Genomic DNA, 288358 nt, shown 5'->3' with positions numbered 1-288358 from the left:
AGACGCATTAATCCAAAGCAATTTACAAAGAAATGTAATTTATATCAGGATTTATTATTTTTTTTCCCCATAGGCAGTGTGTCGCCCCAATCGCCCTTATGGACGAGCCGCCCCTGCGCCCCCCCATCATGAAGTGTTTTGAGAAACTGGTCCGGAGTCACATCACAACAAGCCTGCCACCCACTTTTGACCTCCACCAGTTTGCATACAGGGCTACAGAAGATGCCATTGCCACAGCTCTTCACACCACACTTACACGTGGAACAGAGAGGGAATTACGCCAGGCTGCTCTTCATAGACTTCAGCACTGCTTTCAACACGATCATACCAAGCAGACTGGTCACCAAACTGATGGACTTAGGGCCCTCACAGCAAATCTGCTAATGGATAAGAAATTTCATGACAGACCGTTCCCAGACGGTTAGAGTAGGATCCCATCTCTCCTCAGCTCTCAGCATCAGCACAGGGCTGCATGTTGAGCCCCCTACTCTACACCATCTACACCCATGACTGCAACCCCACCCACCCGAGCAATGCCATCATTAAGTTTGTAGATGATACAACTGTGGTGGGGCTCATCTCAGGAGGAGATGAGACTGCATACAGGGAGGAGGTGCAAAGGCTGTTGACATGGTGCACCTTGAACAATCTTGTCCTCAACTCCTCCAAGACAAAAGAGCTGATAGTCTACTATAGGAGGAAAAAATTGGACATGCAACATTTTGCCATCAATGGGGAGAGAGTGGAGAGGGTATCAGACTTCAGCTTCCTGGGCCCTCACATTGAGGAGGACCTTTCCTGGACAAGAAACACAAATGCACTGCGAAAAAAGGCACAACAGAGGCTGTATATCCCGAGGTTACTCAGGAAGAACACATTTAAAAAGAGACTGCTGGGGCCCTATTTTAACGATCAGAAACGCAAGTAGGACAGCGCCAAACGCAAGTAGCTGAGTGGGCGGCTCTATGGCGCATTTGCTATTATAACGGCGGAAAAAACACACTTGCGCCCGGCGCAAATGTCAAATGGGTTGGTCCAAAGGAGGTTACTCAGCCATAGGTGTGGTTTGGGCGTAATATGCAATAAACCAATCAGAGCGTCATCTCACATTCCCTTTAAGAGCGAGGAGCGCATATTCCATAGCGGCTTGTTATTATAATGGCGGAATTACCTGGAGGAAGACCGGAAAAGTTCACAGCTGAGGAGACCGACGTGAGATTTACAACAATTTTTTGGCAAGCCATATATAATTACAAGGAAAATTAAGTATTTACCACATGAGGAAATCATTGTGATATCCATATCCAAGATATTTAAAAAATAGGCATACATATAGCGTACACATTGACCCAAATGATTCAGGTTAATTGAAGCTGCGTGACATTTGATTTATTGTATGGCTTTGTAAAAAGCCGGGAGATAGATATATATGGGGATGCGAGAAACCCTCCAAAAGTCATCGGGGCTGCCTGGTTCACCAGGGCTGGCGTCATCGGGGCTGACTGGTTCTCCAGGGCTGGCGTCATCGGGGCTGCCTGGTTCACCAGGGCTGGTGTCATCGGGGCTGCCTGGTTCACCAGGGCTGGCGTCATCGGGGCTGCCTGGTTCACCAGGGCTGGTGTCATCGGGGCTGACTGGTTCACCAGGCAATGCAGGCATGTCACTGAAGTTGCCCTGCTTTGACCCGGGCTCCACTCTCTGACCAGGCTGAGATTGGGCAGTGGAGGGGCAGTTGGTGGTGTTCACAGGAGCAAGGGCAAGCGTGGCCTGGGAAGCCAGTTCCTGCTGCTGCTGCAGCCAGTGGGTTTCGAAGCTGTCCTGGTCAAAGACCAGCAGCATCTTTGCCTGAAAAGCCCTGAGGCTGAAGCATTCAGGGCCCTGCCTTGACCAGATAGCAGTAGCCCATTCTAGGGCCCTGCCTTGACCAGATAGCAGTAGCCCATTCCGGGCCCTGCCTTGACCAGATAGCAGTAGCCCATTCAGGGCCCTGCCTTGACCAGATAGCAGTAGCCCATTCAGGGCCCTGCCTTGACCAGATAGCAGTAGCCCATTCAGGGCCCTGCCTTGACCAGATAGCAGTAGCCCATTCAGGGCCCTGCCTTGACCAGATAGCAGTAGCCCATTCTAGGGCCTGCCTGAGAGCAAGAGAACTATATGGGCAATACGAGACTGGTCGGTGAGAAAAGTGATGGGCTGGAGAGTCCAATTGCACTGGGTTAAGAAAGCTCGACACCCACCTACACCGCCATTGTAAAGTTGAGGCTTCACAGGGAGATGAAGAGCTGCTGGTGGATGTTGAACTGTAACCCAGACTGGCTGACGGGCTACAATCTCCGGCTGCTGAAACAGTGGCTGTTGGTCTCTGCGATTTTGGATAAGCAATAGGTTCTCAATCATCTTCTTTTTTTTTTTTTATATTTGAAAGAAACACATTTACATAAAAGACATACAAGTAAACAAGGGTACAAAGGACAACAAAAAAGCATACATATGTAACGGGTACAAATATGGGCTGCGCCTTTAAGCTGATGTGAGGTCGCGGGCACGAGCAAAGGAGCCGTTAGAGAAAGAGTAGAGGGAAAGAAGAGAGAAGTTGAGTTGGAAGACGGAGTTGTTCAGAGTCACGATTATAGTTAAGCCATACGTGTTAGTTACATGCTTAGTGTTTTAGACCCGTGACGTTGCTAGGACCGGGACGTGTTTACTTTGACGGTGCCAGTGCCAAAGTTGGGCAGCACCTAGGTTAAGTTACGTTTTGCCGTGAGCGACAACACCCAATAGGCTAGCGCAGGAGGCTAGCCATCACCACTCGACGCTTCACCTGCTAGCTACTTCCCTGAGGAGATTCCGCTGGGAAAGCCATAACTGAGTTGAGCCTGCCATCCATCGGCATCCCAGACGTGATCTCTGTGACCGGTATCTTTACACCACACCATCACATACACTGACTCCTCACACACAGGTTGAACAGTCCGAACGAACTAACGCTGCACTTGTGCTCACACACACACACACACACACACACACACACACACACACAGCCAAACGTTCGCATCTCACTGGAAGGGACATCAGACTGCGTGCATTCCGTGACACACATACACACACACGCGCGGACCCAATACGGATACCATATTGTGGAGTGCTATTTTAATTGTATGTTGTATATATATATGATGTATGCCGGTCTTAGAGTAGTTATTATTGTCAATCTAGTTTGTTAGCTTTTGTTTTTTAACTATCAGAGTGAAGTTTGTGGTATATCAATTATTAATTCCGTGTTGTAGTTTACTACACACTAAGAGTGTTTGTTTTTAACTGTAAGAGAGAAGTTTGTGTAACAATTATTAATTCCTTGTTGTGGACTAAGAGGGTTTGTTTTTAATTCTGTGTTGCTGATTACTACACACTAAGAGGGTTTGTTTTTAATAATTAATTCTGTGTTGCTGATTACTACACACTAAGGGCCCTATCTTGCCGATCAGAAACGCAAGTAGGACGGCGCCAAACGCAAGTAGCTGTGTGGGCGGCTCTATGGCGCAGTTGCTATTTTAACGGCGGAAAAAACACACTTGCGTCCAGCGCAAGTGTCAAAAGGGTTGGTCCAAAGGAGGTTACTCAGCCATAGGTGTGGTTTGGGCGTAATATGCAATAAACCAATCAGAGCGTCATCTCACATTCCCTTTAAGAGCGAGGAGCGCATATTGCAAAGCGGCTTGTTATCGTAATTGCGGAATTACCGGGAGGAAGACCGTGAGGCCACCAGAACGTGTGTTACCAGAAACAATCACAGCAATATTTTCCCATGCTTGTTTGGCTTCTACTTTTCATTTCGCGTTTGCTTGTTTGGTTCTACTTTTCATTTCTCGTTTGTATTTTTTCAGTTACTAGCATTCGTTTTTTGGTGGCAACATATTTGAAATAAAAGTCACAAAAACATACTTTCCGATGTTTTGGGTTCCTCACTGAATCACTAGGTTATGTATGCATGGTAATAATATTGCACCCATCGGCACATGCAGTTCAACCTCACGTCTTCTAAAGTCCTCTAATCTATCCTCATTTACACATCCATAATTCATGGCAATGTTGTGTAAAACACTGGGGGGGGCACGTATGTGAATATGGGTGCAGTCTATAGCGCCAAGCCCGCTTAGCCCGCTCTTGGCTGTCGGGTGTTATGGGAAATGTTATGAATTCCCCAGCATGTCGGACTAGACCTGACGTAACTGCATGTATAGCCGAACTTATTGTAGACTGTGATAGGGATATTGTGCGTCTGTCCCCAGCTCATCTGCCAGAGAGAGAGAGAGAGAGAGAGCGAGCGAGCGAGTGAGTGTGAGTGTGTGCGCGCGCGCGCGCGCGTGCGGCCAGCCACTGATCAGGCTGTCCTCTCTACCGATCTCTCCCTCTCCCTCCCTTTTCTCCTTATCTCGCCGCAGAAATGTGATAGGGACAGTGTGCGTCTGTCCCCAGCTCATCTGCCAGGAGTTGGCAGACATCAGAACCGCCATTACAATTAACCTGAATCATTTGGGTCATTGTGTACGCTAGATGTATGCCTATTTTAAAAATATCTTGGATATGGATATCACAATGATTTCCTCATGTGGTAAATACTTTATTTTCCTTGTAATTATATATGGTTTGCCAAAAAATTGGTGTAAATCTCTCGTGAAGACGACAGAAGTAAAGTGTAGCCTATAGGTCCTATACTGTGCGGGCGCCCTTAAAATAGCGTTCTGAATACGCGTTACAGACTTTAGACATTGCGCCTCTGACATTAGACCAGCTTTTTTGTGGTCAATGGCGCACGGCGCACGGCGTTTTTTTGAAACTGCAAAATACCGCTTGCGCCAGAGAAACGCCTTCTCTGTTCCGCCCGCACCCATGTCGACGCAAGTTCATTTCGAAGCGCGCCTCTGGAGGGAAAATCGCGCTGTGCGCCGGGTGCAAGATAGGAATGATACATGCGTCGGTGACAATGTCAATTGCGCTGGGTGCAAGATAGGGCCCTAAGAGTGGTTGTTTTAACTATTAATTATCAATTCTGTGTTGCTGCTTACTACATACTTAAAGATTATTTGTGTTTTTAAACTATCAATTTCTAATTCAGTGTTGTGGGTTACTTACCTGGGGGTAGGGGCGCCTCATCTATTTAGCTGGCTTTAGATAGAGTGGAGTTTGTGTCAGGTCAGTGTAGTGCCTTACTTCAAGCTCTGCATACTGCATACACGGTAAGTGGGGAGGGGCACTAGACATCTCCCTGCAGCCCGAAGTTAAACCCTATCTCAAGGGGCGGTGCCTAGCCTGGGCTGCTAAACAGACAACAACCTGTTTGTTTACACAGACAACGAGGTCATAGGCATTGGGTGTGGAGGACCTAGATCCTGTCCCACTCAGTTCCCCTCAGCTAAGTAAAAGTCTATTACCCCTACAAGGCGGCGGCAATTCTCCTGACCGCTACACATATCTTAAATGTATAAGTCAGCCATTTTCATATTTAAACTGTAAATTAACTCCATGACAGCCAAAAACATAAAAATAAAAAAAAATTAAAATAATGATAACAACAGAAACTTGAGCAATACAATTTGAGTAAAGAGATATAGAAATTATTGATCTTCATCCCAATTTTTTATCATTTCTAACTTTTGCCAACCATCTGATTGTGACTGTCTTTTATTTTGTATCATAATCTTGGTCAATAAATAATGGTGTTTTAGAAACACTAGTGCAGTGGCCGTAGGAGTCATGCATTCTGTAGTGTTAGCAGACGTAGGTGTAGCTGTTGGGTAGTGTAATGGCAAGACATATTTGCACTCCACATAGGTACAGGTTACACTGAAGTATTATTGTGATGCATGTTTCCTTTTCATTAAGAAATGTTTTAATGTTAGCCTTTTTGGAGATATACCAACAAATAAAGTTTGAGATTATGTAGTGGATGCAGTTGAATATAGATGTCAAAGTTGCTGTCTAAACTATAAACTAAATGTCATAAAGAAAGAAATTATTTAAAATGAAGTTATGGTTGAAATAGGATCACTTCTTTATTGTAAGGGTAAGTGTAGTGTAAGAGTGGTCATGCAGTTGGACTCAAATGTAGGTTAATTTTATTGAATGTATGTAGCCTACTGTACTGTGACTTCGATAATGCTAGCTTTGACAGCCCACTCTCAGACAGATCGTAATAAATGTCCTTACAATGGGAACACAGTTTAAATAGGCTACTCTGCTGGAGATGGCGTTACTATCCCCGCCCCGAATTTAGTGCAGGATTGGGAGGATAACATGACAACGTGGCCCAACATAATTTACAGCGAGATTTGCGCTGACTGGAGATGGTGTTACTATCCCCCACCCGAATTCAGTGCAGGTCTGTGAGGATAACATGACAACGTGGCCCAACGTAGCTTACAGCGAGATTTGCGCGTATTTCGTGGACTTCATAACAGATAGGAAAGCAATGGACAATCTGAAAGCCTCCGAGGCTTATCAATAAGCTACCATTTGTAGCGGTGTATACTCAAACGATAACCCATAGTGCCTAACGCAAACGATAAAATAGAAATATCTCGCGAACTATGAATTCAGAGAGAGAGTTGTATAGAGTAAAATTCATGCGTTTTGCATATGCCATGTATAAGTGCTGTAATCACAGTTACATTTCAACCATGCTTATGAAATGAGTTTGCCAAGTTGTAAGTCGAATAAGTGCAGAAATGTACTGTAAAAATATGCTATACTATATGCAATAAATATGCAATATGAATATTTTGATGGATTACTATTCCCTGTCTGTTAGATGACTGTACAACTCTAGACATTACTTTGAAACTTAATATAAAGAAGCAGGGACGGACTGGCCGTCGGGCATACCGGGCGTTTGCCCGCTGGGCTGAGGTGCAATATGGGCCGATAGTCCCGAATTTTTATTTTGTATTTTTTTTCCTGACCGGCTGGCCCACGAAAGTAGTTCATCAGCGGCCCTACTGACACTGGGCTGGCCCAATCACATCCCCTGGGCTGACCCAACACAAACCCCTTTCGATTTCTGCCTATAATGCATTAGGACGGTAAAAAAAAACCTCAGCGTGGCCCATGGCCTTGACATGCTTGACACGCGCACGCTAGTCTGCGGCCCATTGGCTGTCTTCTTGAGTGACTAGGGGCTCGTCCAATCATATCAGCAAACACCTTCTACCTTTAGCTAAATGTTTGCCACGGCAGCTCCCGTGGATGACAGTGCTGGTGACTACAGCCGCTGCCAGGGAGATACGATACAACGACCTACGGTAAGCTTACTGATCATGAATTAAAACGTCTCTAAAATATGTTTGACTATGTTCTATGGCCAAGTTCGTTTGCATTGTAAATACATGACAAGTCTGTAGCTGTTGCTAGCCCTCAGCCTACTGTACTCTGAAACAGCCAGCCGTTAGCCTACACTCTATGTTGTGTGTTTGAGTGGTGCGCGGTGCCATGTCAATTGTTCCGAAAGCCCAGTATTCCCAAACCCTGGTATTCCGAAAATATGCCAATTTGTCCAGATCCGAATTATGATAGCCCGTTATACGCTCCAGTTTCAGGGGCGTAGTTCAAACGTTAATGCCACCTCATCAAGCGCGTTTCCTACAGGAGGAAATAGACTCCCTTCTAGAAAAGGGAGCAATACAGCCTGTCCTCTCGGAGACGAGAACAGGGGGTTCTTCAGCCGCTATTTTCATGGAAAATATCGACCGATCTTATACCTCCGTATTCTGAACAAAGCTTTAAAGTGTATGATGTATATTGTATTGCATTTAGATTAATTAAGACCACCACCTCAACACACAAACTCTTGTTGAACTCATAAAGTAGTAGGTTCAGTGACGTGCGGTGAGACAGCTGTCTTCTGGAGCTTCTGCGAGCCCGTGAATCAATGTTTCGTTGGAATCATGATGTAACGTTGTTGTAGCGGGAATACACAGCAATGCTATTTTCTAATTGGCAGGTCATATGTATGATTCTAGACTTCGCTAAGCACTGAAGCGACTGAAACGGTGAATTTTGATCACATTCAGCGAAGTTAACAGGTAAAACGGGAGAAAAATAGGGCGTCTTTAGGCCGTCCTGCCTAAAAGTAGGGCGTCCCGTTTCTTCTTATTTTTTAGTAGACTATAGGGCAGACGCCCTGCTAGCTATAAGCCTGGTTGGTGTAGACATTCGAGAGACCAAAAAGACTGAAAAGGTGTGTTATCGAATTTAGTGGGCCGGTTCAAAATGCCCGGGCCGATTTTTTGTCCCAGTCCGCCCCTGTAAAGAAGCTTAAACGAATAGATAAAATCAATCACTGTCTTAAGATTACCTGAGCAAAAGTCTGTATCTGTTCACCAAGAAGAATTTGAATGCGGACCTCCTTATCGTATCCAACGCTATCCAACGCTATTCTGAACTTTGAGTGAAGGCAGGCTACGCGTATAGCCTTTTTGGAGATACACCAACAAACACAGTTTGAGATTATGTATGGATGCATAAAACATAGGTCCCTAACTTTCAAAGAATACGTCCCTATGCAACTTTCAAAATTAATCAGTTCGATGCACGTCAATAGGCTAGCTAATTTATATAGGCAATTTTACGCCCAAATCGCTGGTCTACGTCACAATGGATTGGCTCCCGTTGAAATGCATTGGGTTTAGAAATCGCGTTGCTCATAACGGTGACATGGGTTTGTACCGTACGGCAAATGGTAAAATACAAATATCTCGCGAACTATGAATTCAGAAATCTTTAAAATCAAGGAGGCACAGGTTCATGACATGCGTAAGCTACATGCGAAATCTCATAACTAACGTAACTACCGTCAGGGAGATACGCCTGTCACAGACAGACAGACACACAGTGTCACAGTTACATTTCAACCATGCTTATGAAATGAGTTTGCCAAGTTGTAAGTCGAATAAGTGCAGAAATGTACTGTAAAAATACGCTATACTAATAAACAATATGAATATTTTGATGGATTATTATTCCCTGTCTGTTAGATGACTGTACAACTCTAGACATTAGTTTGAAACTTAATATAAAGAAGCTTAAAAATAAACGAATAGATAAAATCAATCACTGTCTTAAGATTACCTGAGCAAAAGTCTGTATCTGTTCACCAAGAAGAATTTGAATGCGGACCTCCTTATCGTATCCAACACTATTCTGAACTGTTAGATGACTGTACAACTCTAGACATTACTTTGAAACTTAATATAAAGAAGCTTAAAAATAAACGAATAAATGTATCTGTTCACCAAGAAGAATTTGAATGCGGACCTCCTTATCGTATTCAACGCTATTCTGAACTTTGAGTGAAGGCAGGATATATTGTGACGTAATTGTTACGTAATTTCGGTGCACAATCGGTCAGTGGGACTTGCTACGGGAAACGATAACCCAAAGTGCCTACGGGAAACGGTAAAATACAAATATCTCGCTAACTATGAATTCAAAAATCTTCAAAATCAAGGATGCACAGGTTCATGACATGCGTAAGCTACATGCGAAATCTCATAACTAACGTAACTACCGTCAGGGAAATACGCCCTAGACGGACACACAGAGATTTCTGGATTTATAGATAGACTAGTCCAGTGCCCGTAGGAATTATGCATTCTGTAGTGTTAGCAGACGTAGGTGTAGCTGTTGGGTAGTGTAATAGCAAGACATAGTTGCACTCCACATAGGTACAGGTTACACTGAAGTATTATTGTGATGCATGTTTCCTTTTCAATAAGAAATGTTTTAATGTTGTATAGCCTTTTTGGAGGTATACCAACAAATAAAGTTTGAGATTATGTAGTGGATGCAGTTGAATATAGATGTCAAAGTTGCTGTCTAAACTATAAACTAAATGTCATAAAGAAAGAAATTATTTAAAATGAAGTTATGGTTGAAATAGGATCACTTCTTTATTGTAAGGGTAAGTGTAGGGTAAGAATGGTCATGCAGTTGGACTCAAATGTAGGTTAATTTTATTGAATGAATGTATGTACTGTACTGTATGACTTCGATGATGCTAGCTTTGACAGCCCACTCTCAGACAGATTGTAAGCTAATAATGTCCTTACAATGGGAACACAATTTTCAATACTCTGACTGGAGATGGCGTTACTATCCCCCACCCGAATTCAGTGCAGAACTGGGAGGATAACATGACGACGTGGCCCAACATAATTTACAGCGAGATTTGCGCGTATTTTCGTGGACTCCATAGAAACAGATGGGAAAGCAATGGACAATCTGAAAGCCTCCGAGGCTTATCAATATAAGCTACCATTTGTAGCGGTGTAGTACTCCACTCTTGCGTTGTGATTTGATTGGCACCCAGCCGTTTATTCATACACTCTGACAGGTTTAATGAACACAGAGCAAAGGCGATCACACACAGTATCTTCGGAATGACAGCCTCTCCCAGCCAGGGTAAATGCAGACTGAGGTTTATAATATTGCAATAATGAGAAAACAAAATACACACGAATTACAACATATACATCGGACACTAATACATCGGAAAACCTCTCTCATTGCGTCAGTAGATGAATGAACGTATGGTCAGTGGTCTAGGCTAACCGTGTTCTAGGCTAACACACGACTGTTCTATGACTATAACATCATTCACGTCGCGCGGGTCCGCCCCTCTTTCTCTGAATTACTACAGTACCCATAAAGCAACGAAAACAGGTAAGAGACATTTTTGTAAGTAGGTAGGCTATTAGTGACCTTCAGGTTTTAGGGGGGAGGGGTGAATGGGGGTCATTCCATTCCATAAAACATAGGTCCCTAACTTTCAAAGAATACTTCCCTATGCAACTTTCAAAATTAATCAGTTCGATGCACGTCAATAGGCTAGCTAATTTCACAGCTAATTTTACAGCAATTAACGTAAACAGGTTCAATTTACTTACAGATGAGCAGGCCTACTCCAGACGTCGAAGTGTGTGTTCATCGAAGTGTGTGTTCCTCATGAATAGCCTACACTATAGAATGCTTTACGCCCAAATCGCTGGTCTACGTCACAATTGATTGGCTCCCGTTGAAATGCATTGGGTTTAGAAATCGCGTCGCTAAACCCAATGCATTTCAATGCACGGCAAACGATAAAATACAAATATCTCGCGAACTATGAATTCAAAAATCTTCAAAATCAAGGATGCACAGGTTCATGACAATGGCGTAAGCTACATGCGAAATCTCATAACTAACGTAACTACCGTCAGGGAGATACGCCCTAGACGGACACACAGAGATTTCTGGATTTTTAGATAGATAATGAACGATTCCAATTTAATATATTTTTATTTTTTGAAAATAAAACCATCTTCTCAAACCTATCCCACCTTTTGGAGACATCTGCTGGGTCCATGTCTTCTCGGTGACTTTCTGTCAGGGCCAGGCTCGGGAAGCGAACCCTGGCCGCTGGTTCTCTGGTCCAGAGAGCTGCTCACTGAGCTAACAGGGAAGTAGGACCCAGGTGCGAGATGCTTGAATGAATAGTTGTTTAATCACTTCTCAAAAACAGGAAAATCCAAAAACGCAAAAGGCATAATCCAAACACTCAAGAAATAATCAAAACTGAGAACCAAAGCAGAGAAGCTGATTTTAACAAACACAAGACTAGGACAAACAAAAGATTTACAAAGACTGTGACTAGACTAGAACTGGAACTAGCTAACATGAATAACCTAAAAGCCTTGAGGGGCTAGAGAGCCCTGAGAGACTCAAAAACACGAAACATGAAAACTAGAACCCAGTACTGACCAGAGCACAGTAAGTCACAACACAAAAAACCACCAGGTATAAATACAACACTTAATTGGTCATTTGGCAATTAACTAACAAACAGGTGGAAACAATCAAAGAAACAGACACAGGAAGTCAACAAAAGCACATGTACAAGCATAACAAACAGAGGAAGCACATGTAGACACATAATCACACCACAAGCCTCTAGTTGGCAGCCTCTAGAGTCCCAACTCGTGACACAGAGGTCTCAAGTCGTGACAATTTGTCTCTCTGTTGTGTTATAAGTCTTGTGTTTTTATAGTATTAATATGCATATATATATATATATATATATATGTACAATCTATATTTGTATTGTTTTTGTGTCTGAGAGCTGTTACCTTAATTTCAATGTACTTGTGCAATGACAAATAAATATACTTATTCTATTCTATTCATCCCACTGGTTCCAGAGGGAGATTCAGAGAGAGAGAGAGAAAGGGGAAACTTTGCTCCCTACGCTCTGCTCGCACCATGCTCAAAGTTGCGTACTTCTTACGATACAACGCTCCACTTACTGACGTAGAATACAGGCATACATGCTAACACTACTGATTTACTGACTGCAACGCCTCACCATAGTTTGGTATGTTAGTGTTCTTGTTAGTTGCTAAAAAATGAATAGTGTTTTGGCTTTAACTCTGTGTGACCTTCCGTTATTTGCCATGGTCTGTGAGCCAGACATGACAGTAGATTGTCACTGTTGCATGTGTGCATTACAAAATCACACAACAACCTATGACAACTCATGCAGCAACTTCTGAGAGTTATTCAACAAAAAAAGCTTTTGTCCTCTCCCCAGAGCCCTGGTTAACCAGGCTTGACAGACAGTCTATGGTTGAACAGAGGCCCCATTCCATTAGCACGTCCATCTTTACCCCCTTTCAGACTTGCATGACTATTGATCGGCACTTGGCGGTTGGTTAGTTGACTGAAAATGCAGCACCAAAACAATGACAGGCCTCCCACTCTTAATCTTCACTTCATTTAACATTAATGCTTTCCACCCTTCTTAGACATTCGACGCCCAGCTTGTTATTAGGATGGCTACTAAATTCACCATCTGACTGACTTTGTTGTTGAAACATGGAGAGAGAGAGAGAGAGAGTGTGTGTGTGTGTGTGTGTGTGTGTGTGTGTGTGTGTGTGTGTGTGTGTGTGTGTGTGTGTGAGTGTGTGTGTGAGTGTAAGGGGCACATGGAAACAATAAACCATGGTTCAATAAGGAGGTGAGGCTATTGAGGAGAGAGAAGGAGGTGGCCCACAGGAGCAGAGACAAGGAGGCGTACACCAAAGCCAAATATGCCCTCAGCAAAGCCATCCAGCATGCTAAAGGGGTGTATAAGACTAGGATTGAACAACAGGTTGGGGATAAGAACACCAGGGCGGTCTGGAAGGGCCTACAATCTGCCACGGGCTACAAGAAGAAGCCCCCCCCCCCCCACACCTCTAACGACCCAAATCTACCAGACCAGTTCAACGTGTTCTGCACAAGGTTTGAAGCACCAAGTGGGCCTCCACCACCCCCGCCTCCCTCCCCCGGCCACCTCCTCACCTGCTCCACTAGTCATCACTGAGCATGAGGTTCGGAGGCTCTTCAAAGGCCAGAACACCAGAAAGCGTGTGGGCCGGACATGGTGTCACCTGCTGCCCTCAAGCACTGTGCCAGCGAGCTGGCTCCAGTGTTTACGGACATTTTCAATCAGTCGCTTCAATTATGCCATGTACCTGCCTGTTTCAAATCTGCTGTCATCATCCCTGTACCAAAAAAGCCCAAGATCACCTGCTTGAATGACTACAGACCGGTCGCCCTCACCTCTGTAGTCATGAAAGTATTTGAACGCCTGGTCCTCTCCTATCTAAAAGCATCCACTGACCACCTCATGGACCCCCATACAGACCCAACCGCTCAGTAGATGATGCAATCAACATAGCCCTTCACTACATTCTACAACACCTGGACTATCGGAACACCTTTGCAAGAGTCCTGTTTGTGGATTATAGTTCTATAGTTAACTGACCCATCTGAACATCCACCCCCTCACCTGCTTATGTATTACAGATTTTCTCACTGACAGGAGACAGTATGTCAGGTTGGGCCCGCATCTATCACAGCCCCGCACAGTTAACACCGGTGCCCCCCAGGGTTGTGTGCTGTCCCCCCTGCTCTTCTCCCTTTACACGAATGACTGCTCCTCCCGTGACCCGTCTGTCAAGACCATCAAGTATGCAGACGACACCACCCTGATAGGTCTCATCAGCAACAACAACGAGTCTGCCTACCGGAGGGAGGTCGCCCATCTAGAGTCCTGGTGTGCAGTCAGCAACCTAGAGCTCAACGTCAACAAGACATTGGAGATGATTGTGGACTTCCGAAAAAAGGTTCAGACATATCCCCCACTTGTCATCAACAACTCATCTGTCACTGTAGTCGAACATTTCAAATTCCTAGGCACAACCATCACCTACACACTAAAATGGGACAATAACATCACTCAACTTGTGAAGAAAATCCAGCAGCGCCTGTTCTTCCTTCGGCAGCTGAGAGGACTTCAGGTCAGCCCCCCCATCATGGTGCAGTTCTACAGGGCCATCATTGAGAGTGTGCTTACATCCTCACACTCGGTCTGGTATGACTCTGCCTCTGCCCGCTCTAAGGCCAGGCTCCAAAGAGTCGTACGGGCTGCAGAGCGCATCATCGGCTGCCCCCTTCCTTCCATCAAGGACCTCCACAGCTCCAGATCCCGCAGGAAAGCTGTGAAGATCACAGCAGACCCCTCATATCCTGCCAACTGCCTCTTTAACCGTCTCCCCTCTGGACGGCGATATAGGGCCATCATGACAAAAACCTCACGTCACTTCAATAGCTTTTTCCCCCAAGCAATAGCCCTCATAAACAGCCCTTGCACATGAGCTTTATGGCTCCTCTCAGCACTTTATTTATTTAACTTATTTAACACTTCTATTATTGCACTACCTCCATGGTCATACTGGTACTTTCTTGTATTGTTGTTCTGTCTTGTCCCTTTGTTCTGTTCTATGTTCTATTTGTAAGGCTCCAGCCTGCATGGAGAATACCATTCAAAATTCCTAGTACCTGTGTACATGGCGAAATAAAGACATTGAATTGAATTGAATGCATGTGATAGGATGGAGGCATAGACTAAGGAAGATCATTTTTAGTTGATAATATTGGACAGGATGTGATGTTTGATTACATTTCACAATCCATTTCAAATGAGCAAAAGAATCTCTCAGGTCATCCATTTTCTCCTCTGAGGACCTCATAAGTCTTAGAACTGGTATGCAGGGAAGCACTGAAAGGTATCACTCCCCCGCCATTCCCATTGAGAGAGGAGGCGTAGGATGCACATGCTGTCATTTGTGCATTTGCACAAGTCCACAGTCTGCACAATGGTGATCAAACGGGGGTCGACCTGATCTGACAGGCTATCCACCAAATGAAAATAATACAGATTCAGTTAATGGATCTCAAACATCAAAAGAAGGGATGTCAAAGGACAAATATACAGTATAAACCCTCATCCCATAATCCCTTATCTCTTGACCTTTAACTTTCAGTCTGATTTATCATGTATACAAATAGCTCCAGTCAATTACATCGTTTTGAGGAGAAAACTGTGATTTGTGATAACTGTAACTCGGGGCAAACTAAAATAAGCCTGGGAATTTGCTGTCAAGTTTTCCCAATTTGATAAGCCAAATTCAAACTGATGCACAGTGTTTATTGAACGACAAATAATGTATTAATCTGTATTGAACGTTGAACCTCTTTTTGAATAAAACTTGTGTGGACAGAAAGTAAATTGTTCAAAGTCTCCACAGAGGTGCCTGCAGACACAGCACGCCTTCCTTGTCTGCCTCAGGTTCACCTGATTGATCAAAATGCAGGCACCAGTCATCATTTGGACAGCCTGACATGATCATCAAATACGATGTTGTATTCATTTAATTCCGAATGAATGAGTGCCTGATCCCCCTTAAAGCAAAGATGCATCTGCTTGAGGTCGCCCGGGTAGAGATAGGCAGGGGGAGAGGTCGTGTGGCAGAAAGGGAGGGGAAGCAACATGTGGTAAATGTACACAGCATACACATGGTAAATGTACACAGCATACACATGGTAAATGTACACAGCATACACATGGTAAATGTACACAGCATACATGTGCTAGATGTTGCACAAAAAGAAAAAAAATCTCACACATTTTTGTGTAAGAAAAGCATTCATTGTCCATGAAAAGAATACATCTTTAACATTACATCACGTGAGGATTTGTGTAGACCAAGTAATATTTCATAGGGACATATTTAATGCCCAAGTAATATTTAATACGGACATATGTAACAACCAAGTTATATTTCATAGGGACATATGTAATGACCAAGCCATTAAGTTGTAATATTTTATAGGGACATATGTAACGACCAAGCCGTCACCGTTGTAATGTTTTACAGGGACATATGTAATGACCAAGCCATCACTGTTGTAATGTTTTATAGGGACATATGTAACGACCAAGCCGTCACCGTTGTAATGTTTTACAGGGACATATGTAATGACCAAGCCATCACCGTTGTAATATTTTATAGGGACATATGTAATGACCAAGCCATCACCGCTGTAATGTTTTACAGGGATATATGTAACGACCAAGCCGCCACCGTTGTTATGTTTTATAGGGACATATGTAACGACCAAACCATCACTGTTGTCCATGATCCACCTCTCTAGCTCGACACCAGTGCCAACACTACATGAACGTGACTTTCATGTTTCTACCACCCAACGTGGATTTTAATTACCAAAATGACATCAGAACAGATGATCAGAGATGCATTGTCATTGTCAGCACGTGGAAGACCAGTGTCGCTGCACAATCGCAGGGCAGTAAAGGAATTTTCCCCAAAGTTAGACTATTAAAGGGCTTTTTGTTTTTATCTGTGAGCTCAGCAACTTGGCATCTGTGTTGTTAAAAACACCCGACTACAAACATTTTGATGTTTACATTTTGAACTCAGATAATGATCAGACGGGAAACTGAAGAATATTGATGTTTTTCTGTCTTTTTTTTCCTATACTTTGTAGGTAGTTGCAACTCATGTAAATCCCTCCCCTATCACATTTGTGCCTCATTCATTTACATCCAAATGGTATTTTTTTTTTGAGTTTTCGTCTTAGAGACATAAAAAGAACAACCACGGAAACATTGAACCCTTTTCTAATATTATTGCTGAGGTCTTCTAGAATAGAATCATATATTCCATTTGTGCATCAATGTTTTTAGTTAAGCAAAATGTACAAAAACATCAAGGCATGTCAGTCAACTTAGAAAAGTCTAAAAGGCCTTGGACCTTAGAGTGTTAACCTGGCTCCCCCACCACTATGCAGCCTAGTCAAGTTTAGAACAGCAGCAACCAGTGCTACTCGAGGGGCAGCAAGAGGAGACTGTAATATTCCTTTAAAAAACAGAGTATTTGGACAGTCTGTTTTCTCAGTTAGGTCAGCCCAGGAATGGAACCATCTCCCACAGAACATAAGAGAATCAACCTCATTCAACAGCTTTAAAATAAATCTTAAAACATGGTTAATAAATTACCAAAAATGTGATCATTAGTGGGTAGGCAATATAACTTATATATTGGGATTTGATTTTATTTTCAATTTTTTGTCATTGTTATGTTTGATATATGGGCCATTCTACCGAATTGATGAAAAGTCATGTCGGATATATTTTGACATTTTTTATGGTTTATTCCCAAAACTTTGTCCGTATGTATATTGTACCAAATCTAAAGTACACATATCTAGTAAAAGAACAGTCAAGTTTTATATTGTATTTTCAGAATGTGTTGGAATGTTTTTCCTCTTCCAAAAATTGTCACTACCGAAACATCACATTTACTATAGTAAAAAAGTATTAGTATTGACTTGTTCAGATTGTGTTTCCTTCCCTTCTCTGAAGAGTATTTTTACAAATATTTCTTGAAGGTTTTCACAATGAAATCCATATAAATGAATTTTTTACCAAATTTGAAATTAAATCATTGAAAGTGTTATTTAAAGGCATTGAAATGTAGATGTCAGGGTTGGGGACAGCTACTTCCCAATAGAAAGTACCCTATAAATGATGATTTTGTATATATTTAGCTTATCACTATCTCATGTAATGCATTGGGTTTATATAGACCATACCATTTTCTAATTAAATATCTATGCCTAAATACCTAATTGTTTTGTAAATAGTTTTTATTGTTGAGGGACTGCATATTACACGGATTCGGTAGAATGGCCCATATATGTTAATTACTTTTTTAAGTTGTTAAGCCATTTCCACTCTGGCAGGGGGACTGATAGAGATTATTTCCAAACACTGTTAATGACTTAAGAATATAATAATCAAGTGACTTGTTTGAATATATTCCTGTGAATTATGTGCTTATGAAAGCAGGAGCATGGCTTTTCTCTCTGTGTGTGTAACTAGAATATTAGGTGCCACTAAGTCTGCATATGAGCAAGAGCATGTTTAGACCAGAGGAGATAAGAAAGGAACTGTGCTTCTTCCGACCTTGTGCAAAACCGCCATCCTTGCAAGACAGGGAGCCTCGGACGTGAGAAATCCACCACGTGATCATCCCTGCTCAAAGCTAAACTTCTGACTATATAAACTTTGTGCGAAGAGTTTATCAGGGCTTCACTGTCAGCCTCGGCTGGTAGGGGAGCCCAATTGCAATTGTTGTTGTTTGTCTGTCTAATAAATATACTTTCATGCAGCTCCGGAGTCCTGAGGTAACTAGGGTGATTTTTCACCTATCAGGGACTGCCCATGGAAACTACACTTTTGGCTACAATTGGGTGCATTTACATTTGAATGTTTTGTGGCATCACGAGAGGACGTGTGGTAGAGGGGCGTTATGTTCCTCTCCCGGAATGGCTATCACACCACAAGACGGCTGCCGGGAAAACTCCATCTCCCAGGATGCACTACACAGACAGGTGCAAATGCCTCAGCCCTCTAATTGAAGCTGGAGCTCAGGTGTGGGGGAGGGAGAGAACAAAAGGATTGGAGACACACACGAAACGAGGAACACCGTGCGTGGCAAAAGCTCAGTTCGCTGGCTGAGAGACTTTAAGCTGAAACTACAGTTGGGAGAATTTAAGTTTGGGAACTTTAAGAAACCTACGGTATGTTTGACTTTTGAAGATTTTTATGTTTTCTTCCCGAAGGACTCTTTTGTTGGTTAAATAAACCGGATTCCTCGTTTTACAGCAATTTTGCCTGCTCTGTCCAAGTCATTACGCACTGCCCTACACCCCGCGCAGTGGTCAAGCCTCTTGTGATACCACAGTTTATTAATGCACACTGTTCCTCTTCATCAAATGAACAAACAAACTGGAAAAAAAAATTAAATAATAATAATCACTTAGTCTGTGCTTTATCCACGCATGTTAATATTACTAACTTAAACTGCAATTTTAGCCCCTATATAGAGACATACAAAGGATTATAGTGCAACCTTATGCTCTCAATGGGCAAAGTCAATGCACCAAGTGTCACAAATGGGGTGTGTGTACATTTTTTATTGCAAAATAAGTTATTAAAAATGGCAATTTGTTACAAAGTCTCTATATTAATGCTTCATAACGTTAAGATTAATGTTCGCAAAATAGTGAAAAGATGAGGAGGAAGGCTAGTTTTCATTTGATTGTTACGGTACAGTAGACTTGTCTATTTTTTTGTTTGATATTTTAACATTTCCCATAGATGTGCTGATACAAGCTTATCTTTTTTTCATAGATCACAGACTGTGATGAGCCTTAAGCCAGAGACACACAAACCCATCATCAAAGAACTAGCAGTGAGCTCAGCCTGAGCCAATTTAAACGTGCTGAACCAGTGGCAAAGGTGCGGAACATACTGGAAAAACTAGGGCCACAGACAATCACTGACAGTGCCATATGTCCTCAATGCAAAATGTCAGTTTGATTAACACAAAGTGAAAAAAACTAATCACAACAATGCTTGAATTGTTCTGCACTACATATACATTATATGTGTTATATATTTCGGTTGAAAACTAAATTTAATAAACAAAAACCTTCTTAACGTACAGTATTAGGTTGTTAAAATACCCTCTTCATTATTCAGCAGGTAATATTCATCCTGTTATTTTTCACCCTCACAAATTCAGGCTGCCAAATTTCAGGGCCCGTATCCTTAAAGATTCTGAGAATCCTCTCAGAGAGCTCCTAACTTAACCTAAAAATTCCTTGCCAGGAGTTTTAGCTTAGAAGTGATTCCAGAACATTTTCAGTGAACTCTGAGCCAGGAATGGATGAAAAATCCTATCTTAGTGAGGAGGTGTGGTTGACCCCGTTGCTAGGTATGAGTCATCATTTCAAAAGCCGTGATTGGTTGATCCTACAAGTTTGATGAAAATGAACTTTTGGTGATAATGAGCAAAGGATGTACCCTCAAATCAATAAACATAATTATACACTCTAATCTTATGCAGACTATAATTGTAAATAATATTTTACATTCAAGAAAATATCTGGAAAATGAATAGTAAGCTGTAGGGGTTATAGCCTAACATTAGAATCTAAAATATGTGAAAACTTAAGCTCATTACACCCTGTTCAAATAATGATTTGTGTCTCATTTGCTCATATTAATATCCTAGCTGGCATATTTTGTACTTTCACTTCCATATGGACCCCATTGAAAACAAGATGGCCTATCTCAAGGGGCTGTCCTTAATGAAGTAGAATTTGCAACTCAGTGTGAACTTAACGAGGGTAACACAGCTCAGCTTTTAACAATGTCTGTGATTGCTGGCTGGTCTATTTATGAAGGCTTGTTAACAAATATCCTACAAACACAGAAAATGGAGAAAAAAAGGAATCGCAAGCCGAACTGGACTGAGGAGCAAGGTTTGTTGCTGGCCCAGTTGGTGAACGAACATAAAGGTATGTTACGAGGAAAATTTGGCCCAACTGTCACTAGCCAAGGCAAGAGGCGCGCCTGGGACACAATATCCCAAACAATCAATGCCTCTTTTCCACTGGTGGTGCGGACAGGCGACGATTGTGAGAAAAGGTGGTATGTGCTGCAGTCCAAGGCAAAAGATGAGATTGCAGCACACAAGCGGGAATCCTCACTCACAGGTGAGCAAAATACTATGGCCTACCACATAATCTGGCAACTTGCTCCTGCTGGCAAAGTTAATTTACATGCCTAAGTACTGTGTTCATTGACTGTTTCTTTCTAGGGGGTGGACCACCTGCAAAGCGGCTGTCCCAGGTGGCCGACACTGTCTTTCAAGTCCTGGGACACTCTGAGGTCAGTGTCACCGGGCTGCCAACAGGCATTGACACGTCAATGATGCAGGCCCTTGAAATGCAGCAAAGGTAGGACACAGGGTTATTCATATCAACAGTGTTTATTCATTGCAGAAGCCATTTCATGTGTTATCCATGCTCATTGAATTAAATTAATTTAATCAAAACAATAATTAAACTAGGCCTATGTATTTCTGTAGCATGGAGCCATCACAAGAATCGGGCCCATCAAGTTTGCCGCCTGAACCATCTGCAGCTGCTACTCAGGATAGCCCGGCGGATCAAACACCATTCCCATCCGCAGCACCTGCTCCGTCAGCATCCCTGCAGGAGAGAAGATTGCAACTCACAATTGATGTGTTTGAACAACAAAAAAAAGTCCTTTCCCTTCAGGAGGAGTACTACCGCCTTAAAATTGAACACCTAAAAAATAAACCATTTAGAGATTGTGTTCTGTGTCTTGCATTTAACAATTGCAGGTGATGTGCAGTAAAACTGTGGTAGTTCTTAATACCATCACAAGTTCTCAAATGACATGGGGCTACAGCTTGCCTGAAATGTAAATTTGTGAAGTTTGCCCTGTAAGGCAGTCCACTCTGGGCTAGGTTCCCCTGTGGAATGTGAATATCTTCTTCACCACCATCCTCATCGTTGTCTCCATCCTCATCCTCATCGCCATCCTCCAGAGGTTCTACAATCTGTCTAACCTTGCAAATATTGTGTAATATTGCACAGGCTATGATGACTTTGCTGACTTTTTCAGGCCTCAGCCGCACCTCTCCGTGGAGAACATGAAAGCGCCTCTTAAGCTGGCCTATGCCACGCTCCACCACCGCTCTTGTTGTCTTGTGGGCCCTACAATAGAATACAGACCTTTAATTATTTGATTGAAATATTGCACCACTTGGATGCTCTAACATATTGCTTGCATTTCATTTCCATGATTTTTGTATTGTTTGCCTTACCTGTTATAGTTTAGTTGGGGCCCTTGGCGTGGCTGGAGGTAAGGTGTAAGGAGCCATGGTTTGCATGGGTAGCCACTGTCCCCTAACAAGTGGCAATTAGCTGGCACATAGCGTCTCTCAAAAAGCTGTCTGATGCCACTCTCGGAGAGCATTCTCGCATCATGTGTGGAGCCTGGCCATTTAGCCACAATGTCCAAAATCTTACAGGCCGCATTGAACACTATTTGCACATTGATGCTGTGGAAATTCTTCCTGTTAACAAAGACAGCCTCGTCCTCTGATGGCGCAATTATTCTCACATGTGTTCCATCAATTACACCCACAACGCCAGGGAATCCTGCAATGTCCATAAATGCCCTTTTATGTGTGTGTAAAGTGCGGGCATCCAGCGGGAATGAAACAAATTGTGTCACAATATTAGGTTGTGACAAAGCTGTCAGTGTTTGGGTGATGACTCTGCTGACGGAGGATTGGGACAGACCCAAGTCATCACTGCTGCATTGTTGCATTTTCCCTGTTGCCAAATACCTCAGGGTTGTGATTACTTTCTTCTCCGGTGTAATAGCGTTGTGGCGTCGAGTTGGTGAAGTAATTGCATCTCTAAGGAGATCCACCACAAACATGATTCCTGCACGATCCAATCTGTAGCGTCTCAATAATTCCCTGTCATCCAGTGTTTGCAGGACATCTCTCCTGCCTCCTCTGTTGGCCATTTTGTGCAGCTGCTTAGGGTCACTCCTAAGCCACTAAAAGTCCTCTTCCCTGCTCTTAGCAGATCTCGCCTTAGGAGCCCTTTTAAGCGCTAGGACTCTTGAGGAATAGCTTTTATATTAACTGGGATTTTCGTGTCACTTTTAGGGGAAATTCTAAGAAAACGTCATGCCTCTGAGAATTTTCTTAGAATTTGGCCGCTAGGAGCCACTTTTTGCACAAAAAATCTTTAGGGATACGGGCCCAGGTCTTTAAGTCAGGTCAGGTTCAGGTCTGAAGAGCCAGGTAATAGAGGAAGAGCAATGGATTGCAGAGCAATAACCGAGCAATAGATTTCCAATTGTAGGTTCAAGACTGCAAAGGATTATGCATGTAAGGCTAAAGGGGGACCATTCTTCTTCAATGGCAAATATTTAAGGAATATGAAAATGGTCTGCTTCATAAATGTTAGACAATGAGTGTCATTTTTGGTCATGGTGTTAACATGTTTGTTACTAGGGACGTGCACAGGAGGGGGCTAAGGTTGCTCGGGCAACTGCCCATTTGCCCTTCCCACCTGAAGTTGCCCCTCCGAAGGAAATATGTATTTTTTTAAATAATATAAAAAATAGTGATTTTTAAATTAAGTTTAATTTCTGTGTGTAAAATGAACGTAACTGTTAAGTTTCTGGGTATAGTTAAGTTTGTGGGAATGAAATTCCAACCATACCACTGGGTATAAGGGAATACATATGCCTTCAAATGTTAGGTTTTACACAGCTACAACTTTCAATCTCAGAAAATAAAGCATAGGCTACAAGTGTCAAAAAACAGTGTTATGCAAAAGCATTGAATCCGGAGTCATCACCATTTTCTGGTTTACAAAAGATAGCTCCCAACAATTTCCCAATCAGTATTTTCATTTCGAACAGTTATGCTCTAGCCTAGTATCTTTCTATTAAGTGTTGCACACTGAAATAAAAAGATGTCCTAGACAAGTGTATAGATGCATTGGTTGTTTTTCGTTCATTCTGTAACAGCATAGAAATAGACCACGACATTTCATCTCTGTACTCCCTCTCCTCCTTTTTCGTTTTTCTACCCGCCACTGGATTAGCTCAGACTGCATTTCATGTAAGGGATAATGTATAGAACGCAGGTCATTGTCGGGAAAATAAGCCCCGACAGGGCGAACAGCACTGATTCACCGTGAAGGGGCTTATTTTCCCGACAATGACCGGCGTTCTATACATTATCCCGCTTATTATACGGCTAAAACTAAAAAAATCTTTTTACAATGTATTTGTTTTTGTTACTATATGTAGTGTTAAAAAGCAGAGAAATAGTTCGCCAAAGACGTTGAACTTCAAAGACAGTTGAACATTCTTTAGAACACAGCTGCTCAACCGTCCGCTGAAACTCCCTTGATAAGTTACCGTACTACTTGCGGAGTGCTACGAAAGATGTGAATCAGAGGCAAAAAGGCCACTTTCCTTGACAGCGGTCATTAAGTGCATAGCAACGGTCAGTAATCGGAAAATAGTTGACCGCAGAACGTTGGGAAGCCCCATTCAAGTGAATGGGGCATTCTACAGCATTAAGAAGAGCCGTGTAATAAGAATTCACTTATACTGCCACCTAATGCATAATGAATGCAACTGCATGGATATGAGCAGCAAGTCTACACAATCCTTTGGAGGGGACAACAAAAGGACATTTTTGGTGGACGTACCTCAAAGAGTATTCAAATCACAATAATTCTAGGTAGAGAACTCCTTTGCAGCTTTAGGTCTTTTAAAGTAAGTGCCGGCTTTACACATTGCAGTGTTTTTTCCATTTCTGTAGTGCTAAAGATTCTCAGTTGGATTTTAATCAGTCTATGACCCCGCCATTCTAGAACATTTACTTCAGCGTTTTTAAGCCACTCAACCATTGCTTTAGGTGTGAATGTGGACATGCCTTAGCCTGGGCTGAATGGCTCTGGTGCTCTCGTCCACCGCCTCAGGGCTTCCTCAGATGCTTCCTTATGGATGACAGCCTTTTGGTGTTACCTCCACTCTAGTGTTCTAGTCGGACTGAACACTTGGATATTTTCTTGAACCTTTTCCTCACTTAAGGATTTAAATCACAATCATATTTTGAGTGCGTTAACTTAAGTATAGGTAATATTTGTTCGTGTGTGTGTGTGTGTGTGTGTGTGTGTGTGTGTGTGTGTGTGTGTGTGTTAGGGCAGCGATCCGCCTACACTCTTTTACGCACTGGTCGTTTCTTCTCTTCTGTGCGTGTGCGTGCGTGTGTGTGTGTGTGTGTGTGCGTGTGTGTGTGTGTATGTGTGTGTGTGTGTGTGTGTGTGTTACGGACAACAAATGCAAAGTACTCTACTCACCATTTAGTTGTTCAAAATACTCCACATCACCAGCATGCCAGGATTCTCCTCCCCCTCTCTGTTTCGGGTTTTACTGCGTGTGTCTGTCGCGGTTCTGTGTCCCTTGGCCACCCACGACCTCACGTATGGGACAGGGTTGAATTTATCCAGTGGTGGTCCAACAAGATTCAGGAACAGCAAAGATGATATGGTGGGTATGAGAAGAGAGCCACGGTTGGGAGTGCATATCAGATTCATTTGAGGAAATTCGCGTTCACATTCAGCACTTGCAATGGGAATACTGTTGACAGCAACAAGTAATTCCCTAAGTTCATCTGGCATGTCGTTTCCACCTGAGTCTCTGTACGCCCTGTAGGCACGTATTACTGCGCGTGGGTTTGTAATGTTGAAGTGTTGGCATAGTGACTCAACCTCGGTCTCTCCATACAACGCATCTGCTCCATCAGGCCAATACTGTCCGTAAAGCACCTTCAACTCGTCAATGAATTTGTTATATCCAGTTTGTCTGGCAACCGACCTCCTTGAGATAGCATGAGCTCCTCCAGGTTCTTGGCCATAGTTTGGAAAAACTCCTTGGGGTGGCATAGCAAGCCCGCTGTATGTGCGCCTTGTGATGCCATCACGAGAGGGATCGTCGGATGCCATTTGGAAATGCTTGTAAAGTGCTGGGTAGTTCTTCCACACAGCGTCGACTGTTCTAAAACTTGATGCCACCCACCTGGTATCTAGAATTCGACCTATTTTGCATAGTTGTACATCTAGGCTCTCCGCAGACGCTCTCAGCTCCATTCGGTTTTTGTTGGGTGTGCTATACAGTGCATATAACTTGTCCATCAGTATTTTAAAGTGATTTACGGCGCCCATCTCTTTCACTACATCGGCAACCGCGAGCTCAAGCCTGTGGGCTGAGCAGTGCCACACAGTGATGTTGGGAAATATTGCCTGGAGCCGACTCGCCACTCCACTTTTACGCCCCAACATAACAGACGCACCATCACAAGTTATCCCAATGAGGGTTTTAGACAGAAATTCCTGTGTGATATGAAGACGCTCCAGGGCAGTCAGCAGTGCATGGACAATACCGTGGGCAGTTAGATCCTCTAGCTCCACAAGCTCAGTAAAAATGTTCGTGGGTTTGTCCATGTCGGGCAACTGAGCGCGAATATATATGATCAAACAGCTCTTCTTACTCAAGCTAGTTGCCTCATCCAACATTAAACTGAGTTTCGGTGCGCATAGAACTATTTCGAATAGCTTTCTTTTCATTTCTTCTGAAATGTGTTTTTGAATGTTACTACACGCTATGTTTGAGTGCAAAATCCTCCCCATGTCCAAAATCCTCCCCATGTCCATGTTGACAATCAATCTCGTGCTCAAAGCCATATGCGGGACGGTGACGTTTAGCCTCCTTGTATGCTGTGCGAAATACGCAATCTGTGGTGGTAATTTGTTCAGACAGACTGTTCATTACACACTGGCCCAAACTGTCTACTTTGGCTTTTTCCAGAATGTTTGCGGCTGCCAGGTGAGCCTTAGTACGGGCATGTTTGAATACTTTTTTCCTGAGTGGTGCGCATGTCAAGCAACAAATCCCCGACGAGTTAACATTGAATTTTAATAAAGACATGAACATATGAAGATTTATTATTAGCACAAAATCCATCAATTTATTTTGAACAATTTATGTATAGATTTTATACATTTTAAAACGTTTTATTTTTTTATTATAATTTTTTAATAAAAAAAATATTATTATTATTCACGAGAGGTGGCGGATCAGCCAAAATAAGTCCCGGAACACAGGGGGGTCAAAATGACGAGGTCGGGGATCCTGTCCCGGCATATTCCGGCTCAAAATAACCTCTGCTCTGCAGCCTATAAGATGTATTTTACAATTTCAGCCAATCACATCAACATGAAATTGAGGGTATAACTGAATGTAACCACATTGCGTTCCATCGGCGCTGTGTCTGGATATGTGGACCACTACACCCTAACGGACATATTCATACAAACACACCAGTCTGTGTTGCCTTCCACACCTATGTCAACTTGAATATAATCTACTTTTTGAAATTGAAATTACAAAACATTTAATTACAAAATATACCAATAGTTTTTCTAATGCTAGTATAGCCAGATAACAGTATGAAGCCACCTGTTAAAAGGCACCAGAATACAGGAAATTGCATCTTCTCTGTTAGAAATGTTATGGGGTGTCAGGGTAGATTGTCCAACACACATTTTCAATACTTCCAACACCCATGTTCTCGATTATGCCCTTAACAAAAGCGCTTCTGCCAGACAACACTGCATGGTGCAGACAAGGTATGTGCATCTCCAACAGAGAGGGCAAGTGATCTAGATGCATTGCCAACAACCCGATACATTCAATATAAATAAATTATGCCACTATGATCAATATGATTCACCCTTATTGTGATGCACTGTAATTCCACACAATTTGATTCAACGCATTGCAATGCAATGATATGATGTGATGCAAAAGAATATGATGCTATGCAATTCAATATGGATCAGAACAGATTGTTTGATTCATGTATTAAGCTTATAGCAAATCAAACATTAACTTGAAAAATAGCCATTTTTACTTCACATATTTATAAGGTGGCCTACCTTATAAATATGTGAAGTAAAAATAGCTATTTTCAAGTTAATGTTTGTGTAAATGGTTTGTTGTGTAAATTCAAATGAATGCATAGCAACTCATAAAACAACTTCCTGCCATTTAGTCGATGTTAACTTTGCACAAGGATAAAACACAACCACATGTATAGCATATAAAAGAATAATTTCCAATGGTTTATGTTTGGACAATTTTAAGGTAGCCTATAGGCCTAGATGCTCATTTTGGCCGTGGTAGCCCTACGCAATCTCTTCCGGGACTGAAATTCTACTAAAGCCATACTGAATATTCATAAACTGAAATATGAAAACTATAGGAGTAATTTTCTAGCCTACGAAAGAGAAAGCAAAAGGGAGTCGACTTTTTTTTCAGTGATTTTAGTCCAGAGGTCAACTATGCCCCATGCAATTTCCGTGGCTCGCGGAGGATTGTGCTCCATAGGCTACGTCCGATGGATATAATGCCAGAATAAGCTATAACGAACGACTAAAAAACATGTAATGGGAGGCAGAGACAGATCGAAAAAAAGAGTGAGATGGTATGAGCACCAATCGGTGAATCTTGTCATCCCTATTGCAGGGAGGCTACGCAACTGCGGTGAAGTTAGTTTCAGGTTCCATATTCGACAGATTCGCATATTCGCCAAAACCATGCAGTACCAATTGAGAGGACACCAGGGGCGCTAATGCGCTTAGGGACCGTCATTAAATTACCACTCTACATCCATTTTTCATGAAATTACCACTCTGACAGCAGCGCTTCGATGCAAAATGGTTAGAAATACCAAAATCATTTTTTTTCTATTAGGATTTTTTTTCTATAAGTATTCTTTTCATTATTTTTCTATTAATTTTTTTTTTCTATCATTTTTTTTTTTTTTTTTTTTTTAAAGCTTTCATGCTTTGGCTGCATTTGACACACCACAATGCAAAATGGTTAGAAAAACCAAAATGCATCCGTTTTTCATTAAATTACCAATCTAACAGCAGTGCTTCGATGAAAAATGGTTAGAAATACCAAAATACCTTTTTTTTCTATAAGGATTTTTTTTCTATAAGTGACCTTTTGGGCCCAAACTTTGTATAAGGCTTTGGTTACATGGGAGGAACAAGATACGGCACCACTTGTTTGGATCTTTAGCCCTCTTTAATGTCTATCCACATTGACTATAAATACCATTGTTTCCTATGAGGAAGATATTTTTTTTTCAATAGCTTTCATGTTAACTGACTTTTGGGGCCCAAAATTTGTATAAGGCTTTGGTTACATGGGAGGAACAAGATACGGCACCATTTATTCGGATCTTTAGCCCTTTTCAATGTATATCCACATTGACTATAAATACCATTGTTTCCTATGAGGAAAATGATTTTTGAAGAATTGTGCAAAGGAGTTTCATACAGGCGATTCAGACTTATGCAAGGAATCTATACGACCTGTGAAAAGATGTTTTCCTTTTGTTTAGCACGGGAAAACCAATAGAGTTTGGGGTTTTTGAATGACATCTATGTTAACTGTTTTGCAAAAGGGTGTGAGAAATGTGTGAACCCAATGAAAATGTATGAACACATTTGCAAGAAATGACTTCTGCTGTGCAAAAAAAGTAGTCATGAAGACCAAGTGGGTTCTAGTTTACCTAAGCAGGTTCAAGCAATCGAGAAAAACTGTATGTGTCACGTGGACCCCAAACTTTGTATAAGGCATAGTTTACATGGGGGTAACAAGATACGGAACAAGTCATTTTGATCTTTAGCCCACTTCAATGTATCCACATTCACCAAAATGCCTATTGTATCCTATGAGGAAAATGATTTTTTTCAATAGCTTTCATATTAATTGACCTTTTGGGCCCAAATTTTGTATAAGGCTTTGGTTACATGGGAGGAACAAGATACGGCACCATTTATTCGGATCTTTAGCCCTTTTCAATGTATATCCACATTGACTATAAATACCATTGTTTCCTATGAGGAAAATTCTTTTTTTCAATAGCTTTCATGTTAACTGACTTTTGGGGCCAAAACTTTGTATAAGGCTTTGGTTACATGGGAGGAACAAGATACGGCACCATTTATTTGGATCTTTAGCCCTTTTCAATGTATATCCACATTGACTATAAATACCATTGTTTCCTATGAGGAAAATGATTTTTTTTCAATAGCTTTCATGTTAACTGACTTTTGGGGCCCAAACTTTGTATAAGGCTTTGGTTACATGGGAGGAACAAGATACGGCACCATTTATTCGGATCTTTAGCCCTTTTCAATGTATATCCACATTGACTATAAATACCATTGCTTCCTATGTGGAAAATTACTTTTTTTCAATAGCTTTCAAATTAAGTGACTTTTTGGGCCAAAACTATGTATAAGGCTTTGGTTACATGGGAGGAACAAGATACGGCACCATTTATTCGGATCTTTAGCCCTTTTCAATGTATATCCACATTGATTGTAAATACCATTGTTTCCTATGAGGAAAATTATTTTTTTTCAATAGCTTTCATATTAAGTGACCTTTTGGGCCCAAACTATGTATAAGGCTTTGGTTACATGGGAGGAACAAGATACGGCACCATTTAATCGGATCTTTAGCCCTTTTCAATGTATATCCACATTCACTAAGAATACCATTGTTTCCTATGTGTAAAATTACTTTTTTCAATAGCTTTCACATTGCTGCTAAATTTTTGGATGCCCTTAGCATAACTGATCAGGAGGCCCCCCTCATATAATATATAAACACGTTTTTTAGTCAATCTCAACTTATGAGGCCCCAATTTTGGTGGCAAAGTGGTTGATGCACTCAGCACTTTGCTTACTCTGCTCATGCCTAGCAGCGGCCCTGCTTGTTAATTGGTGTAATAGCATAGTCATCATATAGGCAAATTAAGTTCTCTTTAATTAACCCCTTAGCGCAGAGCCTATGTTGTAATCTTACTTTCACCAAAATTGTAATGGCTGTGTCTTAACCTGTTACTTAAGGCTCTTGGCGACACAAATAGTGAATAATCCCGCAACCACATCTGCACTAAAGATCCGAATAAATGGTGCCGTAAAAAAAAAGTCAGTTAACATGAAAGCTATTGAAAAAAATAATTTTCCTCATAGGAAACAATGGTATTTATAATCAATATGGATGTACATTGAAAAGGGCTAAAGATCCGAATAAATGGTGCCGTATCTTGTTCCTCCCATGTAACCAAAGCCTTATACAAAGTTTGGGCCCCAAAACTCAGTTAACATGAAAGCTATTGAAAAAAATAATTTTCCTCATAGGAAACAATGGTATTTATAGTCAATGTGGATATACATTGAAAAGGGCTAAAGATCTGAATAAATGGTGCCGTATCTTGTTCCTCCCATGTAACCAAAGCCTTATACAAAGTTTGGGCCCCAAAAATCATTTAAAATGAAAACTATTGAAAAAAAAAAATGTCCTCATAGGAAACAATGGTATTTATAATCAATGTGGATATACATTGAAAAGGGCTAAAGATTTGAATAAATGGTGCCGTATCTTGTTCCTCCCATGTAACCAAAGCCTTATACAAAGTTTGGGCCCCAAAACTCAGTTAACATGAAACCTATTGAAAAAAATAATTTTCCTCATAGGAAACAATGGTATTTATAGTCAATGTGGATATACATTGAAAAGGGCTAAAGATCTGAATAGATGGTGCCGTATCTTGTTCCTCCCATGTAACCAAAGCCTTATACAAAGTTTGGGCCCCAAAAGTCAGTTAACATGAAAGCTATTGAAAAAAAAAAAAATGTCCTCATAGGAAACAATGGTATTTATAATCAATGTGGATATACATTGAAAAGGGCTAAAGATCCGAATAAATGGTGCCGTATCTTGTTCCTCCCATGTAACCAAAGCCTTATACAAAGTTTGGGCCCCAAAAGTCAGTTAACATGAAAGCTATTGAAAAAAATAATTTTCCTCGTAGGAAACAATGGTATTTATAGTCAATGTGGATATACATTGAAAAGGGCTAAAGATCCGAATAAATGGTGCCGTATCTTGTTCCTCCCATGTAACCAAAGCCTTATACAAAGTTTGGGCCCCAAAAGTCAGTTAACATGAAAGTTATTGAAAAAAATCATTTTCCTCATAGGAAACAATGGTATTTATAGTCAATGTGGATATACATTGAAAAGGGCTAAGGTTCCGAATAAATGGTGCCGTACCTTGTTCCTCCCATGTAACCAAAGCCTTATACAAAATTTGGGCCCAAAAGGTCAATTAAAATGAAAGCTATTGAAAAAAATAATTTTCCTCATAGGATACAATAAGTATTTTGGTGAATGTGGATACATTGAAGTGGGCTAAAGATCAAAATGAATTGTTCCGTATCTTGTTACCCCCATGTAAACTATGCCTTATACAAAGTTTGGGGTCCACGTGACACATACAGTTTTTCTCGATTGCTTTTACCTGCTTAGGTAAACTAGAACCCACTTGGTCTTCATGACTACTTTCTTTGCACAGCAGAAGTCATATCTTGCAAATGTGTTCATACATTTTCATTGGGTTCACACATTTCTCACACCCTTTTGCAAAACAGTTAACATAGATGTCATTCAAAAACCCCAAACTCTATTGGTTTTCCCGTGCTAAACAAAAGGAAAACATCTTTTCACAGGTCGTATAGATTCCTTGCATAAGTCTGAATCACCTGTATGAAACTCCTTTGCACAATTCTTCAATGAGCAATCAGTCACTCTCCACCTATATAGGTGCCACGTCTCTTTGCAAGCATGGATCAGAGAACCTGTCTTCAGAGAACCATGGCTCTTTTGTCGTAAACAAATAGACAATTACTAATTTGAACACAGTTGTTACTGTATATTCCCATATTTTTTATATTTTTCTCTGTATTTCAGTTTTCAGCTAAAGTTTTGAGAATAATGGCATGGAATTGTTTCTGATTTTGAGTATTTCTGTGTAAAGTATAACTATGTAAAGCAAGGAAATGCCACTGGCATGTCAACAGGACATGGAAGGCTGCACTGGTTCATATTGATGGCCATATTTTTTATTTTGTTGTCCAGTGTGAAATGATTGATTAAAGAGTGCTTTTCAATTGGCAACAAGTTGTAGTGTTTGAAGGCAAGATTTGCTTTTGCTGCATGGTTTAAGTGTTTTGAGAGAGTAACAGCCTTTTGCAAATGTGTCATTTTGTCCAGAGTGCTTTTGTTCAGACACAGGTGTTAACTGTTTTGAGAACGTGATGTCAGAGTTGACACAGGTAACAAAACGATTGAGAAAAACTGTAATGTGAATAGCAATATTTCCTTTTCCCCATAGGCAACAATAATACTTAAATTTGATGTGGACATACATTGAAGGGTGCTTAAAATCACAATAATTTATGTTGTGTCAAATGCAGCCAAAGCATTCCAATGTCACATGTGAAAGCTAAAGAAATAAAAAAAAAATCCTCATAGAAAAAAAATACAGATGTATTTTGGTAGTAAATCACAATAACAAAAACAATTACAACAAAAACATTTCCTCGTAGAAAAAACGGATGTATTTTGGTAGTTCTAACCATTTGGCATTCTGGTGTGTCAAATGCAGCCAAAGCATGAAAGCAATTCAGCCAAAGCATTCGTGCTGCTGTTGGAGTATGCATTCGCGCTGCTGTTAGAGTGGTAATTTAATGACGGTCCCTAAGCTTGCGAATATGCGAATCTGTCGAATATGGAACCTGAAACTAACTTCACGGCGCCGGCTAAGCAATGGAAAAACCCCACCCACCGCATCATCACTTCCATAGAATTTCTATGAAAGCGTGACAGAGAATTTATATCTTAACTTTGCCAGATGAGTTTGATCTACCACCAGGTTAAAGCAACAGGCAACAATGGCTCACTCCATCAAGTGCGATTTTAACTTGACAACGCACTGGGATGCTGACAGGAATGCATGCATTTCTTGCCTAGAAAAATACCCCAAGATGCCACAGCCGGGTAGGTTTCAGGCAACACATCGAACTCTGTGCCTTTATTTTTTGCCTAGTTTTTGTTGGCTAGAATTAAAGTTTAAGCAGTTAGTGTTTGTCATGTGTGAGCGAACAAGACCATTACACATCAGGTCAGCTATAGTTATTTTCGTGTTTAGGTCGCATTCTGATGTAGCCTATAAGTTAATTCATTTAAAACATCTTCGTCTAACAGTTTAAGTTGCTCTCCTACGCACAGTAGATCGCCTACAGTAATGATTGCCGAGGCTGTTGACCACATATGGAAACAAATGGTACCCGCCATGGTTTATAACTCATGGCTTTCCATGGGGTCTGTTAAATGCTGCTGGTCAGTTGAATCTGTGGGACTGGGAATATAAATCTTGGCTGTGTTATTGGCCGAAGCTATAGCTTGAATAGGGTGCCTTATTAGTGAGCCAATGTGAATGTTGTTTTAAATCGACAGGTCAAACCTAATTTAATAATTATTATCATTATTATTATAACTACTGGGTTATTTAATTGTATCCCACTGTCTTTAACTCCTACAGATGGACTAGGGGCAAGACTAAGGCCATTGTTTTCTTAGGATTTGATAAGCCTATAAATGTTGTCTAGACGTATTAATCTGTTGGCCTGTTTACTATTACTGACTACTATTACTGACTATTTTGCATTTAAACAAGGTCAACAGTTTACAGAAAATTGTGGGTTCAGCGATGATGGAGGACGTCATGAGTACCCGTATAAGAATTGCAGTAGCGGAACTTACAACAATGGCAGCTTCCTGAGATGTAAACACTGTTCGTCATGCTCTCCGGTCTTCGCTAACTGCACTCCTATAGCAGACACTCAATGCTGTTTAAAAGTGTAAGTGAAAAAAAAACTGTTTTGCAAAGAAAAGGTTCAAGTGTGTCTGTTGTCAACAGCTGAGAATGACCTTTTCTCGGGGTGGGAGCATTTTTTATACAGGCTACACTGTGGTGAGCAGAGAATTTTACGTATTGAAAAGCTGAGTTGCTGCCGACCATGACTCATCCCCCACCCCCATTAGGAAACATGTGCACACATAAACGGTTTTCTTAGACTTTATTTAAAAGAACTACTAGAAAACAAACTATCAGAACATACAGCAGAACAGCATATCTTGCTGAAATGTGTCCATGCCCTTTTCATACTTCCTGTGTTGAAAATATTCTTGCTGCACTCTAGCCTGACCATCTGCACCTGCTGAACATGTTAAACAGTAGGGGAGAGTGGGGTGATTTGTGCCAGCGGGGAAGTTGTGCCACCCCCTATTTCTAGGGAACCCTAGACAAAATTGGTCAAGTGACCACACATTTGTGAAGAGTCAGCCATTTAACTCATCCTGCAAAAAAGAGAGCCTCTTTGCATGAGAGATAAGCACATTTAAGTTAAAAAAAAAAAAAAAAACAGTTTTCTTGCCTTCCAGAGTAAAATGTCTATGACCACGTTTTTTGATTGTTGTGTCTTAACAGTTATAGACAAGTTTGAAAAAATTTCACACATGTTTTAGTGCTTTGGTAAGCTACACTATGGGCCCTATCTTGCACCCAGCGCAAGTGACATTGTCACCGACGCAAGTATCATTCCTATCTTGCACCCGGCGCACAGCGCGATTTTCCCTCCAGAGGTCCGCTTCGAAATGAACTTGCGCCGACATGGGCGGGGGCGGAACAGAGAAGGCGTTTCTCTGGCGCAAGTGGTATTTTGCAGTTTTCAAAACAACGCCGTGCGCCGTGCGCCATTGACCAAAAAAAAGCTGGTCTAATGTGAGGCGCAATGTCTAAAGTCTGTAACGCGTATTCAGAACGCTATTTTAAGGGCGCATGTGCTTGCCCGCACAGTATAGGACCTGTAGGCTACACTTTACTTCTGTCGTCTTCACGAGAGATTTACACCAATTGTTTGGCAAGCCATATATAATTACAAGGAAAATAAAGTATTTACCACATGAGGAAATCATTGTGATATCCGTATCCAAGACATTTAAAAACTAGGCATACATCTAGCGTACACAATTGACCCAAATGATTCAGGTTAATTGAAGCTGCGTGACATTTGATTTATTGTATGGCTTTGTTGCATTTATTTAATGCCAGTATTATTATAAATCTTGTAAACTCATCTCTGTGTATGTGGACTTTATTTATGTACCTTGGGTTTGGTCAGCTGGTGCACTGGCTTGGGTGCCGATTTCCATGCCCCCAAATCCCTGCACGCTCTCAGGCGTGAGGGTAGACGTGGCGATGTCCTCTGCTGCCGTCAGATCCTGGGTCGAGGCAGATCCACCTCCCGTGAAGGCACGAGAACGTGTGTTACCTTCCAGCTTGGATGTCCCACGTCTCCGGACGTCATTATAGCGTTTTCGGCAACGTTTTCGGGTGCCCCGTTGCAGAAACAATCACGGCAATATCTTGACATGCTTGCTTGACTTTGCTTACTTTTGGAGGGTTTCTCGCATCCCCATATATATCTATCTCCCGGCTTTCTACAAAGCCATACAATAAATCAAATGTCACGCAGCTTCAATTAACCGGAATCATTTGGGTCAATGTGTAGGCTACATGTATGCTTATTTTTAAAATATCTTGGATATGGATTTCACAATGATTTCCTCAAGTGGTAAATACTTTATTTTCCTTGTAATTATATATGGCTTGCCAAAAAATTGGTGTAAATCTCACGTCGGTCTCCTCGGCTGTGAACTTCTCCGGTCTTCCACCAGGTAATTCCGCCATCAAAATAACAAGCCGCTATGGACTATGCGCTTCTCGCTCTTAAAGGGAATGTGAAATGACGCTCCGATTGGTTTATTGCATATTACGCCCAAACCACACCTATGGCTGAGTAACCTCCTTTGGACCAACCCTTTTGACACTTGCGCCGGACGCAAGTGTGTTTTTTCCGCCGTTAAAATAGCAACTGCGCCATAGAGCCGCCCACACAGCTACTTGCGCTTGGCGCCGTCCTACTTGCGTTTCTGATCGGCAAGATAGGGCCCTATGAGTCTATATAGCTAGCATGATTTTAGCTCAAAACAGCTGGATGATGCATTTTTTCCAAAAAGGTGGGATTGGGGTGATTTGTGCCAAAGGGCCTGGGTTAAGTCGCGCCAGTGATCTATATAGAGAATGCATTCAATTTGGTCTTCATTTCAATTTAATTTTGTTCTGAACATGTGTTCATGTAAATTCAGTGGTGGGTAGTAACGCGTTACAAGGAACGCAAATGAGTAAATTTTTCGGGTAACGAGAACTTTTTGCGTTCCTTTATAAAGTCTGCACTTTTACTCTTACTCGAGTAAATATTTGAACTAGAATTCTACTCTTTACTCAGTTACATTTCCATTGTGCTTTCATTAAAATGAGTAGACTATTGTGATAAAAGTACACATATCTTTGTTTACTGGAATACAAGCATACACGGCAACCAGAGGGTAAAAACGGAGAGGTCAGTTAGCTATGCGTTATCGACGCGCACTACACAGGTTGCAACATTGTTGTCATTTCATAGCCGCGCAGGAGACAACTTCAGGTCGACCGTTACGACTATAACTTTAATCGCCGCCACTATGGATGAGAAGATGGACGAAGCTAGCGTTACTACTGGTCCTCCTGACAGTCCTGGGGCAGCCCCCACTCCAATGTAATAATATTTTTTGCAACTCACCGTCAGCATCATGTTTATTTACTTGGCTAGCTTGCAAAAGGCAGCTAAGTTATACTGTCAGAATTGCTAGCACGAATAAGTCAAACATTTGTAAAATGGCAGGTGATTCATGGCATCTTTTTTCTCTAACCGGGATGATCTTGTAAATAACAATGCTTTTTCAGTCAGAAAGAGAGAGAGAGAGGGCATTTCTCTCCATGAGAAAGAATGAGATCTCCTACATGATCAATATTTTTAATGACCTACTGTTATTTTCTATGAGATCTATGAGATGTGTTTTGAGAGAGTAACAGCCTTTTGCAAATGTGTCATTTTGTCCAGAGTGCTTTTGTTCAGACACAGGTGTTAACTGTTTTGAGAACGTGATGTCAGAGTTGACACAGGTAACAAAACGATTGAGAAAAACTGTAATGTGAATAGCAATATTTCCTTTTCCCCATAGGCAACAATAATACTTAAATTTGATGTGGACATACATTGAAGGGTGCTTAAAATCACAATAATTTATGTTGTGTCAAATGCAGCCAAAGCATTCCAATGTCACATGTGAAAGCTAAAGAAATAAAAAAAAAATCCTCATAGAAAAAAAATACAGATGTATTTTGGTAGTAAATCACAATAACAAAAACAATTACAACAAAAACATTTCCTCGTAGAAAAAACGGATGTATTTTGGTAGTTCTAACCATTTGGCATTCTGGTGTGTCAAATGCAGCCAAAGCATGAAAGCAATTCAGCCAAAGCATTCGTGCTGCTGTTGGAGTATGCATTCGCGCTGCTGTTAGAGTGGTAATTTAATGACGGTCCCTAAGCTTGCGAATATGCGAATCTGTCGAATATGGAACCTGAAACTAACTTCACGGCGCCGGCTAAGCAATGGAAAAACCCCACCCACCGCATCATCACTTCCATAGAATTTCTATGAAAGCGTGACAGAGAATTTATATCTTAACTTTGCCAGATGAGTTTGATCTACCACCAGGTTAAAGCAACAGGCAACAATGGCTCACTCCATCAAGTGCGATTTTAACTTGACAACGCACTGGGATGCTGACAGGAATGCATGCATTTCTTGCCTAGAAAAATACCCCAAGATGCCACAGCCGGGTAGGTTTCAGGCAACACATCGAACTCTGTGCCTTTATTTTTTGCCTAGTTTTTGTTGGCTAGAATTAAAGTTTAAGCAGTTAGTGTTTGTCATGTGTGAGCGAACAAGACCATTACACATCAGGTCAGCTATAGTTATTTTCGTGTTTAGGTCGCATTCTGATGTAGCCTATAAGTTAATTCATTTAAAACATCTTCGTCTAACAGTTTAAGTTGCTCTCCTACGCACAGTAGATCGCCTACAGTAATGATTGCCGAGGCTGTTGACCACATATGGAAACAAATGGTACCCGCCATGGTTTATAACTCATGGCTTTCCATGGGGTCTGTTAAATGCTGCTGGTCAGTTGAATCTGTGGGACTGGGAATATAAATCTTGGCTGTGTTATTGGCCGAAGCTATAGCTTGAATAGGGTGCCTTATTAGTGAGCCAATGTGAATGTTGTTTTAAATCGACAGGTCAAACCTAATTTAATAATTATTATCATTATTATTATAACTACTGGGTTATTTAATTGTATCCCACTGTCTTTAACTCCTACAGATGGACTAGGGGCAAGACTAAGGCCATTGTTTTCTTAGGATTTGATAAGCCTATAAATGTTGTCTAGACGTATTAATCTGTTGGCCTGTTTACTATTACTGACTACTATTACTGACTATTTTGCATTTAAACAAGGTCAACAGTTTACAGAAAATTGTGGGTTCAGCGATGATGGAGGACGTCATGAGTACCCGTATAAGAATTGCAGTAGCGGAACTTACAACAATGGCAGCTTCCTGAGATGTAAACACTGTTCGTCATGCTCTCCGGTCTTCGCTAACTGCACTCCTATAGCAGACACTCAATGCTGTTTAAAAGTGTAAGTGAAAAAAAAACTGTTTTGCAAAGAAAAGGTTCAAGTGTGTCTGTTGTCAACAGCTGAGAATGACCTTTTCTCGGGGTGGGAGCATTTTTTATACAGGCTACACTGTGGTGAGCAGAGAATTTTACGTATTGAAAAGCTGAGTTGCTGCCGACCATGACTCATCCCCCACCCCCATTAGGAAACATGTGCACACATAAACGGTTTTCTTAGACTTTATTTAAAAGAACTACTAGAAAACAAACTATCAGAACATACAGCAGAACAGCATATCTTGCTGAAATGTGTCCATGCCCTTTTCATACTTCCTGTGTTGAAAATATTCTTGCTGCACTCTAGCCTGACCATCTGCACCTGCTGAACATGTTAAACAGTAGGGGAGAGTGGGGTGATTTGTGCCAGCGGGGAAGTTGTGCCACCCCCTATTTCTAGGGAACCCTAGACAAAATTGGTCAAGTGACCACACATTTGTGAAGAGTCAGCCATTTAACTCATCCTGCAAAAAAGAGAGCCTCTTTGCATGAGAGATAAGCACATTTAAGTTAAAAAAAAAAAAAAAAACAGTTTTCTTGCCTTCCAGAGTAAAATGTCTATGACCACGTTTTTTGATTGTTGTGTCTTAACAGTTATAGACAAGTTTGAAAAAATTTCACACATGTTTTAGTGCTTTGGTAAGCTACACTATGGGCCCTATCTTGCACCCAGCGCAAGTGACATTGTCACCGACGCAAGTATCATTCCTATCTTGCACCCGGCGCACAGCGCGATTTTCCCTCCAGAGGTCCGCTTCGAAATGAACTTGCGCCGACATGGGCGGGGGCGGAACAGAGAAGGCGTTTCTCTGGCGCAAGTGGTATTTTGCAGTTTTCAAAACAACGCCGTGCGCCGTGCGCCATTGACCAAAAAAAAGCTGGTCTAATGTGAGGCGCAATGTCTAAAGTCTGTAACGCGTATTCAGAACGCTATTTTAAGGGCGCATGTGCTTGCCCGCACAGTATAGGACCTGTAGGCTACACTTTACTTCTGTCGTCTTCACGAGAGATTTACACCAATTGTTTGGCAAGCCATATATAATTACAAGGAAAATAAAGTATTTACCACATGAGGAAATCATTGTGATATCCGTATCCAAGACATTTAAAAACTAGGCATACATCTAGCGTACACAATTGACCCAAATGATTCAGGTTAATTGAAGCTGCGTGACATTTGATTTATTGTATGGCTTTGTTGCATTTATTTAATGCCAGTATTATTATAAATCTTGTAAACTCATCTCTGTGTATGTGGACTTTATTTATGTACCTTGGGTTTGGTCAGCTGGTGCACTGGCTTGGGTGCCGATTTCCATGCCCCCAAATCCCTGCACGCTCTCAGGCGTGAGGGTAGACGTGGCGATGTCCTCTGCTGCCGTCAGATCCTGGGTCGAGGCAGATCCACCTCCCGTGAAGGCACGAGAACGTGTGTTACCTTCCAGCTTGGATGTCCCACGTCTCCGGACGTCATTATAGCGTTTTCGGCAACGTTTTCGGGTGCCCCGTTGCAGAAACAATCACGGCAATATCTTGACATGCTTGCTTGACTTTGCTTACTTTTGGAGGGTTTCTCGCATCCCCATATATATCTATCTCCCGGCTTTCTACAAAGCCATACAATAAATCAAATGTCACGCAGCTTCAATTAACCGGAATCATTTGGGTCAATGTGTAGGCTACATGTATGCTTATTTTTAAAATATCTTGGATATGGATTTCACAATGATTTCCTCAAGTGGTAAATACTTTATTTTCCTTGTAATTATATATGGCTTGCCAAAAAATTGGTGTAAATCTCACGTCGGTCTCCTCGGCTGTGAACTTCTCCGGTCTTCCACCAGGTAATTCCGCCATCAAAATAACAAGCCGCTATGGACTATGCGCTTCTCGCTCTTAAAGGGAATGTGAAATGACGCTCCGATTGGTTTATTGCATATTACGCCCAAACCACACCTATGGCTGAGTAACCTCCTTTGGACCAACCCTTTTGACACTTGCGCCGGACGCAAGTGTGTTTTTTCCGCCGTTAAAATAGCAACTGCGCCATAGAGCCGCCCACACAGCTACTTGCGCTTGGCGCCGTCCTACTTGCGTTTCTGATCGGCAAGATAGGGCCCTATGAGTCTATATAGCTAGCATGATTTTAGCTCAAAACAGCTGGATGATGCATTTTTTCCAAAAAGGTGGGATTGGGGTGATTTGTGCCAAAGGGCCTGGGTTAAGTCGCGCCAGTGATCTATATAGAGAATGCATTCAATTTGGTCTTCATTTCAATTTAATTTTGTTCTGAACATGTGTTCATGTAAATTCAGTGGTGGGTAGTAACGCGTTACAAGGAACGCAAATGAGTAAATTTTTCGGGTAACGAGAACTTTTTGCGTTCCTTTATAAAGTCTGCACTTTTACTCTTACTCGAGTAAATATTTGAACTAGAATTCTACTCTTTACTCAGTTACATTTCCATTGTGCTTTCATTAAAATGAGTAGACTATTGTGATAAAAGTACACATATCTTTGTTTACTGGAATACAAGCATACACGGCAACCAGAGGGTAAAAACGGAGAGGTCAGTTAGCTATGCGTTATCGACGCGCACTACACAGGTTGCAACATTGTTGTCATTTCATAGCCGCGCAGGAGACAACTTCAGGTCGACCGTTACGACTATAACTTTAATCGCCGCCACTATGGATGAGAAGATGGACGAAGCTAGCGTTACTACTGGTCCTCCTGACAGTCCTGGGGCAGCCCCCACTCCAATGTAATAATATTTTTTGCAACTCACCGTCAGCATCATGTTTATTTACTTGGCTAGCTTGCAAAAGGCAGCTAAGTTATACTGTCAGAATTGCTAGCACGAATAAGTCAAACATTTGTAAAATGGCAGGTGATTCATGGCATCTTTTTTCTCTAACCGGGATGATCTTGTAAATAACAATGCTTTTTCAGTCAGAAAGAGAGAGAGAGAGGGCATTTCTCTCCATGAGAAAGAATGAGATCTCCTACATGATCAATATTTTTAATGACCTACTGTTATTTTCTATGAGATCTATGAGATGTGTAATGAAAAAAAAAAACATACATGATACAATGAAGCAACTTGTGAAGAAATGTGTCAAGAGTGCATTTCTTTCTGACTTACTCACGTTATGTTTTTCATTGATCCAAACACTCCAACACAAAAAAGTAACTTGTAATTTGAGTAACTTTTAAACAGAGTACTTTTTTGCTCTTAGTCGAGTAAGTTTTCCAATTGGAATATTTACTTTTACTCAAGTCGATTTTGAAGGAGGTAATTGTACTTTTACTTGAGTACCAATTTTCAGTACTCTACCCACCACTGTGTAAATTACCTTTAAATAGAATTTACTCAACTTAACTTTGGTCTGATGTGTTCAGGAAGCTCTAGGCCTTGTTTAAGAAAATTGCCCTTTGATGTGCTCATGTGGCGCAATAGGCTTGTAGAAAATCGGCTTTTGATGTTGTAAAAAAAACTTTAAATAAATCTTAAATGAGTAATTTTACATTTCATTTGTCTAGCTTTTATATAGCATCACAGTTTCTGAGATGCAAATACTGTTTTACTTCAATAATCAATGGCACAATTTACCCCCAATGTATTCTCTTTAATGGCACAACTTACCCCACACCGGGGGCAAGCTGTGCCATGAGACCACTTTTTTTCAGAAAGATATATTTCTTAAATACTATATTTCAGATCCAAAGCGATTGTTCCCAAGGATGCACCACATCCTGAAATATATGTTTTTAGTTGGAAGCATAACTGTCATGGCCTTGCTTAAAACTCACTTTAAGTAAAAACTGGCTCAACTCACCCCACTCTCCCCTAATGTCATTTGATTCAGCTGTTAGATGATGTATTCAACTGTTACATGATGTATTCGCCTCTCTGCTATGCAAGCAGTTGCTAAATACCTGACCTTTACCTTTTTATAAAGCTACTAACAGCACAAATCAGAAATGTGAACATCAAGAATAGATACATAAAGAAATAAAACTATCTTAAAAAAAGCTAAATCCTGTTCTACAAATCAAACTTTTGTAGCCATTTGTAAACCCATAAGAAATGTAAATGTAGAACACCGCTTATTGCAGTATTCAAAAGGGGTGGGCATGCTTGGGTTCCTGTATGCCAGGGACCCTGCTGTTACCCCAGCTCTATAATTGATTGGTTTTGTACTGTTTTTTCAAGAATTGTAATGTCAATCAAGCTAAATTCACACATTAAGTTAAGTGCTCCTCTTTTTGTCGCTGGTGGTTTGAAGTTTTGAGTGATTTGCATTTGAGATAATATGTTCAGTCTGATTTGATACATTTTTCCTTTGAAAAAGGTGCAAACTCATTGCACTTGTAGAGACAAGCTCGGGTACTAATTGTGAAGGGGGACAAGCTCACTTTTCAACTGTTGGAAAAGAACTTGAGCATTGTTCATATTCTTGCTGATGATGTTGGACAAGAAAGACTGTCTTGCAGGAATTGGAATTTGCTGAACCGCACTGTTTAACCCCTGAGCCATGTTAAATTGCTGTGCCATTTGAGATGCGCATTTTGAAACATTTAAATTCAACTAAAACTATTTTTATTTTCATTTATTATTAATTCTTACTCTGTGCCTGTTGTGTCTGCATTTGTGTTCCTATTGACTTGTGACACTAATATAACTATTATAACAAAGGTAGGCCTCTGCGTATAAAGAATAAGTTGTACACTTTCGTTTTTTGGCGTAACTGTTACGTGCCTTGCTTGCATTGTTTCTTTCTTCTTTTTTCTTTGTCAGGTTGGCCTCAGGTAATCCTAAGGTATTCATCATTGCTTTTTCATTACACTAAATGTACAACACAAAAGTAATTTGCTGTGGCTGTGGTTGGTAGCTGCACCCTGCACCCTAAACCGGCCCTTGCTCCAGCTCACATGTTGCACACCCTTTTCTTTCTTTTCAAAGCTTTTCTCTGCCGTTAGTGTCCGAGGGCAATGAACAGACAAAATCCACTCCAGTTGTGGCATTACATGTCTATGGGGCTTTTTGATCTATGGGGCTTTTCACAACCTAGCATTTAAATGTGTATCATATTGCAGATTGTCTCTCAATATTATACATTTAACCAGATTACATTCACACCTGGTATTAATGTGTCCGTATTGGAATACGATTGCTGTGTCTAGCTCAAGTCACACCCACCTCTTGTTTGCGTGGGTCCACGCCTCCGGAGGCGGTTTGGCCAATCGTATAAAAGTCAGTCTTCAATGTGTCTTGAGTGCATGTACACCTGTAATTTCATGCGGTCAAGCACTATCCAACTGCAATCCGATCAACAAAAACAGATTTTAATGTCAGGTGTAAAAAGCCCCATTGTGATCACATTGGACAGAAGTGTGATCACAATTGTATTGCCAATCCACATACAACTATGTAAGTGTCATTTACCAGGTCTAAATGTAATCAGGTTCAAATCGTATCTAGATACAACATCCGAGACACATTTGAATGCCAGGTGTTAATAGCCTTAATGTGTCCGTGTTGTTCAAATACTGGTTGTAATAAGCAGTTCCCCAGTTGATGTGTTGACTGCATGTTTTTAGTTGGTTTAGTTGATTTGTTGACTGCATGTTTTTAGTTGGTTTAGTTGATTTGTTGACTGCATGTTTTTAGTTGGTTTAGTTGATGTGTTGACTGCATGTTCTTAGTTGGTTTAGTAGATGTGTTGCTCTTAAGTTGCTGTATTGTGTTTTCTCATTCCAAAGGGCTATTCTGACGAAATTGATGGGCAGCTTATATTTCATTTTTGCAATGTAACATAATTTATGTAACAAGTATCCAAGAACTGGAATGTTTTAGAGGCTCTATATCCATGTGTGACTTTCTGTTCTAGGGAGAATAGCAGTGGAGAGTGCAAGGATCGACCCACGGTAGTGAGTATAACATTCACTTTGATGGTATCTGATCATGTGAAGATGGAAAACACAGCTGTTTTTCCCACTAGAAGCCCAGGCTATATCCACTGGATGGAGACATGCGGTCAGGGCAGGGACGGTTTTAGCAAATTGGAGGCCCTGGGCAAAGAAAAATGTTGAGACTAAAAAATTATTTTAATTCTCTCTCTATCTATTAATTTGTCAGGCCATAATACTGGGTTTCACTAATCACTGTATCACTGCCATTGGTGTTACTCACATTGTTGACATCACTGCTCTCATTATCGTCCAGCTGTGCTTGAGCAGTGATGATGACCATGGCAGTATCATGCGCGTCGTCAGTGCAGGTGTCAGTGTCCCGGATATGGGCTAGCTATGGTACATGATGGCTCACCGTTTGTATTGTATTACAGCTAATTGTGCTGTATTGTCACTTCAAATCAAATCAAACTTTATTTGTACGGCGCATTTCATACGCAAAGGTAACACAATGCGCCTCACAGTAGGAAAGAAGGGAAATAAAGGGGGGGGGGGGGGTACAAATACTTGTAAAGAGACATAGATAGATAAATAAGTAAACGTTCCATAAATGTTAAATAGATACATTTTACATGATAACAGGGCATCACATGACATCAGGGCATCACAAAACGCATGTCAACAGGGCATCACATGACAACAGAGCATCACATGTCAACAGGGCATCACATGACAACAGAGCATCACATGACAACAGGGCATCACATGACAACAGGGCATCACATGACAACAGGGCATTTTGTTTTCTATTGTGTTCTGTTTGCCGGGGCCGTACGTGCATCCACTCGGCAAACAGGAAACACATTTGATGTAGCAGTACTTAATTGGGGGTTACAAACACTTGTAAAGAGACACGGATTCGTAAATAAATAAATGTTTCAAATATGTTAAATTAATACATTTTTACAGTGAGTGATAAGCCAGATCAAAGAGGTATGTCTTGAGTGTATGTTTAAATGTATCAACCGTTTCAGCCATTCTTAGGTATTCTGGCAGAGTATTCCAAAGGCTGGGGGCATAGAAGCTAAAAGGCTCAGCAGCAATTGAAACATTATCAGATTAACTCAAAACATTATCAGAAATGTCTTTCACTTCCATGGACGAATTCCTTGATTGGAAATATTGTGTTACCTTAGGTTGTTTCTCCCTGAACTTTTCATCTTCCCTTTTCCTATTTCTTAGAAATCGTTTCATGCTTAACTTTGCAACCACACACGTCACCATACAAATAGTCCGTGACAGAAACATCACGTGACCTGGACTCATTTGTTCCATGATCGATTTAGATACATTTTAGTCTGATACTTAAAATAAAAAATCGTGTTCTCATACTTATTATGAATTGTCATTTGTTTGCAATGACAAGTTATTTATTTTAATTATTAAAAAGTATACATATATATACTGTATATATATATCGTTATTTATTTTAATTATTAAAAAGTATACATATATATATACTGTATATATATATCGTTATTTATTTTAATTATTAAAAAGTATACATATATATACTGTATATATATATCGTTATTTATTTTAATTATTAAAAAGTATACATATATATACTGTATATATATATCGTAGAAACGACGAGGCCCCCTGGTGGCCGGGGCCCCGGGTAACTGCCCGACTCGCCCAATGGGAGGCACCACCCCTGGGTCTCACCTGTCATCAGGAAAAGTAAAAAACTAAAAGATATGATCTATGATCAAATGATCTGTACTATACATGTCATTTCGGGCATGATTCCAATAATATAATCAAAATTGCTGAATTTGCGCATGTCCTGTTAAAACAGACAGCAGAAAGCGAGACGGTGAGGCAGCGACGACCTGTGCCTCCTCTCAGATCGCGCAATCCCTCACAAACTGGGTTGTAAATGTACATGGGTCTACAATCAGACGAAAATTGTTGGTTTTGATCTTGACAAAATAATTCTATCTCGGACTCATCTGTTTAAAGGAGGGACTTCCAGAAGGCCTTTGGTTTATCCAAGTGCTCTCGGGCAAAGTTGAAACGGGCAGTTTTGTTCTTTCTTGAGAGCAGAGGCTTCCTTCTAGCAACCCGATCATGAATGTCATGTCTATTCAATTTTCGTCTGATTGTAGACCCATGTACATTTACCCCAGATGCTGCCAGAGAGGTCTGAAACTCTTTAGAGGTGATGTGTGGGTTGACTTTTACCTGATTTATTCTTCTTCTGGTGCTTCTTGGTGATGGTCTTGATGGGCGGCCACTTCTAGGCAGAGATGCGGTCATGTTGAATGCCCTCCATTTCTTAATTATTTGTCTTGGATGGATGGATGGAGCTGGAATCTTTTGGAGATGGTCTTATAGCTTTCTCAAGACTGATGGGCTGTCAGAACCTTCTTCCTGATGTTCTCGGATATCTCGTTTCCTTTCGGCATTGTTGATCTGTGTGGGTACACCTTGGCACTACAGTAGTTTGGTTGGTTTCCTCCCTCTTTTAATCTGTGTTGCCCAAACCTTTCCCTAAGGATGTCTCAGATGATCGGTTTGCTTAATTGACTAATTAAGCACCCAAATAAGTTTCACTGAATCTGTTACCTGCTTGACTTTACAAATTCAGCTGGGGGTTCACTTACTTTTGAAATGGACTAATTCCATGTTTCATGTAGTCTTTTGGCTACTCAAACAATTCCCTCTAAAAAAAGTACATGCAAATGATAAACATAAACCTGACATTCCTTCTATGGAAAATTGGTGATGAAAAAAATGAAAAATCATGGTAAAACAACAGAAAACTCCTAAGTGGTCAAGGGGTTCACATACTTTAAAGTGGCACTGTATGTCTATGGTAATCACTGCTAGACGTGCACTTTTCTTGTGCTCCCACAGCTCGTGCACTTTGAAAATACTAAGAACTATCAAAATAGTGCTTCTTTGACTACTAATTAATGACCATCATTGAGAGAAATGGAACAAAATCTGCAAATAGCCAAGCTACGTATATTCACTAGAAGTCAAGGCTTTATCCACTGGAAGACCAGGCTATATCCACTACATATTTGGGCTGCAGGTTGGGAACCCTGGGGTGTTCTTCTTGTGGACTAAGGCCACAATGGATGGAAAGGTGTTACTTGGTTAAAATAGTATAGCTTTAGGTCTCTTTTTTAAACCATCAACCAGAGAGAAGATGACTGAACTTAATGACATAGTAATGGAATGCTTATTTGGAACTAAAATGAATACAAAGAAATGGTGTGTTCTAAAATGCTGGTACATTACAACTGAACAGACAATGTGTGTTTCTATATTGGTTACATTGTTTTACATACACTGTGATATTCAGTAGTTTTTTTCAACAGTGTTTGAAAATATCCTTATCTGTATTCATTTTATGTCAGGGGCATTAAGTATTCAGGTAGACTTCAAGGAACATTTTGAAGTATAATCCATTGATTCAAATGGTGGTTGACGCTAGTAATACAAATTGAAGAAAATCTTTTCATGCCGGCAAACATTTATTGCAAAAAATAGAGACCTATTACAAGATTATGAGGCAGAGCTTTCAGAACCTCTAACAACCTTTGGGGAATTGGAATTTTATTGGTGATCCCTAAATGAACAGTTTTTTCTCCTATATATATATATATATATATATATATATATATATATATAAGAGACCACTTCAAAATTATCAGTTGGTTTTACTGGTTTTACTATTTATTGGTGTGTGTTTGAGTTAAATTAACATTTTTGTTTTATTCTATAAACTACTGACAACATTTCTACTAAATTTCAAATAAAGATATTGTCATTTAGAGCATTTATCTGCAGAAAAATTTGGTAAAATAACAAAAAAGATGCAGTGTTTTCAGATCTCGAATAATGCAAAGAAAACAAGCTTGTATTATTTTTTTAAACAACACAATACTAATGTTTTAACTTAGAAAGAGTTCAGAAATAAATATTTGGTGGAATAACCTTTATTCACAATCAAAGCTTTCATGTGTCTTGGCATGCTCTCCACCAGTCTTTCACATTGCAGTTGGGTGACTTTATACTACTCCTGTGGCAAAAATGTTAGCAGCTCGGCTTTGTTTGATGGCCTGTGACCTTCCATCTTCCTCTTGATCACATTCCACAGCTTTTAAATGGGATTCAGGTCTGGAGATTGGGCTAGCCATGACAGGGTCCTGATGTGGTGGTCCTTCATCCACACCTTTACTGACCTGGCTGTGTGGCATGGAGCATTGTTTAGCTGGAAAAAACTCTCCTCAGAGTTGGGGAACATTGTCAAAGCAAAGGGTAGCAAGGTTTCTTCCAGGGCAACTTTGTGCCTGGCTTGATTCACGCCTCCTTCACAAAGACTTGCTGAAGCACCCCCGGATCATCACCGATCCCCCACCAAATTTCACAGTAGGTGCAAGACACTGTGGCTTGTAGGCCTCTCCAGGTCTCTGTCTAACCATCAGATGACCATGAGTTGGGCAAAGCTGAAAATTGGACTCATCAGAGAAGACGAACTAGAAGACCCTCCAGTCCGCTATTTTCAATCCTTATGGTCTTTTACAAACCAGGCAAAGTACAACGTTGTCCCGGAAGTAAAACTTGCTTCCTTTTGCTCTGACAATGTTCCCCAACTCTGAGAAGTGTTTTTTCCAGCAGGGCAATGCTCCATGCCACACAGCCAGGCCAGTAAAGGTGTGGATGGAGTATCACCAGGTCAGGACCCTGTCATGGCCAGCCCAATTTCGAGACCTGAATCCCATAAAAAAACCTCTGAAATGTGATCAAGAGGAAGATGGATGGTCACAAGCAGGCACGTGCACAGATAGACCCCAACTGGTGCTCAAGCACCAGCCCTTGTGCCCTGGTTGGGAAAAAGTGCCCTTTTTTTCTGGAGACCAATTTTTTTTTCAATCATCAATATTTCTAGAATACAAATTAGTCTCTCGTCATCAATTCCCCAAATGTGTTTTGATATCTGAGGGGCCATTTATTTGGAGTTCTTTTGAGAATTTCGCCCCGACATGCTCCGCGGCATAGACATAGAATAAGTATTCTTTGCCTATGATCTGCGGTGCTCACAAGCCCCCTCCGCGCCCCTCCCTCCTCATCCCCCACATCAATGTTGAGCGGCAGGCCAACAGGTTCAGCCTACTTCACTGACCTGCATCAGACAAACAGGTAATGACGGTGTTTGTGCAATCCCCCGACGTTGTATAAATTAACAACATTAGTGCCGCTGAAAACAATATGTCTGAAAACCGGACTGGTCCGACGTTTCCTAAAAAAATAAACAGACAACTAACTTGATTTCAAAGCATTGTCCAGCTGTTTACTGACGTTTGTCAGGTTTAATGACATTATTTGTCTGAAAGTGCATATTTTGTGTTGTATAAATGCCGTTTAAACAATTTCGAGAGTATATTGAATGTTTGTTTATAAATGTCACGAGAATTCACAGCTAGAAAATAGCAGGTAAACTATGCTAGCTCTCGGGGTCATGCTATCCTTGTCCCTCATTGTTTAACGTGATATTTATGTATCTCTTCGTTTTGCCTGTTTTACAACGACAACCAGAATTTTTCCTCCAAAAAATTATGAAGGGCGGTCATTCAAAAGCATTGGTTTTCTAAAAATGGGTGGCTGGAGTATTCCCCAAGTTCAGATTTGATGCACAAGCATGGTGAGGTGGACCAATTACAGAAAAAAGGCACCCCAGGCATAATTTGATGTATCAGACGTTAAGGGAGTGGAAGCCAGAGAGCACCTGCCCCCCAAAATGTCTGTGCACGTGCCTGGTCACAAGCCATGAAAAGAAGCCGAGCTGCTTGAATTCTTGCGCCAGGAGTAGCATAAAGTCACCCAACGGCAATGTGAAAGACTGGTGGAGAGCATGCCAAGACACATGAAAGTTGTGATTTTAAATCAAGGTTATTCCACCAAATATTGATTTCTGAACTCTTCCTAAGTGTAAGCATTAGTATTGTGTAGTTTAAAAATGAATATGAGCTTGTTTTCTTTGCATTATTCGAGATCTGAAGACACTGCATCATTTTTGCTATTTTGACCAATTGTCATTTTTCTGCAAATAAATTATCTAAATGACAATATTTTTATTTGAAATTTGGTAGGAATGTTGCCAGTAGGTTATAGAATAAAACTAAAATGTACATTTTACTTTAACACATACCAATAAATAGTAAAACCAGAGAAACTGATAATTTTGAAGTGGTCTCTTAATTTTTTCCGCGGCTGTATATACAGGTGCATCTCAATATATTAGAATATCATCGAAAAGTTGATTTATTTCAGTAATTCTATTCAAAAAGTGAAACTCATATTTTATATAGATTCATTTCACACAGACTGATATATTTCAAGTGATTATTTCTTTTAAATTTGATGATTATAACTGACAGCTTATGAAAACCCAAAATTCAGTATCTCAGAAAATTAGAATATTACTGTAGACCGATAGAAAAAAGGATTTTTAACACAGAAATGTTGGACTACTGAAAAGTATGAACATGTACAGCACTCAATACTTGGTTGGGGCTCCTTTTGCATGAATTGCTGCAGCAATGCGGCGTGGCATGAGGGCAATCAGTCTGTGGCACTGCTGAGGTGTTATGGAAGACCAGGTTGCTCTGATAGTGGCCTTCAGCTCTTCTGTGTGTTTGGGCCTGTTGTCTCGCATCTTCCTTTTCACAATACCCTATAGAATCTCTATGGGTTTTAGGTCAGGCGAGTTTGCTGGCCAATCAAGCACAGGGATACCATGGTCCTTAAACCAGGTACTGGTACCTTTGGAAGTGTGTGCAGGTGCCAAGTCCTGATGGAAAATGAAATCTGCATCTCCATAAAGCTGGTCAGCAGAGAGAAGCACAAAGTGCTCTAGAACTTTCTGGTAGATGGCTGCGCTGACCTTGGACCCCACAGTGGACTAACACCAGCAGATGACATGGCACCCCAAACCATCACTGACTGTGGACACTTTACACTGGACCTCAAGCAACTTGGATTCTGTTCCTCTCCTCTCTTCCTCCAGACTCCGGGACCTTGATTTCCAAATGAAATGCAAAATTTACTTTCATCTGAAAAGAGAACTTTGGACCACTGAGCAACAGTGCAGTCCTTTTTGTCCTTAGCCCAGGTGAGACGCCTCTGACGTTGTCTCTGGTTCAAGAGTGACTTGACACAGGAATGCGACAGTTGAAGTCCATGTTCTGGATACGTCTGTGCGTGTAGGCTCTTGAAGCACTGACTCCAGCTGCAGTCCACTCCTTGTGAATCTCCCTTGAATGGGCTTTGTTTCACAATCCTCTCAAAGATGTCGTTATCCCTGTTGCTTGTGCACCTTTTTCTACCAAATTGTTTCCTTCCATTCAACTTCCCATTAATGTGCTTGGATACAGCACTCTGTGAACAGCATGCTTCTTTAGCAATGACCTTTTGTGTCTTACCCTTCTTGTGCAGGGTGTCAATGATCGTCTTCTGGACAACTGTCAAGTCAGCAGTCTTCCCCATGATTGTGTAGCCTACTGAACTAGACTGAGAGACCATTTAAAGGCTCAGGAAGCCTTTGCCGTTGTTTTGAGTTAATTAGCTGATTAGAGTGTGACACCAATGGTCATCAATATGGAACTTTTTCACAATATTCTAATTTTCTGAGATACTGAATTTTGGGTTTTCATTAGCTGGCAGTTATAATAATGAAAATTAAAAGAAATAAACACTTTAAATAGATCAGTCTGTGTGTAAACAATCTATATAATATATGAGTTTCACTTTTTGAATAGAATTACTGAAATAAATCAACTTTTCGATGATATTCTAATTTATTGAGATGCACCTGTATATGTAAGGGATAAGATATTGTCCGGAGGTCATTATCCAAAAATACATCCCGATGGGGTGAACAACACCCCGACGCGCAGTTCTTCAAGCAAATAGAACTTTGAAGTTTCAGGTGTTGCATAGCAACCCATTACTTGCTGACTTCAAATACCATGAGTCTGTTATGTTAAAATGACCGGACTTCTTGCGGAATGATATGAATGATGTGAATTAGAAGCAAAAAACCTGTTGCCAAGGACAGCGGTCATTATCTTTTCACAGCGGTCTGTTATCAGGAATGCATGTAGGGTAGAACATTGGGATGGCCCATTCAAATCAACGGTACTTTTTGGAACATTCTGAGGAGCCGTATAATAAATATTAGTGCTGTCAAGCGATTAAAATATTTAATCGCGATTAATTGCATTTTTGTCATAGTTCACTCAAAATGAATCCGATTAATCGCAAATTTAATAATCGCAAATTTTTATCTATTCTTAATGTCCCTTCAATCATTTTTTTTTTATGCTTTCTTATCAACATGGAAAAGTGGAGTGGCTTGCTTTATGCAATTTTTTATTTTATTGAAAAACAACATTGCCAAACAGGGCGGTACAAAATAAAATCATAAAATGCACATTTCAGATAAACAAGGACTATAGTGCAGTTAAACCATGGCTTAATATTTTCTTTTTTTCAAGTTTGCTGTGAACATAGAAGTCAGGCCTCTTATTTAAAAAACAATGAACCGTAACAGTTAGGTTACCAATAAAAAGGTAAGCCTACTACTTCTGTGCTTTCAGCCAGCTGCCTGTTGACATTTTCAAACAACAGTGAAGCTCGCTTTTTTTGCACAACACAACTTTTAAAGGTAAACTTTCGATTCAAAAGCTTTTTATCATCCATTTTGCCGTATCGCGCTCACCATTCACTCAAACGTAACGTTAGCCTACTACACAGTTTGGGAGAGCAAAAAGAACGTTAATCTAAAAAAATATATATTTTTTTTACAACGCGTTAATCGCGCGATAAAAAAAATTACGGCGTTAAAATGGGCTTGCGTTAATGCCGTTAATAACGCGTTAAACTGACAGCACTAATAAATATATATATAAAACAGTGAGAGACAGAATATTAACAAAAACATCCAGAAAACTGCATTTGATTACAGTTATGAATTGATTTGCATTTGATCGCGGCCAATAAGTATTTAAACCCATTGCAAAACATGACTTAGTACTTGGTGGAGTAACCCTTGTTAGCAAGCACAGACGTCAAGACTGTTCTTGTAGTTGTTCACCAGGATTACACACATCTCAGGAGGGATTTTGGTCCACTTCTCTTTGCAGATCCTCTCCAAATCTTTAAGGTTGTATTTTCAATGGGAGGGAATGAAGGAATGAGGTTCACGGCCAATATTCCACGGTACATGGCCCCATCCATAGTCCCCTCGATGCAGTGGAGTCATACTGTACCCTTGGCACAGAATCAGCCCCAAAGCGTAATGTTTCCACCTCCAAGCTTGATGGTGGGGAGGGTGTTCTTGGGGTCTTATTCAGCATTCTTTCCCCTCCAAACGCTGCAAGTTGATTCCAAAGAGCTTGATTTTGGTCTCATCTGACCACATCACGTTCTCCCAATCTTCCTTAGAATCATTCAAGTGTTCATTGGCAAACTTCAGACGAACCTATACATGTCTTTCTTGAGCAGGGGGACCATGCGAGTGCTGCAGGACTTCCAACCATTACGGCATAGTGTGTTGCCAATAATGTTCTTGGTGACTGGGGTCCAAGCTGCCTTGAGATCATTCACAAGTAGTTCTGGGGTTATCCCGCACATTTCAGATGATCACCGATACTGCACAAGGTGAGATCTTGCATGGAGCCCCAGACCGAGGGTGATTGACATTTGTTTGGCGTTGCTTCCATTTGCTAATAATTGCACCAACAGTTGTCTGCTTTGAACCAGCTGTTTGCCGATGGTTTTGTAGCCCATTCCAGCCTTGTGCAGGTCTACAATCTTATCTCTGACGTCCTTGGACAACTCTTTGGTCTTACCCATGGTGGTGAGGTTGAAGGTGTGTAGTATGATTCTCAGGACAGGTTTTTTTTATACACGTCACCAGTTGAGAGTTGAGTTGTGTACCTTGTTAGGTCCAGTGAGGACTAATCTGTGTGCCTCGTGGGAACACAATTGGTCTGTGGGAGCCAGAATTCTTGCTGTTTTGTAGGGGTTCAAATACTTATTTGCCACAATCAAATGTGAATACATTCATTACTGTTATAAAATGCAGTTTTCTAGATGTTTTTGTTGATATTCTGTCTCTCACTGTTAAAATAGACCTACCATTACAATTATAGATCACTCATTTCTTTGAAAGTGGCCAAACTTGCGACAGCGGCAGGGGGTCTAATTCCTGTTTTCCCCACTGTATATATATATATATATATTACACACACTACACTGAAATATACAACTCCTGAACTGACAATGTGTTCATGGATAGAGAGTCAAAAATACAGGTAAAGCACAATTTACTTGGAGTAACAAAGATAGATCTCTAAAGACTCTAGAATTAGATTGGCTTAAATCGGTCTGAGCCACTATGTTTGTTTCCTGTTTACAGAGCCAGGACTGCGTATGAACACAGAATAGACTGCTAGAAAACTGTGAGGAGCAATTCCATGAATTCAATAAAAAGTAGATCTTTAACCCATCCGCAGGAAAAATGTCTGCAAGATTGGTAGCCTACTATTGAGCTCAACACAGCAGTACGCAGAGGATTGATGCAGGTGAGTCAGGTAGAAAATCTCCAAGTAGGTTGCCTGATGTAAGTATAGGGAGGGGACGTGATTGAGTGGCCTCCTGGAGGTAGGGGTCCTGATGCCGGCTGAAATGTATGCAAATCCAGGTGCACATGAACGCGCGTTCTACTTAAGAAAGCTCTTTCGGGGGAGCCAGCTCAGAAGACTTCTGCTGCTTATGAACACATTTTCAAGCGTACAAGAATGCAGCGGAGGTCTTTTGCTTGCGTTGTTTTTCCGAAGTCCGTAAGAAACATTTCAGAAGAACTTCAGAAAATGATCGAGAATGAGGCCCATTATTATTGGATTGCTTCCATGACATATACTTTACTGATTCTGGTTGATCATAGTTTATTTTCATTTACAAATGTAATTGCTTCCATTTTTTGTAACCACATGATGAGGAACTACAACGAATGTCCTATATAGATATTCACATTGAATTGAACGCCTTACAGAGCTGATCAAAATGCCCATTTGTATTGCCCATTTGTATTGCCTGGTTGGAATGAATATTTTTGTAATAATAAATCACTGTGTGGTGATAACCATTATAGGTTAGGGCATGTGAAGCGGTGCTGCTCCTCCCAGGGAGAGTGGTTAGGTGGCGACAGGGATTACATGAAGGACACGACACATGCTACGGTGGGAAGGGCATGTGACTTGAGTTGTAGTCCATTTCTGAAATGAAAAGAGCCATATCAAAATGTTGAAAGAAGGCAAAATATTGTGAGATTTTCACAATTAACAGGTTATTGTTTACTATTTACTGTACAAACACTGGAAAACATGAAATTGCTCCATTCGTTTCAGAAATGGACTACAACTCAAGTCTCATGCCCTGACAGATATTGGAGTGGCATATTCTCCCAAAAATATTCATTTGAACTGACAGTGATGACTAATGTTGACCTTTAAATTTGACTAGTGCATTCCTCAAAAAGCAATGAAAGGGGAAGCCATATTTCCCAATAATTGTCAAAAGATGCATGACGGATCAACAGCTCATGGAAAAACAACATACAAATATGCAAAAATAAATATCGACGTGTAAAAGTTTATAACTAACTATTCTGAAATGTTCTTAATTTTCAAACTTGTTGGGTGGCCTCTTGGTCAGGATCGTACTGGTTCAAACAGATATGCTCCGCTGGGTTCTCTCTGGCAGCCATTTTACTCCGACTCAACAGTTTCCATGTTAGCACAAAGGCTTACATGCTTAAGCAACTTACTAACAACTAACTAAGCAGCCATTCCGAACAGGGCTGTAGACAAAGCGAGATCCTTGTGGTTTTTTGATTTAAGACCCTAGGGAACTGTGTGAACTTAAAAAGAAGTATAATATGTCCCCTTTCAGGTTTGTATCACATTTGTATGGTAAGTGGATTGGATTTGATATTTGACAAAATTAGCTCATATTTCTCTATTCATCATCATGATTTCAAAGTATTAATGCTATTGTGATATATAATTTTTCAAGTACAGAAGATTGTCATTTCAAATAAGGTGTTTTGTCATTTATCTTCAGGTGCTGACAACAGATGGTCAAACTACTTTTGGACGGGACCCGGCCCTGATTAATCCTCATGAAAGTGTGATATGTAAGGGCACATTTGAACCTGATTAATCCTCATGAAAGGCTGATATGTAAGGGCACATTTGAACCTGATTAATCAACATGAAAAGTGTGACCCCCTGCCAAATCGCAAGTTTGGCCACTTGCAAAGAAATGCATTGTAATGGTAGGTCTATTTTAACAGTGAGAAACAGAATATCAACAAAAACATCCAGATAACTACCTTTTATAACAGTTATTAATTTATTTGCATTTGATGCGGAAAATACTTATTTGAACACCTACCAAACAGCAAGAATTCTGTCTACCACAGACCAGTTATGTGCCCACGAGGCACACAGATTAGTCCTCACTAGACCGAACAAGGTATACCTGATCAAAACTGGCGACGTGTATAAAAGAAACCTGTCCAAATAATCATACAACACACCTTCAACCTCACCACCTTGCACAAGACCAAAGAGTTGTCCAAGGACGTCAGAGATAAGATTGTAGACCTGCACAAGGCTGGAATGGGCTACAAAGCAGCCTTGAAGACCCAACTCTTCAGAGAGCACCTCCCTTCCTAACTTGCACTTTGGCTTAACTTGCACTTAAGCAGTAACAGGCCCGCACTTCTTTTTCTTTCTATGTCGTTTTCTTTTTCTTGAAAAAAAAAAAAAAAAGCAGTATTTATTGTTACACCAGGTTGTATTGCTCTTAGCTTGACTGTTCTCTCCCTTGTACGTCGCTTTGGACAAAAGTGTCTGCTAAATGACTAAATGTAAATGTAAATGTACAAAACCATCGGCAAGCAGCTGGGTGAGAAGCAGACAACAGTTGGTGCAATTATTAACAAATGGAAGCAACACCAAACAACCGTCAATCGCCCTCGGTCTGGGGCTCCATGCAAGATCTCCCATCGTGCACTATCAGTGATCATCTGAAACTTGCAGGATAACCCCAGAACTACACAGGGAAGGCTTGTGAATGATTTTAACCCTGGCAACCCGCCACGCAGTAATGGTTTGAAGGAGGGATGCACGGATACCACTTTTTTACAAACCAATATGATTATGAGTATTGTTATTTGTGTACTTGCCAATAGCAAGTACCGATTCGGATACTTCTTAGATTTGGTCTCCATGAAAGTGCAATTTATTTGGATGCATATTTTATTTTATCCTCTGCAGATTATGTCAAGCCTATAGTACAAAATTACCAAAAGGCTATCCTAAGCCAAAAATAAACAGAGCTTTCTGGTTTTAACAACAAAAAAAGCCTTCAAAGAGACAATGTCATCACATTAGACAAAATGCAAATATAACCAGATAAAGGCAATTAAATGTGCTGCATAGTTAACAACACAGTATGCTTAACACAAAGTGAACAGAACTATTACTGGATTAGCTCATGAGCACATTTCAATTACAAAAGGAACAAAAGAGTGCTCAAGTACACAAACAATCACTTAACCTATGCTATGTAGCACTATAAGGCTTTCAAACAATCACTTAACCTATGCTATGTAGCACTAGAAGGCTTTCTCTCTACCTCTCTCTCTCTCTCTCTCAGTACACAAACAATCACTTAACCTATGTAGCACTAGAAGTCTTTCTCTCTACCTCTCTCTCTCTCTCTCTCAGTGCTCAAGTACACAAACAATCACTTAACCTATGCTATGTAGCACTATAAGGCTTTCTCTCTACCTCTCTCTCTCTCTCTCTCTCTCTCAGTACACAAACAATCACTTAACCTATGCTATGTAGCACTATAAGGCTTTCTCTCTACCTCTCTCTCTCTCTCTCTCAGTACACAAACAATCACTTAACCTATGCTATGTAGCACTATAAGGCTTTCTCTCTACCTCTCTCTCTCTCTCTCTCAGTACACAAACAATCACTTAACCTATGCTATGTAGCACTATAAGGCTTTCTCTCTACCTCTCTCTCTCTCTCTCTCAGTACACAAACAATCACTTAACCTATGCTATGTAGCACTATAAGGCTTTCTCTCTACCTCTCTCTCTCTCTCTCAGTACACAAACAATCACTTAACCTATGCTATGTAGCACTATAAGGCTTTCTCTCTACCTCTCTCTCTCTCTCTCTCAGTACACAAGCAATCACTTAACCTATGCTATGTAGCACTATAAGGCTTTCTCTCTACCTCTCTCTCTCTCTCTCAGTACACAAACAATCACTTAACCTATGCTATGTAGCACTATAAGGCTTTCTCTCTACCTCTCTCTCTCTCTCAGTACACAAACAATCACTTAACCTATGCTATGTAGCACTATAAGTCTTTCTCTCTACCTCTCTCTCTCTCTCTCTCTCAGTACACAAACAATCACTTAACCTATGCTATGTAGCACTATAAGGCTTTCTCTCTACCTCTCTCTCTCTCTCTCTCTCTCAGTACACAAACAATCACTTAACCTATGCTATGTAGCACTATAAGGCTTTCTCTCTACCTCTCTCTCTCTCTCTCTCAGTGCTCAAGTACACAAACAATCACTTAACCTATGCTATGTAGCACTATAAGGCTTTCTCTCTACCTCTCTCTCTCTCTCTCTCAGTACACAAACAATCACTTAACCTATGCTATGTAGCACTATAAGTCTTTCTCTCTACCTCTCTCTCTCTCTCTCTCTCTCAGTGCTCAAGTACACAAACAATCACTTAACCTATGCTATGTAGCACTATAAGGCTTTCTCTCTACCTCTCTCTCTCTCTCTCTCAGTACACAAACAATCACTTAACCTATGCTATGTAGCACTATAAGGCTTTCTCTCTACCTCTCTCTCTCTCTCTCTCAGTGCTCAAGTACACAAACAATCACTTAACCTATGTAGCACTATAAGGCTTTCTCTCTCTCTCTCTCTCTCTCTCTCTCAGTACACAAACAATCACTTAACCTATGCTATGTAGCACTATAAGGCTTTCTCTCTACCTCTCTCTCTCTCTCTCTCAGTACACAAACAATCACTTAACCTATGCTATGTAGCACTATAAGTCTTTCTCTCTACCTCTCTCTCTCTCTCTCTCTCAGTACACAAACAATCACTTAACCTATGCTATGTAGCACTATAAGGCTTTCTCTCTACCTCTCTCTCTCTCTCTCTCAGTACACAAACAATCACTTAACCTATGCTATGTAGCACTATAAGTCTTTCTCTCTACCTCTCTCTCTCTCTCTCTCTCAGTGCTCAAGTACACAAACAATCACTTAACCTATGTAGCACTATAAGTCTCTCTCTCTACCTCTCTCTCTCTCTCTCTCTCTCTCTCTCAGTGCGTGCACAATCACTTAACCTATGTAGCACTATAAGTCTTTCTCTCTACCTCTCTCTCTCTCTCTCTCTCAGTGCGTGCACGTTTTTTTCTTTTGCAAGACGTCAATTAAGATTGGTTGCTTTGGTCTTGCACCACTAGCATTAGTGAACTCTGTGCACTTAGCACTATGGTGCGTCTTCAGATGTTTAATCAAATTGCTTGTGTTCAACAAAGTACTTTCCTTTCCGCCCCTCGACACTGTAGCAGATGTTACACTGTGCCTTACTCCTGTCATCGTCAATTATCTAAAAATGAGCCCAAATCGCCGTTAAGGCAGCACAACGGAATTGCTAACTGCTAATGAGATGCTAGCGGCCAGACCTAACGAAACCTGTTGAAATTTGCTAACTTTTGAAACATCAAGCAAGTGCAAGTGCAACACAAGACAAAACAAGACAGCAAATAAGCTACTTACTAGTCCAGCAGAGAGTGGTAGGACAGGTAAGACAACAAATCACGTTTTGTGTCTGCATAGCGCGACCAGTTTGACGTAGTGAAATACTGTTGAGTGGTATCTGTGCTTGGTAGCGGCAATTCAAAAACGATTACGGGTACGAGTATTTTAACAAAGTATCAGCCCGATACTCAATACTGGTATGAGAGCATCCCTAGTTTGAAGTCCTGTAGCTCTCGCAAGGTCCCCCTGCTCAAGGAAGCATATGTACAGGGCCATCTGGAGTTTGCCAAGGAACACTTGAAAGATTCTAAGGAGGACAGGATGTGGTGAGATGAGACCATAATTAAGCTCTTTGGCATCAACCCGACTTGGCGCGTTTGCAGGCGGAAGAATGCTAAATATGTCCCCAAGAACACTATCCCCACCAACAAGCATGGAGGTGGAAACATTATGCTTTGGGGCTGTTTCTCTGCCAAGGGTACAGGATGTCTCCACCGCATCAAGAGGACTATGGATGGGGCCATGTACCGTGGAATATTGGGCTTGAACCTCATTCCCTTTTTCCCTCCCATTGAAAACGCAACCTTAAGGATTTGGAGAGGATCTGCAATGAGAAGTGGACCAAAATCCCTCCTGAGATGTGTGTAAACCTGGTGAACAACTACAAGAACAGTCTAACATCTGTGCTTGCCAACAAGGGTTTCTCCACCAGGTACTAAGTCATGTTTTGCTAGGGGTTTAAATACTTGCCAATCAAAACTATTATAAAATGCAGTTTTCAGAATGTTTTTGCTTATATTCTGTCTCACTGTTAAAATAGACCTACCATTACAATTATAGATCACACATTTCTTTGGAAGTGGGCAAACTTGCGAAATCGGCAGGGTTTCAAATACTTATTTTCTCCACTGTAAGGGCACATTTGAACCGATTAATCATTATGGAAGTGTGATATGTAAGGGCACATTTGAACCCGAATAATCATCCTGAAAATGTGATATGTAAGGGCACACTTGCACCATTCAGGTCAATTCAGTATCCAGAACAGCATCATTTTTAAGGCAGAAACATTTTTACCTTCATCTGTTCACAGCACTTATTCCCAAAAGGCCATGGCCTATCTAGATGTTGCGTGCATGCTTCAGACATTGACCTTTGTAATTAGGTTGCTGGTAGAGTTTCCCTGTGATGAACATTCCAGGTTGAGCCTGTTTGTGCAAGCAACACTGAACATAGGAATGGTGCTCCACCACACCTGTGTCAGCTTCATTTGACTGCAGGTCTTTTGAGTCCCATGAGGGATTATTTAGATTTTTTTGCTTTGCATGAACTGGTATTTCCTTCTTCTAGTTTAATGTATTGTCCTGTCCTGTCCTGTCCCGTTGTATCACTACACATCCAGGCTATGGACTGTAGTGCTGTGGTTTGGGATGGAACAGCGCCAGTGCCAGTTAACATGACAGCACGCTTTTATCAGTACCAACAGGGCTGTACAATATTCTGTTTATGTTTACATATTTTGTGACTTAACAAGTAGAAGGGTGGCCATCAATGTTCCCTCTAAGCTGCGCGCGCGCGGCCGCGCAGGCCAGTCGAAGTGGCCGCGCAATAGATTTTTCAGACCGCACAATTTTTTTTTTTAGGGGTTAAAAATCTGAGCATCAAAGGGGATGTAGGCTTGGTAATAAACATTTAAAATACTGGCATGTCTGACAACCAAGCCGGATGTGCGTTACAATGTTTACATACAAAGTATCCTTTAGCTCTCTTGGCGGGCTCTGCTCCAGCAGTTATAGGCTACCATGGCGAAAAGAAAGGCAGAGCAGGTGCCCCAGAAAAAGGTCTGCCTAACGTTTAAACATGAGCGGCTAGATGAAATAGTCCAAACTCAGGTAGGATAAAACTTTCAGACATATTTACATATGAAGAAAGGAGGGCGTGATCTGCAAATTCTGCGCGGAGGCAAACGCGAAAAGAGAGTTCGCTGGTGGGAAAACATGCAGTAAACACAAGTGACATTATTCTGTTTGTCCGTAAAATTTGTGAGCACTTGGATGCCCGCTTCCCTGAAAATGAGCTGCTGCCTTTGAGCCGGATACGTTGGGTCGTGCATTTAGTCAATTTGATCATGGTCTGAATGACGAGACCAATCTGGCGAAAAGGTTCGAAGCGCTTCTGGAGGAAGCATAATATGCGGTCCCGGGACGCATTTGTCAACAATACAACAACGAATTCAAGTTCATGGTTAATGAAAAAAAGGAAAAGCGGGCTGCTTAAGTCATTTTCTGATATTGTAACCTGGTCGCTGAAAAGTGAGCTTTTTCCAGATCTGGTGCAACTTCTTGACATTTTTGGCACATTCCAAGCATCTAGCGCCGACTGTGAACGCGGTTTCAGTCTAATAAATATCACTAAAACAAAATCGTGAAGCGAGAGAAGATTTGAGGAAGACATTTCCAATATTTTCAATTAGACCTATTAGGTCTTATAGATCAGAGTGATCTTGATTACTGCAACAACATTTTGACATATGTTTAGTCAGAAAGATGTGTCTTCCATAGGCCTGCAGACAAGATGAGCCACACAGCCAGATAGGCCTTTCTCCCTAAATTAAATTCAAATGACTTGTTTTGTAGCCTAGTTTGTTACAAACCACTCCAGTTATTACATTATTTATAAAGGCTACCTTTATGAAAAATTACACCATAATTACTATATTTCTTGTAAAGCACTGCATTAGCATTTTTCTTTAAATTAAGTTCCACTTAAATGTTGTACCTGCTGAGAAATGACTAAACACCTTGGATACTTTTATTTTGTATATATAAATATATATATATATCATTATCATTCATAACCTCCCTAAACCTTATTTATTTTCAACCAAAGATCCTTTAAGTTCAACTTAACTGACTGGTAAAACACCATCAATAAAATGTTCCAAAGTCCAGCCATTATAAAGGATATTGAATAAATATCAACCTTTTAGACATATTGATGCATTTGCTGTCATCTCTTTGAAAACCTATTGCTAACGCAGGCTCGTGGTCATTTTCGTCAGGTCGCGTGGTTTACGAACTGCTCACAGTGCTGAAATGTGCGCTCAGAATAAAAAATATTTGCTCAGTGCTGAAAAAAATTAGAGGGAACATTGGTGGCCATAGAAGTTTTGCATATATGCCTTCATTATTTTAAAATGTTTTTCTGTTCACAAAATGAAAAGTAAAAGTGCATAAAGATTTGAGGAAATTCTCATTTTTAAATGTTTGTTTGCTGCAGTGGTTGCATTTATATTATGAATACACCTAAACCAGGGATTTATGCTGTTTTTTTTCATGAAAACATTATTTGCTTTCCCAGGGATCATCCCTGTTATTCTGCTCTCTGCCATTCTGTTTTACATCATGAGGCGGCGGAAAATCAGGTTCTGGTGTAACAAAGGTTAGTCCATGATTAGACATGTATTGAACATCAGGTTCTGGTATTACAGAGGTTAGTCGATGATTAGATACGTATTGAACATCAGGTTCTGGTATTACAGAGGTTAGTTGATGATTAGACATGTATTGAACATCAGGTTCTGGTATTACAGAGGTTAGTTGATGATTAGACACGTATTGGACATCAGGTTCTGGTATTACAGAGGTTAGTCCATGATTAGATACGTATTGAACATCAGGTTCTGGTATTACAGAGGTTAGTCGATGATTAGATAAGTATGGAACATCAGGTTCTGGTATTACAGAGGTTAGTCGATGATTAGACACGTATTGAACATCAGGTTCTGGTATTACAGAGGTTAGTTGATGATTAGACATGTATTGAACATCAGGTTCTGGTATTACAGAGGTTAGTCGATGATTAGATAAGTATGGAACATCAGGTTCTGGTATTACAGAGGTTAGTCCATGATTAGACACGTATTGAACATCAGGTTCTGGTATTACAGAGGTTAGTTGATGATTAGACATGTATTGAACATCAGGTTCTGGTATTACAGAGGTTAGTCCATGATTAGATACGTATTGAACATCAGGTTCTGGTATTACAGAGGTTAGTCCATGATTAGACACGTATTGAACATCAGGTTCTGGTATTACAGAGGTTAGTTGATGATTAGATACGTATTGAACATCAGGTTCTGGTATTATAGAGGTTAGTTGATGATTAGACATGTATTGAACATCAGGTTCTGGTATTACAGAGGTTAGTTGATGATTAGATACGTATTGAACATCAGGTTCTGGTATTACAGAGGTTAGTCCATGATTAGACACGTATTGAACATCAGGTTCTGGTATTACAGAGGTTAGTCGATGATTAGACACGTATTGAACATCAGGTTCTGGTATTACAGAGGTTAGTTGATGATTAGACATGTATTGAACATCAGGTTCTGGTATTACAGAGGTTAGTTGATGATTAGACATGTATTGAACATCAGGTTCTGGTATTACAGAGGTTAGTCCATGATTAGATACGTATTGAACATCAGGTTCTGGTATTACAGAGGTTAGTTGATGATTAGACATGTATTGAACATCAGGTTCTGGTATTACAGAGGTTAGTCCATGATTAGATACGTATTGAACATCAGGTTCTGGTATTACAGAGGTTAGTCGATGATTAGATAAGTATGGAACATCAGGTTCTGGTATTACAGAGGTTAGTCCATGATTAGACACGTATTGAACATCAGGTTCTGGTATTACAGAGGTTAGTCGATGATTAGACACGTATTGAACATCAGGTTCTGGTATTACAGAGGTTAGTCCATGATTAGACACGTATTGAACATCAGGTTCTGGTATTACAGAGGTTAGTCGATGTTACGCCCACTGGTGGCAAAACAAAACCCACCCACCCCCCCCCCCCCCATTGACAGGTGCTTTCCACCCAAAAGTACAGTGGGCGGTGCTCACTCTAACCTAGGGTAAACAAGTAAACCTACATGAATGTTATATGTAAACCCCAGAGTATCTTACCTATCCTCATTGACCTTGTGTGCACAACAAAATAATTAACAAAGACAAAGACAAAACTGAAGTAGGCTGCTAACAACTAAAGTAATAATGCTTAAACAAATGTGTTATAACTAAAGACAAATCAATAAACCAGCAAAGAAACCAAGCAATCGCAAACGCTAGCAAACACAAGTCAACAGAGCTCCACCAAAGCTCTGCCACAGCTCAAGTCAAAAGCAACAACACTTACTAACAAACACTGGACTATTTAGAGGGAATGGTTGATGGGAGATCTGGAACAGGTGTGGTGATTTGATGATTGGAACCAGGTGTGCACATCTGTGAATTAGGAGAATGAAAACAGGAGGAGGAGACAGAACAACAACACAAATCAATGACACAAAACAGAACACAATAAATGTAGGCCTATAACATGTATACATATAAGACATACAGAACACTGTACGTAACACTCCCCCCCTTAAAGAGTCAGCCCATGGCTGATGATATCTCAAACCATCCTGTAAACCCAACTTAAATAGTAAAAAAACCCAAATCAATCAAAATTGCCCCCAGTAACAACTGACCCACAATAGTTACAGACGAGACAGTGCGTCTGCAAACACATTCTCGGTGCCCTTTTTGTGGTGGATCACCAGGTTGTAATTTGTGATAACCAAAGATCCACGCATAAATTGCTGGTTTTGTTTGTGCATGCGATGCAGAAACACCTGTGGATTGTGGTCTGTGTAAATCAACACAGGCTCCGCACTGGACCCAACATAAACTTCGAAAAATTGGAGCGCGAGCAACAAAGCCAACTTCTCCTATTCTATTGTCGAGTAGCGCATTTGGCTACTATTACATTTCTTCTAAAAGAAACCTACAGGGTGGACTAGTGATGTTACAAATGAACCCGAGGCTTCGGAGCTTGTGTCGCGAAAATGAAGCACTTCCTCACTGGAGCGCGTATCGAGGCTTGTATCGTTTTGCCGAGATGACGTCACTGGTGACGTCTGAAGCCTCATTTGAATCAAGTGCTTCACCAAGTGGTTCGTTCGTTCACTTTTCGCGGGACGCTTCGACTATACGACGTCCCAAAACTCATCTTGTATTCGTTCGTGGTAGTTATTGTCAGTGGTTGGAGAATTAGCGATAGATGGAGATTTAAATTGTTGGGTGTTGTTGGTAGTATAGATTATTTGAGATATAATTATGGAGCCAGTTAGGACGAGAAAGACCTTGATCCAGTGCCCTGCACTGACCAGTTGTCCAAAAGCACTCATTGGTTTTACAAAAGTACTGACCAGTATTCCAAAAGCACTTTCACTCTGTTCCAACGGCATAGAGAGTAAAGATAATTTACAGGCTTTTTTTTTTATCTAAAGCATCGTTTAAAATTCGCTTTGGTCAGGATTCGAAACTAAACAGACCATTGTTCAAGCCAACGTCGCTTACCGTTGTGCCACCATATAATCCTTAATGTGTAGATCAAACTATTATTAGAACAAAGAATACAAAAATAAAGCCTTTATTGTCATTGTATTCGCCTACAATGAAATTTGAATTAATTGAAATTTTTGTGCATGTTATTTTAGCAGGCCTTGCCAGCACAACGAAAGTTACGTATGTAACTACGGTTCTATGAATCACTGGATGACCGCTAGACGGTGCTTTCAGCACTGGATGTTCCATCTCTCGCACGCGCAGGTCGAGTGTATACCAACATGGTCACAACGTGACCCCGATGACCCCCGGAAAGTCTATATCTTCCGGTGAGGTCAGGGAAACAGCTCCTTCACAATCTTCTCGCGAGAGCACGAGGATTCTGAGTGACGGAACGGTCTAGCGGTCATCCAGTGATTCATAGAACCGTAGTTACATACGTAACTTTCGTTCTATTTCATCCTTACTGACCGCTAGACGGTGCTTTCAGCACTGGATGACACATACCAACAAAGTCACGAAGAACTTCAGCACTTACCTCACTGAGGAGGAGCAGCAGAGTCAGGCACCAGGACCACAGCCAATGGATGGGGAGTGGCGACGTTCACCCGGTAGAACCTGGAGAAGGTACTAGGCGACGCCCACGATGCTGCCTCACAGATGTCCTCCAGGGGAACGCCTCGCAAGGCTGCCCAGGACGTTGAAACCGCTCTAGTGGAGTGGCACCTCACCCCGGATGGCAGGGGGTGCCCTCTTCCTCTATATGCCTGGGTGATGGCCTCCACCACCCAGTGGGACAGCCACTGTTTGGACAGGGCAGAGCCCCTCCTAGGGCCCCCATAGCAGACAAACAGCTGCTCCGACCGTCTAATGCTAGCGGTAGCGGCCACATACGCCCTCAGGGCCCGTACAGGGCACAGCACCTCCAGCCTGTCCTCCCCTTCAGGGAGAACAAGCTGCGCCAGGTGTATAGGGCGATTGAGGTTTGCCGTAGTCAAGACCTTCGGGAGAAAGGCAGAGTTTGGCCACAGGGTAACCCCTGAGCCATCCGAGCTCCATCTCAAGCAGGAACTGCTCACGGACAGTGCGTGGAGCTCCCCGACGCGCTTCGCCGATGTGATGGCGAGGAGAAAGGCCGTCTTAAGTGAGACCCACTTCAGCTCCGCCTGAGCTAGGGGTTCAAAAGGAGGTAAGCCCAAGGCCTCAAGCACAAGGTGCAGATCCCATGCTGGAGTGCGCCGTGCTCGTGGGGGGCGCAGCCGTAAGGCGCCCCTCAGAAAGAGGGACACCAGCCTGTGGCTTCCCACTGTTCCATCGTCCACCCGAGCATGCCGGGAGGATATAGCTGCCACATACACCCTCAGGGTAGCCGGGGACCGGCCCCCACCCAGGAGAGACTGGAGGAACTCTAGGACACTCGGGACCCCGCAATGCACAGGGTCCTCGCCCCTGTCCGAACACCACGCAGAAAACAGCTGCCACCTGTTTTCATACTGTGCCCGGGTAGAGGGTGCCCGGGCATTCAGTACGGTATTGCGGACAACGTCCGAACACTGGGTCAGCAGTGCAACCGATGAGGGTCGGGATGCCATATCCGACCCTGCAACTGAGACAGGAGATCCTTCCTGTCGGGGAGGCGCAGCGGCACCCCGCTGCAGAGCCTGCGCAGAAGTGGGAACCACGTCCTCCCTGGCCAGAAGGGGGCTACCAGCAGCAGCCTGTGGCCCTGCTGGAGCACCCTCTGCAGAGTTGGAAAAACCAACGGGATTGGCGGGAACGCGTAGAGGAGACCCTCTGGCCAATCGTGGGCGAGAGCATCCTGGCCAAGAGGGCTGCCCCCCTCTGTCCAGGTGAACCAGAGAGGACAGTGGGTGGATTCCTCTGAGGCAAAGAGATCCACCCCTGCCCTGCCAAAGACATCCCAGATGTTGAGGACCACCTCTGGGTGAAGCCGCCACTCGCCCGGCGGGGTCTTGCCACGGGAGAGAAAATCTGCATCCTGGTTGCGTTCCCCGGGCAGATACATTGCCCTCAGGCTGGCTAGACGTGGTGCCATCCACAGCAGGAGGTCCTGGGATGCCCGCAACAGCCGTGCAGACCTGGTTCCCCCCTGGTGGTTGATGTGGGAGATGGCTGAAACATTGTCCGACCGCACAAGCACGTGTCGGCCTTTCAAGAAGGGCATAAAGGCCTGTAATGCCCTGTGCACAGCCCGCAGCTCCAGAACATTGATATGCTCTGAGCGGTCCTGAGCAGGCCACTGCCCCTGGGCTGTCCGGCTCAGCCACACAGCGCCCCACCCCGAGAGGGAAGCATCTGTGGTGATGGTCTCCCGCCGGAACGCAATAGAGCCCATGGGCATGCCCTGGAGGATGAACGACCTCTTCCTCCATGGAGCCAGAGCCAGGAGGCAACAGGGTGCCACCCTGAGTCTCCTGTGTCGGTGCCTCTCGGCATCCAAATGAAAGCTGTGAAGCCACCGCTGGAGGGGGCGTAGTGACAGCAGGCCTAGAGGAACCACAGCAGCCGCTGCGGTCAACTTCCCCAGAAGGCGCAGAAACACTATGTAGCGCAGCTGCCTGCCTTCCCAAAACCAGGGAAGCAGGTGCAGGATGTCGTCCACTCGCCGGGGCGACGGGCAAGCCCTCATGGCGACTGAATCGAGGGCCACCCCAAGAAAGACTGTGGTCTGTGACGGGACCAGGCAGCTCTTTGTAAAGTTCACCCTGAGGCCCAGACGGGCCACATGGGCAAGGAGGTTCGTCGTATCCAGGGCCACCTGAGATCGGGACGGGGCGCAGAGGAGCCAGTCGTCCAGGTAGGGCAAGATCTTCATGCCCTGCGACTGAAGGGGTAAGAGGGCTGCAGCCACACACCTGGTGAAGGCACGTGGAGAAAGGGAGAGGCCAAATGGGAGCACTCTGAACTGGAAGTGATGCCCCTGAAACGCAAACCGCAGAAACCGTCTGTGGTGTGGCGCTATGGGTACGTGAAAGTAGGCATCCTTGAGGTCTACCGTCGTAAACCACTCCCCCCTGGTTATTGCCCGCAGAACCTCTGCCGTGCTCAGCATGTGGAACCTCAAGACCTTCAGGAACCTGTTGAGGCCCCTCAGGTCGAGGATGGGACGGAGTCCGCCATCTTTCTTCGCCACAAGAAAGTAGGTCGAGTAGAACCCCCCGGGTTGTGTCAGGGGGTCTACCCGCTCGATGGCACCCTTGTCCAGAAGGACGGACAACTCCTGGGTAAGGGCTTGGGCTTTTGCCGGGTCCTTTATGGTGGTCATTTTGACCCGGCCATGGGCTGGGGGCCGGCGTCGGAACTGAAGGCGGTAGCCGTGGGTCAAGGTGGAAAGCACCCACGGGTCCCTGCTGGAAGCAGCCCAGTAACTGAGCTGCTGCTGGGAAAAAGCTCAGACGGCCGGCCCATGAGCCTCAGTGCCTGGCCCCCTTGCCCCTAGGTCTGGAGGGACGAGGGGCTGGGAAATTAGCCTGAGGTTGGCCCGAGGGCTGTCGCCCGGGGAACTGAAAGTGAGGAGTGTCTTCTTACATGCCTCCGTAAAAGGAGACTGTGCCAGCCACACCTGACGGCGAGCCTGGACGAGGGTGGACATAACCCGTCCCAGTTCTCTGGACATCAGTCCAAACGCCTGAAGCGAAGCGTCGCTCAGGCTTTGGACTGAAGGGTCTACCTCGGCGTCCTGTAGGGATGCTGACAGGGCGAGGACCAGGTGGGACATAGTGTTCCCTATGCGCCCCATGCGTGCTGCTGCACCATAGGCCTTCTTGAGGAGGTCGTCCGTAACCCGGCACTGGGGACGAGGACACCTCGCACTCGGCCTCAGCGTCTCATCAGGCGAGACAATGAGGGCAGCTATGGTCGGGTCAACCGCCGGCATCTCACCCAACCTGTGGCTGAGTGCGTCCTGCATGGCAGCCAGGGCCCGACCGTCGTTTGTCAGGCGAGAGAGGGCTCTGGAATCCCTCCAACACGCCTTCAACTCCCCCAGATACTCCTCTGATGGGGGTACTAGCAGTCTGGCGGGGGCTGGGCCCCGCCTGAAGAAGGCACTGGTCGGAGCCGGCTGAGCTCCTGGAACGTCCAGCTGTAGGCGGGCCAGGGCCACACGAATGGTGGCCTCCATTGAGCAATCCCCAGAGCTGGCAGAGCTGTGGGCTGAGTAAAGGGAGCCTACCTCTGAGGCATGGGAGGGTGCACCCAGTAGGGTCCCATCCGCCACATATTCTGTAAACTCCGAGGCTGATGCCACCGTGGACAGCGCATCCTCCTCTGGCTCGGGGGCTACTGCCGTAGCAGCACGCCTAGAGACGGCTGTCGTCCCCGCGCTGCTTCTGCCCTGGCAGGCCAGACGGAGGGACCTCAGAGAATCGACCTCCGCTGCCCGCTGGCCCCCCCTGGAGGCAACCCCGGGCCTCACCTGCTTACTAGCAGTGGGGCCCACTGTCTTAGCAGCCCGACGTTTACGTCGGATCGGCAGGGCTTGGCTAACTCGCTGGGCGGGGGTCAGCTGTTCAGCCGACTCAGTGAGGCCCAACAGCTGCTCCGCCCCAACCAATCTAGCCTCTCTTACAGCCCACGGCATGTAGCTGCAATTCATGCAGGGGTCTTCTGAGAGCCCCGCTCTCAGGTGCTCGACCCCGAGACAAGAGGGGCACCTATCATGGCCATCCTCCACCTGCAGAGGGGCCATGCAGGCCGCGCAGGAGTGGTCGCCCACCATAGACATGGGGACAACCGGAAAGCAATGTGCTGGGAGAGGGCGACAGGAACCGCTGCCCTCACCAACAGATATTCTATTAATCACACCTGAGCTGGGAGCGGGGAGCGAAAGCACTACCTTCACCAGGTAAGGGGAATCGCCACACTCAATGGGGCTATGCGCAGAATCTATGCCAGGAGAGGGAAGCAGGGACTACTCACCGTCACCGACAAATATTTAATAAATCACACCTGAGCTGGGAGCGGGGAGTGAAAGCACTACCTTCACCAGAAGAGGGAAATGGCCACACTTAATGGGGCTATGCGCAGAATCTATGCCAGGAGAGGGAAGCAGGGACTACTCACCGTCACTGACAAATATTTTATAAATCCCACCTGAGCTGGGAGCGGGGAGCGAAAGCACTACCTTCACCAGATAAGGGGAATCGCCACACTCAATGGGGCTATGCGCAGAATCTATGCCAGGAGAGGGAAGCAGGGACTACTCACCATCACTGACAAATAGATAAATAACCTGCAGAAATACAAGGTGCAGCCTAGCTTAGCTATAGCCTTCTTTAATGAATGAATCTGAAAATGAATTCAGCTGAATATAATAATTCGCATACCACGACGGAGGCGGGAAGCGAACCCCGGTCGCTGGAGTACTAACCAGCGACTTATCCCAGTGGGCTAACGGGGGACCCATTCAGTTACAGGCAAGCAATCTTCAGCACAATGAATGAATGGTGGGAGAGGGGGCGAGAACACAGCCGTCACCACGATTATCAACCCAAATAATTCCCCTAGGGAATTGTTACTGCGTTAGTAACGTAATAAACTGCAACAAATGAATGAATGGTGGGAGAGGGGGCGAGAACACAGCCGTCACCACGATATCAACCCAAATAATTCCCCTAGGGAATTGTTACTGCGTTAGTAACGTAATAAACTGCAACAAATGAATGAATGGTGGGAGAGGGGGCGAAACACAGCCGTCACCACGATTATCAAACACAATAATTCCCCTAGGGAATTGTTACCGTCAGCACGGCAACAGCTGGCTGGGCAACGTAATTCAACTGCCTAAGTGGTGGGAAGGGCGAAGACGCTACTTGACCACGAGAACAGGATTAACTACGGCCTCGCATACCCATTGGCACGCGCAGGCGATACCAATAGTTGCACCCAGCAATTTAAGAAAAGAGAACCAAGGTACTTATCCGACAATCGGTGCGGCCTCTGGAGGGCGAGAATTGTTCGCAGCTCCGACAGAGTCGCGAGGCCAACAGCACGGAACAGGATAGCACCTAATTCAAATTTTTAGCTTCCTTAGCTCTTTAACGAACACCAACTATCTGCGTAGCGAGAAGATGAAAAGGAGCTGTTTCCCTGACCTCACCGGAAGATATAGACTTTCCGGGGGTCATCGGGGTCACGTTGTGACCATGTTGGTATACACTCGACCTGCGCGTGCGCGAGATGGAACATCCAGTGCTGAAAGCACCGTCTAGCGGTCAGTAAGGATGAAATAGAACAAATTTAACAAATTCAAAAATCTTTCTTACACCGTATTTTTATTGACCTGCAGGTGTCACTAGAGAGCGAACGACGCTTCGAGTAGTGAACTTTTTTTCAACACGTCTGGCTGGAAAGCTTCAAGGGTTCATGAAGCTTCATTTCGCCATCACTAGGGTGGACCAAACCCTCAGAATCCCCACAACTAACTCCCACACCCTTTTAACAGGTAGCTGACATAGCCACAATTGGCTCATACCACCATCAGCTAAGAACACAGGGGATAATTCATGTATGATACGAAATACCCATTAAACTGAGTTAAAACGGTACTGACAATAATTAGTATGCAATCAGACATTCACAATATTGATACCAATAGTCATAAGGGACATGCAACACTGGAAACCTTATCATACATCTAATTGATTTCGCAAAGACGAAACTACGGTCCACGCACACCTGCCTTAACCATAAAGGTAAAAATTGTTTGCCGTGGTGCCAATGATAGATATACATCTCTGTGCTTGCACACCCGCCCAAAAAGATTAATCAGTTTATATGTACATGAGTGAGGGTCCATAAGCAAGGTCTTGGTACTGGTCAACTTCTCCGTTGACGTTTAAAAGTATATGGAAAGTCTGGTGCGTCCGCCATTAGGAGCTTTAGAATCGCGGCATCACATACCCCCCTCCTTATGGTTGTCCTTCCTCGTAGAGGCGGGACAAGAAGTCGGCAGTGACATTGTCCTTGCCGGCTTTGTACTTGACAGTGAGACGGTATGGCTGCAAAGACAAATACCACCGTGTTATCCGGGCATTACTGTTCTTCATGCGATGCAGCCATTGTAGTGCCCTGTGATCAGTCTCCAGGACAAACTCCTTACCCATCAGGTAATATTTGAGCGTGTCCACAGACCATTTAATGGCCAGGCACTCTTTCTCCGCACTGCAGCTCGACTGGAGAAGCTTGGTATGAATCGCCGGTACCACCCGACCAAACCAAGGAAGGTCCTGGTCTGGCCGGGACCCTATAAGAAGTCTGACGAACTCGACCTGGTGATGTCAGCCGGATGTCGTGTTGGATCACGGTCGTCCTCCCAGGTGCTTCCCGAAACAGACCCTCAGGGATGATTTGCAGCAGCTGTTCCTACTGACAGCTGGCGAGATGCTCCATTGAAGGATATGAAGCCTCCTTCCCAACAGTAGGAAAGTACTGCTCTTTGAGCTTCTCTTCCTCCTCCACTGTACGGGCCCACATCAGATCACTGGTGGCTCCCTGTCTCGTAATCCACTCTTTGAGCAAGTTAATGTGGAGCACCTGTTTCGGCCTGCGCCTGTCCGGCATGGCGACTTCATAGGTCACCGGACCCATCTTGCGCAGCACCTCATGCGGGCCTTGCCACCTTGCCAAAAGGCTGCTTTCAGAAGAAGGCAGCAGCAGAAGCACTTTCTGCCCCGGATTGAAGGTGCGGCTGCGGGCAGACCGGTCGTACCAGGTCTTTTGGTGTATTTGGGCCTTGGCCATGTTGTCACGAGCCAGGCTGCTTAGCTCCTCAAGTTTGTCTTGTTATCTTGAGCACGTAGCTCACAATGTTCACCTGCTGTGGAGGACTGTCTCCCAGCCAGGCCTCTTAGAGGACATCAAGAGGACCCCTCACCTGCTGTCCGTACAGCAGTTCAAAGGGGGAGTAGCCAGAGGATGCTTGAGGGACTTCTCTATAAGCAAAAAGGATGTAGGGCAGCCACTGATCCCAGTCAGCTCCCGTTTCACTCACAAACTTCCTGAGCATAGCCTTCAATGTTTGGTTGAAGCGCTCAACCAGTCCATCTGTCTGTGGGTGGTATGGTGTGGTCCTTATACTCCTAATCCCTAACAGAGCATACACCTGCTTCATAAACCCAGAGGTGAAGTTGATGCCCTGATCTGTTATGATTTATCTGGGGATCCCTACCCGTGAAAATAGCTGCAAAAGACAGTTTGCTACCTGTCTGGACTTTATTTCGCGTAGGGGAAAAGCCTCAGGATAGCGGGTAGCATAGTCACATATAACTAGGATGTAGCGATGCTCTGCACTGCTCTTGTCTAGGGGACCCACGATAAGGGTTGGGTACTGAGAACCGGTACCAATATGGCACCGGGACAATACAACCGGTACCTACCCGGACCGAAATGTCACGGTGCTTCCTTTCGGTGCCTGAGCCGATTGAAATGAATAAAAGCAACAAATCATGCAGCTTAATGAACAAACCGGACCGAAATGTCATGCAGATTTCGGTGCTTCCTTTCGGTGCTTGAGCCGATTTAAATGAATAACAGCAACAAATCATGCAGCTAAATGAACAAAACTTACGTAAAATGTTGTCTTATAAACAGGAATTATTTCAGGCTGCAACATGAAACACGGAGGCTGGTTCCAAAACAGTAGAAAACTAGCGATAGCTAACTAGCAGTAACGTGAGTGGCGTATGTTTGTATGAGTATGATCTGAATTAATATTTTTTTATTTTGTTGCCAGGCATATTTTGTGTGTCACATTTAAAACTGCCACATCTCCCAATGTTAACTTTGTCCTGTGGCGCTCACGCTCATTGGTGTTTTCATAGCAACAGTCTTATGACAGTGAGGCAGGCAGCATTTAACAGCGCAAGCACAAACAGAGCACGCCATCAACCTTTTAACAGAGAAAATAGCGAAGGCTAAACGGTCAAAAGTGTGGCTGTATTTCGCACAAAAAGATACAAACACCGCGACGTGCAGCAAATGCAACAAAACAATTGTGTGTAAAGAGGGGAGAGAAGGCAAGAGTCCTGGGCAGATCTGCAACCGCAAACTAAACGGTAGGTACCGGTTGTAGCCTATAGCATTCGGTGCCATAGTCTCTGACAGGGGCAGTACACTTTCACGCACTCGGTGTGTTCAAGTAACAAGATTAACTATAACCAAGATAGAAAAGATAGCTAGGTACAAACAAATCAGAAAGTTGTGAAATTTCATGAAATAAATGCAAACTAAATAATACATGTTTGACTCCAAAGGCAAATATGCTCATAAGTTTGAAGCTGTAGTCTGTAAAGAGTGTGTGTGTGTGTTTTGTATTTATTTATATTTATGTAAGCATACTATAAACTGTTGTTAACCGTTAATATAATATTCATAGTTTAAAGCTGTAGTTTGAAGCCAAGTGTTTTGTATGTATTTATATTTATAGTATACTTTTTTTAATGTCGTCAATCCTCGTTTTGTGCTTCTTTTTTTTTTAAGTATCGGTTCAGGCACTGTTTAGGCACCGGTATCGTTTTAAAAGTATCGGTTAAGTTCCGGTATCGGAAAAAAAAAAAAACGATACCCATCCCTACCCACGATATCCATGGCAATCCTGGAAAATGGGACATCAATGATTGGTAAGCTCACTAAGGGCACTTTCATACCTCTGTTTGTGCGGGAAGTAAGCTGACAGTTCGGACAAGACTTACAATATCCTATGACTTCCTGGTAAACCCCTGGCCAGTAAAAACGACCACGGGATGCTATGTGCGAGATGCAACACTTTGGCCCATAGAGACTTAGGAACCACTAGCTGCTCTCCCTCAGCACTCACACGCATCAGCCTTCCCTCTCGCAGCACATAAGACTCCTTGTCACACTCTGCAGCCCTAGGAACCTCTTCTTCCCTCATTAACTTATTAAAACAAGAACTTAAGGAAAGATCCTCTTTCTGTAATACTCCAAAGTCTGTGACATCCATCACACTGTCATCCAGTGGTGGGAGGGACAACTGCTCCTGCACAGGAGTTCCTATCACTTTGTCCCTCCTCTTCACTGACTTTGGCTTTCTTTCTTTAGGGGAGCTCTGTGGGAAAGGTAACCCCTGCCATGAATCTGTAACAGACTGTCCAACCTTAGCTTGGGCCCTAGTTATCACGTTACCCTTTTCTGGTGATAGATGGCGTTGTATCAATTCAGCTAGTACTGGGACATCCTGGCCTAGCACAACAGTGTAGGGACAGCTATCCATTATGCCAACATTCAACAGATAGATCTGCCCTTCAATCTCCACTTTAATGTCAGCAGTCTGGTGCTCGCTCTCATCCCCATGTATACACCGCACCCATATTTTGCCAGCTCCCTGCAATCCCTCTGGACCCAAGCACACTCTTTGGGCAAAAGACTGTGTACTGCCTGAATCTATCAGAGCCTGCCATTGCTTCCCTCTGATTCTCACTGGCACTAATGCCTCAGTGGAACTGGCTGCTATTGGGGTGGAGCTAGTATATGGGGTGTAGCACAACCTGGCTTCCCTAACCGTGACTAGGGTACATTCTAAAGTGACATGGCCGGGCTGTCCACAGTTATGGCAGATTATTCGTGGTGTCGGGTTAAAGGGTGTCCTATTTGAGCTACTTGACCTCCTATACTCACAACCAGCACCTCCCACAGACTTACCAGACGGCTTATGTTCCAGCTCCCGCTGGGTACCCCGATACCGCCGGGCTGATGGATCCTGGCCCCGTAGCTGATAGCCTGGTTTGTGCCGAAGGGCAGGGATGAATGCCTCGGCCAGGTCTGCAGCCTCCTTGGATGTTTTGGGGTTGTGCTCTTTCACCCACACTTGTAGTTCCGGGTTAAGCATCCGGGGGAACTGTTCAAGAACAATGATATCCCCGATCTGGGCCTTCGTTTTTTCCACTGGGCACATCCATTTCTGAAATAAGTCACTCAGTCTAGCTTGCAGCTCCTTGACTGTTTCGCCTTCCAGGAAATCCATATAACGAAATCTGTGGCGATAGGCCTCAGCGTCAATTTCAAATTTGTCCAGGATGGCCAGCTTAATTTTGACATAGTCCCTGGCATCCTGTATGTCAATAGCCACATAGGCGGCACGAGCCTTCCCTGTCAACAAAGGGACTAAATATAAAGCCCAATTGTCCTTTGGCCACTGATTTGTATAAGCAATTTTTTCAAAAGTGGTCATCCATAGACGCCATCCATAGATCCCTAGTGGAGCAGAGCTCGCCGGTACAAGTCCCTCAGCCCCAGGGCTGACTGGACGAGGATCAGGCAGAGCGGCTCTGGTGAAGAACCTAGGCGGTGAGGACGCGCTTTAGAATCGCGGCATCACAGACGTGATAGCCGCAATCTTGGCCTGCAAGAGATGCACTTGGCCTCCGCCCACCTGTTTACCCAAGTAGGTCACCGTCGCCTTCTCAAACTCACATTTTGCAAGGTTCAGTGTCAGAGACGTATTAGCCAGTCGTTGAAACACGGTTCTGAGTGAATCCACATGAGCAGGCCACTCTGACGAATGTATTACCACATCATCCAAATATGCAGTACAGTTAGGCACACCACTAAACACAATATTCACCAACCTCTGGAAAGTGGCCAGTGCGTTTCGCATCCCGAAAGCCATTACGGAATACTGTAAAAAATGATCAGGAGTCACAAAAGCACTGATGGCAGAAGCCCGTGGTGAAAGGGGAACTTGCCAATAACCTTTCAATAGGTCTAACTTTGTGACATAGCAAACTGATCCTATGGTAACCACGCAATCATCTACGCGGGGCATAGGAAAAGAGTCCGGCACAGTGACATGGTTTAACTTCCGATAATCTGTGCAGAATCGGACAATAGCGTCAGGCTTTGGAACCAATAAGCACGGAGAACGCCATAGGCTAGAGCTGGGCTGTGCTTAATTATTTTCCAGTGAATAATCAACTTCTTTCTTCATCAGAGATCTTTTGAATGTGTTTACTCTGTATGGGTGCTGTTTAATCGGTCTGGACTCACCCACATCTATGTCATGCTCTAACACCGTAGTGCGGATAGGCACATCTCCAAACAGACAGGGGAACTCAGAGATAAGGCAGAGTAGGTCAGCTTCCTGCTCCCTGCTTAAATGATCCATTAACGATGGTAGTTTCAACAACATTTCTGAGTTTGCCAACCGAGGGGTCTGTTGCTTGGCATTGCGCAAACTCAGGCCATCCTCATCACTCACTGCAGTAGGGCTCACAGCTACTGACACCGCAGCCGCAACAGTGCCCACAAGAGGCGCACTGCGTGTCTCAGGCTGAGCGTTGCCTCTAGTGTAGTAATTCTTCAAAATGTTAATATGTTAAAATGTTAATATGACACATTTTTCGCCTCCTATCAGGGGTTCTGACAACAAAAAGTGTCAAAAGGCAAAAGTGTCAAAAGTGTACGGTCCTGAAAATCGTGCACTCATTGAACTACCTGGAATGGGCAGCAAAACTAAAACCAAGTCACCTGCTTGAAAAGACTGTGGAAGTGCTTTCTTATCGAAATGCCGCTTCATACCCTGTTGTGCAACAGAGAGACTCTCAGCGATACTGCAAGCCTCGTGCAGTCGTTCTCGGAAGCGATTTACGTAGGTCAGCACGTTTCGCTGGGTGGGCGAACTCTCGCCAGTTAGCTGATCTTTCAACACTCTTAAAGGGCCTCTCACTGTGTGACCAAATACCAGCTCTGCTGGACTAAATCCTAGTGACTCTTGCACTATTTCCCTAACTGCAAATAAAGCCAAAGGGACTCCCTCATCCCATTCCCTTCCACTCTCCATGGTATATTTGCGCAACACTGACTTATACGTCTGATGCCATCTTTCGAGCTTGCCCTGTGACTCCGGGTGATAAGCACTCGAGATCCTGTGTGATATAGACAGTGGTGTTAAAACCTGTTAAATCAGTCTGGCCAGTCAACTCAGTCGCGAACAGAGTATCCGACAAAACACCTGCTTCACCCAAACTACGTGCTTGAGCACGGGTGACCACACACACAGGGAACACTTCAGGGAAGTCCTGAGCCAACACATCAGGCTGCAAAATCTTAGGTCGTTCAAGAACTTCTAAAACTGGCATCACTTTTCCACCAGCGATGTCATTCCCTAGCAGAAATGTGACGCCTCTAACAGGCAAAGACGGGCGCACGCCCACTTTAAACACTCCACTTGCTAGGTCGCAGGATAAATGTATCTCATGGAGAGGCACAGACACAAACGCCATTTCAGTGCCTTGCAAAAGCACACTAGAGCGACTTAAAGTGTCATTACAAAAAGGTAACACGTTCGATAATATAAAAGACTGTGCTGCGCCAGTATCTCTGAGGATACGCACTGGACACTGGTTCAAAGCAGTTGCGCTGAGGGAAACCAACCCGTCCAACATAAACAGTTTATAACAGGGTTCCAAAGTGTCACCCTCGATCTCCGGGGCTAGTGACACTGGACCCACCAATGTTCGCACTAAACCAACCTCTTTTGGTCGTTCGTTTGGCTGTGACAGCTTGCGTTTTAATATAAAACAGTCATTCTTTACGTGACCTGTTTGGTGACAATAGAAACACTCCCGTTCCTCGGTGGAGCGGAGTGGCAATGGACGTGGAGGACTAGAAGGCATTCTAGCCGAGGCAGAAGGAGTAAAAGACCTACTCTCATATCGGGGAATCCCAAAAGTTTGTTTTGTGCGATAACACAAACTCATCAGCAAGCACAGCAGCCTGCGCTAATGTCCCTACCTTTTGCTCATTGAGATACGTCATAATTCGATCAGACAGACTATTCTTAAATTCTTCGATGAGAACCAATTGTGACAGAGTATCAAAATTAGTCACGTTGCTTGCCTTGCACCATCAATTAAACAAAGTCTCCTTCTCGCGGGCGAACTCAACAAATGTTTTATTAGACATTCTTTTTAAAGTTCTAAACTTCTGTCTGTATGCCTCAGGAACTAGTTCGTAGGCACAAAGCACAGCTGTCTTAATAGTCTCATAACACAAACTATCTTCTAGAGAGAGTGCAGCTAAAATGTCCTGGGCCTTAGAGTAGAATTCTAGTTCAAATATTTACTCGAGTAAGAGTAAAAGTGCAGACTTAATAAAGGAACGCAAAAAGTTCTCGTTACCCGAAAAATGTACTTTTTTACTCATTTGCGTTCCTTGTAACGCGTTACTACCCACCACTGGCCTTACCTGTCATTTTACACTGAAGCCGTATCGACCAGACCTCTTTTGGCCATTTCAGTGAGGTAGCAACAAGCTCAAAAGCAGTAAAATAAGCATCTACTTCTGCCTCACGAAATTGAGGTACCAAAACTACATTTCTGCCCACCTCAATACCTCTCGTAGGCGTGGAGGGATCAGAATGTATGGACCGAGTATGATCAGGTGATTGAGCTGAACTCACAGCAGCAGCTTCCAATTGTAGGCGCTTAAGCCTCTTTTTCTGCTGCAATCTCTAATTCCATTTTGCGGTTGGTGGTGTACGCCTCCATCTCTAGCTCAATCTTCCGAATAGCCAACTTGTTCGGCATCTCTGTCTTTTTCCTGAGCCTCAAGTTGCAAATGCGCTATGCGTAGCCTATGGCGGGCATCATCGCTTACCCTAGGTAAGAAAAATCGGGGCACAGTACGAGGAGGCTTAAACTCCACATTAGAGGCTGTATCTAAAGGAACTGGCTCATCCTCAACCAGCCCTCCCTCAACTACCTCTTCCTCCCTGCTCTCCTTCTCTGCGCTAGAAGACAAGGATGGGGGAATAGTGGGCTCACTAGCAGTCGCACTGCTGCCAGTACCAAGCGCTTTTTTGTGTACTAACATCTGTACAACAGCCTCTTTCAATTCTGCTTTAAGCAGACTTGATGAAGCTTCAAATGCAAAATGTGCCGCAATGGCATACAAATATTTTTTCCTGCAGCGATCAATCTGCTCCACAGAAGGATCACTGAGAAAACCCTCAAGATCAAACGTGCTCATGTTGTCTTCAAACAGCCTTAAGTCAAAACTTAACCAACACTACCAGCCTACTTGACGTGTGCACTGCACACCAACACTCATCAAACCCGTTGCTTAAAAGGATCAAGGATGCCGGACGAGCCCCCAATTTATGTTATGCCCCCTGGTGGCTCGGAGAAGGACACAACATAAGGGCAACATGTTTGAGCAAGTGAGGGTGCGGTCACACAAAAGCCAAGACACAATATGAATTCAAGAAAGTATTTATTTACAAAAAGCAACACAGGGATCAACAAGGACTGTCAGTGGCACCAAAGAAAAGAACATAACAAAACCCACCCCCCCATTGACAGGTGCTTTGAACCCAAAAGTTCAGTGGGTGGTGCTCACTCTAACCTAGGGTATTAACAACAAGTAAACCTACCTACCTACTGTATGTTATATGTAAACCCCGGAGTATCTGAACTATCCTCATTGACCCTGTGTGCACAACAAAAGAACTAACAAAGACAAAGACAAAACTAAAGTAAGCTCCTAACAACCAAAATAATAATGTTTAAACAAATGTGTTATAACTAAAGACAAATCAATCAGTGGTGGAAGAAGTACTGAAGTTTAGTACTTAAGTAAAAGTACAAGTACCCAGGAAAATTAAAGTAAAAGTAAAAAAAAAAAATATCAACAATCCTACTTAAGTAAAAAGTAAAAAGTACTCACTTTTAAATGTACTTTAAAAGTAAAAGTAAAAGTACTCACGCAATGGGTTGTCTCAATGTCTAGGCTGTGCCATTTTGATAGAGAAATAGCGACTAATAATAAATGCCTCTACAGATGTCACTACTAGTAAAAATTATAAGCAACAACATTTGTTAATTGGAAAGGTTGGTGTACTTATTGGGCCTATTGTCTGTAATACTGTTCAAACTCTATCTTACAATTCTGCGGGTGACAAGTTATCTACCAGGGATTATTTGCAAAGTTGATACCATTAAGCCAAACCAGTAAAGACACAATTTTATATCTTTTAATCTAATTGTAAATGTGTAAAAAATGGAAATATGAAACATGAAAAACAAATGGAGTTGTTAAACTGGTCAAAGCAGAGTTTTATGCTCTATTGATTGCAGAAAAGGAAAAAAAACATATTGAGTAACCCAAGACTAGGCATTAAGGGCCTGATTTACTAACAGGATTGCGCCCATTTCTGGCGTAAAATAGCGGTCGTAAACATAAAACGGTATTTACTAAGGGGTCGCAGCGCATATTAACGCCTGTGGGTGTGAACAGGGCAGGGCCCGGAAACGTGGGTGGAAACCTGGGTGGAACGTGGGCATGGAGCGCAATTTAATGGGAGGAGAGAAGGTAAGTGCGCCTAATGATGTATTGCGTGGTATTTACTAAAACTGCCTGTCGAGCGCACGTCTCAATTTGCGGGATAATTCTCCGCCTCCTAAAAGCACGTCTTAACCAGGAAGCGCATTTTCCATTGAGTCTGAAAACGTTGATATTGCACCAGTTATAAGAGCAAGGCGAAGATATATACAGAGACAGCGCACAGAAATATTTTTTTCAACTCGTATAACACTTTTTTCAGTTAAGCGATCCACAAATCATTAGACGGTACAGGTTAACCAGCCACGCAATACTTCTGAACCAGATCAGAGACATCGAAGCCTCCAACCAGAGATCACATTCCATTCCATCAGTTGTTAAACTCAGGACAACATTACACATTTTGGCATCGGATCATTTCAAACAGTTATAGCATCAGCAGTTGTCATATCTCAGCCTTCACTCAGCCAAATATTCACCCAGGTACTCGACGCATTGCTACGGTGCGCTGGTCAATACATTTCCCCACTGCCATAGCTGAAATTAGAGACATCAAACAGGACTATTTTTGAAATCGCAAACTTTCCGAACGTAATTGGAACCATTGCTTGCACCCACATGCAAACAGTCCCACCTTCAATCCACGAACACGTTAACCCAAACAGAAAGCACACATATTCAATGAATGTCCAGGTCATATGTGATGCCAACATGACCATTACTTACGTGGTAGTGGTCTGTCCATGACAGTTTTATCTTCCGGAATAGTGCCATCTATTGATGATTGAGCAACGGTGATTTTGGAGAGGCCTGACTACTTGGTAAATGTATTTGTTTCAGTGGGGATATATTGTAGTGAACCCATGTCCCAGAACGTATTAATCTCGCCATGTACACACCTATATTGTTATAATAGACAGTTTATGCATTGATGCCACCAATAGCATATTATTTTTAATCGTGTTCTTTTAAACATCTCGCTGTAGGTGATGGCGCGCAAAACAACAATATAACCCATTGAATCAGGTTCAATGATTGAGCAAACGTATCTCCTCTCCGCTGAACCTTATTTTTTTCTTCCTCGTATCTCCATGGTGGGCAGTAACTTGCAGGCAATTTCTCCCGTCTTTTAACGGTGCGCTAAATAATGATTTCCCAAGATCTGGCTTGATAAATATCACGAAAAATGCGGTGAAACACAGTGCGTTAATGTGCGCCTCGCAAAGGCGCAGATTAAGCTGCGTTCTCAAATAAATCTTAGTAAATCAGGCTCTTTAAAGGGCGGAGTGAGCACACAGTGCCCAGCGCAGATGTGGTTTGATAAATAGCACGGAAAATGCGCCAAAACACTACGTTAATTTGCGAACTTAGATTAAGCAGCGCTCGCATATTAGTAAATCAGGCCCTAAGTTTGCGTGCCAAGCAATAACCAGTCAATAAAAAAGGCAAATCTTCACGTTAGCTTGACATTGCTAAACTACCAGCTTTATCTTACCACTACGTTAAATAAATAATCAAGGTACAATCGTGTTATTTTAATGCTATTGCAGTATGTCAACATGTATTTTGCTAGATAACAGTATAAAATCATGTCAGTAACCGCATACGATATGCAAAAGTCATGGACATTTACTTAGCATAGCAAGAACTCCGTATAACTCGACCTGTTTCTCCACATTTGAAGGCGAATTTTTGAAGGGTATCAACTCCTTTTTTGAGGTAGAAAGGAAACGCACTGAAACCTCCACGAGTTATTCTTGTGGCCTCTGAACTTGAACATGTCCTCAGATGAGGCTGACTCTGAATCCATGCTGAAAAGTTGTTTTATTAGTCAGGCTGTTTGTCGAATGCAATACAGGCAAGGCTACCGTAGTGCAGCTTCCAAATACACACTCTGCTGTCATTGGAGCTGATAGAGCCACCTGATTGGTTGAAACGTCCTAAAGCAACGCAATCCATATTTTTGTGTAGGCAACATTTAGGCGAAACTGTGTTCATAAAATGTAACGAATAACGACACATATTGTAGAAATGTAGCGGAGTAAAAGTATAGATAATAGCTGCCAAATGTAACAAAGTAAAAGTAAAAAGTATGCACTATTATTTTTACTTAAGTACAGTACTGCCCTACAAAGCAAAAAGGCAGTAACTGCATTTTTTGGCGAAAATGAGTTATTGTGTTTTTTGTAACATTCAAAGCATTCTTTGTTATGTAACAAAACATCTCATCTCAAATGTATGTCGTTTTGGAGAAAATGGTTTGTACAGTAACTACAAAAACTGCTTGTAAAGCAAAGCAAAAAGGCAGTAAACGCCATTACTGTATTAAGTTACTGCCTTCTTACTTGGTATGGAACCTTCGGAAGTAGGAGTAATACAAAGTAATACAAAGCAAAAATACAGTAACTGTAAAAAGGGGGTAAAATACAAAAAATAATAAAATTACTAATATCTGAAAAGAATAAGGTTATATGGAGTAACAATACTGCCTCATGTCCAATAATCTACCTACAACTACTTGGGCTGGACAACAAGATAACTTTAAGGTCATTTTTCTCAGTTTAGTGCTCTGTGCAGTTACTGCCTTTTTGCTTTGTAGGGCAGAGTACAGATACGTAAAAATGTAACGAAGTACAGTAACGAAGTAAAAATACTTCATTACATTCCACCACTGAAATCAATAAACCAGCAAAGAAACCAAGCAATCGCAAACGCTAGCAAACAAGTCAACAAAGCTCCACCAAAGCTCTGCCACAGCTCAAGCCAAAAGCAACAACACTAACTAAAAAACACAGGACTATTTAAAGGGGAATGGTTGATGGGAGATCTGGAACAGGTGATTTTTTGATTGGGACCAGGTGTGCACATCTGAGAATTAGGAGAATGAAAACAGGAGGAGACAGAACAACAACACAAACCAACGACACAAAACAAAACACAATACATGTAGGCCTATACCATGTATACATATAAGACATACATAACACTGTACGTAACAGTCGATGATTAGATACGTATTGAACATTAGGTTCTGATGTTACAGAGGTTAGTCCATGATTAGACACGTATTGAACATCAGGTTCTGGTATTACAGAGGTTAGTCGATGATTAGACATGTATTGCACATGAGGTTCTGGTGTTACAGAGGTTAGTCGATGATGAGATACGTATTGAACTTCAGGTTATTATGTTACAGAGGTTAGTCGATGATTAGAAACGTATTGAACATCAGGTTCTGGTATTTATTAAAACATTAAACATTTTAACTGAAACAAATTATTGATGGGTTCTCATGCTATGCAGCCAGCTAAAATGGAACCTCCTTTTGTTTTTCCCTTTCTGGATCAGTTTTCGTTGTTAACTATACAATTTCATAGCCACTTCATTATCAAGAGGAAACATTCAAAATCATTTAAGCAATTTAATTAAAGCATTAGTATATTTACCAGGGGCCATGCAGGACACAAACGCTAAGCTGTTAAGCTGCTATATAGCTAATTTGCATCTGCGTCCCCTAATGTTTAGAATATCAATTCAAACTGATGTATTTGCCCTTCATGTCCTATTTGGAATTATATGCACAAGCTGGTTAGTCTGATAGAATGTTTTCTTCAAGAAACAGGAATGGAAAACCACAGCAAGTCCCCATGTTGCTCCAAAACAGGAACAGAAACTCAACATGACACCCCTACACCATATGTGGCAAAATGTTTTGATGGCATCATTGGTAAGCTAATTTGTGTTTTTTTCCATTTGCAAGCATCTTCTATCTTCAAGTCATCATTTGTAAAATCAACAAAAAATATTCTGCAGTATTTGCGGCTTTGACCATGTTGAGAAAAGTAAGATCTCTTAGATTTGTATCCCTTCCATTGACACACCTGTTCAGAGGACTTCATCTACTCATCAGAGCCTTGTTAAGGTCAGCCTGTGAGAATGGGCCGCTTCCAGATGATAGCGTAAAGGGCTAGCTGGTGTTGGTGGTGAATGATGTGAAGCATAAAAGCATAAGCATAAAATAATGCTGATTTTTTTTTACAGTGAGTAAAATCAGTGAATACCCCGCAAATAATAAACAAAAAGACTTTCTAAAAAAAATCACCAAATTACTACAGCACTTGAGCAAACAAAGATCTCTCCAAAAGTTACCAGCCTCTTAAGAAGCTGTCATATCTACTGTACAATACACTCCTATATTAATTTTGATAAGTCAGATCTGTTGTTGCTGTCCTCCATGAGGTAGCCTCAAAGAGAAATTAGAGCACTAAAAACATCAAATGGGGAAAAAGCCTTAGAATTACTGGAGAAAATATCATCATGCGTTCATTGTAGGTGTTACGCCCCCTGGTGGCTCGGAGTAGGACGCAACATAAGGGCAACATGTTTGGGCAAGTGAGGGTGCAGTCACACAAAATCCAAGACAAAAGGTGAAGTCAATATAAAGTGTTTATTTACAAAAAGGCAACACAGGGATCAACAAGGACTGTCAGTGGCACCAAAGAAAAGAACATAACAAAACCCACCCCCCCATTGACAGGTGCTTTGCACCCAAAAGTACAGTGGGTGGTGCTCACTCTAACCTAGGATATTAACAACAGGTAAACCTACGTGTATGAAATATGTAAACCCCAGGGTATCTTACCTATCCTTATTGACCCTGTGCGCACAACAAAAGCATTAACAAAGACAAAGACAAAACTAAAGTAATAAGGTTTAAACAAATGTGTAATAACTAAAGACAATACAATAAACCAACAAAGAAGCCAAGCACTCGCAAGCGCTCGCAAACACTAGTAAACACTAGCAAATATAGTCCAAAACAAGCCAACAGAGCTCAACCAAAGCTCTGCCACAGCTCAAACCAAAGCACTCCACACTGACAAACAAACACAGGACTATTTAAAGGGGAATGGTTGATGGGAGATCTGGAACAGGTGTGGTGATTTGGTGATTGGGACCAGGTGTGCACATCTGAGAATTTGGAGAATGAAAACAGGAGGTGGAGAAAGAACAACAACACAAACATACTACACAAAACAGAACACTATACATGTAGGCCTATAACATGCATAACATAAATGACATACAGAACACTGTACGTAACAGTAGGTCTTGTAGATAAACATTTGAGTTATTATGCAACCTAAACAACTAAACAACTGGGTATTCCCCTTCCCTAATACCAATTCTTTGCTGATGTGACACTTCATGGTATGCCATGTAAGCACACATGATTGATTTGAGTATAGCCTCAACTTTAGGTCTGTGTGGAGTATATAGTCTCAACCTTAGATTTGAGTCGAGTATAGCCTCAACCTTAGGTCTGAGTGGAGTATAGCCTCAACTTTAGGTCTGAGTGGAGTATAGCCTCAACTTTAGGTCTGAGTGGAGTATAGCCTCAACCTTAGATCTGTGTGGAGTATAGCCTCAACTTTAGGTCTGAGTGGAGTATAGCCTCAACTTTAGGTCTGAGTGGAGTATAGCCTCAACTTTAGGTCTGAGTGGAGTATAGCCTCAACCTTAGGTCTGAGTGGAGTATAGCCTCAACTTTAGGTCTGAGTGGAGTATAGCCTCAACTTTAGGTCTGAGTGGAGTATAGCCTCAACCTTAGGTCTGAGTGGAGTATAGCCTCAAATTTAGGTCTGAGTGGAGTATAGCCTCAACCTTAGATCTGAGTGGAGTATAGCCTCAACCTTAGGTCTGAGTGGAGTATAGCCTCAACTTTAGGTCTAAGTGGAGTATAGCCTCAACCTTAGGTCTGAGTGGAGTTTAGCCTCAACCTTAGGTCTGAGTGGAGTATAGCCTCAAATTTAGGTCTGAGTGGAGTATAGCCTCAACCTTAGATCTGAGTGGAGTATAGCCTCAACCTTAGATCTGAGTGGAGTATAGCCTCAACCTTAGATCTGAGTGGAGTATAGCCTCAACCTTAGATCTGAGTGGAGTATAGCCTTAACCTTAGGTCTGAGTGGAGTATAGCCTCAACTTTAGGTCTGAGTGGAGTATAGCCTCAACCTTAGATCTGAGTGGAGTATAGCCTCAACCTTAGATCTGAGTGGAGTATAGCCTTAACCTTAGGTCTGAGTGGAGTATAGCCTCAACTTTAGGTCTGAGTGGAGTATAGCCTCAACCTTAGATCTGAGTGGAGTATAGCCTCAACCTTAGATCTGAGTGGGTGCTTTCAGAAATGGGGGTGTATCTTCAAGTCAAGGATAATTGCATATCCATCACAACTGATTTAGACCGTTTTTATTATGTTTTCTAATAAAGGCTATGTGTTTTTGTATGCTGGATTCAAAGAGGCCATCTTTTCCTTGGTAGGACAGTGCATTGAAAAAAAGGCTATACTTGTATTATACAACACACCATTTCATATATTAGGCTAGATCTATTATACTATACATTGTTGTAGTATACATGCATGAATCACCTAACACATGTGTAGTCAACATATAGGCCTAGGATATAAATGATAAGGACTACATTCAGGCATTTCAAGGTCTACATTCAGGCTATTTGAATGAAAATGACGACGATCAGAATTTGTATAGGTTACATGATTTTATAACAGTTTGTATTGACAGTGCTTTGGGCATTCACTGGAAGCAATTACGAAGTTGCCTAAAACACACTACCTAAACGTCAGTCTACTTTTTCATGTTTGTTTATCATGTTCCAGCTTTCAAAATGTGCTTTACAAGGAAACGTAGTTAAAATATGAAGGTGTATTGATTATTTGATTCATCATATATACCAGTGGCAGATCAATCTGCATTTCACGCCTAGGCCTTCAGTGATGTCCTCCACAGTCCTAACACAGTACAACAGACTTGTATAAATACACCCATATTAACAATTAAGAGTAGTAAACTATCAGTTACATGATCGCTTGGATACTGTCACAACTTAAAAATAAAAGGCGATTTTAAGGGATTAGTCTACAAAGTTTTATTAAGTAACAGCAGGCCTTCCCAGCAGTACAATTTGCAGTGCCTCTCTGAAGCTGTGAGCCAGGTATACCGCTCGTAGTTACTGATTTGAAAGTGGTGGACAAACCCTTTTCCCGGCTGGGACAGGCTAGCTAGCGCGGGGGTTGGACAACCTATCCCCACGATATCCAGTTTTTCTTGAAAGGTCCGTCTTGAAAATGGTGTTGTAATTATATCAGCGACCAGATCAATCTCTTCTCCTCCTTCAGCCATTGTGGGTTGGAAAAAAAACAGCGAGATCTACACAAATTTATGTTTTGACAAAGTTATGCATCCAAATTCCTCCCTTTAGCAGATTTGGTGGACGTTTTACTTTGTCCAGACACTCCCAGATACAACACTTTTCACACCGTGCTTTCACACATGGACTGTGGTTCACTCTTCACACTCAGTACGTTTACATGATGGCATTTATCTGATAATGGCTTTAGTCGTGGTTTGCTATCCATGGGGGGCAACTTTTATTATCTCACAGTACATGGCAGTGAAAAATCCGAATCTTGGCCGCGTCTGTTCAAATCAAATGTGGAATGTTTACAAGCGGGCACCTGCTACCGTTGTTTATACAGTAAATAAGTTTTGAAATGAAACAAAAACACATCACAGTTAAAGTTGTATTAGTATTGATTGATTCACATCGATATGAATGGATGACATGACTAACAAGTGGTGGAAAAGTAATATGAAAATATTTAGTCAGTGAATTAGCGCGTTCTGTCCAAAACAGTCGCAGTCAATGTTTTTCTAATGTCAACACATTGGTATAGGCTACCACATAACTATCATCTGAAATATCACGGTATGTCGAAACAAACCTTTGATCTAAACAGAATATTCAGTATGGAATGGGAAAAGATCAGACCAGTATCTTTTATCGCGTTTGACATGGGATAGTATTCTCTCCATGAATTTGCGGCCATCTGAACGTCCTTGTTTAAGGAGGGGTTGTAAAGGTGCTCATATCTATTCGGGCTTCTTGCGTTATGTTTGTTCATAATCAACAAGAATAAGCTTGTGAGACAGTCTGCAGGATATTCATAAAAAACGTGCCATTAGTATGAACAGTTGAGACCATAGACATATACATGTCTCTGGTTGAGACAAAACTTTTCTGTTAGCCATTTCTGATATGCAGTTGCTATTTAGATACTAAAGTTAGCTTTGTTTATTGTTTCCATGGTAATAGGAGCCGTCAGAATAATTTGCTTTTCTGTTGGCCATTTCTGATATGCAGCACATGAGGGGAAAGAAAATGGTGCATGGACTTGGTCATTTAGATTTCGTTTCAGTATTTCAAAGTGAATGAGATGTGGGAGCACACGAACAGTGAACATCTAGCAGCGATTATCATATCATAGACATGATGCATGTATATATGTCTATGGACGGGATCTCAATCATGCGCAAAGACGTAATCTCAAGTTGATTCTCCGATTTCAAAATTTACATGAGCGCGTTCTCCGATAAACAACCAACTCTGTTCGAGTTATCTTGGGGTGTAAATCAGACTTTAGTCGGAAATACAAAATTCTGATATTTGGAGTTACATGAAATGGATCTCCGATTTAAATCGGATATAGCCAGAAATTCGGGCACATGTAACCGCAGTGACAGTGCTTTCACACATGGACTGTGGTTCTCCATGTTGTCATGCCTCCATAGTGCTTTCAAAGAGTATAGAAGCAATCAATCAATGGAAGTTTTTTGGCACTTTTCTTTTAATCAAGTTCTCAAGTTCTTTGTCACTCTGCTTATATTCCAGCACATATTCAGTGCGGCAGTGTGTTAAGCATTGAAATTAGGGCTGGGCAAGTTAACGCGCTATTATCGAGTTAATTCATCAATTAATTAACAATTAATTAATTATTATTGTAAAAGTCTGTTGCTTACAGGCTTTTATTTTGTAAAAGTCTGCTGCTGACTGCTGCGCAACCGGAAAAGAAAAGAATGGGCGGATAAACAAACCTGGAGAAGGGCATAGACATATATACTTGAATAGTTGACCACACGCAAGTTAACACAGATAAACAAAAGTTAAACTTCTCGAATAATGTGGCGATTCATTGCCTGTGCATCACCTCCAGCAAAGGTTAACGTCAGTGGCCGTTAACCGGTTAGCTGTTAGCTAGAATCTAGAAGTTCGTTGTCTCTGAATGATGTTAGCAGCAGCTAAGCAGCTGGCTATCCTAGCCTGTCACCCTACTGGATCCATCATAAAGATCACATCAGGATGACAAGAAAACAACTATCAAAAATATGATCTTGAGCTTGTATCCACTATGTTGTGCAATAGTATCCCCTGTCCTCCCAGCTCCCGATAAGTTAAGCTAACTAATTTTAATGTGCTAGCCATCGCTAGCTAACATGGGGAGTTACCATGAACTAGCGCGCTACAAACGTCAGCCAACAATGCAAAATCAAAAGAGATCTGGCAGAAACAACGTCATAACCAGGCTGATAGTTACATTACAGGGAAACCAGCCATCAAGTACATGGAACATCGGCACACTACGTACGGCACAGTCACTGCCAGCAGTGAACTTTTTGGTGCTTCACCACACTCTAACATTAATGCCCTGGCAGTGGCAATAAGCTTTAGTTTTGTATTTGTTTTGATAACATTGTTTAAGTTGAGAATTACGCAAACTATTTATTTTATTAAACTGCTTCTATATACAAATGCTGATAATAAGTGTTTGCACTACATATGTTGTGGCACTTTTGTTCATATGGCAGAACATTTAAAATAAAAGTGCGCTTTACACTACTTTTGAATAGTTTTTTGGATTTTGCGTATAGAAATGAGATGAATCGTGATTAATCAGGGAAATCATGCGATTAAACATTTTAATCATTGCCCAGCCGTAATTGAAGTATATGGGAAGTAAAGAAATGTACTAATAATTTTTTATCAGGCGATCACACATTTTCCAACAAAAATGGGTGAACATTTAAATAAAATATCTGTTGCAAATAGCTGGATATAGGCTACATCAGTGGTCCCCAAATGGCGGCCCGTGGGCCAGATCCGGCCCGGGTACGGCACATTTTGGCCCTTTTTTAAGATTAACGTTCTTTTTGGCCTCGCAAACTGTGTAGTAGGCTAACGTTACGGTTTGAGTGATGGTGAGCGCGATACGGCGAAATGTTTGATAAAAAACTGAATAGAAAGTTTACCTTTTAAAAGTTGTGCAAAAGAAGCGAGCTTCACTGTTGTCTGAAAATGTCAACGGGCAGCTTTTCAGCAGAGTCTGAAATGTGCACTTTATAATTTTATTTTGTACACCCCTGTTTGGCAATGTTGTTTTTCAATAAAATAAAACATTGCATAAAGCAAGCCAATCCACTTTTCCATGATAAGAGCATTAAAATAAAATTTGCGATTAATTAATTTGCGATTAATCGTGATTAAATATTTTAATCGTTTGACAGCACTAATAAAAACTGTTATTTTTTTAAACCGCTGTCATTTTTTTTGGGGGGGGGGGGGGGGGGGGGGGTTGTTGGCCCTCAGCCTCACTTGCTTTACATAATTTGGCCCTTGGGGAAAAATAATTGGGGACCACTGAGCTACATCAATCAATCAATCAATGTAAGTTCTTTGGCACTTTTCTTTTCAATCAAGTTCTCAAGTTCTTTGGCACTCTGCTAATATTCTAGATTTGATGTTGTTGTTGTGTTGCGTTGGAATCACATTTCAAACCACCTCTCAATTTGGTTTGGATCTGATTTGCAAATATCTGAATTCATGTGTTTTTTCTTGCTGTGCAGACATTTAAAAAATCAATCAATGGATTTCAGCTGGCAGTCTGAACAAGGTCTAAGAGACAGAAACATACGTGGTCACAGATACGGAATTTGCTAAATAAAGAATGCAAGGCTCAACCCACCATAGTATTAGGAAAGTTCCTTCTTGGATCTGTCAGCTCAGCATGAAAGCATGTACCGCGCAATTGCTGAGCCTGTGCTGAGTTTCAGTTGAGGGTGGGGGTTGGAACCCAGCATCCGGAAGCGGCGTTCTTATGCAGAAGCACCCATGAAGGGATGTCAACAGCAACCCTTCCTCTAAGGAAACCCCTGCCCCAGCTGACAACCCACATGAGGGCCAAGTTCCTGCCTCATGTGCAGAGACAGGAAAAAGAGAGGAGGAACGCACTACTGTTAGTTTTAGTATTTATTTGGTTCAGAGTTTATTTTTGGAACATATTTGTATGATGCTTGATTTGTATGATAATTGATAGCCACTGATAGTTATTTATTAATGGTAGGCTCAGAAGGTAAGTCCTAATCAGAGTAAAGTAATTGATAGCCACTGATAGTTATTTATTATTAATGGTAGGCTCAGAAGGAAAGTCCTAATTAGAGTAAAGATATTGATAGCCTCTGATAAGTTATAAGTCCTAATCAGATAACCTATACCGCAGGGACTTGTAAACATTATGAAGTCTGTGAAACTAAAGAGTTACCGTGAAACTAAGAGTTAGGTTCCCTAAACAAATATCTAATTGATAGTCTACTGAAGTCACAGAATTTGAAAGCAGAGCACTCAATCCATTACAAACCACATATTCAGGAGCTTACCAGCCATTACAATGCTCTTGTTATAAAAAAAAAAAAACTAAGTTATGACTATGGTAATAGTCATTGCTTGTGGAGCTAATGAAAAATGAAACGGGCATTGATAACATTTCTTTACAAAAAAAAACTCAACTGAAAAATAGAACATTGGCATTGAAACACTTGTATTGCAATTCACTTTGGACACTGAAAAGATGTTTCTATTGTTTAGTCTGATGTATTTTTTCAATCATTTCTTTGTTTCATCATGTCAGCCTTTTTCAGTGCAGGTTTTTATGCTGCAAGTCTTTTTCTATAAATACTTGATGAGAAATCAGAATACCTAGCCGAACTGGATACTATTAGGATGAATTAATGTCCATACGTTGTGTATCCTTGGTGAAAAATGACCTTAATTTAATTTTAATTACCCGTCAGTCACCCCTCTATCTAGCCAGCTAATGTTATGACAGCAGACTAGTGTTAGCTTTTTAGAGACTGGCTTTAGACTAGTTTACAAGGTACAGTAACACTAGCCTTGTTTACTGGAGTGTTTCTGATAAGGTGCCTGGTAAGCTGCAACAATATCTTCCCTATTATATTTCACATGAAATTAAACAAATCAATCATTCCATTATCTAGTCTTGAACATTGTGCTATATAGTGCCTAGCATGGGCTGCAGTGTAAGTGTCAAGTTGCTTAATTGTAGAAGCCACACAAGGGACTACTTTTTTCCCCTTTTGTGCTTAGCACCTGAACTGCAAGCGGCACCATTGCAACTTCTGCTGAACAACTTGGATGTGCTGGAGGAGCTGCTAATCTTGCTGGACCCAGATGGCAAGGGATTGAGGAGCACTCGTCACCTGGCTGCCCGCTGCCATTTCTCATCCACCTGGATTAACTATGTTTACTTCAGGAGAGAAAGCAAGAGCCCCCTAGTGGCCATGTTGGAGGCAGTTGCTACCCAATCTCCGGAGTGGACTGTGGGCCAACTGGCATGGCTTCTTTACGATATTGATCGCCATGATGCTGTCAATGTCCTCACAAAACTCTATCAACCCCAGGAACAAGTTTAAAAACTAAAATACAATAATGCTTTTCCAATGAATTTGACTATCTGGCTACGTTGTTTTCCTTATGTTAACTAATGGTCCTTTAGAGCTTACTGTATAGCTGTGGGAAGTGTTACTTTCATTTTTCTAAAACTAGATTAACACATTTGGGTCTGGATCAAAGCATCACGGTAGGCGGTAGATTGATTTCCAATGGCAGCTCTGCTAATGTAAGGTATGTAAGGTTAGCAAGTATACCAATTCACCAAACCACGAACAGTATTTACAGTAGCCAACGCACCAGAATGCTTTAGCTTTGACCGCAGCTATTATACAAGCACTAAACCGTACTACCAACAATAAACACCACTGCAAGTGCATTGGACAAAACCAGAGATTTATTTTACAATCATAAAGATATGTTATCATGTAGAGTAATTGTCTTTTATCTTTTTGTAAAGTTCATTTATTAGAAAATCTAAATCTAACTGAAGAAGAAAGGCCTGAAGTTAACTTAAAACTCTCTTATAAGGATTAATGTCATGTCATGCAGTGACTGAAGATGGTTGTCAATAACAGTATTTACAGCCTTTTACAATTAAGCGCTAGCCACTAGGAAGTCTAGACTCTAGAGGACTTCTGTAAACGCAGGAGTGGGAGCAGGGTTACATGGAGGGAGGGAGAGGATGAGAGAAGCAAACACTGGAGCTTTACGGAAGAAGCAGGTTATGTAACTGAACAATCAACAATTTCAGTGTAAACTGAAGTCTCATCCTATATCTTGTTTGAAAAATAGATTAGTCTACCAACAATAGTACAGACATTCCGATTGGCTAAAGGGTATGCCACCCACGTATTGCCACCCTCACCGGTCAATACGGATCCATATTTAAAAAAGAACCCAGTGGTGGCATCATCTCAAAGAGCTTTACAGAACCCAGTGATGGTTAGATTTTTTTCTCATCTTTATGCACTCCATCACTGTTTTTATGCTATTTTTAATAATCTTTATTATTCTTTACTTATTTATTTGATTTATTTGTTTTGCACTATATCCTAGTTTTCATATTTATATGATGTCTATTTTTAAGTATTTGCTGTAAACCACTCTGAGCTGCATTCATTTGCATGAAAGGTGCTATATAAATAAAGTGTATTATTATTATTATTTTTAATAGAATGAACAAATAGAATATGACTGATCATATTAGCAGAGAAATGGGTAGTTAGGCTGACAATCTAAATGTGTGTGATGCATTGTAGACAATGTGTAGTAGAACTTTGGACAAGACTGGACCTTAAAGTGGAAACTTCTGGTATAAAATTGTGATTACACCTTTAACCAGATGTGAGGTGTCCTGACATGTACAAAAAATATTGTAATTTCTGACACAATGTTTAGAAGTAAAAGTACTGTAATCAGTAGGGTATTTTGTGATAGCATCTCAAATGTTGTGAATCAGGCACACAATACTATACATTGTATAACCCTGGTACACTGAACCCAAACACTGAAAAATGACAAACCATTACTTGTTGGGCAGAACTTCATAGGTCTCCTGCATGTTTGTAGCTTGTGAATGCTCAATGCGGTTTAAATATCCTAAAAGCACTGTCTAAAATATATAAATATAAACATATTATTATGAACATATTAATGTATCAAAACGTGTAAACATATTAATATGAACATATTAATGTTGACACTGATTATTACAGCTGGACTAACAGAATGTCCATGTAGCCACACACAGGCCAATCTTCTGCAACCATCACTCCTGTGTTTCAATGCTGTGTTGGCTAATCTTAAATGAGGTTAAAAAGACAAGCTTTTGAAGAAAATTTGAGCTCTGGTAAGTTTTTAATAATACTTTGTTTTTCATATCTATTTACTAATATGCACACGTCACAACCATAGCGTATCAACTCCAAAATGGCTAAAGAGTCAACATTAGAGTAAAATGTTCTGCAATCTAGTGTTTATTTATATAGATTGGCTGGACCATGATCAACAGATGATAAACAAGATGGCTCCTGTGAGAATCTTGTGTGATATAAGGAGAAATGTACTTTTTTTGTCAACACCATCAGACGTCAACACCATCAAAACACCATCAAACACCATCAACATTTGTGTCTGATGGTGTTGACTTTCTCTGATGGTGTTGACTAAGGCCATTTTAGTGTCCATTTTATTCATTTTAATGCTGTTTATGCCAAAAATATCACTTCCTATGCATTTTTATTGCTATTTCAGTTTCATGTGTCAAATTAAATCTAGTTTAGATATAGAATGTCAACTCCTTCAGATATATTTTTTATATTTAAAAAAAAAAAAATGGTATCTGTTTCATTCCTTGAAGGATATTTGTTCAAAGACTAACACATTTCCAATGTAGATGTGTATTTTTAATGCTTAAAAATGTCTCTGTTAAATCTGACAGTTAAAGACAAATGTAATTTCGTGATATGATTTCAATTCTACTCATTAAACATTGACTTCTTTGGCTCTAAACTTTTGTTTTTAATGATTTAAAGACCTGTGTACATTATAAGGGGAACTGGGAAAACTAATGAGTAAAAATATTTCTGATAAGATCCTTTAAGATAATTTCCATAAGTATATTTATGTTTATGATGGTGTTGACAAAAATCAAGTGCTGACCCAGCAAACATTCAATTAACATAAAAAATCTACAACTGGGAGGTTGAACCAAAACATGTTTGGATAGACAAAACTTCATTTGACATAAATGTAATCATAGTTTGTTGTTGATTGACAGCAGAGGCTTTTTTCCGGCAACCCTCCATAATAACTTGTGGTGATGTCGGTGGCGTCTGATGGTAGTTTTGGAGACTTTCTGACCCCAAGACTCAACTAACCTCTGCAATTCTCCAGCTGTGATCATTGGAGATAATTTTGCCAGTCGAACCATCCTCCTCACAGTGCGTGGGGTCAATGTACACACGTCCTCTTCCAGGCTGATTCTTAACATCTACTGCTGTTTAAACTTCTTTATTATTTTCATGATAGTGGAAATGGGTATTTTCAACTGAGATTTTCTTATATCCATTTCCTGATTTGTGCAGCTCAACAACCCTTTGTCACACATCGTCAATGTGTTCAATGTGTATATTTATACCACATGGAAACAGGAAGTCATGGTTGACTTCTTTAAGACTTCCTAATCAAACAGGTGAACTTAAAAATTTAAAACATGACTGGAAATGTACTTCAGTTAGGTTTTAATTATAAGATTTTCTAGGGGTGCTTATAATTGTGGCACACATGTTTTGGAGGAAAATATTTATGTAATGTCAACCTTTTTTTTAATAATAATTTGACTGAAATGAAAAGGTAAGAATTTTGTGAATATTTTGAGCAAAGACATATTTTTTTATAGCCTGTTTTGCTCATATTCACTAAGGGTGCCAATCATTTTTGGAGGGCACTGTATAACCTGTGAACAGTAAGAGCTTGGTAATCCCATGGAAACAATCATGGCTTCTTTTAACAGTACATTTTCGGCTTACTTACAGAGTAAATTGTAAAAACATCTGCATGAAAGTACACAGCATTTCAGATGTTCCATGACCCTAGAGGGAACCCGTACCTGTGGAGTTTGTTACTAAGTAAGTAGAAGGTAGATTTAATAAACCTTTTAGAAATGGGTGTAGCCATGAACAATAACTACAGTATATAAGCCAAGGAATTTCTTGGGAAGTACCATCTTAATTCATAGTTAGTACCTACTCGGTCTGTTACTAACAGAACCCTGGGAGAACTCCATTTGTTACTTGAATTGATGGTGTTTCTAAGAATTGGTTGTCTACTTTCCTACGAAGTACGCAAATATAACCTAAACTGATCACTACTACCTGGTACTTAGTTGAGTTTATGGGTAAAAGTAGAGTTACACTTAGTATTTCAGCAGTAGCCTGTCTGTATTTACCTTCTTATTACCTGTGGTAATTACCAAATAATAGACTATAATCTATCATACATTTACCAGGTCAATACTTGCTTATTAGGAATTAGGAAACTGTAAAAGGAAGGGTCACCCTTATCCCTTGCCTATAAACCATCCGGTCCAACTGGATTGAGACCCAAAAGTAGTACTTGAACAGTAAAATATAAATGCACTTTGTTCAAATGTCTTAACAGCTTTATTAATCAAATAACAATAAATAAAAAAAGTGCATAGAAAAATGAATCCGTTTTAGAAATATGATACAACTATTTACAACTTGGGGTCCGTTTTGTACAAAGTTACAAGGATACATTTTGCACATTTATGCACTATTTTGTCTTTTAAAAAAAAACTGTTCATATGTTTAAAATAAAAAAAATTGAGCATAATTTTCAACAGCAGTAAAATAAATAGTGATGAAATAATCACATGTCCTTCATTGCACACAAAACAGGCAACAACATCTTGGAGCTTCTTTTGTTAGTTGCCTTGGTTTTGATGTCATTGCTTAACAAGTTGAGGTAGAATCCTTGCAATATTTGCGGAATTCCATCTTTTCTAGTTTTCATGTGATGACACAGGGAGGACAGGGTGAAGGCTGGGGCTGGCAGAAACTGCTTCATTTCTCTGGTGCTCTTTGATAACTGCACTGGACAGCAATCTGACTTCCTTGAGAGTATTTTCATAAAAGTATGCATACACACTTACATGCATATTGTAAGATAATTATTTCTTACACTTGCGTTTAGTTCAGGACCCGGTAAAGTACGCCAGCACGAAGGTTTTGTTGTAACAAGGTAAGAGCTTTACTTGATAAGTTGCAGCACAAATACAGTTGAGTTCACAAGACAATTGCATCCAGTAAACACAACCGGAGACTCCGGAGTTCTGATCTGTCCTAAAGAAACAACAATTCTTATACTCCATTTCTCACTGATGTCATTTCGTGGGCCCCTCCTGGTAACAGGTGGTGTCATGGGATCTATGACATGGTTTATCTGTTGTTTTTCAGCAATAGGACATTTACGTGTGAAGTCCCTGCACCTCTGTTTCTCACAGACTAGCTGACCATGTTATCTCCCTAGAGACATACTATGTATCACAGGCCACATTCTCCTGTCCTGGCCTGCTAGAAAGTCTGTAGCAAGTGACCTGACCTTACCAGGCCTGCTTTTCACTCTGGTTTCTGCAAAACAGTTTAGAGATTGAAAACTATTCTACCTAATAAACCTATACTGAACTGATTTTATCTTACATTCCCTCCTTTGACCTAATTTATGAGGTCAACACCACATCAAGCAAAAGCACTAAGAAGCCAGGTTACATTTTTTGGGGTGTGGTTTTTTACGTTATACAATTACTATCAAAACACCCTCTTAAGCCACTAGCACAGCGTAAGCAATGTACACTTCAAGCGCTACCTCGCCATCGGGATTTCTCTGCCCCTCCCAACAGATTATCCGTTCCACCATAGGCTCAGTGGAATTGCCGATGCTTTTCACGAGAGGTCACCCTCGAGGCGCAACTTTTCCGTGTCTAAGCACCTATTCTTATGAAAAATAAAAAACCCCACACTTGAATTTCACTATGAATGGATATAGGACTATGTGATCGACTTATAATACACACAATGTTATACTAAAGGAATACATTTTTAACTACAGGCTAAAGGAATACATTTTTAATCACAGACTAAAGGAATACATTTATAATCACAGATTACGATATATTAACTTTATTAACTGGTAAACATAATAGAGGGATAGAAGAAAACACCCACAAAGACATACCCAAATACATCCTACCACAAATCTTAGCACATGAAGCAATATGAGCAGCACATTTAAGCTAGCAGCATGTCCCCTTCCCTCTGGACTGTCTACTCTTCCATTCTAACAAATCTGATTGAGCCTCCAACATCTCCTCCATTGGTTCATCATCACTCCGCCACTCTTTGTCCTGTAAAAGATTATTATCCAACACATCCTCCTCTCCTTGGTTAAACATTTCCTCCAATGCCATTTTGAGGTGACTCAGCATTTGAGCCACCATCATAGCATCTGGTATCTTAGGGCCTAGGGTTAACAAGGGGTCTCATTCTCATGTTTGCAGACAAGCTCTAGTTCGTATGTAATAGCCATGCTATATCCTGCTATCTATATCCCCCCCTTCATTCCATCTCAGACCACTGCTATACCTGCTTCCCATAAATCCTCCTGTGAACCCTGACCCCATTATAATTACTCTGTTTAACTTTCTTTCGTGTCTGTTCTAGTTGTCAAATTTTCATCTCTCCCTGTGTTTTTCTGTCTCAGTTCTCCTCTTATCTTACATTCACCCTCCTTTCATAATCCTCCTACACTGTGTCTGCATTCCATTCTTACCCACCCATCAGAAGTTTAGCCTTGGCCCATCTTACAATGGCTTTGGTGTTTCCAAGTGGCTCATTCAGCTATTTTTAGGGCAAAAATAGGGGTAGTTAGTTTCTTGTTGATAATGTTGTTAATGTGTAGAAAAACATAAAATCACAAACAAGACAAGACAAAACAAAAAACAGTTACCCGTCCCCTCTTTAAGTCAGCTGTAGGTTGCTGGTACTATGTATAGGCTACTGTGTAGCATCCACTTAACGCATTGTATACTTCATATAATTATTTGTGGGTTCAGAATCTTAACTCAAATCGTGAGGTAGTAGGTTGTACAAACTCCCCCTATGTGTGTGAGTGTGTTTGCTTAGTGCATCGGTCCTAAAGGCACAGCTGGGATGTGTATGTGGTGCTTCTAACACCACTCTCCAGAGGTGGGGGTATGTGTGTGGCTGCTCCTGTAAATGTGTCATTGTTCAGAAAGAGCTTGATGAGTGTGGGCCTGGCCCCTCCTCTCTCTAGTACAGCAGCGCGTGTGTGAGAATTTTTCTCCCCCTAAAGGCATTTTTACACTTCTACGATTCTCTCCGATTTGGTCGTAGAGGGACACTTTGGCACGCCTTGGCACGCCTTGGTAACACCTTCACCCAGGTGTTGCCGCCCATCCGACCCGTCGGAGAGCCGTCGGAGAGCTGGTCGGAGACAAACGCTTTTTTCTAACTTTTCTTAAAGAGACGGAGAGAGTCGGAGACCCCCTTGGCTGTGATTGGCCAGTTTACGACATCATTTCCAAACAACATCATTTCCGGAATCACACATGTCAGGACCTCACATTTCCTGTTTTCTGTCAAAATGTTTTAGTACGACTTTGGTAAACTACAAAGCTGCACAGCATGCAGCATTAGGCTACCGTATTTTATATAAACCCTCGAAAAGTACATTTCTCCCGACCACTGTTGGTCTCTTGGCTGGTGGCTCGGTGTTGAAAGTGCCTTCTCCAACCAGCTTCAACTGACATCTAACGTAATTTGCTACGGAGTAATGCTGGCAGCATAATTACTTTGCATCTATTAAATAGGAAATGTATTTCATGTATGTGTAGAACCTATTTAGAATGACTGACTTTACATAAAACGGCAGTGAAAGACATTTGAGTCAAACATTACTTTTGCCTCAATGAGGGTGGCGTGTGAGAGCATAATCGGCACGACAACGTTGTACTTATTAGCAGCGAGGCTAGCAGCACACTTTTGAGAGTTATTGTGAATACGCTAACGCTTGATTTAGCGGAAAATCTAGTAAACGTACGTACCACCTGTCTCCTGTTCTGTTGTTGTTGTAGTTGTCGCTCAAATCGCTACAAGCACGTCCTCTGCTTATAACTCAAACTAGTCCAGCTCCACCATCAACCATTGTCTGTTAGTTGCCATCACTCGCTGTTGTGAGAATTCCCGGGAGGAGGAATTTATACAATAAACGACTACCACACACACAACGATTTCTCTAAGATCGTCTTCTTGAAAATTGGGCATTAAAGGTGTCCAGGCAGAGGATAATAAGTGAGTGTGCTCCTGTATGTGTTTTTCATCATATGCATGGTTGAAAAGGCAGTCTCACAACTGTATGTTGAGGTATCAGAATCAGAATAATGTTTATTGGCATGTATGTGTATGCATTCTCTTGTTGTGTTTCTGATATAACTATAACACTGCATGTGGATTGGTATGAAGACTGCAGTGGGTCTAATTTCCTGCCCCTTACTTCATAGTTCTACGGGTATTTCTGTTCGAAGTGTGCATGCTTTGTTTTATAGTGACGTTTCACGCTAACACTTTTGACAAGGGCAACCGTCTCGTTGCAGATTAAACACATCGGTTTTGTCCTGCCCACAAGCAGCACAAATGCATAGCCTACTTGTCAGTCCACTCTGTCTTAAATTCGAGAGTTTTGGAATCAACTTTTCGTGTGTGAGAGCCTGGCAGAGGATCATTAGTAAGTGTGCTAATGTATGTGTTTTTCAACATATTCATGGTTGAATTCGCAGTCCCACAACTGTATGTTGAGGTATGCATGTTCTTGCTGTGTGTCTGATATAACTATAACACTGCATGATGTATGATGTATGATGAATACCGTGGGTTTATTTTTCTGGCCCTGTCCTCAGAGTTTGGGGGGTAATTTTGTTCGAAGTGTGCATGCTTTGTTTCATAGTGACACATTCACGTTACCACTTTTTGACAAGGGCAACCGTCTCGTGGCCAAAGAGTGCATTGTCATAGCGTTGTAGTTATTCAAAGGTTACCCAGCGATCATTGCAGTATGAATGTGACAAACATACCAAAGAAAATAAGAACGTATTCATTTTATTTGATCGTTTTATAATAGTTTCTGTATTGTATGTAAGATAAGCATATCGTTTTGTTATAAATCGTAATGTTTTTCACAAAAAAATGACCACCACGATGGAGATACATTTGCCTACTCAAGTGAATATATAGCTTTAGACATGCTAAAGTTGGCTGAGCTACATGTCTCCAAGGCCCATGTGTCTGCACCTGCCTGACAGGTCCTGAAGCAACATCCGTGTCATGTCAGTGACAGTTGGGAGGAAAAACAATCAATGACTTCCAATAAAGAGGTTATGTGGTAGCTACGGGCTCGACAAACAGTCGTTACCCCAGCCAGCGGTCCGGCGTTGAATAGGTTGAATAGGCTTTAGGACGCATAGCCGTCGGAGTAGTATGTAAGCCCGACCAATACGTTCAATTTTTTCTGAATCAACCGCCTGCCCCCGCCCGCCCATTTTTTTTTCGAGGACGGAGAGGGATGCAGAAGTATAAATTAGGCTTAAGGGTCTCTGTCTCTGTCCATCTAGCATAGACCAGTTGGTTACAGCCAGGTTTTTTCTTTACACTCAATCACAATGGCTTGTTCCTAAAAAGAAATAAAGGTTTGTTTGTTAGCAATATCACGTTGTTATACAATCAACTATTGGGCAGTGTTAACCCATGCTATAATTTGTTTGTTTTCCCCACTACCTTTAACTTTAACATTGTTGCCCCTGTCACAGTTTCATTGTTCAATGTGCTCTGAGGCTGACTATTTATTGTGACGATTTTGTTCTTCATTAACATGTATTTCAAGCACCAATTCCCTTTTTAATTGCCTAGCTTTTGATTGAACATTTTTATAACTTTACATTTAAAAACGAAATTCCCCAGTGCATGTTACGAACTCCCGTTATCATCAGTTTCTGTATGCGTCCAGTGTTGGAAAACATACATCTTTAGCTCCGCAACCTCTCCCCTGCGGCTTTATTAGGCAATTTCAATCATTGGATAGAGACTTTTGGTTGATCAGGCCAAACTCCTCATCCTCAAATCGTTATGCACTTGTATTATTTTATTTAAGCAGTATTGTCTTTATTATCACAATCCCCTTATATTTCCTCTATCAGGCTGCAATGAAAAATGCAGTCCATCGTCTGCATCTATTTTACAGACTGTCACCCTCTTTTTCTCTGAACTTCCACCTCTTCTTCAACTTTGTTCATTTCGCCTTCGTCCTTTCCCCTTTCTGATCCCCTATACCTCCCTCTGTTATCACCCTGCGCTCCTAACATAAGTGGCATGCACTCACCCCACGTTCTCGGGCTGATGGACCGCTCGCAGTTTCGTGCGTAATGTCCATTAGCTCCGCATAAGAAGCATTGGACACCACTCATGTCTCTCCTCTCCCATGGTGGTATCTGCTGTGCCTGGGATGCATCATGCACCTGTGAGGCGGTGGGTTGTGTCGTAACTACTACCACAGTTGTGGCTGAAGCCATTTCAATCTTCTTCCCTCCTTTACCACATTGTACCACAGTGTAGTCCCCAAAATGACTGTTTGACCCTATAATTCTGAAATCTTTCTCTTGGTCTGCCATGACTTAGTCCTACTATAAGCCCTCCTAGAATGTTCTGTTTTGTGGTGTTACAGATATTATTTTAACTCCTTCTTCACCAGGGTAGTGCCTTAGAGTGTCGCTCCACCAATCAGAGAATGGTTTGATTATTCTATAATTACCACCGTTTGTTCGTGGCTTTTCTATATTCATTCACAAATTTCTCCAGCCTATGAATGATATCTTTTACCTCCCCCTCGTGTTGTTTATCGGAACTGGTTATGATCTTATAACATTCCCTCCTTTCCCTGAATTTATACAGGGAATAAATGCAATAAATGCAAAACACAACAGCTGTGGGTGTAAGTCCGCTATAGTCCTACACCCACCCACATAAAAATTCAGAAAATAAGCTGTAAACAACTGTATTCTCCACAATGAAAACCGCTTGTAAAAGAGAAAGCGCTAAGGTGTATGAAACCTTATTCTACCGACTACCGTCTGTTAATAAGAAGACGCTAAGGTGTATGAAACCTTATTCTACTCAATGACTACCGCCTGTTAATAGGAAGGCGCTAAGGTATATGAAACCTTATTCTAGCGAGACTGTCGTCTTCAGATCAGGTCTTGTCAGAGGGTTTGCGTGCTGGGCTGCTACAGTTATATCACCGGTGATATAATTTTACCTGTACCAGTGCTCCACCGCAAATTGCCACTGACTCACTGACCAAGCAGTCTCTCAATTCACTTAGGCGTGCGGCCTATGCGGCCCTCTCGTGCACAAAGCCTCACTGACGTCTCAGTATGTAACACTCCACTCACTCGCTCACTCACTCCACTCCAATGCAATACCAACAATTCTACTGTCTGTCTTACAATAAGAACACACAAAGCCAATCAATGTGTACTTGTTCTGTAAATCACAGCACAGCAATGTAGTCATGCAGATTCTTTGTGCCACAAAATATCATATATTCACTCTCTTGTACTTCGCCCGTGTTATTCAGTTCTGACAGTCAAAAACTAACTATGAATGATATCTTAACTATGGACATTTAGTTAAATAGGCTGTCCTTACCTTTTAGTTATATATAGGCATGCCTTTTTGAATGTCAAATCGAATTCCACGGTCCCTCCTGTGCCAGCCTCGTGCCGCAGGCAGGGAAGCTGCGCGCCTTTACGGGTCCTCACGTCGGGGTCACCAGCTGTAAGATAATTATTTCTTACACTTTGCGTTTAGTTCAGGACCCGGTAAAGTACGCCAGCACGAAGGTTTTGTTGTAACAAGGTAAGAGCTTTACTTGATGAGTTGCAGCACAAATACAGTTGAGTTCACAAGACAATTGCATCCAGTAAACACAACCGGAGACTCCGGAGTTCTGATCTGTCCTAAAGAAACAACAATTCTTATACTCCATTTCTCACTGATGTCATTTCGTGGGCCCCTCCTGGTAACAGGTGGTGTCATGGGATCTATGACATGGTTTATCTGTTGTTTTTCAGCAATAGGACATTTACGTGTGAAGTCCCTGCACCTCTGTTTCTCACAGACTAGCTGACCATGTTATCTCCCTAGAGACATACTATGTATCACAGGCCACATTCTCCTGTCCTGGCCTGCTAGAAAGTCTGTAGCAAGTGACCTGACCTTACCAGGCCTGCTTTTCACTCTGGTCTCTGCAAAACAGTTTAGAGATTGAAAACTATTCTACCTAATAAACCTATACTGAACTGATTTTATCTTACAATATTCAAACAACTTCGACCATTTGTCTGGCTACGCAAGCAGTTGGGCTAAAGTGTGTGAAATAAAACACCATGTTACCAAGGCTGACAGAACTGCAGACAACCTTCAAGACAACTGATGACATGGTGAACACATCCAAATGTGAAGTGAATAAACATGTATCTTTAAATGTTTTCTAATACCAAGACCACAGACCCTTCAGACAGTCATTGGGGATCCTGAATACATCACTTCCTGCTCAGGGTCAAACATGTTGAAACATGTTGAAACATGAAGGCTACAGCAACAATAGCATAACATGCAGGTTATAAAACTGATTTGGCGGTCTTGGTAGAAGGCACTGCATGGGTCCCTGGTAGAGAGGAGCTGGAGTGGTTTATTATTGTGGTTGTTTATTCTCATGGTGATGAAAAGTACACTATGGGTTACCGACACATACTGAAATGCACATGTTGTCAAATTCCTTAGGATAGAAATCACTGATAGATTCACTGAAAAAAAATATAAATTAAATTCAATTGAGAAATAACCTACCAGATTTGACTGCACTGGACTTCCTCATGTCACACATTGGATATGTCCATTGATTACTTGAAGACACGCAAAGGAATGACTATGGCCGTCAAAATATTAAGTCCAACAATCCTTTAAACTCTGTAGAGGTAAAAAAAACCTAACAAACAGGGAACATGTTATGGAACTGATCAACAAGGAGATATGAAATCTTTGAGAAACAGAGTTTATTGCAAATGGAACATCCAGGGACACACAAGATCAGACTACAGGTTGTAGGAAACACAGATGACGAGGAAACAGATCCTCTTGCACGGAGGCCAAAACCCACAGAAGGGCGCAGGCTCGAAGCACTGTACGTATTTTCCATCATTGACAAAGCTGGACCTGTCAATGTGGGTTGTTACATCAGTGTACCCCTTGCTGAGTTTTGGGAATTTTAATGCTGATCATCTTTACAAGGGGATTGGAGAAGACATCCTTTGAGGTCCACTGGCTTTTTTGTGTAAGTCTTTTTTCAGCACAAATACTATTAACACATGGGATATGCATTCACTGTTTTTTGTATTAAAAGCATTACTTTATCACTAACAAATAGCCACAGAGATGTGGTTTATTTACAGATGCATACAGATTAATTTAAGTCAGGTTCCTGGGCCAGGTCCTCAAAAGGCCTACAAAAGGAAAAGTGAATCTATTTCAGTAGCAGAAAGTTTTTTCTCAGAGCTGTGACTGGGTCAGTCATACTGTTGATCACCTCAGCCAACTGTTTCATCCACCTGATTGCCATCTCAGCGCCTCTCATAACAGGAGAGGTGAGTGCTGTCAGCAGGTCCAAGTGAGGGTGATGGAAAGACTTTTCTGGTAGCTCTAGTGTCCTTGAAAAGTGAGGTGTTGGTCTTTAAATATACCAAAATCAGCTTTCAGATTTATTTCAAGAGCTAGTCCTATTTTTGCTGGTGAACTTTCATGAAAATGTGCTGTAAGGGAGAACATATGGAAGCGATATGCTGTTGAGCTTCTCAGTCAAACACAACATGTGTCTGCATCAGGACTTTGGACATGGTTGAATAACGAAATTGTGCGAAATTGTTGTTACGAAATTGTGCGAAATTGTCTTTCAGGTTTTTAGATTGTGTGCAGGATGCTCGTTTGGTTATGATGCATTCTTAGTTAATTCCATGATAAAGAGTAAAAATATGTCCACAACTGAGGAAGAGCTATCTGGACAAGAGGAACAGTCCTAAACTAAGGAAGTCATGACCTGTTAGACGTAGCTTTCCATTTCGATGTCATATGATTTCATTAAAAGGGTGCTCACCATTCTAATCAGGCATATTAACCTAAAACACTTTAAGGGTCATCTTTTAATATTAAAGATACTTTTCATCACTATTCCATACATAAATATATCATTTTTCAAGCTTTTTTTCTAATATAATTTCGACAAGGCATGTGGAAGATTGCGCAAACAAGGCAGGAGGAAAGAACCACAGCAAAACATGTAGTAGGATGAAATGAAGTCTAGTCTTCCGTAAAAGGAAGAGCTGAGAAACACCTACATTTTAGACTAGATTGCATTTGACTTCCCCTTGTGCCATAGAGCTACATACAGTCAGGTTCCTTGAAGACAGTTCAGTTAGGAAGTCACTATTTCTCAAGGGCCGCATTCATCCACAGTGATTCCTGTACTGGTCTGAAATATAATAGCACACATGTTTACCCCCTTTCTAAAATGATGTTATTTGAGGTGATTAGGTAGAGTTGCAACCTTGTTTTGGACATGGCTGAACGACAGGTAGAAGAAGTGGAAAATGTTTGCAACTAAAATACATATTTTCTAAATACATTTTAATTTGTCTAATCTGGAAGTATCATGAAGGACACAAAACTATAACTGTTTACTTAAAATGTAATGTAGTTATGAATAACTGAATAACAAAGGGTCATATTATCTCCTGCTTGAAAGGCAGGATATGTGCAATTTAGGAACAGGGGTGAGTGTGAGTGTGCTGCAACCAAGTCAGGCCATTACTGACTACCGCAAAGCCAATGACCTTGATTGAGCTTTTCCAAATCTGATCCGGTCAGTGGTGGAAAAAAGTGTTTTACTTTGGCTTGAATGCATGCTCTATGGGTTGTTAAATTTGCTTTAAAAGAAGAGCTTGGAGGGCCTTGTAAGGGGTTGTTGTTCTTCCTTGTATGTTAGATATTGAACCTTGGACTTGAATGACAGTTCTGATATAAAGACAAGTGACTGGCTAGCCTTTTAGCTTGCTAGCTTGCTAGTTCAGTATGTAACACCATTCTGCACACAGTTGTGTTAACTGACCAGAATCTCACCTAACTCAGTCTCAGTCCAGCGAAGTAAGAGAGGGACCACTTGCATACTCCCTTCTTATACTTTTTCTTTTACTTGTGTTCTACAGGTTTTCCCATATTAGGTAAGAAATGTCTCTTTGCTGCTAAAGTCTTTCTTGCCACATACATATCCTCCTTCAACATCAGTTGTTCACATCTGTCCTTCTTGTTCGTTAGCTCTACTTTGACACTCAGGGCCCCAATGTACACTTCCTGTTTTTTCTGCCTTGCACAATTCAAAAGACACTCAAACACTTTTTAAGCACACTCAAACACATGTTTTTTTGATTCTATTATTTTACTCTTCAAGCAGTTTCAGCAAGCATACATTTTTATAAGTGTATCAAAACATGGCCTAAGCCTGGCATGCATTAGGATTGATTCTTTGGCTGGCGGGTCAGTGTCTCTGTGGCATATTCAACAGCATGATAAGGAAGGAAACAAGCTCTATTTAATAAAAATAGTCTCCTTTAAAATGCTGAATCACATCGTCTGTGGTTGGCTGAGACTCCATCAACTCACAGCTCCAGTTACTTCTCTGTAATGACAAACATCAGACGGTCAACAATGGCACGATATTATAATGTTTCGTTTAAACATCCTCATTTCCATTGCAAGACAGAAGACTTACACTGCATGAATTATTAGAGCAACCATTTGACAAAAGGAAAAGGGTAGATTGTAGAAATCTCAGCTACCTATGACAATGATTATTGTGCCAGCACCATTTTGTTGTGCTCCAACACCATTTTGTTGTGCTCCAACACCATTTTGTTGTGCTCCAAAACCACTTTGTCCTAATGTCGTCTGGTCGGTGCTAGCTTTTCTTCTGTCCTTAACAATAGAAAACCCTAAAAGGGCATCATAACCAAACAAGACTCCAGCACCTAGAGCAAAGATCTGAGAGAAAAATTAAATATCAATGGTGCATTGGATAAAAAAAAAAAAAAACTTTATGCAACAATGCAACACAGCTTTACCTTTAACAACCAACAAACTTGAATTCCTTCTTTAATAAAATGGTATTTGTATGTATAACTGAACTTTGCATTCTTCTCTTTTCTTCTAATATCAGAGTCATTCTTAGAGTTACAAAAACAGAATTTATGTGTGCTTTGCCACTGCTAAAAAAGTATGACATATCACCTCTGCCATTATTGCAGTAGAGTCACCATATGTATGGGCAAAACAGACCATCGATGTGATCAACAAGAGTGGGGATGCAATCAAAGCTCTGAAAAAGTCCTGAAAATTGTAGAAAGGTTATTACGTTTGGAAAAAACAGACTGACCATCTTACCCAGGAGTGTGATTTAAACAAACACTACAGGTTTGTTGGTGTGTCATGCTAACAATGAAATTACTGCAAATGCTTTTCCCTACAGAACGTATTAATTATGAACTCAATACTTACACTCCAAAGCCAGTGGATTTCATAGAACTTCTTATCCAGCCCCCATGAAAATATGATTAAGAAAACTGCGGCCCATACCATCTCAACAATAGGGAATCCAATGAAACATCCCCTAGATGCAGCTTTGCAGATAAGGACAAGGAAGCAAAGGACCTGAATATTCAAAGAAACAATCACTCATTTATTTCAATATTCTATAATTATGTTGTTGCTATACCAGCAGCTCTTTTAAGACAAAGTAGCTGTTATGGTTTAGAAGACACATTAATAATAATCATTCAAGTCTCTTTACAGAGTCCAGAGTCCAGTAGTCATTCATATACAGTCATACCGGGTGGTCTATAGATACATTTAATGTATCTATAGGCAATCAGAGAAAAGGAGAAATTAAGTAGTGTTTCATATTAGCGGGAAGTTTAATGCATTTTATAGAAATTTAGGTCAGTCTGTATGGCCACAAGCAATTCATTTCAGGAAGCTACAAAAGCAAAGTCTCCATTGTGTCTTTCTCTGATGCAAATACAACATGGTCATGGATCTGAGGGTAATATAGGATGAACTTACGATTTCCCCCGCCATGGTGAGTCCTTTGCGAGTCTTCAAGTACCTGATGGTTGCACTAAGAGTGCCCTGTTCTCCCTCTGACGATTGCATAGCTGATCAGTGCAACTTTGGGGGGGAAAAATCGATAAAAACTACATACACTGGGTTTAAAGGGAGGGTAATAGAAATAGGATGGTCAAGGGAACTGTTATGTAAAGTTGCTTCCTAATTTTGTCCTCTTAAAATCTACTCGCGTTAGTAATGTATCTAAAACGCCTACCTAGATTTGACCTAGATAAGACCAACGCTGAAATTCTGTGCAAACAGGATGCAATATTTAAGGTGACTCACTCAACGTTTTGACGCAAAATGTGTAGCCTACTACAGAAACCTTTGGTTCAAGGGCTGGTTATTTTCATTCTGCATCTCTTGCAAACCTTATTCAATAAAAAAAATCTTTGTTTGAAAAATGCAAGAGGTTGACCTGTGTGATTGCCCTCTGTAATCCCGATCAATTTTCCACAAAGTAGAGGAGAGTGGGGTGATTTGTGCCTGCGGGGAAGTTGTGCCACTCCCTGTTTCTGGAACCATAGAAGAAATTGGTCATTTGACCACATATTTTTGAAGAGTCGGCTATTTGACTCATCCTGCAAAGAATAGAGCCACATTGCATCAGAGGAAACATCTAGGTTATGGATATAACCTCGGTTCCCTTAGCAAGGGACCAGATGTGACATTCGGTGATACTTTCATTGACCAATCGAAGCACTTTCTATTCACGCCGGAAGGCCGAATTGCGACAAATCACCGCACTGAGCAAGCCCCCTCAGGTCCCCATAAATTGGGGGTGATTACGTCGCTCATCCTCTGAAGACTCTGAGGGCCTGATTTACTAACAGGATTGCGCCCATTTCTAGCGTAAAATAGCGGTCGTAAACATAAAACGGTATTTACTAAGGGGGCGCATTTGAGTAGAGTCGCATATTAACCCTTTGAGGGTGTGTACCTGCCAACAGATGGGATGGCACGGAGACGTGGGTGGTAACGTAGGCGTGAAGCGCACTTTAATGGGAGGAGTGCGCCTAATGATGTATTGCGTGGAATTTACTAAACTGCCTGGCGAGCGCACGTCTATGATTTGCGCGCTAATTCTCCGCCTCATAAAAGTACGTCTTAACCAGGAAGCGCATTTCCATTGAGTCTGAAAACGTTGATATGGCAGCAGTGATAATGGCAAGGCGAAGAAAGAAGACAGAGACAGCGCACAGAAATAATTTTTTCAACTCGTATAACACATTTTCAGTTAAGCGAACCACAAATCATTAGACGGTACAGGTTAACCAGCCACGCAATACTTCAATTACTGAACCAGATCAGAGACGACATCTAACCCTCCAACACATTCCATTCAATCAGTTGGTAAACTCTGGACAACATTGCAAATATTGGCATCGGATCATTTCAAACAGTTATAGCATCAGTTGGTATATCTCAGCCTTCACTCAGCCAAATATTCACCCAGGTAATCGACGCATTGCTACGGGGCACTGGTCAATATACATTTCCCCACTACGATAACTGAAATTAAACTTTCCGTACGTAATTGGAGCCATTCATCGCACCCACATGCAAACAGCCCCATCTTCAATCCACGAACAAGTTTAACGAAACAGAAAGCACACATATTCAATGAATGTCCAGGTCATATGTGATGCCAACAAGACCATTACTTACGTGGTAGTGGTAGAGGGGGCAGCCGTGGCCTACTGGTTAGGGTTTCAGGCCGAAAACCGTGAGGTGGCCGGTTCGATCCCCGACCAATAGGAAAAATGTGGGCGGGGGAAGTGGTAGACCACTGCTCTCCCATGCCCACTTCCACGGCTGAAGTGCCCTTGAGCAAGGCACCTAACCCTGATCACTGCTCCCCGGGCACCGCCAATGGCAGCCCACTGCTCCGGGTTAGTGTTACTTCACTTCACTGTGTGTGTATGTGTCACTTCCCTGGATGGGTTAAATGCAGGGGTTCATTTCAGAGTGTGTGTGTCTACACCACCTCTGCCATAGAGAGGACTTTCACTTTCACTTTCTGTCCATGACAGTTTTATCTTCCGGAATAGTGCCGTCTATCCATGATTGAGCAACGGTGATTTTGGAGAGGCCTGGCTACTTGGTAAATGTACTTGTTTCAGTGGGGATATATTGTAGTGAACCCATGTCCCTTCCTTGTAGAACGTATTAATCTCGCCATGTACACATCTATATTGTTATAATAGACAGTTTATGCGTTAATGCCACCAATAGCATATTATTTATAATCGTGTTCTTTTCAACATCTCGCTGTAGGTGATGGCGTCAAAACAACAATATAACCCATTGAATCAGGTTCAGTAATTGAGCGAACGTGAACCAATATATCTTTCTCCTCTTCGCTGAACCTTAGTTTTATCTTCCTCGAATCTCCATGGTGGCAATAACTTGCAAGCAATTTCTCCAGTCTTTTAACGGTGCGCTAAATAATGATTGCCCATGCAGCACGGATCTGGCTTGATAAATATCACGGAAAATGCGGGGAAACACCGTGCGTTAATGTGCGCCTCGCAAAGGCGCAGATTAAGCTGCGTTCGCAAATCAATGTCAGTAAATCAGGCCCTTTAAAGGGCGGAGTAAGCACCCCAGTGCCCAGCGCAGATGTGGTTTGATAAATACCACGGAAAATGCGCAAAAACACCGTGCGTTAATGTGCGAACGCATTTTAAGCAGCGGTCGCATGTTAGTAAATCAGGCCCACAGTATCCACACAACTAGAAAACACTTCCTTCACTCCGGTAAACAGGGAAGTGTTTTAACTTCATACCTCTGCAAGTGCTCTCATGCCTCTCACAGACAGTCTCTCTCCTCATAGTGATATGGCACCCTTTAAATAGGGCACAGCCACTTGGGCTTAAATAGGTACCACATTCAAATCAGGTGAGCCAGGATCCAACCATTATGGGGGAGAAGTCCAAGAGTCTTCATGGGCACCATCCCTTTTTGCCAGGGGGAGAATTCACCTTCTCACAGTGTACTTGTGAACGTTTAGTCTGTATAGTTGACATTATAAATTGTAATTTCATTGTGATAATAATTCCTGCAAGTTTGTGTTTGTTTTAAGCAGGGCCAGACAAGACCAAAAATGAGAACCACAACGAAAAGGAAAGCGGCGCAGTGTTATCTTTAATACACCAATGTTCCTTTTTTTTGATGTCCACAGAAATGCCGACTCCTACTAATTCTAATGTATAATACACATAAGTCTTCTTTCTCTATCTTCTTTCATTTCATCAAGCCGGAGCAGACAATTAACAAGACAAAAATAAATGTTCAGCTGTGTCAATAACTTTTTTATACTATTTCCTAGTCTTTGTTTTAAATTTAAATTAGTTTTAAACTTTATATTTTGCAATCTCACTTAACTTACACTCACAAGTGCACACACAAAATCTACCACATCCTGTTCTGCAGACCCAAATTTCCCCTCAGATAAGGGTTGATAAGACTTACGGTGTAATTCTGCGCAAACAGGATGCGATATTTAACATCTTGACGCAAAATGTGTAGCCTACATGAAAACCTTTGGTTTTGTACTTCAAGGGCTGATTATTTTCATTCTTCATCTCTTGCAAACCATATTCAATAAAAAAAAATTTTTGTTTGAAAAATTGTAATGTAAATGATAAACAAAAGTGCTGACCTAATTCAGTGAGACAACCAAGAGGAAAACAAGAGGTTGACCTGTCTGATTGTCCTCTGTAATTCCGATCAATATTCCACCAAGTACTGGCATTCCTGAAGTGAGCTTTGTCACAAATTTGGTCACTATAAGTGACTTCTTTAGCAATCTGAATTTTCTGAGTATACTCTATCTGTGCTTCTCATCCCTGATAGCCTCTGGATGATAAGTCTGTGGGTGCGGTGTATGTCCAAGTTCAATGTTTACACATCTATGAATGCAAAAGTACAAATACAACACAACGGTGCAATGATGGAAACTGGTGAGAGCGGATAATGTATCTCACCACATGTACTGATTACACAGGAATATATCTCTCAACCAGCAAATCATGACCTACTTGTGGTAAAGGACTGTTTAGCGGTGAACAATAAAGGGGAAATCACCTTGTGGCACCGTGTGACCTAACATAGGTGCCTTGTGTCTCAGATATATGAAACATTGGTGAACACTATGGATGGATTTGGATGGAAAAGAGGTATTTTGTCTTAACTTTGACCATGGAAACCCATAGGCTACTGTCTGAAAGGCTGACACACATCATTTCCAAACCACTGTCTACTTATTATGATAGCAGTCCTACCACTAGCTGACACTATGCACACATTCATGGTTGTGCCACCAATGCATATGCCTGAAGAAGAGTGACAAGTAATCAGCAAGTGAAATGCTGTTGTATGACTCAGCTTCAACATGGAATTTTACTATCCATTGTAGGTTTTGTTAGAATATTAATAAGCACGCTAAAGTTGAAGAATGGACCGGAGGACGGAGTCATGTTTCTGGAGGTTTAATTCAGCGTGGAGACCCCACCTCAGCTGTTGCTTCAAGAAAGGCCTACCTGATAGCAGAACGCAATGGCATTTTATACATTCAGTCAGGTCACAGAACAGAAGGAAGGGGGGAGGGCCACACCCTTTAGGTGAGAAGAGGGGGGGGGGGGGGGGTACAGTGAGGGGTTCACCTCTGGGGGGATGGGGTTGATGCCAGGACACAAGGACTAGCAGGAAGAGAGGGAGGAGGGGGTCACATGTCATTTGCATTTGGACCTCAGTGAGAGACAGACAGAGAACACATCCAGAGTAAGTTGCAGATACAGAGCAAGCAGTAAATGTCTTACTATAATAATAACAATATTTCCAGTTCCATCAGTTTACTTTGGTCTTAGAGTAAGGGCTATAGTTAGCTTAAAATTTGTATAGCATCCCCTAGTCTTAAGTGTATCTCCCCCTGTTGAAGCAATTCAAAAGCCTCCTAATGAGGAAGTCTGTGTCGAAATGGAGAAGACTTGGTTTACCTAGGTGAGGACTTGTGGCACACATATCCAGTTCATAAATTGGGGCTGTTATATGGCATTTCTTTTATACGGTATTACATGTGTCTTTGTTCCACAGATACCTAATCTGTATCCCCAGTTTAGTAGTAGAGTCCCCCCCTATCAGAGGGAACCCTTACTTGCTGTTAGCTTGTCCTCTCTGCTGTCCAAAGGTTTCTTTAGTGTCAGCTGTGGTTCCAAAGACAGGCTATCTTGTTAACTATCTATCTTGCATCCAAGGAAAGAGAAAGCAGTTGGACAGAAGTTAACAAGACGCTCAGCTCCTCTGTCTCATGCATCCAAGGAAAGAAGACGCTCAGCTCCTCTGTCTCATGCATCCAAGGAAAGAGAAAGCTATCTTAAGCATGGAGGCTCTTTAATATTGCAGTGATTCTTGAGACCTGGGACAAAACATGTCCGTGACATAAATCACAGTTTTTTTTATCTTAAAATGTACGTAATATATTTTAAAAGCCTCACCAAACTCATCAACAGGACAAGGGTAGCACAACAAAGTGTGTTTTGTTGTTGTCTAACATTTTGTTTTTATTCTAAATGATATGATATGTGACCAGTACCTACAAAAACCCATGTCCGAAAGCAGGTCACATCACACTGCAATGCTTTAAAAAGTCTGAAAAGTGATATAAAATTGAACTTTATCTATATCATATGTAAATAACATAGTATTTATTTCACAAACATTAAAAAAAAAAAAATTTTGAAACATTTTGAATGTACTTTCTGGTCAGTTGAGCATGTGTCCAGAGTTTTCGTCAACACCATCAGACTTTTTTAAATTGGGAAAAAAATCAGGAATAATTTAGGGCAGCTTTAACTCAAAGGACCCCTTTCCTTCCTCCTTGGTCTTCCTGGTGACATGAGAAAATTTGAGCTCTGGTAAGTTTTTAATAATACTTTGTTTTTCATATCTATTTACTAATATGCACACGTCACAACCATAGCGTATCAACTCCAAAATGGCTAAAGAGTCAACATTAGAGTAAAATGTTCTGCAATCTAGTGTTTATTTATATAGATTGGCTGGACCATAAACATAAACAAGATGGCTCCTGTGAGAATCTTGTGTGATATGAAGAGAAATGTACTTTTTTTGTCAACACCATCAGACGTCAACACCATCAAACACCATCAACATTTGTGTCTGATGGTGTTGACTTTCTCTGATGGTGTTGACTAAGGCCATTTTAGTGTCCATTTTATTCATTTTAATGCTGTTTATGCCAAAAATATCACTTCCTATGCATTTTTATTGCTATTTCAGTTTCATGTGTCGAATTAAATCTAGTTTAGATATAGAGTGTCAACTCCTTCAGATATATTTTTTATATTTAAAAAAAAAAAATGGTATCTGTTTCATTCCTTGAAGGATATTTGTTCAAAGACTAACACATTTCCAATGTAGATGTGTATTTTTAATGCTTAAAAATGTCTCTGTTAAATCTGAAGGTTAAAGACAAATGTAATTTCGTGATATGATTTCAATTCTACTCATTAAACATTGACTTCTTTGGCTCTAAACTTTTGTTTTTAATGATTTAAAGACCTGTGTACATTATAAGGGGAACTGGGAAAACTAATAAGAGTAAAAATATTTCTGATAAGATCCTTTAAAATAATTTCCATAAGTATATTTATGTTTATGATGGTGTTGACAAAAATCAAGTGCTGACCCAGCAAACATTCAATTAACATAAAAAAATCTACAACTGGGAGGTTGAACCAAAACATGTTTGGATAGACAAAACTTCATTTGACATAAATGTAATCATATATTTTGGAAGTTATCCAAATATTTTTTGGGAAAATCAAAACCTGTTTTGTCCCTTATCTCAAGAATCACTGACTGCCATGCTACATGCTCCTCCACAATTATTGGCACCCTTAGTGAATATGGGGAAAAGAAAGCTTTGCTGTTACTCCTCTTGGTCTTTCACTCAAAATATTCACAAACATCTTACCTTAGTACAATTATTGAAAGAAAAAAGAAATGATGACATTAAATAAGTATTTTTCTCCAAAACAGGTGTGCCACAATTATTGGCACCCCTTTTGAATGTGTTGTGCACCCTTCTTTGTCAAGATAACAGCGCTGAGTCTTCTCCTATAATGCGTGATGAGGTTGGTGAACACATGGCTCGGGATCTAAGACCATTCCTACATACAGTATCTCTCCAGATCCTTCAGATTCTGAGCTCAGCGTTTGTAGACTCGGCTTCAGCTCACCCCACAGATTTTCTGTGGGGTTTAGGTCAGGGGACTGTGGACTGATTCGGTCAACCATTTTGTGTTGATTTTGAGGTGTGCTTCCATTTAATATCTGCTGGTATTTGATGGAGTCCATGATACTATGTATCCTTACTAAATGTCCAGGGCCTTTGGAAGAAGAACAGCCACACAACATCAAAGATCCGCCACCATACTTCACAATGGGTATGAAGGGCTTTTCTGTATAGCTATCTTTCTGTCTACGCCAAACCCACCACTGATGTTTGTTGCCAAATGGCCTTATTTTGGTCTCATCTGACCATATAACTCGGTCCCATTGAACGTCTGACTTACATTTTGCAAACCGTAGGCGCTTTAGTTTGTTGTTGATTGACAGCAGAGGCTTTTTTCCGGCAACCCTCCATAATAACTTGTGGTGATGTAGGTGGCGTCTGATGGTAGTTTTGGAGACTTTCTGACCCCAAGACTCAACTAACCTCTGCAATTCTCCAGCTGTGATCCTTGGAGATTATTTTGCCAGTCGAACCATCCTCCTCACGGTGCGTGGGGTCAATGTACAGACACGTCCTCCTCCAGGCTGATTCTTAACATCTCCTTTCGCTTTAAACTTCTTAATTATTTTCATGATAGTGGAAATGGGTATTTTCATCTGAGATTTTCTTATATCCATTTCCTGATTTGTGCAGCTCAACAACCCTTTGTCACACATCGTCAATGTGTTCAATGTGTATATTTATACCACATGGAAACAGGAAGTCATGGTTGACTTCTTTAAGACTTCCTAATCAAACAGGTGAACTTAAAAATTTAAAACATGACTGGAAATGTACTTCAGTTAGGTTTTAATTATAAGATTTTCTAGGGGTGCTAATAATTGAGGCACACATGTTTTGGAGGAAAATATTTATGTAATGTCAACTTTTTTTTTAATAATAATTTGACTGAAATGAAAAGGTAAGAATTTTGTGAATATTTTGAGCAAAGACATATTTTTTTATAGCCTGTTTTGCTCATATTCACTAAGGGTGCCAATCATTTTTGGAGGGCACTGTATAACCTGTGAACAGTAAGAGCTTGGTAATCCCATGGAAACAATCATGGCTTCTTTTAACAGTACATTTTCGGCTTACTTACAGAGTAAATTGTAAAAACATCTGCATGAAAGTACACAGCATTCCAGATGTTCCATGACCCTAGAGGGAACCCGTACCTGTGGAGTTTGTTACTAAGTAAGTAGAAGGTAGATTTAATAAACCTTTTAGAAATGGGTGTAGCCATGAACAATAACTACAGTATATAAGCCAAGGAATTTCTTGGGAAGTACCATCTTAATTCATAGTTAGTACTGTAAGATTCATGATCAAGCAGCTGCTGTGACCACCAGCAGAATATCCAAAAGGGTTATCTTATCATGGTCACAAAGGAATAGTCCCCACACTGGTATTGCTCAGACACCTGGGGTCAGGAAGCAAACTGAGGTGTGAGTGACTGCAATTAATCAAAGTATGGGAATGGGGGAGGCCATTGAGAACCATCTCAGACAGAGAAACCAGATTATCATATACCACAACAAAAGGTTGTCAGACCTGTTTGCATTACAAGCCTAGCTCATTTACATTAGAGGCCTAGGAGTGGTCTTAAAACAGTATATATGCCTAGAATTGTGAATGCTTGTTTTCAGTCCTACACTGCTGAATCCGGAGTAAGGCTGCTTCGTCACTGCACATTATTGGAATAAAGATTGCTGCATCAGAAACAAAGAAACCTCCTTCATTTCTTACAATTGGCGAGCCAGCCCATCTTGCAATTTTCAAAAAAAAAAAAAAAAAAAAGAAGAGGGGAATTGGTAAGTATTCTACTAAAAAACCTTTTTTTTTCAGGAAATTTGCACGTTTAAAACAACCTAGAAAGGAGGTTTAAGAATAGAAATGATCTGTTTCATGTCTTTATTCCATTAATAAGCAGGAGGTCTCTGGCTGTGGGTTAGCTCTGTGCAGTTTTTCTAAAGTAACTGAATCAGCCCGAAGTAGTGTGGTAATAGAATTGTATCAGAAAACCTAAAGTAATTGAAACAAAGGCCAGACTGTGAAAACGTTTTTTTTTTTTTTTAAGTAACTGAAACAAGTAGCTGAAAAGTAGTGTGGTTTAGGCACTAAGTCCTGTTGCCTAAGGCAATTTCAAGAACACATACTGTTGTGCCTGACGGACAGAGGCATAATTATTAACCGGTGTATTGGTGAGTGTGAGAAACTAGTGTAGTAGTCAGCCCGTCGAATTGTGGCATAAATTGTCTGGATAATAGCCAGTAGTTGAACATGAAGCATCATAGACATACATTCAGATTTTACGGCACAAATCCATAAGCTTGTGATAGGATCCGACTTAACGGGAAAGATAAATCATTTGAATTTCAATTGTGCGGTTGGCTGTTGAAAGGCGCTATTTCATTGTTGAGGACGGAAACGTCATAGCCTAGCCAATACGTGACATAAGAAGCATAATACCAAGATTGATTGACATAAAACGGAGATTGTTGTGGTTAGTTTTTTTTTGTTTTAACTTTAGAATGGAAGATATTATTGTTCAATACATCAGAAAACACGGTTCGCATGGAATATTTGACGGAATAGAGAACGCAGAGGATAAGCCCTACGAGTGGGCAGGGTCCCGGTTCGAAGATTATTCCAAGATACCAAAACACAAAAAAGGGAAAGTTGCAAATGCCCTTCAAGGACTTCTTGCCACATACAAAGTGACCAAGAAAAGATTAGACGACGTAGAAGCAAAGAGAGACCTACTGAAAGAAGAGAATAATTCACTCTTATCACGTCTTAATGACGGCTTGGCACACATAGAAAATCTTCAGATTACTGAAACGCTTTTGAAAAGAGAAAATGGGCAGTTGCAGAAAGAAATGGAAACTCTCATGGCTAAAAACAACTTGTTGAAATCATCAGTGGAAGTGTTGTCAGGTGAGTTAGATTTGGTGGTACATAGGGTTAGCCAGTTCTCCATTAGCACATCTGATATTTGCAGCAGCAAGGCCGTCAATGAGGAATGTTGCAAGAAACAGTCAGGTTCACAGGATAGTCAGTGCCAATATTCAGGTGTCACGGTAAAGTACCCAATGGCACCAATTAACTCCACCATTGTGCGGAATGGAGCAAGTGAGGAGGTTATGTCACACACCATAAAATGGCTTAGCCCCTCAGAGTTAGCAGTAGTGGTACAGAGTGTGGGAATATTTGAACCTGGGACACAGGATCCTGTAGAATTTCTATCCAGTCTGGAGAACTGCGTGGACATATACAGATTGACAGATTTTGATGCTTGTGTTGTGTTGAGCCTGTGCCTTCCATCTACATTATCAAGAGCCTTGACAGATAAAGTGAAGAATAGGATGGGAAATAATCAGGACCGAAAAAAAGCACTACTGGAGGTTTTGGGGATTGCATCTGTCAATCCAGGAAAGTTAGCAGAGGTGGCAATGACAAAAGGAGAACATCCCGCAGCTTTTGCACATAGGTTACTGGAAGCTTTCACGACGTACAGTGGTAACCCTGACATCATGACTGAGGATATTGGCTATAAATATGCTTTGATCAACAAGAGTGATCCCCAGACTCGCTCTGCCATAGAAATGTTTGTGACTCATCTCTCAGGCTATGACGAAATTATTGCTAAAATGACACAATTTTACAACAATCAAGCCACTTCTAAGAAATCACACCCCGCTACAGTTGTAGGATGTAAGCTTGCCCAGCAGAACAGGAGACAAAGAGGGCCAGAAACCAGTTCGTCTAGTTGGCAACACAGAGGTAATGGCTTCAGGAGAAGCAATCCAGTGGGTGTTATATGCTATTCATGTGGAGAAGATGGGCACATTGCAAGACACTGCCCTGGTAGTGGGGGAAGGTATGAACACTATGTTTGTTATGCATGTGGAGAACAGGGTCACATTGCAAGACATTGCCAATACAGAGTGGGAAGACATCAAGGCATTGACTGTCATTCATGTGGAAAAGAGGGACACATAGCAAGGAACTGCAGAAATCAGAACAGATCAGAAAAACGGAATGTTGTTTGTTTTTCTTGTGGAAAGAGTGGACACATAGCCAGAAGTTGTAACTCTTCACAGACAACAAGGGACAACTATCAAGAACTATTTCACAAAGTACATAGTCTACAGAGTCAACTGACATTGCATCAAGACAATAGACCACAAGAGGAACCTATTAACACCTGGCCAGACAAATCACTGCTTGAAGAGAATGGCTGTTACTCAGACACAAGCAGCCAAAACATTGGGATTCCAAATGATGCTGATAGTAGCACACTTTGAAAATGTGTGCTGTATCAAAAAGGGGGGGGAGTTTATATTTGTAATCCTGTTTTTATGTTGTGTTTTGATTATGTTTGTGTTGTTGATACATGTTGGATGTGTGGAAATTCTTGTCGGGAAAGGGGGGGGGCAACATTATTTCTTTTCTTTTATATAAAATTTCAGACACCAGATGACTAACCCAATGTAAAGGGATACCACTTGTGGAAATGGAACCTGTGGGACCGGAGTCCATTTGGGTGACCAGAGGCTTGAGGTGTGGACAAGGGCCACCACAAAGCATAACTGGGACCAACAAGAAAAATCCAGATGGCCACCACACAACAGGTTTCTACAGACCAGGAATCCAAAGGACCTGAGACCATACACAAGCCCAGAGATGTACCCTAAGAGATTGACTGATGGAATGAAATTGACCACAACTGATGAAGACAATAAAGAAAGCAACCCAATGGACAATCAAAGATCTCGACACTTTTCAGAGCTTCATCTGCTGAAAGGTGAAAGGCACACTCAATAGAGTGCATGGACAAGAAAGACAATGAGAGAATCAGAGAGCGTCTTCTCTGAAATTTGATAAAGTGATTTTCCCCAGGACAAATATGCATATCCACCACTGGGTGCATATCCTTACCCGAACGAACCCACAAAACACAGACACACACACACACACACACACACACGAACAAACACGAAAAGATGAAAAGAAGATGTATGCTTTGATGTTTGATAACAATTGGGACCATTTACATTTATATTTACTTGTGTTTAGGATGTCAGATGCCTTTGTGTTTTGCTCAATTATCTTAGACTGTCTCCTTGGCTGTGGTGGTTCTCAAATGCTTCTCCAAACCCGATAAAAGATATTTATCTTATAGTATCAAATTACAGAATGACCCCCTGATAAGTTACCTATTGGGGCTGGGAGATGACCAGTGTATGCGAGGGTGATGAGTCCAATGACGGGTAAGACTCCCTAATGGCCACAGAGGGGGCAACCTAAGGCAGGACATCACCCGCCACTGGACAACTCTGTGAAAGATGTGACTCTGAGAAAGAAAGTTGATTTGATGCTATGTATGGCTTCATAGCATCAAGGGGTGGACTGTAAGATTCATGATCAAGCAGCTGCTGTGACCACCAGCAGAATATCCAAAAGGGTTATCTTATCATGGTCACAAAGGAATAGTCCCCACACTGGTATTGCTCAGACACCTGGGGTCAGGAAGCAAACTGAGGTGTGAGTGACTGCAATTAATCAAAGTATGGGAATGGGGGAGGCCATTGAGAACCATCTCAGACAGAGAAACCAGATTATCATATACCACAACAAAAGGTTGTCAGACCTGTTTGCATTACAAGCCTAGCTCATTTACATTAGAGGCCTAGGAGTGGTCTTAAAACAGTATATATGCCTAGAATTGTGAATGCTTGTTTTCAGTCCTACACTGCTGAATCCGGAGTAAGGCTGCTTCGTCACTGCACATTATTGGAATAAAGATTGCTGCATCGGAAACAAAGAAACCTCCTTCATTTCTTACAGTACCTACTCGGTCTGTTACTAACAGAACCCTGGGAGAACTCCATTTGTTACTTGAATTGATGGTGTTTCTAAGAATTGGTTGTCTACTTTCCTACGAAGTACGCAAATATAACCTAAACTGATCACTACTACCTGGTACTTAGTTGAGTTTATGGGTAAAAGTTACACACTTAGTATTTCAGCAGTAGCCTGTCTGTATTTACCTTCTTATTACCTGTGGTAATTACCAAATAATAGACTATAATCTATCATACATTTACCAGGTCAATACTTGCTTATTAGGAATTAGGAAACTGTAAAAGGAAGGGTCACCCTTATCCCTTGCCTATAAACCATCCGGTCCAACTGGATTGAGACCCAAAAGTAGTACTTCAACAGTAAAATATTAATGCACTTTGTTCAAATGTCTTAACAGCTTTATTAATCAAATAACAATAAATAAAAAAAGTGCATAGAAAAATGAATCCGTTTTAGAAATATGATACAACTATTTACAACTTGGGGTCCGTTTTGTACAAAGTTACAAGGATACATTTTGCACATTTATGCACTATTTTGTCTTTAAAAAAAAAACTGTTCATATGTTTAAAATAAAAAAAATTGAGCATAATTTTCAACAGCAGTAAAAGAAATAGTGATGAAATAGTCACATGTCCTTCATTGCACACAAAACAGGCAACAACATCTTGGAGCTTCTTTTGTTAGTTGCCTTGGTTTTGATGTCATTGCTTAACAAGTTGAGGTAGAATCCTTGCAATATTTGCGGAATTCCATCTTTTCTAGTTTTCATGTGATGACACAGGGAGGACAGGGTGAAGGCTGGGGCTGGCAGAAACTGCTTCATTTCTCTGGTGCTCTTTGATAACTGCACTGGACAGCAATCTGACTTCCTTGAGAGTATTTTCATAAAAGTATGCATACACACTTACATGCATATTGAAACAACTTCGACCATTTGTCTGGCTACGCAAGCAGTTGGGCTAAAGTGTGTGAAATAAAACACCATGTTACCAAGGCTGACAGAACTGCAGACAACCTTCAAGACAACTGATGACATGGTGAACACATCCAAATGTGAAGTGAATAAACATGTATCTTTAAATGTTTTCTAATACCAAGACCACAGACCCTTCAGACAGTCATTGGGGATCCTGAATACATCAGTTTCTGCTCAGGGTCCATCACCTCTATCTACAGACTATAGCAATTCACCTTATAGGACAGAAGCCATCCAGTGGACTAGCAGGACCTGTTCATGGCAGACTCAGGCTATGTTCAAATGATGCTTAAGGCTGAGGATTAGGAATCAAACTTTGACATTTTGGATAGAGAATCTCTCAGCAGTCAGGTGTGACGGCACAACAACACATGTCATAAATGAATGATCATCACATGTAATTACAAAAGGACAAATATGATAATGCATGATGATGCCTAGTGTTCTCTATTATGACCAAGGAGCAAGAAGGTAATACTCTACTGTGATCTTTCATAATGGCATGCCACTAATGAACTATGTCACTTTAAACATTTGTATGAGTCTCAAAAACAAATAGAACAATTAAAGTGAGAGCATATTGACAAATTACTCCCTTGGGTCAAAAAGAAGCAACACTTCAGTTATAGAACCTGAGAAAGAAAGCTCTGAGCTTTTCTAGCACCATAGTAATCTTACAAAAAGAGAGCTTTCAGTCACACAGGAAGAGGCACTCGAAAGTGTGGGGAGGAACAGGAAACGAGACTATGGCAACCATCTCCAATGTCTCATCTAGGGGAAGAAACAGAAATGAACTGTTTTGGCAAAATCAAGGAAGAGAAAGATAATGGCCTTAAAATAAATGGTCTCTTGTTTGAATTACCATCAAGGATAATCCCCCAGCCCAGCAGATAGCTAGCATGCCAAGATAACTGAACACCCCCTGTCCTTTGTCTAACCACTAGCATATTAAGAATGTCAAATGTTTCACTTCCCCTCTTATATCTGTATACTGCAGAAGACACAAGTTATGGTTTTGCAGTTTGAAATGTTGAGTCAGTGTGGATGGCTGTAATGATGCCAACCAACCAGCCTTAGAGAAGAAGTCAAAAGTTCTGCTATTTTGGAAGACCCATAATGTTTGTTGCCCTTTCTCTTCTTGTCGTATTAGAAAATGAGAAACTGTGAATGAAGAAAAGATGTCTGTGTTGTTTCTGCAATTCTGTTTTCAAACGCAGCCGTGAGACGTACATGATCAGTTGAGGGTGCGGCGGCAGCGCCTGGCCCCACAGTTGCAGTTAAGTTTGTTCCTCTCATCCTCAATGGGGAACTTGTAGTCATACGTCAGCTCTTCACCACGATAAATTTTGCGCAAAGCAAAGATGACAATGTGCTTCTGGCCTTCCACATTGATGACACGCGAGTAGCAGTTTGGTTCACAGGAGTGGTTAATAAAACGGGCTGCGTTGCCATGCATGGTGGCATCAACCACTTCAAAGTCATCTATGCGGAACATGTAGCAGCCAATCCCCTAAGAGCAGAAAAAACACAATATCACTTTAGACTAAACAAGCAACTCTTAAATGTTGTGTTTGATGAAAAAGTTAACAGTCCACACTGTTAACTTAATACAAGACATTAAAGACAGTTACTATACAAGACTTTAAAGACAGTTACTATACAAGACTTTAAAGAAAGTTACTATATAAGACTTTAAAGACAGTTACTATACAAGACTTTAAAGACAGTTACTATACAAGACTTTAAAGACAGGGCAGTCTTTATGTCTCTGGTTGAAAAGCCTAAATCTTGCAATTGATAAACAATCCTTATGGTTTCGGCTAGGATGTTTTTTTTTCTTGCTGGTCCGTGTAGCGAATTTAGAAGTCATGGCTTCCCCGTGGGGAATATTTAGGTTTTTATAAAGGTATGTTTAGATTTGATTTAAATAAAAAATTTTTTTACTACATTCCTTTTACTCTCATGATATTATTGCTGAGGTCTTCTAGAATATAATCATACATGCAAATACAACCTAAACTGTACTGTAGCCTACAGTTTACAAAGAGCAACCATGTCAGAAATTAGGCTGTTTCTATACTCCTATAAAAAGGCCACCTCAAATCCAGACTACACTAAACTACATCAAATCCAGACTACCTCAATGAGCAACAGTTTTTTCTGCTGCTGATGACATCAAACATGTCCAGAAAATGTTTTAATAGCAACTTGTAATACATGCCAACAAAGGTAAGGTTATATTTGTTGTTAACCCTACACTGTTCTCAAATGGATGATTTCATGATTAGGTTCAGTTTGTCCTTAACGCTACACTGTTCTCAAATGGATGATTTCATGATTAGGTTCAGTTTGTCCTTAACGCTACACTGTTCTCAAATGGATAAGCATGTTTTGTATGAGCATCCTTTCTGTACATTTTGTGAAGGTTTTTTAAATTCAACCAATTACAGATTTTGACAGCTAAAAATGGTCAATTAGCAGGGAATGGAAACACTGATCCACAGTAGTGCTCACCTTGCTGTTGTAGTACTTCTCTCGCTTGTCTGTTAGCACTGAGCGAATGACTATGCCTGCGTACTCAATGACCATCTCTCCTGCATCAATGTTTCTTTTGCAGAACAGTCCACGCCCATGGATGGCAGACCTGTTTTCAGAGAAATAGAAAATGGTGACATTACAGTACATTCCAATAGCTCACAATAATTCCTTTACAGCTTTAGATTTACCCCAACTGTGTGCTTTTGATGTGGAGCTAGCACCAGAGTTTTGGGCTGTATTGGTAGGTGGTGTTAGGTCTACAGCTGCATCTGGGCATTTTTGGTTTACATCACCCTTCTGTGTTTGAGATGAAGCATCGCAGAATTTCAGAAATGCTAACGCAAAAACCCATGTGAATCCCAGAAGGCAATTTGTAAAATATTTCTAAACATAACTGTTATGTAAGGGATAATGTATAGAACGCAGGTCATTGTCGGGAAAATAAGCCCCGACAGGGCGAACAGCACCCCGACGCGAAGCGGAGGGGTGTTGATTCACCGTGAAGGGGCTTATTTTCCCGACAATGACCGGCGTTCTATACATTATCCCGCTTATTATACGGCTAAAACTAAAAAAATGACAACACAGTGTGTCTTTTTACAATGTATTTGTTTTTGTTACTATACGTAGTGTTAAAAAGCAGAGAAATAGTTTGCCAAAGACGTTGAACTTCAAAGACAGTTGAACATTCTTTAGAACACAGCTGCTCAACCGTCCGCTGAAACTCCATTGATAAGTTACCGTACTACTTGCGGAGTGCTACGAAAGATGTGAATCAGAGGCAAAAAGGCCACTTTCCTTGACAGCGGTCATTAAGTGCATAGCAACGGTCAGTTATCGGAAAATAGTTGACCGCAGAACGTTGGGAAGCCCCATTCAAGTGAATGGAGCATTCTACAGCATTAAGAAGAGCCGTGTAATAATGAACTTTATTATATATAAAAACATTGCATTTGACAAAGTTAGAAAGTCATATGGCAGGTTTTTTTGGGGGACGTACGTTCAAGTTTATTTATATAGCACATTTCATATGATATACATAGACACAATGTGCTTTGAATTTGATAAGTGCTTTAGTTGTTGGTGCAGTCTAATGTTAACCAAGTTAGCTAGCTTGCTGGTTTTAGACAAACAGAAAATGTCTTCATTAAATAAAGCACTGCTGTCTGAGTAGTTCACTTCGTCATGTCACGTCAATGGCACATGCTCAGCTCACACTCATGCAGGAATAACTGAGATTGGTCATTACTAATTGGGTTAATAATAGTGGAAAGATTACTCTCAAACTCTTAAAGTCATGAATAGTATGGCCTGTATAATAGTATGGTGGCCTGTATAATAGTATGGTGGTCTGTATAATAGTATGGCCTGTATAATAGTATTGTCCGTATAATAGTATGGTCTGTATAATAGTATTGTCTGTATAATAGTATGGCCTGTATAATAGAAAAGCTTTTATAATAGTATGGCCTGTAAAATAGTATGGTCTGTATAATTGTATGGTGGTCTGTATAATACTATGGCCTGTATAATAGTATGGTCTGTATAATAGTATGGCCTGTATAATAGTATGGTCTGTATAATAGTATGGCCTGTATAATAGTATGGTCTGTATAATAGTATGGCCTGTATAATAGTATAGCTTGTATAATAGTATGGCCTGTATAATAGTATGGTCTGTATAATAGTATGGCCTGTATAATAGTATGGTGGTCTGTATAATAGTATGGTGGTCTGAATAATAGTATGGCCTGTATAATAGTATGGCCTGTATAATAGTATGGCCTGTATAATAGTATGGTCTGTATAATAGTATGGCCTGTATAAAAGTATGGCCTGTATAATAGTATGGCCTGCATAATAGGTTGGTCTGTATAATAGGTTGGTCTGTATAATAGTATAGCCTGTATAATAGTATGGTCTGTATAATAGTATGGCCTTTATAATAGTATGGTCTGTATAATAGTATGGCCTGTATAATAGTATGGTCTGTATAATAGTATGGCCTGCATAATAGGTTGGTCTGTATAATAGTATAGCCTGTATAATAGTATGGTCTGTATAATAGTATGGCCTTTATAATAGTATGGTCTGTATAATAGTATCATACTCTTATTCTCTTAAAACAAAGGAAACAGAAGAGAAGCATTCATCAGGCCTCCTCCTTTACCTGTACACGCCAACAGCTTCTTTTGATGTCCTCTCCAGATGCCTGAATCGCATGGCCATTGGCAGCTCTTGGTTTGTAACACGTCTGTCATGGAACAAAACCAAAAGAGATGATTTAACAGGGAAGAGAATACTCTAACCTATGCTTCCCTTAGAGATTGAATGTTGGGGTCCAAGACACAAGGCTACGGCCTGACTGTGAGGATCAGTAGAGAGAATACTCTAACCTATGCTTCCCTTAGAGATTGAATGTTGGGGTCCCAGACACAAGGCTACAGCCTGACTGTGAGGATCAGCTGCTCACCTGATAGACTTCAGAGGGACGTCATCCTCCTCCTCATCATAGGGCCCCATGTCTGGGAGCTGCCTGTGCTGTGAAGCCAGGAAGTTGAACATATCGAAAGTTGACTTCCTGGAAGTAGAAGTAACATTGGAGTCAGGGTATGTGTTGAGGGGGGAAAGGAAGAGGCAGTCCAACGGTTACAATTCTATTATGCTTGTTACATTATTATTATTAACAATAACCACACTTTGGTGCTTTAGGTTAGTTGCCCTGTATTTTCTCTTAAAAGTAGCATTATGCAGTTAGGCCCAATCTCAATACTTCCCCTTGCCCCTTATCTTCCCCCTTACCCTTGAAGTTGCGCGTTCATGTGAGAGCTAGTGGTGTCTCAATACCCAAGTTGATCAAGATTAAGGGATAAGATTGAGGGCTATATACCCCTTGGAGTTAAGATGATCCGAGACCTTACTTGCTCCTCCAAGTGCTATCCCAGAGCACACAGCGTAACCAGCTCCGGAATTAAAAAAAAAAACATGGCTGCTTGAAGCGAGGAATATTTTACATGAATAAAGCTATCTACACAACTTTTTATGTTTATAATGACTCGGTTTGATCTGAAATGTGCTACACGAACGATGCAGAGTATTGTAGGTCTTAACTGAAGCTTTCAAACAGTAGTTTTAGGTTACAGTTAGCGCGTATGCCACCACTTCATTGGATTATATGGTAGCTTGCTAGGACTAGCCTGACTCCATGCATGTGTACAGATAACTTTATTATCCACAAATTACGTTTGATATCTGTGAATGACAGCACTTGCTTTGGAGACATCGATCCGTGCTTTACATGTACCGTCCACAAAACAATTACGACAGTCTAGTTTTGTGCTCTTTACAGTCGTATATACAGCCGCGGAAAAAATTAAGAGACCACTTCAAAATTATCAGTTTCTCTGGTTTTACTATTTATTAGTATGGGTTAAAGTAAAATATACATTTTAGTTTTATTCTATAACCTATTGGCAACATTCCTACCAAATTTCAAATAAAAATATTGTCATTTAGATCATTTATTTGCAGAAAAATTACAATTGGTCAAAATAGCAAAAAAGATGCAGTGTCTTCAGATCTCGAATAATGCAAAGAAAACAAGCTCATATTCATTTTTAAACTACACAATACTAATGCTTTAACTTAGGAAGAGTTCAGAAATCAATATTTGGTGGAATAACCTTGATTTAAAATCACAACTTTCATGTGTCTTGGCATGCTCTCCACCAGTCTTTCACATTGCCGTTGGGTGACTTTATGCTACTCCTGGCGCAAGAATTCAAGCAGCTCGGCTTCTTTTCATGGCTTGTGACCATCCATCTTCCTCTTGATCACATTTCAGAGTTTTTTTTATGGGATTCAGGTCTCGAAATTGGGCTGGCCATGACAGGGTCCTGATCTGGTGATACTCCATCCACACCTTTACTGGCCTGGCTGTGTGGCATGGAGCATTGCCCTGCTGGAAAAAACACTTCTCAGAGTTGGGGAACATTGTCAGAGCAAAAGGAGGCAAGTTTTTCTTCCGGGACAACGTTGTACTTTGCCTGGTGAGGTTTGTAAAAGACCATAAGGATTGAACCAAAGCGGACTGGAGGGTCTTCTAGTTCGTCTTCTCTGATGAGTCCAATTTTCAGCTTTGCCCAACACATGGTCGTCTGATGGTTAGACGGAGACCTGGAGAGGCCTACAAGCCACAGAGTCTTGCACCTACTGTGAAATTGGACTCATCAGAGAAGACGAACTTAGAAGAACCTCCAGTCCGCTTTCTTCAATCCTTATGGTCTTTTACAAACCTCAGCCAGGCAAAGTACAACGTTGCCCCGGAAGAAAAACTTGCTTCCTTTTGCTCTGACAATGTTCCCCAACTCTGAGAAGTGTTTTTTCCAGCAGGGCAATGCTCCATGCCACACAGCCAGGCCAGTAAAGGTGTGGATGGAGTACCACCAGATCAGGACCCTGTCATGGCCAGCCCAATTTCGAGACCTGAATCCCATAAAAAACCTCTGAAATGTGATCAAGAGGAAGATGGATGGTCACAAGCCATGAAAAGAAGCCGAGCTGCTTGAATTCTTGCGCCAGGAGTAGCATATAGTCACCCAACGGCAATGTGAAAGACTGGTGGAGAGCATGCCAAGACACATGAAAGTTGTGATTTTAAATCAAGGTTATTCCACCAAATATTGATTTCTGAACTCTTCCTAAGTTAAAGCATTAGTATTGTGTAGTTTAAAAATGAATATGAGCTTGTTTTCTTTGCATTATTCGAGATCTGAAGACACTGCATCTTTTTTGCTATTTTGACCAATTGTCATTTTTCTTCAAATAAATGATCTAAATGACAATATTTTTATTTGAAATTTGGTAGGAATGTTGCCAGTAGGTTATAGAATAAAACAAAAATGTACATTTTACTTTAACACATACAAATAAATAGTAAAACCAGAGAAACTGATAATTTTGAAGTGGTCTCTTAATTTTTTCCGCGGCTGTATATTTGCAACCATAATTGAAACTTTTTTTTAAATCGCTAGTTTCATAGCTCATACAGTCACGCATGTCTACAGATAACTTATCCGCGAATTCCGTTTGATATCTGTGAATGACAGCACTTGTTTGAAGACATCGACCTGTGCTTTACATGTACCATCCTGTATTATCCAGGGACGCCAAGTGCCGTACCCGAAACCGAGTGGCGTCTCATTTCATAGGGGAACGTTTTCAGCCCTTGGCCCTTACACTTGCAAGTGCTAGGGTTAAGACAAAGACAAAGACAAAGAAAAAGGGGCAAGGGGAAGAATCGAGATTCGGCCTTATTGTACTTCAGGGTAAGGGTTAGGATAAGCAGTTTAACTTTAAAATAACAGCTTAAAAAAATTGGGCCGCTACAATGACTTTTAATATGAAGAATCGCCTCTGTGCCATTGCCATACCAGGGTCTGTAGGCATATAACTTCGTTTTGTAGTTTTGCCTGAAGCCGCCCGATTTCTACTGTCTGCCTAACTAGTAAGTAGCTTATTTGCTGTCTTGCTTTGTCTTGTGTTGCAATTGTTTGATGTTTGACTGTGTTACGACAGTTATTGACTTACTATTTTGCTAAAGTGTCAAAGTAAACATATTTCAAGAGGTTTCGCTAGTTTTGACCGCTAGAATCTCGTTAGCGATTAGCAATTAATCCGATATGCTACTTTAAATAGTGTTAATGAGAAAACATGCTTAATGGCCCACATTTCACAAGGTTCAGTAGCAGACTAGTAGTGCAATGATGTACTTTATATATAGTGAAGTGTGACTAGAGCTGTAGTTGAAGTACATGATACCACAACCACCTCAGGAAGGCTGTCATGCTTAAAAACTCCTTCGAAACTCAACATTAAGTAACCCGGGCTCTTTTTGGCACCTGGTCACTTTTAAGCATGACAAGGCCATTAAAGACTGGGGCTGGGTTGCACCAAAATGGATTAAATTAATCCTGGTTTAGAGTTAATCTAGGTTTAGTAAATCCAGGTTTAAACTGGTTTATAATTAATCTGAGTTGTGTTGCACATCTTAATTAACCCTGGATTAGTTAAACTAGTTTAAACAAGGGTTAAAACAGGATTAGTTTTTGTTCGATGTCCGCCATGATGGATTCCGACGAAATGTAAACAAATTGACAAGTTTGTTTAACAATTAGGGAACTAAATAGCCTTAAATAAATGCATCAGTTTTTTTCCCTAAACTAGCTGCTTTTTGAATAAATGCAGTTACTGATACGGTTTGTTACCGTTTAGCCTATAGACATATATATGTCTATGGTTTAGCCTACCACTAGCGGCTAGGGATGCATACCTAAACCCACGTTCAGGTTCAGGTCCGAATTCGAATCCAGAGGTTTAGGTTCAGGTCCGGACCTAATAAGTCCGGACCCGAACTCATGGCATAATTGAATATATGAACTGTTTAAAGTATACTATTAATATAAATACATACAAAACATTTGGCTTAAAACTACAGCTTTTTTTTTTTTTTTTTTACTTCAAACTATGAACATTATATTAACTGTAAACAACAGTTTATAGTTTACTTAAATAAATATAAATAAGTACAAAAAACACACACACACACACTATGCACACACTACAGCTTCAAACTTATTTTGCAAAAATATGAGCATATTTGCCTTTGGAGTCAAAAATGTATTATTTTGTTTGTATTGTATTATTTATTTCATGGAATTTCACCATTTCTGATACCTATCTTTTCTATCTGTTTATAGTTAATCTTTTTACTTGAACACACTGAGTACGAGAAAATGTGCACTTCCCCTTTAAGAGACTAGGATCCGTTTGCTGTGATCTCCGTTTATTTGTCAGTCTGAGGTTGCTGATTTGCTGTTGACCTTCTCCCCTCTTTTGCATTTGCTGCACGTCGCGATGTTTGAATCTTTTTGTGCAAAATACAGCCACACTTTTGACCGTTTACCTTTCGGTATTTTCTCTGTTAAAAGGTTTATGGCTAGCTCTGTTTGTTCTTGTTCTGTGAAATGCTGCCTGCTCTTCATTGTCATAAGACTGTTGCTATGAAAACACCAATGAGCAACACAGGACAAAGTTTATATCGGGAGCTAGGGCAGTTGTGATAGTGCCCCACGAAATCTGCCTGGCAAAAAAATACAAAATAATTCATATAGATCATAGTGACACCACTAACGTTACTGCTAGTTAGCTATCGCTAGTTTTCTACTGTTTTGGAAGCAGCCCCTGTGTTTCATGTTGCAGCCTGAAATAATTCCTGTTTATAAGACAACATTTTACATAAGTTTTTAAGATTTAGCTGCATGATTTGTTCCTGTTATTTATTTAAATCGGCTCAGGCACCGAAATCTGCGTGACATTTCGGTCTGGGTGCGTAACGGTATAGGAATGACTTTTTCCACCGCGAATTCCGCGACCTATGGAAGGTTTAAGATGGTCTTGAACGAAAAGGATATAGTATGTGAGTGCTAGATTTTTTTACAAGTCCAGTACCGAATCACTGGGGTTTCGGTTTTTCTGGACCTGGACCTAAACGTTTTTACAAGTCCAGAGCCGGTCCGGCGTACCGGTACGCATCCCTACTAGCGGCTATAGCTAATAAACACAGTTACATTAGCCAGCTAGCTAGCTATTATGGCACGTCAAAGAGGGTCAAACTTTTCAACATTTGAAAAGATGTTGCGGACCAAGTTGATGGAGGAGTTTGGGGTTACAATTGAGGATATGAGGACTGACAGCATTACACTAGAGAAGAAGGAGAGGAACTGGGACCAGTTAGCTAAGCGCTTCAATGGCTATCAAAGAGATGAGGGACAGGGCACAACTGAAAGCCTGTCGGAAAAACCACAAGGCTAAAGCCAAAAAAGATGTGGCGGTCAATTTCAAACCGGCGGCGGACCACCACCAATGTCAAAGAAGATCATTGATATGATCCCACAGCAGATTTCCCCCCTCCCTAACCCCTACGACGATGATGGCCTATTAGATGACAGTACAGCCACAGAAGCTGCAAGTAAATTACTAGATGACGAACTAGATGACGTCGCTAGCTTTATTTTATAATCGATGTGGTGATTATGAACTGCTGTGACTGTGAACATGTAAATAGGGTGTAAATATTAGGAATAGCAGGTTCCAATTATTGCTTTCACCGTAGTAAGTTATCACACTATTTAACGCCGTTAGTTGCAGCAATAACGTGGCAAAAATGACGAAAGTAGGCTATAATTTGTTGTCAATAACACAGAGATAAACCTCCTCCAGGGGTGGTTTAAATTAAAATGCTAATCCAGGTTTAGATCAAGTTTAAAATGACTGGTGCAACAGATTTAAATTTAATCTAGATTTAAATGGAAATTAAACAGAGATGGCCAGAGGGTTAGATTAACCCATGATTAATTGTAAACTAAGGTTAAACTAGGTTTAAATTTGGTGCAACTGGATTAAGACAAACCTGGTTTAAACCTAGTTTAAGAGTTAATCCATGTTGGTGCAACCCAGCCTGGGTCATTAAAGACTGATCTGTTTTAACCCGATGGCCCTCCGAGAGGCGGGGTAGAAGAAAGGCCAAAACGGACAGACCTCACGGCAACGACTGGAACGGAACCAGACAAAGATTCTAGAATAACGAGGAAATGCAGGTGTGGGTGGGAGAAGGTGACATCCTTCAGGGGACTGCGAATCCACCAAGGAAAGAAGGGGTGCATAGCAAGGGGTCAGCAGCAACAGTGCGCTGCAACCGCAGGTCAGACACTAGGAACCAGAAGCCAGGTCTCAAACCACAGAGCAGAATGATCCAACGCTGCTGACAGAAGGCAGGAGGCAGAAGGGCCGGTGGTGGAGAGCAGTCCCGTGCAGAGTGGCACCGGAAACACACCAGGAACATCAAGGGTCAACTACCAGCAAGCATCCCAGAGAAGGGAGAAGAAAGAACCCGGGCGGAGGCAGGCGATCAAGTGGCCAAAAGCCAACGAGTCTGCAGTCTGGCAGAAGCTGGACGACGACATCATGGTCCTCCTGGAGCATTCTCTCCATGGCCGGGTGGAATCCAAGCTTAACTTCTTGGGAGCCATCCTGTACGAGGAGTGTAGTAGCCGGTTTGGAGTGGTAGCAGAGAGGCGAAAAGATGGTGTGGAGGCGGCGCCAGCTCCGAAAGCAGTGGAGGAGTTCTGGGCCCGATTAATAAGAACCATCTTTTCCTTCCCTCTACACTTGACTCAACGTTTAATGGAGCTTGAACGGTCTCATATACATCTAGACCTATATATAGATAACATATTTGACAGTTTTGAAAATTTGTGTAAACGATATAACCTTCCGCGCAGTTCTTTTTTTAAGTATCTACAGGTTCGCCACTTTGGTAAGAGTACATTTGTTAATTTTCCCGATCTCCCAGCCGTTACAGTGCTGGACAAACTTACTCACCTTTGTGAATAAAGGTCTAATCTCTCTACTTTATTCTCAGTTGATGTCTCTTGAAGATCAAAGCTTAAACAAATATGAAGGTAGGTGGGAAGATGAGCTTGGTATAGATCTGCCAGAGGAATATTGGGTAAAGGCACTGAAAAGAGTACATTTTTCATCATCATGTGCCAGACTGGGGCTTATTCAATTTAAGGTTTTGCATAGAGTTCATTTAAGCAAGGCAAGGCTTGCCAGCATATACCCAGAGACGGACGCTAGCTGCGATAAATGTTCTTTTTCTCCAGCCAACCTAGTTCATTCTTTCTGGTCTTGTCCCCAACTTTCAGGTTACTGGGCAATATTTTTTAAAACGCTAAGCAAGGCTCTTGGAGTGATGCTGGAACCCTGTCCACTTATAGCAATATTTGGTGTAGCGGATGAAACCCTGGGTTTAAATGCAAACGAGTCAGACATCATTGCATTCACCTCACTTTTGGCCCGTAGAAGAATTTTGTTAGTTTGTAAATCTTCTACTTCCCCATCAGCTTCGGTCTGGCTGGAAGATGTAATGTTTTTTCTAAAGCTGGAGAAGATCAAATTTACACTCAGAGGGTCTGTGGAAAGGTTCTATTTGAAGTGTACTTTGAAAGTCTGAAAGAGTTGCCCACTGGGTGAGTGTCCCTAATTGTAACTGAGACCCTCCCCCCTCTCTATCTTTTCCTAGATGTTTATTTGTTTATTTTTCTATCTATTCATTGCCTATTTATTTTTTGCTTATTTTCTTTTCCTATTGATATTTGATCGCCTCACAGAATGGTCAACACATTGTAAGTATTTACTATATTTGAGCCAATAACGGTGTTATGGACATATGAGGGCCTATGTTTTGAATAATATTGATGCATAGCTGTAAGAATGTACATTCATGACTGAGAAATGTTTTAGTTCAGTTTTTGTCTTTATGAACATACTAACTGCCAAGAGGTGAATGGGGAGGGTGGGTGAGGGTAATTTTGTTCGTGTTTAAAAAAATGAATGAAAACATGGAGGAAAAATGCTTGAGATACTGCTCGAGATAACCTGTATAGTGCAATTCCTTCAATAAATAAATGATAAAACAAAAAGAAATGCTCGGCAGGAAGACCACCAATCCTGTATTTCCAAATTGAAAGATCTAAAGTGATCTAAAGATCTGATTTTCTGTCAGAATGATGAATTGCAACTCTAAAACAATGGAGGGATTGCTATATCAGTTCATACTTGATACATTTACCTTAATTACCTGTTTTATCATATATTATATGGGCAAGTTAACGCGTTGTTATCTCGTTAATTCATCAATTAATTAATGCAGACAATTATTTGATTGCGCGTTAACGCAGGTTTTATTATTTATTTTATTATAGTAAAAGTCTGTTGCCTACAGGCTTTTATTTTGTAAAAGTCTGCTGCTGACTGCTGCCCAACCAAAAAAGAATGGGCGGATAAACAAACCTGGAGAAGGGTAAGACATACTTGAATAGTTGACCAAACGCAAGTTAACACAGATAAATGAAAGCTAAAAAGGTTAACGTTAGTGGGCGTTAACCGGTCAGCTGTTAGCTATAATCTTGAAGTTCGCAACCGGAAAAGAAAAGAATGGGTGGATAAACAAAGGGCATAGACATATACTTGAATAGTTGACCACACGCAAGTTAACACAGATAAACAAAAGTTAAACTTCTCGAATAATGTGGCAATTCATTGCCTGTGCATCACCTCCAGCAAAGGTCAGTGGGCGTTAACCGGTTAGCTGTTAGCTAGAATCTAGAAGTTCGTTGTCTCTGAATGATGTTGGCAGCAGCTAAGCAGCTGGCTATCCTAGCCCGTCACCCTATTGGATCCATCATTAAGATCACATCAGGATGACATTAAAATCAACTATCGAAAATAAAATTTTGAGCTTGTATCTTCTGTTGTTGTGCAATGATATCCCCTGTCCTCCCGGCTCCCGATAAGTTAAGCTAACTCATTTTAACGTGCTAGCTAGCATGGGAAGTTGCCATTAACTAGCGAGCTACAAACGTCAGCCAACAATGCAAAATCAAAAGAGGTATGGCAGAAACAACGTCATAACCAGGCTGTTTAGTTACATTACATGGAAACCAGCCATCAAGTACATGGAATTAAGTTGTAATATTGTCAACACAAGTTTTTTGTTTTATTTGATCATTTCAGGCTCTGGGCTGTAAAGCGCCTTGAGACCATTGTTTAGTTCTGGTGCTATAGAAACTAAAAAAGTAAAATGGGTTGATTTTGTTTTTTCCATTCTGAGAGTGACTTAAATTATATTAAAAGCATAGGTAAAGGTTGTTTATGTCAAACAATGTCAGAGGAGGTCTGAAATGCCAGGTATAATTTTGGTCAGTGGTTTGGTTAAATGTAATTGGCTGGTAATTTTTTTTATGTACCAGCCATGTTTGCTGGTTAACCAAATAGTCAATTTCGAGCCCTGCATGCAAATCATTCAATGAAACAGACAGTGGAGCGAGGCTTCGGCAGACTACGTACGGCGCAGTAACTGCCAGCAGTGAACCTTTTGGTGCTTCACCACAGTGGCAATAAGCTTTAGTTTAACATTGTTTAAGTTGAGAATTACATAAAGTATTTATTTTATTAAACTGCTTCTATAAAAAAATGCTGATGTTGGAAGTGTTTGCACAACAAATGTTATGGCACCTTTGTTCATATGGCAGAACATTTAAAATAAAAGTGCGCTATACACTACTTTTGAATTGATTGTTGGATTTTGCATATAGAAATGTGATTAATAGTGATTAATCAGGGATCATGTGATTAATCGCGATTAAAAATTGTAAACGTTGCCCAGCCCTACATTTAATACATGTATTTTCAACGTGATTTTACTATAAAATAGAGCATGAAATATTTAGTAATTATACATTGCTTCAATACAGTACATTTTTAGCTTAAATATTAGTAACAATATACATTTTATTCTTCCAGTAAGTTTTCCAAAATGGCCAAATACTTGGGAGTTACTAAATGCCATTTTGGATATTGCATTCAACGGCCCACTACAGCCTACAGTGCACGGGTAATCAACCAGAAGGGCCGGAGACATGGCTCAGATTATATCAGGTTTTTTTGGAAAGTATTGATCATGATCATGTAGATGTCTCAAAAACTAAAAAAAAATCACAAAGATGAAACAACAGGCGTTATTAGTTTGAAGGTAGGAAAGGTGTTTCTGGAAAAACCAGTAAGAGTACGATTTTAAAAGCATACAACTAAAAGAAAATCCCAGCCCTTCCTTCAAACTCCTCCAAAGCCACCCCTCCTAAACACACGAATGTGCACTGCCTGACTAGCCTACTGCTGAAGCATTAGTCTACCAGAGGGCGTTCAGCATTGGGAAGAGGAGCCTAAATAGTCATTGCTAATCATATCCAACTACCTCATGTCTCATTCTTTACAACAACAAAAAAAAACACAGAAATATGCTACTTCACCTCATTTGTATTCTAAACCAATATAGACCTTCATAAGATAAAAATGCGTAAACATAGCTACATAGTCTACTAGCGTTTGTGTTGGGCTAATACATAAGTAGTGTAGCTATCCATTTTTTGTGAAACGATTGTCAAGCTAGAGCCCAAAAAGTGCTTTGAACCTACTCGACTTGCCCACCTCGGAACACAAACCTTATATACCGCATCAGCCATGTGGGGCTACACTCATGCCAAGTTTCCTGTGGATTGGTGAAGTCCAAGAATATAGGGAAGAAAGACTATTCATTAATAAAAATATAATTTTTGCTATTCCGCACAATCCATTTGGGAGCAGATACGTAGAGGAAGTTGTGAGTACCGTTTTTAGTTTAGTTGGGAGAACTGTTTTTAGTTTAGTTGGGAGAACTGTTTTTAGTTTAGTTGGGAGTAAGCAGTTATAGATGAAGAGGGCATATTGTAGCTGGCGAGGACTGGAAATAGGCTCGCCAGACGTCTGGTTTTATATTTTATTTCTTTACCAGGTAGTCCAGGTTTTCTACCGGGAAGACTGGTTTACACATCCATTGTCTGGGGTCCGGTTTAAAGGGTAGACCACTTAGATCTCTGGTGTAAATCATGCTGATAAGGAAATTTAGCAGTTTAAGAAAATAAAACGGTCTTTAGAATTTGCTTTTGTAAATATTTTTTCAAAAAGCCTGTCTGTAGGATACATTTTGTCAAGTCAAAGTCCAGTGTTATGTTATAAGATATATAAGATATAGGCGCTATACTCGAAGAAGTTGAATATATTGAAAGTTGTTCTTGTCACTATTAGTACTTACCGTAGATAGACTTCAGCACGTGCACAACCACTTGGGTTGACAGGCAGGTCCTCTTCTTGTGTCACCTGCTTATGGAAACGGAAGCTGTGGTGCAGACAATGGTGAGCCCCCTCTAGTTGCTCCACAAGGAACACCACTGCATCATGGAGCATGCCTGCCATCTGGGCACCACTCATGTCCATGCAGGTCAGCTGCTTCAGGTGGTGGGCAGCACGCGCCTCCTGCACACCGTCTGTCACTGCCCGCCAAGCCACTAGAAAGGAAGAAAGAAAGGAAAACCATGAGGTCAAAGAATACCACTAGCGTAACTGTGTTAAATATCGGCACTTTGTTAAGAAATCGCTATACTATGTCTATTTATAGATTAACGTTAGCTATAAACCTACCCAAACCAACGGTTTTCGAGAGAGATTTTTGTCCTTTTCAACTTGTATGACTCGTTTAACACCGCAAGAAACCATATTTCTAAATATTTCTGTTAATGTTAACGGTGACACGTTTTCGTAAGTTTTTAAATGGGTGAAATATCGCACACTCCCACTTTGTTCCACTTACCACGTTGAATTTGTGATAATAATATGCTTTTCCTCTTGCTTTGACATATCCTGGTTTAATTTCTGTACAAATGCCTTAGTCACAATATGTTTAGACAAGAAAACGTTAATCTCACTAGTGTTATTTTTGTTTAATTAGGGTATTTTGTGGGCTTTCTTTGACCTGATTCAGTTGTAGGTGCAGTCTATTCACTTAAACATGCACAAAACAAACATGGCGTGATTATGTATGTTATGTATTAAAAATTAAGACATCAATACAAGGGTATTGTAATTGTACTATTGTTAGTGGAAATACAACATTTTTATCTAATTCAACTTTGTTTAAGTTAAACTTTAAACGCAACTACGGAAGGCGAACTTCTTCCGTCCAATTTCTCAACTAGTGCCTTTCATATTGACATGGGTCTAAACGACCAAAGTAATCGGATTTGATCTCTGTGAGCATCCGTACTTACACCGCGTTCCACATTATTATGCAAATTACACTTTGCTCAGATTTTCCTAAATAGTTATGCACATTCAGTCAGTATAATTTTCAAGTCATCAACTGTAAGAGTATAATTCAAATTGTATTGAACAAACCTCCCAATGATAACAGTATTTTTTTCAAAATCAAAAAACTCAAAATGCAGTGTTCCAAATTATTATGCAGAGTTTCGAAGTCTCGGAGTTTCAAGACGTTTTATAGGTTGTAAAGAACTAAAAATTGTCATTTGTTGAATTTGGAGCATTAGGAGGCCATATTTACTGAAATCAAAAAAAGTTTTAATCAAAAACATCTTAACAGGTGAAGTTACATGTTAACATAGGACGCCTTCTTTGATATCAACTTCACAATTCTGGCATCCATTGAACTCACGAGTTCTTTGATTGTTTCTGCTTTGATGTCTCATCAGGATGCCATAATAGCCTCCCAGAGCACCTGATTGGATGTGAACTGTCTTCCACCCACATAGATCTTTTGCTTGATGATGCTCCAAAGGTTCTCAATGGGGTTAAGGTCAGGGTAAGATGGGGGCCACACCATGAGTGGTCAGTCAGAAACTCTACATACTTTGCCGAGGTCACTTTCACACCGTCGGGGACCCTAAAGGGGCCTTCCAGCTCTCTCCCCATGATTCCGGCCCAAAACATGACTCCGCCACCTCCTTGTTGACGTCTTAGCCTTGTTGGGACATGGTGGCCATTCACCAACCATCCACTACTCCATCCATCAGGACCATCAAGGGTTGCACGGCACTCATCCGTAAACAAAACAGTTTGAAAGTTAGTCTTTATGAAGTCCTGAGCCCACTGCAACCTTTTTTGCTTGTGAGCTGGGTTTAGGGGTGGCCGAATAAGGTTTAAGGACACTTGCAAACCTCTTGAGCATCCTACATACTGAAGTTCGCGAGACTCCAGAGGCACCAGCGGCTTCAAACACCTGTTTGCTGCTATTCAATAGCAGTTTAGTGGCTGCTCTCTTAACCCTACGCATTTGTTTGGCAGACATCTTCCTTATCTTGCCTTTGTCTGAACGAACCCACTTGTGCTGTGAATCAGTGACAAATTTCTTCCCCGTCCAATGATCATGCGCAATTCTTTTGGAAATATCCAATGTTGTGATACCTTGACCAAGGTATTGCACTATTTGCCGCTTTTCAGCAGCAGAGAGATCCCTTTTCTTCCCCATTTTGCCTGAAACATGTAGCTTGCGTAATAATGTGGAACATCCTTCTTAAGTAGTTTTCCTTTGATTGGGCTCACCTGGCAAACTAATTATCTCAGGTGTCTGAGATTGATTTCAATCATTCAATAAGCCCTGAGACACAATACCACCCATGACTTTAATTGAAAAACAAAAAAATAAATGTTTATGACCCTTAAATCCAATTTGCATAATAATGTGGAACGCGGTGTACATTACGTCATGGTATCTGTTTTGGCATTTGATATGACAGTTTAAAATGACAGTTAAACTTCATCTTGGAGAGAACTAATCCGACGGTACAACTTGAAGACCAAACGAAATATTCGTCGCGCCACTGAGTGTTCCACACTATTAGGTACACACAAAAGTGCAAGCTTAAATTAGGTCTACAGAGTACATTTTTTCCACAAGTAAAGCTTAAATGCCATATTTTTGTGGGAGCTTACGTTTCTATCCATAGTTACCCGAAGTTGATCAGGAGAGTGAATGTAAACATGTCAACGCCGAATTTGGTCGATATTTGAGACGTGCCGGTATTTGACACAGTTCCGCTACTTCACATCCTTTTGTGAAATGGAGATTGCAAAATGCGTCTGCAATGGATATGCTGTCAGAGATTTCTAATTTGTAATTTCATTTGTAATTATTATTTATAACCTGTAAATGTTTTCTTTCCTTCTGGTTAATTTCTAAATAGATATATAGCCTACGTCTACTGAGGGCTAGCCTAAACATGACTTAACTAATATGTACTATCACACGCATTCACTCAACCCAGAGTACAATAAGAACACAATCGGGCCCTATTTTAACGATCAGAAACGCAAGTAGGACAGCGCCAAACGCAAGTAGCTGTGTGGGCGGCTCTATGGCGCATTTGCTATTATAACGGCGGAAAAAACACACTTGCGCCCGGCGCAAATGTCAAATGGGTTGGTCCAAAGGAGGTTACTCAGCCATAGGTGTGGTTTGGGCGTAATATGCAATAAACCAATCAGAGCGTCATCTCACATTCCCTTTAAGAGCGAGGAGCGCATATTCCATAGCGGCTTGTTATTATAATGGCGGAATTACCTGGAGGAAGACCGTGAGCAATGTTCCCTCTAATTTTTTTCAGCACTGAACAAATATTTTTTATTCTGAGCGCACATTTCAGCACTGTGAGCAATTCGTAAACCACGCGACCTACGAAAATGACCACGAGCCTGTGTTAGAGATGACAGCAAATTCATCAATATGTCTACAAGGTTGATATTTATTCAATATCCTTTATAATGGCTGGACTTTGGAACATTTTAATGATGGTGTTTTACCAGTCAGTTTAGTTGAACTTAAAGGATCTTTGGTTGAAAATAAATAAGGTTTAGGGAGGTTATGACTGGTTCACTGGTTATGAATGATAATGATATATATATATACACACAAAATAAAAGTATCCAAGGTGTTTAGTCATTTCTCAGCAGGTACAACATTTAAGTAGAACTTCATGCTTCAATGCTAATGCAGTGCTTTACAAGAAATATAGTAATTATGGTGTAATTTTTCCTAAAGGTAGCCTTTATAAATAATTTAATAACTGGAGTGGTTTGCAACAAACTAGGCTACAAAACAAGTCATTTGAATTACATTGAGGGAGCTAGGCCTATCTGGCTGTGTGGCTCATCTTGTCTGCAGGCCTATGGAAGACACACCTTTCTGACTAAACATATGTCAAAATGTTGTTGCAGTTATCAAGATCACTTTGAATAGGGCCTAATAGGTCTAATTGAAAATATTGGAAATTTCTACTTCAAATCTTCTCGCCTCACGATTTTGTCTTCGTGGCATTCATTAGACTGAAACCGCGTTCACAGTCGGAGATAGATGCTTGGAATGTGCCAGTGCCACAAATGTCAAGAAGTTGTACCAGATCTGGAAAATGCTCACTTTTCAGCGACCACCTTTTTTCAATTACCGTGAACTTGAATTCGACAAATGCGTCGCGGGACCGCATATTATGCTTCCTCCCGGAGTGGCCATCGGGAGCACCGGGACTTTTCCCGGTGGGCCGGTCGGCAAATGAACTCACGTGAAGCAGCCTGCAGGCCAGCCTTCGCATCCGTGTCAAGTTCATGAGCGGCCTATTTAGTTGTCATGTACTTAATGTTGGTCGCGTGAAAATCTCTAAGTTCTCAGAGAGTTACACGAAATAGCGGTCCAACCAATATTTATTTTACTTTTTGTCTCTCTACTTCTAACTCATGGTGGGTGTTAAACTCACTTTCATTAATCCAGCCTACTGATTTTTGTTTAGCCTCCTATATTGATGTAATTCTTTTTATTCAGACGCTACATTACTTTCATGACCACAAATATAAATTGGCCAGCGATTTAATTCGTTTTTTTGTTCATACATTGTACAATGGTCGCAGCAAAGCCTCATGGGAAATGCGTATCGTTCTGCCTTTATCAAGTGAGCGTAGGGAGATAAATTAGCGGCTATCAGGGAGAGAGAGCAGGTGAAGCGGACCTGATGGAGGGACATAAGAGAAAGGAGAAAGAAGGGGCCGAAAAGGCCAGACTGAAAAAGAGGCTGATGCTGGAGGAGAGTGCATCAAAATGTACAAGAATTACGGATTTATTCAACCAGCCGTCAACTGGTGATGCGAGTGAGTTGACAGGACACATTGTTGCGAACTAGCATAACATTTGAGCCAAAACGGGACGCGATTTGTTCCGTATTTCCATAAATGTACATATACAAATAAACACGTCTGTCACCCACACATCAACACTAAATCTAACAATAATTGTTTGTGTAGGCTAGTTAATATATGGGAGGTGGAGGGGATGGGTTGGGCCAGTTTTGGGCACGTTGTGGGCCGGTGCAGTCAGAATAGTCCCGGTGGATTTTTGTGTCCCACTCCGCCCCTGAACTTCCTCCAGAAGCGCTTCGAACCTTTTCGCAAGATTGGTCACGTCATTCAGCCCATGATCAAATTTACAAACTGCACGATCCAACGTGTCCGGCTCAAAGGAAGCCTACTCAGCTCTAGCCTGGGTGCCATCAGTTTTGTACTCGCTCAACTGATTGCTGCCTTCTCGCTGAACAAACTTTTTAACTCAGCTCAGGGAAGCGGGCATCCAAGTGCTCACAAACTTAAAGGACAAACAGAATAATGTCACTTTTGTTCACTGCATGTTTTCCCACGAGCGAACTCTTTTCGCGTTTGCCTCCGAGCATATGTAAATATGTCTGAAAGTTTTATCCTACCTGAGTCAGTTTGGACTATTTCATCTAGCCGCTCATGTTTTAAACGTTAGGCAGACCTTTTTCTGGGGCACCTGCTCTGCCTTTCTTTTCGCCATGGTAGTCTATAACTGCTGGAGCAGAGCCCGGCAAGAGAGCTAAAGGACATTTTGTATGTAAACATTCTAACGCACATCCGGCGTGGTTGTCAGACATGTCAGTATTTTAAATGTTTATTACCTAGCCTACATCCCCTTTGATGCTCGGATTTTTAAACCCTAAAAAAAAATCGTTTATGCCGTCTGAAAAATGTGCGCTGTCTGAAAAATCTATTGCGCGGCCTCTTCGACTGGCCTGCGCGGCTGTGCGCGCGCAGCTTAGAGGGAACATTGGCCGTGAGGCCACCAGAACGTGTGTTACCAGAAACAATCACGGCAATATTTTCCCATGCTTGTTTGGAGAAATGTTTCTACTTTTCATTTCTCGTTTGTATTTTTTCAGTTACTAGCATTCGTTTTTTGGTGGCAACATATTTGAAATAAAAGTCACAAAAACATACTTTCCGATGTTTTGGGTTCACCCTCAGTGAATCACTAGGTTATGTATGCATGGTAATAATATTGCACCCATCGGCACATGCAGTCCAACCTCACGTCTTCTAAAGTCCTCATTTATGTCATTGACACATCAATGATTCATGGCAATGTTGTGTAAAACACTGGGGGGGCACGTATGTGAATATGGGTGCAGTCTATATCGCCAAGGACGCCAGGGAACCCATACTTCTCCCAGAACGCCTGCTTAGCCCTCTCTTGGCTGTCGGGTGTCACGGAAAATTGTATGAATTCCCCAGCATGTCGGACAAGACCTGACGTGTCCCCAGCTCATCTGCCAGGAGATGGCAGACATCAGAACCGGCATTACAATTAACCTGAATCATTTGGGTCAATGTGTACGCTAGATGTATGCCTATTTTTAAAATATCTTGGATATGGATATCACAATGATTTCCTCATGTGGTAAATACTTTATTTTCCTTGTAATTATATATGGCTTGCCAAAAAATTGGTGTAAATCTCTCGTGTAGACGAGAGAAGTGAAGTGTAGCCTACTGTGCGGCCAAGCACGCGTCCTTAAAATAGCGTCTGAATACGCGCCACAGACTCTACACAATGAGCCTCTGACATTAGACTAGGTTTTTTCTGGTCAACGGCGCAATGTCGATTTGAAACTGCAAAATACCACTTGCGCCTTAGAAACGCCTTCTCTGTTCCGTCCCGCACATTTGGGCGCAAGTTCATTTCGACGCGCGCCTCTGGAGGGAAAATCCCGCTGTGCGCCGGGTGCAAGATAGGAATGATACATGGGTCGGTGACAATGTCAATTGCGCTGGGTGCAAGATAGGGCCCAATGAGTACATAAGACCCCCTCAGACCACTATATGTGTATGCTGTATTTACTCTCTTACGTTGCTCTCCCCCTTTCTATGCCCTGCAACTTGTTTGTACACATGATGTATACCTGCTACATGTATACATTGATTAAGTACTTTCTTGATTCTATGTATGAATTATCTGCCTTATCTTCATTCTCGTCTCACTTTCTTTCACCCCTTTACCCCTTCCCCCTTCTATTCCTGGGCCTCAAGCAGATGTATCACTCCACTGAGCCAGGTTCTGCTCTAGGTTTCTTCCTGTTAAATGGGAGTTTTTCCTTGCTACTGTGCTTACTCTAGGGGTTAAGGCCATAAGACAAAGTCTACTGGTAATAGCGCAATATAAATAAATAAAACTGAATTGAATTCAGACTTCATCTAATAAAAGTAATGAATCTGATCCAGGATCAGTGTCTACTTTAAGCTTTTCTAAGTTGTGGTGAAGCTACTGCCTAACAACTCCAATTTGCAACTGACATGGTAAAATATACTGGGGGTCAATAAAACAATAAAATGCCGAATAGACGACAAGTGTTCACCCTCAATGCTGTCTGCTTCCACGCTGAAGCCATCATCACTGACTATCTCAAAGCGTAGGTGTGGCTGGTCTTGGTTAGGCTTGCTTTCATCTTCTGAATCGGATGGTGGCAGCTCATCGCATGAATAAGTGGGACCTAGTAGAAAAAATAAGACAATTAATGATCGGCAAACTGGTCGAAGCCTTGTGTGAACTTTTTTTCAGACTAGCTATTTGTTGCTGGTGTGAAGGTGTAGGAATTCACTACTGGTTAAAAATCAGCTTTTTGCTTTCCCAACATGCTCCGTCTTACACCTTCAACCAGAGCCCCAGTAACACCTATGATGTATTGCAACCATAACTAAAATAGGGTTCAGTTAAAATACAGTACAACAGTGGTTTATGAAATCTGTCAAAACACAATGATCTTTTATCCGTGACTAGCCATGGTTCATTTCACAATGTGCAACGATTTTCACCTGCGGCCTGCAACTGCAACTCAGCGACTAAAAGGCTGTGAAGCCTGAAAGGCCTTTTAGTGAAAACTATGCAGAGTACATTTTTGATCATTACGCACACACATACTTCTGATGTCTTGCCTTGCAATAAAAGCAAACTTATGAACTTTCCACTGCCAAGATAAATTGTAGGAATTTGACCTATGATGTTCTTTCAATAATGTACAAGATTCTGGACTGGGTTGTCCTCACAGGGGACATAAAGACCCTTACCCTAACCCTATAAAGAGCAGAGAGGTTGGGCTCTTAGTGCACCTTTATGTTGTGGTCAATTAGCTGTTTGTAAGAGTAAACCCTAAACTGTTTCAGAGAGAGATCTTCACATCTTCCACTTAAAACAGTGCCATAGTTTTCCTTAAAATTATGTTTACAACCAGTATTTGATCCTTAATATTACAGATGTGTTTCTTTTGGTTATATTCTGAGGTTTGAGACCAGGACATATTTAAATATTTTGTTCCTCGTTTTCACTATGAATTACCACACGTTAAGAAAATCACAATGGGTTGTATTTGTGTGTAGCTTACCTGAGTACTTGTTCCAGTCAGTCATAGAGTATCGCCCTGCACTTTCCCAGGCATGTAGTTTGTCTCCAGCCCGGGACATGGCCAAACGGTCCCAAGGTCCAGGCCTGTTACAGGAAATGGATAAAAGTATGGTTGAGCAAGCTATACATTTACCTAGATGAACTATTGAAAATTGTGTGATTATTATTTAAAGAGGCATTACATTATTTGTCTTAACCTAGCAGGCTACCTAGAAATCACACTACACTTAGTGTGATTTTGCAAATTGTTTTAGCATTTCCAACCTTGAGCACAAAACTGCACAGGTCTGATTATCTCTCCTTCATGTGACCACATACAATCAAAACTAATGTGGATGATGTACTAAATAGTTACCTAAAATATATATTTGTTTTTATTATACAGCCGCGGAAAAAATTAAGAGACCACTTCAAAATTATCAGTTTCTCTGGTTTTACTATTTATTGGTATGTGTTAAAGTAAAATGTACATTTTAGTTTTATTCTATAACCTACTGGCAACATTCCTACCAAATTTCAAATAAAAATATTGTCATTTAGATCATTTATTTGCAGAAAAATGACAATTGGTCAAAATAGCAAAAAAGATGCAGTGTCTTCAGATCTCGAATAATGCAAAGAAAACAAGCTCATATTCATTTTTAAACTACACAATACTAATGCCTTAACGTAGGAAGAGTTCAGAAATCAATATTTGGTGGAATAACCTTGATTTAAAATCACAACTTTCATGTGTCTTGGCATGCTCTCCACCAGTCTTTCACATTGCCGTTGGGTGACTTTATGCTACTCCTGGCGCAAGAATTCAAGCAGCTCGGCTTCTTTTCATGGCTTGTGACCATCCATCTTCCTCTTGATCACATTTCAGATTTTTTTTTATGGGATTCAGGTCTCGAAATTGGGCTGGCCATGACAGGGTCCTGATCCTGATTCGTCTTCTCTGATGAGTCCAATTTTCAGCTTTGCCCAACACATGGTCGTCTGATGGTTAGACGAAGACCTGGAGAGGCCTACAAGCCACAGAGTCTTGCACCTACTGTGAAATTGGACTCATCAGAGAAGACGAACTAGGAGACCCTCCAGTTGGCTTTGGTTCAATTCTTATGGTCTTTTACAAACCTCAGCCAGGCAAAGTACAACGTTGTCCCGGAAGAAAAACTTGCTTCCTTTTGCTCTGACAATGTTCCCCAACTCTGAGAAGTGTTTTTTTCAGCAGGGCAATGCTCCATGCCACACAGCCAGGCCAGTAAAGGTGTGGATGGAGTATCACCAGATCAGGACCCTGTCATGGCCAGCCCAATTTCGAGACCTGAATCCCATAAAAAAAAATCTGAAATGTGATCAAGAGGAAGATGGATGGTCACAAGCCATGAAAAGAAGCCGAGCTGCTTGAATTCTTGCGCCAGGAGTAGCATAAAGTCACCCAACGGCAATGTGAAAGACTGGTGGAGAGCATGCCAAGACACATGAAAGTTGTGATTTTAAATCAAGGTTATTCCACCAAATATTGATTTCTGAACTCTTCCTAAGTTAAAGCATTAGTATTGTGTAGTTTAAAAATGAATATGAGCTTGTTTTCTTTGCATTATTCGAGATCTGAAGACACTGCATCTTTTTTGCTATTTTGACCAATTGTCATTTTTCTGCAAATAAATTATCTAAATGACAATATTTTTATTTGAAATTTGGTAGGAATGTTGCCAGTAGGTTATAGAATAAAACAAAAATGTACATTTTACTTTAACACATACCAATAAATAGTAAAACCAGAGAAACTGATAATTTTGAAGTGGTCTCTTAATTTTTTCCGCGGCTGTATGTACATCTCATGTAAACAAACTTTATTGACGATGGGTATTATATTTTTTAACTTTTCAATGATTCAAGGCGTTAGTAGTGTGTGATTCAAGGTTTTAGTAGTGTGTGATTCGAAGCGTTCGCAGTGTGTGATTCGAGGCGTTAGTAGTGTGTGATTCGTAGCGTTCGCAGTGTGTGATTCGAGGCGTTAGTAGTGTGTGATTCGTTGCGTTAGTAGTGTGTGATTCGTGGCGTTAGTAGTGTGTGATTCGTGGCGTTAGTAGTGTGTGATTCAACGTGTGAGTAGTGTGTGATTCAAGGCGTGAGTAGTGTGTGATTCAAGGCGTTAGTAGTGTGTGATTCTAGGCGTTAGTATTGTGTGATTCCAGGCGTAAGTAGTGTGTGATTCGAGGCGATAGCACTGTGTGATTCGAGGCGTTAGTAGTGTGTGATTCAACGCGTGAGTAGTGTGTGATTCAACGAGTGAGTAGTGTGTGATTCAAGGCGTTAGCAGTGTGTGATTCGAGACGTTAGCAGTGTGTGATTCGAGGCGTTAGTAGTGTGTGATTCGAGGCGTTAGTAGTGTGTGATTTGAGGCGTGAGTAGTGGGTGATTTGTGGCGTTAGTAGTGGGTGATTCGACGCGTGAGTAATGTGTGATTCAAGGCATTAGTAGGGTGTGATTCATGGCGTTAGTAGTGTGTGATTTGTGGCGTTAGTAGTGTGTGATTCGACGCGTGAGTAATGTGTGATTCAAGGCGTTAGTAGTGTGTGATTCGAGGCGTTAGTAGTGTGTGATTCGAGGCGTTTACAGTCTTCTACTGACTATGGTCTTCAGTTGAACTGGCCTTGAGATTTAGCCGTAATCAGTTAATTAGTGAGTTTTGGAGAGTTTCAGTGATCCGGGGGCACGTTGTCACTTATGTTGTGTTGACTATTCAAAGCCCTGGCAGGTTTTCTCCCCTGAATTGTAGTTGCAACTGGTAGGGGACATCATTAGGTCAGCAAGCACTGACTTTGGTTCATTGTTAAGTGGTGCAGCGTTTGAAAATGCCTTCTATGTGGACAGAGAAGGAACAGGCCAGTGCATAGGGCCAATAGTTTTCTGCGAAAACGGAAAACGGACGGAATACGCGGAATGGACCATCTGAAACGGAATGGACCATTGAAAACGGAATTGCAACTTTTCAAACGGAAGCATAATTTTGTGCATCAAAATCGCCCAAAACCCCATGTATTTTACCCTGTAAGACTGAATTTATTTTAAATAAACACAACAACGATCGCAACAATGAACAAACATTAATTAAAGAACAAAAACAGTCAGAAAATGTCACATCAGGGCTGAACTCTGCTCCGGCCACGCCCCCCTTTTCAACGGTAGTCACGTTCATTTTCTTATCTTCCCAATCGCATTAAAAACAAAAAATGTTAAGTCTTCTGTTCTGTTGATGGCTGGCAAACAACAATCTAAGAAGGGCACGTATTATTCACTGAGTTACCAAAGCAGTCTTCTTTATGGGGACTAATTAGCACTGCACTGAATTACATTAACATGAGCTACACAATAACAATTACACAACTAATAATACTAGATACATATAATAGTGGACATTACACTAGGCACCATGGATCTCATTCATATCTCATCCAGTCGAAATCTTAACAGGATTGAACCCATCTTTATTACAGCGTATCAACATAAGAACAGAACATAGCTAAATCTCCACTTAGCATGCTAATCACTACTAATAGCACTAGCAGGTAGCCCAACATTTGGTATTTAATACACGATCCATCATAGTAGCAACTTCATGAAAACCCTTACTTTCATTAGGTATGCACATAATGCCTCACATACAGGTCGAACAATGATGATTTAAGCATTGGAAATGTATAAGGCACAGTACGGTCAACTACTTGGCGACAAACGGAACTCGTCACTATCTTAACTGAGGGAGCTGCACGCACGCAGACAGCGTTGCTAGGCAACATCACTATCAACAGAGTTTTTCATACAGTTAACGTGCGGAAAGGCATTTTAAGGCTGTTTTTTTTTTGACGCGGAAAACACGGAATCACCAAAAACGTGGCACAGAATTTGCTTTTTTTTGAGGCGGAAAACTATTGGCACTAACTGCACAAAGGGAAGAAAATGTGCTTGTCGAGTTTGGGAAAGAAAAATAAGTCAACAAAGCATCTTTGGATGGATGTCAATGTTTCCCCAAATACTTTATAAAAACAGTGGTGCTATATGTGGCAATTTAAACCAATCAGCCACAACATTAAAACCATCTGCCTAATAAACATAGTACAAAAAGTAAGGAAATTTGTGTTTGGTAGATTATTTCTTTGTTGTAACAATGCTTCTTGGCAATAAATCTTATACCGTTGGAAAGCCTGTTTATTTCCCTTTTAAATGGTTTATTTGTAAGGAACATGCATTTGGGGGATGAGCAGCAGAGCTGCTGGATCTGGATTCCCCAACACATCCCACAGATGCTTGATCGAAATTAAGATTTGAGGAATTTGGAGGCCTAGTAAACCATTCCCACCTTGAACCATTCCTAAACCCTTGTTGTAGTGTAGCAGGGTGCATTATCTAGCATCATCCATTAAGGAATATTGTTGCCAGGAAGGGGTACCGTGTATGTGGTCTGAAACAAGGTTTAGATAGGTGGTACGTGTCTTAACAACATCCACATGAAGGCCAGGACCCAAGAGTTCCCAGCAGAACAGTCTCACATTGCCTCCACCAGTTTGCCTTCTTCCCATAGTGCATCCTACTATAATCTTTTCACCAACAGCCTTGGTACGTTAAAAAAGTGTTCACTTAACCTTTTTAATTATCATCTGTCTAATTCGTTAAGTCCACCAAATATTGATTTTTGAACTCTTCTCAAGTTAAAACATTAGTATTGTGTTGTTTAAAAATGAACTTGTTTTCTTTGCATTATTCGAGATCTGAGAACACTGCATCTTTTTTGTTATTTTGACCAATTGTCATTTTTCTGTAAATAAATGCTCTAAATGACAATATTTGTATTTTAAATTTGGTAGAAATGTTGTCAGTAGTTTATAGAATAAAATGTTCAAATTACTTTAATACATCCCAATAAATAGTAAAACCAGAGAAACAGATCATTTTGAAGTGGTCTCTTAATTTTTGTGCGGCTGTATATAAGGTGCTGGTGCAGGTGCATACACTACTATCCTGTGAGAGTGAGCCAAACATGACTGAGGCTGTGTTGCTTAAAGGGTTACCTTATCAAACATGACTAAGGCTGTGTTGCTTAAAGGGTTACCTTATGCTCTCAGTGTTGCTTAAAGGGTTACCTTATGCTCTCAGAGTCACTGCTACCCTCTTCCTGTAGTTTGTCCAAGTCTAGAACTCCTTTGACTGTTGGAGCTTTAATCCGAGCTCCAGACCTACTAACAAGAGGAAAAATGTAAATTAGCCAATTAACCAGGGATAATAATAATAATAATAATAATAATAATAATAATGAGATGGCACTATTTAAGGTTGGTAACACTGTCTCACCTGGCCACAGCCAAGCTCACTTTGCATAGGTCCTCAGGGCCAGAAAGGGGCTCCATTTCCACAATCTCAGACTTAGGTCGCTTAATGCTGGCACGATCGGATATGGACGACACCCTTTTTATGCGCACTTGGGTACGTGGACGTGACGATTCTGATGGAGGGGTGGCTGCTGGCTCGGGTTTAATGAGGACACATGCTGTGGGGAGGACAGAGCTCAGAGTCTGTGCCTTGCCCACTGCTGAGGTGGCTTTTACGGAGGAGGTACTCTGTGTATGACTGACAGTCCGAGTTGGGTTATAATAGCCGGCCATTGCCTGATTGATTATAGCTTGAGCACTGTCCACTGAGCTTGTAGAATCTGAAGACGTCTTCGCTTTCACAAGAGGAAGGTTTCCTTTGGAGTCTGGTTTGATTTCAGACTTGCTCTTTCTTGATAACAAGGGTTCTCTCTTCTTTCTGGGTTTTTTCGATCCAGGTACAGCAGAATTTGAATTTTTCTGGGACTTTCTGATCTCCAGGTCCACCCCATTACTACTAGAACTTAATAACTGAGTGATGGCAACGGAACTTTGAACAGGTGTAATCATTTTTGAAACTTGCGTTGACAAGGGAACTACTGGGGCAGTGGCAGACATACTTCCTGCAGCTGCCAATGTTGCAGAAAAGGCATTACTTTGAAGCAGGCTTGCGATCTGAGTGACACAATTGTATGAGGGAGAATTAGGACTTGGAAGCTGAAAGGTATTGCTTTCAGGATTTTTGACGAAGATCTGACCAAGACGATTGACAAGCAGTACATGCGGAGTAGGATCAACGTTTGGCCCACCTACCTCCTTCACAGTCAGAATTGCATGACCAGGTAACGCTTGATTTACTATCTGCTGTTGTGGCTCTATTGCTGATCGTGGGGTTGAAAAATTTATAGAGATGGTCCGACCCAAAGTCGTTTCCTTCTGAATGCGACTAGAGTTGTATCCATTGATGACTAGAGGAGCTGAGCCTGGCTGTAGAACTGAGAACACAGAGTGGCACGGAGTTGGTGTCTGAGAGGTTATTGAAGATGATGATGCAAGGAAACCAAGTGTGGTAGAACTCAGGGTTTGTGAAACAGTGGGATAAACTGGACTATAGGGCCCCAAGGTCAGAGTAGAAGATGATGTTGGAAATGGTTTTAATTCCTGTTGATGTGATACTTCTGTGGATGCATATGTCACACCTCCCATTGGAACAGATGGAGCAGATAGATGGCACTCTCCTGGAGCCTTTAGTTTAGTCCTTAAACTGTCCAAAGGGGATGGAGTCGTAGGACCCAATGGGAGGCTGGGAGCAGAGGCAGACTTGCACATAGTAAAGAAAGGGTGGTCTATAGGATTGCTCTGTAATCTATGCACTGAAGGTTGTTGAGAATCTCCTTGAGTAACAGAGCCTGGCTGACTTAAATCAGATACAGATTTCTTACTTTCACTCAGATCATTTGGGAGTGAACTGACCGATGACCCTGACGTTTGGTGTGTATAAACAGTGTAGCCGTTCATAGAGGATACAAAGTGCCCATTACTTGGATCTAAATACATTTCTTTAGAATTTTCCGAATCTGGAGTGTCCACTGAGACACCCTCTTGGACTGGCACCAACTCAGTAAAACTACTTGGGGAAGATGGCTCACACTTTTCTAAGATCAGTGGTGTTTCTACAGACAGGTCTAAACTAGGACCTTGGTACAAAAGGGCACTTTCATCCTGCAAATCCTCAAAGTTCATTTGAATATTTTCCTGAAGGGATTCCATAAATGTGGATTTCTGTGGCAAAGGCAGACAAGAGGCATCACTGCCTTTATGTGTTGACATACTGTACGATTGGGAGTTTTCATAATTTAAGATAGGATTAGTCAAAGATGGCCTTTTGTTGTCTTGTAAGCTTTTACTTGTTTCAAAAAGGGAAACTGATCCAGCCACAATGGACTCCTCTGGACTGTGTCCACCAGTGGGATCAGCCACAATGTCATTCTGTGACAAAGCCTTTGCTGGGGAGATAGGCTGAGTGTTAGAGACTGGGATTTCTAACTGCAAGCTCAAACCATTACTTGTTTTAACTGCTAGAGGTAAAACTTCAGCTGACTGCAGAGGATTTTGGATTTGACCAGGGCATTTCAGATTCTGAACGTCTACATTGGTTATGCAGGTATCACTTTCTGTTCCATCGTCCACACCATCAAGCTGAGGTATCGGCCTAAGAGATGGAGACAAAGGGGCCTGGGTGTCTTTCTGAGTGTGATGGGTAATAACCGTACGAGCAAAGTCAAAATAGTTCTCCATTTCCTCATCCGATGAGACATTATCCCAGTTTTCCCTTGAGGCAGCAGTAGTAGTGCAAGACATACTGAGCCCCTTGTCTTTGTCTTCATCCAAGTCCCTGTCCCAGAAATCGTCTTGGTTTATCTCTCCCTCCACATCAATCTGAGCACTACAGTTCATAGCCACACCTTCGTTTATTAACGCTTCATCAATCTCAAGCTCAGCTTTCAGTTCGGAGCTAACAGACATGTCTGTGTCCACATGGAAAGGTATGTAGGCAAATTCCTGCCCACGGTCCACATGACCAGGCCTCTTGATCCCCTTTGACTCGTGCAGGGATGAACCATTCTCAGGTGAGACACTCCCAAATGACAATGTGAAATTGTGTGGTATTTCTATAGAGTCAGAGTGACTAGACTCACAAGACAGTCTTGATCTTGGGGGATAGTGCTTGGGAGAACAGAGGGAGGTTGAGGGGCTATCCATGACACCTGGCCAGGGTGGCTGGGGGAGCGACCCAGAGGTAGAGTTAGGGAGCTTCGTTGGGATACGAGTGGAGAAAGCATTTCGACCTACAGGGCAACTTGATGAGGTCAGGTTTTCAGCAGCACCAAGGGGTACAACCGAAGATGAAGACTGGGAGGATTTGGGGTGCATGGATCCCCCAGCTCGAAGAGCAAATGATCCAGAGGAGGATCCCAGAGGAGGAACTGTTGCGTGACGAGAGCTTGAAGTTTGGTAGTGAGGACTGTGGCGTCGTGGCAGGAGTGTTTCATCATAGTCACTTATAGTCAGTATATGATGCGATTTTGTCCTAGCCGCACCTAGGGAGAGAACCGCAAAAACTAGATGACAAACAATTCTTGAAATAAATGTTGAACGCATCACTATTGTGGACTGAAACAACACATATTGCATGAGCTGTCTTGCTGAATATGTTCCAATGTGTACCTGGAGATGGCAATGGCCTGGACATTCCTCCAGCAGGCCTTCGAATTTGGGGGACTTTGTGTCGAGATCCCAGGATTGGTGTAGCAAATGGGGTTACTCTGGGGTTTTCACTTGGAGGATTAGACAGGTTGACATCAATCCTTTGTGCTTCTGAGTCAAAACCAAAAAGAATAAACTTGCATGTTACTCATCTACTCATCACACTTGTGTTGGTCCAACAGACTTAAGGAACAGAGTACCTTGATTATGTGTTTGATTATTTAACACTTGCCAATGAATACAGACCTAGATCACAAATGTTTCAGTACCTTGTGCACAGATTAAAGCCCATCAGCAAGACTGCGTTGATCCAGTGTGTTGTCTGTGAACATGAGTTCACTGTAGACAACCACATACAACCACACTGCTGCTTACCAAAACGAAAAATCAGCTTATACTGAACCAAAGGTCCTGTACTGACTGGATCAATGTGAATGGCCTACGTCTACAAAATAAGAACCAACAGGCTGCTGGAGGCTGCTGCAAATGCAAAGCATTTGTAGTGGATGTTCACCTGAATTTGGATAGGGGCTGTGGGCTATTGTGCAGTTGTCCCCCTGGTCTAGACACTCCTCCACGGGTTTCTCTTGCATTAGTGGCCTGACTTCCCAAATTCTGCATTTGTACTTGCAGCGGCGAAGAGGATTTTTAGTGCTCCAATACCAGCGAGAGCATCTGAGTCAAAACAATAAAATGGAAATAAGAATGGCACATGGGAAATAACAACACTAGAACCACATTTGTTCAGGCAGATGACAAATAGCAGTCAGCTACTTACTCATAACCCACAGGAAACAGCTTCCCTTGATTAGACGAGAGCCCAGTCAGCTTACCAAGTTTGCTTACATGCAAAGAACCTGAACATGAAAAGCAGGTTAGTGCCAAGATCCTTGAATCCTAAAATGACACTACAAAACAATAAGAACCCCATTTGTACCACTCTAAATTTTAAAACTAAAGAAACATACCTATCATCAGGTTAACAGACTCAGGTTCCACTCCAGTCAGAAATTTTCTGCGTAGACTTATCCCTTCAAAGTCCACATAGACCCGCCGGAGAACTTCAAAACCCTGCCCAGTGATCATCTGGGGGAAAATAACAATGTGAATAACAGGAAACATACAATATGCCTCCATCACAAACTGAGGCATGCTTCTTAGTCTAAAATACTCAAATAGTAAAAAACAAAACTGCTCAGGGCATCACCTTCCCACTGATGAGATCACGGTGCTTGTGGCAAAAAACCCTCTTGTCATCTTGAAAGACGCAGTTCCGAGTGCGAGCACACATGAAGTGGTAGTTGCTCTGACAAGAGGTCAAACAGCAGCCTACTGTTGCTCCTGTCCGATAACAGCGCTCACATCGCTGGGTGCCACACAGCACGGTGCCAGGCAGGACAGGAAAAGGCATAGAACAGATTAGCAAAGTATTGGGCCTTCTTTTTGAAGTGATAAGGATTTGGGAGGTGATATGGATGAATTAGGAAACAGATATTAACAGGGTATCGAAAGAAACATACCATGAGTCTTCCTCTGGCTACAGCACTATGGACGTGCATCAAGGAGCCGTTATCCTCCTCAAACACCTCCGCAGACCACATGGAGCAGTTGACATGGGCCCACTCATTCTGTCCAAGGTAGAGTAACCTCCCTGCCTCCTGAAGAAAGTGTGGAAAAGAAAGATAAAGGCTTGATCAGAAGTTAAGTATTGAAGCTACTGGTAAGCTCATATGTTCACATACAGTACTATGCAAACTTTTAGGCAGTTGTGAAGTTTTTTTATCTCCAACATATCAACATGAATCTATTACAGGGTTCCTACAGGTTTCTCCAAGTCAAATCCAAGACTATTTAAGACCTTTTTAAGACCATTTAAATAAAAACTTAATACCTATTTCACAGCCTATTTCACAGACCTACCGGCAAAGACACATTTGACAACAAGCCAAACAGAGGCGTGAAAAATCAACCACAAAAAGTTTGACAAACGCCGTTATGTTATTTTCTATCTTTTTTAAGTTAGCTAGCTACCAATTTTATGCTGGGGTTATGGGGAGTATAAATAATAAACAATGAACTCAACAATGAACAATGACCTCAACTCAACTGTGAACCCCCTAGGAGGGTCTGGGACATGATCCACGGGGAGTTTATTTAATATACAGCATTTTGAAGTGCAATGCATCAATCTGGTGAACTTTGACAGCAAAATGATGAGGCTAGATCTATGAAGAACGCTGTGCTGTGGTAAACTATTTTGTGCTCTGGTAACAGTTTAATCATAAACATTCCTGTGTTAAATGTTGAACGGGCACAGGCCAACCCAACCATCACTGAAATTTTGTAGACACTATTATTTTACGTCGTTTGTATCCATAGAATATATAATGTATGTGTAGAAGCTATTAATTAGTCTTGCTGATCTGTCATAAAACCTCAGTGAAAAAGCACATAGGGTAGGCAAACGTAACCTCTGCATCACTGAAGGGGGCGTGCGAGAGCCTGGAAAGTGGACTTCCAATCCAGTGAAGTGATGAATACATAATGGCGACCATTGCCAGAGTTAAAAGGATTGAATCAAAAGACGGGGCAGATGATAACTCTATCAACTACTCACATTCAAGGTCAAATTGCTTCGAAAATGTTTGGAACCTGGATTTTTTTTATGTGAATTTAAAACCACACAAGCCAAAGACTGCTTTTTATTGGTGAGCTGATTTTGAGAAATTAAACTTAAATGTGCAGCTAAAGTTGTGTTTTCTGGTTGCTAAATAGAAGAGTTAAATTTGCATTAAATTATATCTATCTGATGTTTTAGTCTCTGCGATTTAACTCATAAAACTATAATGGGAAAAGCTAGAAACCCCTCAGGGTGCTGTCATCAATGTGCAAGCTGTCAATTTAATGGTTATTTAAGATACTGCATCTGTAACTTATTAGCAACTAAACTCCGCTGACGACCGTGTCTTTTATGTACATTTTTCTGCGTTTTAGCGCTTAGATTTTTCCAAAGTGACCGAGAAATAGACACTGTACTATCCGTTAACACCGTTATTGTAACCACTAACCAGCAAAAATGGTTAATGTGATTTGCGAGGCGTCTGTCAAGAGAACTGTCTGACATTAGCAGGATAGCCTACCTTACATAGCCAAACGTCCTTGCAGAGTACCAACGTTTAATATCATATTAAAACGTTTTAAAACGTTTTTTGAAAATGCCTTCACCTGAATGACAGCTTGCGTTCGCAGATTACTTGGAATTCCATTGTAGGACTGGTGTTTGGCGATGGTGTTAAGGGGCCACAACACCTCTGCTTTCATAGTTGGTGTGGACCCAAAAGATGTGCTCAGATCCACCTTAGCGGTCGTAACTGAAAGAGCTGCACTAGTGCTAGCAGCTGGCTGGTTATCTCAACCAGTGGCAAAATGCTTGCTTATCCTTCCACGCTTCATTAAACTTACACTTCCCCATAACCCCAGCATAAAATGAGTAGCAAGCTAACGTAAAAAAGTTCGTCGTTAGTGAAACTTTCTTGTGTTCTTTCTTTGATTTTTCGCGCTTCTGCTTGGCTTGTTGCTTGTGGTCTGTGCCTGTGTAGCACTGCTATAGCAAAGTGACGTGTTGGGACCATTGACATAGAAAAGGTTGCTGCGTTGCGCTCTCAATTATGAGTTCCGTCACTTTTTAGGCTACGTTATTTTAATTTAATCAAAATAATAGTGGTTGACAAATGGAACTTTTGAGGAGAATGCGATACGGAGAAATTATACTGCAGAATTTTTTAAGACTTAGATATCAAAATTCAAGACTTTTTCAAGTCTTTTTAAGGTATTATTTCCAAATTCATAAATTCAATGCTTTTAAGACTTTTTAAGACCCCGCGGGAACCCTGTATTAAACTCTCTACATTTACTGAGAAGCTAATCCGTCTGAACATTAGAGCACTTGTAAACAATTGCTTTGGTTGAGAAATCTTAATTTTATACTTTTGTTTGTTGCTGGAATATTCCACTTCTAGAAACTGGAATTCATCTTGTCTGCCAGTATCTTAGTTTCTCCACAGGTATTCTTGGTGCCATCTATTAATGTCATCTCCCCAAACACTTTTGCAGCTCTGTTGTCATCACACACCCACCTCTGTGTTTCACCGTTAGGGCTATGAATTCACTTTGCTAGTCCTGGCCAGGTTCACACCAAACATGCTAGACACCATCTAAGTCGAACATATGTGTCTTGGTCTCATCTGACCAAACAATGTGCCTCCAAAAAAAAAGTTGAATCAGTTTTGTGACGAAGAAGAAGCAACGTTTTTTTTCCCCTTTCTGATCACACAGCTTGAGGTCACAGAAACACCTGTACCATGTCTGAGGCACTCGCCCGCCAGTTTTTCTGGAACTAGGTTACACAAAAACAGCACTGTCGAACCTACAACCGTATCCTATTTCTGCTCTGCTTCATTTGGGTTTATTAGGGTCTATCCTTGCACTGTGACATTGTTCTCTAACTTGGCAGTCCTAGTCAAGTTCATATGATAAAACTTACATTGACTTACATTGACAAGATCTACGAATACATTGTGTTGATCCTACAAACACACATAGTACAGAAAAATACACAGTCCATAAGCTTGCCATTTAAACTGGAGTTTCCGATACTTACATTTGATTTTGCATCCCCGTATTTCTGACAAAGGGCACACTGCCTCTCATCCTCCTTGGACCAGCCTGTATCCATGTCCACTTTAGACAGCCTTTCTTTCATACCTGTGCTCATGCACCCAAACACATTTACAAATTATCTTCTGAATACGTTTATAATAATACATCAAGTTTCTCACAACTTATTGGATTGATGTTACTTTTTATATAACCTCAATCAACAAAATGTAAATGTCATTTTTATTTCTCATACATCCCATTCTACTAACAAGGACATTCATGATTTTGTTGGCAATATTGTATATGTTGGTGTTGAGTGGGAATAGGCGCCAGGGCCATTCCTGCATACTACCCACTTTTGAGTAGCAACAGTGCAGGCTTCATCTCCCACAGCATACATGGGAATGGAAGCTAACAGATTGAAATGTACGAGCAATGCAGGGGGGAGTACTTATCCAATTTCACTTTCAGAGTAAGCCCTTAATAGTAGATAATAGGCCAATAGATGCCCCATTATTTCTTACAGGATTGGTTAGTGGTTGAGTGGAGACATTTGTCATCATCCATAAGTGGTGGGGATCACTCTGTGCCTTAGACTGTTATTTATCAGTGAGTTAACTTTGAGAAATGCAAATATTTCAACCAACTGTCTGTAGTTGCTGCCAGGTTGCTGAAGTTGCCATGTTAGTTAGCTACGGAACCAACAGTGTGTCATTTGCCTGAAAAGATACCTAGTTGAAGTTTCAGTCTCATAGATTTGACTTGAAAAATATGCAAATGTACCTTTTGACTTCAGTCCGGCAGCTCTTTGGATTTTTCGGTAAAATTTACTGTTGATGTTATGTGTGAGTGGGGTAGTGAGGTTGGACACATCTTCCATGTTCACAGCAAGCAGGCCGTTGCTCCCATCCTGGATGGTCTGGTCTATCCCGCCCCACTCTTCGTCCCCTTCACACCATTGAGCATACACATGCTCAGTAGTGGGAGGCATTACTGCATGGAAGAGTATGCCACTAGGAGACAGAATGGTGGGCAGTTTAGAAGAAAGGGTATAAGATGGGTGACATCACAGGTGTGGCAATGTGTTTACACACACACACACACACACACACCTTTGACTGCATACTCTCTAACTTGTCAACATCTTAATGTGCTAGTGGAATGTGTCCACGCACACACACACCTTTGACTGCATACTCTCTAACTTGTCAACATCTTAATGTGCTAGTGGAATGTGTTTACACACACACACACACCTTTGACTGCATACTGCATACTCTCTAACTTGGCAACATCTTAAAGGCGCCCAAGGCAACATTAGATGCTTAAGACTAGGATAATAAACGTTACATTTCTAGTCTTTTTTACACATAGCACAGTGTTTCCCCTACAATGATATTAGGGTGGCGCCCCGCCCCCCCAACGGCCCCGCCCGCCCCCCCTGGAAGCTCAAGTTAATTGTGATTTTTATTTATTTATTTATTTATTTTTTAATAAATATACCGCCAGATCACAAAATAAGTAATTTAAGGTTACCTTTACCATAAAACATGTAAAATTATACTTGTTTTTTAAGTAAAACTGCTTATCCTAACCCCTTATCCTGAAGTATAATTGTTGCATACTGTTACTGTAAGATGTTATATTGACTGCTGTCATTAAAAGAAACACATGAACATCATAATTCATTTCAGTGTTTGTGTCAGTGTCCGCCGCCGCGGCGCATCGCGCCCCTACCGCCGTCCCCCCCAAATGACAAAAAAGCCCTCTTTAATGTCAAAGTGAAAACAGATTTCTTCTACACAGTTATGTAAATAAAATAAAAAATATGTAACGAAAATAAGTGATTGCATAAGTATTCACCCCCTTTATATAGACTGACCTAATTCAACAGAGGTCCAGCCAATTGGCGCTAGAAGTCTAGCAATTAGTGAAATGGGGATCAGTGTGCAGTGAATGTGTCTCAAGTGATTGTAGTATAACGACACCTGGTCAGTATTCAGTAATCATTATTCCTGGCTACTGTTACACCATGAATACCAAAGATCACCCTAAGAAACTCAGAGAAAAGGTTGTTGAAAAGTACAGGTCAGGGGAAGGATACAAAAAAATGTCCAAGGCACTTAACATCCCCTGAAATTCTGTTCAATCCATCATCAAGAAATGGAAGGAATATGGCACATGTGTAAATCTGCCTAGATCAGGCCGTCCTTACAAAGTGAGTGACCATGCAAGAAGGAGACTAGTAAGAGATTGATTTTTTTCAATAGTTTTGATGCCCTAATGTTGCTTTGGGCTCCTTTAATGAGCTAGTGCAATGTGTCCACACACACACCTCTGACTGCATACTTTCTAACTTGTCAACATTTGAATGTGCTAGTCAAGCTTCACATTTTGTTTTGTGCAGTATCCCACCAAAAATAAGAGGAGAATTTAACTACCCAATAAACATGACATTTTGGAAAACTGGAACATTCACAGACATCACATGCGTTCTTGAACATTTCTTTTACCTCCTTTTAACACTAAATGTCATTGATCACTGAAAAGCTGCACAAGCAGTTCAAACTGACTCCAGGACAACATATCTTTGAAGTCATTTTGCCAAACCATTGACTAAACTAAATGTATTAATCAATCACGCGCACTAAATTTAATAGATTTTTCTTTTTTTTTTTCATAAAAATGGCAGAAATGAGAGAAAAGTTCAACCCATTGCAAGTGTTGCGTGCACTCCTTGAATCTGCATCAAGATGCGCAATCTCATATATTCTGATTAATGCAATGAAGAGAATCAAACTGGAATGGAAACACATCACTTGAAGAGTGTGACATTATTCTGGAGGAATCTGGAGACCTGGCAAACCTTGTAATTCTCATTCACTTCAAATTAGCAACTTCACACTTCCTGGACTCGCGCCACCAACCTGTGTACTTTGCTTAGCACTCTATCTTCATGTCTTACCACTCTGGGATTCTCCTCTATACTGATCTAGCCTGATCTGACTGATACTGCTGTCCTGCCGCAGGGGTGCGGGGGTGAGGGCCTGAGAGATGGGAATTCCCTCCTGCTTTTAACAAAGAGACACGGATGATGGAGTAAAGTGAAAAGGAAACTGTTCTTCCCAGAGAAACCCAACTCATCTTGGAGATATAGCTACACTGCTTCCAAGGGCACCATACAACTGCAGATTTAAATGCAAAAGGGAATTTCTATATTTCATCTATTAATCACAGTAGCCCGGGGTATATGATGAACATATAGGCTTGACAAGAATTCACTTACGGAAGAAGATGTTTGGCACGGGTTTCCCAAACTTTTGGGTCTTGACTGTTGAACCAAGTGAAAACCTCCTCCATCAGCTGAAAGAACCACAATGGCAGCTTAGGATGTGAGCTAGTAGAAACTTTCTTCTTAAGTCATTTATAAGGGTCTCTTCCTAGCTATACATCTCTATACACACCTTCAATCAAAATGAAAACAATGAAACACACAGAATAAAGTTATTGTAAAAAAGCATTCATTTCCCCCCAACTGATTGATAGCATGGCTTATCCTGTAGCTGAATGTGAAGAGTTTATATTTTCAACAACACTTTTGCTGGCTACAATAGTCTCAGCTAAAGGAATATTCTGGAGGAATAAACTTCAGTACTTCTGTTGTTTAAAACAATTACGTTTGTTGACATATAACTGAAGCATATCAGACGTTTTAAAATGTCTCCCCTTCCAAATTGACGGTTACATTGTTAATCAGGGCATGTGCTTTTAAAACTGTACAATATTATTCAGTTAAGTTAAGTGAAGTCACGCTTCAAGTAAATCACAATAAAATCAAATATAAAAACAAATTCAGTACGTTCATATGTCCACCGGTGTGCAGTGTATATTGAAATGAACTGGGCTACAGGACAATGGGCCTCATTATCGAACGCAGTTAAGAACAAGTTAAGATATTTCTTCTTAACTCCACTTAGGAGGTTTCCGGGACAATTCACAACTTAGACCAGAATTTAAGAACACTAAAGAGCAGTCGTAAATCGGCTAGATTTTTCTTAAGGGCTGAATTTGTGAGAAATCTTTGGTGATTGCGTTCACATCAATTCTACAGACATCCTCGGATTAAAATAATAATAATAATAATAATAAAAATAATAATAATAATAATAATAATAATAATAATAAATACGAGAATATTTATAACATTAACAATTAATTTAGCCATAATGGAATAGAATGGACACATCTACATTCTGCAATAGTACCTCCACCTCTAAACCGGTAAAGTTAGGTCTGAGGTTACTCGACTGGTGCTCACGTTCTGCTTTGAAAAGATTTTGGTCTGAAGTTGCTTTTGCGTGGCCAGTGGAGTCTGTGGAATGTGCTCACGTCTCTTTAGTTGCATGCCCTTATAAGGAGCTGGCGGGCGTTTCTGTATGAAAATTCAGGTGCACGAGAAGGTGCGTTCAATTTAAGAAACAGTGCACAGCTACGGACAATTTGCCGGTTTAAGAACACGTTTTCAGGCGTTCATGAATCCAGCGGAGATCTTACTTAGGTTGGTCTTTCGAAGTCCGTAAGAACATATTTAAGAAGACACTTAAGAAAATGTTTAAGAATTAGGCCCAATGTTGGGTAAGTGGTTCCTTGATAAACCCATGAAGTTTACATGAAGATATGACTGTAAGGCGAGTTCTGTATATCCTCTCGTATCCCAACTTCTGCATTTCTTTCAATAAACTTCTTCATAATTCTTCAGAATTGCAATGCCTTCCATGAAGAATAAAATATGTCCTTTATTAAACTGTGCCCGAATGCAGTCTCCTCACCCCCCTAGAAATATGCTTGCTTTCATCTATTGCTTAACTGTTTATTGTGCCATGTTTATTGTGCCATGTTAGGGCTGTTAACAGGTATTTCTTGTGACTACCGTATATCTGTGCACTGTCTCTACCAACACACATAGACCGCTCAAACTCATTTGCTTTTAATTACTCAAATCCAATACAACAAAATACATTTGAATTTAAACGGACATGATTCAAATGAACAAATGATCCTTGCAAATCTCATCATTATCTGCTATTCTCTGCTTTCCTCATCATTACCATACGCTGTATTGAAGCTCTTTCAACCAGACAGTGAATGTCGGTAAGTAACCTATGCAACAAAGGTTGTTCCATTTCCATTGTAAACCATGGATATAACAGGAACTTCTACAATGTATGCGTTGATAGAGATTGAGCAAACAAATAATTTTGAAGCATATCAACACCGACCTTTAAATAGTAAGAGCGGGCCAAAGCAGTGGGCCTCTCATCTTCCGGCAGAGATTCTTCTTCCTCCATCTGCTTGCAGATCACTTCTACCACATCCTCATGGAAGGATTTCTGGAAGAAGAAAAAATAAGTTACAATGACATTTCAATATGGAGTTGCATATACAACGTGTGCATGTGCAGAGGTATATATTTATTCCCCATTTCTCTTGTTTGTAAGTCTACAAAGCTAAATATGTTAATTATGTATACAAAAAGTGTACTTCTATTGGCAAAGGTAGCTCCTACACTTACAAATTAGGCCAATAATACACTTCCCAACATCTGCACCAATATCCATCATTTTCTTTCCCATTAAATTGACTTGCATATGAATCCAGTTTGCATAAGCATTAGTCAAAGGGAGGTGGGGAGTAATGCTTGAACACCCAAAGTTCCCACTAATGGTTCTATCAACTCAAACATTAGGCATGTATACATGTGTCAATTTAAGCTGCTTATATCGCGAATAGCCCGTAAGCCGCTTATAATTGCCTCATGTAGCTAACGGAAACATTTACGCCGATGTCTGAGCCAATCGAGAGAGGTAGTCTACGCCGATCGGTGAGCCGCTTAAACAAGGCCGATGTAACATGGGGCTAGTGGTGACAGGTAAGCCGCTTATAGGGAGTGTTATGCGCATGCGTGCCTACGTGGCAGTAGACCACCAGGCTACAGACCGTAAATGTAAATATCAGCAGGAATTAAACAACTGTACTGATATTACATGTACTACTAACATGCCATTCTCAAATTAAAGCCAGTGACATGAGTATGTTGGTGGAGTTAACGATGTGTACCGACAGTTAGCATACCTAGCTAGGTAGCATTACCATTGGATCTGAATAGCAGTTATGCTAAGCTAGCTGGCTATTCCACCACCCGGGCCTCTCCCTACGTTCACTGGATAAAGGTAGAGCGATACGCAGGTCCCATTTCCCATGAGGCTTTGCTACGACCATTCTCCATTAATTTATGAACACAAAATAAATAAATGAAATCGCTGGCCAATTTATATTTGTGGTCATGAAAGTAATTCCGTATTGACAGCAGGTGGAGGAGTGCAGGTAGGCGCAATGGATACGTTTTAAAAGAGAGTGCATCCACATCCACAGAAAACAGACATCGGATTCGAATTCAGCAAAGAGAAACGATAACGACTCGTACCTCCAGTATGGGTTCACTTGGTGGGGCGAGGTAACTTGCCCCACACCAGTATGCTTGCCTGGTCTGCAAGGAGACGTTGGCTAATGCAGCCATGGTGCCCCGGTTGCCAAGGCAGCTGGAGACCAAGCACCCGGCACACCAGAACAGACATTGAATATTGCAAAAAACTTGAAACACAGAATACCACACAGAGCGAACGTATGCTTTCTACCTATTTTTTTTAGTTGCCGAGTTGCTTGCTAAATCCACACACTGAGCAGAATCGTTCATATTACCAGCCTACAAAAAAAATGGTGAAGGTAATGCTAGGGCCAGAAGCAACTAAAAAAATCCCCCTCTCTGATAACACGATCAAACGTTGCATTGATTATATGTCGGAGGACATGGAATCTGTACTGAATGAACTACGGCTAAGGGGGGAATATGCGCTTCAAATAGACGAGCCCACTGATGGTGATGACCTCTGTGTTGCACTGTTCACAATCCCATTAACAAACTCTGCAGTCAGAGACAGTCACATGTGTCCCCTTAAGTTGATAAGTTGTCTGTGGAGTCGAGTATAACTATATTTTTGTGAACTTTATATTGAAGGTTTGTTCCTGATATGTTTTGTTACTGACAGCTAATTTCTCGATTATTACCAATACGTATTTTGGCTGTGATATAGTTGTGACAGGGACAGACGTTGTCTGTTCATATTCTGTTAACTATTTATTCAAAAGTTCTATTAAATTATTTGAATTAAAGAGAGTGGTTCATTTGAATATAACAAAAATTAGATAAACCTCACCTTCTCAATGTAATGCCTATAATAAAAGCAGTTATAGCCTATTCAACATATCACAAGGTTAAATCAAATGGCATAAAGTACAAATATGATACAAGGGAGGTTGAGAGAAAAAAGTTTTAAAAAACATTATTAAAAAAATAGGGGTGCCGTGGATGGAGAGATACATGTTTAGGGGTGCCGTGAGCCAGAAAAGTTTGGGAACCACTGATGTAGAGAGACAATAAGTGTTATATATAGTGGTTGAACTGCTGTTTGAACCGTCGGAGGAGTTGGAGCTTTCCACCGGAGCATGACTTGATTGACATTATTTTTTAACTCAATGGGCCGCTCATGAACTTCACATGGCTGTGCAGGGCAGCCTGCAGGCTGCTTCTCTTGAGCTCATTGGCCGGCTGGCCGGCCAGGAAATCTCCCGGTTGTCCCGATGGCCACTCCGCCCCTGATTTCGACGCAGCGAACGGCTTCGGAAGCTGCCTGTGCACAATGCGGATCCACTTTGATGTTGTTAGTAAACAAAGAAGGTGGGAGCACATCTCCGTCGTCTTTGCGCATGCCAAAGGTAAGGTAAGCGGCTTAAACTTTGGTCCATGTAACCACTTACCAACAAGAGCCGCTTCCCTTAGAATGTTTCACACCTACTTGCGAAGACGATTTCGTCAGAGTGGCTTACAAAAAAGACACATGTATACGCAGCTATTGACAGATTTTACAGATCCCAGAGCTAGAATCCCCAAGAACCATGCCTCCCAAACTTTTCAAAATGTGTCAGTTCATGTTAGGCACATATTCATTGTATTTATAAATAAGGCTAGCTATCCTTTCTAACTTATAGGTTAAACAGTAGGCCATGACCATAGTCTTTCACTTTACTTGGGCATTTCTGTTGGCACAAAACAGATTTTGCTGCTATTGACCAATAGACAATTTATAGTATTTATCTCAGCTTGCAAAATTGCTTTGATACAGTCTTGGTAAGTAGGCTATTGCTTGAGTTAAACATAGAATACATATTATGATGCTACAGGGCTTTTACATTTTTTTACAGTATGAACCATAGATTTCTCTGGTGTTTTCAAAATTAGTTCTGCTATAACGGTTACCATCTATGGTTGTTTTTATTAATTTAAATTTGTATTAGGACTCAAGTCCATTGTGTGAGTTTAATCTGAGTCAGCAGTAATTAGGCTTTATTCTAAAATTGTGTGCCAAATGCCAGACAGACTTACAAGAGTGGTATACAAGCCTTTATCGAATTTCTTCCCAACGGAATTGAGATCACAGACTGCTAGCTTTTCAGAATCACCTTCAGAATCTTGCTGAATGGAGCACTGTGGAACATGAGACAGATAGTATTAACCCACACATACAAACTGAGAAAATGGTCCTCTCTATATGGATTTACTATACACAATGTAAAATTACTATACACAATGTAAAACAAATAAACGGCATACAACAAATAAATATCTTAGAAAGACAAAGTAAAACAAACACCACATAATGAGGTAAAAGAATTGTCAGTAATTCTCAAATGAATGCCCTGTATACAGTAACTCTGGTAAATATCAAAACGCATAAACATTTCTGCATTTAGCCCTTCCATACAAACGGCGTATTCCGACATTAAAAACTATGCTTTTCAAAAATGCTCGCTGAGGTGGATACATTTGAAACTCCGTGTTCGCGTTGTGTTGTGTTTGTGGGAAACAGAGGATTTCAGATACACTGATGTTCAGGCACTGGGGCTACCTTCCGCTCGGGACGCTCGAACATCGAAATAAACATGGAAGGTGAAATGAATAATCTGCTCTGTCTCTACAATTGCCTTCAGTTAGAAGTAGTCATACTAAATTGTACACCAAATCGTTTTGCCTAAGGAGTGGAGAGAAAATGTCAGGTTGTCGAGAGGGAGCCTTCACAAATTGAGTGCCATCTTACTGGGCTAACGCATACTGAGCTAACGCATACTGGGCTAACGCATACTGAGCTAACGCCCACTAATCTAACGCATACTGGGCTAACACGCACAGAGTGCAGTTGAGTGTCTTTACCTGGCTGCATGTGACTAGGTGCTGACTGAGAGTGGAACTCAGCAGACAGGCCAAAACCTTTTCCACTCCGGCTCGGAGCTCCAGCTGGAGCAGGTCCCTCCATCCCACTCCTTCTCCTATCAGGGATCCGTCCAGGCAGGACTGATGAGTGTTGCACGGCTGACAGGAGTATACCACACTTTCTGGCAGATTGGAGAGGATCTCATAAAGGTCATCTAAAAGAGAAGAGCATTGCTGTAGCTCAACAGGTACGGCAACGTGCTAATTAAGGCTGAGAAAAAATCCTTAAAATTAAAAAATGTGATATCTTTCAAATGAAATGACCCGGCCCACATGTTAACATAATGAACACCAACAGCTCCAACACATTTCTCTGCAACATGCAGCTGTTATAATGCATGAAACGTAAAATGACAGCACTGACAATACACACTGTAGGCCTACACATGTTTTAGGGTCAAGTATGCTTACAGATTGTGAAAACAAATCATTCCACTGCAACCAACCGTTAAATATATGAATGAAAAGTTAACTTGCACATAACCCTTGAAACCTACCTACCTGTGCATAATACTGATTATCTTGTGATCCTAGCTAAGTACAGCTACATGTTTCCCAAATGTTTAACACATTGTATTATGTGCAGCCATCGCATCAGTGAATAGGCACATTGCTTTCATACCTTAAGCTGCCTACTAGCTTAATGCTAGTACTTGCTACCACTGGTGGCAATATTTGCAAAAAGAAATCCATAAACTTTCCATTTTTTGTGTTCAGCTATATATCAATTTCTGTCTATGCTACCTTTTGCTATAGAATATATTTGATCTTATTTCATCAACTAAAGAGGCCTTTTTTTTGGTTTGATTTTGTAAGGACCTACAGGAGAGAATCGACCTGAATCAAATCCTAAGGCCAGTGAATATTCACACCTCTAGTGCTAATAACACAAAGGTTAGGGATTCAGGATCCAGGTATCACACTTTCAGTACATGGCAATTTACTGTACACATTGGAAGTCTGACAAATTGAGAATATTTGAAACTGCCTTTAGTTCTTGATAATGATTTAAAAAAATCAATCTTTTGAGTTGACTGTGTTTTATCCGTATTGCTATTTGCAAGTGATCAGACCGAGTTAGTTTGACCTATATGCATTGGTTGCTGTGGTAACAATGTTGGCGTCAGTAACTCCAGTTGGTTCTTTCCAGCGCTGCCTGCACAGAGGTCTCTCCCCCAGAGTGCCAGAAGACTAGGGTTTTGGGCATCTGGCCATGGACTGCTGTTCACCACTCCTCCAAGAATCCCCATGGTGCTCTCAAACAGTATAGAAGAATTTAAGCACTCTATATCAGTTCTTTGGCGTTCTGCTAGTATGCATTCCAGCACTCTCGTTCCTCTAGATTTGACAAAGTGTATTTCGCTTCAGAGTGATGCACCTGTAGAAATCCGCTTTCTTGGCATCTTAAAAAAAAAATCGGATTTTGGTTGGCAGTGTGAAGAAAGTCAAAATAAGTCTTTAAGACTCACCTGTTAAGCCTTCACATTTGGCATGGACCCAGTGGTTGCAGGTAGCACACTGCATCATCTGGCTTTCATAGTCATTGTCCTCATAGCACTTAAAGCAGATTGTGCAGTAGTTACCTAAGCCCACAGAAGGGTTGGAAAAAGACCGTTATTAAGGGTGCTGATCAAAGATCATTCAAGATGATCTCAACTCCAAAACCTAAGAGCAAAGAATTTAATGATAACTCATTCAAGACCAACTTAAGGAGCAAATTATTTTGTTTATTTTTCTGGAACTCCATTCTAAAGGCTCTAATGTTAAGAATATGCCCTTTACACACAGCTCAACCCGAGCTATGAAACTGGATATCAGAGGATCTTCCATGAAGCAGCCGTTCAGTTCAAATGGTAAATGTTGCAGAGCAGATGATCTTACCCTGGGAATTGAGTTTGGTGCAGTCAGGGCAAAGGCCCTTGTCATGATTCCACTCCGTGTCCCAGCTCTTCCCCGGGGTCACGCCACAGCTCTTGCACCTGATGCAGCTCATGCACACCTGGCCAACAGATGAGCAGAGCATCACCTACAGTGTTCTACTGCAAAGTACTGCATGTGTTGTTGAGAGGACGCTGGATCCTCACAATTCATGCTGAATATCCAGGATATTTTAAATGGCATAACTACATTAAAGATGTGCAAAAAGGAACTTTACTGCTACAGATCGATCATAACACCTTCATGACAGATGGACCAGTTTTAGGGGACATCAAAGTTATATTAAAAGGAAATAGCATTCACAAGCCAAGTCTCTGTTTCAACCAATTGTACTTCTAGATGCTTCTAGTAGCCATTGTTTTCTGTAGTGTGTAGTCTACTGTAGTCAGCATGTGACTTACCCATGTCTTCTTGCGTTTGTTGGGTTTGGGGTAGTTAGGGCCTAAGCAGGAGGGGTGGTAGCTGTTCTGACAGCGCTCACACTCTAGCAGAGGCTGTTCAATACAAACACTCAATTACACCCTAATTCAGCTTGGGCAAGGACTGACATAACAGAGGGGTAATTCAGAGTGAGGTTGACAAATGCTTTGGTAAGTCATAAAAACATTCTTGAAACTGATGAATTTACCCAGATGAAATATCTGCCACTGCTATTTAATTTAGAGAAATTGATTATTCTGACACAGTTAGAACAAAAATGAATGTGCACATATTATGCTAGTACCTTTGAAGGTTTGCTTTTATGTCCACAAACATGGCAGGACCTACACCGGCGACAACACCAATTCTCTTTATTCTCCTCAGATGGGCGTTCCGTAGGATCAAGGCAGAAGTGATGGAATGGTTCACAGCACACTTGGCAGTACAGCATCTGCATACCAGTCAATCTTTAGTATTACTGCATTGTTACATGGGTTGAGTGACACATATTACAAATAGAGAAACAAAACTAATTTTGCTTGTTCAAACCAACAAGACCACTCCATGAAATCTACATAGGGTGCGATCCACAGTATGCTTTTCTCACTTGTCAACATAGTTTTGTTCTAATGGCTTTACTTTACTATTCTACTGAAATAAATGTTTACTGACCACATTTCTCTCTTTATAGCGTGACCTTTAGAGCATTTGCATATCTGCATTTGCAGGGACTACCCCTTGTAATATTAACCTTACGGGCACACTGTATACTCACTCCCCCTTGTAATATTAACCTTACGGGCACACAGTATACTCACTCCCCCTTGTAATATTGACCTTACAGGCACACAGTATACTCACTCCCCCTTGTAATATTAACCTTACGGGCACACAGTATACTCACTCCCCCTTGTAATATTAACCTTACAGGCACACTGTATACTCACTCCCCCTTGTAATATTAACCTTACGGGCACACAGTATACTCACTCCCCCTTGTAATATTAACCTTATGGGCACACAGTATACTCACTCCCCCTTGTTATATTAACCTTACGGGCACACAGTATACTCACTCCCCCTTGTAATATTAACCTTACGGGCACACAGTATACTCACTCCCCCTTGTAATATTGACCTTACAGGCACACTGTATACTCACTCCCCCTTGTAATATTAACCTTACGGGCACACAGTATACTCACTCCCCCTTGTAATATTAACCTTATGGGCACACAGTATACTCACTCCCCCTTGTTATATTAACCTTACGGGCACACAGTATACTCACTCCCCCTTGTAATATTAACCTTACGGGCACACAGTATACTCACTCCCCCTTGTAATATTAACCTTATGGGCACACAGTATACTCACTCCCCCTTGTTATATTAACCTTACGGGCACACAGTATACTCACTCCCCCTTGTAATATTAACCTTACGGGCACACTGTACTGTATACTCACTCTCCCTTGTTATAATAACCTTACGGGCACACTGTATACTCACTAAGCTGTTCTACAACACTCAAATGCTCTCTTCCCATTGTATCCACTATTCATTTTGTGTGTATCATGTATATATCATCTTTATGTTTGAATGTATTGTGCACGTTTGCCACATATAGTAGCATGCTTATCCTGATATGTGTATGAATGAATCTGCCATGTCTCTGATTCTCTCCTCACTTCCCTTCTGTTAACTGAAATGGATGAAACATCTTCAGCACCTTCCCCCTCTATCACCTTTCATGCTCAAGGAGACAGAAGAGACCATGTGTCACAGCTTAGTCTGAGCAACTTAACTAAACTTCAACCCTAGTTTGAGAAAACTCCAAACCATGCTTTTTTTTTGCCCTTTCCCCAAAACTCCAATATTGTTTATCCATCATTCCCCTAGCCTATTTAGTCTGCAAAACACATTCCCAGAGGGAGGCCCACAAGTAGAGGTGAGAAAGGTGAGCAAGGTAACTTCAGAAGAACTAAACTTTATATTGCCCCCTTGAGGTCTCCCAAAGCTAGTCTTCAAGACTAAATTAAACAGAATGCCAACTGAATGAATTGGAAATCATTAATATGTGGCGTGTAATATTGATGCTGGCTAACTTTAATACATCAAAATATACTGAGATATATCTTTTATGACATTCATAGTGAAAACTAATCAAGAAGAATCAGAAACAGGAATACTTATCATTACAGTACACTGGACAAATGCTAATAATAAATAAACTAATAATAAGTGTGCCATTTGGAAAGGCTATGAGCACTCTAGGGCAGTAAATGAAGTGCACTCACCTCATGCTGGCCTTGACTGGCACACAAGAGACACACATGCTGTGGCACCAGAGACACGGAGGTCAGTATGCTCAGGCCTCCCGTCTGCCACACATTGTCTAAGGTACAGTCCTCCTGGGAGGGGGGAGAGAACATGTTTGATATACAAGTAAATGCCTTTTAGAAGGTTGTTTAGCCTTTTTCACTCTGGCAGGGGACTGCCAATGGAAACTAGCCTTTTGGCTACAATTGGGTGCATTCACATTTGAATGTTTATTAATGTACACTGTCCCTCTTAATCAAATAAACAAACTGAAACTGAAACACACAACATGACTGGCATTCTGTTTCTACAGAAACTGAAATCCCTACTTTAAACTTAAACAGTCATTTTCTACAGTTTCCTTAGCGTCAGTGAGGTGAACAGACACCGTCTACCCCTTTACAGGTTGGCAGACACTTATCACACCATTATGAGTGCATCAGTGGTGAAAACAAGCGCTTTACTTCCACGCAGATGCTTGCACCTTAAGTTTCAATTGTATAACCATTTAGCAGTTGCTGGTTGTAGCGTTCTTACTGTGCGAATCCATACCAGTGACATGAGCGACGCGATTTCTGACATTTCATGCATTTCAACGGGAGCCAGTCCATTGTGACGTAGACCAGCGATCTGGGCGACGCGACCGCTGGAAACTCGAACATGTTGAAACTTATGCAAATGAGGAGCGATTTTTCCTGGCGGCGGCCAATGAGATTGTTTGGTGTCGTCTTTGACGGTTTGAAAATTGTAGGACTGCATGCTAGTTCCACACGCCTCACCACGCCCACTCAAAGCGATGGAAGCGATGGAATTTGGTCGCGTCGCTGGTATGGATTCGCACTGTTAGTCAATACCAGACTGATTTTGATAGTTTTTGATCGATTCCCCCCCCAATTTTTTGTTCTATGGTTACATATGATTAAAAGTTACTTCAACAGTTAGTTGTATCTGGTAGTTGATGAGTGCTTCAGGCTTGTACGCAGCACAGGCAAAGAAACCTGCTCTAATCTGAATGAGTTCCATTGTGGCAGACATGGGAGACTATAAAAGTGTTATACAGCTTAACCCACACTAGTTCAAAGACTATATTTAATATGGGTTTGGCTTTCAATTTTGGGTATTTTCCTATTTACACACAAAATATGTGTGCACTTTAAATCTTCTGAGTTCATTGAATCCCAAATATGTGTGCACTTTCAATCTCCTTTTGAAGTGTGTACTTTTTATCATCTTCTGAGATAATTCATACCCATTATATGATTGTGAGACATGGCTGTTCTCTTATCATACTGTATTTAGTCTTTGGTCACATGGGACTTCAGATATTTAGAGAAATTGTACAAAATAGCTTGTTAGCATGAAGGAATTTGTATAGTCTTATATATTAATTTATGGTTATACATCTAAATAGACAATACCAATATTGACTGGTATTAACTAATGTTAGGCATAAGGTAAGATTTATATTTTTTTATGGAGACTTTTCCCATGTTTTTCCTTTTTCCCTTTCCCATATGACACCTCAATACAACATTTTTTAAATAAATAAAACAAAGGAGGTATTACACAATCGATATATATGTTTACTTAAAATATATAAATATACTTGTTAAAATCAACATTTGAATTCCGCGCCACTGAGCTATCAACTTCGCAAGTAACTCACTTCCGCCCCGCGTTATAAAAGGGAAATGACGGCAATGGCGGGACTCTTTTGAAATTGGTCACACTTGTCAACAAGGTCTAAGTCGACCGGCCCACCACCAGCTCACAACGAGCCCATCTGGCCCAAGTTACGTTCACTGTACAAAGGCAGAGCGATACGCAGGTGCCATTTCCCATGAGGCTTTGCTTTGACCATTCTACATGAATTTTTGAACAAAAAAAAAAAATTTAAATCGCTGGCCAATTTATATTTGTGGTCATGAAAGTTATATAACGTCTGAATAACAAGAATTAGATCAAGATAGGAGGTTAAACAAAAATCAGAAGGCTGGATTAATGAAAGTGAGTTCGGCACCCACCATAAGTGAGAAGAAGATCGACAACTAGTGTTATATATATTGGTTGGACTACATCAGAGTTTAGCTGTTGGAGTTCATGGCAAATTTTACAGGAGCACGATTTGATTGACATTTATTTTAACTCAATGGGCCGCTCATGAACTTTCCACGGCTGCGTGCAGTCTTCAGGCTGCTTCTCGTGAGCTTATTGACCTGCCGGGAAGACCGGGCAATCTCCCAGTCGTCCCGATGGCCACTCCACCTCTGCACATTGTCATCGTTTTCAGACCTCGCCTCTTCTGCTGGCTCGTCATCCAGATAGGGCTCGAATCGGTACGGCTCAATGCCCACAATCTCGTGTACTAACTGATCCGGATCATAGTCTTCCTCAATTTCTGAATCTTCGCTCCAGTCTTCACCCTCCATCACTAGTTCTAGAATGAAGTCTACCGACGCTGACGTCAAGGGACCACCTGACAGATTTCAGGTAAGCCGGCAACTGTTTTACGATAAGAGTTGCGAAAACCACACTTTGAAACTCCGTACAAACTTCATTTTTCAATCTTCGGGTTTAAACATGACTTCAAAGTACTACGTTTTATGTATAGTTTTGATACTTATATGCCTTTTACCTTTTTTTAAGGTGTCATACGCACTTTAAGCTTAGTTCCTTTACAATTCAATGCATGTTTCAAGGATGATGTATGGCTAGATTAACTAACATCATCAAAAATACATTGATCGGAATGTTGACTAATTCCCCATTGAATACGATGGAAAAGTCTCCATAAACAAGTATAATATTTGATATTAAGCCAGACAACAGACAACTCTATGTCAATATGAGCAATGCGCCATATCTTCATGTCAACTCCTACTTTTAAGCCATACTTCTTTAGAAAGCATTAGTCCCATGTGACCAAACACAAAATGAAGTATGTTAAAATGAACCCTGCTTTAATGGGTTAATGTGAGGCATGAAAAAAACAGAACATTACTGAACTGACTGTAGCATATTACCTTGAAGTCGACTCTGATCTTGTGTGTGGGTTCTGATGAGGGCTCCCTCTCGAACTGATTAAAGCCATTGGCCAGGGCTGCCAGGACGCTGGGGGGAGTCTGCTCCAGAGGGCCCTGCACAAGGCAGAAAGAATCACACACACTCTCACCCTTCCAGCGATAGTGGCTAGTCCAACAGAGCAAGAAAAGTGTGGTATAGAGAACGTTTCAGACCCTGAACCAACTGTTGAAAATGAGCTATGTTCACACTGCAGGAAAGTCAGATGTTTTGAGTAATAACATGGGCTCTATCCAGAGATCCCCAACCTATCTGCTGCAAACCAGCCAAGGCGTACAAATATCGTCTCTTGCATTTGACTTCCATACGAGCTGAAAGCATCCGACTCAGAGCAGCAAACATGATTTAGAGTGAGGCTTTCCAGCACCATTACCTTCTCTATTTTACGGCGTCCAGACAATCCTCTATGAAAGATAGGCTTGCGATGGCCTGCTTCCTCCTGCAAACAATCCCCCAAGTATTCATCTGGAAAAAATAAAAGACAACAAAATATATATATTTGAAATGACAAAAAGATCTTGTGTCTAAGCTGTTATCTGCAGTCTGATGTTATGTCTCTAATGTGGTCAGTTTGGGCATTTGCAAAGACCTGCGTTTGTGAAAGACTGGGTGCAGCTACTCAGCTACTCTACTACTTTTATTGATCATGGAATCAAAACCCATACTAGCTGTAACAGTTCAAAATCTAATTTCAAAAAGATTGCATAAAACTGGGTGTACAGCTTTTTCATACTGGGAGCATTAATTAAAATTTACAGTTAAATGCTTTGACACTGAATCCTAAAATGAGAGAAACTATTGCTGTGTTTGCCATTTGTCAGTGATGGATACAGACTAGCTGATGTCTGAGGGGACATCTGAGGGAAAGCCTTCATGACAGCATAGCCTACCTGAAGCGTTCACAACATCCTTTGGTCAAACAAATGCAGCTAAAGCACAACACATTCTCTTGAATTCAACAAGGCTTAGGCTAGAACAGCTTGGAGCCTAAAGGGAGACTATGAAATACATCGGCAAAAGTAGACCTAGTACCGACTAGCTAATATCATGCTAGCTAACTAGCCCTCTGCTTGTTTCACTTGGAAAACCTTAACGGGAAACATACAGGGAGGGCACCTTGGTAATCAGAAGTTGGAATGGCCTTTAGCGACCAACTACAAACACATATTGCACAGGATGCACCCAACACTTCTATAGTCTTCACTTACAACTTCACCAAATATGTCCCACAGTATGCTTGAGCAGCGACCATTTACGTGAACACTCTAGTTTACACATTTTTTTTTTTTTCAAAACGGCTGCTAAATGACTAAATGTAAATGTAAATGTAGATGGTAAAACATCTATGATTCTGAGATAGATGGTAAAGCATCTATATGATTCTTAGATAGATGGTAAAGTATCTATATGATTCTTAGATAGATGGTAAAGTATCTATATGATTCTGAGATAGATGGTAAAGCATCTATATGATTCTTAGATAGATGGTAAAGTATCTATATGATTCTGAGATAGATGGTAAAGCATCTATATGATTCTTAGATAGATGGTAAAGTATCTATATGATTCTAAGATAGATGGTAAAACATCTATATGATTCTGAGATAGATGGTAAAGCATCTATATGATTAAGAGATAGATTGTAAAGCATCTATATGATTCTGAGATAGATGGTAAAGCATCTATATGATTCTGAGATAGATGGTAAAGCATCTATATGATTCTGAGATAGATGGTAAAGCATCTATATGATTCTTAGATAGATGGTAAAGCATCTATATGATTCTGAGATAGATGGTAAAGTATCTATATGATTCTTAGATAGATGGTAAAGCATCTATATGATTCTTAGATAGATGGTTAAGTATCTATATGATTCTTAGATAGATGGTAAAGCATCTATATGATTCTGAGATAGATGGTAAAGCATCTATATGATTCTGAGCACGATGGTAAAACATCTATATGATTCTGAGATAGATGGTAAAGCATCTATATGATTCTTAGATAGATGGTAAAGCATCTATATGATTCTTAGATAGATGGTAAAGTATCTATATGATTCTGAGATAGATGGTAAAGCATCTATATGATTCTAAGATAGATGGTAAAGTATCTATATGATTCTTAGATAGATGGTAAAGTATCTATATGATTCTAAGATAGATGGTAAAACATCTATATGATTCTGAGATAGATGGTAAAGCATCTATATGATTAAGAGATAGATTGTAAAGCATCTATATGATTCTGAGATAGATGGTAAAGCATCTATATGATTCTGAGATAGATGGTAAAACATCTATATGATTCTGAGATAGATGGTAAAGCATCTATATGATTCTGAGATAGATTGTAAAGCATCTATATGATTCTGAGATAGATGGTAAAGCATCTATATGATTCTGTGCACGCTGGTAAAGCATCTATATAATCCTAGTTTCATGCAGAGTTGCAATTTTGCTCTTGCTTTTTGCTTGCATACTTTTATAGGTAAGTGTTCCTAGGGCAAGAGTAAAGTATAATTATTTAGTATAGATTCATTGAGCTACAATCAATGACAAAGAGCTATGTTGGTAGCTTAAGTGCTGTACTGTAAACAGTTACCTTCTTTGAGAATTGAAATCTTAATGAAATAGGAAATTTACCAGTGTTGCGGGCGGCAAGTGCCTTGCGTTTAGCTGGTGTGGACTGGGAGCTGGTGAGGATGTCCAGATCAGAGTCATAATCTAGCAAGTCACAGTAGGATCGTGGCCTCACAGAACGTCTGGGCTGTTTACGCACTGATGGGCTGTCGCCAACATCCTCCATGCCATCTGGACCATCTCCCTCCTCAGTGCTGGACTGGCCACCACTCTGACTTAGACGCTTGCGCTTTAAGTAGCCTAAAAAGAATAGGGAAGTTTGTAATACTGGCAGAAATGACAAACATTACACAACTCAAGTGGTGTAGCTGAGACATAACTGAAAACACTTATTACTCCAAGCATAAGGGGGACTTCCAGGTGTCGCCAAATGAACAAAACCTTTGGAAATGTGCGTACACCAGACATGAAGTTGGCGTGAAGGAACACATTCTCACGTTCATTTCAGTCTTGATACATCCGATTGTAAGCGTGAAAGAAGGTTTCTGTGCATACACAACATTTGTGTCTGAGCCCCCAGGTAGTGACTGACCACCACGTTTCAACCGTCCTATTGAAAGAGTCAATCTAACATTTGACAATCCAGATTTGGCGCCACAATTACTGTATCAAATGGTATCCGTGAGTGGAGTAATGGCCTTTGAATACTAAATATGGGAAGAGAACTGCTTAACTCTTTGGTGACGGTCCCTTTAAATTTCGGTCACTCATGACTGGTCACGTATTTGGTTACATTCTTGTTCTATTTCACTCAATCTTCGTTCCCATGGTACTGAAAATGTTGTTTACAGTTGTCCAGTCACAAGGGAGTATTTTATTTTAGTACCCAATCTCAAATACCATTGGTTTAGAGACGTTTTATGGGGGGTGAAATTGACGGCGCTTCATTTCAAACATGGCGTTTTCAAGCAAAGTGTATACGCTCGATCAAGCGGTTCAGCTTTGTTTACAAACGGACAATGAAGAGGATAACGATGCAGATAGTTCAACTGGTAGGATGAGCAGTGGAGGAGAGTAAGAACTTGACAATCTGTTAATGAATGATTGTGATCTGATCAAGAATTGAGGTGAGATGCGTCTATGTTGACTCCTGAACGACACTGTTATCCTTACATTACAATTTCCGCTTTTTTGCGCCATCAATGTACATATATTTTTAGTAACACTAAACGTTTGAACATTATATTATTATTTGGAAGGGGTTATTGGAAGATATTAGACGTTTTCTTGAAAATAACCGAGGGTCCACGTGGAATGACGTGTCATTCATGGATTCGTTCGTGTCATATGTCCCGCATTTAGATCGCGATACAAATTATTTTATACAATGTAGGGATGCACCGATACCGATACCAGTAAATACTCGTACTCGTACTCGTTTTAAATTACCGATACCAAAAACCGATACCCAGTGTTGCGTCTTAAAGCGTGTGTTTTCTTCTCCTCTACTGTCTATGCCTGCCAGGTGTGAGAGCGCCGAGTTGCATAGAGGCCGAGAGCGGTATTGCAGACAGATAAGTTGAGGTTGAACTTGCAGTTTAAATGAATTCAATAACAGCTTGGAAACGATGTGTGGAGGTGGCTTGCGTAAGCTAACGGTTTCGCTAGAGATTTTAAACTTAACACGTACGACCTCCAGTAAAGGTAAGTGCTATCTTCGGCTATTTTATGTTTTGCAGTTAACTTAGAACTGCTGTTACATAGGCAAAGTGTAGGGGCTAGCCTACTGTCTTTAGCGACGCTGCGCCTAAAACATATTATTGCCATTTGCTACGGTTGATTGACGGGGACGGGAATGTATTTGTTTTCTCCTCTTTTACCCGGACGCTTTTAGGTCTCGAAAGGAGGACATGTGAGGGTAAAAGAGGACGTCTGCCTTGTCTTGTGTTTCAGGAATCTTGTTGACTTGCTAGTTTGTCATAAACACCCGCTAGCAAGTAGCCGCTAGCAAGACATCCCGTTAGCGATGTTAGCAAGGTTGTTTTAACACTCTTGGACATTGATGCTAGTATTACGTTTTTTTTTTTGTTTTTCCGCCTGATGCTAATATTTAGTGCTCTTGCGTTAACTTCTTTGCAATGTTATTGTGATAGCTATGTTGGCTAGGTTGCAAACAACTTCCCTAACACAGGAAAAACATCAGGCAAGTGTCAATTTGGCTGCAAGAACGTAGCCAAGTTCATAGTCAACATTAAACTCTAGTAAGAAATCGCTATACCGTTGTGCTGCCTTAACAGCGATTTGGACTCATTTTAAGATAAATTATGACAGGAGTAAGGCACAGTGTAAGATCTGCACTGTTACAGTGTCGAGGGGCGGAAAGGAAAGTACTTTGTTTGACATAAGCAATTTGATTAAACATCTGAAGACGCAACATAGTGCTAAGCACACTAAGTTCACTCATGCCAGTGGCGCAAGAGACCAAAGCAACCAATCTTTACTGACGTCTTTCAAAAGAAAAAAATGCGCACGCACACAGACAGAGAGAGAGAGAGAAGGGGAGGAAGAGAGTTGTTCATCCTTTTGTAACTGAACTGTGCTCATGTTCTTATTCAGGATAGTTCTGTTCACTTTTTGTTAAGCAGACTGCAGCAAATTAAATTGCCATCTGTCTATATTTACATTTTGTCTAATGTGATGATATTGACTCTTTTTTTTGTTTGTTTAAACCAGAAAGCTGTTTATTTTTGGCTTGGGATAGCCTTCTGTTAATGTTGTACTATAGGCTTGACATAACCTACAGAGGATAAAATAAAATCTTTCATGGAAACCAAATCTTGGAAGTATCGGTATCGGTACTCGGTATCGGCAAGTAAACAAATAAAAATACTCGGACTCGTATCGGTTTGTAAAGAAGTGGTATCGGTGCATCCCTAATACAATGGTATCACTTCTGTCTCATAGTTCTTTTGTTTTTTATCTTGATCAACCAAAATAAATGATTATATATTTCTATACTTGCATTTGTGTTGTTATTTCTCGTAATAGCTTTGTAGTTTTCAAGTTTGGCACAGTAACTCTTGACCTTCCATGCCATGTTTGTTTATTGAAGTAACCTGAAAATATGTCAATTTGGCATATAAAATAATTGTTGTTCCTGTTGTTCAAATGTTCTATAGTGTCATGTTTTATATCTATTTAGGCAAATAAATGGTGTTTCAAAAAGATACAGAAAAAACATTTTTGGGGGGAAAAATTAAGTTTTTTTTCTAAATAATTATGTTTTTTCGAAAAAATGTTTTTTTTTGTCAGCGACCTATAGATGCATGAAAGGAGATGAAGATTTTGTCAGATTGACTCCAAACTTGGCAGGATGATTCCTTACAATATATACTTAAACTTAGCGTTTGCACAATTGCAGTTATTTAAACATGATGGCAACCATAGCAGATTACACCTACATTTTGTGTTTTATTTCAGAAATATCGCCGCATAAATAAGCATAAACTATTTTTTAATAATTTAAATTGAGAGATTTTTTTTTTTTACATCTATTCTACATTGATCACCCTTTAAAATGAATCATAATATATGGTGTTATGTGCAATATTTGCAGAGATATCCAAGATTTACAAAAAGTCACTAAAAATTGCCAATTTTTGGGCAGTCACCAAAGAGTTAAAGCATTGATCAGGTAAAGGGCTTTCACCCATGTGTAACATCAATAAATGAAGAAATTAAGTCATTGCAGGCACATAGAACTGCTAACTGTGACGGCATATTTGAAATAACATTTATTTGGAATAGGTTTTAAATGAGGAATAGATTAGTCATATGATTTCTTGGATAATTGAGAAGGTTGATGTCAATGCTATTATTTGTTTATAGGGGTGGGAATCTCTTGGCACCTCACGATTCGATATCGATTCAGAGTTCAACGATTCGATTTTAAATCTATTTTGTAATTTTTTGTTGAAATGCAAGCTACATCGACTATTGCATTGCTCATAGAAAGTCAAAATTGTGACCATTAAAAGCGTTTTCTCTAATAAAGCAAATACAGAAGGTAATTCATCTGTTGATTTTCTTTAGTTATCAAACACAAAGTAGGAAGTGATTTTAGACTCTGAGTTGCAAACTCAAATGATTTAATAGTCGAAATGCATCGATAATCGTTTTATCGGTTTCGAATTGATAATCGATAATCAATCGATAATTGCATTTCAACATAAAACGGATGTGTAAAAAAAACAATTATCAAATCTAAACCGATAATCAATCCATTTCGACTTTTAAAACATTTGAGTTTGCTACTCAGAGTCTTTGCTACACTTCCTACTTTGTGTTTGATAATTAAAGAAAATCAACAGATGAATTACCTTCTCTATTTTTTATTAGAGGAAAAGCTTTTTCTATGAACAATCCAAAAATCGATGCAGCTTGCATTTCAACATAAAATGGATGTGTAAAATCGATTATGAACTTTTCTGAATCGAGAGAGAAACGTTTTAGAGAGAATCAAGAAAAATCGAATAATCGATTTTTTTTTTCCCACCATGGAGATTTAAGGCCAAATCAAAGTCCAGAGGGTTAAACTTCCACTCATGTCCCTTGGGGGATGTATACGCTTTCTGCCTGGATGTCAGATGCTATACTCTTTGATCAAAGGAAAGCATACATTTGTTCAACTGCATCACTAACAAAAAGTATGTTATTAAACAAGACATACCTTTATGTAACTTTCCTGAGAGACGCAATGCCTTCCTTTCTTCGATCTGGTCACACCTCTTCATTCTTTCAGCATAGGAAACAATTTATGCTTTAAATATATTCCAAGAGAGCTATAACACATTGATTCTTCTTAAACTTGACAGTTACATGACAAAGGAAGCAGTTACTTGCTAAACAAATGTTTGAATTTGTTAAATAATGAGACTGGTAGCTAGCTCAAATTTTTGAGCAGCAAACACTTACACACAGCACTGCCGTTTAGTGTTGGGCCCACCAAATTTAGGTTTATCTAGGCAGTTCATGCACCTCCCACAGTCCTCTACGTGTAAGCAGCCCTTGCACTCGCCACATCTCCGGGATCGGAGCCCAAAGCAGTTCCGTGAGGGGCGACGGAATTTGAGGGGCTTCTGTTCAGGTAAATCTGGGCTCTCAGGATCTGAAACTGATCCAACACCTAAAATTTTCAGAAAATTTGAATACAAGACAGAAAAAAAAAACATTACAAATTCAAGTAGGTTCATGGGATCTATTGGGAGTCCCTTCCTGTAATCAGAATGACCTGTATAGCAGCGGTTCATAGACAAGCCCTGGCCATTCAAGTTAAGCGTGATCTGCTTATGAGCTCATCAATGGATCCGTTTACAAAATAAACCAATTCCACAGTACAGTATACCACGGATCACAATCGCATGTACAAATTACAGACACAAGTATATGACTTGGCCAATAATAATTTTAAAATATACAATTTGAAATCCCAAGAACTCACTCTTCCCCAAGTTCAACAAACGTTTCCCACTACAAAAAGTATGACTTATGAATTTCCGGTAATATACATTTCAATGTTTTTAATCCACTCACTATTTTACTGAAGCAGAATAATCTAAAATGCACAGATTTGCACAGGAACTGTTTGTGAGCTTAGCATTATTTTCTAGTTATTGGTTAATGAGCATATGCTTAGAGAGGATCTAATGGCATTTATAAAAGCTCAAAAACATGGTAACATTTTCTGTACTGAAAATTAAATTGTGGTGAACACATTGAAATCAAGATTTCTCCCTTCCAAAGACACCACTAAAAAGTAGCAGGGGGTGAAACATTAAACATTGAAACACACACTTTAGACTTTTCTGCCACTGAACATTCCTCCTGATGATTTAGAAAGGTAAGAAAGCCAACCTATACAATGGAATGATTCATTTTCTTTCTTGGAAGGCAAGGAAGAATATACCATCATTAACCATCATCATTGCAGTTTACCTGGTGCCAGGAGAGAGGGGGAGATGCCTGAGCGCTCATGCAGAGGGAGAGCACTCAGCCGAGGGATGTCATCAGGCACCATGGCACGTGGTTGTCCCAGAGCCACAGCAGCCGCTCGACACACGTGCTTAATTCGAGGTCCAGCTCTATTAACGTCCTAACAATGAGGGGGAGAGGACGCCACTAGTTAAGGATGTGTCTAGGACCTTTGCATTCAGTTCAATCAGCAGCAACTACAGTGTGCAGGGGTATATCACTTCAACACCAATAATACAAAAATAAATACAACCCCATTTTTAAGAAATCTGGGACAACATAAAGTGTGCCTAAAAAAATGTGTAATTTGTAAATTCTTTTCACCTTTTACTATATTGACTATATCATATGAATTACATCAACACATTATTTGAGGTTTCACCCACTGAATTGAATGTTTTTCCAATCTGAGTGTAGTATGACTTCAATCTTGTTTAAACTGTGAATGTGAGTTTAGGGCACTGAAGATCCCACTTTAAGATTATGAAGTGGAAATGTCTATCATGAGGCCATAATTCAGGTCTTCGACTGTGAAATTATACACGGCCTTCATTGCCGCATGATACGCTTCATAATGTGCCACACATTCTCAATCAGAAAGAAAATCCACACTGCAGGCATGGACTGCACTCTCGATATGTAGCAGGGCCTTTAGGGCCAATGGTTTTCCGCGAAAACGGAAAACGGTCGGAATTTGCGGAAAGGACCATTTGAAACGGAACTGCAACATTTCAAACGGAAACATAATAATGTGCATCAAAATCGCCCGAAACACCCTGTATTTTACCTGGTAAGACTAAATATCTTTCAAATAAACACAACAACGATCGCAACAATGAACAAACATTAATTGAAGAAAAAAAGCTGTCAGGAAATTTCACATCTGCGCTGAACTCTGCTCCGGCCACGCCCCCCTTTTCAACGGTTGACACACACACACACACACACACACACACACACACACACTTTGCTACCGCCACATTTAGTCACATTCATTTGCTCGTCTTCCCAATCGCATTTAAAACAAAAAAATGTAAGTCTTCTGTTCTGTTGATGGCTGGCAAACGACAATCTAAGAAGGGCACGTATTATTCACTCATTTTAAGCAATCAATCTACCTCAGGGTGAACAAAATGAGCTGAAACAGAAAAAAACGGAATTCACCAAAAGTAAAACGGAAAATGCATTTTTTTGAAACGGAAAACTATTGGCCCTAGTTCTTATTCACCTGAAGCAAAATATAAATACATTTGGGATTAATACCCTGTCGCGCTATGCAAGCTCGCTGTTATGGTCTTCTGGGTTGATGTTGGAGATGGGCGGTGATTCAGTGAGGTAACGTTAACTTCAGCCTTAATGCATTCATCATACTGTGGTTTCTGGTGAAATCTCAGGTGATTGAACAAGTTAGTTGTATTGCTATGAGGCGCAGACACAACTCTAACGCACTCTGTGCATATGATTTGTTCTAAGTTAAAATCTCTTGCCCTAACTCTTAAAAGTAAGATAGGCGTCTTACTACCTTGATGTCTCGCAAAGAAGATGTCTGATGCGAGATATATTTTTACAGGTGATTTCGAGCGGTCTTTTAATATAGCATGTGACGTTGGTAAGCTGAAAGAACGTTAGGCTAATGTGCTAGTGTTAGAAAGTTGGCTGACTGACGCCTCACAAATCACATCAACCATTATTGCTGGTTACAATAACGGTGTTATCGGATAGTACAGTGTCTATTTCTCTGTAACTTTAAAAAAACACAACACATCTGTAAACGGAGTGTGGTCCTTCTTCTTTGTTTACAATTTGCAGTTGCCGGAGGGAGCTGGCGCACATATTTTTAGGTAATAGGCAGCTTCAAGGCTGCAACCTGCTACCTTGAAAAATGACCTTAAGGTATTTTATAAACCCGGAAGTGACAGAATAACGGTTTTCCAGCACGCCTTTTATAGCGGTGCGCCTAGATATTTGCTGGTGCCCCCAATTTTTCCGGGTTAGGAGCACAGTGCTCCTAAGCCAAAAAGTTCGTCTCGAGCCCTATGTAGCCATGCACTCCTAATTTGATCATAATGCTCCTGAGTGGCAAGAACTTTCAGCAGCTGTGGGATGATCACGGTAACGTGGAGGTGTTTTGGATCTAATATCAAGGATCATTACTAGTTTAGTCCTGGCAGCAGTATATTTTCAACACTATAAAAAGGTTAACTGTGTTGGTAACAATGTTTTAGCCAAAGCTATGAAACAGATTGCCTATAGATTGGTAGACTAAATTACCAGTCTAGCAGAAAACCGCTAACTTCTCAATGACACTATTGTTTATCCTTGTTATCTGCCGTCGCTTGTCCCGATTTCATTTTGCTTATCCATTTTGTGCTAAAGAATGAATATAATCCTCCATTGGTCAAAATTTAGGTTCTCAAACTTCTCAACATAATATGGTTAGCCAGCACCAGCAGTAGCACGGCCTACTTTTCTTTCTTCTACTTCAACTGGTGCTATAGCAGCACCAAATTCAAGCTGCCACTTCAACGTAAAAATGCCTTCTCTAGAGTCAGTGTTGTGGCTTGGCCCCTCTTTGCTACTGTAGAAACATGGAAGCACAGCATGGTGGACTTAATGGAAGACAACCCACTCCCTATATGTAGGTATGAAGACCTCATTCTAAGCTAACAAAAACACCATTCATAGTTACAGGTGATTATACAATAATATATGTACACTGTATTCAATTTCTGCCTAAGCCCTACATTTAAGCTATTGAATCACGCTCACCCTCAGGCAGGCAAAGGAAGAGAGTTGTCTAGAGAATTGATAAAGAAAATAAGCTTCCGCCTCAAGTGTTTTTCTGCTAATATAAGTCAAAGAAACTGGCAAAACAAATGCTTCAGAATTGGCTATAAAAAACACCTAAGTGGAATGCGTGTTTCATGAAGCCAAACCCTAACCCCGTGCAGAAGTGGAGTGCATGGCTGTGGCTCTAGCATGAGGCCACGACTGAAGCCAAAGCACAAGAACATGTGTTCAGGCTTCAATATTGGTTGTACCTGATCTAGTGGACAGTCTCCCTTTTCTAACTTCGAAAGCTTCTTATGTTTTCCTCTTCGTCGCTTAACTACTCCGACACCAGCTTCCTGTGATGCAAATGAATCTGTGACAAGCTGGGCACAATAAACACAGGAGAAGAAAAACGTTAGTAGGGACTGGTAATAGGTAATACTACCAGTAAATACTACCAGTTTCTGACAACAGTTCCACTGCTTCACGAAGACCAAAGAAAAAAATAATAGTCTTGCAATAGTAATACATACCCCAACAGACTTTAACTGTTTCTGCTGATCGATCTTGATGAGTTGAACTTTGGCTTTCTTGAGAAGGTTGAACATCCTTTTGTTTGCGCCTGTGAGGCGAACACGCTGTGATGTACCCTTCTCTTCGGCATCCAAAAGCTTTTTGCCAAGCCTATGTTCAAAGTCATCATCCTGTGAAACGTTGCTGACTTCAGAGACCACAGGGCCTTCGTCTGAAATATCGACATAAATCAATAAATAAATCAATAAATTAAAGCAGACATTCATTTTGGCAGTTTACTTTACTTAGTACGAGTCATTCAGCATATCAATGTTTATAACAAATTATTCACTGGTACTAAGAATGTTGTAACCAAAACTGCTTCTTATCAATGTAAAGATTGCAAACGGCCATGTAAAATATCATATTTAATGATGCATAATTCACAAGGGCAGTTGCAGAAATTATTGTAACAGTATTGATTTACTGAACAGGAAAGATTTACTGACCCAGTACATTGTCTGGAAGGGTATTGATCTCAAAGAAGTCATGTGCACCATACTGCATCGCCAAGAGTTTGGAGCTAAGAGCACGCACACTAACAGAGACCTTTCGTACAACTCCAGGACTATCAAGGTCTTCTATCTTCAGCTTTGATTTATCACCCTTGGGAGGGGAGTGATCTGGACCAGTTAGATCCTCTTGTTTGATCTTGTCTAAATCACAAGGCAACAAGGGGGTCTTTACAACCACACTGGGTGCCATCTTTTTCCTCTTCTGACCTGCTAGTCCCTGGTTTAGTTTCTTCAGCTTCTTGGACTTCTTCAGGTTTGACATTTTCTTGTTGAACTTTCGAGATCTTTTTTTCCCCTCAGTGGAGAGTGGTAAGGTGGATGGTTCAGAATCTATCAGAGTTTGGAACTCTTCGTTAGCCAGAAACTTTTCATAATCATATTCATCATTTGTATCCAATGTGTACACTTCTTCTCCCACTGGTCCTAGTGCATGCCACTTGAAACTTGGGTCTCTCAAGAGGGATCTCCTTTTTCCAGCAATCTTCTGAGATTGTAGATGTGTTCTGCTGTCCACATCCACCTCCTTTTGACTCAATGGCGGAGTTGAGACCACATCAAGATTTAACTGAGATTCTGTTAACACATCCTCCTCCTCCTCCTCCTCCTCCTTCACACAAAACACAGACTTGGCCTCTGTGTCAGATAAATCAAGGCTTATCTTCTGCAACTTTGATTGAAAACTAAACTGGTGTGCCTTCTTTGGAGAGTTTCTACGTGGAAGAACAGACATACCAGTGTCATCCATAAATCTCTTCGGAGTCTTAATCACTCGAGAGGATCGAGCAGTAACAACTGGCATAATGAAATGCTTTATATTTTTGATACACTTTGATTTGCCACGCTGACTTGCCATAGAATCGGAGATAGCTTCATCACCAGCTCCATCCTTCCCTTCTCCACCAAAGATCTTGTCCCTTTGTTTAGATGTATTATCCGTGTTGGCTTTGTACCTCTGGGTTTCCAAGTAATGAAGTCCTGTGTGTACTTGTCTTTTCCTATATTTGGTGTTGAGAACACCAATTAGTTTACTGACAGGGCTAGACGAGGTTACTGGGGAGCAGCTATCATTACCCTTTGTTAATTTCCCTTGCTTTTGCATTTTCATTCTTCGTCCAATCAAAACCCTGCGTCTTCTCTTTCCATGTCTGAGTGGCAACTTCACAATATCTGTTTGCGTTTTGAGATCTCCACTGCCTGAAGGCTCCAACACCAACACCTCTCTTTCTTGGAAGGATTGTTTTCCGCTTTCATCTATAATTTCAGTTTGAACATCTGGGAAAGTAGATGATTTACATGGGACTGACTCTGGTGAAAGAGGTTCAGACATTTCTGCATTCTGAATACCTGTTAGATCTGTCAATAGGGGCCTCGATTTTTGTCCTGAAAATCCACAATGGCTACTATTGGGTTCTGGGGTTGTTGGTGTCAAGGGATCACAATCAGATTCTGCAGCAACAGATGCTTTGTCCTGCTGCTCTGAGCTCTTTTTGGGCTTGCGTTTGTAGGTAGTCCATGGTTTATGCCTTGAGCGTTTTTTTCTTATGGTACTGACAGATGAGCTCTGTCTAACTTGTGGAATTGGAGAAGATCTTTCAATCAACTCTGTTGTTTCTGAAAAATCTTTCGTAAACACCTCTCCCTCCCTCTGAGTCTGAGAGACTTGATTAATTAAAAATGTCTGCTTTGAACTGCTACGTTTTCTTGGTGTGGAAACCACCTTAATCTGAAGGGGTGGGACTACCTCATTACTATGCGACTCATCACATTCTGCCCGAGTGGTTTCCTCTGGATGTGGAGAAGAAGGCTCTTGAGTTTCCAGCTCATGAGACAGGATGCAAACCTCTGCACTTGTAGATGACTTATCTTGATCATTGTGTTTGACCAGAGGATTTTCAATCGTAGCTTCCACTTCATCTGAGGGAGGTTCACTTAGAGGAACAAGTGGTTCATCTTGAGGAGAACTGTGCATTTGAAGAGAATCTATACTAGAATTGCCTTTGCTTGATTTTTCCAGCCCTTGCATCTGACCGCCCTTACTTTTGCCTTGGACCAATGTCAGGGTCCATACAAACTTATTACGCTTTCTTTTTGATGAAGATTTGGTATTTCTGACCCTTGTCAGCTTTAAACCAGGGATTCCCATGTCTATGCCAGTTTTAAAATGTCCCATCTCTGAATCCACAGATGGAGGTGCATCTCCTGCAACAGGGTTTACAGTATTGATTCGAGCTTCTTTGTGGTTTTTCTTTTTCCGTTTATTCTTTTTCTTTTTGGACACTGGCTTGAAATCATCAAAAGATGAGGCCTCAAATAAAGATTCTGCCAAGACTTTTATACTTTGATCTTGCTTTTTCATTGATCCTCCAACATCATTAGGATGCAAAGAAGTGGTTCTGTGGCACGTCCTGATGAGCAATTTGTCATCATCAGTTCTTTCTTCAAGTTTCTCAACGTTCTCAGCACTTAATGCCAAATTCTCAATGGTCAGTGCAGAATCTGGCTTGCGTGCAACGTTTTGATACTTAGCATCTGATTTTTGGTCATGACGTTGAACTTCAGACTTCTCAGGAACATTGGAATCTGCTGCTTTGTGGGCGGAGCGGCCGCGGCGCTTGGTTATTAAAGGCTGATCCTTATCTCCGTCTCCACAGCCAAGTGCTTCTCCAATAACTTCTTTTCCTCTTTTTAATTTCACATGGACACCAGATATTTGGGCACCTTGTGTTTTCCTGGCTTTTGATGATAATTTTAGTCCTTTCATTTTCTGCACCACTTTTGGAGGACCACTATCTTCCTTCTTCATTGTTGCTTTAGTTGTCAACTTAATTGTGATCCTTGGAGATGGCACTTCCTGTTTTGGAGAGGCCCTTTTCCTTGTTTTTTTAGAAGCATCTTCTGTGTTCGAGCTATCTTCCATAAATATATCATTTGAAGGATTGGATCGACGTGAGGAAATCACATGTGTGGGTTTCTTCAACCTTTTTTTTGAAGGCTTTTTTGCAACATTTCCTGTATAGAGAAGGAAAGACACAATCAGTGAACCATTGCAAATATTTCACCAAACAAGTACCCTGTATAAAAAGAGAGAATAATTCTGGGGGGGCACAGCTGATTAAAAGCACTCATCTCCCTTGCTACTGAATTTTGAAGTATGAAAACAATGTGCATTACGGTATAGCCATTACAAACACAGTGAATTTAAGAATGACTGTGTGTACAGAGAAGGCATATACATATACTGGCATAAATGACAAACAAGAGGGTAAGGGGAGAGAGTATATGATAGTTCAACAAATGGGCACCAACATGTTGTCCTACAGAGACTGCAATGTTTCCAGGCATGCTAAATATACTGTCAGAGGTAGTACTTGTTGCACAACTGCACATGTACTGAGTGCATATAAAGAAACTTTGCTATGCTGTCATGTAACCACAATAGAGGGTTCACAAGTGGATTCAAATTCCCAGCCAGTGAAGATTTCATCTACAGAAATGCATCAGTTCCAAGATACTGTATACCTATATGCTATAGAAATGCTTGCTTTGCTTTGAGTGGGGAAAGTGTCATGGCGTGTGGACATAGCGTAACAAACTGGACTATCGCTCTAGTAAGCAAGCTAGTCAGCTATAAGGCCCTAGTCCCTTCTAGTAACTAGAAATGTCATTCTGTTAAAGTAAGCACAGGATTAAATATCTAACATACCAGGAACAACAACAAGCCCTAACAAGGCACTCATAACTATTTCTTGGTTTATTTTTATTATTACTGTTGAGCATACGATTTCTTTGAGGTAAAATGGAAGTTGACACGTCGATAAGAAATAACACTCAGATGTTCCCAGCAGTCAGAAACTGCAGAATGCAGTACTCCCAGTTCAGGAGATGCCACCTGTTCCAACCCCACAACCAAGGAGAAGCAGAGGAAGAGGACGAGGAAGAGCTTTGACACCTTAGCCATGTGCACAGTTGAATGCTCAACTAGCACAGATGGATAATGGATTTGATACAACTGATATTCCTAAACATGGCATATGGATGAAGCCAACCCCAGATTTGTGTGCATCAGTGGCGGCTGGTGGTTTTTAAAGTGAGGGAGGAAGGACTGCGCGCTTGGTTGCCATTGGCCCGTTTGTACTGTTGGTGGCATAAGTATGTGAGACTCAAGTTGTTTCAGGGTGTTTTGGTGAACTACAGCACAAAATGGGAGGGATAATTATGTGAATAAAATTGATAAATTCACCAGTGGCAGCATTGTACTTTGAAAGTTGGTGGGCAGCATGTCTTTGATGGACTAGTCCAGGCCAGAAGGAAAGGATGCAAAGCCAATTAGTCAAATCAGGCCTACTCTTGATTTGTAAAACTAAATAAAAGATTCTGGGCCAATCATTGGGCCTATTTTTTCCGCTCAATGACTGAAGCTATTGGTTGTAATTTGTCTGATTATTTTCAGCTACAATTGTTTTAAGAAGAATGAAGACACAAGACCATAATTGATGCCATTTCAAATGCATCATGCTCATCATGCGCACACCGTTGACTTGACAACTTTGACAACAACGAATGGCTGGTGTCCTCCGCCTACGTCAGTACATTCGAGTGTCACGAGAACGTTGATTACATAGGCGACTGTTGAAGTTTAAACGCAGCAGCCTTGTCGGCGGTTTCAAAAGTGTCGGCGAAGTAAGTTTAAAATAACCTTTAGAGTAACAAAGGCAACAAGTAAAAGAACAACATGAACATTATTTCACAACATTAGTAAACAGGGCCAGCAATATAACCGATTGTTGGTAATGCTACCAGTCAGCCACGAGTACCTAGCAAACCATGTAGCACTCACGACACTGACTCTGCCGTTGCTTTTGGTGATTTCAAATTGGGATCTTCCTCCCTCTCCTCAATGGAGAAGCCTCAACTGGTGTGCATACAAACACGTCTTATTATGGTGATAAACATGGCATATGGATGAAGACAACCCCAGATGAGCTCAATAAATGGATTGAAAAGAGCTCAGGTTGACCAGCCCACAATACATAATGAGGGATGAGACATTTCATGGTCTGTGGGCACCAAGCAACATGTCAAGTGAAGGATTCAAAGCACTGTTGGAAATGTTTCATGTGGTTGACCCTGATACAAAGAAGGAAGCTGATAGTAAACAGCTTTCTCAACCACATGAAAATTGGGTGTATACCACTCTCAGCCATTCCAACAGGTTGATGTTTATGAAAGAATGGTCAAATCCCATCACAGAGCAGCCCCTCCCTGATTTAGTAAAAAATGTTGTGATCCAAAAGATGGTGGTGATTTTTTTTTTGCAATTTACAAGGAATGTCACGATTTTTATTTCTCTTTAAACCAAGGCTGCCCAATTTGGGGCCCGCGGGCTTGATTTTCTTTGGCCCGCGCCCCGGTCAGAATCAGAGTCAGAACGTCATTCGTCAGACAGCATTTTAATCCATTTTGAACAGGGTCTGTGTTTCAACTTCATTGAACTCTAACTCAGACTGGTTGCAGTTCACTGCTTGGCCATAGTTTTAACACTGTTTTAGATGGGTCAAGGGGGGGCACTGTTGACCTTTTGTCAAAACAGATCCATAACTTTGCAGCTAAAGACATCTGTCTCCTCAGATTCTGGAGAATTTCTATCGCTGTACCATTGAGAGCATTCTCACAAACTGCATCTCAACATGGTACAGCAGCTGCTCTGTTGCCGACTGCAAAAGACTGCAGAGGGTGTTGAAAACTGCCCAACGCATCACCGGTTCCACTCTCCCCACCATTGAGGCTGTCCAGAGCAAGAGATGTCTGCGGAGGGCACGCAGCATCATCAAGGACAACTCACACCCCAGCCACAGACTGTTTGCCTTCCTCCTCCTACGTTCCCGTACCAGCAGGTTCAAGAAACAGCTTCATCCTTGTGGCCACTCACCCTCCTCTAGCCATTGAACATTTGCACTATACTTCACTTCACCCCCCCCCCCCCCCCCCCACCCTGGCTTGACTGCCACACACCCTCCCCCAGCCACTGAACATTTGCACTATACCACACACCCTCCTCCAGCCACTGTACATTTGTACCATAATGTCTTTTTAATACTGTATCCACTTTACTGCATTACCTGTACTGATTGTACTTTGCTACCTCATTTACTTGATTTCACTTGTTACCACCAGTTTACTTTCACCTGCACTTTATATACTTATCATACCACACTCTTACCTCAATTGCTGCTATTCAATTCTGTTTATATTACAATTCTGTGTCATATTTAACTCTCACTGTACATATCATATTTATTCACTTAGTCCACCCTACATTTGCACATACTCTGCACTTTTATTGCTATTTTGCACTTACTGGTTAGATGCTAAACTGCATTTCGTTGTCTCAGTACTTGTACTCTATACAATGACAATAAAGTTGAATCTAATCTAATCTAATCTGCCACCATGTTTATTAGCCTTTTACTTGCTGTTTGTTGATTGGCCATTATATAAGTCGCCTACCTAGGGCAGAGGGATTTTAACATCTTCCCTGTGTATTTCCTTAATAGATTATCAGGGATTCTTGAGACAAGGGACAAAATGGGTTTTTAATTTCAAAAAAATTAAAAATTGATTTTTCCTAAATATATTTATATATCATAGTTGTCCCAGGTGTTGAATGCTGTTGAAATACAATCTCCCAGGTTTAACATTTTTAACCATTTTGTCATGTTTGCCGGACAAGCCTGGGATTTTGTCAACACCATAAGACACCAAGAAACATTAAAAAAATGTATTTTCAATAAACTTATAGCAGTATTTTGACTTTTGGAGGTTATTTTAAGTTGTGTTATTCTATCCATGTTTTTAAACAAATACATTTACTTTAAAATATTTATATGATCAAGCTGCAGATTATTATAACTAGGGAAATATACATTTACAAATGTATGTTTTATTCTCAAAAACAAACAATGAGAGTCAGAAATACAGGTATTACAAATGTATTTAGGAAATGCAGTGTTTTTATTGAGATAATCTGAGACAATATAATAAAATGTCTTTTTAACAACAAAAATGAGGAGAAAACTTGGATGGAGTTGACGCACATGGAGTTGACGCACAACAGAAATTATGATATTCATGAAATGTTAAATACACAGAAGATATATTATTAAAATATGAAGTAATGACACTACAATAGTAATGTATAAAATTTAATTAAATGGGCATATGGTACATTTAAGTCCCATTTGTCAACACCATAAGGTAAGTCGTCAACACCATAAGACAAAATGTCTCATGGTGTTGACGTCTAATGAAGTCTAATAGAGTCTTACGGTGTTGACGAAATCTTCTATTTTTCATCATAACATGTGATTTCTTTGCAGAAGCCATCTTGTTTTTCACTAGTTGCATGTGGCCTCAACAATAAAGTAAGATTACACTTTTATTTCTTAATAAAATCACATAAACCTTGAATTTTATCGTCCACGGTGTTGACACTCTATGGTTGTGACATAGCTGGTTTTATAAAAGAAGATAATTCAGGGAAAAATTTGAAATATTTACTAACCAGAGCAGTGGCCTCATGGCATTGTAAAGTCATGAATCTTCCTTTCGGACAAGGGTATTTTAAGGTTCAGGCAGCACACTAGGTGATGTAAAATAATAAAATATTTGTAAAAAACATTAATTAACGTTTTGTGGTATAAATAAGTTCTTGTTTTATTGTTTGATCTAATTATTTCACATTTTTTAAACACATTTTAAGAATTACAATGAGTTTTATCTCACGGACATGTTTTGTCCCTCATCTCAAGAATTCCTGTTATATTAAATTAGTATGATATGTTAATAAATGTTAAAATGTTTACCTGAAGCAAATGTTATCTTTCCCCATTATTTTCTTCTTGGAGTATACCAGAATACTTAATTCACATGTTAAAATCACAAAAAAAAATCAGGGGGGTATATAATAAACAATAAACAACTGGCTCCAACAAAATGCCTTAATATCAGGTTTGCACCCTATTTTTAATTTCACAATTGAATACAAGACAGGATTATATAACGCATAAGTAGTTAATTTAACTTTTAATGAGATAACAGCTTAAAGATCTAGCTGTCTAATACCTGCATACTTTACCACCGTCATCAATCCATCACAAACCTGACACGAAACAAAAGGGACTCGAAGCAGTGGCAGTGGTTGGGACAACCTTATACCTTAACCTTATACCACCATCAGGATGTCCAAAAAATACTCTAAATTGCTGATTTCGTGTTGAATTTGAAGATGCCAGTTAAACTAAACTGGAAAGACTGACAGATCAGGCATCAGACATTACATAAAGCAGGGGTTTTCAACTGGTTTTGTCCCAGGGACCACCATTCTGACTAGAAAGTATTCGCGGCCCACTGATGTCCCTGTGCACGCGTGTATAGGTAACCGCCCCTGTCGCCACGCCCCTTCCCCCGCACAGATATTCTGCCTGTAGCACTTGTCAGTGTAATTTCTTCGCTGAATATGGGTATACTTTAGTATATTTCAGGCCATGTGGCTATTCAGACTATTTAGATTGACATATTTTTCTTATTTGAGAAAGAAAATATCAATATAAAAAAATGTTTAATGGTGAACTGATCAACATAAGCTCATGTCGCGGACCCCCTGCAATGCCGTCGCGGACCACCAGGGGGCCACGGACCCTTGGTTGAAAACCCCTGACATAAAGAACAAACCAACCTTTTTTTCATACTTCCGTCAAACTCAAAGATGTATTTAACCTTGGAACACCATCTACAAGGATTACATGAAAGAGACAGTGTGCCTTGCACAGCAGTGAAAAGATAACCAACCAGTCACTGTTATCTTCCATTGAGAACGACAATGACCATCATAGTAGAAAGGAAAGAGAAAGTTGCTCATCTACGGCAGAATGTTCCATGGCAGAATGTTGGCGCCCACCAAAAGCAAATTCTACAACAATTTCATGACTGCTCTGACCAGTTGTTGCAAAGAACAATGCTCTCAGGAAATGCATAAGGTGGTGAAAGACACTGATTATCAACATGGTTGATAGAGCAGTTGTATAGCTATATTCTAATTGAGTTTCACTGTAATGAACACCAGAACAACCTATTGCTTAAGAGTGATTTGTAATTCTCCATTCCTGAGTTCTGGGAGGATTTGGAGCAACAGGTAGTCGGTTTGGATGATTATGATAATCCACCTGTATTTATATCTCCAAAGAGGGAAACCAATAGTCTGTGCATCTACTACAGTGGCCAGACAAACAAAGAGAAAAACAGAGGTGTTCAATTCCACTTCAAATAAACAACTGAAGGAGCTGTCTTTCTGCAACGAACCCGCTTTTGTTTACATGCACTGCAGACGAAAACTGCTTCGCCATATAGCATAGTAGAGAGAACCACAAGGAAATGTGCTGTTTCAGTGGTTTTGTTATACAGGTCTTCAGAATGTTGCAAAACAAGATCAACTGAATTGAATGGGTCACCCCACGTTCAGAAGTCTGATATTTCTTTAGAATGACCCCTGCAAAAGATTAATGACTGCTATCACTGGTAACGGTTTTGTGCTTCTAATTCACATATCATGGCGGAAGTAGTCGTCACTCAGGGCTGTCAAAATTGCTCAAAAATGACGTTCGAATATTCCATTTAAAAAAACACATATATTCGAACATATTCGAATATCTGGTTGCGCATTAGGCACGTCAATAACAGGACAATAATGAATACAACGAGACATAACTACTTATATAGGTAATTTATTTAAGTTTAAACATATTTAACAGCATATTACCTACACAAAAATAAGTAAACTAATGGCCAAGATCTCAGACCTTGGCCTCTCACTTGCACAAAGACACTCTTCCTTTCTCTCTCTCTCTCTCTCTCTCCTGCATCGTCGCGCTCTCTGCGCATAGCGGTTTAAATGAACGACAACAATAAACAAATGCTGAGTGCTGATCAAGATTTTGCGTAAGCAATTTAAGGTTGCGATTCTTGTCCCAAATATGGCAGGCTTCATTCAGAGATTGAAACAAATATTATTAACATTAATTTAAGCTTTACAGTATAGAACCGACATTGAACGCTCCGAGCAAGCTGTGCTGTGGTAAACATGGAACTTTTCCTTGGCATGAAACGGCAAATAATCAAACCAGTGCACGAAGCTGTTGTAGCCTATCTAGTATATTTTATTCATGGAATTTACAGTCACTACAATCAGCCCACACTAGTAACGTTAAATAAATGAGGCACACCCTGTTATACAATTCTACGACTCTATCGGTGCTGTACGCACGGTACCTCTGTTCCAGTGCTTTACAGAACTCCCTGAAGCCTTTCCCATCCACCACACTGATCGGCCTCATGTCCTTGCATATGAACGACATATATTTTTGCGTGCAGGCCTCCTGTCGTGAGCAGACAACGAACTTAAAAAAATATGTATCCAGACGTGGCTGTTTCGCTGAAGTAGTCTCAAGTTGCTTGTTGTTGAATGCTAAGCTAACTCTAGCTTACATAGTGTAAACACTACTTTAGCTGTAGGCTCAACAAGTTTACCGTCAACTGACCAAAATCCGAAATATTTCCAGACATCACTCTTTAGACTAGTTTTGGGGGTTACCCTTTCCCTTTCTCTACTGCGGTCAAGCTGGGTTTTGCACTTTCTGGCATCTTCCAGGCAAGTTAACTGTCAGCAGTGACGATGTGCCAGACAGTCCCTGACCTCAGGCTCGCGCCCACCTGCAAAGCAGACGGTCCTGCTGCTGCAATTTATTTATTTTTTTTTTTTTTTTTACATTCGAATATTAATTTTCACATTCGAAATTCTGATTTTAAAAACTATTCGAATGAATATTCGAATTTAGAATATTCGTTGACAGCCCTACTCAGTACCAGGGGCGTCATTAGGCCTGTTTTAGGGGGGCTGAAGCTGGTTTTCTCACTCTGCCGAAGTAAGGTCTCTTCAACGACATCCAAGATTATAGCCAAGGAGTTTAGCTCAAAGTAAATGATGCATGGAGTGAAATGGTAAGTAAAGGGGGTTACAGAATGTGGCTATCTGTAGCTGTTAACGATTGTTGACTGCTTAAATTAAGGTTTACTTGAAGTAAATTAAAGAGAATAAGTGGGCTATGTTTACACTAAGCTAGCTAGCTAGCTATTTTGTTAGAAACTGTCCCAGTAAGTGTGAACGAGCAAATTCGAAATACAAGAAATAACTATCGACACCTCTCCATTCTTTGCATTAGTAATATATCTCTAGTATTTCAAAACAATAATATCAGTCCCTTTAGAATGTTGTTGTTTATAATCAGTTAATGCTAGTGAATCCTTGTTTGACTCGATTACAGTGAATGCATTGGATGCCTTCCATTTCAGCCCACCATACAATATTTATCACTTGACACTGTCAGGTCCATTCTCCACCCATAGTGTCCAAATGAGATAAATACAAATATCACTGGTATGTTAACACTACACGGACAGCAAAAAAGATGTAAATGTTGGTCAAATCATATTCCCTTCTGCTCATAATAAAACAAGTAAACTCAAAAGTTGACACTTTCCCTTTAAGAATTAGGATTTGGGAGCTAGTTTATCCGTCTTTCCTTTACAAGCAGGTCAATTATTTCTCTCTCTTTATTTGAGAAAAGTTCATATTTGTGTCGTCAAATTTCACTGTGACTCTGAAATTCTGTCTCGTGTTATCATATACTAAATGCAAGCAAAACTAAAGAGCAAAATCACAATTTTTCTGATTAAACCGATCTATGAACTGTCTGAAACAATGGATATCTGCGGCCCCAAATGGGCCCCCCCAAAAAAACATCCAACTCCCCTTGGGGCTAAGCCCCCCCTTTCTTTGAATCCTAGAAACGCCCCTGCTCAGTACATTCTAAGTCAGTAACACATTGCTACACAACACCTGAAACTTTAAAGTTCTATTTGGGTAAAGAAAAGAGTGTCTTAACGTTTTGGCAAGTAACCATATAATTAGCGGGATAATGTAAAGTCTGCTGGTCAGTATTTGAAAATGAATCCCCTTCAACTTGAAACAAAACCCCTACAATGCGCATTGTGGACCTGTTAGTCCTGTCAGGTTTTTTTTTTTACTTTATTATACGGCTTCTCAGAATGTTGCAAAAAGATCCACTGATTTGAACCCCAACCCAAGGTTCGGATTATTGGAGGAATGTCTTCTATTGTTTTGGCACTCCGCTGCGTGTCAGGGTTCGGTTCATCCTGTTGGGAATTATTTTCCGATACTGACCAGCAGACTAGATATCATCCCTTACATACTGACCAGCAGACTAGATATCATCCCTTACATACTGACCAGCAGACTATACATCATCCCTTACATACTGACCAGCAAACTATACATCATCCCTTACATACTGACCAGCAAACTATACATCATCCCTTACATACTGACCAGCAGACTAGATATCATCCCTTACATACTGACCAGCAGACTAGATATCATCCCTTACATACTGACCAGCAGACTAGATATCATCCCTTACATACTGACCAGCAAATTATACATCATCCCTTACATACTGACCAGCAGACTAGATATCATCCCTTACATACTGACCAGCAGACTAGATATCATCCCTTACATACTGACCAGCAAATTATACATCATCCCTTACATACTGACCAGCAGACTAGATATCATCCCTTACATACTGACCAGCAGACTAGATATCATCCCTTACATACTGACCAGCAAATTATACATCATCCCTTACATACTGACCAGCAGACTAGATATCATCCCTTACATACTGACCAGCAGACTAGATATCATCCCTTACATACTGACCAGCAGACTAGATATCATCCCTTACATACTGACCAGCCGACTAGATATCATCCCTTACATACTGACCAGCAGACTAGATATCATCCCTTACATACTGACCAGCAGACTAGATATCATCCCTTACATACTGACCAGCAAACTATACATCATCCCTTACATACTGACCAGCAAACTATACATCATCCCTTACATACTGACCAGCAAACTATACATCATCCCTTACATACTGACCAGCAAATTATACATCATCCCTTACATACTGACCAGCAAATTATACATCATCCCTTACATACTGACCAGCAAACTATACATCATCCCTTACATACTGACCAGCAAATTATACATCATCCCTTACATACTGACCAGCAAACTATACATCATCCCTTACATACTGACCAGCAAAGTATACATCATCCCTTACATACTGACCAGCAAATTATACATCATCCCTTACATACTGACCCGCAAACTATACATCATCCCTTACATACTGACCAGCAAATTATACATCATCCCTTACATACTGCTGCCTGTATCGTCACTAGGACGCCATCCATCAGTCACATCATCCCCGTTCTACATAAACTCCACTGGCTTCCCATTAAACACATTTAAGGCAATCCATAACCTCGCCCCTCCATACCTCTCTGACCTCCTCCACATCATTGTCCCTACCCGGTCTCTCAGGTCTGCCTCCTCCATCACTCTGACAGTCCACCGAGCCCATCTGTCCACCATGGGATCCAGAGCCTTCAGCCGCTCTGCCCCTCTACCTCTGGAACTCCCTCCCCCCTGACATCAGGAACATTGACCCTAACTCAATCGCTCTCTTTAAAACACACATCAAAACACACCTGTTTAGGCAGGCCTATAACCTGTAAAGGTCCTGCCAACTGAAGTTGTTGCTGTATTATGTATTATTCAATGTTTTATTCACTGTTGTAAGGCGACCTTGGGTTTCTTGAAAGGCGCCCTATAAATAAAATGTATTATTATTATTATTATAATACTGACCAGCAAACTATATATCATCCCTTACATACTGACCAGCAAACTAGATATCATCCCTTACATACTGACCAGCAAACTATACATTACGCTGTACGCATACACTGATTGATTCAATTATGCTTTGAAGGGGGACAAAAATAGCAAATGTTATGACGTTTTCCTAAACGTGTGCTGGAAAGGAACTGTTTTCTTTCATTTCCAGTATTCCAGTGAATTGTTCTTGGTTGGTAGTTACTGTAGCGTGTTTTGTCGGTGTATTAAGAGTTGTATTTAGTGAACATTAAAATGAGCAGGAATAAAATGTTGTTTTTAAACATAGCTTTGTATATAGTACATAAGCTAGTAGGGATGCACGATATTATCGGCAAGACATCGGTATCGGCAGTTATCGGCTTAAAAACTTAATTATCGGTATCTGCAGATATGAAACATTTCTGCCGATGTACCTGGCCGATAAGGTGACGTGTAAATTATGCGCACGCAAAGCAAATGTTTATGAGCGTCGGCTGTGTGGCAGTATCCTAATTCACAGTATCAGAGGATGATGACAAAATGCCTATTTGTCAGAGAACTTTTCAGGAGAAGGAGGAGGAGATGCAGCTTGGCCATAATGTAGGTTGCATGCATAGATGCAGACCACCCGCGTGCCACGCTTTACAACATTACCTGTCGCGCTAATTGACGTTAATAAGTCACGGAGTTAGTTAGACAACACTAGCTTGTTAGCATGCATGCTACGTGACACCAGAGAAGTTGATGATACCTCATTTCACGGGATGTGAAACATTATGTCTCAAGCCCACGCTATCTGTACATGGCTAACTTTTGCATTTATGGAATTTATACAGCTAACTTGGCAATAACGTTACATAGCTTAGTCTAGAAATCCTAGAAGGGACGTTACTAAACTGTAAATCAGTTAAGCAAGGTTAGCTTGCAAAGTTAGCCAAGCATGCTACGTGACACTAGAGAAGTTGATGATATAACGTTTCACATCCTGTGAAATGAGGTGTCACAAGCCAACGCTATCTGTACATGGCTCACTTTTGCATGTATGGAATTTATACAGCTAACTTGGCAATAACATTACATAGATTAGTCTAGAAATCCTAGAATGGACATTGTTAAATTGTAAGTCAGTCAACCAAGGTTAGCTTGCAAAGTTAGCCAAGCATGCTACGTGACACCAGAGAAGTTGATGATGCCTCATTTGACCCGATGTGAAACGTTATGTCACGAGCCCACGCGATCTACATGGCTTACTTTTCCATATGTGGAATTTAAACAGCTAACTTGGCAATAACGTTACATAGATTAGTCTAGAAATCCTAGAAGGGACGTTATTAAACTGTAAGTCAGTTAACCAACATTAGCTTGCCAAGTAAGCCAAGCTGCATTTCCAGAGTGTAGTTGTTCAAGTTCAAGGAGGTACTGTTCAAGTATGAAAATTGTGACGTGAAAATATAAATAAATCTGCCATATTTGAAACCATTTCAGTTTCATGAGTGAATGTCTATTTCTAAATTGATCAAGTCTGTAATGTCCTGTATTTACAGCAATACCCTAGCATAATAACAGATTAATTCTAGTACAGGAGAGACTTTTCAATAATTAAAAAGCTGAGGTGTATATATCGGCATCGGCATCGGCAATCGGCCAAAATGAGCTTGTAAATATCGGCATATCGGATATCGGCTAAAATTCAATATCGTGCATCCCTATAAGCTAGTAATACTAGCACTTTCAGAGACATTCTGGTAATCATCTAGAACTTTTTACATTTTAGAAGATATTTGGCAGATATTTTCTGTACCGCTTTCATGACAACTTAACATGTTTGTAAAAGTGTAATGAAATTTCATTATGGGCTATCAAGTCTATATACAGTACTATTATGCATTATTGGTTAATAATTGAAAAATCTAATCTAGTCTTTGTTTTGCTCATATATCAAGTTTACATACAAATTACAGATTAAATAAATTCGAACCACTGTGTCGGTCTTCATTAACAGTTTTTACGCATATTTTTGATAAAGAAAATGTGTTTAGATAGGAATTTTGCCACATTTCATGTATTTTTTCCACTGCTAATTTTGACGATTATAGGATATATATTTGGAGAGGATTTTCAAAGACTGTTCATTACTATATAAAAATGACCATATGATGTTACACTATTTATAGAACTGTTTCTTGTGATCCTTTTTCTTCTGTGAAGTCCATCCAGCACTAGAACTAGAATGTTGGGCAGTAGCACTCATGGGTTAAACTCATACTCTTGCTTGTGAAATGGGTTGGATGCTTCTGCACCAAGCCAGTGTTGGCCAGGTTCTAGGGGCTATTTTAGGGCCCACTGCAGAGACAATGGCCTGATGCTGGACATGAAAATCCATTTTGTTCTTGTGGCTTGAACCTGAGGCTATTGGCCCTGTTTACGTCAAAGAAAACATGCTCAGTGGTTGTTCCTGCTGCCGTTCCTAGTCTTTCTGTTGGCAAAAACTCTCAAACTGTCCAAATGTAATGCATTTCTACTAAACTGTTAAAGCTTAACAAGGACTTCACAAGGAAAATGACAACAATGAATAATCATGTAAGTTTTCCAAGAAGGCTAAGAACACTTACTTTTTAATAGACCAGGCCTTTGTCTTGAAGGCAGTGGGCTTCCATTCTCACTTTCAAAACCTGGGAAATCGTCTCCCTAGAACACAACAAAACACCATGACAACTTGCACACAGACACATTAGAAAAGGTCTTGTCCATGTTAATGTATTTAGCAACATGAAGTGTGTTCCACCACCTAAATCAGAAAACAGAATCAACAAAACAATGCCAAATGGTGCCAAAATGTGTACAAGGGGTAGGGGTGGGCGATATGGGCAAAAAATAATATCTCGATATTTTTTTTTCATTTTGACGATAACGATAATTAGACGATATTTAAAAAAATGTGATTGGAATTCTCAGAGTTATACCTTCTTGGAGATTACAATAATGGGCACAATGTTTAAGGAAAACACTTCTTTATTGTCTTTAACCCTCTAGATCCCATAGCGGCTGTCGACGGCCTTCTTGTGTTCTCCCATAGCGGCCGCAACTTTTAAAGACACCGTGTTTATACTACAACATTAATATATGAAAAAATACCCCGCTAATGGATAGATTAACATCTTACTTTTATTTTGAAACCGGAAACTGGATATGCTGTCATTGGCTTTTTTTAAGTATTTGCTAATTTAACCTCGCTACTGACAAATCGCTTGAAGATTACAGTGTCTCTTGAGTAAAGGCTAGAAATCAGAGACGTCTACATCTGTTCTCACTGGATGATACCGTATTTTTGTGCACCAATGACGACGACTAATCACGTTTGTATGACAGTAACGATCCTGTTTGAGAAGTCAAAAATAAAAAAACGTATTCAAAATAGAAATATAAGTATCCTCCTGTTTTTTCCTGACTAGCTAACTCGCCAGTAACGTCTTCGTATGGCAGTCACTGAAAAGTGTTGGTTTACAACTAGCAGCCTCATCGTAGACATAGACAAAAGTCATAGCTAGATCAGTGATGTTTGAATGGATTGTAAACACATGACACTTTTATTGACAGAGATATGTAACATTGAATAATTGGTCTTTGAGGGACGTTCAGTAAAGCTAATTTTCCAATACCTCACTTGTGGAAATGGCGGTCAATTCGTGACTTTAGCAACCTACGAAGGAAGCACCTGCGTCTGTGGGTGAGAGCTATTATTTGCACAAATAAACGACGTGGATAATCGGCTGTGTTTTCTGGTTTTCAGAAGAAATGCCTTAAAATTTGTATCGTCATCTCAATTTCCATGACCAGTTTGCCAGCTAACTTGCTGGCTATCTACATTGACTGAGGTAACGTTAGTCTGAGGAGTTCGTCTGGAGTTGGTTGATAGCCAGCTATTGACTCAGCCTCATCACTTACTAAACTGATCAGATTTAGATAAATAACATGTATAGTAAAAAAAACTTCGTCTCTACTAGTATTTCAAATCCCTCCTTTGTTTTGAGCTGTAAGCTCATGGTAACAACAGTAGCTACAATCAATAGCAAAGTCATCATTGAATATTGAAAACCTCATATTGAAATGGTATTCAGCAGATTATTTGACAGCCAACTAGTAATATGATGTTAAATTTTAAGCTTGTACAGTTTTTATGCTGTAGAAAAGCTAATCACAATGAAATCAGGACCAAGGTATAGGACATCACTACTACAAAAATGTATAGTAGATGTGATATAGCTTGTCCGTATGTAGTACACACTGGGATATTGAGCTGATGTTGTGACATAAAACAATTGACATAAAAATGGATGAAACACTAATGACTTCAAATGAAAATACATCAATCCAAGCCAAGTATTTGAAGACAGTGTTCATATGTTAGTTTGCTTCTCACTGTCTTTCACTGGTAGCCCAAGATTAACACTACTGTAATAGTGGAAACAACTCTTCAGGGACAGCTACAGATCTATACTTGCCGAGATAGTAAGAAGTCTGCAAGAAGTCTGCAAGCCAAAAAAAAAACTAAATAATCTAAATAAACTTTCTGCTAAAGTAAGAATACTTTGTCTAATTCAAGCATATAACTTCATTTGTCTGTCCAAATACAACATCTTTACATCTACAGTAATCTAAATTACTGTAAATTAGGTTTTGAACTGAAAGTTAACTGTTTTGAGCAGAGTATCTAAACATCGACAAACAAATGCTGTAGTTGCACAGCGTTTTGCTTGTAGTAAACATTGACTGAGACAAGTGTCCATGAATTTCGGAAGAAGTGGTCATTGACCGCATTTGTATATAAGCATAGGGGCAAGTATCCACAGTTTGGTTCACATAGTCTACTGGTATGCTCGATGGGTTAAGTGTTTTGGGAATGTGTACATGGTATTGAGACGAGTGAAAATGATTGGAAAAAACTGTAAAAACAAACTTTTCAGTTGGTTTGTAAAAGTTTTGTGTGGCAAGATTGCCACTCTGTTTTGCACTCCCAGCTCCAATACCTATTCTACTCATGCAGGTTTCTTTACTCTGAGTGTTAGGCACCTCGCAGTTACCTGTTCTGTGATAAGTGGTACAGTGGTTAGTGTTGTTGTCTAACAAGTATCTGACCTGGGTTCAATTCCTGGGCAATGAAAAATTTAGTTAGTCTACTGCTGGATGTGTTAAGTGTTTTGAGAAAGAGTACATGGTATTGAACCAAGTGTGAAAATGATTGGAAAAAACTGTCTGCTATCCCTGGGTTTGAACAGGGTAGGTATCTGCATAACTCCTCATACTTATTTCATGGCATTGGTGTCTGCCACATAGGACACTTGTAAGGCTGGATCAGATGAACAGTAGTCAACAAAAGAGGGTAAATGATGGATACCCATGAGGATGTTTATCCTCACAAACACCTTCACCTCCTCCACAAATGTATTGCACCAGGATGCTTTTGAAGAGGCATAGAGTTAGGTGTTTTCCAACAAATTAGCAAAAATGTTGGTAATCTGTATGGTTTAGTAGTGTTAATATTTTAATATTGATTCATTTATTTACAAAATATATAACAAATACTAATTAAATACATTTAGAATATATTAAATATAATAATTACGTCTGCTGTACGGTTCAAAACTTATGAATTTGAACTTTTGGGTGTATGTAAAGCTTTGTATTTTAATATTTGTAGAAGTCACTCATACATATTTGATATCATATGAACAAACAATTTATGCCCTTTTAAACAAAACAAACTTGTAATTGTAATTTTTCTTTTGTTTTCTAACTGTAACTGTTTGTTTACATGAATAGCCTGGCTTTATTAAACTGGGGCATCAACAGTTGAATGCTCTCTCTCACAAACAAGCGCTGTTAAAACGCACAAGCGTACACAATAAGGCCAATAAGCATATTTAAATTAAAGGCACCCAGTGCAACTTTCGAGGCTTAAAAATAAACATTAAATTTCTTGTCTTTTTTACACGTAGTAAGTTTCAATAACTCCATACCATTACATATCGACATTCAAGGAGCAAAGATGAGACGTCGTTGTGTGGTGAGAACTGATAGAAAATCAATAACAACAACTATCGCCACCATTTTCTTTATTTATTGGTGCCACCAATAAATAAAGCAGGATTCCAGTCAATGGAAAAATGGCCTCTCCCCACTGGCGATTGTTGTTGTTTACGATTTTCTATCAGTTCACCACACAACGACGTCTCATCTTTGCTCCTTGAATGTAGATATGTAATGGTATGGAGTTATTGAAACTTACTACATGTAAAAAAGACTAGAAATTTAATGTTTATTTTTCATTGAATGTTTATATAAAGTTGCACTGGGCCCTGTTCGGCGTACAACTGAAGCTAAGATAATTAATTTAGCTCGTGACACGAGATAATATAGCTCGCTAAATGAGAACAGGTCAAGCCTGTCTGGCGACGTGCGCTAAGATAAAAAATCCTCAGGTTAAATTGTCCCAGGCTAAAAATTGCGCGTGCACGTCCTGCTTCAAAAGGCAGGATAGGTCAATCACCAAAACCATGATTTTCTTTTCCCGAACAAAAGTCTAAACTCAAAGAAAAAGTCTCATTTTTTTCTCCACTAAGGCAGGATATGACCATGAACGCGTTATGAAGAATTCAAGACCATAATCATATCAAAATTCAACACTGCCGCGTCTGTGACAGCAATATAAGAAACTGTCTTTAGGCTGTCTAACCTGTGATATGTTTTCCAATGTCTAATATGTGACTCTGGTGCAGTGGTTAGAACTCATGGATTGCATGCTACAAATCGCTGGTTCGAACCCCTTTGCATCCCTGATAATAGTAGTTTTACATCTCCTTCTAAATAGCTTTGAATAAAACCGTCTGCGAAATGACTAAATGTAAATGTAGTAATAAGAAATTCAATAAATTGAAGCAATGAAAATATATTGTGTGCATTTCTCTCTTCTTATCATGCATCCACCTTTTCTACAAAAATGATATGCTGTGAAGTAGACGGAGACAGACTTTATTAACCACTGCTCAAAAACTAGACACGTTTGCAAAACTATACGTTTGCAATGATGTAAGTTGCATTTGTTGATGACGTATGGTTAATAACATCCAGATTGTAGAAGGGACAAGATCTTAAACAACTTTCGCCAATATCTCTGTAATGGAGATGGGTTATGTGCTGAAATTTCCTGGGATCAAAGAAAACGTTCGTATTCATGTGCAAACTAAAAATCACGTCTCAGGCTGAGCATGAAAGTTATTTCGGGTTTATCAACTGTACCAATGTCTCAACTTCACTAATAGGCTACCACTGTCATATAATTATGAGTGCTTTGTTCTCTGCATCGCCGACATTACAAAAATGAAGGCTGCCACTCGCAAGAAAGTGAAGATATTCAATGTTCTACGGTGGTGTATGCATTAATTATTCCTTGTCGGGTGGATCGGTAGCGCTCATACAAGAAGAACTCATCATGATGGAAAAATGGATCTTCTTGGCGATCGCAAAGAACTTTTCCTACGCTAATCAAACTATAATATGACTCCTTGTCAATGGGATCCCTCCTTTTGGCGTGGGTGTGGCAAGTTTAGCCAGCTAAACTTTGGTTAGCCTGTCCTGCAGCAGGTTAGTGCTAAGCGATTGGTTACCATGGTTATTAATAAACAGGGTTCCTACAGGTTTCTCCAAGTCAAATTCAAGACTTAAGACCTTTTTAAGACCATTTAAATAAAAACTTAATACCTATTTCACGGCCTATTTCACAGACCTACCGGCAAAGACAAAACATTTTTTTTTATTTTTTTATTTCATCATTTATGTATCAATCAAATGTGAAAACGTGGACTGCACTTACGCTACAACACCATAGCACAGACACAGACCACAGACAACAAGCCAAACAGAGGCGTGAAAAATCAACCACAAAAAGTTTGACTAACGCTGTTATGTTATTTTCTATCTTTTTTAAGTTAGCTAGCTACCAATTTTATGCTGGGGTTATGGGGAGTATAAATAATAAACAATGAACTCAACCATGAACAATGAATTCAACTCAACTGTGAACCCCCTAGGAAGGTCTGGGGCATGATCCACGGGGAGTATATTTAATATAAAGTATTAGAAAATGTTTCACATTTTGATGTGCAATGCATCAATCTGGTGAACTTTGACAGCAAAATGATGAGGCTAGATCTATGAAGAACGTTGTGCTGTTGTAAACTATTTTGTGCTCTGGTAACAGTTTAATCATAAACATTCCTGTGTTAAATGTTGCACGGGCACAGGCCAACCCAACCATCACTGAAATTTTGTAGACACTATTATTTTACGTCGTTTGTATCCATAGAATATATAATGTATGTGTAGAAGCTATTTAGTCTTGCTGATCTGTCATAAAAACCTCAGTGAAAAAGCAGATAGGGGAGGCAAACGTAACCTCTGTATGCGGGTGGAAGGCAGTTTACATCCAATCAGGTGCTCTGGGAGGCTAATATGGCATCCTGATAAGACATTAAAGCAGAAACAATCAAAGAACTCATGAGTTCAATGGATACCAGAATTGTGAATGTATTATCAAAGAAGGGGTCCTATATTAACATGTAACTTGACCTGTTAAGATGTTTTTGATTAAAAAAAAATTTGATTTCAGTAAAAAAGGCCTTCTAATGCTGCAAATTCAACAAATTACAATTTTTAGTTCTTTACAACCTATAAAATATCTTGAAACTCTGAGACTTGCATAATAATTTGTTCTGTTTCTCACTGTTAATATACACCTACCATTACAATTATAGATCACACATTTCTTTGCAAGTGGCCAAACTTGGCAGGGGAAATTGGCAGGGGTTCAAATACTTATTTTCCCCACTGTACATTAGGGGTGTGTTCAAAATATCGATACGGGGATACATCGTCGAGGGCCTCTTTACGATGCGTGTATCGATACGGAGGCATCAGTATCGATACTTCACGTGCAACAAATCCCTACCGCTCATCAAATTCATGAAACTGCATGACAATTGCTCCTTGCTATGCGCATTTCAGCCACACAAGGCGGCAGCGCTGTAGAACTAGGCGGCAGCGCTGCTGACAATAGAAGAAGTGTGACCTCCAGCCGCTTCAGACAAAACTAACATGGAGGAAGGCAGTGGGGAACAAATATTTTCGCCCCCAGTAAAGTTGAAAGCTCGCGTTTGGGAGCATTTTGGATTCCACAAAAATGAAAAAAAAGAGCTGGACATGACACACCCCGTCTGCAAACACTGCGGGCAAAAAGTTAAGTACTCTGGCAACACAACAAACCTCCATCTGCACATGACGAGGCATCACGTTGGCATCTCGGAAACTCCGGTAAATGCTACAGCCACAGGGACACAAGCTAGTCTGACGGCGGGGTTGAAACCGCTGTGCCTCGCCTGTTTTGCACTACAGTTTTGTTACAGCCATGTTTCAAGTCAACAATTTTCAAAGGCAGCTGTATTTTTACAGCCCTGTTTTTAGTTCATGTTTTAAGTTTATCACAAGCAATCATTATTTTGCCCTACAGTCTTGTTAAGGCTAGGTTTTAAGTTTACTTTTACCAAAGGCAGCTTTATTTTGTACTACATGCTTGTTAAAATCAATCTCTTTTTGCACTATGGTCTTTTTGCACTATGGCTAGGCCTATGTCTTAAGTTTGCTTATTTCAAATGCAGCTTTCATTTGTACCACAGGCATGTTAAGGCCATTTTAAGCCGTGTAAGGTTTAATGTTTTAAAATGTTTTACTTGTATCAAGCAATCTCTTTTCACACTACGGCCTTGTAAAGGCTATGTTTTAAGTTTACTTATTTTTAAAGGCAGCTTTATTTCTGCACCACTTCCTTGTGAATGTGTTTATTACATGCACTACTAGAGAGTACTTGTTGGTCTACTGCAAAATTAAAAAAAAACTATATTTGGTTACATATGTCTGTTTCTTTGTACAGCGTCTACTTGGTTCCTGTGCCTGCCTGCATACTTTGACCCATCATCCAGTTGATGGTATAATTTGAAAGCAGAGTCTCTGTAGAATCCACATGAGGTGACAAATATTTTATGATGTACTGTCAAGGAGTTACAGGCAAAAATTAAATTATAGTTATAAGCCTAAAAGTTATAAGCCTAAAATATCGGGATACGTATCGTATACGTACGTATCGCATGTATCGCGATACATATCGTATCGCGACCCCTGTATCGGGATGCGTATCGTATCGCGAGGTGGTTGGCGATACCCACCCCTACTATATATCTCCATACCTCCATTTATACACACAAGATAACATGTATTACATCTCCTTCAATGGAATTCCATAGCGACACTCATCTCCAAATAAAGCAATCACAATTGGACCCGGGAGCCGTTTCGCTACGAGTGGACTCGTCCCTTAAAGCAACAGGTAATGACAGAGTCTTTAGCGTGTGGATAGGACAACTAGCAAAGAGGGATTGTGTGGGATTAGTTAAGAGATTTAACTAATCACAATTTTAAGTACTTTTTAAACAGTACTTGTATGTATTTATTGGAAAAAAAGTTATTCTGCTATTATTGCATTTGTATGATACTGTGGTGTGTTTTCGAGAATCCAGATGAAATTCATTGCAGTGAGAATCAGTCGACTGAATTTGCACCCCCACTGCAAATGATCTTTAGCATCTTTAGAACCAATTTCCATTTGTTCAGTATACCACCCTCAAGCCATGGCGTATGAAAGTCTTCACCCAGCATCATCAACTCTCGGTCACAACAGTCACAATAAGCACACCCTCAGTTCAGCTAGGATGGGAGTTAAAAACACTTTTGGGCGGTTGAAAGGACTGTGGTGTTATATAAAATAATATTGACATTAAGATGATGCCAGATGTACTTGCAGCTTGTTGCATACTACATAATGTCTGTAATATTCACAAAGACTCAAATTCTAAACCAAACTTAAAGCAAATCAGTGAGTTCAATACGATGGAGAGATAGACAGACACTGCCACCATCCATGACACCTTCGCACCGAAAGCTGCAGGTCATTTGGTGTATTCTGAACATTGTCAGTAACATACACAGACTGGGGGTCAAGCAGGAAAATATCCTACTCCCTCTCCATGTCTGCGTGATTTAAACACAGGCTGTGTGACTGCATTTGACGGGAGAGAATTACAGGACAGAAGCGTTCATAGCAAATGCTGAATCAGTTGCTGTGCAGTTACCAGTTATCAGTAGCTCGTGACATTTAGGAGTCGGTTGGAAGAGCGATGCCCTCCTCCTTCTCATGTTGCACCATAAGTCTTTGCATCTTCATGCTTCTATTTCAACACATGATTGGTAAAGTGTGAATGACAATGTACCCAAATCTCTGGTTTAATTTCCTCCTGCAGGTTTAGGAAAAAACGATTCTCTACCACGGTAAGTGGCTGCATATCTCCGAGTATAAATTTCACAACACAATTTGGTATGTTTTTGGCATGTGGCGAGTCAGTTGGTAATTTCTTCCTAGTGATCATATTTTCCACAACTGTAGGTTGTACACAGGCTTTTAGCTAGGCATGCGTCCGTGCGTCTTTTGGACGCACTGTTCTAAAATAATAAGAAATTGGACGCAGTACTTTTAGGCAGACGCCCTACAGACGCCTTAAGTTTTCGTCCCTTTTTTCACTCAGTCAAACTTTTTTTAAACGTGTTCACAATAACTCTCAACATTGTTCAAACGTTAATGAGCGTAATCACGTTGTAACACGTAAAACAACAGTTTACCGCTATTAGGGGTGGCGAGCCGCATGCAGCTCTTTGCCGGCTGACGTGGGGCTCGGCTCCAGCGCGAGTGCTCACTGACTTTTCCCTTGGTGTACAGAATTTTCATATTGTAAAATAAACATCTAAAATGCATATTTTGCTCGAAATACAGACAAAAAGCTGTCCGATTTGAATGGGGTATCTATTCATGTATATTGTGTCATCACGCGATCTTGAGAGATGTCTTCAAGTAACGTTAATGTTCCAAACATGAAACATTCTAATGTGTGCACCCAGTCGCAGAGAGTTACTACTAGCCAAACTAGCAGTAGCTACTGAAAGAATGCCATGGATCCAGCAAAGCGTAAAGCTAAACGAAAATATGAAGATAAACACTGCACGTTCTTGCCTGAATGGAAGGAATTATTTGCGGAGCGAAATGTAAAACCCCTCTGCTTAATATGCCAGACGTCACTGTCGCATTTTAAAGCCTCTAACTTGGAGCGCCTGACAGCGCCTTCTCTCCACACACAATGCTAACATATAGCCCAGGAGTTCCTAAAGGCAAAGAGCTGTGCAAGCACAAGGTACATACTTTGAATTGAAACGTCAGTCAGAGAAACAGACTCGGCTTTTTTTTTGTTATGAACGAAGTACTCTGAAACTGTCACGTTGGCATCGTATCATTTGTCATGGAATATTGCTCGAGCAAAAAGTCATATAGTGAGGGAGTTTGAAAATTGAGCAGAGGATATCTGACATTAACTATAATTAGCACCTATCTCAGCGGATGTCTCCAATATTTTTATTTTTGTGCCATATTTTAAATCTACATTTGTTAACTTCTCTTCCTAAAACCCACTAGAGGACACTATTTAAAAGGTTATTTTCAAAAAAAAAGGGAGGCAACTGCTTTGATTAGGCTCTTCTCCAGGCACAGTCTGTTTCAATGCTTTGTTTTGATCACAGTCATTGCAGAGAAGGAGTTCTCACATAAATATATGGAGGCAAAGGGTATAGCTGCTCCTAAGCTTTCTCTCCCAGGTCAGGGTGCTCCTGCTTCACACATATCCAAAACAAAATCTCAGCGGATGTCTTCAATATGTTTATGCCATATAATACATCTAAATTTGTTAATTTATCTTCCTTAAACCCACTAGAGGACACTATTTAAAAGGTTATTTTCAAAAAAAAATCTTATGGGGGAGCATGCCCCCAGACCCCCCTAGTTTTGCTGGGTCACCGGGGCTTCGGCGCGTTAGGTTCAATTACAAAATGGACCCCCCCTCAAAAAATCCTAGCTAAAAGCCTGGTTGTACATGTGTACTTCCTTACACTATAGGTTTCTGCATTTCACTATGATATCTGTATATGTGAAATTAGAGTGGTCGTGTTCCCAAAAGTATAGAAATTCAGATTTGCACCTTTTGCACACCTTTTTTGTTGTATTCAGGTATTGCCAGCTCCACCAATGCAGAATCCAAAATGACCATTAACGTTGCTTTGTTTGCCCTTTCCCCAAAACTCCCATATTTTTGTCTGCCATAACATTAGGCTACTTTCCCTGCAGAAGGATCATATACCCAGCAGCTCAAAAGCAGAGAGGTGAGCAAGGTTACCCAGTAGGGGTGTCACAATACCAAAAATTCAGTAGTCAGTACACGATTCTCAATACCAATTTCGATACCACGGTAAAAAACATTTAAAAAAAGGATTTTCCAAGATTCCATGTACTTGAAACATGAACTTCTTTATTAAAATATGTGAAAATAGCAAAATGTCATAAGACATACAAAACATGTGCAATATAGCATAGCACAACATAATAAAGTGCAATTAATGGTTAAAGTGCAACAACTAGTCACCCCAGACACATTCCAGACTACCAGGCATCTTTTCAAAAGGTAGCCTACTGTGCAAAAACAACAACAGTGCAAAACAAAACCGTGGATATAACAGGGCAGCCATTCAGCTAACAAGATGAACATGAGTTTTGAGCTTCTTAAAGGACGTATTTGATACAAAATATATCAAAATGTTCAGTGTGGTCGCGGCGAAATTTCAGAAATTTCAAATCGTCTTGTACATCGGCTACATTGAGTCTATGGCATCGAACAAAACCAAAAAATTGGGTAATCGTGTTTTGTCAAACCAATTGCATATTTATGTGTAACTTTATTGAACTAGGACATTCTGTGAATTTCCCTAGTTTAGTCATGATACTTGCAAGATACATGCCCTCTTTCTCTCTCTATCTAATTCTAACCAAGGTAGGCTATAGGCCAGGGTGGGAAATTTACATATTTTTTAGGGGGCAATTTTTTGCCCCCACTTACTGAAATCCAGGGGCATTTCACAAAAAATTGGGGGCACTTTTAGAAACTTGTGAAAAACATTTAACCTTTGTTCAAAAATAATAAACACACTTATTTAGGCTTAAAGCAGCAATACGGAATTCTGTTCCAAAACTAGTACCCTAATTACCTAAAAGGCATGCAAAAACCTTGTAACCACCACCAACAGCCCAGCTGACACTGATAGAAGCTTGCCAAAACACTAACTGGTGTCTTATTGCAGTATACCTGGCATGTCATGCATGTGAAAGCTTTTCTTCAATTTTTGCAGGGTGATCCAGCCCGTTACACAGAACTAAGGTAAACGTACCTATTAAGCCCACGTACCATATAAGCCCACTTGTGACTTCTGAGTCAAATTAAAACAAAACTACATCACCATTTTTGCTGGTTCATGGTTCTTCCAATGAAGCTGCTTGTTACATAAACTATACTTTTTATTGTAAGCCAATCAGATGTGTCGATCTTGAGTTAACGAAGCACATGTGCGACATGTGCCTGCTGCTCCCAGGAGAAGACACAAAAAAACTTCATGTATTTTGATGCTCTGAAAAAAGAACATTTCTGACGTACTTCTGCTCCTTCTTTTGGTCAGCACTCATTTGTTATCAAAAATTAAGAGATTAGTGCTTTAAATAAAACATATGTTAGAATTTTACTAGAATTAGACATATATATTTTTTAAGTGAAAATATGCATATTGGCATACTAGCAAACCGCTCACATGCTGCATCAATACAGTTGCTGCATAGCATTGTTCATTGCAATGGCATAAAGCATGATAAGCATGTAAAGTTTACTTTTTTATATGCAGAATATATTATTATACTATTAAATTGATAATATATGTGTGTATTTATCTTTATTTATCTTTTACCAAGTGGGCTTAAAGGGAACACTAGCAAAAAAATCACACCATTTACAGCGGATGTAAATGAGTATAGCTAATTACTTAAATGCATGATCAATTAATTATTTTCATGTTATGTTAGTGCAGCATATTAATGGCATTTAGTTGTTTCTTTAATGTCATGTGTGTAGAATAAAATATTCTGACTTTTAACCAGATATTCACTGATGTTCCCTTTAAGCCCACCTGCTCCCATTAAGCCCAATTGGCTGTGTTTCAATGGAGATGTTCTCCCATTAAGCCTACTTGGCTGTGTTTCAATGGAGATTTTCTCCCTTTTGACTTTTTAACCATTTTCTTGCCTAACTTTGATCTCACCTAATTACTGAAATTGACTCATTTATTAACCTTAGAATATTACTATTGAACCAGGAAACTGTCTTTCTTTCAGTCATTAGGTCTTCAGATATCTAGATAAAAACAACTGCACTTTCAACCAGCTGTCTGGACCAGAAATTTTGGCCAGTTGTAAATGCCAACAGTACAATGTAGGATAGAGATACAGACAAAATGGCAACACATATTGAAAGATGAAGTATTGAAGATACATTTCCATTCTAATTTTGATTTTGTTCATGTATAGTTTTTTGGCTACATTCCCAAGAAGACATGTTGTAAGTTGAGCTTTTTCTGTGTTGAAAAGGCTGATCACGCATAATCACGCCTATTTCAAATGCCATTTGCAGGCCAAAGGAAAGGAGTAGAGACAAAATGAAAATAGCTATTGAGAGCTAAGAGACTACATATTTCAATAGAACAAGTTTGGATTGTTAGTACTTTTAATATATATATGTATTTATCAACAAATCATGAAGTGGGCTTATTTGGAACACCCATGGGCTTAAAAAGTACATAAAGTACCCATTAAGCCCATGCCAGACTTTTGACATATTTTGACAAATTAAACAATATAAACATTGAAAATTGGTATAAATTAATTCTTGTCAGTTCAAATGAGACATTAGACTATCATTTTAACTAAAATGTTCAAACTTAAATTTAGGCGGTATATATTATTAATGTCTGAAAAGCAGATTTGGTGGGCTTAATAGGTACGTTTACCCTAAATTGTAAAAGAACCTGAATTGTAGACGTAAACTGTTTGTGTGGTATAATAATAGAAAATATTCGGCAATAACTGCCAGCTTGGTCATTGTCGTTAGTAGCCTAATTAATTTCACAACAACAGCCTCTGATCATTAACGGAAAATACACGGGATAAAAAGAAACAATTTCTTATTTTATAGTTCTACTTTTGTTGTTGTTGATGATGATGTAATGGCCTTGTAACATCATAATAAGCCGATGGTAATCTCCACAGCCCCACGTAGAACCATGCAGGTAAAGGTGAGTCGTACGATCATCCGATTAGAAAGGGCGTGTCTCTCGTGAAGTTGTACGAGGTGAGTTGGTTAAGCATGCAAAAGCCTTAAGACTATTGGGCATTAATCTACAAATTCAAAGTGTTTGCTTAGATTTTTTGAACAAAAACCAAACACACAACGTAAATTAGACAATCATATTCACGTTTATTCTTATTTCTTTGTGGTTATGAGTTGTTTTTAGGGCTGCAACTAACGATTATTTTGGTAATCGATTAATCTATCGACTTTTTTTCCGATTAATCGACTAATCTAACGATTATTTCCATACATTTTAAAAATGATTCAAAATGTTGGAATTTGAATTTCAAATGTATTTGAGTAACAAGTTAATACAAATGTTATCATCATAATAAATAAATTAAATAGTAATACAAATGAAGAGTGCAAATATGCTTTTAAAAGTAAAGAGAAAGTGCAAATAAAGTTTTAAAAGTAAAGAGAAAGTGTAAATAAAGTTTTAAAAAGAACTCAAAATAGCAATCAAGCCTCTGCAAGTGCAAAATAGCTGAGCTGCAGGTGACTTTCAAATTCAACATATGAAAAAAAAAAACCCACAATCTTTTGTTTGAAGATTGCTAAGTGGAGGAGGTTAACTTTCCAGAACAAACGAAAATACCGGCTACTCTGATAATTCACTGATTTACCACATTGCACTTAACATAACTGAAATAGCGTTAGCAAGCATTCTCCATGAGACGTTCTGTTTTCAAACATGTAAGAGTAAACCTTACAATAAGTTATAGATATATGTCTACGATAATTGCTGCTAGACTCTTACTGTTCTTATGCTCCCACAGCCCATTCTCTTTGAAATACTGAAGTAGTACTTCTTAAACTACTAATAATTGACCATCAGTAAGAAAAATGACAACTTTTCTGTTAGCCATATCTGATATGCAGCAGCTGCTAAACCAAGCTTTGTTTATTGTTTCCATGGTAACATGAGCCATCTCAGAATAATTCGCTTTTCGCAGCTATTTCGCAATTCCGAATGAAAAGTACCGGTAGCTCGGTTAGCGTCTGCCAAAAAAAAAAAAGATAAAAAAGAAAAAAACGATTGTTAATAGTTGAATAATGAAATGTAGTAAAAACAACTAGAGCTGCAACGATTAGTCGACGAAATCGACGACGTCGATTGTGAAAAATGGTCGACGCGGATTTGTATCGTCGACGCGTCATTATTAATATATATTATATGATGCGTTCTTTCTTTTTTTATAATAATAACACATATTTATGGATTTTTGTGTTACCTTGAATCATGTTGTACCTACCATAGTAGGCCTACAGGAAATACAGTTAAGACTAGTAAGTCAGCTTGCAAGCAAGCCTTTGTAGCTAACTCACCATCAAAGATAGCTAACATTAAACTAGCTTAACCAAACTAAATCATTTCTAAAAGTATTATTACCAGTTATCATTCACCGTAGGCGATGGCGTGTTGCTTGGCGCCTGGTGACGAAAGGCCATGTGTAGCTGTATGTTTTCGCTCCCCTTGATGAAGTCAGCAAAAAATTTGCCTGTGCTGGATTTACAACGACTTGGGCAACTTGTTGTCCACAAGTCTGACATGCCTTGAAAAAAAAAAATCAGGTCTTTTTCTCGTTGTCATCGTCATCCTCCACCCCAGGCCTAACTTAAATTTTTTGACAGTCGCTGGGTGTGTGAATTTTATCTTTTAGAACCTGAGATGGTGACAGAGACTGCGCTGATCCTCATTTCTCCTCACTCTCGCAGTCACAGGTCTGATTAGGAAGCGCTCTAAATATTTTTTGTTAGAACGTTCGGTTCTTCACGCAACAATCAGTCAAGGCCAAAATTTAGAACATTTAATGGCAACTGACCGGGTCATATAGGCTAAAATTATGGGGGCCTTTTTTGCCCCTCTCCTAGTAATTTTAGTTTATTTTTCTGAAGAACACGGTAGCATCGTTTGCATAATGTTCAAAAGTAGGGTGACTAGATGCCCTGTTTTACCCGAACATGTCCTCTTTCCAGACCTAAAAAACGCGTCCAGCAGGGATTTGCAAAAGCGTCCGGGATTAAGCCTCGTCGGATCTTTGTGTTTCACCAACTAATATTACGTCTTTTGGAAAGGGTATCTCCGTTACATTGCACCTTTTTGCGCGTGCTCTCATTGGTCGACCGCCTTCCCAGTGTTGCCAGATATGATAATTATCCTCCAAAATGAGCCTATGATATGATACGCCATTTCCAGTCTGGCAACACTTCACACCTGGCCTAAACTAGTTTCATTGTTTACAATAGTAAATGGCAGATCTGCGTGTGAAAAACATGTCAAAACTTCCAGAAGAAGCGCAGCACCGATTCTAACAGCTGGCACCGGCGCTCATGGCACCTACGGTGCTTCAAAAAAATGGGTATCGTCGGTGTTTTGTTATTTTAGTACCGAAAGGTACCGTAAGTATCGTACCGTAAGTATCGGTTCTCGTGACATCCCTATTACCCACTAATACCTATGCAAGACTCGGGGCACCCTAGTGGTCTTGGAAAGCTATTATTCCACACTACATCAAATGGAAGGAGAACTGAATGGAAAGCACACATTTAGCATCTCATTTAAATGCTGGCTAATTTTAATACATCAATGCCTCAAAAGCATATTGACAAAATGCAGATCAATAATCAATATTGTTTATTTGTCAACATCAATAAAGCCTTCTTTGGCAAACTGAACTGACACAGCAAAGAATGACTTAGGCAGAATCTTGATTCTTCCCATTGCCCCTTTTTCTTTGTCTTTGTCTTTGTCTTGACCCTAGCACTTGCAAGTGTAAGGGCCAAGGACTGAAAACTTTCCCCTATGAAATGAGACGCCACTCGGTTTCGGGTACGTCACTTGGCATCCCTGGATAATACAGGATGGTACATGTAAAGCACAGGTCGATGTCTTCAAACAAGTGCTGTCATAGATATCAAACGGAATTTGCGGATAAGTTATCTACATGCGTGACTGTATGAGCTATGAAACTAGCAATTTAAAAACTTTCAATTATGGTTGCAAATATACGACTGTATAGAGCACAAAACTAGACTGTCGTAATTGTTTTGTGGACGGTATGTAAAGCACGGATCGATGTCTGCAAAGCAAATGCTGTTATTCACAGATATCAAATGTAATTCGTGGATAATAAAGTTATCTGTACACATGCATGGAGTCAGGCTAGTCCTAGCAAGCTACCATATAATCCTATGAAGTGGTGGCATACGCGTTAGCTGTAACCTAAAACTACTGTTTGAAAGCTTCAGTTAAGACCTACAATACTCTGCATCGTTCGTGAAGCACATTTCAGATCAAACCGAGTCATTATAAACATATAAAAAGTTGTGTAGATACTTTATTCATGTAAAATATTCCTCACTTCAAGCAGCCATGTTTTTTTGAAAATTCCCGAGCTGGTTTCGCTGTGTGCTCTGGGATAGCCCTTGGAGGAGCAAGTAAGGTTTCCGATCATCTTAACTCCAAGGGCCATCTAGCCCTCAATCTTATCCCTTAATCTTGATCAAATTGGGTATTGAGACACCACTAGCTCTCACATGAAAGCGCAACTTCAAGGGTAAGGGGGAAGATAAGGAGCAAGGGGAAGTATTGAGATTGGGCCTTAGGCCTACCCTGGTTTAAGGTTGCATTTACGAGGATGTTATATCAAGCAAACCTAGAGAAGGCTCTGACCACTGATATTTCAGGTAGATTACACCCTCCTCATAAAAATATAACAATTTGATGATCACCATGCCGTGAAAATCTAAATATCTATTATTGACGCTACAGAGGACATGATAAAGGCTTTGGAGGGTGGAGCTCAGACCAAAGATTCACCAGTAATGAAACATGATCGGCTAAAATCAGTTTTCTCTCTTTATTGTCACACATTCATGACTTACATTTTGTTAACCATCTTGATGCTCGTATCAAACGTCACTGAAAGTGTATATTAAAGAATACAATCACAGCTCAAAACTGGGGTGGCAAGGCAGTGTCATTACGTTGGGACACTAGTGCACACTGCCGCGAAAGTAGATCCGCCCCTGCCGCTAGACATATGTTTAATTTTTTTCATGTTCAGAATTGATGTTATGGTCAAAGATCAAAATGAATACATCAACTTGTAGGTCTGGTGGTTCCTGAAGACAACGATCAAGCCAAGTTAAAGTCCCTACAGTGGTAAAGTGCCTTAAGTCAAAGTCTGGAGCACTAGTGTCAGCATCAGCAATGGGAATTTAAAAGTATGAACATTAACATCGGTTTCTAGTAGCTAGTGGCGATGTTCTATGTAGCAGTATGGTCCTGAAGGGACGCTGTTTCATCTGGCGGTGTACTATATTAGCTGTATATGGTTGAAATGACAATTATGCAAGTCCACAGTTAAGTCATGGCCAGAACACAGTGCTGATGAATAAGGTACACACTGAAACAACATATGCTTGATCAACAGCCAGTGAAAGCAGCACTTTCAGTATCTCTGAAGAGGGAGAGACGTGGGTGAGTAATGATTGCTGGGGTCTTGGTGAATGCTATTCACCCATAAATACAGCAACTTACATGTTCTGCACCGAATTATGATGGCTTCTGATTTAATACTGTGCAGCTGATGTGTTAACGAGAAATATGACATCATACACGATAGTAGGTGAGGGCTTAGCATGTATTTTACTAGTCACACTAGTGCTTGCTTAACACATAACCTTTTGTAGCATTTAGCTTATCTACTGAGGGGAAAACTTTTCTATTGGAAAACTCTTCATTACTTGCCCTAATATTTCCACCTTTTATTTTTTTGTTTAATTAACACCGTCTCTGCATTTCCTGCATACTGACTGTCACAGTAAAACATTCATCGTTGCACGGGATACAGAGACTTAGATACACCTGACATTACCTGACCAGGATAGCCTGGTACAGAGATGTATGTAAGCCATCGAACAACACCAAGTTAAAGCGATCTAAAATCGGCATTCCGATGTGGTGCTCATAATGGCATTTTCTTTATACCGAAAACAAAATCATAGTCATGCAGCTGTGGCGATGTGCTTTCCCTCCATGAGCCAGTACTTCCAAGCACTCCACAACTACACCACATTGCTAAATCTCGCTAGTTAATGTTACCATAGCTAGCTAACCTTACCGCTTGCCATTGATAATAATGACAACATTTGTCCAAGAGAAAACATCAGAATATCAATTTGACTTTCTGAAACACCAGGATAACCAGCTACACAAATGTAAACTCAGTTGAGGCCCGTATAGTATCTTACTTACCACTTACAACAGTGGATATCCCCACCCCCTCCTCCTCGATATCACGCACGGCTGGTCGCTTTGCTTGCTACATTAGCTTACTTGCCACTGGAAATATTGCATGTTTATTATATTGCAAACCCGATGTTGAATTAAGTTACCCTTATTTAGCATTGTACCTTCTAAGATCGCAATGATGATATATTGCGAAAACCCATGAGGGGGGCGCTTTCCGTATCTAGCATTAGCCTTCTGACGTGAAATACATTAGCAACTGCATATTCTTTGTTGAATCCCCACCGAACAACCTTTGGCTAGCGCAGGGCTAACTGGCTGTTGCTACCGCACAACATTCGCTAACGACATGGTAGGTGCGCATTTAATCTCTGATCACAGATGACGAATTCAACAACGTAGATAAACACACATCATGAACAACGACTAAATCAAAATCATTTTGGAGTAAGGTTCTATTCACAGTTAACTTACTTCTTCGCTTCCACTTGAGCTGTACCCAACCTCTCCTAGGCTCTTGTGGCTTGCTTCTATTCCCAGCAAGCGCAGATGAGACTGGTCTTCGTTCAACCCAAGTGCCAGGCAGGAAGGCCGCAGGCCTCCATTCGGACTGTCGTCAGGTTCTGTCCTTGACCGGCTTAACTGCCATCGTCTCTCTGATCGCAAACGGCTACGAGATGAAAATGGTCGGCCGGGAAACCGACCTCGAGCTGCTGCCACACCACCTGTGACTCCGACAGTTGGCACAGTAACGGATCCGCATCCCGTTGCCGCCATCATTACTCCAACAACAACACCGATAGATGGCAACTTTGGGGTGAGACGAGAGGGAAGGCGCGAGGTGAGACGCCACAGAAAATCCACTGCATTCTGGGTAGGATAGTTTTTTGCGTGACAACCAAGAACATACGTTGCTGTTTGATACGTCACATAGAACTACAAGACCCGCCTCTGCGAATGGTAAACAAGTTCGCATTGGTAATCGGGCACACTTTACCATAGGGCACCCAGGTAGTGGAGTTCGACACTTTGGTTCGCAACGCAAGAGAAAGTTAATAAATATCTGGTTCTACTGCGGTTTGAGTTCGTCAGAACATGGCGTGGCCTTGTGTGCATGGGTAAACTTGGAACACACATGGTTTGTTTCTTCATAAGCTATGCAACCGCTGTGTTGTTCTTGTTAGTTTGATTCTTGAATAGTGTTCGGACTCAGAAGTCTACTCACATGTATTTTGATTCATTTGTCGCTCTAGGCCTACTCTCTAAGGGCTCAGATACACATACGCGTTTTTGTAAAAACGGTACGCGAGCAAATGCATTGATTCCTATGGTACGGCGCGTTTAAAGCGTGCGCCCCTTCTCCACTACGCGTTGCGTCTTTGAAGCGATTTTTAGGTGTGAATAGTTGAAATATTCTCAACTTTCCAGCGCAAGGCAAGGAAGCGTACCGCTTTTGTTTTGGCCGCCGCACTTTGCCAAGGCGTTACTGAAGCGTTTCTGCCTGAAAAAAGACGCATATGTGTATCTGAGCCCTAAGGGTTGAAATACACATAAGGGTATGCGCCTGAAAAAAGACGCGTGGGGTAAATATCACCGGCTGAAAATAAATAAAAACAAAAAATTGTGAGGGACGTTTTTAAAAAGCGCAGCACCAACGCCTTTTTGAGTTCAATTTTCTCAACTTTTTAGAAAAGCGCTGGGTGACGTGAAGCGCCTTTCTGACAGCAGACCAATCAGGACGAGGAGAGTAGGTAGGCTACGCGTGTACCTTCCCAGTAACCTACTACCTTAAATACACATACGCATTTTTATAAAACGGGACGCGAGCAAATGCATTGATTCCTATGGTACGGCGCGCTTTGCGTGTGTACCCCTTCTCCACCACGCGTTGCGTCTTTGTAGCGTTTTTTAGGTGCGCTTAGAAGTTGAACTATTCTCAACTTTCCAGCGCAAGGCAGGGAGGTACGGGTGGTGTTCGGCCGTAGCCACCGAGGTTTCATTAGGCAACAACACACAAGGGATTATCCCTTACCTACCCCACTCCCACGATTGCTATATTGCTTTTATAAAACAATTCTACAGTCATCAAATTAACATTTCAACACAAAGATATTGATTAAAAATGTTTTATTTCGCATTGTTTCTCCGCAACAAAAATAGTTCCATTGTCAACCTCTTGGTTTGGAATTATAAGAATTTTGAATGCGCTTTCATCGCGGAGTGATTTATTATTAGCTGTAAAAACACCAGGCTGTTTTGGCCGCTGCACTTTGCCAAGGCGTTACTGAAGCGTCTGCGCCTGAAAAAAGACGCGTATGTGTATTTGAACCCTTACTGCATCCTCAGGTAGCTCAGTGACCCAAATTGTAATGGCACCGCATTAGAATTCGTATGCTACCTGGCCGAGACCGGTGTAAGGAAAAACATAGACAACCTCATTAGGCCGCAAGGTGAAGCACGAAAATTCCTTTAGAAAATGAATCCCGCTCCACTGCCTGGTATCTACACAATCTTTAGCTCATAAAAAAGAACAAGTCGTGCTAACCTACCAAAAAAAAGTTCGACGATGAAATTCCAGTCGATCGTCGATATGTCTTTGTTTTATGCAGAACTAGAGACTTCAGAGCGTAATAAGATTTTGCCCGGGAGCCCGGTCCGACACGTGATCATGCTACACCAATGAGAGGGCTGCTTTTTGTCAACAAAATGGCAAGATGGCGGCTCCCGTGTGGTTAGATTCAGCGTTACCGATAGAGAAAAACACCCGAACAATCTCAAAAGTGGGCTAAATTGATTATAATTTGTGCTGTATACATAGCCGCGTCCAAGAAGAACAATGAGGCAAATATACGATAGTGTTATGTTTATGTTAAGTCATTTAGATCAAGTTTGACATACATGGGAATACACCTTAGCCTACTGAAGATCTAATATTGACTGCCCAGCACACCGAATAAATCAAGGCAAAGTCTGTACTTCCTACGTCAACTGAGGAAGTTCAGATCATCCGCACCCATCAGCTGTGTGTCCTGACAGCATCACTTGGTATGGGAACTGTACAGCCTGTGACTGCAGCACCGCATCATCAGAGCATCTCTCCATATTCTGCAGGAGACCTACAAGAAAAGACTACTTACCAGGGCCCAAGGTATTGTAAAGGATTCCTAACATCCTGACCATGGACTTTTCAAAACACTGAGGTCAGGCAAACAGTTGTATTTCTATGTGACAAATAAACCTCCGTCATTGTATCAATAAAAGGCAGTAATTGTACTTACCAATGACCATCTGTTTGTTCATTCATTCTTCCACAAATGAAAACAACACTGATTAACCATAAAAACACTCTTTATGAAGAATGAAATATGATATATAAAACTGTACAAAACTGAATAAGAAATAACAGATTAAGGACACTCAGTCCTCACTGTCAGTTTCAGGACAGTTATCTTCCAGTTCCTTAGATTCTTTTGTGTTGGCACAATTACAGCAACGACATAGGTCTGTGCAACACAATCCTGCAGAAAAACAGGAACATCTGTCTGTCTCACAGGCACCTTTGCAGCCGCAGTGTATCACATGCAAATCACTGTCGGGCCGGATTTCTAGTCATCCAGGTGACATGCAAGTTCCCATCCTCTATTTGCCAACCATATCCAGCATGTGATGGAGCACTTATATCTTGTTTGAGAGAGGACCTCATTATTGCAGCCTGGTAGTTTTCCCTTTTGCAGTGCTGATGGAGGGCATCAGTGGTAGGGGGAATGGATAATTCTGGCAAGGCTGATGATGTCATACAGAAAGCCTTGTACCTAGCTTCATTTACATTATCAGCAGCTGGCTGATCATATAAGTGGCATACATTCCGGCAAAGAAATGCAAATGTTGACTGCTCCAAGTTAATGTTAGTACCTAAACTTTTAAAAGCCTTTAGTACTCATCTTTCTCACATGCAACAGAAAATGTCTTTCTTTTTCCTTTGCCATAAAAGGCACTTGTGGAGTCACACCCAGAGAATGTGTGAATTCTGATCAAGGCTGAACACACACTGGTTCCAAGAGCTGATGACACCTTGGTAATGTCAATGATACATGTCCTGTTGCCAGTCCCTGTGAAAACATATAAAGTGCATGGCAAATCTGTCTGCACACTTACAGCAATGACTGCCACATCTGAAGATGCAAGACAGTGGAGCGGGTTGAAACGAAAACAGAGTTCACCTTACAGCCTATATGAGGATGTGCATGTGTGTGCGTGTGAGTGTGCACACACTGGGCACCTTCACGAGGCTTCTCTCCAGTCTTCTCTTCCACACACACACACACAAACAGAGTTGAAGACCTTGTAAATGTTTTCCCACATAGTATGTTTTTGCATATGAAAATGCCAGTAAAAATGCCTTTACATATTGTAAACATATAAAAGGTCAGGCACATTTATGTGGACCTTCCCTGCCATGTACTATCAGGTGACGTTTCAAAGACCCAGCTTGTTTAGAAGTTTTTCCACATTGGCATGAGTATCAACATATTCATTTGAGAACAGCAAACTTCAGACTTCAGAATTCAAGCATTTACGTGGCTTTTCTTCACTGTGCAACCGCTGATGGCATTTCAGACTTGATGTCCTAGTGCAGTGTTTCTCAACCACTGGGCCGTAGCACTAATCATCCTTATAACTTCTGTATTTTGTGCTGTGTCTTATTGATATAATGTATTTAACCCTTATTTAATGTTAATCACAATTACAAAGAGGGTCTGACAGGGCTTACAATTAGGTGTGAGTGCTCCAGATCAATGAGGAAAAGTCAACCCCCTCGCTGGATTTCTAAAGTTGGGGTGATTATTGTATTTCTGTGTGTGTGTGTGTGTGTGTGTGTGTGTGTGTGTGTGTGTGTGGGAGAGAGAGAATCTGGGAGTGGAGCTGTAATGTTATAGGGGAATGAGGGTTTATTGTTGTGAATGAAATCTCACCTGTGAGTGTGTGTGTGCGTGTGTATGTGTCGATGTGGAGTGAAATGTGTGTGTACTGTATGTGGGGTGTGTGTCTGTGTGTGTGTGTATGTGGAGTGTGTGTGTGGTTGTTGCCACCTTAAGTTTTTGCCCATTTTTTTAAAACCATAGTGTCAAAGTTGGTTAAACTCGCAGGCAAACATAGTTTTTGCAGGGGCAGTGAACCAGCTCAAGGATCACCTCTGGAGCTGGTGGAAGTGACATCCAGAGTCATAATTCTTGTCTTTATTCATCTGTCAGACGATGTCCTCATTTCTTTGTGATTTCTAAGAAATGCTCATGACTTCTTACAATGTTGCATGGAATTGTTTGTGTATCATCTAAGCCTATGATTTCTCACAGTTAAGATCACCTCAGCTGACGTAGGAAGTACAGTCTTTGCCTTGATGTATTCGGTGTGCTGGGCAGTCCATATTAGATCATCAGTAGGCGAAGGTGTATTTCCATGTATGTCAAACTTGATCTAAATGACTTAACATAAACATAACATTATCGTATATTTGCCTTATTGTTCTTCTTGGACGCGGCTATGTATACAGCACTAATTAGAATCAATTTAGCCCACATTTGAGGATGTTCGGGTGTCTTCCTCTATCGGTAACGTTGAAACTAACCACACGGGAGCGGCCATCTTTGCATTCTGTTGACAAAAAGCAGCCCTCTCATTGGTGTAGCATGATCACGTGTCGAACCGTGCCACGGGCAAAATCTTATTACGCTCTGAAGACTCTAGTTCTGCATAAAACAAAGACATATCGACAATCGACTGGAACTTCAGCGACAAACTTTGTTTTGGTAGGTTAGCAGGACTCGTTCTTTTTTATGAGCTAAAGATTGTGTAGATGCCAGACAGTGGAGCGGGTTGAAACGAAAACAGTGTTCACCTTACGGCCTACATGGGGGACAAACACGTTAAACTTATCAGTACAATGATCAGAGTGGATGGATGCACCCGAATCAGAATACGTTATTCAGGAAAGCACAGATTATGCGATGTGAACAGATATGTATTCTACCCGAAGTTGCTAGAAAAAAAGTATGCTCCATAACTACATCAACTACTGTTTCTTTACATCGATTAGTATCATGATCTACCACAAGATAGAAATGGCCATTCTGTTTGCAACACATGACTTTTGAAACATGACACATGAAACTAGTTGCTTCAATCGGGGACGTGGATGTGGTGGATAATCTCTTCAACTTCTGGCCGGTCGAGAATGAAATTTTTTGCCATTTGTCACGCTAGGGTTCGAATACACATAGGGTTTGAAAACACATAAGCCTCTTTTTACAGGCGCAGACGCTTCAGTAACGCCTTGGCAAAGTGCAGTGGCCAAAACAGCCTGGTGTATAGACTTTTCACAGCTAATAATAAATCACTCCGCGATGAAAGCGCATTCAAAAATCTATTCCAAACCAAGATGTTGAAAATGGAACTATTTTTTGTTGCGGAGAAACAATGCGAAATAAACCATTTTTAATCAATAACTTCGTGTTGAAATGTGAATTTGTTGACTGTAGAATTGTTTTATAGAAGCAATATAGCACTTGTGGGAGTGGGGTAGGCAGTGGCGGACTTTCCTACAGGCGGTATAGGCGGCCGCCTAATAATGCGCCCGAAAAAACAAAAAAAAAACACACAATTATACATTTTTTTTTTCCCCGGGCGCATATTTTGGCGCCCCTTCTATATCTCCAACCAATATAATGACATTAAAAAAGAAATCTAACAGTAGGGTAAAATGAGCCAACGGAAACGGAGGGGTATGTTCTTCATTGGTGTTGTCGGAGCAAGCGGCGTGCATGATAGACGGGCCGGATTACAGAACTCATCAATTTGCTCTCCTTACCGTTGTAAAGACAGGTGAAAGAAATGATATTGCAACCTTGCGAGGTGCAGGCAAATGTTAGCCTGGATACCAGCCCAAACCCCGCCCACAACATTTTTGGTCAGGGAGATTTGCCCTCTGTTCCGTTTTCCCTACCTACCGTACCTACCATCCTTAGTGTGAGTATGTAGGGTGTTCCGTTTTCCGATTTCCCATTTCCGCGTCGAAAAGAAGTATACCCAAAGGACCCGTATCTGTACTCATAACGGTCAAAACGCTGAGTGTGGAAGCAGGGTACACTGTCCATTCTCAACGGCCGCCATCTTGTCAACGTAGCGGAAGAGGCGGACCCAGGCAGAGCCGCTCAGCTCGAAAAAGACGAACGCGGGGCTTGTCGCGATCGTAATTTCCGGTAAGTGCACCACGGAGTATTAGATTTGGAGCAGCACTCACCTGCTGAGAATCTGCGTACCTAGTGAGTGTGTACTGTGTACTGCGTATAAGTATAGGTACGGTAGGTACGGTAGGTAGGGAAAATGGAACAGAGTCCCGGTCTGGCTCTGGGCTAATTGGGAGAGAGTTTCATTGGTAGGATAAAACCGGACCAATCAAATTGTCAGGGCGGGCTTTATACGTTGATGGACAGATACCAACGCTTGAGTTGAATTAACCGGTAGATTCGAACTCCGACCAAGATGGCCGCGTCTCGAGTGCTTAGTGGGGAATATTTTATGTGAATTAAGCTATCTACACCAGTGGTTCTCAACCCTTGGGTCGCGACCCAAATTTGGGTCGCCAGAGTTTCTGAAAAGGTCGCGAGACGAATTCTAAATGTAAAACCTTTTTTTCAAGCCATGCTCCCTCTGTCCATAAGGGAATCCCTGCCCCCAGTTCTGACATTAAACTATATAAGCCGGTAATGGTTTTGCATGTAGGCCTATCTAACGATAACATGTTCGAACATTCAGACAATCAAATTTGCATATAAGATATTTCAAATGTATGCAACATGTATTGCGCAATAATATGCTCTGACATGACCGGAGAATGTCTAGAGGCGACTAGTGTAGGCAAAAAGTCAACGTGTAAAACGAGTTCCAGCTCTCGACTTCTTCTGAAGAACCAAAGAGGGAGTTTTACAGGCGTGTGACCCGGTATTTCTGAAATATGGATTTACGTATTGCGTGAATGGTGAGCACCCGCCGTTGTGTGTGCCATGCAACAAAATACTGGCTAATGAAAGCCTGAAGCCTCGAGGCATCCCAAAAAAACTAAACAAACAAAAACATTTTTTTTTAACGTGCCATCACTGTTTAGGTCTCCTACCGGCTAGCTCAGAGCAAAACGTCCCATACGGTTGCAGAAGTTGCCATCGTTTTGTGCACTGCACTCATAGGTGAAAAAGAAGCAGCGAACTTAAAGACAATTCCCGTGACAAACGACACTGTTCATGTGAGGATATGTGACATGTCAAATGATGTTGAGCAGTAGCTCACTGAACGTCTCTGCACTTTTGACTATATCGCCTTACAACTCGATGAATCCACAGACGTGGCTAGCCATGCCATTCTCTTGGTTTACGTGCAGTATGTTCGGAATGATGACTTTGAAGAGCAGTTCTTATTTAATTCAGATTTGCCAACATTTACCACTGCAGGCAGCAGAGATTTTTTTCTGCAATGGACACATACTTTATCTCAATCAGCTCTCCTGGTCAAAGTGTGTTGGTGTGACAACGGATGGGGCAGCCTCGATGACAGGAAAACATTCAGGGATCTCATTTACTATTTGAACATGTCCATTTCTCATTAAGTAGTTGAGCATGTAAGTAAGGATTTCTCATTTAATAAATCAACATAAGTCCTGTGATAAGTGGAACATGTTAGTCCATCTCTGACTAAAAAGGTGAACATGTAAGTCCATGGATTCTTCTTAAGAAGTTGAACATGTATGGCTAAAGTCCATTTTTGTTCAAAGAAGTTCAGAAGTCCATGATTGCATAACTGATCCTGACTTTAAACAGTTGCATGTGTTTCCAATGGTTAAACAGTGGTAGAGTATTAGTAGTGGTAGTAATCATAATAATAAAATAATAATACAATTGTTAAATTATTGGCCTGATGATTCATGCTGATTATTAATTGTTGGGTCGCAACTGCACTGTTATCTAAAAATGTGGGTCATGGAGCAAAAAAGGTTGAGAACCACTGATCTACACGACTTTTTAATGTCTACAATGACTCGGTTAGTTGTGCATGTGCAACACGGATGTTGCAGAGTATTGTTTGTCTTAACTTAAGCTCTCTAGACCATTGTTGTTAGATCATTGCTAACGTGTACACAAAAAACCCATTGAAACAAACTGTAGCTTGTAGCCTTAATGCTAATTAATTAACGTGAGCAGGCATATCTCAACAGACATTGACAGCGCATTCATTTTGAAAGAGGAACAGAGAAACGCGATCAAGGCATTTGTCGATTGAAAAGATGTTTTTGCCGTCCTTCCTACGGGATCAGGTAAAAGTTTAATCTATCAGATGATAATACTACGTTGCTCTGATTGGTTCTAGGTATCCAATTCAGCGAATAGGCATTTTCTTTCCTGGTTCGTTGAAACACACCCCATAATCAAAGCCCAATGGTTCGGTATCAGACTCATATTCTGACTAGAATCATGAGTATGACATCGTCAGGCTAGGCAAATGTACTTATGATGTACAATACACATTAAGGGTTGCTACAATATGTTATCATGAAAACACTAATGAACACAGTATTTCAGAGATCAAACTGATTTTGGAGAAACAGTGTATAATGCGCAGATAGACAACACATGGGAAAACATTAATACAACTTCTTCAGGGGGTTATCAAACATTATTGTGAATGACGAACATTTACATGGATTTATGGGAACAGCCACTCGACAGCACCTCGTCTGCTGCAACTAATTACAAAACAAACTTCCTCCAACAATATCACGTATGCCTATGCGCGAAATAACTTATTATTTTAACGACATTGAAGCGAAAAAATACATACCACAAAGCTAAATTTAACAAATGATAATACTGTAACGTGCCGGCATAGTCGCCCCATAATGCCGTGCGGCGGGCGCATACTTTCCTTTGTGTGATCCACTAACGATGTTCCTGTTCCTTACTGTTTTTATTAGTGTGCTTGCCCGAAGGGAAGCACAGTATTGTTATCGTCAAGTTTTCTTTATTAGTGTGCTTGCCTGAAGGGAAGCACAGTATTGTTATCGTCAAGTTTTCTTTATTAGTGTGCTTGCCCGAAGGGAAGCACAGTATTGTTATTGTCAAGTTTTCTTTATTTATTCTCCCCGTTTTTCTTGCAGCTAACTACTCCTCGCCCGATTGAGATAGAGACGCCATTCAAACACCAAAACGTCCGGCCCGATCCGGTGCAACCTGCTATGACTTTTCGTGGCGGTACTCCTTGCCACTCCTTTTTTATTCCTCTTTTTCATCACCTTTTTCTCTCATTGACTAACATGGTGGAAGGTTGAGCCATTGTGACGTCACCCACTCTGAGATAGGAGAAGGCGAAGCTCTCTTTAATGCCATAAAAATCATGCTAATCGAAAACCACCATCAAGGTTTATACCTCTTAAATGCCATAAAAATCATGTAAATCGAAAACCACCATTAAGCTTTATATCATGATACAGTAGTAGTAATAGCTAGCGAGTTGTTTACGTTCACAACCCACAGACAGTTCAAAAGGCCCGACAACAGTCACCAAAGAAAACCTATATATACTATTGATACAATCTTGAATAGAGTGATGATAGCTAGCGAGATATTTAGCCTTCACCCAGGCTCAGGTTTATTTTGCTAGGTATCTCCAATATCGACGCAGAGACACAGTGTGAAAAAGGATGGAAAACTTAACTAGGAAAAGTGGTTCGGGAACTACGTGTGCAGTAGTTGGCTTTACCAACTCAAGAAAACACCTGAACGAGTGGTTAGATAGAGAGTGCAAAATATTAAAACGAATGTAGTGGCAACAGTTTCAGGTACAGTTTATACACCCACTCTAACAGTGTTAACCAGTATGTGAGTAACGTGGGTTTTATTAAGGCATATCGTGTGTAATGTGTAGCTATTTCATTCCGTTTGTTAACCTTTCCGGCTGTCTGTATACCAGCAGCAGAGCGGAGCATTTTTACTCCCATGCCATCTCGGAATGAAATAGCTACACTACACACGCTATGCTTTAATAAAACTCACGTTTTACGAGACACCAACAGAGGCACAACCGACAAGTCTTACCATTGAAGATCTTTGACGTTCGTTCTGAAACTACATAGCCTACAGCCATCCAGGTTAATCCATGTCGTTGTGGAGAACGAGAGTTGCATCAATCATATTTCATTAAAACTTCACACTTCTTACATTGGACATATCCTCCAGCCTAATTAGAATCTGCATTGTCTACTGAGCAGAAATATCTCCATACAGTAGATTTCCCTTCGTTTAGTATCATTTTAAACTTTCCAGATGACTGTATTGCCCCCGCTCGTCAAGTGATACGTGTCCAGAAACAAGGCTCCTTTGTCTGGATAGCCAGAGCTAGCATAACTGCCATTGAAATCCAATGGTAATGCTACCTAGCTAGGTATGCTAACTGTCGGTATCCATCGTTAACTCGTTAATCGTTAACCATCATGTCACTGGCTTTAATTTAAGAATGGCATGTTAGTGGTACATTTAGTAGTTCATTTAATATCAGGACACTTGATTCATTACTGCTGATGTGTTACTTATATATGTTACTTATTAGCAGTTAGCTACCTAGCCACTATGTTCCAATGTGTTTTCAGTTAGTGTTAGCGGCAAGCTAGCTGCTGTAATACTTGAGTTGAGCTGCAGTTAAGACGCTGCGTACCGTACTTCATCATCACATTCGATTATTTATTACAAACAAATTCGAATTCAGCTGTAGGCATGAGATCTGTATCTTGGAGACTAATTGCATCCACAATTTTTAATGTGGCTATAATATGGAATTTTAAATGTGCCTAAAACTAGACTAAATTGTAATGAGTTTTCGAAAACTAGACTGAAACTAAGAAGGATAACTATGACTAAATGTGACTAAAACTAATATGCATTTTTGTCTTAAGACTGAATCTAAAAATAGCTGCCAAAATGAACACTGAGATAGGGGACCCCTTAATCTGCAATTCATGGTTGCTAGCTCTAATCAGATGTACTACCTAGGCTTATAAGAGAAGACTAACTTTTTATGCCAACGAACACCAATAACTAGAACTAATTTGACAGACTATAAACCAATGTGATACACGTGCTCGCTATCTATACAGTAAAAGTGTTGCTTACGTTAGATACTTGACCTACAGTCTAACTCTAAGTGCATTAAGTCTAACAAGCTATATCTTACAATACACTTTAAGTAAAGCTGACTATGTAACCGCATTCATTCCAATATTGTTGCAGAGATGTTTCCTTTTACCAAGATAACAATTTCAACAATTCACTTAGCTCAGTAAGTCAGTATAACGAAACTCTGGAACTATTATGACCATGACACCTGAAATGTTTGTGCTTAGTAAATATGCAAGTTTCATAATACAGAGAGACAATAAATATATTTACATTTGAAGCACAGACAAGATTTATTGCATCCGCAACCAATACAAAATCAAAACAAGCCCAAGTCTCCCTCAACAAATACCGCACAATTCAGGTGCACTCATTGATTAACACGACCTTTGGAGAAATAATTACACCCCGAGATAATGTCACTTGGAGCCTATTTTAAGACTTCTCCAAGCTAAATGTAACACACTAGACCCTTTCACAATAAACAAACAAACAAACAAAAACAGAACAACAAAGATACCCTCATATGTCTATGAGTGAAGCTTGCCTAGAGTGCCAAATGTGCTAGGGCCGCCCCTTGGGGTAGGTAAGGGATAATCCCATGTGTGTTGTTGCTCTAATGAAACCTCGGTGGCTACGGCCGAACACCACCCGCTACAAAGACGCAACGCATTGATTCCTACTGGTACGGCGCGCTTTGCGTGTGCGCCCTTTCGCCACCACGCGTTGCGTTTTTGTAGTGTTTTTTTAGGTGCGCTTAAAAGTTGAACTATTCTCAACTTTCCAGCGCAAGGCAGGGAGGCACCGGTGGTGTTCGATAGCTTGGCCGGCCCTACCACAACGATACGAGTCAAGGTGGATGGATGGGAGGAAGAGGCCAGGAGGGGCTGAAAAAGCCAGGTAGAAAAAAACAGAGGCGTTGGAGGAGGATGCTGCCAAAGGGTCCGACGCTTCAGTAACGCCTTGGCAAAGTGCGGTGGGAAAAACAGACTTTTCACAGCTAATAATAATCACTCTGCGATGAAAGCTCATTGATGAAAACCGTTCATTCAAAATTCTGACGTTGAAAATGGAACTATTTTTCGTGTTTAAATGTTAATTTGCTGACTGTAGAATTGTTTTATAAAAGCAATACTCGTGGGAGTGGGGTAGATAAGGGATAATCCCACTCCCACTCGTGCTATATTGCTTTATCATACCACATCTTCCAGCATCAAAACAGGAAATAAGTGATAAAGTAGTTAAGCCCGCCTGTTGCTTGATCTGATTGGCTGCCTGGGCTGAGTGTGACATTGATGAGCAGTGCACTTGCCTGCCTTGCGCTGGAAAGTTGAGAATAGCGCACCTAAAAAACGCTACAAAGACGCAACGCGTGGTGGAGAAAAGGCGCACACGCAAAGCGCGCCAAACCATAGGAATCAATGCATTTTCTAGCGTCCCGTTTTAAAAAAAACGCTTATGTGTATTCGAACCCAAATGTGCCAAGCTTATCGATTTATTTTCAAGAGGACAAACACAAGTGGCAACTGGTAAAGGGAGACATAGATATGCCTAAAGCAGAGGTTCCGCTAGAGAAAAATGTTGCCGGTCAAAATGACCGGCAGAGTTTTCATTTTCCGGACATTTTAATGATAAGCCGGTCATATATCTATTTCTGCTTCTAAATTAGCCTATTGAAGAAAACTGACGCCATGTTTAGCTTAAAGAATTACATAATCAGGTCGTTTAGATTGGGAACGTTAACGTTTACAATGGGGAAAAAACATAAATGCCTGATGCGCGTCAATAAATGGCCTGCTGTGTAAAATTGAGCGCTGCAACAAGGTCATTGCTCTCTGACTATGTTCAATGACAGCGGAGATTCTAAAATGATTAGACCCTCATAGGGCTCAGATACACATACGCGTTTTTGTAAAAACGCGACGCTAGGAAATGCATTGATTCCTATGGTACGGGGCGCTTTGCGTGAAAGCGCGCCGTACCATAGGAATCAATGTATTTCCTAGCGTCGCGTTTTTACAAAAACGCGTATGTGTATCTGAGCCCTTATGAATCCGTTGCGTTGTCCTGCCATTTCGAAGAGCTAACAGAACATTTTACTGTTACCATCAATTACTTCGCACCTTAGCCATGGGAACTTCATTCGGACAAAACGCCTTTTCTCTGGTAAAGCTGTTTGAACATCTAGGGCTTCAGGTAGGCTATTCATTCAATATTTGGAAAGTTCACTTTCTACATGAACTAGTTCAGTTCATAGTTTACATTTTGAACTAAGTTCACAGCTCCAAAAAATGTACTTGTCAAGTTCTTTTTTTCAATATGTTGCGAGCTATTTTTCAAAATCTCTATCTGTCTGTCTGTTCTCGGCCTCTACGCAACTTCGCGCTCTCACGCACGGACATAGACAGTAGAATGAAATGTCTCGCGTGCAACACTGCAGGTATTACAGGTTCATTCTCATCAGAAGGTTCACCCTCATCAGTTCACCCTCATAGTCTGCTTGGCCATGTTTGATACTTATCACTCAGTTCGCTCCGTTTGTAACCGACGGTTTGCGCTTTATTTAAAATGCAGCATATGCGTGTTGTTTAATAACTTTCAAGCGGCAGAATAGCCGGTTCCTTTAAAACATAATAAGGGCAGTGCACGTTTGCTTTATAGGTCTAAATATTAGAATTGTGGTCTAATTCAGATTGTGTTTGCTGGACGGGATTTTTAAGAAATTCCAATCAGACAATTTGACCGGTGAGATCTAATATTTTCGGACATTTTTTCTGGACAAAGACCTGTAATTACCGCACAACGGAAACGCTGGCCTAAAGATTAGCAACGTTACTGTTCGGCTAACGGTTGGTTAATATTGTTGTAGCGTTGTCAACCTATTCGCAAGCAAAATATTAAATTGAATTAAAATAGTAGCCTTTTTATATCACCCTATATATATCAATCCATAGACTTTGCAAATATTATGCAAATATTGATAATAAAACTAAGACTTGATCTGTGTATACAGTAAAATGACAATGAGAAGGCCATGACTACAGGGACAGGTAGAGGGGATATCAGTGTAAACAATATGAATTCAAGTTATTTAATGTAAGAAAGAGCAGTTCATGACATTACTTGAAAGAAAAGATTGCCAGGGGAGATTTTAGATGATGAACCAGTAGCCTCATCTGATGCTGCCTTTAAGGTGAATGTCCATAATGTTATTCTGGACACTGTGGCAGGTAGCATGCATAGGAGATTTTCAGCAAATGCAAAACTTGCCTCAGGTTTCGCTTGTCTTGATCCTAAAAACTTTCCTGAAATAAAGATAAATGAGCCCCCTTACTCAGCACTCCGGGAAACCAGCAAATGTCTGCTTACGTTTGATGACAGAGCTACTGTTAGCACTTTACAAACTGAGCTGTCTAGCCTGGCATACCAGTGGGATAGACTGAAAAAGTCCTCTCTTTGAAGGTTATACTGTCAGGGCATATGTCAGGCTCAGGGTAGTGAGGTGGCACAGGAAGGTCAGGAGGATAGTGGCGGACTACCATATATGGAAGAACCAGAGATGGAGCTTGAAAGCAGGACCTGTTACTCCTGCAAAAACTGTACTGTCACAGTACAACCTCCTCACAGATGCTTATCATGTCATTGGGTTAGCATAGAAGTGTCTGTTGATTTTGTCCATCACACAGGTTGCATGTGAAAGAAGCGTCTCAACTTCAAAATTTGTGAAGAATAGACTACGAAGCTCACTGGGTCAGGACAACTGGGAGGCTTTGATGTTAATGTGCACAGAGAAGGAAATCCTCATGTCTATCAGCAACAACACAGTTATAGACAAGAGCAATCCGAGATTTCTGACCTCCAGCAAGGAGGTACACAAATCCGGATCACCCTGAAATGGGGATGTTCCAGGACCAAGATCCACCTCTTGTGAAAATTTCAGAAAGATCCGCCCAGTAGTTTCTGAGAAATCTTGTCCACAGACAGACGGACAAATAAATGAACGGACCCGATCGCATAACCTCCTTGCTGGAGGTAATAAAGTGGCTGAAACAAGTGCACTGCTTAGGCGGTTACTGATGCTGTTGGTGCTATTCGCAATGTAACTTTATACTGTACTGTGAGTTGAACTGTAAACATTAGTTCAATATGCCTCTTTGTTGAAGAGTTGGATACGTTTCAATTCTGTATCTATTTTTTCTGCTTTTGTTAATGTATCAACCTATCCTTGAGGAATAGTAGAGCATTTTTTGTTAACTTCTCAGCTTAAGTGGATTATTAATTAACCTTGACATTATTTGTTGAATCATGGTATTAATACAAAAAAACTACAGGATAGTACTGAACTGTTGCTTCATTTATCCTATTTCCACTACCATGGAAAAAGTGGGCCGGTCTTGGGCCTGAAATTCCCGGGCTGAAAAGTGGCCCCACTCCGGCCCTGGCTTCAATTAATACAAATTATTGGAAAAAGATCGCTATATTCTGTAGTCGCCCCGCCGAGTCAGCGTTTATTGAAGAGGTGTCAAGGATGAGCAGATTTTTTTAAAAACCCTTTACAACAAACAGTCAATATCCAACCGTTTAACATGCTGAATGTATCAACTATAGGTTTCATAGATGTTTTACTTGGCGTCAACTACAACGCTGCCAAGTACATAATGGATAGCCTACTTAAACAGACAGAAACAAGTTTAGGAGGTAGCCATGTGCATGTGACAGTCGAGTAGGCCACATGCTTAAATATATATATTTTTTTTATGGTGTTTTTATTAATTTGATGAAGCCACACTGAAAACTAAGTCTAAAACTACTCGACAGTGGAATTGAATCATAATGTGTCATAGTATATGAACACAAACTGAATCTAGGTCTACAACCTGCTCGTTGTTAAGAGGGGAAATATAACACAAAACTGATTTTTTTTTTCTGCAAAGAAATATGTATTTATTAAAACAGATTGAGCAAGGATTGCACTGTAGCAGTTGCTAACACACAAAAAAATGAAAAATGCAATGATGTGTAACAAGCTCAAGTGAAATGGCAAACAAAAGCCTGGCTAGAAGGCAACATAGAGGTGTATAGAGGCCCATTTCCAGCAACTATCACTCCAGTGTTCTAATAGTACATTTTAGGGGTGTAAATCTCTCATGACAAAAACAATTCGATTCGTATCTCGATACATGGGCACGATACGATACAAGAAAAGATGCATGTTGATAAAAAACGATTCAGTACGATACGATACGATTTGATGCGATGCGATTCGATTCGATTCGATTCGATGCCGTTCAATTATTGAAAACACTAAGTCAGACATCCCAACCTGCAAAAAACTCATTTCAGGGAGGTATTCCCCCTCTAGGCCTACATATTTCTGATGGGGTCCCTAAAAGAATAATATTATCAGGCTATAGTCCTATGCAATTCTTTGTTAATTATGTTTAAATATGTAGATTACTTTTACTATTTATTATATTATTTATTTATTGGTTTATTTGATAGGGACCATGCATATTCATGAACATTGTATATAAAACACCATGTAAATATGCCAGAGTTAGTAAAAATAACTACTTTCCATCTGCAGTCGCTAGGCAGGTGACATAGGACAAACATAGAGACAGCCTGCAATCAGAAAGCACTCATACACTATACACTTAAACACATAATGGTGACGTACATATAAACAACAGATAAACAGAACAAAAATACATGATGACAAGGACATGATCAACAAAAAACAGAACAGAAAAATATGATGACAAGGACATCATTCATCCGCCTCTATACTGTTTTGAATTTTGGGGATAGAATATGGGTGATGAATTGTGGCAGTTTAGAGGTGAGTGCATCTCTGATTGTCTAGGAGCCACTGTTTCAAGTGAGTTTTGAAGGTGTTAAATGAAGGGCACTCTCTTATTGGGAGGGGCAAGCTATTCCAAATTTTACCTCCTATTACTGACAATGCGTTTTGTCCAAAAGTGGTGCGTCTGAATGGTATCACAGTCCCCTTTACAGAGGCCCTTGTACTACCTTCGCTTCCAAATCTTTGGAAAAAGTCATGCAGCGGAGGAGGGGCAAGATTATGCAGCACTTTGTAACCCAAACAAGCATACTTGAAATGTTTGAAATTATCAAAGCTTAAAAATGTGTGTCTCTCTAAGATATCGCAATGGTGATATGAAATGCCTTTTTATCAAAGGTTTTTATGGCTTTCTTAAATAGAGACTCGATGCTTTTAAGGGTGTTCATACTAGTTAATGACCAGTTTATAAAACAGTACTCAATATGAGAAAAGATCATAGTGTATAAAAACAACTTGGAAGCTTTGGTGTCAAGAAATGGCCTAACTTGTTTAAAATTTTGAAAATTGAATTTAACTTTATTTGCCACTTTTTTTACATGACTTTTGAATGTTAGGGTGGAGTCATATGTGACTCCAAGATACTTGAATTCATTAACAAAATCAAGCTCCTGTCCCCTCAGGAACACATTAGAATGTGACACCTTCATATTTTGTTTGGTAAACGCCATACAGACAGTTTTTTTGGTGTTAAGGTAGAGACATGACTTAGTGAGCCAGTCATCGATGTGAGCCATTGCAGATGTAAGTGTGGATGCTATCTCTTGGTAGTTCTCAGCATGTGTAAAGGTTGCAGCATCATCTGCATACATCTTAATATCAACATTTTTACATGCCTCTGGCAGATCATTTATATAAAGTGTAAAAAGAATTGGACCAAGTATGGAGCCTTGGGGGACCCCTACTGGACATTCACAGAGTGGGGACTTTGAATCATTAATACGAACACATTGCTTTCTACTGGACAGGTATGATTTCATCCAGTTGAGAGCTTGCTCAGAGAAATTAAAATGTGTTAGTTTAGATAAAAGAACTTCATGATTAACAGTATCAAAAGCTCGCTTTAGGTCCAGGAAGACAGCACCAACATAAGAACTCCTATCTAGGTAGCCTTTAACCTTTTCCAAAAACAAACAATTGGCTGTTTCTGTTGAGTGATGGGACCTAAACCCAAATTGCATAGGGTGGAGTGAATTATTGCTTTTTTTGAGATGTTTAATCAGTAATTTAGCCACCCATTTTTCCCATATGATTGTTGGATCTGTGACTAGTTCAGTGTTAGTTTTCAACTGTAGTTCTTTATTGTTGAGATTCTGTTTTCTGCCAATCAGCTTGTTGATGGTTTGCCATATCTTCTTCCCATTTCCTCTTGCCTCTTCAATAGTGTTAATGAAGAAGTTGGCTTTAGCTTGTCTTAGCCTTGATGAGGTAAATTTTTGTCGGTCTGTTGTAAGACCTGATTTTAAAGATTGCTTCAGTAGTTGATCTCTTTCCTTCATAAGCTTCCTACACTCTTCATTAAGCCAGGGCAGTGTGTCTCTGCTTTTCTTTTGGTTCCGCTTTCTCAGGTAGGGCCCCATTACTTTTTTAATTGTTGAGGTGAATTGGTCACAGTCACTCTCCAGGTCTCCATTTGAGAGGACCCCGTCCCATTCAATCTCTCTCAGTGCTACCCCAAGGTTGCCCTGTTGACTAATTGGAACTGATTCACATTTACATACGGGTGTGGCTGAGGAATTAAGACGATGTTTTTCTAACTTCCTGGCAAAGAGAATGATATTATGGTCTGATAGCCCTGTCATTAGATTAAAGGTCTTCGTCATTCTTTCAGGTCTATTTGTGAATAATAAGTCTATTTTGGTTTCAGACCAAATAGTTATTCTTGTGGGTTGTTCAATTAACTGTGTAAGATTGAAATAGTCAATCCCCCATCAATATAACCTCTTTGTTGAAATCCAAACTATGAAGGAGGTTTTTTAACTGATCATAAAATTCAAGCTTCGCTGAGGGTTTTGATATAGACAGATTAAAGTTAATGCCATTTCAGTTGAAATTGAGATGTTGACACTAACACATTCAATATAATTTTCCCTATTCCATCTAATTGGTATGCATTCAATAGTACTTTTCACATACATTAAAACTCCCCCACCCCTCCCATGATCTCTGTCTTTCCTAAAAACATCATATCCTGGCATGGCAACAAGGGCCTCCGGGGAGGATCAGGTTAACCAAGTCTCTGAAAATCCAATAAAATCGATATTAGAATTTACAAGTAGGTTCTCCAATTGTTCACGTTTGGTTGCCATACTCCGAATATTTAAATGTCCACCAAACAACCCTTTAGCTTTGCATCGAGGATCCCACACAGTTCGCGCCTGGTTGAGCATTTGGAAAAACTTTGTGATGCTGTGTTTTTTTATCACGGGATTCCTTGGTCTTGTTAAATGCAAGCTAATGCTGCTAATATTTTCCTATTTATGTAAACTGCGTTTATTTGTATTCCATTGCAACTTTAAACAAGTCTAAGGAGCTTGTTGTTTTCATTTAGCCCTGGCAACTAGCTGGCATGAAAAATATGCACATGAAATTAAACTTCAACATGTCTATTACAGTAATTTAACCCACCATGGGCAATGCTGAAATCACAGATAGTTCAGCGTGCAAGACGGTTATTGTGACTTACTTTTATAAGACAGGGGTACACCTTTGTATAGTCTGTTGTAAATTGTCTTATATTTTCTTTTTAGGGGGCACTCTCCCTGTGCCATGGTGCCCCTGTTCCTAGATACACTCAGTGTGGACACATGTGTCCAATTTCCGATTTCAGTCCGATTTAAATTGGATATTGGACACATGTGTCTCCCCAGAACTAGATTCATTGTGTCCGACTTGAGTCCGACTGGACTCCGATGTAAACCCCTGGACACACGATTCGATTCCGCTGGTAATTGGACTGGGCGCGCATGTGTCTCTCGTATCTGATTCAAATTGGACAACAACAACTTTTGCACGTGCTTGAGATCGTGCCCACAGACATATACATGCATCATATACAGCCGCGGAAAAAATTAAGAGACCACTTCAAAATTATCAGTTTCTCTGGTTTTACTATTTATTGGTATGTGTTAAAGTAAAATGTACATTTTTGTTTTATTCTATAACCTACTGGCAACATTCCTACCAAATTTCAAATAAAAATATTGTCATTTAGATCATTTATTTGCAGAAAAATGACAATTGGTCAAAATAGCAAAAAAGATGCAGTGTCTTCAGATCTCGAATAATGCAAAGAAAACAAGCTCATATTCATTTTTAAACTACACAATACTAATGCTTACACTTAGGAAGAGTTCAGAAATCAATATTTGGTGGAATAACCTTGATTTAAAATCACAACGTTCATGTGTCTTGGCATGCTCTCCACCAGTCTTTCACATTGCCGTTGGGTGACTTTATGCTACTCCTGGCGCAAGAATTCAAGCAGCTCGGCTTCTTTTCATGGCTTGTGACCATCCATCTTCCTCTTGATCACATTTCAGAGGTTTTTTTATGGGATTCAGGTCTCGAAATTGGGCTGGCCATGACAGGGTCCTGATCTGGTGGTACTCCATCCACACCTTTACTGGCCTGGCTGTGTGGCATGGAGCATTGCCCTGCTGGAAAAAACATTTCTCAGAGTTGGGGAACATTGTCAGAGCTAAAGGAAGCAAGTTTTTCTTCCGGGACAACGTTGTACTTTGCCTGGCAGAGGTTTGTAAAAGACCATAAGGATTGAAAAAAGCGGACTGGAGGGTCTTCTAGTTCGTCTTCTCTGATGAGTCCAATTTTCAGCTTTGCCCAACACATGGTCGTCTGATGGTTAGACGGAGACCTGGAGAGGCCTACAAGCCAGAGAGCCTTGCACCTACTGTGAAATCGGACTCATCAGAGAAGACGAACTTAGAAGAACCTCCAGTCCGCTTTTTCAACCCTTATGGTCTTTTACAAACCTCAGCCAGGCAAAGTACAACGTTGTCCCGGAAGAAAAACTTGCTTCCTTTTGCTCTGACAATGTTCCCCAACTCTGAGAAGTGTTTTTTCCAGCAGGGCAATGCTCCATGCCACACAGCCAGGCCAGTAAAGGTGTGGATGGAGTACCACCAGATCAGGACCCTGTCATGGCCAGCCCAATTTCGAGACCTGAATTCCATAAAAAAACCTCTGAAATGTGATCAAGAGGAAGATGGATGGTCAAAAGCCATGAAAAGAAGCCGAGCTGCTTGAATTCTTGCGCCAGGAGTAGCATAAAGTCACCCAACGGCAATGTGAAAGACTGGTGGAGAGCATGCCAAGACACATGAAAGTTGTGATTTAAAAATCAAGGTTATTCCACCAAATATTGATTTCTGAACTCTTCCTAAGTGTAAGCATTAGTATTGTGTAGTTTAAAAATGAATATGAGCTTGTTTTCTTTGCATTATTCGAGATCTGAAGACACTGCATCATTTTTGCTATTTTGACCAATTGTCATTTTTCTGCAAATAAATGATCTAAATGACAATATTTTTATTTGAAATTTGGTAGGAATGTTGCCAGTAGGTTATAGAATACAACTAAAATGTACATTTTACTTTAACACATACCAATACATAGTAAAACCAGAGAAACTGATAATTTTGAAGTGGTCTCTTAATTTTTTCCGCGGCTGTATAATGTATATGATATGATAAACGCTGCTAGACGCTCGGTTCTCGTGCTCCCTCTCATTCACGTTGAAATACTGAAAGCGAAACTGAAACTTTGAAACTGGAACGCAACTGTTTGGGACAGAACGCTAATTCAGTGAACAAATATTTTCATATTACTTTCCACCAGTTGTTAGTCATGTAATCCATTCATATCGATGTGAATCAATCAATACTGATACAACTTTAACTGTGGTGTGTTTTTGTTTCATTTCACAACGTATTTACTGTATAATCAACGGTAGCAGATGTAAACATTCCGCATTTGATTTGAACTGACGCGGCCAAGATCTAGATTGGTCACTGCCATGTGCTTTGAGATAGAGCAGTTAACCCCCCATGGAGACCCCATGGAGAGAATTGGATGGGATCGGAGTGCTGCCATCATGTGCCCGCACTGACTGAACTGATTAATTCGGTTCGGGAGAGGAGATAAAAGCCCGCCCTCACTGAAAATTGATTGGTTGACTTACCGAAACAGGCCAATCAGGATGCTCCTGAGGCACACACGCACACTGCCTCGTCCCTCACACACGCACAGTCTCTTAGGTCCCTCTGCCTCTCTGTCGTGCGCACGCTACACAGATGCTAATGCGGTTTGGAGCACGTCTGTCTCGTGTGCGCGGTCTTGCTCGCTCGCTCTTGATTCCGAGAGATTTTAAGTAATTTGCGGGCATCAGGGAGTCGTTATCAATATGTGGGAGACTCCCGGACCTTCCGGGATACTTGGGATGTCTGCACTGCCATTTGCACTGTTCATTGCACTGTGTTAGGACATCATGATGGCTCGGTCTCGGAATCATGACTATAAATGTTAAACATAATTGTTAATGATACAAATATTCTCCTATTTATTATTTTATAATTATTTAAATCCAAGGATGTCTGTAGAAACACGCAATCAACAACGATGTACCTTCCTTGGCTGAAGTAGCTAGCATAGCATCGGCCATTGAAAATGAATAGTGTAGCTAGCATAGCATTGTTGAGAGTTGTAATCTGTCATTCTCTCCAGGTTCTCTCAGGCGTTAATAGTGAGAATACAGCCTGATTGGTTTATGCTATGCGGGCTTTGGCCAATGACAAGCTGTCATTGTTCTGACTGAGATAAAAATGCAACAGGCCAGCGAGTGTTTTAAAAAAAAAACGGAGGGACAAACCCTTGTGAACTGATTCATAACTTTTAAATCGGGCAAAGACCGGTTGGTGACATTTTAAAACCGAAGCGGGACTGCACGCATCGATGTAGTCGTATCTTACACGCTAAAAACGGATATCGATACGTATCGGTTATTTTTTACACCCCTAGTACATTGTGTTTGCTAATCGTCTTAGAAGACTCATGGATGACTAGAAAACCCTTGAAAACCCTTGTGCAATTATGTTAGCACAGCTGAAAACTGTTTTGCGGGTGAGAGAAGCTATAAAACGGGCCTTCATTTGAGCTAGTTCAGTATCTGGAGCATCACAGTTGTGGGTTCGGTTATACTCTCAAAATGGCTCGAAAAAGATAACTTTCATGTGAAACTCGCCAGTCTATTCTTGTTCTTAGAAATTAAGGCTATTCCATGTGAGAAATTGCGAAGAAACTGAACTTTTCCTACAACGGTGTGTACTACTCCCTTTAGAGAACAGCAGAAACGGGCTCTAACCAGAGTAGAAAGAGAAGTGGGAGGCCCCGGTGCACAACTCAGCAGAAGACAAGTATATTAGAGTGTCTAGTTTAAGAAATAGACGCCTCACAGGTCCTCAACTGGCAGCTTTATAAATGGTACCCACAAAACGCCAGTGTCACCTTCTACAGTGAAGAGGAGACTCTGGGTTGCTGGCCGTATAGGCAGAGTGGCAAAGAAAAAGCTATATCTGAGACTGGCCAATAAAAAGAAAAGATTGATATGGGCAAAAGAACACAGCCATTGGACAGAGGAAGATTGGGAAAAAGTGTTCTGGACAAATTTAAAGTTTGAGGTGTTTGGATCATACAGAAGAACATTTGTTAGACGCAGAACAGGTGAAAAGATGCTGGAAGAGTGCCTGACGCCATCTGTCAAGCATGGTGGAGGTAATGTGATGGTCTGGGGCTGCTTTGATGCTGGTAAAGTGGGAGATTTGTACAAGGTAAAAAGGATTTTAAATAGGGAAGGCTATCACTCCATTTTGCAACGCCATGCCATACCCTGTGGACAGCGCTTGATTGGAGCCAATTTCTTCCTACAACAGGACAATGACCCAAAGCGCACCTCCAAATTATGCAATTGCTGCAAATGGAGCATTTTTTGACAAAAGCAAAGTTTGAAGAACAAAATTATATTTTAAATAAAAATCATTATTTCCAACCTTGTCAATGTCTTGACTATATTTCCTATTCATTTTGCAATTCATTTGATAAATACAAGTGTGAGTTTTCATGGAAAACATGAAATTATCTGGGTGACCCTAAACTTTTGAACCGTAGTGTATGTGATGACCCATTGTGCAGGAATAAAAGAACATCTTCATGAGTGTCCCAGTCCTTACAGAGCCAGCAAACACAACGCAGGTTACACTAGCAATCCGTGGGTTACCATGGGGTTTGCAGATTTATCTAATTTGGTTAGAGCAATGGACAGACACCAGGAATCATGTTTCACATTACATCTAGTCATAAATTAAAGCTATTCAGCAAAGTAAGGATTGACCAGGCCCTCAATCAGGTAGTTTCCATAAGCACTCAAAAGCACGGTAGCCAAGTAAATAAAAAAACTTGAGATAATAAAGATTCTAATTAGTGTTGTATTCAGCAAGAACTGGGATTTTGTGGGCATGATGAATTTGCTCTTAGCTAGTAAATGTCAGGTAAACATTTGTGTAACAAAACAGGTAATCACATGGAGGAGGGGGTGGTAGGAGTAGAAGAGCCGAAACAAGTATTGCAAAACAATAACGGCTTTCTCAAAACTGCACACAAAAAACTGAAAACCTCACACACAAAATGCTTAACCTGACACTCCCTTTGCAAGATGACTCTTTACTATCAAATCTCTTAACTGTTCACAAAATGCAACAGCCATTTTTTCAAAACACACACACATACATTCATTTAGTACACACAACTAAGCATTTGCTGCACACTACCAAGCATTTACAGCACACAGAAGTGCAAAATTGAAAACACAATCATCCGAAATGGAACACACCATAATGAATGACAATCTTGACTCTGGAATTTCTCCTTTTGTAAAAAGTCTCAGTGTAGGCCTACATTTTTCATAGTCAAACATAAAACAACACACAAATATGCAGCATAAAAAGTTTTATTTCGCTACACACATAGAACAGTAGTGTACTGTAAACCGTGTGATGCAGTTGTTCTCACAAACCATATTTACAATTTCAGTCTCCTGTTCCACCAAACACTAGATTGTATTGACATTATATTGTATACAAAATGCTTACAGTTTTTCTCAATTGCTTACACACATTTTTTGAAAGCATGCCTCGTTTTCTCAAAACTCTAAACACAAATCCCAAAACTACTATCACAAAATTCAAAACCCTTTATATCTCCTGCAAAATGCTACTTTGCTTTGAAAAAATATTGAACGTGTGTGTTCTTCCTCCACAGTGTGGTTCTCTTTCAGTCCTGCAAAATACAAATACTGTGAGCACACTATTTATATGCAGTATTACACTGCACAAGGCAAATAGATTTCGTACCTGTTCTCCATCCTGAATATTCTAATGAGCGGCTGAGATTTGGTTGGACCCTCTGGCCAGCCTCCCTCATGCTCAAACCATGGTTGAGCACATGGTCTACCACAGTGGCTCAAATTTCATTAGAGATGACCATTCTCCTTCTTCTTTCTCCTCCTCCTCCTTCTCCTTGCCCTTCTCATTCTCTTCCTCCTTCTCCTCTTCCTTCTCCTCCTCCTCCTCCTTCTCTTTATTATATTATAATATATTATATTTGACACCAACACGTTTTTTTGAATGGTTTTGAAAGAATATGGAGTGTATCACTATTACAGTTTTTCTCCATTGCTTTGGGTAATTTTACGAAACAGAAATTACATTCTCAAAACAACACGTGCAATTAAACCTCCAAACCACTGGGCACTTGTTCACAACAGATTGGAACTTCTCATTCCTTAAATCAAATAGCGATTACATTAGCACATATTTCAAATGATGACTGTTGCTTCTCAGTCAAGTCGTCGTTCTCTGCAAAACATGTTGGCGTAATTTCCTTGTGTACGTCGTCACCTGCACAATAGTTCACTCCATTGTCAAAATCCTTCAGGCACATAATACCATGAAAAACATCATGGAATATACTGTAATATTGATCTCTTGGATCATCGGCTTAGTTTTCAGGTGCAATTAGAACTTTACTAATCAAGGGGGAGATTCACACATCTGATCACCGATCACACAGTACGTTTTGTTAGCTGACAGGTCCTATCCAGGAGTATAAATGCTTCCATCAAATATCTAGAGCTTGACCAAGTTCAGTACAATTTATGAACATGGAAGCACCTGGCCAGGGAAACAACCGATGGCAACTGCCTGCTCGAGGAAGAGGAGGAAGAAGAAGAGGAGGAGGAGCAAGGGTGGATGTCCCAGGCCAGCGCGGGGGCAACATCACCATGTGTGCTGCTATTTCAGAGAATGGTGTAGTCACCCACATTCCCAGTCCTGGCCCATACAACACCCAGAAGCTCCTGGTGTTCTTGGACCGCCTGCACTCAGATCTTATCCCTCTACATGAGGGGTGTTTGGTAGGGCCTCACTTGCCTACATTTGTCATTGTGTGGGACAAAGTTAGCTTCCACTGAGGCCCGCTCATCAGGGCGTGGTTTGCTGCCCATTCAAGGATGCTGATAGTGCTCTAATCACCTTACTCCCCATACCTCAATCTTATCAAGGAGTTTTTTTCTGCATGGAGGTGGAGGTTCTACGAGCATCGGGCTCTAAACCAGAGGTCCCTTCTCCAGGCAATGGATGCTGCTTGTGTCGATGTCACAGCAGATCAGTGTAAGGGATGGTTGCGGCATGCACGCCAATTCTACCCCCGATGCATAGCAAGGGTGATGTAATGTTGATGAAAATCTGTGGCCAGACAGACATGAGCGCGAGGATGAGTAGGAGAGTGAGGACGAAAACTCAACTCCAGCTTTGCTTTACTTTCCTACTGTATGTGTTGTTATAGGAGTGAAGGCTATACAGAAGTTTAGTTTTGATGTATACTTTGTATTGTTTGACAGTATATTTTCTGTTTCTGTTTGGCAATTACTGTAACAATTTCCATGGCAGTATGAGTGCAATACAGTATGTGATAAAACCTTGTTGGCTTCTCTTGAATTCATCGTTTTTCTGTTTGATACACATATTCTGATAAGAAAACATCTACTACAGTAACCATTCAATGTCAAAGGACCAAGACAAGATTGAAATATGCACATGAGGGATATTTCTATGGTCCACTGCCATACTGACAAAACATCTAAATGTTTGATCTGCAGAGTTTAAACAATGCCAAAGGTACTATTCATTTTGGGGGCACTGACTATTTGTATGAGAAAATGAATTAGTTTGACTGATAAATTGCCTGTTTTTGGGAGAGTTATGACCTTTTGCAGGTGTGCCATAGTGTTTTGCTAAACCATCTAGCTTAATTTGGGGGAACTGACTGTTAATATGAGAAAATGATTTGGTTTTGAAGCTTAACTGTTAGTTAACTGTTTTGGGTGAGATATGACCTTTTGAAGGTGATATATGTTGTGCTGAACCATTAGGCTATTTTGCTATTAGGCTATTTTGCCAAAAAACTGTAATTAGTATTTTTATTTTATTTGTTTACTTGCTTTTTAACGTCTTTATCCGCATTGGAGCTCCACACCCAAAACAGTTGGTGGAGGTAACGCACCAAGTCAACCGCCAATAAATTAACAGAAGAAGAAAAGGAAGAAGCGTGGAGCTAGTGACAATGTACGCGACAATAGGCGGAAATATGGCGGCGAAAAATTCAAAATAAAAGTACACTTCACTTTTTCTTTGACAAATATTTCAACTACTCTAGATACATACACTGCTTATTGCATTTGCTTATGTTGTCATTTTAGAAGACTGATCTGGCAAAACATATTGGCAACACACACACAGAAATACACAGGTGCAATATGTATTGGGATGTATGTCATTCATACGTAAAAAGAAAAAAATGCTAGGTAGAGACAAAAAAAAAAAACGTGTCAATATATATGTATTTCCTTAAAGTACTTGTCATAACATTTTCATTTAACCCCCATATTAAGGATGCACAAATGGTTGTATTCTAAGCCACACAATTTGAAGTTCATCAGTAGGTGATTAGTCTATGCATTTCAGACAGGTGGAATGACTCATGTAGATGTTAAAACGCTTTTTCCTTTTGCAAATACATTTTTGAAGACAAAACCATTTTTGAAGATCTTTTTCATTTTTCTTATTGTATAATTTAAAACTCATAAATATGTTTCCCCTTTATTTTGAAAATAATTCGAATGGCGGCCTTATCTTAATTCTTGTTATTGTCGCTGGCTTCACTCTCAGAAGAATCGAGGAAACAGCTGAAATGTGATCGACAACCGAATCCATAGCCTACGTTACTGCCGTGATCCAACTACCAGTTATCGCTCTCAGTTGCGGAAGGTATGGTTTTTATTCCCTCTAAAAAGGTGGTTTCATTCATGTACTCCTCACTTGCATTAGCGTTACGTTATGGAATTCACAATACGACACAAATATGATGTGTAACTTAACTTGGAAGTCACAGATTAAGATATCAACATCAACCAACGTCAGAGTGGAGAATTGTTTAGAATGCAGATAGTAAAGCTATGGTGAGGTTAAATCCTGCATAATATTTTAATGGATACTGCATTGGTTGTAAAGTCAACAAAGCAACGCTAACAAACGTATGTGACGGCATTGTCTAGCAAATAGACTCTAAGTCACTTACGAATTTCTCAGGTTTAGTTTAGCTGTTAAACTAAACAAGCTTTATCGATAAGGTATTGCGAGTGTTCTTACCACAACAACAAAGTCATTACATAACAATTTTACCTCAAAATAACAGCTTGAAAATAATTTAGGTGGTACACTGATTTGTAATATGGACAATGTTGTTTGGGCCACTGGATCAGTAGCCTACGCCTGAAGCGCTTGGTATTGTGCTGTTGTAACTTTGGGATACAGGGTGCGAGTCCTCTGGCGAGAGCTAAATAATGCTTAATGGCAACAACAAACACATTTGCTAGCTAGAGGAAGCTAGCGCAGGATTCCCTGTATGGATATCACTGAAGAAGCAACTGATGGTAGACAATGGTATACCCGGAAGTAATTATAATGAATGCTTGGTTTAGACCAGTCACCTGACCGGAATGGAGAAACTTTGTATACCGGTTAGGGATGTCGCTGCCAAATGTGAGGACCCGCCTGATGTGAGTCCGCATGCGCAAACTTTGCGACACTATTGTAGTACAACGAGCCAGGTAATGCTGGTGGTGTAGGCTACAGCATGAAGTGGAATGACAAGCGCATTTGTTTACGTTTGAAATCCACCAAGGTTTATGATGTTAAGCTTCATGTTTATTGAATTATTAGTTAAGCAGTGCATTCATTAGCCTACTAGTAACAGTAATACAACATAGCCCCATATGTTGACACTGAGCCTTATGCTGTAAACCGTTGACAAAATTATAAAACACTACGTTAAATAAACCTACATTATGCGTTAAGAGAAGCCAGATACGTTGATATTAAACCATGTATGAGCATGCATGTCTTGGATAGTTTGCTCCTGAGCCTTCTGCCGTAAACCGTTTGTGTTTGCGCATGCGGACTCGCATCAGGCAGCGGCGGACTCACATCAGGCAGCGGACTCACATTTGGCAGCGACAAGGGATGTGCATCTCATCACTGAGGAAGATGCGATACACATCTCGACGCACTGCCAACGATCCGATACATAAAAGCAGCTGGGTCAAAGACGTGACGCTCAGTTTTCTGTGAACATGAGGATGAAATACATTTAAAAGTGTTAACATTTGAGAATAATCTATCAAATCACTTTGAAACATCATTTTCTTCAAGACCAAATTCTAAAAGTTCTGGTTTTATCCATTTTGGTGAGAATATTAAGAAAATAATGGTAAAATTGTCAATGTGGTGTACCATAACCATAAAATAACCATAAAACGTACCATAACCATAAAACGTAGTACAAAGTAATAAAACTTGCAACATTTTTTTGAAACTCTCTTCAAAATAGCCTCTGATATACTTTGGCATAATCTTACACTTGCACTTTTTAAAACTTAAGAATAGTTATGTAACATCATTGTTCGGAATATTTAAATTAATATGGGGAATCATGTCTGCCAAGTCAACCTCTTGAAATGTGAAGTGGTGTAACCGCATTTTAGGAGCCATTTTGTAAATATTGTGCCAGAAGATCATGTCACAGAGAAGACCCCTGAAGAACCTAACTGCTACATTTCAAGGTTAGTACTCTCTCTAAAATTTGACATAATTAAGTGTTATTCAGCCATGGTCAGGTGACATGTCAAGTGGTATGACCTCAGTAAAAATATAAATAAACCATAATACTCAAAGTGATTATATTAAATGTAAAATATGTTTTTAAATATTCACACCAATGTTAAGTGTTGACATAGTCATCCTAAATAATGCATGCAGATTTGGGTTTTACATTGAAATGTCAAATGGTGTAACCGGTTACACCATTTGACATCTTCCTGTTTGAGGCCGATTTGATCAATTTAGGGCCAAAAGCTTTATTTGTGATCCTGATTATACATTTTCTTATAGTTGAAATAGTGACTCCTACTGTTCAATATTAACAGCAGGTTTAAATGTGATTTTTTTTCCATGAAGTTTATTGATAGATACATTCTTTTGGATGTTTAGTTGTATTTATTTATTTATTTAATGAATTATGTATTTATTTCATTATTTATTTGTTCATTCATTCATACATTTAAATTCACATTTCTATAATATATTGTATGTAAGTAGACAGGATTTTGATATAGGTCTGGACATAATGTAAATGCAAACAATAAGCTTTCTATCCTCTTGTCCCCTAACAGGAAAAAGTGGCTTGCCATAGGCTGGTATGCCTCATATCTGGTAGGCATTCAGTCAATGGCCTTGCCAAAAGGTAGTACAGACATGCTGAACCTAACTCTTTCACTAAATCCGTCAGCGGATGACGGCCCTCCTCAGAGTATTGCATCAACTGATCAGTTTAGTCCTGTTTCTTCATTGTTTTGGTTAATGTTTTTAATGTAATATGAAAAATAACATGAGAATATATTAAAACATATAATTAATTTTACCTTGGCGACTACTTATTTGTTTTTCTGTGTCAATTGCTTGCTCTTTGGCTGTAGAAGCAGTATGGTCATTTGGTGTAACCGATTAATGTCAATTGGCGTAACCAGTATTTTTCACAAAAATCTCATATTGTACAAAAAAGTTAATATGGATGATACTTAAGTATTCCACTACACTGTTTTAATGTGTTTTAAAACCATTTTTACCCAAATGGCCATGGAATATACAGAAAACTTTAATGTTTACAACATAATGTCTTCCTCAGTACAATAAAACATCAATTTAATCTGAATTTTTAAAATAAATATAATAAAAAAAACGTCATGTGATATTTGAAAATCAATTACTTGTTTTCATGACTACACGTACATAAAATCTAGGAGGATGAAATATTAAATACTTGAACTTGTGTAATGGTTACACCATTTGACAATATACAGAGCCATTAGTTCTGTATTTGGTGAAAAATGGTAGAAATGTCATATCAAATACTATGAAACCAACAGAAATGCAAAATATACATTCTAACAGTCCTTGGGCATGGTGTTTAACAGGTTTAAAACATATTTTTTAATTGGCATCTTGCCAACCCTTATTTGTCACTGACCCAGCTACTAATGCGATACGATACGATTCACCCCTATTGCGATGCAGTACGATTCGACACAATGCGATTCAACAAGATGCGATGCAACATAATGCAATTTTATATGATTCATTTATTTGTCATACAACAAATCATTAAAAAGGTCTCTTTTGACAAAATATAACATGTATATGTATGTGGGTAAGTGTTCTCTGAATGTCTTTTTTTTTTTAACTATACCTGGCAGTCACAACACAGTTTGCTTCATCCTACACATGTGGATCAACTGCCTCACACAATTAATTGAACTTATGTGTCCTATTTTAAGGTTTTTCTTTAGGTTTTGAGTTGATCCAAATGATCAGGATAATGGAGACTAGCTGCTAGATTTCCTTTTCCAATTTAAGGAAGGCACAGGTAAATTCAAGTAACAAATAGAGAGTTTAGCTACGGTATATGGAGTATATTCTTACCTCTTCCTCCATCATCACCTCTGTTATTATCTTAAAAAATACCATGTTCTTGGTGCCGTGGTCTTACAAGAAAGCCAGGTCTTTGAAACGTGGATCAAGCACCAGTGTTGTGTCTGAACGCGTTCATTGAATGAAAGTTCATGAACTCATACAGGCATGCAAACTTGTCGCTTTTCGGCGAAATATGCCATTTACGTGAATCGTGTAGATCCGAGGAGTTTTTTTTTTTTTTTGGGGGGGGGGGATGAAGAACAGCTGCATTACTTTTCAGGTGAGTCTCGTGAACAGGGATTAAAGTATTCCGGCACAGTGCCGGATTTCCGGCGTGCAGCGTTTGGCTGCGGGAAAAAAGTCTAATATAATTTTTTTTTTTATATTGAAAACTCGTTATCATCACCATTACTTTCGAAGTTTATGAGTTCGTCTGCCAATGATATGAAAAAAGCACAACTCTCAGGCTGTCAAAAGAACATAAATAGCCAATCAGAAGTAGATTAGGGCGGGTCTTGGGAAAATGTGCTTTCACCACCGACTTTTCTGTATCGCTCTGCCTACGTAGATGCCAAAGTAGAGATACTGTCAGACCGAAGCAGAGTAAGTTCAAGAATCCTTGGGAAGATGCCCTCCTAGTTGATGAAGGATTGAAAAAGAAATGGCATTAATAGAAGAGATAGGGAAGGACGGTAAGCCTTTTGGTAGCCGGTGTAAGAAGTTAAGAGAAGCGGGTGCTCTCTTGTTGTGCTCAAGAAAGCTACTGTATGCAACTAGCGGGAAAAAGGTGCTTCCAGTGCTTCCACTTATCCGTAGAGCAGCTGTTCGTGCTATCCAACACACAACGCTTTTACCGGGAGCAACAACCACATCTGATGTTCCGGCATCAATAACTGCGTTAATGTGCCCTGAAAATATGCGTGTGTACGTTCATCGCAGAACACAATCCAGGCAAGCTTGCCCAACCCCTGGTGAATTTATGCCAAAAAATAGCTGAAGACAAAATTCCTTTGACTAAACTGTCAATATCCAATCAGCATGCCAGCTATTTTAACACACACGGCATAACACCAGAGTTTAAAAGACGTATTTCGGAAAAGCTAAAGCTTTCCTTAAATGTCGACGAAGCCACCAATACGAACCTGGACAATGTCCTCGTTCGTTTTTTTGTTGAAGATACAACGCAGTAAAAACGCAACACTTGCCAGGCAGGAACATGAATATAGCCAATGCCTCAGCAATTAGGCTACTGTATGCTAGAATAAAAGATGTATATTTTATTATACGATTATTTCTTCTGAACGAAGTAATTATGGAAATGTTGCAATATAAAACTACATTCTACAGCTCAATGTTGCTCTTTAACGGTTTAAAAAGTGAATCACTGTCCTTTTTCATATATCCTCAATGAAATGGTTGCAAATCCAATCTTCTTTCACTGACTGAATTTCACATACCCTTATAACATGTCACCTTGTGGTTGTAGGTCATCTTGAAATCAAAGCTTAAATCAAACCAAGGACAAAGCTTAGCATTTTTAGGATTTTTTTTTGCTTTAACCCCTGCGTGAAGAAGCGGCAATTTTTCCTGTCACGCAACCTTCTCACCTTTTTCACCCCTGACCAGTTTGCATGCCTGTCATAAGTTCATGAGTTCATAATTTTGGTGAAAGTGAACTGAACGTACTGTATTACTGCCTGATGAACGATACTGTGAGCGTGTTCATTCTGGTGTCTGAGAACTGCACATTCACTCTTTTTAATTTCGCTCAATAAGGTGCTAGATTTCTAGAGACTTCCTGGCGAAAAACACCGTTAATAGTCCCTTATCCTACTGTCTTTTCCTGTGAGAGCGCCGAAGTTGTTTAGAGGCCGAGAGCGGTATTGCAGACAGATAGAGATTTTAGAAAAGTTATAGACTTCACGTAGCCTGACGATGTCATACTCATAATTCTAGTCAGAATATGAGTCTGAGACCGGACCACTGGGCTGTGATTATGGGGCGTGTTTCAACGAACCAGGAAAGAAAATTCCTCTTCGCTGAATTGGATACCTAGAACCAATCAGAGCAACGTAGTATTATTACCATCTCATAGATTAAACTTTTACCTGATCCCGTAGGAAGGACGGCAAAAACATCTTTTCAATCGACAAATGCCTTGATCGCGTTTCTCTGTTCCTCTTTCAAAATGAATGCGCTGTCAATATCTGTTGAGATAAGCCTGCTCACATTACTTAATTAGCACTCAAGGCTAGAAGCTACCATTAGTTCTAATGTTTTTTTTTGTCTACGCTGTTAGCATAACCTTTCAATAATGGTCTAGAGTGCATAAGTTAAGACCTACAATCCTAGGCAACATTGGTGTTGCGTATACACAACTAACCGAGTCAATGTAGACATAAAAAAAGTCGTGTAGATACCTTAAATCATATCAAATATGTCCCACTAAGCTCCCGAGACGGCGCCATCTTTGTTCGATGTATACCGGTATTCTATCTATGTCTGTCCATCAACGTATAAAGCCCGCCCTTACAATTTGAATGGTCAGATCCCTTTTCGGGGCCGTTTAAACCCTCCCAACTAGCTCGACTCCAGACTGAATCTCCCAGACAAAAAATGTTGTGGGCGGAGTTCAGGCTGGTATCCAGGCTAGACTTCACGAGAAGCGGCCATTGACAGCAGTGGAGATGAAAGCGCATTTAAGAAACAGTAAGAGAGGTGGAATCTATCTAAATATAAAATGATTGGTCTTGTATTGATATTATACCGATACAAAAATGTTAGAAACGATGCATCGCGTTTCATCTCACATTGTATCCGCTCCACACTTTTTTGATCCGGGCCATCGCATAGTGAGCTTTTATGCTGGTGCATCGATGCGAACCGGTGAATCTTCCCATCCCTAATACTGATAAGTACTTGGTAGGCTACTTGTATTCCGACTTTCAGGGGGGAGGTCCTCTTGAAATTTCTGGTAACTGGTAACTGGTACTTAACTGGTAAATTATGACTTTTCGAGTACAACTGGAACGCACCATTAATCTCAACATTCCTACTACCAAGTTGGAATGTATAGGGTTCAAATAAAAAAAAGGAGTATATTGGTGTTGACAGATAAGAAGTCTGAAGGAGGACTGAAAAGCAGAAAAGATATAAACAAAAAATGAAAAATGTGCTCAACATGTCTCAATTTGTCTTTGCTCAACACGCTCTCCGTTTAACAAAAACTGATTTATTAATAACAATGTTGTACAATTAATATTCAAACTATTTACTCATGTGTAAGCCATAGACATACGTGTGTTTTTGGTATAAAACTCAAGTAAATCATATATATATCAAATATTCCTATGTTAAAAACAATTTATATTATGCTACCAATACAGTCAGCAGTACCCAATATTCAATACATATGTAAGGGATAATGTATAGAACGCTGGTCATTATCGGGAAAATAAGCCCCGACAGGGCAAACAGCACCCCGATGCGAAGCGGAGTTCAGTTAGGCTACTTATTTTTCTGTCTAAATAGGTTACAGTCTAAATAAGTTACTGTAAGGAACACACACATAGACCTAACTCGGAAGCCATGCACAGTCCCCTCATCTTGATGTCTCAATAACAAACGGCAATCTAATACGTGTTACTGTCAAAAAGATAACTGTAGCCTACTCTACACCCCGAGGGAGATGCATTCAAATACATTGTTGGTGAGACTCAGCATTGCACATTGATAATGTTAAGGACGGCCATTAACATAAACTGTCCTAGTTTAATACAAATGTATCTTGAAATATATTTGCGATCATTTCATATTAAATGGAGAGACCAGGCTGATATATGGTATGAAGAGGCTTAACTCTAAAATGACAGGGAAATGTGATTTGATTGCAGTGTTTTTCCATTGTCAAATTGGGCCTGCCATGAAAAGTTTGGAAACAACTGTATTAAACTGCTTTCATTAATTTGAGACTCACTAAGTGAGACCGTTGCAAGGCCTATTTCTGTCTGACTCATGGTATTTGCAACAATTTCAACATTCAAGTGTTCAGGGTCTTACAACAACATGGCTCTAGTCACTGAATCCGTATGGCGAAGTCATTTCACCTTGAAATGATATGAAGAAAGAACATTTTCTGAATATGTCTTCCTTCTCTCAGTCTCTTTCAAACTTAATTTGATTACTGGCTCAGCCTTGTGCCTAGCAACACAACACTAGGCTGAGCTCTATGTAAACAGTGGGTCTGCAACACAGGCCATAGTTTAGATAGATATAGATATTTTTATATAATAGATATTATTATTATTTATACTTATAAAACAATTGGGTTCTATCGCGTAATTTAGCTGTTTCTGATTGGACGAGAGACGTTCCATGCTATAGGTTATTCGTCAACATACCAACAGTTACGGGACTTTTCACAGCTAATAATAAATCACTCCGCCATGAAAAATTTGCGTTGATGATAACCGTTAATTCAAAATTCTTGGAACTATTTTTTGTTGCGGAGAAACAATCGCGAAATAAACCATTTTTAATCAATAACTTCGTGTTGAAATGTTAATTTGTTGACTGTAGAATTGTTTTATAAAAGCAATATAGCACTCGTGGGAGTGGGGTAGGTAAGGGATAATCCCACGGGTGTTGTTGCCTGCGGCCTCGGTGGCCTCGGCCGAACACCACCCGTGGGATTATCCCTTATCTACCCCACTCCCACGAGTACTATATGGGACTATGGTAATTACTCTAGCTTTGAGCTACAGTGCGTCAAAATAGAATCCACTACAACTCCGTTGGTCTGCGCATTGGTTTACAGGCCTCCCAAGCCAGATAAAGACTTTATTTATTTATCTGACTTTCTGTCGCAATTTGTACCATTACATGACCGTCTGCTGATATTGGGTGATTTCAATATCCATGTCTGTTGTCCAGGCAGACCCATTATCAGCAAATTCTGCCACGTCCTGGATTCCTTCAGTCTTCTCCAGCACATAAACAAGGCTACTCATGTACTCGGACATACTCTTGATCTTATTCTCTCCTAAGGGATTTTTATTGACAAATTAAACATCAAGGACGCTTCGTTCTCTGATCACATGCCTATTGTGTTTGATGTCACTCTATCTAACCCCATGTGTACAGTTAGAACCCCAGGCCGTTTTTCCCGTTATATTAACTCCCACACTGCAATCCAGTTCTCTGAAATGTTCAAAAAAACTGCATTCTCAACTGCTGATAGGCTTCCCTCCAACCCAGATGAATTGATTTCCCTCTTTCATTCCTCTTGCTCAGACATCTTAAACTCTGTAGCCCCCCTTAAATACAGGCGGCCCAAACTGACATCCCAACAGTGGTTGGATGAACCCACCCTCTCTTTTAGACAGGCCTGTCGACAAGCTGAACGAAGGTGGAAGAAAGACCATCTTACTGTTTCTTTTGACATTTTTGAAAATGCATTGGTGACTTATCAGGCAGCAGCCAAAAAAGCCAGAGCCAAACATTTCTCTGATATTATAAATAAACATTCCCATAGATATACCATAAACTCCATTATCAACCCCCATGTATCCCCAGATGCTGACACATCCACTGACATCTGTGAAAAATTCTTAAAATTTTTCACTGAGAAAATTGAAAACATCAGATCCCAGTTCAACCCCTCCCCATCTGACATTACGCCTGGCTGTTCAGGTGCTACAGTAATTTTTAACACATTCAAACAAGTTTCTTTAGAGGAACTTAGGGAGATTACATATGAAATCCACATCTTCCCCTCATGATGTTGTCCCCTCCCATATCATTAAGGACACTTTTGATACAGTTGGTCCAAGTATTCAAAACATCATTAACTCCTGCCTAGCTTCTGGCACAGTCCCTTCATGTTATAAGCATGCGGTCGTCCAGCCTCTTCTTAAAAAACACAACCTGGATGCTAAGTGTCTAAAAAATTATCGCCCCATTTCTAAGCTTCCTTTTATTTCTAAAGTGATGGAAAAAGTTGTCATGTCACAACTGCAACCTTTTTTAGATTTAAATGAAATATTAGAACCTCTTCAGTCAGGCTTTAAAACTCTCCATAGCACTGAAACAGCTTTGTTAAAGGTGACAAATGATCAGTTACTCACATTAGATTCTGGTGAAAATGCTATCCTGGTTTTATTAGACCTTAGTGCTGCCTTTGATACTGTGGATCACAACACTCTTCTGACCCGCCTTGAACAGTGAGTTGGCATTAAAGGCACAGCCCTCGAATGGTTCAGCTCCTATCTGAAACATAGGACTGTCAGTATCCATCAGTCAGTTCTTTTCATCCACTGCTCCTGTCTCCTATGGGGTCCCACAAGGGTCCATCCTTGGACCAGTCCTCTTCGGCCTGTACATGCTCTCGCTAGGGAACATTATCAGGAAACATAACATCTCATTCCACCTCTACGCAGACGACTCTCAGCTGTATCTTCCACTGAAGTCTAAGGACTCTTTACAACCTCTCCTGGACGGACTAAGACAGAAGTCATGATCTTTGACCCTCCCAAATCAAAACACTCTTGTCAGCAACCTAGATCACCTTGAACCTTTTGTTAAGTCCCATGCTAGTAACCTTGGTGTCATCCTTGATTCAGAGCTTTGTCTTGACAAGCAAATTTGTGCTGTTGTCAAAAACAGTTTTTACCAGTTACGAGTAATTGCCAAAATCAAACCTTTCCTGTCTCCTAAGGACCTTGAAAAAAATCATCCATGCCTTCATTACATCACGACTGGACTATTGTAATTCCTTATACATAGGCCTACCCCAGTCCCTACTCAACCGCCTTCAGATGGCCCAAAATGCAGCTGCAAGACTGCTGACGGGCACTAAAAAACATGACCACATCACACCAGTTCTTGCCTCCTTGCATTGGCTTCCTGTTCATTTTAGAGTTCAATTCAAGGTTTTACTGATTGTTTTTAAAGCTCTTAATAGGCAGGCCCCCAGTTACATTTCTGACCTTATCCATCCACACCAAGCCCCCAGGTCTCTCAGATCATCTGGCAATGCTCTCCTCCATGTGCCTCGGTCAAGGCTCAAGCAAAAAGGTGACAGAGCCTTTGCAGTTGCAGCGCCACGGCTGTGGAACCAATTGCCCCTGGACATTAAAAATGCTCCCTCCATCTTTGTTTTTAAGTCTAGGCTCAAAACTCACCTTTTCACTTCATCCTTCCCAGCTTCCTAACTCTCCGTCTGCTGCCCCATCTGTAACTCTTTATATGTCTCTTGTTGTCATTGCCGTCTCTGTTCCTGTTGCCATTGTTTCTGTTGATCTGTCTGTCTACTGTTGCTCGTCTCATATTGTAATTATTTGTTTACTTATTTTTACTTTATTTTATTTATATCACTATTTTTCATGTACAGCACTTTGGTCAGTGAAAGCTGTGTTTAAATGTGCTTTATAAATACATTTTACTTACTTACTTACTATTGCTTAATTATATCACAATATAAACAGGTAAGAACATTTATGTACATAAGACAAATATGTGACCACACATTTTCGGTGGGTCACAAGTATATTTAAGTTTTAAGTTAAAGTATTTTTTGTCTATTTTAGTAGACAAATACCTTATTTTGCCTTTTAACTCAGTTGAAAGTTGCTCCACAAACTGGATTTACTGAGGGATGACTAATGAGCAAACCCCCAAAATCTGAGGTTACTGTCAAGATATAATATGTGTGCAGTGTCGAGTTTTACACTTCCAGCTAGGGCTGCCGCGATTATTCGATGTGGTCGACGGTAAAAATTGAAGTCGATGCATCTTTTATTTTATTTTATGAATTTACCTTTTCAATTTCTAAAACGCTTCAGTTCAGTATAACGAATGTGCGTCTTCCGTATCACTACGTAATTGCTGCGTGTCTGACGTCAGTCTTTTTTGGCACCAGTCGTTGGTCGCCTTCAGTCAACGCTTCAGTTTTTGAAACATCATGGCGGCAGTAGTGGAGTCCGACTTGGTGGGGAAAGAGACGGAATCTACACGTTTCCAAAGACCAAAGGCGTCAAAAGTATGGGGTTTTTTCAAACAAGCACCTAACAAAAGGGTGGTTTGTGCACTCTGCAAAGTGTCGATGGCTTATCACAGCAGCACCACCGCTATTAGAATTTCCATTGAATACGTTTTTACGTTTTAAATAACAGAACATGTTTAGGCTAGATCTGGGCTTATTCTGATTGACGGTGCCAGTGTTTGTTCGTGCATGTTGAGAATGTACCGTATCGAAATATTTTATTTCTGCCATTATTTGAAGCACATTTGTGTGGGGGATGCCTTTAATACAATAGAGGTTTAATAGAAAGAACATTTATTTTGGAGTTGTGCTGCTGACTTATAACAAGTCCTCTTTTTTATTTATTTTTTCATCATGTTGGGAGTTGCTAGTTTAAACTTGCAGTTTTGCACTTTAATATGTCAGCCTTTGTTTACATTTAGTTTTGTGCTGCATTATGTAAAAATAAAATGAATGAACTGAGCTGAAATGGTGATTTTTTCTTTTTTTTGGGAGGAAAATGAATCGTTTAGATTAATCGACTAATCGATAAAATAGTCTATAGATTAATCGATAGAAAAATAGTCGTTAGTGGCAGCCCTACTTCCAGCTCCCCAATGGTAGGGCTTGCCTCAAAATTAAGTCATTATGTTTGGACCCCACTGTTGCTTTGTTTACAGTGGGCTTTCTTCTCTTGAAACGAAAATCACAGATTTTACTATGTGAGTAGAACTAATGAATGAACGATCCTTTTTGATGTGCATACTTGAATATTTCACTCATTTTCATTTTACTCACTTTTTTTTGTCATGAAACTTAATGAAAGGATATGATTTCAAGGATTATGTAAATGTTATCATCACAATGGTATCATAATGTGGTGTGACAACTAATAGAGACCAAATGTAGTTTTTGGAACAATATCTGATATTGTGTCTTTTCAATGACTGGCTGTTTTCATTTAACTTCAATTCAACTAGATTACAAGACATCAAGACGAAACGGAAATGAATCTGGAACGTGTACCTAATGAGGAAAAGCTCACCCTTTGCCGAAAATATTACCTTGGTATGCTGCATGTTTGCAAACTGGCAACTGTCAATTCTAAAGTAAAGTTGCTGAATGTCCAAATGAAGACACCTGCGTGTTAACCAAGAGTTCTACTTCTCTCTTTCCTCAGGAGGATTTGCATTTCTTCCGTTCTTGTGGCTGGTGAATGTAGTCTGGTTTTTCAAAGAAGCGTTTGTGAAACCAACATACAATGAGCAACCTCTGATTAAAACATGTGAGTGCCACTGACATTCTACACAAGGCAGTCACATTGCCTGAAAAGCGATTTTATTGCCAAAATGTGCTTCTAACCTAATGTTTGGAAATTGTGTTGTGTCTGATATGATTTCAATCCTATGTCCAGACTGTAGTGAATTAGAGCAACCATGTAGGTATTAGATGTAGGCTATTCTACATTAACATTTGAATCTGGACTATCTAAGCAGCTATCCAAATTAACGCAGGTTACCATAATAGGTTAGATTTGGCTGCAGCTGTTTGCCTATGCAATGTTTGTTGATGGCTGGGCTGGCCTATAGAATAAATGCAGGTTAGACCTTACCTATGTGTTTTTATATGGGTACAATACTTCTACCAATGCAGTTATGCCCCGTGTCTATGCATGATGAGTTGTTTTCAGTTTCCTAAATGCAGGAGGATAGCCTGTGATTATATTGCCTGTGAAAATACCCAAGATATGGTAGCCTCATCTGTTTAGAAACAGTGTCAACTGCTTTTACGAGCCTCATGTAGTATAAGCTTGGTCTGTATCTTCCCTTATCAGAGGGATATTTTCTTGTTTGAATTTGAAAAAAAAAAGTTATATTTCTGCTTTCCTATATTTCTTTTTCAGATGTAAAGAGATCAGCACTTGGCCTACTTTTTTGGGTGGCAGTGCTGACAACTTGGATCACAATTTTCCAGCATTTGAGAGCAGAGTGGGGAGAAGTGTCGGACTACTTGTCCTTCACCATCCCTCTTGGTGTGGAGTAAGAACCACGCCCTGGATCCTTAATCTAGTATCAAAACAGAATTTCTCTGTGAGGCCTTTAAGACACAATTACTGAGGACAAAATGATTCATGAATTCTCACTAACCATTAACAATTGGGACCAATTATGTAACAAAATATGATTTTACTTGATTTTCTGAGTTATTTTAAAATAAAATGTGGATAGACGGTTTGAAATCTTGCTAAATATAAAATGTTTTTGTGATTCATCAAGCTCTGATACTGTTTTCCTTTTACTATTTTATCAGTGGAGTTTGAATAAAGTGTATTATCCTTGCTTCAATAAATATTCTGTGAGGAAACATGACAAGGAAGAATGTCTTTGTTTAGTTAATAAATGGTTTGATCGAGTAGAGACTCCCCAGAGTAGTGGTCACACTCATAAGCATTTACTCATTTTGCTGCCCAATGATCGCAGATAACGGATACTAATAGACAGAAGGATTGGTTTTAAGTTTTAAGAACGGTGTCACACATTGTATCTTCTGCCAGATAGCCATCATCCTTACAAAGATCTCTATCCATATAGTCTACCCAAATATCTGAAATGTTTAGAAATCTTCTGACAGTTTGTGTTCGAAATTATCATCAGCTATAACGAATTTGACATTGAAAATTAGAAGTTGCTAAAGGTTGACTGTTGATATGGAAGATGCACTGGAAGATGAAGACCAAAGAAAGGGGGAAATATTTTTGCAGTTGGCCTACACCTTTCTGGATTAAAATGAATTCCAGCTCCATGATAGTGGTGGGCTGGGTCCATCTATTGAAAGTTTGCTAGCTAACAGGAGCGAGCTTGCTGAAATGGTCTAGTTTCTCTTGAAACAACATGGAACGGGTGGGACTCCTCATGTTGATTGGAAGTGGTCTAATTTAGCAGTTACTCTTTCAGATGTTTCTTGATTAGGCGTCAGGGCCTGCTACTTTAATATTAGGGCAAGCAAATGTTGCTTAAGTGCAGAACAATCAGCTGAATGAAATATGTGTTGCAACCATATCTCAAAGGTGAGGCAGATATTCTCCTTTCTAGACCAAGAGATATTGGATTTTTTTTTAGACTGTTGTTAGGAAAATTAAAATGTCACAGGGCCTACAGGCAGTATAGGGTAAGGCTACCTTAACATTAGCAAACAAAAGTGCATTACAGTTTTTCTCCATTGCTTTGGGTAATTTCACGAAACAGATATGACTTTCTCGAAACAACACGTGCACACCTCCAAACCACTGGGCACTTGTTCACAACAGATTGGAATTTCTCATTCCTTGAATCACATTGCAAATGTATTTGCACATCCTTGCAAGTACAATTGCCTACAGTTTGCACAAATTTCAAATGATGTAGTACATCTTTGAAAATTGTTAGGTTCAATTGCCTTCCGTTAGCCCAATTACCAATTGAATATATCTTGCTGGTCTAAACTGGCTGTTTTTCCTCAGTCAAGTCGCTGTTCTCTGCAAAACATATTGGCATAATTTCCTTGTGTACATCATCACCTGCAAAATTGTTCACTGACAAAATCTTTCAGGCACATAATACCATGAAAAACATCAAGCTATATACTGTAATATGGATCTCTTGGATTACAGCTTACAGTCATTTTCAGGTGCAACTAGAACTTTACTAATCAAGGGGGAGATTCACACAGTAAGTTTAGTTAGCTGACAGGTCCTATCCAGGAGTATAAATGCTTCCATCAAATATCTAGAGCTTGACCAAGTTCAGTACAATTTATGAACATGGAAGCACCTGGCCAGGGAAACAACCAAGGGCAACTGCCTGTTAGAGGAAGAGGAGGAAGAAGAAGAGGAGCAACGGTGGATGTCCCAGGTCAGCGCTGGGGCAACATCACCATGTGTGATGCCATTTTAGAGAATGGTGTAGTCTCCCACATTCCCAGTCTTGGCCCATACAATACCCAGAAGCTCCAGGTTGTGTTGTTAGTGTAGGCTATACATCATTTTAGTTTTGATGTGCTTATTGTATGACAGTATATTGTGCTGTACACATTTTCTGTTACTGTAACCACAATGTATGGCAATAACTGTAACAATTTCCATGGCAGTGTGAGTGCAGTATGAGTGTTACCTTGTAGGCTACGCTTGAATTATTCTTTTTTCTGTGTGATACACAAAGTATTCTGGAAAGAAAACATCTACTGTAGTAAACATTCAGTGTCAAAGGACTGAGCCAAGATTGAAATGTGCACTTGAGGGATATTTCTATGGTCCACTGCCATACTGACAAAACATCTAAACGTTTTGACCTGCAGAGTTTAAACAATGCCAAAGGGACTTTTCATTTTGGGAGCACTGACTATTTGTATGAGAAAAGGAATTCGTTTTGACTGATGAGTTGTCTGTTTTGGGAGAGATATGACATTTTGCAGGTGTGCCTTAAGGCAGGCGCTTGCTCCTGCAACGGTGTCACATTGTTGTGTAAATGTACTCATAGCAATTTATGCTCCCTAAAGGCCGGCGCAAAAGGTTGCCCGTGTTGCAAAGCATTCATGTCCAGAACAATAGGTGGAGTAAAGTTGAATTCACGTTAATGTTTTTGTTTATGAGCATTTGCTCTGAAGTTTGAAGTTATTTTCAAACCTTTACTTGGGTAGCACTGTAAAACTGAGCAGACATGCACAATACATTTTAGTAATCTCATCTCGTAACATTCGTTTCACATAGCATTGCATGTTTAAACTGTGATAGAAACTAAGTTAGCTTAATGCTAACGTATAGGGGAAATTCCATAGAGACCGCGCTAGCGAATAGCATATTCATCAAAGTAAACAATTCAAACAAACTTTGGTTCATTACAAGTGGTTTCGGTTCATTACGATTGGTTATAGACATCCAGACAGGACGTAGTCAACCAAACAGCAGACCAATCACAGCCTTGCAGGCTTCGAGGCTTACGTAAATGTTGTGTACATTTTGGCGCAAGTCTCGAAAAATCGCCCAAGACGTGAAAAGACGCGCAAGGGGCTTGCAAGGGCCTCTCGGCCTGCACTTGCACCTCTGAGCATAAATTAGGCTTTAGTGTTATGCTAACCCATCTAGGTCATTTTGGCTAATGTATTTAAAGCCCTGAGAATGTGCTTTTTTTTTGAGAGATGAGCCACAGCAATCGAGAAGGAACCTTTCTTTTTTGGGGCATTGCTATTCATATGAGAAAATGATTTGGTTTTGAAGCTTGGGTAAACTGTTTTGGGTGAGATATGACCTTTTGAAGGTGATCTATGTAGTTGTGCTGAACCATATAGGCTATTTTGCCAAATGCACTAAGAGAATGTCATTTCTGTTTCGTGAAATTACCCAAAGCAATGAAGAAAAACTGTAAATCAGCTGTTTGTTAGCTGATCGAAACATGACTGACTTGCTAGCTATGGCCGAGACACAAGAGTGTAGCTGCATGAGAGCCCTTACAGCAAAACCTCTTTTTTTAGGCACAAGCCATGTAGAGGTAACCAGAGTTTGGTCTTGTAGTGACATGATAACGGAGGTAGATCTTGACAGATTTACCCAATTTTGTATTGTTTAGTAAGCTATTTTGTATAATGGGAGCCTAATAACCTATGATAAAACGGTTACCCCCTTTTTCCCCTTCTCCCTTGACGGTGCCCTGTGCCTTTATCTTGGGTGAGCTGTGCACTTTCTGTCCATTTTTACTCCAATGCTTATTTAAGTCACTTAGGTCACGTCTTTCTATTGGTGCCTGCCTGTATTAGTTTAATTAAATGTGAGTCATTGAGTTATATCTTTTTTTTATGTAGCCAAATCTGAAAAGTAAAAGTCCTATTGTGATTGTGTTTCTGTCAATGATGATATGTTTTAAACTCTTGCTAATAATCTTTGAGGATGAGAAGTCCCATTGAACTGCATGGCCACCATTTTGTTGGATTTTTTGCCTTCTCTTCCCCATACAGCCATCCATGCCCCTTGTTCAGAGATGCCATGCCAATAGGCGGAGATCCTGGCGGAGATCCTCGCATAAAGTTGTCCCCCCCCCTCCCCAACAAAATTGGAAAAAAAAATAGTAATATGAAACAAACGCACGTCGACACAAGCGGTGCTAATTATAAACGAAAAATAACGTGCTTTTTAAGTGTTGAAAAATCATGATCCCCCTATTCCTCAAAGTGGTTCGGTTCACATGCTGTTTCCAAAGGGCGGGGCTACAGCTCCGTGTTCCAGTTAATCTGCCCAGTACACGGTCAGGTTGTGAGATTGTTTCTCGCCCTCTCTCGCCTGCACTACAACAACGGCAGTACCAGTATTAACCCGACCGGTGGGCTATCGCACGCCCCCCTCAGTGAGTGCCTCACCTCCGTGCTTTTTCAATGTTTTATTTCAGATCAACAAGACTGAATAGGTTCTACGAATGTGCACGTTTCTGGTTCAATTCTACAGACTTCCTGGGATTTAAACAAATAAAATAAGAATAAATACGAGAATATGTCTACATTCATTGTTTCCATCAGGTCCGCTTCACCTGCTCTCTCTCACCTGCTATCTCTCTCTGACAGCCGCTCAGTCATCTCCCTACGTCCACTGGATAAATGCATTTCCCATGAGGCTTTGCTCCGACCATCCTACATTAATTTATGAACAAAAAACCGAATTAAATCGCCAATTTATATTTTTGGTCATGAAAGTTATGTAAAGTCTGAATAAAAATAATTAGATCAAGATAGGAGGCTAAGCAAAAATCAGTTGGCTGGATTAATGAAAGTGAGTTCGACACACCATAAGTAAGATGTAGAGAGACAATAAGTGCTATATATATTGGTTGGACTACAATCTTTTAAACCAGCGGAGATCTTGGAGATTATCACGGGAACTTGACCTGAGTTTATTAGTTTTATCTCATTGGACGGCTCATGAACTTCACACGGCTGTGCAGGGCACTTGAGAAGACGTTAATTTGCATGCAGCTGAATTCCTCCTTGAAAAGCCTTGGTTTGCGTTTGAACTTTCAACATTATTTGTCTGTGAGTAGATATTTTGTGTAAGGACATGTATTGCCATTTAGAGAATTTGAAACTGACGTCGAATTTCTGTTTGTCACTGTTATTAGAGAATTCGGTATTTAGCAGCTAAGTTATGCTAGCTCTCGTGACAGCAATTTTTTTCATGTCCCCCCCCGGAATTACTCTCTGAAATGTTCCCATGTATTGTTCCCCCCTGCAATGAAATGGGATCTCCGCCCCTGGCCATGCTCACTGGATCTATGCAAACAATGTATTTCTTCTCCCTCCCATCAAACTCCTCCCCTTCCACACGAAAACAGAGACAGTAAGTTGACATTGAAAAGTACTGACATAAAAAAATACTTGCAGCATCCGATTAAAAACCTTCACTGAAATGGGTTTGTTATGAAGAAACAAAGAAAAGATTGTCATTGAAAGAGCACATCATAGAATAAAAATATATATATTTTCAATGCCCAGTTAATTTCAACACAACTGTTTCAATACCAGTGTTCTATTTTCAGTTTATTATTATTATTTACTTAAAGGTTTTGAGGTCTGGTTTTATAGGCAATTAGTTTTGGTACCATCCTCAAATTAATCTTGATAGCATTTAGTCATGTGAAGGACAGATAAATACCTGTGTCTTTCCCAATAACCATCCAGGATATGCCCTATATGGTTCTGTGTAGCAGGCTGGAATACCATGGAAAAAATGGAAGAAAAGCTTTCACAGTATGCCATTGCCAGCTATACTGCCAAAAGACACCAGTCAGTGTGTTGGCAAGCTTCTATCAGTGTCAACTGGGCTGTTGGTGGTGTTTGCATACCTTTAAGGTAGTTAGCTTGCTAAATTTGGAAACAAACTCTGTGTTGCTGCTTTAATTATCAATGCTGATTTCGTTTTTTCAATGCCAATCCTAATACTTGGTATTTTTTGCAACTGAGTTCCCCCTGAAGTTGTGAAGTGTTGTTCATTTTTACAAATTGTCACAAATCATGCTTTAAGTGGACAGTGGCCCCTAGTGGACAGTGGTACACCCATAGACATACAGCTCCGGAAAGAATTAAGAGACCAATTCAAAATGATCAGTTTCTCTGGTTTTGTTATGTATTGGTATGTGTTTGAGTACAGTTAACATTTTTGTTTTATTCTTTAGACTACTGATAACATTTCTACCAAATTTCAAATAAAAATATTGCCATTAGAGCATTTATTTGCAGAAAAATTACAACTCGTCAAAATAACAAAAAGATGCAGTGTTTTCAGATCTCTTCTAATGCAAAGAAAACAAGCTCATATTCGTTTTTTAAACTAATTTTATAAAGAGATCAGAAATCAATATTTGGTGGAATAACTTTGATTTCAAATCACAGCTTTCATGTGTCTTGGCATGCTCTCCACCAGTCTTTCACATTGCCGTTGGGTGACTTTATACTACTCCTGGCGCAAAAATTCAAGCAGCTCGGCTTTGTTTGATGGCTTGTGACCATCCATCTACCTCTTGATCACATTCCAGAGGTTTTTAATGGGATCAGGTCTGGAGATTGGGCTGGCCATGACAGGGTCCTGATGCGGTGATCCTTCATCTACACTTTCACTGACCTCACTGAGTGGCATGGAGCATTGTCCTGCTGGAAAAAACACTCCTCAGAGTTGGGAACATTGTCAGAGCAAAAGGAAGCAAGTTTTCTTCCTGGACAACTTTGTACCTGGCGTGATTCATGCTCACGTCCTTCACAAATATTACAAGGTTTCACACAAATATGACTGCATAGTCAGTGTTGGGAAAGTTCACTTTCTACATGAACTAGTTCAGTTCATAGTTCACAAATTTTAAAACGAACTAGTTCAGTTCATAGTTAATAATGCAAAATTTCACACCTCAAAAAAAATGAACTAGTTCAGTTCTTTTTTTCAATATGTTGCAAGCTATAATTTTTCTAAATATCTATATGTCTGCAATACAGCTCTCAGCCACTACACGCAGGGGCGGCCCAAGCACATTTGGCGCTCTAGGCGAGCTTCACTCCTGGCGACCCAGGGATTCATATAATGGGCACTTGATTATTATATTCATATTACAGTTTTTCTCCATTGCTTTGGGTCATTTCACGAAACAGAAATTACATTCTCAAAAATCTTAGTGCATTTGGCAAAATAGCCTATATGGTTTAGCACTACATAGATCACCTTCAAAAGGTCATATCTCACCTAAAACAGTTTACCCAAGCTTCAAAACCAAATCATTTTCTCATATGAATAGTCATTGCCCCAAAAATGTAAGGTTCCTTCTCGATTGCTGTGGCTCAAAAAAAGCACATCCTCAGGGCTTTAAATACATTTGCCAAAATTACATAGATGGTTTAGCAAAACACTAAGGCCCAATCCCATTTCTAATCTCCACCCCTACCCCTTGGCCCTCGCCTTTTCAAACGAAGCAATAACGTAGGTGTAGGCGAAGGGCTTGAAACGCTAGCCCTTCAAATTGGGATATCCCTTCAACAATTACGTACGTCATCAGTACGCTGCGTCAGCTGTTACATAAACGGAGAGCGACAGCTGTCACTCACCAGACATAAACAAACATGGCGCCTGCAGCTGTTGTTTACACAATGCAACATTTCATCAAACAAGTTTTAAAACCATGAATTACAAAGAAAATACTTACATTTGTGTGATGCTTTTCCTGCTGTTTCCGACATTTTTAAAGGGACTCGCGCGATGTTTACAGGATCGGGGCGTGAATGATCACGGGTTCGCAATGCATTGGGGGAAATCGGTCTCACCCCTCCGTTTGAAGTGTGCCCTCGGAAAATCTCCGTTTGGAGGGGTGGAAAGCCCTTCCCTCACCCCTACCTTTCTGTCTTAACATGAATTGGGATAGCCCTACCCCTCCACGTGAACGCGCAAAACGGAGGGGAAGGGGAAAGGCGAAGGGCTAAGGGGTGTAATGGGATTCAGGCACACCTGCAAAAGGTCATATCTCTCCCAAAACAGGCAACTCATCAGTCAAAACGAATTCCTTTTCTCATACAAATAGTCAGTGCCCCCAAAATGAAAAGTCCCTTTGTCATTGTTTAAACTCTGCAGGTCAAAACGTTTAGATGTTTTGTCAGTATGGCAATGGACCATAGAAATATCCCTCAAGTGCACATTTCAATCTTGGCTCAGTCCTTTGACACTGAATGTTTACTACAGTAGATGTTTTCTTTCCAGAATACTTTGTGTATCAAACAGAAAAAAGAATAATTCAAGCGTAGCCTACTAGGTAGCACTCATACTGCCATGGAAATTGTTACATTTATTGCCATACATCGTGGTTACAGTATCAGAAAATGTGTTCAGCACAATATACTGTCATACAATAAGCACATCAAAACTAAAATGATGTATAGCCTACACTAACAACACAACCTGGAGCTTCTGGGTATTGTATGGGCCAAGACTGGGAATTTGGGTGACTACATGTACAACAATCTCTAAAATGGCATCACACATGGTGTTGTTGCCCCCGCGCTGACCTGGGACATCCACCGTTGCTCCTCTTGTTCTTCCTCCTCTTCCTCGAACAGGCAGTTGCCCTTGGTTGTTTCCCTGGCCAGGTGCTTCCATGTTCAAAATTGTACTAAACTTGGTCAAGCACTAGATATTTGATGGAAGCATTTATACTCCTGGATAGGACCTGTCAGCTAACTAAACTTACTGTGTGATTGGTGATCGGATGTGTGAATCTCCCCCTTGATTAGCAAAGTTCTAGTTGCACCTGAAAATTACTGTAAGCTGATGATCCAATAGATCCATAGTACAGTATATAGCTTGATGTTTTTCATGGTATTATGTGCCTGAAATATTTGGACAGTGGAGTGAACTATTTTGCAGGTGATGATGTACAAAAGGGAAATTATGCCAACATGTTTTGCAGAGAACAGCGACTTGACTGAGAAACAACAGTAAGTATAGACCAGCAAGATTTACTCAATTGGTAATTGGGCTAACGGAAGGCAATTGAACCTAACCATTTTCAAAGATGTACTACATCATTTGAAATTTGTGCAAACTGTAGGCAATTGTACTTGTCATTTACAAGGATGTGCAAGTACAATTGCAATGTGATTAAAGGAATGAGAAATTCCAATCTGTTGTGAACAAGTGCCCAGTGGTTTGGAGGTTTGCACGTGTTGTTTCGAGAATGTCATTTTTGTTTCGTGAAATTACTTAAAGCAATGGATAAAAACTGTGTCGTTAACAGTGTTTCGAAATGATCTCCATCAGATAACATATATAATGATACAACCTACTTTGCATTCATTCAGAAATAACATGCTTATGATGAAATACTAGTGATTCACCAACTTGACTTACACAGACAAATATGAAAGACAAATGTGCAACACATAAGACAGCTAATACGTAATTACTGACTAATCCAACAGAGAGAAGGCCTTGAGACATTGTCCAGGCCAATGTCAAGAACACTACCACAGTCAGAAGCAATGTATGTATCAGCTGGAGTGAAAGGACAGGATTTGTGTGTCTTTATTCTTTATTCCCCCTCTTCTGTTTTGCCTCTCAGCGTGGCTAGATGGCCCTAGATCACCCATTTGCATGCTTTTGTTAGCTTTTGCAACTCGACACACAGAGACCTTCACTCTTCCATTACCTGATAATTGACGCTTTGATTTTTCAGTACGTGGACTGTAATTAACATTATCTAAAGTGTGTTTCAGCACCACTGCTGGAACAATCAGTGCAGTATCCATGGTAACTCTGACCTATGACACACTGTCTGGGAACACCTTTGCCCTCTCAAAGCTAAGCATACACGATTTGATGGAGTTCCATATCTTTTAATTCAAGATATGAGTCAAAGTGCCTCGTCTCAAGATGGTGGAACACCTCTCATTTGAATGTGCATCTTTGTTGTTATACACACAGCTTGTTCCAGGAATTTCTCTGTCCACTTTTGACCCGCATCAGTTTGCTTACAGAGCAAACAGGTCCACGGAAGATGCCATTGACGTAGCCCTCCACACCGCACTTAGCCACCTGGAACTCCGTGGAACCTATGTATGAATGCTCTTCATTGAGTACAGCTCAGCTTTTAATACGATCATCCCTGACGTACTAGTCAGCAAATTAACTGCACTAGGCCATCCCCCTCCATCTGTATGTAACCCTCTCTCTCCAGTCAGTCAACGGCCCACTGAAACTCTGCATTGTGTTTTGGTGATCTATGTTGGCGGGTGGTTGGGCGTCCAAAGTATTTGACACTGGAGACGAGGAGGAGGTTTCGTAATGGTGGCGAGATTTATTGTATTCCGCACAGCAGCTATCTCCTTCATCTAGCAAACACACTCACCGACTCATTCATTGCATCTCTGACATCAGAACTAATGAAAACTTACGGGTCACCCCGAGGTACAAAACACACCAGTGCAAACAAATTAACAATTACAAAAAACGGCTGCCATGCTGCCTAGAGGCGTGGCACATTCACTACCTTACATCCACCCCTTCTTTAAGTGATGGCGTACCAGCCATCAGATCAACCAACAAAAACTAACAGTAACCTGAGATTATTCATAACAATCATTAACAGTGACCTGAGATTATTCAAAACAATAATTTACAGTAACCTGAGATTATTCAAAACAATAAAAGTGTTGTGAAGGGCTATGTGGTGTGAAGTGTGTGTAGTGTGTGTGTCTGTTGTCAAGGTGTAGGTAGAGAGGCCCTCTTCTTGTTTTAGCTCTTTGCCACAACTTTCTCCCTCTTTCTATCTTTTGTTCGTCCCTTTCTGTAGCCCTGACTCGGGACACAAATGAAAGCTTTGGTGGGGGATGTCTCTTCCTCTCTGGGTTTCTCCTCTGTGTAGGGGAGGCACCACCACTGGTCGCATGCATTTCCCCTTCACACATTACCCGGGTCCCCATGTCAGCTTGCTCGGTCTCTGTGTGCTCCTCCTCTCCACTTTCTGTTCCAGCCATAGCTGCGTCCTCACCTCCCTCTTTCTCATCACCCACTGGTTCCCCTTCTGGGTACAGCTCTATGCTGGCCTCACTGTCTGACTGGCCCTCTTGAATGATCACTCCGCTGCCACCCTCAACTGGGAGGAACATGCACTGGGTAAGGAGGTTTCGGTGCACCACCCTTTCCGCTTTCCCATTCTCCAGGCGCACCACATACACAGGCGAACCAGGCCGCTTTTTCACCACAACATAAGGGCGTGCCTCCCATCGGTCCCCTAGCTTCTGCCTCCCCTCCACATGACAGACTCTGACTAAAAATCCCCTGGGCTGAAATCTTCACTCTTTGCTTTCTTATCATAATATTTTTTCTGCTGGTCTTTAGCAATGTGCAAGGTCTGATTGGCCAGGGCATAGGCCTCTGTCAGGGAGTCATGCAAGGTCTGCACGTATTCTGGGTAGTCACATGGCTTGTTAGATCAGGTCCACTGGGAGTCTTGGGTGCCTGCCGAACATCAGGTAGTATGGGCTGTACCCAGTGGAGTCATGTCGTGAGTCGTTGTAGGTGTGCGTCATGGCATCCACATGTTCATGCCACCGAGACTTCAAGTGCGGCTCTAGTGTCCCCAGCATGTTCATGAGGGTCCTGTTGAACAGTTCAGTGGTCCCATTGCCCTGATGGTGTGGTGTGGGTTTTGACGATGCCTGTGTACTTACACAGCTCCTTCACAATGGCACTTTCAAAATTCCGCCCCTGATCTGCATGCAGCTTCGCAGGGAACCCAAAACGGCAGAAGAAGTTCCTCCACAGTACCCGAGCCACTGTGCCTGCCTTTTGGTCCTTAGTGGGGTAGGCCTGCGCATATCTGGAAAAGTGGTCTGTGACGATGAGCACATTTTCAATGCCACCCTTAGACTTCTCCAGTGACAAATAGTCAATGCACACCAGCTCCATGGGGGCGATGGTATGGATACTGACAATGGGAGCTCTGACATTGGTGGTGGGGGTCTTTCTGAGGCAGCACTGCTCACACCAGGTGTTGATCTCCTGAAACATTCTCGGCCAATAGAACCTTTCTCTTATCGTCTGTAGCGTCCTCTCAGATCCTAAATGCCCCGCTTCGTCATGGAGAGCTGTTTTGACGGCTGCCCGCAGTTTCTCTGGCAGAATAAGCTGCTCCACCACTCCTTTATGGCAATCTCTGACCCGTCGGTATAAGATGCCTCTTCTAACCACTAACCTCCTCCACTCTTTTAGGAGAAGGCGTCCACTAACGGCCATTTCCATCCTCTCACTGCGGCTTGGTTTTTGGTTACGGCTCTTAAAGTGTGAGATGTGTAGGGTCTTCCTTCTGCCCAGCCCGTATCTCCTGTGTGGTCATAGCAGGCAGTGCATCCATCCCCACATCTCCACACGGCTCACTGGGCTCCAGCAGCAGACTACTTCCAGGCTACTCCACAGCAGCACTTTCACCCATGGCCCCCTCCTGTTCCTGGGCACCTTGAGCCTCTTTGTGCCTCGGACCACCTGTCTTTACCCGCTGGGGGCAGGTCTGCAGGACTTCCGTCACCTTCTCATTGGACATGCGTGAGAGGGCGTCTGCATTGGAGTTGTCTTGTCCCCTTCGATACTGGACATCAAAGTCGAATATTGACAGGTGGGACACCCAACGCTGGCCTGTAGCGTCGAGTTTGGCGGAGGTCATCACATACTTTAGGTGGTTGTTATCCGTAAGAACAGTGAACTTGCGTCCGTAAAGATGGTTGTGGAACTTGTCAGTGATTGCCCACTTGAGGGCGAAGAACTCAAGCTTGAGTTCTGGATACCTTGTCTCAGGTGGGCTCAAGCCTCTGCTCGCATACATGATGACTCTTTCCATCCCATCCTGGACCTGCGCTAACACAGTGCCAAGCCCCTGCCCTGAAGCGTCGGTCTGCAGCAGGAACGGTAACATGTAGTCTGGGTAACCCAGCACTGGAGCATCAATTAGCTTTTCTCTCAAGGACTGAAATGCCTCCTCACATTCAGCCGTCCATGTGAAGGGTCGGTCAAGCTCAGGATTTTTCTGGGCCCCTCTCTTCTTCTTCCTGGGGTCACCAGAAGTGAGACGGTATAAGGGGGCAGCCAGGCTGGAGTATCCCTTCACATACCGCCTATAATAGCCCGCGAATCCTAGAAACTGCAGCACTTCTTTGCGGTTGGTGAGCTTCGGCCACTCCTTCACTCTGCTGATCTTCTCGGGGTCGGTCCTGATGCCGTTAGCCGACACCAAGTGACCAAGGTAGTTTACTTCTTGCCTCACCAACTGGCACTTGGACGGCTTAAGCTTCAATCCATGCTCCCGAAGCCTGTCAAAGACGAGTTGCAGCCTTTCCAGATGCTCACTGAAAGAGGTGGAAAAAATTATAATGTCGTCCAAGTAGATAAGGAGATGGGTGAAGTTCAAGTCTCCAAAGCAGCAGGTCATGAGCCTTTGAAATGTGGAGGGGGCATTTTGCAAGCCAAATGGCAAATTTGGCTTGGCCCAACGACTCTAGAGCCTCCTCAATCCTTGGCAAGGGAAACGCGTCTCGGGTGCTGTAGGAGTTCAGCTTCTTATAGTCAACACATAGTCTTAATGACCCATCTTTCTTGGTCACTACCACCACTGGGGAGGCATAAGGACTCTTGCTGGGACGGATGACTCCATCTCAGTCAACAGCTGCCTCACATCCTGCCACTGAGAAGGGGGTATTTTTCGGTATGGTAGCCGGAAAAGCCTGGAGTCCACCAGCGGGATCTCATGCTGCACCGTGGTTGTGTAGCCATAGTCCAATGAATGCTGAGAGAACACGTCTGCATTCTTGTCCAGCAGCTCTTGAAGACAAGCACGTTGATTCTCATTCTCCACTGCTGCTTCACTCAGGTCAACAGCACAGCTGGCGACAACTTGGCCCAGGCTGAGGCATGCCTCTTTGTTCCGGCTTCACTCTTCTTCTCATCACCAAACTCCACCACATTATGCACCATGACAGCATCGGCCAGATGTGTGTGTGGTCGGATGGCGACATCATGCTGGGACAGGTTCATCACTCTGACCGGGGCACAACCTCCCTTCACATCT

At 40.7% G+C, this 288358-nt stretch overlaps 4 protein-coding genes and 1 long non-coding RNA gene across 10 annotated transcripts; 2 read left to right on the top strand and 3 right to left on the bottom strand.

Moving 5' to 3' along the window:
• Positions 1-21436: 21436 nt before the first annotated feature.
• LOC308375602 (putative nuclease HARBI1) lies at positions 21437-22855 on the bottom strand (the record flags this gene model as incomplete). Its single annotated transcript, XM_080851766.1, has 3 exons — positions 21437-21501; positions 21815-22032; positions 22143-22855. The coding sequence occupies 3 exons, from the start codon at positions 22853-22855 to the stop codon at positions 21437-21439; spliced, it is 996 nt and encodes a 331-aa protein (XP_080707892.1).
• A 16389-nt stretch (positions 22856-39244) lies between these two features.
• On the top strand, positions 39245-57706 carry LOC308375066. Its single transcript, XR_013968885.1, has 3 exons — positions 39245-39499; positions 45429-45468; positions 57655-57706. It is a non-coding gene; the product is annotated as an uncharacterized lncRNA (long non-coding RNA).
• A 54374-nt stretch (positions 57707-112080) lies between these two features.
• Positions 112081-113650, bottom strand: LOC308375216 (proteolipid protein 2-like; the record flags this gene model as incomplete). Its single annotated transcript, XM_080851301.1, has 5 exons — positions 112081-112121; positions 112282-112483; positions 112730-112828; positions 112997-113149; positions 113561-113650. 5 exons carry the CDS (start codon positions 113648-113650, stop codon positions 112114-112116), a joined length of 552 nt encoding a protein of 183 aa, XP_080707427.1. The 3' UTR covers positions 112081-112113.
• Positions 113651-127159: 13509 nt separating this feature from the next.
• On the bottom strand, positions 127160-231795 carry kmt2bb (lysine (K)-specific methyltransferase 2Bb). 5 transcript variants are annotated; one of them, XM_080851059.1, is made up of 38 exons: positions 231480-231795; positions 211934-212009; positions 195377-198451; positions 194888-195099; positions 194624-194737; positions 191547-191703; positions 190527-190737; positions 190282-190346; positions 185616-185852; positions 183341-183432; positions 182910-183023; positions 179865-179978; positions 177870-178016; positions 177547-177639; positions 177089-177206; positions 176677-176790; positions 175148-175362; positions 174323-174424; positions 171102-171212; positions 169109-169185; positions 166606-166835; positions 165824-165927; positions 162684-162821; positions 162371-162529; positions 162132-162249; positions 161942-162020; positions 161678-161838; positions 161125-161274; positions 157880-160997; positions 157672-157767; positions 152520-152623; positions 151497-151631; positions 144047-144299; positions 132767-132874; positions 132464-132547; positions 130270-130399; positions 128986-129265; positions 127160-128526 (listed from the first exon to the last, which is right to left on the bottom strand). In XM_080851059.1, exons 1-37 carry the CDS (start codon positions 231783-231785, stop codon positions 128990-128992), a joined length of 11193 nt encoding a protein of 3730 aa, XP_080707185.1. In that variant the 5' UTR covers positions 231786-231795; the 3' UTR covers positions 127160-128526; positions 128986-128989. The 5 variants fall into 5 exon arrangements, with proteins under 5 accessions (XP_080707185.1, XP_080707184.1, XP_080707186.1 ...); XM_080851058.1 differs by having other exon boundaries at positions 127160-129265; XM_080851060.1 differs by having other exon boundaries at positions 127160-129265; positions 157672-157764.
• Positions 231796-260383: 28588 nt separating this feature from the next.
• Positions 260384-274589, top strand: psenen (presenilin enhancer, gamma-secretase subunit). Of its 2 annotated transcripts, none has more exons than XM_080851496.1 (4): positions 260384-260476; positions 273236-273323; positions 273436-273540; positions 274159-274589. In XM_080851496.1, the coding sequence occupies exons 2-4, from the start codon at positions 273263-273265 to the stop codon at positions 274296-274298; spliced, it is 306 nt and encodes a 101-aa protein (XP_080707622.1). In that variant the 5' UTR covers positions 260384-260476; positions 273236-273262; the 3' UTR covers positions 274299-274589. The 2 variants fall into 2 exon arrangements, with proteins under 2 accessions (XP_080707622.1, XP_080707623.1); XM_080851497.1 differs by lacking the exon at positions 260384-260476 and adding an exon at positions 264119-264188.
• Positions 274590-288358: the final 13769 nt, after the last annotated feature.

Source organism: Sprattus sprattus (genome assembly GCF_963457725.1).
Source record: "Sprattus sprattus genome assembly, chromosome: 14".
Lineage (NCBI taxonomy): Eukaryota > Metazoa > Chordata > Actinopteri > Clupeiformes > Clupeidae > Sprattus > Sprattus sprattus.
This window is presented reverse-complemented; position numbering and strand designations above follow the sequence as displayed.

Excerpts from the sequence above, each read along its gene's own strand:
- kmt2bb (XM_080851058.1), bottom strand. The coding sequence starts at position 231,785 with ATGATGGCGGCAACGGGATGCGGATCCGTTACTGTGCCAACTGTCGGA. Across the intron at positions 198,452-211,933 it reads AAGGCCTGGTCTATTAAAAA|GAAATGTTGCAAAAAAGCCT; the intron begins GTAAGTGTTCTT and ends TTCTCTATACAG. Across the intron at positions 185,853-190,281 it reads CTCAGGAAAGTTACATAAAG|GCTACTTAAAGCGCAAGCGT; the intron begins GTATGTCTTGTT and ends TATTCTTTTTAG.
- psenen (XM_080851496.1), top strand. The coding sequence starts at position 273,263 with ATGAATCTGGAACGTGTACCTAATGAGGAAAAGCTCACCCTTTGCCGA. Across the intron at positions 273,324-273,435 it reads TTGCCGAAAATATTACCTTG|GAGGATTTGCATTTCTTCCG; the intron begins GTATGCTGCATG and ends CTCTTTCCTCAG. Across the intron at positions 273,541-274,158 it reads GCAACCTCTGATTAAAACAT|ATGTAAAGAGATCAGCACTT; the intron begins GTGAGTGCCACT and ends TTTCTTTTTCAG.